The 216,514-nt window shown below is 40.3% G+C and overlaps 6 protein-coding genes, 2 long non-coding RNA genes and 1 other non-coding gene across 25 annotated transcripts; 2 read left to right on the forward strand and 7 right to left on the reverse strand.

Moving 5' to 3' along the window:
* Positions 1-15,271: 15,271 nt before the first annotated feature.
* MYBL1 (MYB proto-oncogene like 1) lies at positions 15,272-39,872 on the reverse strand. 3 transcript variants are annotated; one of them, XM_052788359.1, is made up of 16 exons: positions 39,615-39,872; positions 35,638-35,740; positions 35,442-35,513; positions 32,329-32,421; positions 31,059-31,279; positions 29,097-29,280; positions 28,797-28,871; positions 27,164-27,268; positions 25,683-25,916; positions 25,005-25,373; positions 24,397-24,539; positions 23,874-23,988; positions 22,078-22,194; positions 21,887-21,991; positions 19,725-19,904; positions 15,272-17,919 (listed from the first exon to the last, which is right to left on the reverse strand). In XM_052788359.1, exons 1-16 carry the CDS (start codon positions 39,632-39,634, stop codon positions 17,791-17,793), a joined length of 2,265 nt encoding a protein of 754 aa, XP_052644319.1. In that variant the 5' UTR covers positions 39,635-39,872; the 3' UTR covers positions 15,272-17,790. The 3 variants fall into 3 exon arrangements, with proteins under 3 accessions (XP_052644319.1, XP_052644317.1, XP_052644318.1); XM_052788357.1 differs by having other exon boundaries at positions 27,164-27,265; positions 39,615-39,765; XM_052788358.1 differs by lacking the exon at positions 19,725-19,904 and having other exon boundaries at positions 39,615-39,765.
* Positions 39,873-40,506: 634 nt separating this feature from the next.
* Positions 40,507-40,596, reverse strand: TRNAY-GUA (transfer RNA tyrosine (anticodon GUA)). Its single transcript is given in 2 exon segments — positions 40,507-40,542; positions 40,560-40,596. It is a non-coding gene; the product is annotated as a tRNA-Tyr (tRNA).
* An 8,705-nt stretch (positions 40,597-49,301) lies between these two features.
* On the reverse strand, positions 49,302-66,947 carry VCPIP1 (valosin containing protein interacting protein 1). Its single transcript, XM_052787229.1, has 3 exons — positions 64,018-66,947; positions 58,424-58,510; positions 49,302-55,387 (listed from the first exon to the last, which is right to left on the reverse strand). The coding sequence occupies exons 1-3, from the start codon at positions 66,716-66,718 to the stop codon at positions 54,516-54,518; spliced, it is 3,660 nt and encodes a 1,219-aa protein (XP_052643189.1). The 5' UTR covers positions 66,719-66,947; the 3' UTR covers positions 49,302-54,515.
* Positions 66,948-87,576: 20,629 nt separating this feature from the next.
* Positions 87,577-149,004, forward strand: SGK3 (serum/glucocorticoid regulated kinase family member 3). 8 transcript variants are annotated; one of them, XM_052788142.1, is made up of 17 exons: positions 87,577-87,699; positions 116,540-116,745; positions 123,439-123,522; positions 125,483-125,555; positions 128,416-128,491; positions 134,265-134,352; positions 136,315-136,364; positions 137,713-137,770; positions 138,581-138,664; positions 138,762-138,893; positions 140,964-141,076; positions 141,292-141,328; positions 141,440-141,526; positions 144,265-144,360; positions 145,208-145,363; positions 146,457-146,546; positions 147,600-149,004. In XM_052788142.1, exons 2-17 carry the CDS (start codon positions 116,668-116,670, stop codon positions 147,768-147,770), a joined length of 1,473 nt encoding a protein of 490 aa, XP_052644102.1. In that variant the 5' UTR covers positions 87,577-87,699; positions 116,540-116,667; the 3' UTR covers positions 147,771-149,004. The 8 variants fall into 8 exon arrangements, with proteins under 8 accessions (XP_052644102.1, XP_052644099.1, XP_052644103.1 ...); XM_052788139.1 differs by lacking the exon at positions 87,577-87,699 and adding an exon at positions 96,984-97,008; XM_052788143.1 differs by lacking the exon at positions 87,577-87,699 and adding an exon at positions 108,140-108,256.
* Positions 149,005-151,554: 2,550 nt separating this feature from the next.
* Positions 151,555-167,051, reverse strand: LOC128142220 (uncharacterized). Of its 7 annotated transcripts, none has more exons than XR_008235307.1 (5): positions 166,916-167,051; positions 165,354-165,471; positions 164,409-164,515; positions 154,554-159,408; positions 153,939-154,456 (listed from the first exon to the last, which is right to left on the reverse strand). It is a non-coding gene; the product is annotated as an uncharacterized LOC128142220 (long non-coding RNA). The 7 variants fall into 7 exon arrangements; XR_008235309.1 differs by lacking the exon at positions 166,916-167,051 and adding an exon at positions 166,436-166,779; XR_008235312.1 differs by lacking the exon at positions 166,916-167,051 and adding an exon at positions 165,625-166,405.
* On the forward strand, positions 152,031-162,466 carry MCMDC2 (minichromosome maintenance domain containing 2). Its single transcript, XM_052788147.1, has 14 exons — positions 152,031-153,007; positions 153,101-153,231; positions 153,328-153,387; positions 153,717-153,912; positions 154,905-155,027; positions 155,202-155,309; positions 156,551-156,679; positions 157,191-157,422; positions 159,191-159,396; positions 159,716-159,882; positions 160,293-160,469; positions 161,023-161,165; positions 161,705-161,814; positions 162,300-162,466. The coding sequence occupies exons 1-14, from the start codon at positions 152,794-152,796 to the stop codon at positions 162,464-162,466; spliced, it is 2,163 nt and encodes a 720-aa protein (XP_052644107.1). The 5' UTR covers positions 152,031-152,793.
* LOC128142221 (uncharacterized) lies at positions 160,069-163,798 on the reverse strand. The gene is made up of 3 exons (XR_008235313.1): positions 163,733-163,798; positions 162,983-163,056; positions 160,069-162,364 (listed from the first exon to the last, which is right to left on the reverse strand). It is a non-coding gene; the product is annotated as an uncharacterized LOC128142221 (long non-coding RNA).
* A 2,528-nt stretch (positions 167,052-169,579) lies between the features above and the next one.
* TCF24 (transcription factor 24) lies at positions 169,580-177,362 on the reverse strand. Its single transcript, XM_052788470.1, has 5 exons — positions 176,857-177,362; positions 175,714-175,799; positions 174,652-174,712; positions 173,298-173,709; positions 169,580-170,724 (listed from the first exon to the last, which is right to left on the reverse strand). The coding sequence occupies exons 1-5, from the start codon at positions 177,069-177,071 to the stop codon at positions 170,611-170,613; spliced, it is 888 nt and encodes a 295-aa protein (XP_052644430.1). The 5' UTR covers positions 177,072-177,362; the 3' UTR covers positions 169,580-170,610.
* A 4,997-nt stretch (positions 177,363-182,359) lies between these two features.
* Positions 182,360-205,873, reverse strand: PPP1R42 (protein phosphatase 1 regulatory subunit 42). Of its 2 annotated transcripts, XM_052788561.1 has the most exons (9): positions 205,548-205,873; positions 204,239-204,449; positions 201,821-201,987; positions 201,228-201,366; positions 198,945-199,061; positions 192,925-193,042; positions 191,492-191,620; positions 190,077-190,229; positions 182,360-182,649 (listed from the first exon to the last, which is right to left on the reverse strand). In XM_052788561.1, exons 2-9 carry the CDS (start codon positions 204,365-204,367, stop codon positions 182,645-182,647), a joined length of 957 nt encoding a protein of 318 aa, XP_052644521.1. In that variant the 5' UTR covers positions 204,368-204,449; positions 205,548-205,873; the 3' UTR covers positions 182,360-182,644. The 2 variants fall into 2 exon arrangements, with proteins under 2 accessions (XP_052644521.1, XP_052644522.1); XM_052788562.1 differs by lacking the exon at positions 205,548-205,873 and having other exon boundaries at positions 204,239-204,576.
* Positions 205,874-216,514: the final 10,641 nt, after the last annotated feature.

The following is a 216,514-nucleotide window of genomic DNA, read 5'->3' on the forward strand; positions in this document are numbered from 1 at the left end:
ACCTGGACTTAGAAAAAAAGCATATTCAGAATTTCTCTTACAGCGCAGGAGTGAGGGAGCCTTGGATAACAGCCTGCAGAGCTGCAGGCTCAGGCAGTTATCCCCGGTCAAGGGTCACCAGCTCAGAAGTACCACCTAGTCGGGAGGGAAAGGCTGCTAGAGCAGCCAGGTCCTCTGGCTTTGGGGTGAGCGGGTTGGAGCAGCACACAGGAAAGCTTCGTTGCTTGACAACCTGAGCAACCAAAGTCTGTGGGATGGGAAAGCAGCTGGAAAAAAACAGTAGCTTTACAGAGCAAATGTCCCTGGTAGCTCCGAGGAGGACAGCAGGGGACACCTACGTGGGGCTGGATGTGCTGGGGAAGGCGGTAGGATAGGGATGGAAGTTCTCGTTTAAAAAAGTACTATGGCTTTTCATACGGCCAGAGCCAACTCAGAGCCAAGTCCAGAGTCTGCCAAGGAGGGGAGAGGCACTAGACCTTCATAAAATACCTCTGTCAGCCCTCACATTCAGCTGTCGATCACTGCTTCAGTCACAGGCTTCTCCTTCAGAGGTGCTCAACAACTCACAGAGGACAGCCTTGCAGCTAGAAGTCACACAGACTCTCCCTTCCTCCTTACCAATGGCAAAATTCCTTCTCTGGCCCAGCAGCCTGACAGAGGGATGATTTGCTCTCCTGCTTTTCTTTCTTCCTCCTGGGAACGAAGGAGAACATAGCTGGACTGAAAGGCCCCGGCTGCTGGCAAGGCAAGGAGAAGAGGTGATGGTGGCCCAGTATTGACCGATGCCTGCTGAAGGCTGCACACCTGAACAGCACCAGAGTGCGTTTCTCACAGGGGTCCACCCCACCTTTAAATTAGAGCCTGACACATTGCCCCCGTGTGATAGCCTGGATGGACACTGTGACCCTGCCAACATCAGGTCCTCCATGACTGAACCAAGCTGGAGCCTTGGCCAAGATTTTCCTGAAATGTCTTTTATAAATATCACCAACCACACTACACCCCCTTCCCCAGCCCATAGAAATCCTGCCAGAAGCCTTAGCCTCGTAGGCACATGCTATTTTTATGCATATAGGTAAACTTAGTAACTGCAGTGGGACTACTCTCTTGCACAACAATGCATACACTCAAGGAGTAAGGAGAATAGTAATCACCTGTTCCCTTTTTTGGTCTCATTCCCTAAAAACAGCAAAAATAAAGAAGATGGACAGACACTGGGAAAAGTCCACTTGCTGCATTTGGGGTAATTAAGACAGTGAGCATTTGTGGTACCTGTCCTTGTAGCTAATGTGACCCGTAGAGCACCCAACACACAGTCCAGGGCAGCAAGAGTTTTGTCTGTTGAGAGCGCTGTATTGTAGTATTTCATTTGTTAATTAATAGCTTTAAGCAGTATGAGGATGGAGGAGAAGAGATGATTAATGTTTCTACCTAATAATTGCTGTATCTTGAAATGTGTATTTATGGTTTTCTTATTTATCTAATTTATAATTTGGACCTACAAGAGAAGGAGACATTTACAAGAAGTGTATTTAATTTCTCTTTATTCCAGGAACTGCTGTGGAGATTTCTTGTATTGTAGTAGATACTTATTTTATCTGTTCAAATAAAATATGTCCTATTCATATAAAACAGTAAAAGAAACAAGTAGCATGTGGTAACATATGGGTCTCAGTGACTTCAAAGCTGTTGGGAAACATTTAGTGGAAAGTAAAGGCAGGCTTTATGATACTGAAGAACATGAACACCTGATGGCAAAGAACCCAAATTTTGCTCCCCACAGGGAGAGCCTGGAAGTGTATGTTTGTGAGCAGCTGCAGTATTTTATGGGTGGTAGAATGATCATTTATTGTCAGATATTCAGAGAAAAGCCCTGGTACTGCCAGCAGTTAGACATTAGATACAGTTTTACACACCTGACCTCAAGCGCGTTATGGACACGATGTTTAGTCTCACTGTGTCCCCGGGAGGTGAGCAGCGTCACCTCCCTCCCATCAAATAAAAGCACCAAGACAGAGACTCCTCAATGGTAGTTAAGGCTCTGGTAGAGAATAAAACTAAGTGCTCCCCATCTTCAGTCCTACCAGTTGACAACAAAGTCACTTAACTTACCTCAAACACAACACCGTCTTTGGAGACCCTGTGCTCGACCATGGCCCGACCTGAGGTGGGTCACACAGGGACGCAGGAGCCCAGGCTAGGGCAGCTGACTTATGACTGCAAGGGGAAAGACTTTAAGACACAAAGAAAGAAAACATATGGTGTTGGCATCCTTCACCAACCTGGGCTTTGGAAAGCCCGTCCATTGGAGGATGGCTTGTCCTCATGCCTGCCACACAGCCTGTACCCCACGCAGCTCCGGTGAAAAGGTGCCACATTTCTGGTCCTTCCATTACAGACAGTGTCTACATTTAAAATGAGCAACCAGGGAGTGTCCTCTCGGTGAGTGTCCACACCGCAGTACTTGGCACAGATTTTTTTCCGGGACGTGGGGTAACATCCTAGCCTCTGCTGGGAACTCCTCTGTGAATACCCAACCCTTAGTCATGTGTTAAAAATATCGGCATTAGTATGGAAGAGGATGTGGATATGCAATACATTTTCCAGTTGAAAATGTACAGAAAGCAATGCTGGGTTGACTCCAGGGCACTGTCAGAAAAACGTGAAATAGTGATTAAAAAAGTAAGTGAACTGTACCATTTTTACATCAAAGACAGAAAAGAAGTTAACTGTGCAGCTGAAAGCATCATCTCTGGCACTGCCTGACACATGCATATTGTCATACTTTATAACACCTGTGAGAAGATGCATTTTTCAGACGTGTTTCATGTCATTTTACAATTTTGGGTTCCCCGGAACTAGAGACTAGAGACTAGGCACCGACCTGACTGAAATAGATGGCACGATGACAGTCCATCACACTTACAGTAATTTACATTTCATTTCCAAAAAAGGTTTCTAATTTCTTCTCACCATTTCAAAACATCTTTGTGATAGAGCTACTCATTAAAATATCCATCATTATTTTGCATACCACTTCATTTAAATAAACTGTAGTGAATTTAAAGCTAGGCTACTACATAAAATAATTCCTACTGATGCATGAAAAAAAAATCTCAGATATGCTTTACCTGCCTTTCTTCCCCTTTTGCACTCACTTTACTGATCTTATAGGAAACAGGCTTGCCAAAAGAGTTAATCACAGACACATCGCTGTTTGGGGGAATACCGCACACTTTTTACAGAAAACATTTTTAACTTGAACATTGGCATCTGCAAAATAATTTCACATCTGAGAGCTACCCAGCAAGAAAAGTTGCAGTATCAAGACTTGCACACACAAAGAAAAAGGAAACAAGTCAGATTTATCAGCTGAAACTCTGTATGTGAACTCTACAAACAATGCAGGTGTCAAATAGCCATCAGCATTTTATGAGAGATTTTTAAAATCTCAGCATTAACTCAATAGATTATTCACGAGTAAGCAGTTCAACCCTACGTGGTATTGAAAACCTTTTTTTTAAGTTGCAGAACTGTTATTTAAATGAATGGGCACACAGGTCACTAAAATAAAGAGTGAAGCATTTGGAAGGAAAAAAGAGAGTTGAATATTTAATAATGTTAGATGAAGGTCGAGAAAAACCAAGCAGCTGAGCTCAAAGGGACAGCTCAGGACGAAATGGAAGCATGTGTGAAAGATGTCCCTCTTCTCAGCCATCAAGTTGGATTCACTACAAAAAAGGGCATCATTTTTAACAGCCTTATTGATAAGCCCCATGGAGCAGCCAAGGGCCCCACAGCTGACCCAAAGGCAGGAGATCAGCGCAGACACTGGCTGGCAGCCCCCAGTCCCAGGGGTTTCACCCCATCAGACCTCCCACCCTGCAGATTCACCTGCCCTAACAGTTCACTCTGCTTTATTTTAGACCAACATTTTCCTACTGCACCGTCATGGTTTGCATAGCAGTGAAATAGCAAGAGGCAGCACAAAATCTATTTGCCTGATGCTCCCTTTTTTTGGGAGGGGGGGTGCACCGGACCATAAAGCAGAAGAGACATGCAAAGGGCCCCGCAGAGTGCACGGTCCTTCCCCCCACCACTGACAAGGCACTTTTCGGTGAAGCGAGCCCCCAGTGCAGCCGTGCTGGGGGCTGACGCTGCGAAACCAGCCGCTCTGCCGAGGCGTTGTCTGCTGCTGCGCTGTGCCAGCAAAAGCAAGGGTGGGGTCCAGGAATCAACAGCATCCCCATCAAAACAGTTGTCCGAGTAACAAGGACCACTAAACACACAGCAGAAGCTTCAGAAGTTACAGGCTACCTTAGCCTGGGAGTGTGGTGACAAGCCAAGCAAGACTGTATTTAACTGCTAGACTGCACAAGAAGTCCTGCAAGTGATTTTCTTCTAATAAAGACATTAACCTTTCCCATGAAAACTGCAACCCTGTAACTTCTTTATAACTCTGTCCCAGAGCCCTCATAATACTGGGTATCTGACATTTGTCCTTGTAAGTTAGGATGCAAGCAGCTTTTTCGATCCAATTTGAAGCAAGTTTGATAAAGATTATCTATAATGAGCCCTCATAAATGGGGTTCATCGACACTCAGAGTCTTGCAATGTCTATTCTTTCAATCGCGATGGTAACATCAAAAATCCAAGCTTGGCTAATCACTTCTTTAATTGTTTACATTATAAATAGAAATATCAAGTTATTTAGCTGACCACTATATGCTCGAGGTGGGTTAACCCATTAGTGGAAGAGATGCAAATATTCTAGGAAAAAAGAAAAGAATACGAAATAAGCCTCTGATCCTTTTCCTCCATGGACAGACCTTTTGACGCAGAAAACACCAGCGGCGGGCACACGGGGCTCCTGTGCCTCAGTGCACTAGCCACACGCAGCAAAGGCAAATGTCCATGAAAAGCTGCCATGGGGTAGGCAAGGATGTGAACACACGATGCTATCGTCCAGCCTGGGGTTTTGCAAGGGAGCCTTTATTTTGTGACAGTTGCACGCACCTCAGCTGACGCCCAACAGACACAGACTAAGGTAGTTTTTCCTTTTGCAGCCAGGCACAACTCCCTGACCAGACATCGGGTCTCCAAGTGGAAAGCAGAGATGCTCAGTAACTATGTGGTGCCTCAGGTGATGCCCTTTCTTCCCTGACCTTTGCCACCTAAAGAAATGAGACAAATTCTACCAGTGTGACAGAGGTGTCACCCCACATGTGCAAAACAGCTACGGTCTGTTGGTATTGCCACCACTCCGGCACCTGTTTTGCCCCACGTCAATCCTCCCTGCAGGCAAGGAGCGGGAACAAGCCATGGAGCAGCTTGCTGGGGACCCCAAGGACCGGGAGGGCTCAGCGCTGGCTGCCTTCCTCCCTGGCCAGCAGCATTCCCGGCCATGCCGCAGCCAGCCCCACGTCCCTCCTCGTACCAGGGAGGACGTGCATGTACAGCGCTCACGCGTCCATCGGTGCGAGCATGCAGAACAGGGTCTGGCCCGATTTGCATAGAGCCACGGCAGCTGGACACAGCAAGGGCCTCTCTGCAGACCATTGCCTCAGCTTCAGCTCCCAGGGTTAAAAATACCTTCTTACTGCATGTGATCACTGCCGGACTGGAGACACATGTGTAATGAAAGCTCAACCAGGGTGATCAGCAGAGATGGAAACCAGAAACCTTCCGAATCCAAAAAGCATGGGCGTCAGCAGCCTCAGCCCCCACAGAGGGTCAATAAAACCCTTCCTCACCTGGTCCAGCCACTAAATCAGGTGCCAGCATCTCCGTGCAGATAGCACAGTAAGGAGGAAGACTGTTTGTTCAGGCTGATAATGACCTTTCTGCAAAACCAAGAGAAATAGCTTATTCACACAACTCTCGCTTTTCAGCGTGACCGGCTGGCTTACACCAGCCTCGCCACTGCACAACAGCCCCCAGCAAGCGTCCAAAGTATTGTGTGAATTACCAGTGCAACCATCGCACGCCAACACCGTACTGACACAGAGCACAGCTTTGAGACCAGGTCAGCTTCACGCAGATTTGCTCAGCTCTACAATATAATGCTACATTTCAGCAGGGAGAAGAGGTCTCCACCTATAGCTGCTGACACCCACAGGAGCCTTCAGGTCACCCCACAGGGCTGCCCACGTCCATACCAACTTTTGGGAGTGCATCACCCCCAGAAACCCCGCAAGGATGTGGGAGGGTGCTGGATTCTCTGCCCAGAGGGTAGGAAATCCCTGCCCTTCCTGGGTGCCCTCTAACAGAGAAAAGAGGCAAGCAACCACCCAGGTGTGCAGAGGTAAATGCTGCTTTACCCAGACAAGGGCTCCATCTTCACATCTCTGCCTATGTCACCAGTTAACCTGGCTGGCTGGCTGGCACCATCACCTTCTGCCTCATAGGTGGCTGCATTTTTATTAGGAGAGTGTTGGTATTAGCAGGCTTGCAAATTGCTGTTCTGCAAGACATTTAAAGGCTCAGCAAAAGCAGACTTCAACAAAATAAAAATATACTCCAGCTAATCCAAGTCCCTAAAAATAGGGTAGAAAAATAGCTGTGCTGCAATAAACCTCCTTGCCTTTATACAGTCACAGGTATGACTTGCACCACAGCCACCAGGCTGAAACCTTCAACAACGATTATTAATAGAAGATGGGGAAAAGTAAGATTCAAAATTCAGACAAAACAGGTATAAATGTTTACACACAACTCCCAATGGCCCATTGACTGCTCAGTTTTCAGTAGTTCACCTGAAATGCAAAGCCGGCACGTGATGCAGTCATCGAAATGCTGAAGGAGGCTGTGGTCAGTCCAGACCTCTGGGACCATGCCTTGCCGCTGTGGAAGCCTCCTCCACAGGCTCCAGGGGAGGGGGTTCACCCTCCTGCCAAAGGAGAAGCCTTGCCTTCACAAAGGGGGTCAACGGTGCAAACCTTGGCATGGTCTGCGTTTAGTTGCGCATGGTTTTGGAACTGGTACTTATGGTACTTTCCATGAAGACCCATATTTTTGGAAGAACCTCAAGGTAGCTGGAATGCTTCCTTCCTCCAGGATCTGACAAATGCAAAACAGACAAACCCTCTGCCCTCTAATCTCCTTTCTGATGCACCAGGATATACTATTTAACAGATGTTTGGGGTGAAGTTGGAGATAAATGACGTTATGGAGTCAGTTTTATGCAAGAGTCAGATCAGCCAATTACAGTGGTCACTTTTGTCCCTAGAAATCATCAGGTCAACAGGAAAACCCCCTTGGTAGTTGTGCTGGTTTTGGCTGGGATAGTTAATTTTTTTCATAGCTAGTATACATAGCTAGTATGGGGCTATGTTTTGGATTTGTGCTGAAAACAGTGTTGATAATTCAGGGATGTTTTCGGTACTGCTGAGCAGTGCTTACACAGCGTCAAGGCCTTTTCTGCTTCTCACCCCACCCCACCAGTGAGGAGGCTGGGGGGGCACAAGGAGTTGGGAGGGGACATAGCTGGGACAGCTGACCCCAGCTGACCAAAGGGATATTCCAGACCATATGATGTCATGCTCAGCATATACAGCTGGGGGAAGAAGGAGGAAGGGGGGACATTTGGAGTGATGGCGTTTGTCTTCCTAAGTCAGCATTAGGCGTGATGGAGCCCTGCTTTCCTGGAGATGGCTGAACACCTGCCTGCCGATGGGAAGTGGTGAATGAATGCCTTGTTTTGCTTTGCTTGCATGCGTGGCTTTTGCTTTACCTATTAAACTGTCTTTATTTCAGCCCACAAGTTTTCTCACTTTCACCCTTCTGATTCTCTCCCCCATCCCACTGTGAGGGAGGTGAGTGAGCAGCTGCGTGGGGCTTAGTTGCTGGCTAGGGTTAAACCACGACAGTAGTTCTCCCATACACACCATGATAGATGACTCCCACGTCATCTCCTTCGCATCCAGTTGTGCTCCCAGCTGGAGGGTTGTTAGTTTAACCAGAATATTTCAGAGAGAAAGTAGCACATGCATGAAAACCCTGTAGTGGCCCTCTGTGACACAGGACAAAACAACTGCCTTAGAGATGGATGCAGGCAGCACCTAAGAGAAACAACTTCACATGATCAAGGAAACCTTCTTGCCTCACTTGCCACACAGAGCAGTGCGTGCTATGCACAACCACCCAGCGACGTGCACATTTCCTGCTGTGGCTTGACACCCGCTCCCAAAAGACGACACAGGCAAGCCTGGGGGGCCAAGCCGGGGGGTGCCTGCCCTCACCCCCTCCCGGCCAGTGCTCAGAGCAACCCTGCCACCAAACCACCATCACCCGCTGCAAAAGAAATTGCTTTATTTCCTTTTATTTACCATGAGAAAACAGCACAAAGTCCATCTTATCAGGGCAAAGGCACACAGCTCTTATGAAGTTTTACTGCTTTGATAACCAGCACAGACATGGGGACCCAGCAGACACCATACATCGGGAAACAAAAGGACTTCCCTCATACTTTGGAAATATTGTTACGCGAAGAGACGCTGTTGATGTTTCATAAATATCCTTACAGGATAGCTGGACGCATGTCACCTTATGGCACACAAGGCTGAGTAAGAAGGTACCCCTCACGACCACGGTCACAGACGGACTGTGCAGTGACCCACGGTCAGCACGATACCTCTGGATACCAGGGTCACTCGTGTACTGCACGCTGCAGGAGGGAAAGCAGACCAAACCCCCCCACCCCGCGTCTGTGCCCACGTGAATAGCCAGTTCTGAGGCTTGGCTATGTTATTTTTAGGTGACACAAACCTCGGCTGATTCTCGGTGCATGGTCCAGACATGGAAACTCCTAACGGGAAATGCCATTTCACACACCGAGGCGTGATGAGGAAAACATTCCCCTTCCCCCCTGATGCTTTAACACCTTCCAGTGCCATAAGGCATCCAGTTGTAGATTTAAAACCCTTTAAAAAGTAAAAACTAAATTTTTTCAAGTTTCCCCTGCACAGGCTCCCGGCCATGTCTGGCAGTGCCCCTGCATGCCCCTGAGCACCACCGCGACAGGCCAGGCAGCACAGAACCGGGGCAGCACCCATGCCCCTCAGCTCCCCAGTTCATTTCAACCCCTCAGCAGCCTTATGAACTGAAACCCTCTTTTCTCACTTGCATCAAACCCAAGCAGAGTTTTTAACACCACCACCTGACTGCTACTGGGTATGAGGTCACAGCAAGGCATCCTGAGCAGGGCACAAGTCTGGCAACTAACCCGCCAAATGCAAGTCAGTGCTATAAAGTAAAGCCTTTGAGGTGGCTGAAGGTCATTTTTTCCAAGATCTATGTTCCACCTGCTTTGCAGCTGTCATATTGCTTAAGTAAATCAATAACTGATAGCTTTATTCATGTTCAGTAAAGAGTCAGAAAGACTTTTTGTTCTGGGGGTTTTCATAGAAGAAAAACTGAGGTCCATAATCCTTATGCTGCAATGTAATCACTTCTATCCTGCCATCACACACTTTGCAAATCAAAACATTGCAGCAAGCACTGCCTGAAAATATTCTGTCTATAGTCATTAGGCAAAAAACCCCTACATCTCCCACATGATCTCTCAGAGTTCCCAAATTTAAAAAAAAAAAAAAAAGTCAAAGGGAATGTCATGGTTTAACCCCAGCCAGCAACTAAGCACCACGCAGCCGCTCACTCATTTCCCCCCCACCCAGTGGGATGGGGGAGAGAATTGGGTAAAAAAAAAGTAAAACTTGTGGGTTGAGATAAAGACAGTTTAATAGAACAGAAAGGAAGAAAATAATAATGATAATAATAACAATGATAAATGACAATATTAATAAAATAATTGGAATATACAAAACAAGTGATGCACAACGCAGTTGCTCACCACTTGCTGATCGATGCCCAGTTAGTTCCCGAGCAGCGATCTGCCCCCCAGGCCAACTCCCCCCATTTAGATACTGGGCATGATGTCACATGGTATGGAATATCCCTTTGGCCAGTTTGAGTCAGCTGTCCTGGCTGTGTCCCCTCCCAGCTTCTTGTACCCCTCCAGCCTTCTTGCTGGCTGGGCATGAGAAGCTGAAAAATCCTTGCCTTAGTATAAACAGTGCTTAGCAATAACTGAAAACATCAGTGTGTTATCAACATTCTTCTCATACTAAATCCAAGACATAACACTATACCAGCTACTAGAAAGAAAATTAACTCTATCCCAGCCAAAACCAGGACTGGGAAAAAAAAAAGTTACCAGGGTACAATGGCAAGTGCTTTGGTCCAGCCACCACCTGAACTTTAGGGGTCTGTGCATGTAGATCCAGCTTCAAACCTCATGACATCTATCCTGAATAGGCATATTCACAGTCCTGCTGATATCAGCACTTGGTAGCCACAGAGATGGTGGCACTTGAGAGTGCCAGTGGTCCTGCTCACTTAGCTCCAGAGATTTTAACTAAATTAGTATTATCTTTTTCTCCCATTCTACCAGACCTTGCACACTCACAATGAATTTTTCCAACATTTTTAATTATTTGCATTTTCAACTGTTTAAGCAGGGCTGGCTCCAAGCACCTTTGCAGAACACATCTTTGCTATGAATGCAAGCAGTCTCTAGCAATAGAGTTTGAAGGAGGTAGAAGGATGGCATAGACCAGGACTGCTGCCGACAGCTGGACCTGCTGCTGGCTTTTCCACCTGCAGAGCTGAGCTCCCGCGGGGCGGGGAGGTGGGCTGCAAGGAGGGTGCTTGCACCGCCCTTGTCGCAGAGCCTGATGTCGAACCGTGGGAAGTGAGAAGCTGAACAGGATCAGAGGCTGCAGGTGCTTCGCCCCTGAAATTGCTCTTGCAACCACTAATACCCTTCAGGGCAACATTTCTTTTCTTTCTTTGCTGTTACCTGCTTATTTAAAGCTGGAAATGAGAGAAACACGTATGCTTACTCCCACCTTCCCCAAGGGTAAGGAGTGCGATGCTAACCCATGCAGGGCCAGGCTGGGTTATAAACACAGACCTCGATGAGTTCTGGGCAAACCTTTACCAGCAGGAAACATTAGATGTAAAATTACTGACAGCATCTGTCATGAGCTGAACTGAGGCTCTGAACCTAAAACCTCTTTTGAACATGATTTCCAGAGGCAGATTCAAACTCTGCAGCTATTTACAGACATGCTGCTGAGGGCCATTCACTATATGCATGAGCTGGGAACACCCCAGGTGCAGAGAAATTCCCCCCACCGTGTATTTATATCCGTGTTTACCACTGAGCCGCTGCTGAGGGAGGGAGTCAGATGCCACCCACTGTCACCAAGCTCCTCAGGAGCTTTGCAGGGGGAGAAGCATCTGCTGCCAGCCAGCCCTGCACCGCAGCCAGCCCCGGCTCTCCTCTCCGGGGTCAGTGCTGACGGAGCCCCTGCGCCTTCTCGGACCTTTGCCATCTCCAGCTGCGCCCCAAAAGCGCAACCTTGGGCGACCCAGGCCACGTTTGCCATTTTTCCCCAGCCAGCCAGACAAAAGCAATGGAAGATGTATTACATTTTACACATTTGCCCCACGCAATTAGCAACAGGCTCTCAGTCAAGGGGCTGTATTGTCACACTCAGCTGGAGCCAGCTAAGCTGATTTGTCCAGGCTTGCAAAACTCCCCTTTCACAGGCCAGTGACTACGGTCAAAGGACAAACTGACAAGGTCCCATCTTGGCCCCAGCTGCCAAAATGTCCACCCCCTCCACCTGGTCCTACAGGGAGGTGGGAAGTCTTGAAGGGTGCTGGGTTTCTTTCTCCCTTGGGCTCCCTGTTGGACAACTAGGTCTGTGCTGGAGGAGTTTCCAGGCTCCCTCGTTCTCCTGTCCTGGGCTGGAGGTCTCCCACCCCAGTCTAGCTTGCCAAGTTGCTAAAACATCCGTGCCAGCACTGCAGGCCAGTATTTGCAAACTACGCGACGTACAAACGCAAGTGTAACCATTGCTTACTGCTGGCCAAGGAAAAAACACTTGCACTCTGGTAAGCACCAGCAAGGGCACAAAAGGAGCATAAACTCAGCAAACACAGGATGCTCCATACCCGGTCACTGCAAGTTTGCTAAAGGAGAGGTTGTATTAACAACAACAACAAAAAAAAAAGGGGGGGGGGGGGTTGGAGAAAAGAAAAAGCTCTCTCCTCTTCCCGCCAAAAATTATGCAGCAGCAGGTCCACAGAGTGTCTGCCAGATGACCCGCTTGTCACACTCATAATTGCTTCCCATCTGGTGTCTGGAGCACACAAAGCCTGGCCGTTTGCCAGCGCAGGACGACGCACAAACTGGCCTACTTCTGGTGACACAGGCCCTCCAGACACCGCTGATCTGAACGTGGCATTCATTTGTAAATTGCCGGCGGCGGATTTATCCGGCTATTCGGGCCCGCCACTCAGCCCAGCTAACGCGCTTCCCCTTTGCTGCGTGGCACAGCCCAAGCCCTGGTGCTGGGGCAAGTCCTCTCTGGCACCGCGTTGCCACAAGCGCACGCTTGCCAGCATGAGAGGTAGGCAAACAAGGACGCAGTCCTCCCGTACACCACTCAGCTTCAAGATGAGCACATCAAGCCAACTCATCCCTACAACTACATGCAAACACATCCTCAACTGCTCTGATTTACAAAGGTGATTGCTTTTCCAAACTTTGTCTTTCCATCTAATGTACATGCATAGTTCATTTCGTTCATATAGTTCCTACAAGGACTTTTGAGGCACTTACTTTATGTCACTGCTTATGAGCACAGTCTTTCAATAAGCAGTTTTCTCTGGGTTTTCTTTGTCTGTTTTATGGGTTTGTTCTATTGATTTTTTTTGTTGTTTAAATTATTTCTTATTTAATGCCTACTGGTATAAGAACTTGATACCCTCAGAAAACTGAGCAAATATTTCTTAACCTATAGGATAGACCATTTTAAAGCAGAGCGCACAACACATGCTACAGCCTGCTCTAAAGTTCTGTTGGTTGTGCAACCACCAAACATCACTTTTACAAGGAGTGACTAAGATCCAGCAACTAACTGGCCAATAGTCAGCGAGGAAGTAAATGCTGAGTAAGCAGAGTTCTCCCTCCCCAAAAGACAGAAGCACTCTTTCCCCTCAGACTATGACACAGGACAGTCACAGACCTACATCACTGCCAGCCAATATGCAGCCCATTCCCATCTTGCATGTGCTAAGGCCATTAACATCCATCTTCTCTGTAGTCAGAGGGTGTGATGACACAGGAAATCAGAACTCAGGTAAATAATCCAAAGGACTCTCTAAAAATAAACCCAGAGAAGAACCCCAAATTTCTGTAAAAGGTGGTAGCAGGTAGACAGAATTCCCTTTGCAACAGCAACTGTATCACTGGGATCACGCAGTCCAACAGCAGGCACCATCAGAGGACTCCTTTCGGTGCTGTACCTCACAAAAAACACACACAGCAATGAAGCAGAAGAGAAAATGGAATTAAAAAAGAAAACCAAACCACCAAGACAACTTGATACTGAAGAATGCCATAGTGCACATCTCTTACTCCAGATGGAAGCAGAAGCTGCACTACTGAGGTTTCTTCATAATCATTAAGGTGGAATACAGTTGGTATGAGCATTCGGATTTTTACTTTATACAAAAATGTAAGATTACGTATAAATGTCCGAAGCTTACCTGTTCTTCCAACACATCATGCTAGCAGAACTACAAGGATCCTATTGTTCCCTTCAGCTGCAGGGCAAGAATCCAACCCACTCAAGGGATAAGCTAGCTGTCTCCAGGGGAAGCCACACAGACCAGTATGCTGCAGCTTCAAGAGGGACCAATCTTTTGGCTCAGCTGGCACAGAAACAGTAATCCACAGCTTCCTCATGAAAGTAAGCATTTAAGCCTGTAAAGCTTCAGCTTATCCAAGGTCAAGGAAACTTATGAAAAAAAAAATTAAATGAGTGTAGCATTAGAAGACATTGGTGTATTTTCTGCCTAGGTACTGAACCTTTCTTTATCTGAATGTTTGTCACAAAACCAAATGCAAGACTCAGCTCCAGTTTCAGAATTTTTATTGTTTGCATCGTGTTGGACCTCAATCACAAGTATGGTGTGTCTGTGGTCAGTTAATATCCAGTGTTAAAACCCTTATTTCATGAAGCTCGATTCTCTCACAACATTGCATCCGTTTTAGTTTGGTGCAACTCTAGTAGAGTTATTCTCATGTAAAACCACAATAATAGCGGTAGGAACTGGGCTTACTCTCACCAATTGGTTCCTTAAAAGACCATTTCTTCCAAGTAAAAGGCAAGCCCATGAATAAAGCTTCCAGAGTCTTCGTATAATTAAGCTTAGGGGTTGTAGTTCCTTCCAAGTTTGGCTTACTGACTTTCCATCTGCTCTACTTTCTTTCACTGAGCAAAGTTGACAGAAAAATGAACTAGTTACATTATTAGACTTCACTTTCATCTACCTACACTTCGCTCCGATTTCAGACATCAGCAGCCAGCCACGACAAGAACAAATGCTCTACAGTCAGCCCACCTTGCTTGTCCCAAGCGATGGAGAACTTCACACATGCAATAAACAAGCAGGTCTGCATGATTTTTGTACAGTGATCTGGCTATGACAGCCAGAACCCCAGCAAAGCCCCAGTAATGGACACAGTTTGCCTATACAGCTTAAAGCCAGGTGATACAAATTACCAGGATGTATTTCCAAAGAATTGGCTTGTGTTAGTCCCTCTTGTCCTTTTCCTTCAACAGATTATCTTATTTTAATTGCTTGCCATTTATATTTTGTCACAAAATGGGGGAAAAGCAATAGATATTATCTATTGGATGCCCATGTTTCTAGCAAAATAAGAGTCAAAGTCTAACACTAATTCAGATTAATACATGTTTGTGAGTACTAGTTAGAGGAAAAAAAAATAACACTGCACAGCTTACACTCGCATTTACCTCCCAAGACCCAGGCACACATACTAAAATATCACTTCTACCCTATAAATGACAGGAAAGGAACGTAAAAAAACCTTTACACTAGCAACACTCTTCACCCTCAAATTGTCTCCTATACATAAATATTTGTGTTAAAGTTTTGAGAGACAAATACAAACTGTTAACCAAATACATATAGGCTTACAAGTAGGTTGGGTTGAAGCATGTATTGTCAATGGACTCCATCCTGCAGTGTAACCCACCGATTCCCATGATTGCTGTTTGTCTCTGCCCAGTCCAGAAAAGGTAGGTTTCTTGCCGTTTCACATGCACACATACATACATGTTGCTTTAACAAGCACCGAGTTTTTAAGTTCTCAAATAAAAGGCACTTACGGTAACCTGGTACATAGATGCTTTATTTCTGACATTAATATGGTCTGTATTGTATGTGAGATTCTCTTACATAAAAGAAAAGTTTGTAGTACAACAAAAACTAAGATAAACAAGGCATTTGTTGCACATTATGTCAAACCTTAAAACAAAAATATGGAGTAATATGTATTTAGGTTTCATGCAAGTTTGGCTGCTGCATGTACAATCTACTTATAAACTGAAAGAAATGCAAATGCACACAACATTCAAAAAGTAATAAAAGATGCCTGACATATGAAAGATTAAAACCTTCCTGCTAAAGCAACAAAGTGGGAGTTAACTAAACGATCCAACCAATACCAACACAAATTAATACTACTTACCATAAATCTATGCTTAAACTTGGTATAGGCAGTTTTGTTGATACCACTTCTACTGAAATATATCATCCAGATCCTAGATATTCATTCTCTCTTAATGTCTTATTTTATTTTTTGTGAATTAAATGCTGTCTCCAGCGTTAAAAGTTGCTGTTAAATCCATTCTGGTAATGCACACCTAAATCTAGTACTGCCAAGAATTCCAATTCCCTCCTCTCAATTTTCATAGGTGAGGAGTAATCCTGGCATGATGGGTATTTTCTGATCCCTTGCTTATACAGGGTTCCCCCCCCTTAAAATTTTGATGTGAATTAAAAACTGCTAAAAATGTTTATGCCTACTACTATCATAGCCAGGCAAATATTTAATATCAAAATGCTCCTAAAAATAAGGATTGTATAAGCTTTGAGATGTTTAAAAAAGTTTAATAACCCATTACCTTCCTTGTGCCACTCAACATGTTAAAATTCTCCATTAATAAATTATTCTCTACCATCTTTGATATTAAAGTGATAGGAATACTTTCCACACCCTGCATAGTACTGGTTGATCTCATAAAGTTAACTAGAGAACCTGACATCATTTTTGTAATTTTACATACAGTGCATATGATGCTCGCTCTTTCCATCTCTCATAGCAGCAAGCCGATTCTGCCACTATCTGTAGCAGCACACCCGGGAGTGGAGAGGAAGAGTGTTTGAATTATAAATAACTAAAACTACAGTGTACAATTCTATTTACCTGTCAGTATTTGTTGGTAGCACACCATTATAACTTGCTCGAAATTAACTACATAAAAATCTCTACAACGAAAGCAAACCAAACATTCCTTCAAAAACAAACAAAAAAAGAGACGTAAAATAAGTGCAAATACCTAAAATAGGCAACTAAAGCAACTGTTGTGACCTGTATACCTTTAAATAAGGACAAAGATTTTTCATAAATAAAAGAATGATCTCTTTGCTCTTCAAACATTTAGTAAGTATATAATGGTCAAACTTAAGTGCAGATACAATTGTTTTGAGAACCAAGGTGCCAAGTTTCTTTTCTTTTTTTTTTTTAAATATATTTAAAATGCATTAGTTTTTAGTTCCTATGCAGGACAAAGTACTCCTGGGTCACATACAGGACTCCACCATTCCTTTCTAAATATATTTAAACAAGGTACAGGAACAGTTGCTGTATAGTACAGGTATACCTTGTAATTATTTTGTAGACCAACATGATTTAAGGGTTATAGTGCAATCTTTATGTAGATGTAACATACAGTATAAATTCGTACACTTCACTGCTGTTAATTCTTCTGCTATTCCATACTTTATACTTGTCCTTTTTTCATTTTAGCTGTTTTAACAGGAAACAACGTTGGCTTCTAGACAACCTGCATACATATAAATATCTACATTTAAGCTTTAAAATGAAAATAAATTATAAAAACAGACTCCTTTCCGATTTACAAAATTTTCCCTGTTCCTACATACTGTACAATACATTCAACAATCATCTCATTTTGAGATTTATGAAGAAAATACTGATGCTTTACACTAAACCTAATTCACCCCCCTCTGCCTACTTCTAGTACCATTTGCAAATAAATATATTTAACACTGTAGTTAATTTCATTGTTTTGCAGCATACCAAAAAAATTAGTAGTGCAACTTTCTATCCTTCCTTTATACTCCTTTCCATTGTGTTTCGTTATATACTAGAAAAATGCTACATAAGCAAAAGCACATTCAGTCATGTATGTTGCTCATTTGGAAACCAGTAACAACCTATAAACCTACTCTATATTGAAAATGCACTAACAGAAAAAAAGCAATGCAAGTCAAAGGAATAAATATGAAAAATAGACCTAAAAACTGTATGTTGTCAGTACTGCAATGTATTTTACCATTCTTTATCATATTTTAGGATGTTACTTTTTTAAATATTTAAGAAATTCATTGCAGAACTGTCTGTACTATCCCTTCGTAGAGAATACGAGAGCTTTGTCTGTTCTTTGTCAGTCAAAAGAAGAAAGGAAGCTTTAAGGTAGCTTTAAGGTTTCCCTTGGCAGACTGTCTCAAAGTAAAGACTTAATTCACAAGTATTGTGCTGGAATAGCCTTCAACATTGTGTCAGTTTCAATGGAAAGAGATGGTTGTCAGTTGCAGTGACCATCACAGTATCAGAGCCCTTGAAGTGCTGTTGGTAGCTGTGTATGAGCTCAGATACCTTCTTGCTTGTTCAGTCATGATAAGCTGGTCTTCTGTTTTTCCGTAAACAACTGCTTCCCATTCACAATTTGACTGCATAAAATAAAATTCAGTTAAAAGGATTCTTTTAACTAACTAAAATACTTGAGCAATTCTTGTACAACCTTTCAGAGTAATAATAAATTACCAAAGTCTAGCAATACTGTATTTTACTGAGAAGGATTCAGTTCTACAATACAATACCTAAAACCTGTGACAAAGCTCCCTCTCCACCCCTTAACCCAACTCCCCAGCAGTGCATCTGCGTTACGCTTTTAAGTTCTAACACACAAAATGAAAAAGGCTCTTAAAAAGAGACCAGTTCAACAATTGATACATAAAAGGGAAGTTAATTAAGTCATCTTCTCTTTGGATATCTACCCCTTTAAATGTCCTAAGTTCAACAGGCAGAAAAATACATTATTGACAGTCGTCTGGAGACACCAAGGAAGGCAAAATGGTTTGGCAGCTGAAAAAGAATACCGTGAAGGACTTCACTGAACCAAAGCAGCAGCTGTGGAAGAATGGTCAGATGTTTTGGGAATATATTAGAAACGGCAAAGGAATTAGGAATAAAATAATGAATGGAAGAATAATTGGGCCACTAGTCCTGCTTCTTCCATGGAGCAAACCCCGCACGTTTACATGATTTATTGAATCTCAGGCTGATTTGTAGCAGCTCTAAATTAGACCTGACACTAGCAGACTGTAGCATAATGAAGAATGCAAGATTCTCTCCCTCCCACACTGAGCTAGAAACTGATCCAAAGGATCAGTTCCACATATAGATGCATAGAGAAAATCAGCCATTTGAGTTTCTCTATAAATTTAGCAGGACTTGATTCATGGAAGGGACACAGAGTTAGAGAGGCCACTAAACTGAGAGGGAATTTCTCAGGGGAAAGAGCAAAAAGAGAAAGATGGTCCAATGAGAATATTTGTGAGTATAGTATGACTAAGCTCCCGTTTTAAGTATTCTTAAGAGCATAGTTCTGGGCCAGATAGATGTATTTGCCTTTGCTGCAATTCACAGCAGTTAATTCTTTTTTTTGGAATATCCCAATTAAGTGAGGCTTGTTCTTTCTTCTCATAAGAAAGGATCAGAAGGTAATACTGTTACCTGTGTACTTAAAAACACATCATTGTTAAAGCAATTAAGTGGGGCATAGAAGATCAGGCTCCAGGTGCCCTGCTCTTTTTTTTTTTTTTTTTTTTTTTTAATTAATACAGAGCTGTAGATATTCTGAGAAGACACAAAAACTTTATACTTTAACTCCCTATAGGGTAAACTGGAACAGGTACCAAGTCAGATCAAAGAGAATCTCTCCCTAAACCTGGTGGTCAAGACAGAGGAAAAACTAGGTTACAGTTTTAACAGTATGGAAAATATACAGATGTACAAGAACAGGCACATTAGAAGAACAATTACCAAACAGAACCTGTGGATGAACTCTGCTTAATGAATCCCACTGGGCTTGTTATGAAGTAAGCACCTGCCATATTTGAGACACTTAGGTGCTATAGAGGTTTAGTTTGCAACAAGTCAAGTCTTCTTACTGTTAGACTTGGATACCCAAACCTGTTTTGTAGGTCTACTCTATCCTGATTGTTTTTCCCCACGTTTAAATCTTAGAGGCCACTCAGTGAAACATCAGGGTTGCATTTAAAGAACTCTGCTATGAATAAACACTTTATGGACAAATGACCGACTGGCAACAAATAAGGATCATGGAAACACTGACTGAAACTAGATGACTGAATTGAACAATTCTAGACATTAGCACAAGACAGAAACAAACAAACAAAAACCTTCTTTGTTAACCTGCTAACAAAACTAACAGAATTCTTTGCATCCAGACCTGAAGAGCTTTCTCCATTTTGACATTTTTTGAAGCACATGCATTCATTTTCTTCTTAATTACTGCATTTGCTTTGTTTGCTGGATTTGTATCCTGTTTTTCTGATGTCGGGTTACATCTGTTGTCATGTATTTCCAACAATGGTATCATTAATAAAGATGTGGTATATGCATTTTCTGACTATTGACAAAACAGAGGGTAGGGAACAGGAATAACAATTAGTATTTAATAAAAGAAAAAGTTTTCAACTGCTGTGATAGAGAAGCCAAAAATGTAAAAAAAGCATATACTATCAGAAAGATCCTAGGAAAGAATATGAAAAGAAAAAGTAATGAACAGTATATGAAGAACTAGCCTGGTCTATACTGGGATTTGTAGTCAATACTGAGCACAGTAAAACATGTAGCTGCTAGCATGACTTAGGCATTACTGAGTAGACAGTTTCTTTCATATAAAGCCACGCTACAGCTGATTACATTTTGTTAAGAACAAGACTTGATAAAGTGGTAACTACAGAACAGTTTTAAAGAAAAAAGCTTGTAATTCATTTCTAGTACAACCCTTGTGAAAGTAAGCGCAAGGAGACTGCAGTAAAAAAAATAAAGATCACATCAGTATCAGGGTGAGGAACTGCTTTAAGAACTGAAATAAGCACTGGATTGATCATTCCAGAAGAGTTTTATATGCTGATAATGTTTATGGAAATAAAAAGAAATTAATCCAGCTTCACTATAGCAAAGCAGAAGAAAGGTATATGGCAACTTTAGAGAGTGAAATTAGATGAGAGTAACAGTGGCGTATGTACTTGTTTACTTACAAAAACACCCCATTAAACTGCGTTAAACTACCTTTACATAGTTATTCTACCACAGACCTTACTCCTAACTTACCATCACATGGACACACAATTTCTACTTAAGGATTGGTACATTTTTTATTAAATCAGATACTACCACTGTGTCTCTTGCTAAGAGCAAATGTTCCTGTTGCACCAGCATCCCTCATTAAAACAGAGGAAAAGCAATTTTTTTCCCAGCCTGCTGCCTTTAATATACCACAATATCACAGTGTATCTTGGTTTTAGCTAATAACCTGAACATCAGTGATGCACAATATACCATGTCATAACAAGACATTACTAAGAGAACACCGGGCATTTTGTTTCTGCTTTGAGCTGCTGCAGCAATGCTGCTCCTCACAAGACGAGATGTTCTTGGGGAAGCTGTGAATTTCCACTAGGTGGCAGAGCACCTAACAGCCAGCAGACAGACACCGAGTCTTGGCACAGAGCCTACCAGGCATATGAGAAGGGAATTTAGAAAACCAGCTACAATAATCAGAAAGGGATATGACTTAAGCACCTGTTCTTTTTAAGGACTTTGGCTCCTACCTCTTGAATATAGCTTTATACCTGATCAAGAGTCACAGACATTTACTCTTTCAGAATTAAACACATAAATACGTTAATTTAAGAACTAGATTAGAATAAAGTTTTCCTACAAACTACAAGACTAAAGATTAATCTATTCAATCACTCAACTGGAAAAATATTGGGCTACTTTTTAAAGGAATGAGGGAACAAAACAGCCCCATCTCTGAACTCTTGATGTCTTGGTTGTTGAGGCAGAAGTATTCAAATTCCTTCAGGCAGAGGAAGCCCACAAACCTCATCTTCTACGTGCTTGACATTTCTTAAAGTATTTTCCTACTATGTGAAGTGGGAAAAGGAAAAACATGCTGGCTAATATGCAATTAGGCATCTTCAGAACACGTCTGCCAGACTGTTAAGCATGCAAAACACAGGGGCAAATGCCATCTTCCTGGTGTCTTAGAGAACTTGAGCATGCCATATATGCTAAAGTTTATAGGTAACCAGCATGGAAGCAGCTTTGCTGTAACAGCAAATCTGCAAAGCATCCACATTACTCTACCAATCCTGCTCTGAAGGCCTGCAAGGAAGAATTAATGCATTAATTAGAGCCCAATGTTCAAGTATTGCTTAAGTACTTAAAGTAGCATTTCAAACTGAAGGTGATTTTCACTTTCCAGATTTATGAATCTAGCCTCAATCCAAACACTTTATTTTAGTTGACAGAATGAAAGATACTCAGTTCTATACTCATATTGATGCCAGTGATGCTTTTCAGTAGTTTAATACTTACCTGTACATCTAAACTATTATCTTCTGTGAAGAGCTGGGCACCAACCTCTTCTTTTTCCCATGGATCTAGGACCAGTGATTTTCTGACTTTCTTAGAAGAGTTGTGCTGCAATAAACATTTTGCAGATAAAAACTGTAAAATATTATTTAAAAGCAGTTATTTCCTATTTGAAATTATTATTGTAATGTTACCTCCTGCTTGCAGCTTTTATACACAGTGTCATCTTCCTCCTTGAGAAATATATCTGTTCCAGTTTCCTCTTTCAAAACTTCCCTAATGTCTTCCTCCAAAAAGGCAAGTGGTTGTGACTAAGTTAATTAAAATTGGAGGAGAAAATACAGGAAGTCTATTAGTTTCTAGTTTTTACCATATTCTACTTTCAGCTAATGTAGGCCAGAAAAGAGATCTTGCAAAATATAGCAACAGATAAAAAGATTTAAGGTATCGTAGTTAACAACTACAGATCAACATTTCAAGGCTATGCAGATTTTTTAATTCATTTTACTCCACATTATTTCTAGCCAGATAAAACATATACATGCACACAGTGCCTCAAAAAATGCAAGGTAGCATTGAAGAAGACATACAAACTACTTGTTTGCATTTATTAGCAATGGTTATCCACTGACAAAAGGGATAAAAATACTTTATATATACACTAAACACATACACATATCTATACATGCATACAAACATACTAAAAAACTGTACTATAAAAGTATGACTGTTGTTGGGAAAGGAATTTATATCAATCTTAACACAAATCTTTGAATAGGACATTGATAGTCTTAAGTACAGTACAGAATTTCACAGAAGCCATACAGATGGCTCCTTTGTGTACCAAGAGAAGAAGAATTCCCTTAAGCCCTCAAAATTTGATTTTGAACAGGAGGTTAATAGTGGACAGAAACAGGAATGCCAAACCACTCCATTTGCATAGTGAGAGACTGTGAATCTATAGGGTAACACAGATGGTGCCAAGCCCTGTGGCAAAGTCTGAGCTACCTTCTGTGTTTGCAGAAAAGAAGTAGTCAATATATATTGGCTGGAATTTTTTCAAAACTTGAAAAGCATATGTCTACTGAATTCCAAAAGTTATTATGCATTAACATACCTTAGCTAGGCTAGGAGGAGAGCAAAAATTGAATTCATTTGGAACAAAAAGTAACATTATCCATTGTCAACCAAAAAAAAGTCTTCTGTGACAGCCAGAAGAATCAGAGGAATCATCAATTGCTATATTAAGAATTTGGTTTTTAGGATGAAGAAAATTGTAGACTTCACTAAAGTAAGCCCCTAGGAAGGATAAAACACTTCCAAACATCTTCCCATCAAAAAAATTCTCAGAATACTACCATGCTATGGTAAACATCTACCTTCAGTCCTAGCACTGTAGAAGAACCAAAACCAGAAAACAACTCAGCTCTTACGTAGTCCAGATGATTCAAAGATAATGCAGTTTTTCAAGTCAAATGCGAAAGTCATTTAAAGTAACAAAGTCACTCACATTCACCTGCACCAGTTTGCTCTTACTAGATTATCCATCTGGAGGACCCATACCCACTCACTCTCTTCACTTACAATTTTTCTTTTGAAAAACAGAATGTTTCAGTATTAAGATTAAAATCTCAGACAATGATGTTACCACCTCGTAAGAGGTACAGTGTTAGCACTTGTGTAGCAAGGCTACACAAATTTAAAACAACTCACAAAAGCAGAACCAATGCGTTTAAGATTACTATGGATCAAATACCATCCAAAAAGACAATGCCTCCATACTACGCTGAAGGATACTAGTCTAACAGGCAAAATCTGAAACATTTTGGATTCACATTCTAGCTGTTCTTTAGGATAATATGGAATGTCACTGAAGCAACAGCATTGTTAGAAAATGCTTTCTAAGCTCATGCTGAGACTTACAATATCTCAAAAACAAGAGGGCATTTAGCCTTTAACAAAGAAGAAAATAAACAATGTCATCACATACCGTAAGTTTGAGGGGACCATACTTTTTTTCCTGAGCAGCCAAAGCATTTTTAAAAGGAGTTGGCGTCCTTGGTGTTGAACCCAAAAGAGATCTTCTAATTGTGGGAGTTCTAAAACTATTCAAGCATAGAAAAGTGTTCATACATGCATTTTAATGTTTTACTTTTTCAACAGTAATGTAATAAAATGAATCTAAGAAACATTTTAAAATACCTTAATTTACACAACAGATATCACCACCATGAATCTGAAAGTATTAAGATCACCACAGCATTACCCCAGGTATATTAAACTTTAATTGGATTTTGTTCAGTATTTTTAAAAAGGAAAAATTTTAACTGAGTACAAGACAATTTATGTTAAGTTAAAAACAGGAAGCCAGTTTGTTTGTACACAAGTATTTAAGTGTTAGGGGTTTTAAAACTCATTGACAGTATGCATACAGGTAGACTAATTTCTCAATGTTTAGGAAAACTTGTTTTTATTTGAGCAACACCACCTGATGTTTAATGTAATAATCCTACCCCACATTTTCCTTTTGATCTTTTGGTGTCATTTCCTTGTGTAGAGGAGTCGTAATAAGAACTTTCTGCCCACAGATTGGAGTGGATGTAAATGCAGGATTTTCAAGGTTAAATTGTTCATTTCCAGAGCAAGTGTTGAAAAACTAAGCGTAAGAGAGAAAAAAGCCTAAGCAACTTTAAAGGACAAAACTTCACCACTGTACTGAGCGGTAAAAAAAAATTATATGTCTATATCCAAAGGGCTTTTACTGACAAACCCCAATAAACTATCCTTGACTTATACTCCAAGATATTTGCGATATTTATTGCTGAAACCTTGATTTTCTCCTTAAAATCCCTGCTGCTTAATTAGGTCTCTATCAACAATTACTTGCATGAGAAAGTGTGAGCTGAGATATAAGTTGCTGCCCACGCCCCAGTTAGACTTCAAAACAGAGGAAATAGGTTATTCAACAATTTCTTTTTAATATATCTACACTTATGCAGATGTTTTAAGAAGTTTTTGGACATATTTGTTTAGGCTACAATGTATGACCAGGGAAAAAAGTACTTGTAATTTATAATCCGCCCACTGCAATCTGTTTAGCCATATTTAAAAAGAAACTCACCTGTGATGGAGAAAATGGTAGTGTTTTCACTGGTGTATGCTTTAGTGCAACATTGACGGCATCATTACACAAGCCATCATTCAGTTCATTAACTGGTGGTTGCCCAACACGCAATCTCTTCTTCTTTCTTAGGATAGTAGGTGGAGTGCTGAATTTTGTTATGTTTGGGGTTGTTGGAAAAACTGCTTCTTCCTCGCCACTGATGCTACCGTGTTTTTTGCCATCAAGCACAACGCTGACATTATACTGGCACTCAGTAGCCCCTTCATTGTGTTGAATCCGCATTAGTTTTACTGGAGCTGGCTTGACAGGAGATGCAACAGCCTCTGAAAGCTCAAAACTGGTGACATCACTCCATGCTACAGGATCCTATGAGGCAAGATGCAAAACACTCAAACACTAGCAGGCTAATCCAAGATTATTTCACAACATCCAAGCCAATCTAGCAGCTCTCTACTTCCAGAAGCCATATACTGAATTATTCTCCCTGTATCTTTCACACAATCCTGAAACACTGAATATTTTAAAACACAATTCTTTTAAAACAGGCAATAAAACAAATCACTCAACATGGGTGAAACTACAGACAACTGCAGAATAAGGTAATTTTAAGAGTACACATATTGTGTAAGTTGATGTTCTTAAATAAACATTTTTTTAGAATAAATACAGACTTACAGATTCGATAAGCTCTAGCGTCTCTGCAAATTCTGGAATGGTTTGTAGAGATGATAACATTGTATTTGCTTCCACAGCCAAATACTTAGGTGGTGAATTCTGCTGAACAGATGTGCCATGGGTCTCATCCATGCTGTAGAAGTCACTTGTTTGCTCCCCAAAGCTATTTAGTGTATTAGACACACAATCTTCCGTGACAAAACTTCCAGACCAACAAGGTAGGTTTCCAGCTTGCTAAAAAGTATGAAGAAACATGTTAATCTTATTCAGCTTAGAAGTTGAAGAGTCAATTATGTGACCGCAGGGAGGGAAAAAAAAAAAAATAGTATGTGGAAAGACTAAGCATGGCTACTAATTTTTGCTTTTTCAAACACTAATTATCTGTTTGCATTAATGCAGTTAGTCTTCTCCTTACATTAACATACTCAACATTCTCAAATTGTATAAGATTTTTATCTTATCTCTCATTCTTATCTTATACATGCTTGTAACTTAGATAATTATGAGTTGTATTGGAAGCCATCTCTGATGCAAGTTTCCTGTGCTCCTGAACATAAGTATATTACGAAGTCATCTTCACTACAGAACACAGGTACATTTTAAGATTAGAAACCATTTCTAGAATGTGAAACACTTCTTGATTGATCTTTTTTTTTTTTAACACAGATTCTGCATTCATAGTTTACTTAACTTCTAAATGGTTATCCCATTTTAGTACACTGCTTAGTACTCAAGAATCAGATTTTAATTTTCACTGGAAATCTAGAAGCAAAGCAGATTCCACTAGATAAGCAGAACATTGCACTATTTCAAGAGAATGCCATGAATAGCTCCACCACATAAAACTGGAAGTTCACCTGTAATCTAAATTAGTGATCAATATGGTTGGGTTGATTAGGTGTCTGATGTTGTTCACAGCCCTCTGTCCCTGAGGAAATAAGTGATTGTCATCTGCAAGTTTCCTAAATTCCACTGAAGTACATGTAAATTTTGTACAGTACAAATTTATATATTGTTTGTTATGTCCAAATGTGGATATCGAGTACTGCAAGCACTCACACAGAAGTTTGATAAAAATATAATCTACAGGATGTTTTGAAATCAAATAGGGCAAAACCTATGTATTTTTCACCTTTCTCTGTTGAACAGATGATTGACATTGCTGATCTATAAAACTGAATGGTGGTGATATCAACAAACGTGCTACCTCTTGAAGAAGATTAAAAACCTGGGTCTTAGGAACAACTGCCAAATTGCAGGTCATATTTCTGCTGTTTTCACAGTTTGGAAAACTGCACTAAAAATAATTTGCCTCAATTCTAATATATAGACTTTGTTTTACAACCCAGCAGCCATAGGTTTGATTTTCAGAAGGTCGGGTGAAAAAACACCACACAAAAACCAAACATCCATTACTGAATTGCTGAGGATTAATCTCACTAAAGCATATTCAAATATTTACAGAAATTTACAGTCCTTACAGAAGACACTCGTTTTCTTCTGATTTCATTCTCTGCTGACATAAGTAGCAATTCAAGCTCCTTTATTTTCTTTTCTTTATCAGGATCATCATCAATAAATGACTGCTGAAAAATTTAAGAAAGAAGCCATTACTATTTTCCACCTCCATCACCCCTCCACAGTAAAGATTCTACATTATAACACAGCTAGATTTTAAATAGAAATCCACACATAGCGGGAACAGAGCTGTTCAAGCTGTATCATATTTTGTAATACAGTAGTCACTCAAGTAAAACAACTCTCGCAATTACCAGGAGATGGATCTGATGTTAAAGTGGTATACAAGCTAATATTTTAACAGGTTTCTAATATGGCCTGTAAATGCTCAGTGCGCTATAGCACTTTTTAACCAAAAGTCACTCAGTTCTATATTTAATAGAAGCAACAGTGTTGGCAGCTTGGTAGACGTGTTTGTGTTTTCATGTGCTTTCTAGAATTTTGAGTTATTTATCCTCACTAAGGGTGCAAGAAAGTGTTTCAAATCAGCATTTGCTGACAGAGTGTCTACACAAGCAATCCTACCACTGCTATCAGAAAAGAAAATTAACTGATTGGTTTTGGTTGGTTGGTTCATTTTTTAACCTCCTTAAAACTTGCTATTATTGCTATAAATACAGGTAAGTGAGGATATATACCATGAGTTTCAAAACTAGTTATACTCCCCAGTTTAGGGAGGACTTCAAGGAACAGAAAATATCTTATACTTTTCTGTATAGGGCAATCCAGAGTGTCAAAGGCCATACGAGGCTTTGTTATGATTTGCATTCTTATACTGAGATGAGGGAAGAAAATGCAACAGGAAACAGATGACCTGCACAGGAAAATTTAAGGTTAGGTACAGAGTTCTGCAGAATGCCTCTAACACATCTAGGACAAACAAAATACATATTATTCCCTGTGTTAAAATAATTCTTTTTACTAATTTCAAATTCACAAAAATTCTTCCAGGAAGTCACATTACAAACCAAGATCTACATTCAGACTGCAGCACATAAGGAATTTCAGATGTATTCTAAGTGAGCCCAAAGGAACAAAAGGAAATAAATATATGCAAATTTTTTTTGTTGTTTTAAAGCTTCTCAATACTTAGCATTTAGAATGCTGCAAAAGAGCATCTTCAACTGATTGACAAAAGTTTATCAGTCAGAAAAAACTAAAACCTATTGAAAACAAAAAAGCACAGCCATAAGTGTAAGTCACAGTAAGTGATTTGAACTGAGTCTTTCAGATAGGGTTATATTTATTACATATATAAGTAGTAAAATCTTGTCTTTAAATCTCTCAGAAGCTAGGTAATACTAACAGGTCATAATCTTAACCTAAAGATTCAACCAGTAGACTATGTTTTAAGCCATACTTCTGTCAGAAATAAGCACAACTGTTGTGTTTCTGGGATGTGTAAAGACAGCTCATTTTTCCTACCCAGAACTACCAATTGAGTTAGTAAGCTTACTTACAGAGAAACACTTACATAAATTTAGGTGAATGATAAAGACTTAAAGACATTTTGAAGTTACAAGTTTTTAAACTCTTAATTTTACAGCATAATACACAGTACATTCTCTTAATTTACAATGCCTGTTAACAATTTACCTGAACTAAGTTGGAAGAAGCTGAAGCATGTTCTAGATAGCTGCCTTCTGGTGAGGCATACTGGTATGCTGGAATCTAAAAAGACATAAATCATTTTACAAACCCTAAAGAAAAGGAGGCTATAAAATTGTCTCTACTTTATTGTACATAAACAATTTATTATGATTTACAAATCCTAAATTACCATAGTATCACAAAAATACTCAACAGATCTTCATTCTTTCCGACTTGTTTCTCATTCCAAACCCAAAAAATTATTTGAAACTGGGAAATGCTAATTATTCTGGATTTTGAACTTACATGTGTCTGAACAGGTATATAAAATTGATTCTGAGTGTGCAAGTGTTCCATAGTCAGACAAGGTTGGGGCTGAAGTTTAGATGAACTAGCTCTTTCAGACTTTATATCATCTTGTAAATATCCTTCCTGTTCCACCTTTCTTCGCATTGTTGAATTCCAGTGATTTTTAATTGAATTATCAGTCCTAAAATGAAAGTGTACAACAGTGACTGGTTTCCACATCTCAAAGTTTAATATATGGCATAATTATACAGGGTTTGTACAGTAGGTTAATCCGAAGCCACAAATCCAGAAAGCTCCAGCAGCTTGGACTGAAAGTTCTATTATCAGTGGGGTTTTGGCATAATTACTAGAAAGCTACCCTTTTCAAAACTTCCTTCTGCTAAACTTCAAGTCTGCAGGAAATTAAAAGTAGCAAAAGAGAAAGCCTTGGTTCTGGCTATTATCATTGTAGGCAAGAACCTTTTTTCTTGGATACTTGGAACAATGATGTGTTCTCTGTCACTGCATTATTTACCTTCTGCTACAAATTTGCAGAACACAAAGCTAAGGCTACATAGCACCCTGCTGCCCCACAGCATAATAAGGGCACTGTGGCTAGTGTTTGCCACTGGAAGATACATCTTCTAAAAAAAAAAACAACAGCCTGCATTCCCAGCTCTGAGTTTTATGTGCAGCTTTGTGGAAGAACCTTCCACTACCTCTTGGTGTCCTTGATCTTGTATGGGGAAAGCAGGCATGGCAGAAGACCAGTACCCATTGTCACTCCCCTTGGAAAGAAAATGCCTTTGACAAGCAGGCCGAAACCACTTTTAACACTAGACAAGCATTAAGGCAAGAGTAGAGTATGAATGCATTACAGTCTAAAATACTAGCCTTAGAGAGGGGTACACAGAAATAAAAATTGCTTTAAGGCCCATTCTTCATTTAAGCTCAATTCCAAGAAGTATTCCTCTTTTTCATCCCCACTAGTGTTAAACTCTTTACAAATCTTCTAGGATCCAATCTTTAGCTAAGTGTCTCATCTTGAAGTTACTTTCAGCAAATAAGTTAGTGAATTAGGAATGCGTCTGTCCTTGCAAACTCATCTTCCCCCTCTGAAATTCTATTAAGATGCAATCCATTCCCTTCCCATTCCTCCAAAGGGCTTCCTGTGATTCGTGGATTGTGTACTTAATCAAAATGTCAAATTTTTAAACACACATCTCTAAGGACTCATTCTCCCAACATAACAAGTGCTGACATTCCTTAGACACAGCTAGACAGTCACCTCCTGAACACAAAGACTGAATTCAGAGAGGGACAGCTTAACATTGAATTTCAATTATCAGTACAAGGTAAAAAATTTCTTAAACTTTTCATACACTAAGATTTTGTTTTCCACAAGCATATAAGTTGGCAATCACACTTGAAACAAAGATAAGGAGAACAATGCATACAATTCATTCTTAGCTTAGAGAATACATGGTGACCAACTAGCTTTGCAATGCATGACTCCTAAGCCAGGACTTTTGAAGGTTACTAAGATGCTCTTTTTCGAGTGTCCTGTTTAAGAGGCAGTGTTCCACAAAAATAAATTAAAAAAAGAATTTTTGATCTTAAACCAAAAAGAAAGTCACCCCCAAATGCATATTTGATTATCAAGTCATAGGATGTTAAAGCATTCTTCTACTATTACTCACAGTTACTCTTCGGCTCTACTACAGTTTTTTTTCTAAGTGATCAGGAGGATTTTTAAAGGAACCTGCAGAGTGTTAAAGGTCTTTTTATTGGTTTTATGGCTTTTAAAGAATACATAATCAAATGCAAAAGATCTTAAAAAGTTTCATGATCTATCAAGATAAAGACGTTGTGACGTAAGTTTCAACAGATGCTCTCTGATTAACAAATTACATTGGAAAGAGTTGTGCCATGACCGCTTTCCATATTCTAATATTTAACACAAATAGAGTTGAAAAGCACCTTCCAGGAAGAAGTTTTGCTATTTCAGCCCATCGATTTCCCAAACGCTTGTGAGCTTCATAGATTATTCTGTCCTCCTCTTCTGTCCACGAAGACTTTTTTACTTCAGGATTGAGATGGTTATGCCATCTCTCTCTGCACTGCTTGCCTATTCTTCCTTTCAGGTGTTTTGCAATTAGAGACCAGCGCTTTGGACCATACTTCTGAACTAATTCAATAACCTGGAACACAGATGAAAGCACGTTATAATTCCAAAACCTAATTTTCCTAATCAGACTGAGAAGACCGATAAACTGCCATTTTAGAATAGGATTGTAATAGTCAACTTGATAAGATACTAGGCCTAAGGAGGCAGACAGTGACTTGGGGTTTTAATAAGCAATTTTTTGATTTCTTGAAAAATAATTTTTAACTCTAAAGTCACTGTGTTTAGAATGTAAGTATATACTGATGAAAACATTCATTTGGAATTTTCCTTTCTGTCACTCATTGCATAAGCTGACATTAGGAAAGACCAAAAAAAGAAGCTGGTAAAGATACTTGGTTTGACTTTTTTCAACAACATGAGTATAAGGAAAAACCCCACACCTCTACTCCCAACCTCCATCCCATTTCTACGTGTTTTTATACATTAGAAGTTTTTTCTTAAATGACTGATGAGAACCATAAAAAAAATAGATTAGGAAGACCACATTCACAAGTTGACAAATACTAGTTTTAAACATCTTAAACCAGTTTTAAACAGTGGGAATAAGCAGTTGATTTGAAATACTGTATGCGAAAGCTGTATGTGCACCTACAGGGCAGTCCAGGTTTTGCAGGAAAAAGCTGCAGTGTGGATTAACAGAGATGGGGAAAAGGAGTCTAAAACACCATTGCTAGCTTCTTTAACAGTAGAGTATGAAAGAATTTCCCCTATTCCCAACCCCTTTACGTCTGGTGGGTTTGGGGAACAACAGATGTAAATGAGCCCTTTGATCTTTAGTGCTGTAAAGAGATCTCCTCTACTTGGTAAGCTAGAGTAGTTCAGCTAGCAATCTGAGCAAAGGGAAATGAAATGCTTGAGCAGACCAGACATTCCATCTACTTAAGAGCAGTTGCGTATTTTTTTTCTTCTCACACAGCATATTGTAATGTAATTATCTATGTCACAAGATGCATCAGACATCATTTTTTGGGGTATGAAACCTAAGAAAAAGTACACATTCTTAGCAGTCATATGCCGTTTTTATTACAGTAAAAGAGTACAGTATCAATTAGTTTTTATTACCCTCTGATCTTCTTCTTTAGTCCAGGGACCTTTAATCAATTCTGGGTTTAATACCTTCTGCCATCGATGCTGGCACTGAAAATCTGAACGATTCTGAAATAGTTTTAGAAGACCAGTGTAGCTGTTAAACTCTTGAATACATAAAACTGTAAATACTAGCTAGCCAGAATTATTAGTTTATTCAAATTAAAAGACTCATTCAGACCTTTGTTCTAAGTACAATAGTTAAATTCTCCCTTATTATTTCTTCTTCCATTTGCTTATAAAAACTCTTCTCCAAAAAAACCCAGCCTTGCACAAAGCTCTAATTACTTCCATATTCTTGATAATCCAATTCAGAACTTATTCTTCTTTAAAGAAAAACTTAGAATTATTTTTGTCCTCATTACTGCACACCTTCTCTGAACTTTGTAATTGACATGCTTTTGATATTATCTATAACATATATAAGGAAAGAAATTTTTAAAGGAAATACTTTTTCTTTCAAATAAAAGAATAAACCTATTTCTAAGTCTCGAATGAATATATTCTCAGCTCTTTACTAGAGTGTTAAGGAAAACAGATTTATATCAAGTTTAGCTAACACATACTAATTAAACAACATTGCTTTTTCTGCTCAGGACAGATGGTGCTTTTCTGTAGCTTTACTAAAGATCTTTTGAAATATTGTTCCCAGTTATGAAAGAGAGGTAAGCTTTCACTTAGCCTCCTAAAAGCTGTCTTTAAGAAATTCGGGACTCTCAGGGTAGTTGGTCCAATCCTTAGAAATATGCAGTTAAGAGCCTGCCACAGCACAACATACTAGTACGCCTTTTATAACACTGGGACATGACAATTTACTCTCTTCAGTGCAAGCTGCTGGATAGCAAGTACCGATTTCAAGGTTTTGCTGGACTTGTCTACCAAATAAAGGCATAACCATGCTAAAATGAAGTTAAACAAGAAGCAGTCTGCAAGACCAGAAAACACACCCAAAACACTGTTACATCTAAAATTACATTGATCACAGTACCTTCAAGTTAATCACAAACAAACATTGTATGACTAAAAGCACACTAGGGTTTGTTACAAAACATCACCATTTCCTGGTGGAGACAAGCTGTAAAAGACAGACTCAATACAGGATAGCTGTTCCCACTTTCGATGAAAGAAAAATTTTGAAATTGTGGCCTTTTAGTGTTTTTACCTTCCAGACATTTCTGAAATCATGACATATTTGGGGGAGAAGAGCAAAATAAATGATGGAATGAAACAATAAAATTGTTTCAGGTCTGCCTTAGCCGCAGTAAATTGAAAGAGAATACAAGCTGCATTCCCTCTCTTGAGGGTCACCTTTAAGCCATCGTTGCTTTTTTGGGCAGAACAGAGGGAGGTTTACTTGTACACAGTCCAATAGTGAAATGGGGTTCTGAAAACACAGCAGTTTGAGTGCCTTTACATGCTAGTAACTCAAGATATTGGTTTTCCTAGTAAAAGACCATCAGTAACAAGGCAAGTGCTAATTTTGCCAGCCTCTGTTATTTGGCTTTGTAATTTGAACACTGCAACAGGTTGCCCAGAGAGGCTGTGGAGTCTCCACCCATGAAGATATTCAAAACCCAACTGGACACTGTCCTGGGCAGCCTGCTCCAGCTGACCTTGCTTGAGCAGGGGGCTCAGACTAGATGATCTTGAGAGGTTCCTTCCAACATCAGCAATTCTGCAATGGGCAACCTGATCCTCCATGCATGTTTCCCATGATAGCTGGGGAGCCTTTTTTCAGCCTCACTTGGGCCCAGCTGAACAATAGCCTTCTGTCTCCAGAAGCATTTGTTTTCAGCTGGAGAACTTTTTATTAAACTGTTAGATCTGTTAAATGCAACTCCATACTACACCTGCAGATCAGTATCACCAAATATTATATTTTTAAACAGTTTAATATAAAAGCTTTTTGATATTATCTCTTTTTCCTCTGCCATTCACTCATTTCACTGCTTTTTGTAAGGGGATAATGTACATGCAAGGAATAGTGATTTGCTTATGCAATCCTTAAATTTAGAAGCTTTGAGTTTGTTCCCTGATATCTATACCTTGCCACCTAGAAAAAAAAAAAAAAAAAATCAGAAGCACCACAGTTGCACAAATATGATGAGAACAATGAAAAGTTACAGTTGTTGAGCATTTAGAATTCAAGTCTATTTTTACCTAGTCAGACAGGAATTTCATACAACCATATCATCCCACTCAATATCATAAGAACCACAAAGGCAGGGGCGGGGGGGTGTAATTTTTTTATTTCTAACATTTGAATATTCAATACCACTTCCAGGTAGTGATTTCAGCCTTAGATTCTAGCCATGTTTTTATAGTAAGCATTTTATAACATTTAATCAGAAAAGAAACAAACATCATCGATTCTAGTTGTAGGTATTTTCTACCAGTGCAGCTCATACAGCTAAGGTGTCATTTAATGTTTGAACCAAGATCTCTTTTACTCATTCCACCTGACCATTGGAACAGAACAAGAAATTTTAAGGGTCAGTAGGAAACTTCCAAGAAACCCACTAAGGTTCCTTTTGTAGCAACCAAAGATATCATTTGGTGGAAAGATTTACATATGTTAGGGAAGCAGACATCACTGTAAAAAAACCAAAACAAACCAAAAAAACCCAACAAACACCAAATGAAAAAAAAACAACAACAAAAAAAAACCCAAAACACCCCACTCCCCTTTTCCTAAGGCGTTTAAGAAAATGATCCTGCTCCTTTCAAGCAGTCTTTCAGATGCAACCCACTCCCCTAACTGCTTCAGAAGCAACCTGTGAACCGTAGATGTAACCACCACAAGCGATGCAAACAATAGGAAGCCAGAATACATTCCAGAATGAAAACAAATAGCAAGTGTGGACAGACAGAAGACATAAATTATTTTCAATCATTTCAGAACATCACTTGAGACCCAGCCTGAGCTGATAAGGTTCTCCAAGGCTAGATCTCAAGTCCAATTTACAAGCATCCTTTAAAATATTCTTCACTATTATGTGTTTCTGATTTCTATTTCTCATTTCCAAACTAGATATATGACCAAAGTAAATAAATATTAAAAGGGAACTTAACTGAGAGATTCAACTTACTTGTAGATGACTAGCAATGAAAGCCCAATCATCTGTACCATTTTGTTCCACCAGCTTCTTTAGTCTTTCATCCTGTTAAGACATAACCTCAGCCAATAAATGTTACATCCTATCCCAATACGATACTAAATAATAACATATTTCATGTGCTACCAATATCATATAGGAATGAAACTAAAGCCAAAAAAAGTATTACCTCATCACGTGTCCATTTCACCCTGTTACATATCTTCTTCAAACCTTTTTGCTGTGGTACTTCATAGTCATGATCCACATATTGAAGGTCATCATCTTCCTCACTGCAGAGTACAACAGAAGAGTGAAGAATATAGAAATAGAGTTTAAAATAACTCTGAATAACTTTTTTTCTAACTACTTGTAGCTTTTTTCCAATCTGTACATATTGTTCTAAAATGACATACAGAATTTGCATGAATACAAGATCTGCCTCCAGCTGTAGCCTATATTGACCTTGTCAAAGGAACAGAATTCATTTTAATTTCAAGGCCACGTACCAGGATATAGATAGATAATTCATTCCAAGTCAAGACTTAAATTTGAAGCAAAAGCTATTGTTTAAGACCATGTTTTTCTAACACATTTATGAATTTTATTTTACACAAATGAGCTTATAAAATAATATATTATTATAAAATAAAGTGGTTTGCTAGCCTGCAAAATACATTCACGTTCCACCTCCGTAACTCAAACAACACAAGAGTGCCCAATAATTTAGCATCAACTTGAGATTTTAAGTGGGCTCCTGCCTCGAATAAAAGCATTGCCTCAATGTTACAGGAATGAGATACAAATCTTTGAAGACAGAAATATCCCTCTAAGTTAAGCGTCAGAGGGGAGGAAGCCAGGTAACCTCTGTGACTCCACGTAGATCACACTCCATCTACTGGAGAAATGCATACTTCACAGCCTTGATAAACAAAGCTTAACAACTAGCACAGGGAAATGTTTCATGGAAAGATCACTTAAACTTTTATGTCAGTGACTCATGTCAGCATAAATTCAAACACATGTGGAAACCTAGGCCTAACAACAAGATGAACAGTTTCTCTGCATTAGTTATAGCAAAGCCACATCCAAATACACAGCTTTAAAAGCAGTTTCCACTGCAATCTTAATTTTTCTCCATTTTATTATCAGTATAAAGCACAATGTAAATATCAAATTCATGTTCAAAACTAAATTTGTTAGTTCTGCTCAGCCTTGAAAATTACTTCCATTTTTCAACCAAAAGTAAAAAAAAAGAAAAATCCTTTCCCAGTAATGGAATTAACCTGTGCTGGTGTCCTAAGAACTTATCAGACAGAAGATCTCTACATTATTTTCTGGAACATGCAATTCACCCACACAGCATGCTGATCAACCATTTTAAGTATATTTGTTATTTCCCATGAAGTGAGTATGTTCTCTGTGGCTAACATGAATATATGGTCATTCAAGAAGTGCACTACTTACTTGAAAGCATTACTACAGGATAGTATGTACCCAACTCTTGCAGACCCAGTGTATTTAACATTGCTTCTACACCCTACACCACATCTGGATTTGCCCTGCTTCACTTCATGATGCAGTAGAATTAGTAACTCATAAGCATGCTAAAACTTTGTGGAGCCAGTGAAATAAAAAGCAGTAAGCTTGTCTAAAGGCCAGCAGCAAGTTCTTCACAGTATTTACAAAAAAAAAAAGCTGCAAACACAATGATTGTAAGAGTTTTGCATTAAGTGGCTTAGGACTTAAGAAAATAGGATTTAAACTCACTGGTAACTAAGAGTTTTCTCTTCCCCCTCCCACAGGTTCTCAACAAACTTCAGCAGCATATCTTAGTATTATAAGGAGCATATCTTGGTATTATAATCCTGTTTCATACCAAGCAAGCCATACAGTTTACTTATAACTAAAATTTGGCCTTGTGATTAAGCCCTTTGTCAAAATGATCTCCTCACCCACTGCACAGCAAACCAGTTCAAGAACAGTCACCAGTTATGTGAAGAGTAGTGGGGTTTTTAAAAAAGAGGAAGGGCTCCATATACATGGCAGTGATGCTGACAAGAGCACGGGTACTGGATAACACAGGGTCTCCGCTGGCAGCGACAGTTAAGAACCCTGCACCTGGAGTTCTCCAGCGGCACACGTGTCCCACAGCCAAACCGGCACAGCTGCCTGGCCACCTCCATGCGCTTCATGGGCGTGAAGGCCAGCTGAGCGGGCACTAACCTCTCTTGCACCTTGATTCCACATGAATAGCTGTTTACTTTTCAGTCTTGTTTAGACTAGTACACCAGTAGATTATAAATTAAATATACATGAGTGGCTGGGACTACTAACTTAAGTAAGTTAAGTTTGATTAAAAAGAAAAGATTTTCAAACACATTGGGGTGTTATAGCTCATCTGACAATTCTTTTGCAGTTATGAAACTGTGCCAAAATACTGCATGAAAGTGGAATGCAGCCACCAAATTTCATCAAATAACAAATCTGGAACAATGAAGTATTTCATGAGTTCTGTGCTGTCTTTGCAGCTCTGAGTTGAGAACCATTAAAGGAAAAAATTAAGCTTCCGAATGCAAAAACCGAGAGCAGTTCAACAAAATTAAACTTAATTCCATTTGGTGCAAAATAATTATACTTTCTCCTTACTCCACACCTAGGTTAACAACCTTGAAATCACCTTTATGTAAACTCCTAACTACAGTGATTTAATTTTGGAGATATCATCATCACATACTGACGCAGTATTCCTCTAGGGCTACCGATCTCTAACCAAACATTCCTCTGCTATCCACGACCAGTTGTATTTTCAGTTATGACATCAAAGCACTCCATAGCCATGGGAGATAATACAAGCTAAAGCTTTGCAAAGATGCAACCATTGTTTGCAATACCACAGATGAAAGTCTCTTAAACTACTAAATGCAGATTAGCAGTAACAAGAAACATTCTCTGAGCTGATTCTTGCAGACAGCTAAGTATAGACAGCTCCAGCAGTTAGCCTCTGCCGGCAAAGCCCCTTAATGAATCTTTGTTCCTTACACAACTAGAAACCCAAAGCACTGCTTTCTTGTTTTAGTTGCAGTTTTGCAGAAAAAGAATATTAATTTATGAACGCTTTTCATGTCAGAGGAAAACGCAGAAGCAGTTTTAATATCTGTAACTTTGAAACCACCCCCAATTCCATGAGAAGCATGCAGTCACAGTAAACCCCAGATGCCATAGGTAACTCACGCATTAGTATTACTCACTGAGCATTCTTTCCTCATTCCTTTTACGTTTCTTTATCACTTTTCAGAAACCGATTTTCTATTTAGGACAAGAATAACTATAGCAATAAAACAGTTCTCCAGGACCCACCTTCTGAATACAAAGTAAAGACACACCCATTTTCATATCAATAAAACAAAAGATGTATCAAAACCATCTGGGGCTGCTGCTGAAGCTCTTGAGGAAAACATTCTCTTTCAGGAATATTTCAGGCTAGACTGCGACATGCTCAATCAAAGAACATGCCAAATCAGAGAAAGCAGGTGCACTTAAGACATGGGAAAAGTCAGCAGGCCTGAACATTAACTTTAACCGAACAACCCCAAACCTCACATCGAGGCTGTGGCAAAGCCACTCGGGAGGAGAAAAGCAAGAAGTATCGCTGCAGCATAAGGAAAGTAACCAGCAGGAAAAGCTACTGCGGAGACAACCTAGTCGTTGCTGACAGGCTCAGTGACCACAGAGAAGAAAAGCTAGGTAAGCTACAACAAAGACGGTCTGAGCGAAAGCACAGAAGCGAGAGCAGCCTCGAAGCGAGAGGCGAGATTTATACCCGAGAGCTGCTGCTCGTAAGCCGGAGGGAAGGCAGGTACCTGTGCGGGTGCCGGGCGAGGGGGGAATCGGAGCGCGGCGGGAGGGAGGGAGGGAGGTGGGCCGTGACACCCGAGGCCCGGGAGGTGGAAGGAGCCCGAAAGCAGCGCCAGCACAGCTCTGCAGGGGGGGTGAGGGGCGGGGCGGGCCGGGCCGGCGGCGGCACCTGGCAAGGATCCCGGGGCGCGGGGGGGGGAGTACCTGGGCGCGGGGCGGCGGCGTGGAAGGCAGCGGCCGCCCGGGAGGGGGCGGAGGGGGGGGCTGAAGGCGCAGCGATCCCCGGGCCGGGCCTGGAGCCACACTCACCTGCGCGGTCTCTTCGCCATCCTCGGGGCGCACCATAGGGGGGGCCGCCACGGCAGCGGGGCGCAGCGCGGAGCCCCCGAGCCCCCGCCCGGGCTCCTTCTCTCACAGCCGGGCAGCGCGGCAGGGCGGGCGGGGTACGGAGAGGGGCACTGGCGGCTCAGGAAGGCTGGAGACGGGCAGGGCTCCTCGGACAGCCCCCTCCTCCCCGCGGAGCTTCGCGGTATCCGCAGCGCCCCGGCGGCCGCCCTCAGCCCTGGCCCGGCCCGGCCCCCGGCGCGTCAGACATGGCTCGGCCTGGCCCCTGCCCGCAAGGACGGAGCGCGCAGCGCCCCTTTCTCGCCCGGCTGTGCCTCCCCCACTCCTGTCAGAGCCGCCGCGGACTCCGGCGGCGCCTTTCCGTCCCGGGCTGCTGCGCTGCGCTGCGCTGCGCTGCCCTGCCGTGCCGTGCCCTGTCCCGCACGGCACCCCCCGTCCCCCGCTGCCGGCCGGCCCCCGCCGCCCGGGCTGCGCCGCCACCTCCGCGCTCGCGGCGGGCTTGGTCCGTGCCGCCGAATCTCGCGCCCAGCCTCCTTCCAGAGCCACCGTTTGAATCTGCGCAGGCGGACTGCCGCCCCATTGGCCGCCGCCGCCGCACGCGACCCGGGTGGGGGGCGGGGCCTCGCGCCAGCCGCGGGCGGGGAGGGGGGCGGGCGGCGGGGCATGACGGGGGAGCGAGTTTTTCCGGCTGGCGGGGGGGGGGGGGAGGGGACCCCGGCTCCCCGCCACCCCCCCCCCGCCCCGTAACGCCCCGGCGCCAGCACCCGCGCGGCACCAGCTGTAACGGGGAGCGGGGGCGGATGATGACGGAAAAAAAACGGCGGCCGCCTCGCGCGGCGGCGCAAAATCTAGCGTCTCCTTCGAGCCGGAATCGAACCAGCGACCTAAGGATTCCCGTGGGCCACGCCTCTACAGTCCTCCGCTCTACCAGCTGAGCTATCGAAGGGAGCTGCTCACCACCGCCACTCCGCGGCACACAGCCCATGCGCCCCTCGCGGCGAGCGGTGCGTGCCGCAGCCTGGGTCGGAGCCCCCTCTCCCGGGAACAGCCGGAGCGTAAAGAGCCGCTTTAGGCCGAGATCTGAAACCGCAGGCGGCCCGAGTGTGGCACGGCGAGCGGCCCGCGAAGGGTTCCCGCACCCAGGGCCTTCCCCCTGCTGCCGGCGGGTCGGTTAGCGCTGCGGACGGGGACGGTGCCCTCAGCCCCTCACGCTGCCGCGCAGTGCGCGGTCTGTCTCGCGGTGCGAAGACAGCCTTTCCTTCCGCCCTCGCTCCCTTTGCTCGTCTGAAACACTGGTGCCCGGTGGTTACAGGCGTGCTTGAGAAGTGTGGGTCTCCTCACACCCCACCATCCTGCTTACGGAGTAGCTGGTCTGCCCGCTACCCTGTTAGATTAAAAAAAGTCGCCCCAAACATCGCACCACATCCTCTCCTGGCTGCACTTACAGACACGTGAACTCTGCGGAGCGCTTAGGGAACGGGGTGCGAGCACCTGCCGTCAAGATGTGGGCTGGCACGTCGGAGAGCCGAAACGAGAAGGGCAGGGGCATCCTCCTGCAGCTCTCGGGAAGGCGCTCGAGGGTTGACGCTTAAAGGTATTCACCCACAGCGTTCTCTCAGTTCTTGGGTGCTGATGTCTATTACAGGGCCCATCCATCAGCTTTTTCCTTTATCAATTTTAATGTGATTTTTACTTTAATGGTCAAAACAAATCATCAAAACAGCATATGGCTTCTTATTCCAAATGCATTTTTTACATGGTTTACTTACGGAACACTGTTTACCACCACCACAGAGGAAATAACCTCCTGAAGTGATAGAATCACCACCCTAAAGTACAAGCTACGCTCAGGCATAAACTACGTACCTCCTAGGTACACCCCCCCCACACACACACACACAAGCCCTCAGCTGGAAGCTACTGCTATAAATGAAGCCCCGCGTGCCTGCAGTCCGTACGTAGGCACAGGCCCGTACGTGTTTCCACAGGATCGTACCTGCTCAGGCCGCCCCCCCCCCGAGCCCGCCGGGCGGCGCGGCGGGCGGGAAAGCTTGGCTAGCAGCGCCCCCTGCGCCGGCCGGCGGGGCTCAGGCCCCGGCGGGCGGGGGGGGGACAAAATAACACCCCCAAAACCACAGAAAAACCCCAACCCACCTGCATTACAGACATACTGTTACAAGGGCGAACTCGTATCGTTGCATCTTTCACAGAAAAAAAAAAAAAAGAAGAACCCCATTCGTTGGGGTTTTGGTTCGTTTACTTAAAAGTAGTCTTCGCCTGCTGCTTGCTGGTAGGCGTTCGGCACCAACCCGCATTTGCTGCGACTCACTTTTAGTACCCGGAGATTACAACACAGCAGGTTTGCCCCGCATCAGAGCTCTGACAGGAGTCTTTGAACTACAAAAGCTGTAATCAAAAAGCATGCAGAATAAAAACCACCCTGAGACAGGATTTGTGTCGTCAGCCGCGTATGGTATGAAATGTCATCTTTTAGCATTCATTTATATTTAATTCAAAGTGAAAGGAACCTGAAATAAAATATTGTTGATTAAATAAGTATCACCTTGTATATTCCCGTAGTAATACATGTGTTCTTATAATTTGTAGGAAATAGATTCTGAAAGCATTAGCTGCGTCAAACTACTAAATTAATAAGTACTGATGGGCCTGTTGTTAAAAAAAAAAAAAAAGTAAAGATGCAGTTTGTTATGACATCCAGTAAACATTCTCCCTGGAGTACACAGGAAGCACATACCTCACTTTTTTCTTTTTTAATCCTGTATGTATTGCTGTCCTCTGTGACAAGGTCTAATGTTCCAAGTTTCTTGTGCTCCTACGTGACAAAAAAAGGATGGAGAGCCATCCCGCTCTCCATCTCTTCTCAGCTTCTAATAGCTTCACAAAACCAAGCCAGAGATCTAGCTGCTTCACTCTTCAGAGACCCTACAAGAAGTTACTTTTTCCAACTGTTCAATTAAGAGCATCCCTAAGAAAGAAGGCACAAACTGGCATTCTGTCTCTGTAGGAGGATATGGAACGTCTCCCCCAAGTGCCACCATTTTCAGGGACTGTCCCATCCCATCTGGGCTGTCATGGCCTACAAGCCATCAGGCTCAGCCTCAGTAGACTTCCATTAGAACACTCACCAGCCTGCAACATCCGAGTCCCATTACGCAAGAACTGCTTTCTGCCTTTGCTCGTCCTTCCCGAGACTCCATTGTGACAAAGGAGAGCTCGATTCCAGCCTAGACCTGAAGAACACGACCGGGTGCAAAGACACTGCTGGAGGTTCAGGGTGGCAGGATGAGGCAAATGTGACCATCACTCCAAGCTCATGGACCTTGAGTCACAGTGGGCATACTTCCCATGGCATTTTGCCACTTCCCCATTGCCTTAGGAGTGCTTAGTTGGGTCTCCCAAGAAATCAAAACCAAACATCACTAGAACTACCTGTTAGCATTTGGATCCTGCTTGGTTTTTCTAGTGTTCCCCAAGTGCTAACACCAGTGGGCATCCCACTGCCAAAGACAGGACACCCACTCACACTCTTACCCAGATGATTTGATAGGTGAAGTACCCTGGAAGAGACAGTGATGATCCCATAATTTGCCCCGTTATTTATTCCTTCTTGCTAAGCTTCCTGCTGATCTGCAGGGAAAAAAAATTCTATTAGGCATTCATCATGACTCTAACCAACAGCAGAACAGCAACGCTCTTCCTGCTGGAAAACAGGTCCCTTTCTGTGCAACGCTGGCGCTTCAGAAAATTCACCCAGCTGCAGTGGTATGAAGGTACCACACTATTAGGCCATATGCTAAGTCCGTATGTGTTATTACCGGGCTTATTTGTTACTGCTCCAATTCTGTGAGAGTTCCATCTATTCCCTCGCAAAGCCTTTAATGAATAAAAAAATAGCAGTCATGATCCCATTTCATATTGTCACAGAGCTGAAATGATGGAAAAACTCTGAAGTCACGTGCAGAAGTTTGTAATTCTTTGCTGCTATGCTCATCAGAATCTCATTCAGACAGCCAATTTGAAATCTATCAGGACAACTAAACAATACAAGGGTATTCCCCAGAAGGCACAGAGCTTAACACCACTGACATGAAGTTAAGAATAATCAGTCTATCCTAAATGATCTCCCTGCAGGTTGTTCAGAAACCTTACAACTGAGGAATCCAGAGTCCCTGTGAAGATGATTCTCAGCACTGACAATCAACAAGGCACACAACTGACTTCTTGCTACAAGAGCTTCAACCTTTGAATCTATCAAAATTCCTGCAAGGTAAACTCAGGAATTAGTTTTTTGAATTGTGGAAAACAAGTGGTTTATTTCCTCAGCAAACAATTTCCCAACTCAAAAGCAATTGCTGCCAGTCTCATAGGACTAAGGTCTATAAAGTAAAAGAAACATATGATTGCTAAAATAAAGACCAAGGTCAGTGTAGGTGAGCTTATAGTTTTTTTACCAAATACTTTCCTTTTAGTAGTCTTCAATGCCTTATCACCAGTTCCTCTAGTGACTATAATCTTGAGAGCTCTACACTGACAGAAACACCAAATATGTCAATCAAAACCACATGCATCCATCAAGTCTTCAGCACAGCTACTTGACTTGGTCTAGGATTCAATGTCACGGAACCACTCATTCAGCACCCAAGGTGATCTTGCTTGCATCAGCCCTGTGGGGGTTGAGCTTCCTCCCCATGTTTGGGGAAATTGCTGATGAAGAGCACAAGGATACTCACCAGATACTCTTTTAAATTAAAATAGTTCTCCAATCAACAGCACGTTATTAACTGCATCTGCTCCATGTCTCAGTACTGAAGATCACAGCTTGTCATTCGTACTTGAGTCATGTCACAGTCAGTTCAGTGAAGTTGCAGTTCAGAGCAATTTCAACTTGCTGTGTGCCTTCAGTCATACGTAGTCTTTTTTTTCTTCTTCTTTTTTTTTTTAAACTTCTCAGTATCAAAGTTTCTGAAGGGCAATATTCTATTCATGGTTGTTGAAAATGATCTGCTTTTGCTGGAATTCTCTAAATGCTCCTTACAACGTTTTCCTGAGATGCTAAGTCTTACAGGATCAACCACTTCACCCAGCAGAGTTAGCAAGCTCTGTGTACTTTGACTCAATCTACTTAAAAAGCCTTTCAGAGAAAGGGAAAAGTGCTAATACCTCTGCCTAACTCAGCCTGTGTTCTGTTAACCATGACACAAAAGAATTGTACTTTGTGATTTCATTAATTTTGCTTTACTATATTGACAGGTCTACATTATTCATCGTAGCGTAGGGAGGGTGGAAATGTAAGGCTTAAAGGCTACCGTATCACAAAAATATCAAAATAATTTAGTGTATCTGGATGCCTTAGAATTTATATTAGTGTATTAACCTCCGTGACAGTTGTGCACAAAAACCATTCTCTTGCACATTCCCAAAGCAGCCTATATCAGCTTCTCAAGGAGGCTGTATGACTACTCAAAGAATTCTGAGGTGGCCTTTGGATCAAGCCTTGGACTAAAAAAAAACAACCACAGCTCCGAAGTTCAGGAGACCAATAAAGCAGCTCCAGGGATGTAGCCCTGCCAGGGACCTACACTAGGATCTGCTCAGGCACGTATACAAAGAACAAGTTACTTGCTGTAGAATAATTGTAGTTCTCAGGGATGAGATTATATTTCATATCTCATGAGCTGCTCTGTATCCCTGCTTCTGGCAATCCTCAGCTGTCATTGGCTTGACAAGAAACTGAGGTCATCCTGAGCTCACACTGTCTCTTGCACAGAGTGTGAGGAAATGGTGTCAGTGCACAGCTCTGATGGACACTGTCACTTAGAAACCAAGTCCTAAGCCTCACCTCATCTGCTTATGCAAGTACAGTGGCAGCTACACTGATTGTACTCCTTTGAAGAGACAAATTTCTGGTTGGCAACCACTTCAGCTACGGTTCCAATGGCATGGGTATTAATTTATATGAGGCATATATAGGGAAACAGATTACTTTTTAGGGGTTAAGAGTAGAACAGGCTTGAATCAATCAAAGGGGGCAAAAACATTCCCAAATCTACACCTGGACATTACCTATGATCTCACTATCAACTCTCCCAGTAAATAATAATGATACTGCTGCAAGATTAGATTATAATGTTAATCTCAGTTAACAAGCTTTACTACTTTCTCAAATGCCACTTGTTTATTTTGGAAATCATGGAGGAATACTTTTACTAGTTCTTGTCAGGCATGCAAATGTTTTATAAAAATTATTTACTCCTTTCAGAAACATACGTACAACTTTGGAGACCGAAGAGATCATTTAGAAGTCACCTGTTAATCAGGTACTAACAATACGTATTTTCCCATGTTGTTTTGTAATTATGCCCTAGAAAGTCATCACTATGAATGTAAGAGAAGTCAGCTTAATCCTTAGATTTTGCCAACCCCAGGAGTAAATAATTAGTGCTAATGCAAGGGCTTTGTAAAGCAGTCAGAGCCAGGCTCAGCCAACTAAAAGGTCAGGTGGGTAAGCAGTAGTCAGGCAGCAGTAACAGTGTCCCAGCAGCAGCCTGTGGTAGATTCAGGCAAACAGCCTGTTCAATAGTATCCTCATGATAAATGGAAAGCACTGGCTTGACTTTCTACCCCCAAAATAAAAACCACTTAGTGTTCTGATCCCCTACTTTCCAAACTAGCAACAAGACTCTCTCCTTCCCACTCCTAACACTGATTACAGTAACAGGAGTTGTGGAGACAAATCTTCCAGCATCACAACCAGCAATCCCAGAGACGTGGGCCTCTGCTGCTTGCGCGACTGCAGTTTACCTCCTTTTCCAAGGCAGTGTTCCTCCCATGCCCTGCAGAATTCCAGAAGGAGGAGAAGAATGAGAGCGGAGAGTGCTTACAGATGCGAAAGACTGCCTACCCCCATCCTGGTTCCAGTTCTGCAGTCAGCAATGAGTGTCCGTGAAAGGTCCTTAGTTATTGCAAATGTATTTTCTGAGTTTGTGCAAGGATAAGAGTTTCAAATGTAGAACCTCAGGGTTAGGGTTGGAAAGATCCAAAATGTTAAATAAAAAAAAGACAGCTTTCAGACTAGGCAATAGATAACTGGGCATTTTGGGGCTGCTGGCTTACTAGAGACCTGAGATAGTTCAAAGTTTCCGAACCAAGATGGGAATGGGCTAGCTCAGCTGACTTGAAATGCAGGGAAGAAAACAAAAAAATAAGTTAGTGAATATGGCAGGGTAAATAAGAAGTTAAGGTTAGGAGAAGCAGAAGGAGTAAGGAAATAAAGACTGGTATTTAGTTTCTTCCATTGTACCATGCCTTGAATTTTCTTATGTTGAAAGCAAAAGGAAGCAGGTACTCTTGACCCTTATTTCCTGCATCCCTCCTGCTGTCTGCAAAAATAATTGCTATTTTCAGCATCTGTCTTCGGAAGCCAAGAAGGACCTTATTTTAAGAAAGACATAGTAGGGGGAAAAGTAGTATTCTTGTATGTGCAATGTTCAGATGTAGGACTTGGGTATGTACTGAGCAACACTTGAGCAGATTTGAACATACAAATAGTTAGAAATAGGAGTTACTTCATTCCCCACAATTTTAAGTTCAGCCCTTGCCTTTTCTGTGTGTTTTGGCTTTTTTTCTTGCTGCCACAAACCCTACACCATCATGTAGCAAAAGTCTCACCCCTTCTTTCCCACTGGGTGGAAAAGTATATGTATTTGGCAGCTTCTGCTCCTAGAAGAAATGAAAGGTGGATCTCAGAGAAATCCCCAGATTTAGTGAGCCACTGCAGCTTCTAAAGCTCATCACCCTGGAGGTGGAACAACATGAAACATGGTTGCCCTACAGAACTACTAGGTGATTTTTAGAATCATTGATAAATCCTTATGTATTATCTTCTCTCTCCTGAATATGCCCACAAGTCCTCTGCTCTCTTAGGAATATCCCTTCATTCCTTTCTGTCCCACACATGCAGATCTCAGAAGAAGTCACACAAGGCTTTAATTTCTATCAGACTAATTTGTGTGAAGTTGGATCATTTATCTATTGCCTCTTACTGTCTAAGAGCAGCAGTATAAAAAGAGGACAGTAAGCTTACAAAAACGTCCATGGTAAAAATTATTCCATATATAAGTCCAAATGGCAGATGAAAAGCAAACAGGAAAGCTAGCCCAACATCAGAAGAGACCTCTTTAGTATTTGCAGAGTCTGCACAAATGCATGTGAGAGAGAAGAGAGAGGTTAGGATTAGGAGGTAGCATCCAGCAAGTATCTCTCTACAACAATGTGACAATCTGAAAAAGCTTCATTTTAAAGAAAATCTTATATACTGAGTTGACAAAATAGCCTATGAAATCAAGTTTTCTTATTCCGAAAGAAGTTGCTTGAACCATGCCTTAAAGGTGTATAAGAAATGACTGTGCATTTCATGCAGCCAGGCTCCACAGACTATTGGCTAATAAGAACCACAGCATCTTCTAAACCTTCTTCTAATTTCTGGTAACTTCCTTCCACCTGCCATCTTTCTTTTAATTTTTTACTTATTGAATACAAGTTTCCAAACAGCACAGACTCAGCCCAGATCTACAGGATCACTTTAGAAGTGAAATTAGATTTGCTGCCAGCAAGACAAGCCACTAGAAGTATTATTTCCATCAGAAAACAAAATTAGGTAGTCATTTAAAAAAACAGAGGTGGATAAAGTCCAAATACAAGTCTGTGCAGCTATCTCGTAATCATCAAATCAATGCCTTTCATTAACAGAACAGAGAATAATAGTCTCTTCTGAAGCCTCTTAAAATGTCTGCAAGTTATTGCAACAGAGGTCATACTTACACTGAAGCCTAATGGCTTGGACAATATTAACAAACGTTCTGAATCACCCAGTGTACATCAATTTAAGTAACTCAAATCAGAATAACCCATTTCAAATCAGTTGTGGCAACTTGGTTTCTGTAATGTCAGCTTAGCCATCAAGTCTACTATGGATCCAAACACTACTACTTTTCTTTACCTATCATTAAGCAGTAAATACTCAAAACATCACAGATCAGTGGAAGCCAACACATATTCAAGCCTCAATAAAATAAACTCCACATCAAGCAAAGCGACAGTTTCTATTAACTTTTGCAGTCAATATGTGTTTGAATTGATCTTCGTAATACCAAAAGCACCTTCCACAACTCACTTACACATGCTGATGAACATCCAAGGTTCACTCTCACCCTGATCCCAGGGAGAAAATTATGTTATGAGGGGTCTTGTTCTGGCAGGAAGCTGGGGTTTTGCAGGCATGTTAGAACAGATTTGCTATGGACATACCTAAGAAAAAAAAACCAAAAAACAAAAAAACAAACCCAACAACTCCAATCTAAAATTAAAAAAAAAATTTAGACAGATACTAAGGCTGTACAATTAATAGCAGAAGAAAAATGAAAACACTTTGAAAGAACTCTTAACTTGCTGCTTCATACATTCAGTACTGGTTTTGGCTCAGATTATAAACACTGCATCAATAAAGATGAGTAAATTTCTAGCTTACCATTAACCATTTTAAGCCTTTGAAATACAAATCTTCCAAAGGATAATTTTCAATTCTTCATGATATGACATGCAATCAAAATTAACTCCGTATATTTACACCCATCAATTTAAAGAATGCTTTAATGCTAGCACACTTTGAATTAAAGCCTTTCAATAAATAGAGGAAGAAGTGACACAGAGTTTTGCAGATGGGTTTTATGACTTCTTTTTAGGCTCAAAAGTTATGAATACAGCCAGTTTTTGAAACAAAGTACCACATGTAGCTGGTGGAAAAAGCACAGAGATAATTTAAGTAGTTGTCAACATGTTCATCTTTGAGTATTGCGAAATTTTCAAAAGCCTAGCTCTTCCAAATTACACTATTCATACTTGCATATTACATGCATGCATTAAAATTTTGCCTTGAAATACATTTTGACCAATGTTTCAAACCACAGATTGCAAGATATCTTAAATGTCATGTATGACTTGGTCAGTGCTTTTCTACACCTTCTTGGTGACAACTTTGAAAAAAAGATTCAGATCTCAGGTTTTGGTCTCAAATATATAAAAACCTGTTTTAAAAATCTCTCAAATTCAAAGGTCCTATGTGCTTAATGAAATACTCAGAACAGGTATGAGGTCAAAAAAACCTTTTCCATAAAGAGTTTTTCTTTCAAAAAAGTTTCTTTTAAACAGAAACATAACTAAAGCAAGATGGATGACATCAGAGTTTACTTTTCTAAGATTCGTACCAGTTCTTCAACTTCTGTACTAGTATTCATGTATGCAAGTATATTGCAATTTATATGTAGAATGCAGAAGTTAATATAATTACAACTCATTCATTTTGCAGCCAAATCAGTGTTAATTAAACAGGCTAATGTGTGAAAGGCTAGACAAAAGTTGCACCTTATAAAACCAAAGCAGATGTTTTAACTTACAGTTTTAATATAGCAATCAAAGAAAATTCCAAATACTGTACAGTGAAGTGTAGTATAGTACACTATATACTGTTATAATACACTATTGTTACATTACAGATAAAAAAAATCAAATATAATTAGTACAGCAATCACAAATAAAACAAACCAAACTGTGCTGGATAACAGCCAGTACTGTGAAGATGATATAGTTTCTATGCTAATTTATTTTTAATTCAACATGTAAAGCACTTACTGTTTAAAAAGATTTGTTTTCTAAATATATACACTATTTTAATTCTTATTTATACATTTTAAATAGCATTCCCTCCTAAAAGTGCACTCTTTCATTTCTTGGCAATAATCCTCATTAAACGTAAAATAATTCTGAAAATACCACTCATGTTTCAACCTCTTATTGCTCAACCGCAGGCGTAAGGGCTCAGAGGGAATCCTGCATTCTAAAGATCTTAAGCAACTTCTTCAATTTTAAGAAGCTAATCTGATATCCACAAGCAAAACAAAGAAACCACTTACTGTTGTGGTTTTTTTAACGGAAGGATCAACTTCATATTATTATTATTTTACAAAAGCATGTAGATTCTGATATTTGAAAATGGGAGCCAAACAAATGTAGAAATAACAGTGGCATCTTCTTAAATCATTCATTTTTCATATATTTCAGATTGAACATCGCTCTCCCAGTTGTAAGCATACTATGAATTTTATTACCTGGCATTTTCAGCGCATTGAAAAAGTAGCAAGCGACTCTGCTAACCTTGTGACAGTGACAATAGATTCTACTTTTCGAAAGATTGTAGATTAAGCATTTTGGTCTTGAAAGTATGCCTATTGTACTGGGTTGTTAGCATACAGCCTTGTGGCACTGTGCCTCTGTGACGCTGCTAGAGCATTCTGCCAGAGGCAACCCCTGGCTCACATTTTGTATCTATCAGACAATTAGTAAACTATATGGGATTCACAAAACCAACAATATACATTGCTGTTCTGTGACTATAATAGTGAAGGCATCCCAAATATATTTATATGATTTCCTCTGAAAAGCTGCTATTTATTTTCCCTCACTGAAATGCAAGCAAGTCACAGAGAAACAGCAGTATCAAAAAGTCAACCTTACTAAGCAGCCAGCCATTTGAAGTAGTAAAAATCTTGCATTTGCCTGGAAAACTGATCTGTTCTCCTGAGGTTTCCCATATGCTCACCAGCAATCTAGTTAATTGTCCCCCCCTTTTTTTTTGTACTGGGCCTATATTTTCAGTAATCATCTTTCATTTAGGTTATACGTACTAAGCCATAGTAAAGTTTAGGATTTTCAAATAATTTAAGACTTCTTTGCCATGAGACACTGTGTAGAAGGTGGTTGGCCCCTAGACAAGCAAGTAATCAAGGCAGGTACTCAAAAATAATTTAGAACCACAGCCTCCATCCACAGGCAATTCAGTAGCAAGAAGTTGGGGAGGGGGGGTGAGAAAAGGGACACTCTTCACACTATTTCAGATGTCCTACTGACATGGCTTCACATCCACGAGTCAATGTCTTCCCTGCCCTTGTACCCCACCACCATTTTCCTGACTCTAACAGGTAAATCTAATAAGCACACAAGTGCTCCCAAGACAGGCACACAGATTTGCTTCAGCTTACATTTGCACCCACTGCTAGCAATCAAATGAAACATCTCTTCAAACTTACACTTCAGTGTTCTTTATTTCACTTCTCCTGTACAGTTACACATCTCACCAGCGTGTAGATGAAGTTTAGCTTCACTTGAGAGTATCAAAAGCCATCTTTCTCAAAAACACTGGTATTTAAATGCGTGAGAAGGCTATGTGAAATAAGAACACTGCAAAGAAATATGCACAATCCTGCTTTACACCAGAGGAATTCACATCAGCGGATCTTGTGATTTTGACACCATTTTACCATTCCTTCTTGAGACCATTTTGTTTTAGGAACTGGAAGGTTCTGGTCTACGTGACTTGAGTGGACCCGAGATGACACTAAGGGCGAGTCAAACAGAGCTATTACCTGTGTCTATTTAGATAAGAAGGAAAATGTCAAATTACTGCTAAAATGGGAAGTGTGTCAAAATTAAACCAAGCCTTTCCTCTTTCAGTAAAAGGCACACAAACTTCTGTAGTCTTACCAGAAAGGCATGAAAGAAGTAAGCATCTTCCCTTGAAATAAGGACGATGTGCAATAAATATTTCAATTTATTTCAAACTTAAAATTCTCTCATATACACTGCCCATATCTTTTCAGCCGAGGAAGACTTCTTTTTCCAAAGAAAAGGTTAAAAATGTCTAAGTGATGGTTACCTTGTCTAAATGCAAGAGATCCAGGAGATTCCTCCCCCTCAGCCTCCCCTGACTCAAACTCCTTCCCAGGAACTTGCCACTGCTATACTTTTCTAAACCTCACACTGTGACAAAGCACAAGCCTCTACTCAACATTTTCTATATAGAAGTAGCCTTCAGACAGCTAGACTGATTCATGGGAGACTAAATGTTTTCAGAAGTCATGGCAGGCTTCCAGCTGCTGCATGTGCATCCTGTTTCTCATTGAATAAGCCCTGCCAGTTAATCAGTGCATCAGCAAGGTCAGTTCTGGTGAGCCAAATTACTTCATACATTCCAAGCTTCCAAATTGCTAACTTACAGATTAGCAATTTGAGATCTTAAAATTTTTCATTTATTTGTGAAAAGGTGATTCTTATTTTTAACCTGTAAGTTGTGTACTAAATCATAAAATATTTATTCCCTCTACATAGAAAGTTAATCAACAGAGGCATTTTAATTCACTTTGACAAAATGGGGGCTCTTCTTTAAGTGACTTGCTTCAGTTAATTTTTACATACAAAAATAAATCCTCCCTCATGGGACATTCTATCATACTAATGCTTAGAACTGTTTAACTGGTTAGAAATGTAGAAAGTGAGGAGACTTTTCTGAATACAAACATATACAATACAAACAACATTTGTGAACTGGTAAAAACCCACATCTGCACAAACACAGACTTCAATATTTAAATGCTCTTAATTCCTTTGAAGCTGTATTAACATCTTTTATCCATTCAATGTTATTTTACCATTAGAGGAAGCAACAATAGTGCATTTAAATATGACTATGAAGACAGGAAGCAAAGTGCAGTATCAGATACACATTCCATTCTTAGGGAGGAAGCACAATAGCTGCTTCTTAAAAACTAGCACTGCAGGTCTGATGAACACGCTACTTAAGTGGATACCAGCTATATTATCACTGATGCAGGGAAACCTGCATCACAAACTGAAGTGAGGCTAATAGAGGTGGGTAGTCTTTATAGACACTGAAACAGCATGTATTCCTTGTTTCCATGGAGTAAACAGTGAGCTTCCAAAAGCTCAATTATCACTGAACACTTTAGGATAATATATGTTAAGAGAACCATTTCCTTCCAATAAATTGTTAATTTGCTCTGAATAGGACAGCTGCTACTTAATTTTTGCCATTACTAACCAATGCTAGCAATCAAAGTCTTTTAAAAGAAATGGATTTCCCATTGAACATTTGTTGTTTCTTGCAATCGCCAACTTCTCTCCTGTAGTTGTATTAAAAGTTGCACGACATCTGACCAGCTTGGTATTTGGGAGGAAATAAAACATGCTATCCCTTACTAACAGAGCACCAAAATGGTTGTGTTGGCTCAGACAGCCATGCATAACCACACCACACTCACTTTATCTTCATCATACGCTAAGTAGCCTTTTTTTTAACTTGCTTAAACTGACATACGCAGAAATTAGAGAGTTTACTAAGTAACACTTATTCTAAGGTTTCTGAGAAGTGTATACAGCTGTATGAATGAAAAAGTTTTTAAATTGGAGGAAGTGCCAGCACAATGTAATTAAAGTACTGTATATGCTGCATTATCAAATTTAGCAGAAGTTTAGTTTCAGTTGCTTTTTGAAATTTATGTATAATTCATGTTTACAGTGTATTTTTGAGTGGAATTAAATACCTGGGACAGGATTAACTTTGTCACATTTCTAGTTTTGCCTGTTCTAGCCTTTCCAGTGACCTTAAACTAGCATGGTAAGAACCTTGCATGGGCTTAAATTTTAAGACTTTTAAGGAATTAAAAATTACAAAGAACTTTCAAGAACCCACATTTACAGCAGATATTCATCTCAGTGCATTTCCTAACAACTAATTTACAGGTAACAGAGCCAGCCTGGGCAGCAGTATGGTAATATTGAAAGCTATTGCCAATCACACGCTTATCATGCACTGAATAAGATGATATAATCTTTGACATACATACAAGATTTAATAACTAATCACTTTGTGTGGCCCAGCCAATAAACATTAGATTTGAACAGTAATTTCTTCTACCCTTATTAGATTTTAACCTATCAAGAGTGATCCATTGGCTCAGTTGCACTAGTGATTCCTGCATCTTGACTATCCATCTCCTCAAGCTCCTCAACAGAATTTCCCTTTTGTGCTTTAGACCTTGCAGGGAATGTTGTTCCCACAGAATTCACCACGTTACCATCAGTTGATTCGGTATTCAAGTGTTCAGTACCACCTGGTGCAGAAAACGATTCGGGTAAGCCAGCCTGAAAGCTCCCAGTTTTAGCAGTTGAACTCACTGCCTCTACTTTTCTTTGAGATAGATCAACTGATGCTGACTGCTCTGTATTCTGATCCCGCAAATGTCTATCCATTGAAGCCTGAATAGAAGAGACCATTTCCTGCAACTTTTTTCTCTGTGCCTCAATCAAAGTGGGGTCAAGCTGCCTGCTGTCTCTCATTGTCACAACTCCCGGCGCAATTCGGATAAGCTCACTGTTACCAGAAGCAGCTGTGAATACAGAAGGCTCAATTTTAGCAGAAGGACTGAAGTCCGTTTCTGTGCTATGCTTTCTTAAAAGTGGTGTTTCCCTGGCTCTTTGATCATGTTGTTGACTACTAGATGCAGTTCCTAGGGAGTGGCCCTTTCCTTGAAATGCAGTTATGTTATGTAGTTGTTCAGATTTCTTTTTCACTACTCCACCACTACCCAGCTTCAGCATTCCGTGTGAAGGACTTGCTTCCCTGCTTCTTGAAGTAGCTTCTGCTCGCACTTGACTTAAGGCCTCTTTAACCAACTCTTCAACATCAGGACCAATAGGAAAGTGCCCAGCAGCATCCACGCACAGCTCTAATCTGTCTTCTGCTGCATTGTACACAAAGTTTTTACCAGGCAGATGTGGAAAAGTACAGTGCTTGCCATCAGCCAACCCTATAAAGATAGAAAAAGTTATTCAACACGCTAACATATTTTAAGGCATGCTCTGAATACACTGTAATTATTGTATTCAAACTTACTGCATCAAGTATGTAAAAACACACTGAAACTTACTACTGTGGGAGAAAAACAATTTAGGCTTGTATGCCATATGATAGCAATCACAGTATACCCCTAAGATGCTACTGCTTTCAATCGTGATTCTAATGAAGAGGCAGGACTGTAGTATTACTAGTTAAAATAACCAACCACCTTGCTGGGACTTGGAGTTCTAATACAACAGAAGTTAAAGAAATAGTATATGCTTTCAGTAACACAAAGCAAGCCCAACCCCATCACTACCACCACCACCACCCACCCCAAAACCACACAAAAAACAGACAGACAAAAAAACCCCCAGAAAACTGCCAAAAAGCACATTTCAAATCACTGTCTATCTGGAGAAGTACTCTTTAAGACCTTTTCCACGCTAGTTAGAACTGTAAGAGGATTTCAGGGGGTACATCTGCTGCTAAGGCTGAGGAACTTCAAATTTGCTGTTTGTCTTCTTCTCAGAGAGGAAATGTTGCTAGATAAACAAAAGAGTTTCAAGCTTACTATGTTTAGTAGTCCTGGAGATTATAACTACTAACCTTTACAAAACAAATGAGGCATAATATTTTTTGATCTGCTATTTGTTTCACTGTCCCACTTAAAATTTGACCTATCTGCTAAAATTGAGAGTTCACTAGTCAAATTTAAGTTCTGAAGCTGCTCTGTGTCAAAAATGGGCAACATTCGGTTTTCCAGCTTATCATTATAAAATACAAAATAACTCTTTCAACTCTGTCCCATACAGGCTGTAGTAAAAGCTGTAAGGTATCACTTCAGTCATGACAGCTTTCTGTGAGGTAAAAGCTATCTGCAGATGAAAACTTGGCTGCAACAACTCTCTTCAGTTCTATAAGCTATGCAAGGAGAGCTACAATAAAAAAACCACTTTTTAAAAAGTGCCAGGAATAGGTAAATTAACAGGATTTTTCCTTGCATTCTCTTACAATTCTTGAAGAAAAACACCAGAAGTTATGCAGAATGGAAGAAACACAAGAAAATCCTACTTCTGTGTTATCAAATACAACGCAGTCAGAACAAGTATTCCGGGCATCAATGAAAAAGGTCACTCAAATAATTTGAAACGTTATTAAACTGGTTTTATACTGATGAACCAACTGACCAATCTCAGTCATCCTCCACAGCTTCTGATTCACACACTTTTACAGTTGCAGAGAATCTACAGATGAGATTTTATTTTGAGAACTTCAAACACTTAGCTCCTTTCTTTATATATCCATGGGAACCAATAACCAAACAGCCAAAACACACACAGAACAAAATTTAACCCCAAACACCTATCTGTCTAACTTAGCCTGAAGAACATATTTTGGCTACATCATTTACCAGCAAAACCTTCACTTGCAAAAGAGAGCTGTAACAGCTTCTATGGTAGACCAAAACTGCCTCTGAAATTGCAATCCTGAAATCTCAAAATAAGATCTTAAACAAGATCTACTAAATCAAATTTCAATTGATTAACAGTACCTACACTTGATATAAAGCTTTGTTCCAAATGTCCAGTAAAATAGTTGCATTATTACATTAACTCAAATATTACAAATACTTAAGGAGCTTCTTTAAATGAAAAAAATAGCTTGCTGCACACTGTAATTGTTTAATGTGGAAATTTCGTAGTTCATAAAATGTTGAGATCATACAAGTATGTTAATGCTGAAACGGTAATTCTACCTACCAGGGTAGTGTGAAATACCTGCACACACAGAAATCCAATAATGTTCAAATACAGAATACCATCTCCCACAGCCTTAGTTCTTACATTGTCAGCTGGCAAAAATTACTTTTAAGTCAGGCATTTTTCATCCCTTAGATTCATTTCAGGTTCTCAACTCTGGCTAGTCATTAATCGGTCCAAAATGTCCTTTTCATCAGGCACCGTTTAAGCTAATTCACTTGCCACAAACAATACACCAGTCTTTACTGTACAAGCGTACTAAAAGAAAGAAAACTAAAAGGAAACAGATCTGCTATAAGACACTTGCATGCTAATTCTATTAGCCAGGCTAATAATTCAATGAGAGGTAGCGGGTATTGAGTATGCCACACATTTTAATTACTGCAAACAGAACAGAAATTACATGGTAAAATACCCATTTCCAGAAATAACCAAGATTAAGTTAAGGTTGATAAAACTGCCTAAGAAGAAATCAAACAGTAAGAAAGCAACAAAGGAATCATTATTACAGATGAAGTCACAAGAGCTGAACTATGAATGCAAAGACTTCAATAAGGAAATAAACTTTAACTAAGAGAAAATAACTGAGTAATACTTTCTTCTCTAAAGAAACAGATGTCATTCTTTGTAGGCAGTATTTGTAAAGTCGTCTAAAAATCAAATACACTCTAACTCCTTGCTTGGTTATTCTGCACATAGTCCAAGATGCAACATTTATCAACGCAAGAAGGGGTATAGATAGGTTTGCTTTTGAACAACAATCTTAGCAAGACAAATTTAACCAACCATTTAGATTTAAAACATGCAGTACCACTGTATAAAATATCTACTAAGAAGCACACTAGAAAGATGAACTGCTTATCCAGTAAGTGTTTTAAAGTATAACAGGAATACGTCCTATGATCGTCTCTTTGTTTGATCTTTCCGGGGGGAAGGGGGGCAGGAATCAGTTGACTTACTGAAGTTTTTTTGTACAATTCAGGAAGTTTAAATGGAGATGTATGGTTCTAGAGAAAATTTCAGAAAAGGAGAGATTGAAGTTGAATGAACTAGTCTTATTCAGATTCCCTAGTCTTAGGCTCTCTGAGGGAGCATAAGGAGTTCTACAATATTATGAAAATGAAAATGTACCACGGTACTAAAATAAAAATATATTTATGCTTACAGGTGACTCAATACCAATTTACAACTTTAAAGATTTGAAGACAGAGGAAGGAAGGAATAAAAACAAAACCAAAAAATACCTGTGGTTTTCTTCATTATGCTGTAGAATACTCCACCCTGCTGAAACAATTGAGGAAGCCCCTTTGCGTAAGACCAAACATCTTCTCCTGTAAAAATCAAACACAATCATTAAACAGTCTTATTTTAACATTATGGACAATGGCTGAAAATTTAACTCCTTGAATTAAAAGCTGAATCCTCTCTCTCTTCCATGCAATTAAGGATTTGAATTTTTATTGCAAATTTATAGAACAGGATCCCAGGAGATTGAGAAACTTTCAGGAAAACATACCACCGTCTGCAGTCAAATATCCTACATGTTCTAGTACAAAGGTTCCCAAATTTGATTTGATCCAAGCTGCAGATCCTGGTTCTTTGCCAGGCCCTACACACAAGTCTCCATTCCCCTCCTACCCATGCTTTCAACATAAAACTAAGGAAATTACTAACACACTTCCAAAATTCAAGCACATACACTTGCACATTAAAACCTCAATTCTATATCCCTACACCTGCTCAAAAATCAGATCTCAATTTCACAGCTGCCATACAGCAGACTTTATACTGTAGCTGAGATACAAATGTCCACACAGGCAGCTGCGTAGAAGCTGTGTCTGTACCTTGCTTTTCTTGAGAGTTAGAAACAAAATACCAACTGTGAGGCCCCAGCAGTCCTGTGTAACTGGCATTTTGCAAAGATGCCAAAAATGGCATTTAAATGTGACAACTTTAAATGCCACTGAGAGGAAAAAAAAACCCTAGACTATGTAAGGAAAGGAATATAAAGAACAGAAAAATTGGGTTACAGTGACAGAACATCAGTGACTTAATAGCACCTGCTAAATCAGATCAGATCTGCATTTTTACCTATAACCTTTTCCTCATTTTGCTAACCACTTACCTGCTTCAGAGAAGTGACATGTGATGTAGCTGTGAAAATAGTGCAAACAAAACATACCAATAAATTCCATCCTCCTGACGCAGAAACAACTACTGCGTGTATACCTTTTCAAAGAAAATGGCTTTTTCTGCTTTGTACCAAACATTCAGAAAACATACTGAGATACTTTAAATAGAAATTGCACCCTTCTTTAGGCATCAAAATCTCAATAACCATGTCTCTCAATCTTCTAGTAAAATTGGAGAACGTAAATAATCACCTAAAGTTAACTGGATGCCCTTACTACTTAGACTAGACGTAGCTGGAATGTGTGAGGCTGTGAAGTATTACCCACCAATGTTTCTTTGCTTGCCGTTAAGAGCAAAATAGAAGTAAAAAGTTATTTTTAATAGCTTCCACATACTGAATACAGAGCACATACGAATCCCTCCTTGCATTTCTTTACTGCACATCCCACAAGGTAACTGTGGCTACTCTCCTATCCCACCTGCCTCAGGTGAGAAAATGTTTCACACTCGCGACAGTGGCATTTGAAACCCTTCAAGCCACTCTCTGACTTTTCCGTTTCCCTTCCCTGACAGGCATGGGACTCCGCACACTCCCCTGCTCATCCGTCCCCCCACCAGAAGGATTCTGTTGCTCACCTCTCCACTTCAGGTGTTATTCAAGTCCCCATTCACTCTAAAAAGGTACAGTGCATCTTCATCATGTTTTGTCTTTACACATTTGAAAGCCAGGATACCTACATAATCTGATTAATTTTAAATGTATTCCCTTGAACCATATATGCTCTGGTTCATTACATTCATTTGCACATCAAGCTCACAGATTTGGCCTCCACTTCCTGGCAAGAACATCCAGGTAACAAACCAACTACTATTCTTTCTTATTTTCCATGATCTACTGAAGAAGGAGGTCTAGTCTTTTGGCTTTAGCCTGATAACTCCTGTCTACTGACTTGCTAATAAATTTGAAGCTCCTCTCCAGCTCTCAGTGACTCCACTAAAAACAAAAACAAACAAACAAACAAAATTTTAAAGGAGCATTCTCTTTTCCTCCCCACTATTGCCACAGCTTTTCCTCTTCTTCAAACAGCTGTATGGAGGGACGACAATCGCTACTGATAACGCTCTAATGTTTTTGCTATTTCAAAAGGGGTTCACTGCTACCCTGCATCTTTATTCTCATTTACATTTTGAAATGCACATCCCTATACACAGTGGCTCCAGAGCATCACTGCTGTGGCTCTTCATTTTCCCCCAAGTCTTCCTGATGGTTTAAATACTGCCCATGGGAATCACAATAACCACTACACTGATAAGTAGCAGAATAGTCATCAGTTTACCAGAGCCTGGGAAGGCCACAGCCAGCAGCCACACAGTGGCTGACTCCATACTAAGGACTCCTATACTGCTGCATCTAGCAATCCGTTCTTATTTGAAGGGCTCCCTTCCCTGCCACAAGACAACCACCAGAGTTTTAGAAGCAGCCCAGTTTTACACATTAGTGGCATTCTCCAAGGAAAGATTCCCTGTTTGCTCTGGGCATGATTTTTCAAGCCTTGTACAAGAGAAGCATCACCGTTTAGATAGCCTTTTATGCAACATTAACAAGGACTACATGCAGAAAAGTATGGAGAGCAGGGCTCACAAAACAAAAGCATCAGCCACTGAAAGAAACACAAACTAATGATACTGTTTTGATAAAGAGATCTCTGATTGGAACACCAAAAAACCCCACAATTACAGCTGGACTTTCCCAGATCAGAGGAACTAGTGTGTGTGATTCAACTGAACTATGTTTGAGGTTTGCACATTTTTGTTGCTAGTTGGGTTTTACTGTTTGTTTTGGTTTTGTTTAACATGGCAGTAAGATGCTTACAGGTCACAAGTTAATTTGGGTGATCATTTAGATTAAAAACTCCCTCAAGACACTACATTTATGAAAGAGGTTATGTTCTCTGCACTGTTCCCACTCCAGTACACACTCCCTCAGACCAGACCTCAGGCCCACGACATTAAGGTATGGCAACAAATGAAGACTATCCTACCCATAAGCATGCCTCATACACTGCAGAAAAAGAGCAGGTGCAGACTAACCTATGCCAGTGGAAGCCCAAGACCATCACTTCATACAGCAGAGGGGACACACAAAAGTGCAAAACAAACCAAAAGCTCAGTTGATAAACATAGGTTACAGGGAACTACAGCTGGCTTAAAAACAAGCTGTTTAAATCCAAGCAAATCATGGTATCAATTAATACATTTAATGTAAACCTGGCTATTTTGATTTCTTGTGCACTGATGAATTCACCAATGCAAAACAAAATGATCAATATAGATTCATACTTGGCTTGCACGTATCCAGAGTGCTTCTGCATGGGTGTAATTAAATTGTTTAAAAATATAATGTTTTAACTATGTTAATGTAAAATTACAATTCCTTTAGTCATTTCCCTATAGAACTCTGTATTTTGAGCTAAACAAAAAAAAGAGGAGAAAGCTTTATAAAAAAATAATGCCTAATATGTTAAGTGGTCCAGAAATTACAGTATCTAATTTCCCAGGGCTTATTTTTAAATTATATACAGAAAAATTAAAGAACGTGGTCTAAAATTTTAATAAGTTAACTAGCTGAGACCAGAAAAGAAAAATTCTAGTAACTGAAATACAAAAGAAGCATCAAGTCAGCCTTCAGGAGACCCTGTATGAAAGAAAAGCTTTTAAGCATCCAGAATGAATAGTTATAGATGTCTGAAGACACGCTTTCACTATGGGCATTGGGGGGGAAAAAAACTGTGCCTGGCCCAGCAAGCTATTTCAACAGCATCTCCCCTCTACACATTCTAATCTGACTGTATTAGATGAATGTTTTTAGCAGAACAAAGTTACAGCAAGAGCATGCAGAATAAGCTGACTCTCAGAACTTTGCAGCACTGTTTTTTAGCTGTACAGAAATGTCATTGAGAAACACTGAGGCTTCTCATCCCAGAAAGGCTGAATATACCACCTTGAGGAACTGCCACCCCAACACTCTTAAGAAAGTGCAAGGACTTAGGAATTTTCTTACGAGTTTGTTTCCCCATTGAAAAATCACAGTTGTAAATCATCAACTGTCTAGATTTTTTTCCACAAGTATCTTCAAAGGAAAATGAAGCCCTGATGAGAAAAGTGATTATATAAAAATAGCACCTTATTCAGTAGCTGCATATGTTGTTATAACTGGCTGGTTTATCATTTGCTGCCACTTCTATTAGTCATGCAAAATGGATGCAGTCAGAGAAGGGCGACGTAAATTCTATTCTAACCTGTGCTTTGAAAGCAGAATCTAACTAACAGCAGTGAGAATCAAAGACAAAAATTGATTCTTGAATACAAGATCAGCTCACAGTTTATGGATAAGTACCTGTAAAAAAATGACACACCTTAGTGCTGAAGTAACTGAGATACTTTTAAAGCACATCAGAGTATTTTGTAAGCCAGTTAACTACACTTTCAGCAGTATTTCCTGAAAACAGGAAAGCACTCTTTTAAGCTTCATCTCAAAATTAAGACAGCTTTTAAACCTAACCTTTTCCTGCACTTTGGAACTGCGGTGTAAATGTCAGTGTGACGAGGTGGCTAGTGATTCAGCACACTATCTCGCAAGAGACACAGGAGTAAACAATCAGGCTTGGAAAAGAATCAAAGTTCTGCTTGATGAACTTCTGACATACCACTCTGTGATTACGTAATTGTTTCGTTTCTAAAACATCACATGCTTTAGCCATACCAAATCCCTCCAGCAAAAAGAGAAGGCTCCCACAAAAAAACTGTAAACATTATTATTCAACTGGTTCGTAGAGCTAAATGTATAATTACTGTTCTACTTCCTGCCAGTAAGCAGCAAGAACGGTGAAACCTGATGAAGAAAGTACACAGACGAAGGTCCAAGTCTCCTGAGTCTAACTATGAAAATAAAAACCACAGGCAGCTGAGAAAAGTCCTGTGAATTATTCACAGTTAGTCAGATTTACATGACTGACAATTTATAAGCATAGCTTTGCAACCCTATGTCCACCTTTGGGATTCAAATCTGTGTTTAGATTCTTGCAGTTTCTCCTCTACTGACATTCCGAAATAATACTTTTCACAGCTCTTTAAAAAGACCAGATCATCACTTAAAATTAGCAGATTTAACTAAGGAGACAATGTTGTGTTGATTTGCTTAAACCAACACAACTCCCTGTGAGGAGAAATGCCAGGACTTCATCCTACTACAAAGGTGAGAATTTGGTCCTCAAACTCCCAATGAGCAGACACTCACCGTCCCCTTCTCACCTCTGCTCTGAATTTATTTCCTGAAGCCTGAGGGAGACGTAGGAAAAAAGAGAGCATGTAGCTCACACACATACGCATCAGATGTGTGCCAAATGAGAGACAGGAAAAAGAGACAGACAGCAGAGGAAATGCAACAACTTCTAAACAGCAGTTTTTAAAAGAGGACTTTATAGCAAAGAAAGAAGAAGTATCTCGTATACACATTTTAAAAACTCACAACACTCAACAAATCACTGACAGCATGTTAATGTTCTTCTAATAGAGGAATAAAAGAACTAACCTTCTCCATGGTTACAGAAAAGAAAAAAAAAGATATGTATGTAACTACAGTTTGTAAAACATTATCTTCTACTTAAAAATACAATTTTAAAGTATAACTTGAAGTCAGCCTTACCCATTAGTGTTGCTAGAAGACAGAGAGAATACATCTCCTTATCGACTTGCTCTTGCAGTTCCTTCGATGAGATTTTACTAGTCACAGCAACATCTTCATGCTTCACAGCATGGGCTGAGTGTGCTGAAGCAGACTGCCTGCCTTCCTCCTTACCTTTCAGGATTTCTATTGCAATTCTGTCACCATGCTGCAAAGGAACAGGCTCATTTTCCATGCCTTCTTTGGGAGGCAGAAGCTCTTTAGGAGGAAAGCCATAGCGAATACATTGCAAATATGGAGGAATATTAAATTCTCTTGCTATGCTTTCCTGTAGTTCCAAGAAGGTGGTAGTGCACTTTAGGGTAAGCATTGACTGCCTCCCATCATTTGTGGTTATTCGAATTTTCTTTTCTTTTGTAGATGTTGGAGAATAGGGGGTCTTTGTTGGTGTAGCAGGTGCAGATGATGGCCCCTCACGAACAGCCCCAGGAGAAGCAGTCCTAGGTTGCCCTTTATGCTCTTGTTTCAATTTTTCACTTTTCCGTTTTTGCATTACGGAAGCCTGGTCTGCAATGTTCTGCTGAATAGTTCTTTCAGCTTTGCTCATATTCAACTCCTCCTTGTGCAAAGTTTTTGTCTTCTGTCCAGTCAAAATAATTTTGGTTGGAAGTTGCGACTCTAACTCTTGTCCTTGCTGTACATCATCAGCTCTTTGGGCGTGAGCACCATCAATATTTACAGGGGTATAATCATCAGGGTTCTTTTTGGCAGTTTGATGCAATATTGTGTTGACAACTTTCTGAACAAGAATCTCACTACCGAATTCACCAGGAAAGTGCTTGGTAACAAGTTTCATGGCGACGTCATACACGTTGCTGTTCAGAGATGTGTCACTTTCATACTGGAACCAGTAGACTGTCTCTCGCACCACTCTTCCACCCCACTCTAGAGTAATGGGAAAAGCTTCGGGGAGATTATCATATTCTTTACCTTCCCAGTAGTGCTTGAATCCACAGCCACATTTGCCACCTGTAGACCTAGTATTAGTTCTGTCTCCATCCAAATACGAAACAGATCCATCTTCTCTGACACGACGCACTAAGTTACCATGACACCAGTTACAAGCAGTCAAACTACTCAGGCTATAGTCTGGTACCAGCACATCCTTTGCGGGGTTGTAAGAACACACCAAACTGTTCAGGGGAAAACTGTAATTTTTGTCAGGTCTTAGCTGGCCGTGGGTACTTTTTGCCAGGTTATATAGTTTCCCCCCAGGAGCCAGCCACTCCGGAGGAACATGATGCTCTGAAAGGGCCCCGCAGATGAGGCACCTGTGAAGGCGGTTGTCCATCACTGCTTTTTTGGCAGCTGCAGTGACTTCTTCGGGCTGGACTCCTATTACACCAGTCCTTCTGTAGAAATACTGATGGACATCAGCTACAAGACTGGGATGGATACCGTGTTTACTCATGAAAACCTCCTCCATTGCAGCAACGAGCCTCATCAAGTACTTATCTTGCAAACTTCTGTCTCCTCCAATAACACAACCACCGTCCTCCTCTAACTTGATGTATTTTTTTATGAGGTCTTGAGGAACTCCCCAGGCTTTAGGAAGTAGCTTTCTAGGCAGTTTAGGTAAAGCAGCACCTTTTATTCCAACTAGAGGAATATAATGGTTACGTCCTGAGCTACTCCATGCAATGCAGATCGGCTTGTTCAACATACCATCTTTTCCCATGCATTTTTCTAGGGGTATCAGGCCGGGGAGGAATGTTGCTGAATAATCTCCAGAGCTTCGCATTCCACTCAAGGAGTCTAACAGGATGATCGGCCGGTGAAGCACGTTGGCCAGACCAAAGATGTGAATATTCCTGAGGCCCATTGGCACACCTTCTGGAGGAACAAACAAAGGGTCACATTCGTTGATGATGTCCTCCCACTCTGCTGCATCAATAAAGTCATGGAAAAGCGCCTTGTAGTGACTCAGATTCTCCTCAAAATGCTTCTTTAGATTCTCTCGCAGAGCATGCCAGAACAGTTCTCTGCCAACGAGGGCCCGCGAGACTGCGTGGACGAGGCAGTGGCCATCTCCGTCCACATGGACAGGAATGAGGCACTCCTGACTGTTGTTGGCCTTCTTGATGTCTTCCAGGGTGTCATGCAGGTAGATGAGGCTGCCAGAGCGGTCCTTTCCGTACCCGATGGTTTCAACGTGCTCCGGCTCAATGAGGAAGGCGCGGTCACCCAAGAGGGAGCAGTCGAAGATGTCTCCCTGGTTCATCTCCGTGAGGAGCTTGGCTTTGCCGGTCTGCTTATCCATACCGTAGCGGGCCAGGATGGGGGCCAGGAGCTTGCAGTGGTAGTTGGAGAGGCCCATGACTTTGACGAGCTCGGTGTTCCTGCGGGGCGGGCCGGCACCGCTGACGCCCAGCAGCGCGTTTCGCAGCAGGTTGTGCAGCACCAGGTCGGGGTCCGTCACCTCCTCCACGGCCAGCAGCTGCCGCTGCTCGTGGCGCTGCCCGCAGTCCGTGCACTCGATGCTGCCGCCGCTCTGCGGCCCGTGGGCCGGGAAGAAGAGCCGCGCCTGGCATTTGGGGTCGGGGCAGGTGCCCGAGAAGATGCGCCGGTCCCGCTTCTTGGAGGCGGCCGGAGGCGGCGGCTGCTGCTGAGGAGACGGCGGCGGCGGCGGCGGCGGCTGTTGCTGCTGCTGAGGCTGGGACATCGCTCCGCTCTGGCCGGGCTTCACCCCCACCCGCGCTCCTCCGCCCTCACAGGCTCATCCCCTGCGCCCCGGTTAACGTCCGCCGCCTGACAGATGCCGCCGCCGGTGCCGCCCGCCAACCGCCCATCCACCGAGCGCCCTCCGGCTGCTGCCGCCGCCGCCGCTGCCGCCGTTCCTCGCCCCCACCCCGGCAAACGCGGAAGCCGCCGCCGCCGCTCACAGCCTCTTCGCTGCCTTAGCCGTTGCCCGCAACGCAACGGCCTCCGGCACTTCCACGCTAACGGCGCAGGCGCGGCGCCGCAGGGCCTCTCGGGAGCGGTAGTCTTCTCGGCGGCCGACGCCCGGCGCGGGGAAGGCAGCGGGAGCGCGCGAGGACTACAGGGACCGCGACACCAGGCGGCGGAGGGAGGGCGGGGGCGGGGCGAGCCGGGCCGGCCGCGCCGCCCCGCGGGGTTTCTGGGGAGCGTAGTCTTCTGCCGGCCGGGCTGCGGAGGAGGGGGAGCCGGGAGGGACACGCTTAGGGCGCTTCGCGAGCGCTTGCGGCGCCGCCCGCGGTGGGCCCTGGGGGAAGGGCAGGGTGCTGTGTTTCAGGTGAGACTCCCGCATCCGTATTCCTCCTCTGTGTGTGAGTGTGTGTGTCCCGCACCCGCTGCCTGCTCACCCCCCCCGCCAGCGCGAACGCGGAGGCAAGGCTCCCTCCCCCGTCACCTGTCCCTCTGGGCAGGCGCCCGGGGAAGGAGGCCGCTCACGCTGCCTGAAGCCGAGGGGCTCGGTGCCGCCGCCGGGCCTCGCCCCCGGCTTTGGCGCCCGTCTCCTCCCAGCGCTGCCGCGCCGAGCTCCAACAGGTTGCCGCCGACTAAAGGGCTGACGGAAAGGGGCCCGGCGGGCGGCCAGGGCCCGGCACGGCAGGCGGGCCGCGGGCCGCAGCTCGCCGCCGCTGCCCAGGGAGGGTCTGCGTGCCCGGGGGCGAGCCCCGAGGGGCTTCCCGGGCGCGCCGCGGGTCTCCAGCCCGCGCCGCAAGCAGCGCGTCCTCCCGGGCGGCAGTGCCCTGCCGGCGCGGGCAGCAGGGCTCTGGCCCCGAATGTCAGCCGGCGCGAGGCCTGGCTGACGCGGGGCTGGCGCCGGCGGCAGCGCCCTGCCTGCTGGCTGAGCTCGCTCGGGACGGGCTCGGCGGGGTTTCGCTTCCCCAGCAGCGACGCCGGGCCGGCTCCCTGGGAGGTGAGCCATCTAAAAGGAGGTGTTCCCCGGCTGCCAGCTGCTGATAGCGCCGAAAGAAGAGGCGGGGGGACGCGGGAGCGAGCTGTTAACGCGAGCGATCCCTCCTGCTGGTGCTACCTACGGAGATAGTGAGGGAATGGAGCTGGCGCGTACGTTATCTCCGGTGGCCGTCTGAAATGATACTTCACGAAAACGAAAGGGAATAATGTTCGCAACTTCTAACTAGAGTGGGCTGGCAGCGTGTTCGTGCGGAGGGCTCAAGGAGGGTTACTGTCAGCGCGCGGGTCTTCTTAAGTTCTCTGGAAGCCGTTCCAGATAGAGATTTATCCTTTAATGCGGGAAGACAAAAGCTGAACTTCTGGAGGACAAGGCAGCACCTCACTGGGTACTGCCCAGAGTGACCCAGCCCTACAAATGCAAGGGCAAAAAAGACCGCTTCCTCCCTCCGCCGTCATCCCTGTTCCACCAAACAAACGCCTGGCGTCTACGTCCCAAGGCCTTGCCTATTCTATAGTCACCCAAACGACTTAAAATTAGAATAAAAATCATAGAATGTATTGTGCTTGTACTTGACAATACAAAGAGCATGATTCATTTTCATTAATCCATGAAAAGTAATTTATGCAGCTGACATTTAAATTATAAAGATTCAGATGATTAATGCATACGGAAGAATTCTGTTCATGTGCTTTATCACAGGCTTAAGGGAAAAAAATGGCTCCAGGCCTGGCCCTGTGACAGACTGAGCACTGCCACCTTCCAGTGACGGCAGCGGAGCTGTGCATGCTCATTCCCTCTCAGTTACAGTTATTTGTCAAGCATAGAAAATACGTATGTGTGTGTAAATGTATGTATTCCACAGCAGAATCTTTTATCTGATCTTTTAAAATCTGGGACAGGTTTGAAGAGGAAAAGGTGAAAATTATGAGACAGATTTTCATTCTTGCCTGCTACTAATTCTTTTTTATGTATATGACAGTAAGGTAGCAGCATCACCAGCTCCATAATCCTGCCAATGTGCCTTGTACTTGGGGATAAATCAGCAGTCTATGCCCATTCATTCCTTAGTCTTCCCTTCATAAGTAGCAGGAATGCAGTAAAAATGCAAATAGGGAAGCCTCTGTCCTCTGTGAAACTGTGTGGCAGCAATTGAGAATGGGCACCATTCAGGGCATCGGACGGTGACAATCCTGTGCTAACCCAGCCTGTGTTTTGAAGGAATGTCAAAGAATTTTTCTGTAACGTTGCCAGCCTCTGGAGCAATCCCTTTCTTTGCATATGGGAAATAAACACTTCTGTCATGGTTTAACAGTACTTTGTAGTAAATAATAAGTAGCACCCTGGTTAAATAATTAGCTTTTACTGTCAAAGCCAACGGAAATATCGATGTTTTGTTTACTTCTCTAGCCAGATGTTTTTATGAAAGCACTTGATAAACTATGACTGTAAAGTCAAAAGCATTTCTCCTTCCTATTCCCTACATTCATTTCACTGATAAATGATATTCAATAGAGGAATCTATCTTTTATGGTGGCTTGACCCTAATTAACATGAATATTTTTGACGAATGATTTGTAAGTATTCCAGCTATATGCAGACTTATCATCGTGATTGATTGCCCAAGCAATTTCTGCAACAATAAACTTTCATTACAGAATCTTTGATAAAAATAACAATTCTCTGGCAAGCTAATAATTTATGCAAATTAAATGCATATTTATTTACAAGCTTTATACACTGTATCTGGCAAACAGGATAAGGAAGTTCTGTGTTACATCACTGAATACAGGTCACGCAAGTAACTAAACCTTTAAGCAGCCTTAAAGGGAAGTTCAGGAAATACAGCGTCTGCCTTGTTAGTAGATACCCTGCAGAAGTGTAGCAATGAGTCCTACCAGAGATCATGGCAATAACCACACTATTTTCACAGGCAGTGTGAACGGCAACGTCACAGTCAGGAAAGTAGGATTACTTTCAAATCTACCACATACTTGGAGACCACATTGATTACAAAATCGGATCTATGTAGAATGGGTCGGTAGAGTGATTAATTGTTAGCAACAGGATACATCTGAACTCATGCTACATTGTTGATGAGAACCGAGCACTGCCAGGCAAAATACCAGGCATTCATTTCAGACCCAGGATGCAAGGTCTAAAATTTTAAGTTTGATCTTCACCCAGTGCTATTCCCTCTCTTCTTTGCCATTCACCCTCAGGAAATGGGTCATTCCCAGGTGAAAGCAATTATTTCTCAGAGGGACTTGTTTCTTTGGAAGAGCAATGATGGAATTTTCCAGCTAAACAGAAACAAAAGGCTTGTGCGGCGTGCCAAAGACCAGATCATGATGAACTAGAAGATGCTCTATTTTGTCAAGAAGTGAAAGTTATTATCAGCCCTCAGCTACAGCTCAGCATGCTCACCATGCCATGCATTCTGGAGAAAAAATAGCTAAAAGTCTGGTGTTCTCTTCATTGAATCCCTGGCAGAGCTGATCGTGCCTAGCCCACAAGACTGGCATTTTTGCCTGACCTGGTCTTAAAAGCACTCTACGTTTCAGCCTTAACACTCGAGAAAGAGGAGAGAGAAAACACAAGTGTGAGCTAGAGGGAAGACAGCAGTATCATCACAACCCACAACAAATGCAACTTTTTTATATTTAGATATGACACTCTAGTGTCTAAAAATCATGGGTAGGCCCTCAGCTGGATAGTACTTCTGATATCATAAGTACTATTAGTAGTACCAACTATCTACAAGGAGTCAACAACAGTATGTGCTTCACTGCACAGAGCCGCTTCAAGTTCCATGCAGTGTGGACTCTTGTATTTATCGCTCTTGTTAAACCAATCCTGCACTCGCTTCCAAATTGCTGCTGAACTGCATATATTTTGTTGCCCTTTGCTTGAGCAGGCATTATTAAAAGCCTGAGCTCTAACCAACACGCTTACCGCGGTATGCCAAAGGGGTGTTGGTCACAGGCCTCCTCGCGTCCTTGTCCTCAGAGGCAGTGCACAGACGAGCACAGTGTTCTGGAAGGACAGGAATCGCCACTGAGCAACTTCAGTTCAGCTTTCATAAACCTTTGGGTTAATTAATAGTTAGTCGATGGTGGTTAGAAAACAGCATCTGGCTTATTTTGAGGACCTGGACTGGAAAATCATCCTGGATACGTCCAGCTGAATAACTTCCATATCCCTCTTCTACTGCCTTCCAACAATCTGCAAAATGCAAAACTGTTTTCCTTTGGTGCTTTCAGAGAGTCAGAGCTTGAACTGCTGCCATTGCAACAGGTTCTGCATTTCACACCACTAATAGATGCACTTTGTTAACATTGATGTCGTTCCTCCACACGACCAAATTTGGGCTGCTCAAAACGTGGTTATGTGTGTTAGCAAAACATAAGCACATTAGGAAAACAACATGGAAAGGGAAATACTGGGCAGAGGTTCTAATACTAATTATAACTATCCAAATAACCTGCTCAAAGGCTTTGCTGCTGCAAAGTCAATGTTCCCATTGTTTGCTCAGGTACAGCCTTGTCTGGTACGAGCAGCTCTACAGCTGACTCCCCATGCATGGACAATCTCGGCATCCAAGACAAGCTGCTCAACAGGTACAGGGGGGGGTTTAACCTATCCTTTCCTTTCATTTCTTGGCTCAAAATCTGGTTCTGAGGCCCTATCTTGCAAGCAAATTAAATTGATTTCACATGCAAAGTCCTCTGCAAAATTAAGGCCCCAGATTTTTTATTCTGAGTATCTCTTTGAGAGTTGATGCCAGCACAACTGGCAAATGAAACGGATTCATCAGGACTGTCAGTGTCCAGCAACTGTCAATAGAAAATCAATCTTTAGGGCAGAAGACCATTAACAAAGAGGAGAATGTAAGTGTTATTAGCTTAGATGTGTAACATGATTATATGGAAGTCTCAATGGCAATTACTGTGAATATTTATCTGCTTTCCATAGTACTCTGTCAAATACAAATTGAAGGAATGGTGCAATCCCATTGCACTAGAAGATAAATGCCTCAAAATAAAATAGGTTGAGCAGCTAACACGCTCACTGCCGTATTGATTTGTATGTTTGCAGCATATGCACAGTCACTGATCTTGGCAGCTGTTAAAGGTTTACTTAAATCTATATGACATTCACATGTATTTAAGTAAGTGCCCCGATTTACTGTCTGGTCCTTACTGAAATTTTCTCTGCAAATACCCAGTTTAGTAGAGAAGAATGAACAGCCATTTCCAGTACAGAAGAATTCCCAAGTCAAGGATGTAAATGGGAGACCAAAACAATGAATGCTTCTTACAGAGAACACATGATGCCTCGCTTGTGATTAGGCTTAAATTTGGAAGTATTTGACAGGTTGAGAGCCTGTATTTTTCAGAGCTGAAGACATGGGAGAGAACCTGGTACACAAATATGAAATGGTGAGAGTGGATCGACAGGCTAAAAAAAAGAAAAACAAAGCCAGTGTATCCTCAGATTTTCTCCTGGGGGTTTTAACCTAGATGTTATTACAGTTCAAATATAAACTAGATAAACCCTTCAAACTGGTTTGTTGCCCTGTCCTTCGGCAACTGAGCATATCTCTTCTTCCAAAATGCACAAACACCCTTACCACCAGTAGTCAGATGTTATAATAGTTTCTAGTTTTCTGATAGCTCAGAAGGTTCTTCTTCTGTTTAGACCACAAAGGTCTGAACTACAGCTCTTGTGTGCATGAATTCATTGCAGTTCACTAAACCTAACAACCTTCCCTTAAGTGGGATCTTCTACCACACTTCCTTGTCCTGGATGTGATTTCTAGGTATTGAAATGAGTGAAAAGGAGGTTTGCAGAAACAAAGAAACAGGTCCCTACTACTGGGCAGGAATTGCTTTGAGGAGAAGCTTTTTTCTTGAATCTGATTTAAAACCATTCGCAGTAACAATGAAGATGTATCATATATTTAAAAAAAAAAAAGTTACATCTTTTTTGCCTTCTAGCCATAAACTCATTAGCTTCTATCATGGGAAATGCATAAAGTCACTTTCAATTAACTCTTGTCCTTCACTAATTTTACAAGAAAAACAGCAAAAAAAAACCCCAAATTGCTCCTGGAGACTTTGCCATTTCTGATCTGTATTACTCTTATTTCCATAAAACTGTGGGTGGTATTTATCTCTTTAAGTTCGGTAGTCCGAAGCCAAAGGTACATGCCATGAACCATGTGGGACAGTGTCAAAGCCCTCTCCTCTCTTTGCTGCATTCAGCTCTGGCAGTAGGTGTCAGCAGAAGCTAACCAAGTGAACCTTCCCACTGATGCCAGGAACTGCCACGCTACGCAGATGATAGATTAGTGCTATAAGGCACAACTACTTTGTCACTCTATTGCCTTTTATCTGACTAATCACATAAATAAAAACAGAGGGTCCAACTGCTGAACACCCTAGATGATTGTATACTACTGAGCAAATAAGCAGGACAAGCTTTGCTTGTGCACCAAGATTTCATTAGCATAGCAAGCCTGGTAGGGTAGTTCACAAAACACATACTGATACAAAAGAACATTGCGTGCTGAAGTATGATGGGAAACCATGATTTGCACACTGAGAATATGACTGCCTGTTCTGAGGTCCAGAACTCATCAGGAGATCTGCTCAAATAACTGCAACAAAATAGGGGTGAAGAGAATGCAGAGGAAAGATCCCACTGTGGTATGACCTTACTATAGAGCACTGCATGAGGAAGATTCAGGGGATATAATTTTAAGGGGAGGATTTCAAATAAAATCATACTAAGGTCCTTCATTACCACCAAGTTCACTACTCAAATTAACAGATATCTGCTGGCAAATGCGTACAGTGGGAGAAAGTTGGCTAACAGGTAGAAAGTTTGAGAGAGATTCTGTTGATATAGAAGATGTAAGACATCCTATAGGGAAGGCTTTCTAGATTTGAATCTAAGCAAATCTAGCTGAGTGAACAAAATTAGCAAACAAGTTGCACAACTGTTCATGAAATGACAAGAGAGAGAAAGACAGACAATGGACTTCAAAAAAAACATCTTTGAAACTCTCCACATTGCTAGATAAGATTTCATGGGAAGAAAGTAAAAATCAAAAATAAGTCTGAAAAAATCAGAGGTTACATGTGCCCAAACCACCCTGATCCAAGGAATAGTAAAGTACAGAAAAATCAATTTGGTTAAACAATGACACTGACCCCCAAACTCGAAAAGAACCGTACCAAAAAAAAACCCAACTAAATCAAATTGCCAAAGAGAAAGCAATATGGTAAAAAAAAATCCAACTATGCCAAAGCAGAAAGCAAGACACAATTAAGGGGATATAAGGAGGACATTCTGCAAACACATTATTACTATGAGGAATGGTTGACAATGCCAGCCCAATATGGTGACCTATTTTCTCTCAGTGAGAGCAGGCCACATATATGAGAAGAAGTGACAGCTGTCTTGTCTTGGCATTTGTGACTTTTGGTATCCTCTCACATTACACCTTACAATCAAGCTAGCAGAAAATGCGCTGATCGGATACTGCTGTGCTAGATAGAAAAGTCATGATTACAGCATACTTACATAACCATGGCATATGCAGAGCAGCTGGTCACTACCAAACTGGAAAAGCATATCAAAACGAGGTTATGCAGGCATCTGTCCTCAGTCTGTTCATTAATTACATGCAAGATTATACTTACTAAACTTGTGGGAAACACTAAGCTGGAAAGAGTTGCAAGCACTTTGAGGGAAAAATTTATAGTTCAAAATTATGAAACTGGTGAAATAAATAGGATTAGAAATCAGCATATATAATACTTTATTCCTACTTATAATCACAAGATAAGGGAGTAAATTTATTGGAAACATTCTTCAGAAAGGATCAGTGCACACAGTGAATCATAAACTGATTGTGAGTCAGCCATGTCATATTGTTATGAAAAAGCAAAGCCTTTTAAAGGATTCAGAGCATGAGTGTCACAGGTAAGACAAAATGATCAACGTGGCAACTTGCAGCAAGCGCAGTGTCTGTTGGTACCTCATTTCAAGAAGCATGTGAACCAACAGGGTAAAGTCCAAACTAGATGAACAAAAAATAATCATAGTCTAGAAAAAAAAAAAAAAGACGTGAGAGAAAGAATGGATGTCCTCATCTAAGCATGCAAGAGCTAGGTAACTGAGGCTGGTATCACGCACAGACTGGAAGTAAGAGTCAAGATACCAGTAAAGAAAGATGATACAAAATTAGAGGATATGAGAAAAAAATATGTCAAGAGATGATATTGCTTCATGATAAATAATTTGCTCTACTCCCAACCATTTCTTATCTTTCTATTTGTGTCTATGACTGCTAAGCCCACCCCTCTGATAGTTAAGTTTTGTTCACCTCCTGTTTACACCATGAGCAGCCCAGCACTCAAGGTGAACTGTGAAACTTGGGGAATGTTCCTGACAAAGACAAACAAAAACATGCTACTATGTTGAAAACTAGAAAAAAGCAAAATGAGAATTTGAGAAAAAGAGACTGAGAGCTTACCTTCTTGTACGTGGGTTAGCAGAGCTGAGAGTTTCAGCTAGTTTTATAACAATGTACAGATCAAAGCATATTTGCCTGAAGCCATTACCCCTCCTAAGAGCGTTATTCCCAACTCAGCTCTTCCAAAGCACTTCACTGGCTCTCTGACATGTTTCCTTCCATGAAGGAAAAATGAATTAAAGTATTGGGGGACTGAAGAGATTCAGTGAATCGATGGGGTAGCGGAGGGGGAAAGAAATGCACAGAGGACCTCTGGTATGGGGAGACAACATAAGCAACCTCTGGCACGGTGGGAAACCCCAGCTCTGCAGAAAGGGAGTCCCAGCAATCCCTCTTCCTTGTTGCACAATACCAGAGCCCTGGAAGAAGGCCTCAGGCAGGTATTTTTACTACAGTTGTCTGAATAAGATGGAGAAGAAACTAGAGGATATGTAACTGCACCCAAAACTTTGCCTTTCAAGTCTAGGTGTAGGAGAGACAGTGGATAGTTTCCCCAAATAACTCTTTAGGAACAGATAGGATCTGAAAATATTCTGGAGTACATGGCACTGGTTTAACATTGGTTTAGGTTTATCTAATCCCTACTTTAAATATTGTGCCTCAGTCACTTCCTAGGACTGCAGACAGTTCCCAAATAGACCTTTTGTGAGTAGCTATCTCCTATCATGTCTGCAAAAGGATTTCTCATAAACTTCCACCACTTCCCACCAGCAAAGAAGCTACCTCAGATGCAGATAGCTACCGGTGTTTGAAACATGCTCTACTGAGAGCAGATCCAGGTACCAGTTGGTTAGCACATCTGGGACACTTGCTCTATTCTTCCTGCTGGACCTCTGCAACAGTTGATTACAAAACAGATGCTTTTAGAATGGAGTTACAGCACGTTACAGAGCCCAGGGCTTAGTAACATGCGTATCTCTCCTTCACTTGCCCAGTTCAGTTATCCTTTTGTTGTATGCTCATTGTATTTCACTATGCTTATTTCTGTGTGCAAGTTTATAAAAACAAGATGAGTAGCTTCAGGTCTTTCCCAGTTTACCCTACAGCAGAGATTTCATAGGTTTCCTTAATCTGGTTTCATTTGTATTGCATTACAGTGCAGAAAAGGTCATAGAACAGAAGACAGTAAAGATGAGAAAGCAGAACAACAGAACTGAAGGAAAACAAAAACTTTATTTTAATTTTTAAGTTGTACTCTCACTATCAGCAGGACTGAAAAGAGTGCCTGTGTTAATGAAGAGTGAGCATTAAGCAACAACACTTCTGATTTACACCTATATTAAAAAGACTTCACGTATATAAACTCTATTAACCCCTCCACTTCACTTAGAAATGGGTAACTTAGCTTCCTTACAACCTTCTACTCTTGCCCACTGAAAAGGCTTATTCTCTTCTTTTAAAGACTTTACATCCCAACTCCTATATTAAGACAAATAAGAACAGCTCCATGAATTTGTGGTAGGTTTTGAGATTTTATTTCTGGGAAAGCTGTTGCCTCATCTTTGGTACTTCCTGACAACTCATGGGAAACATCTGAGGCTGGGACTTTCTTGTTCCCCAAAACGCAACCACAGCTGGAATGAAAATGAGAAGAGAGAAGAAACAAAAAACCCACTTCATTAAATAAATCTATTTTCTAAGTGGGATGTTTTCTTACACTGAAACTTTGGTAAGTTAATTCAATTTCAACTTCTTGAAGACTTTCCTTGTTATATCACGATGTATTTGTTTCCTATACCACTAAGATTTAATCCCAATTCCCTCGTATAAAACTATCTTAAGAAGCAAAAGTAGAGTTAGGGTTTCAGTTAGGGCCTCTAACTTATCATCTGCTTAATTATTACATGTTGCCGTGAGTAAGATTTACTATATGTCCTCTCATGTTTTCTTTGTTGTATCCTTTGGTTTTCCATTTAGAGGTATCTAAATATAATAATTATGTAGCACCTTTGTAATACATGCTGCACCCTTGTAATACATGCCATACTGCCTTTTTTTCTTGGGTCTTTTTGTAGAGAAATAGCTTCTAATTCTTGGCTGGATGTTTGAGAACTGTTATTGTTTTATTATTTTTAAAGAAGTTCATTACAGATTTAAAGAATATACTATCTTCCTTTATTTTAATTAATTCTGCTTGCAGACGTTGACTGTTAGATGCTGTAGCCAACGTGACTGGTATTTCATATGACAAATAGTTCATAGCAGCAGGGATCCTGAATGCAAACAATGGGCTCGGCTTTGTATGCAAAAATTAAACAGGCTCATGGTGTGAATGGATGAACCTTACAATGTATCCAGTAACAAAAGCTGAAGGGCAGTGAACCTTCTGGTCTAATTAACCTTGAACTTTACAGAGAACATACTTAAAGGTAGCATAACATGCCATAGCAGTTGAGTAAGAGGATATGATAAAAGAATAACAAACTTACTTTTTGGAAGGAGGGAGAGAAAATGAAGTGTGTTTACTAGCTACCTAGATGCAGAATCCCATGCTCAATTGCTTACCTCTCACTGTTTCAAAAGAACTGTACTTACTGCGTTGAAAGCTGCTCATAGTTAGGGGCTAAGTAACAGTGCTTACATGTCCTGAAGTATCACCCACAAACTTGGCAATATCTTCTTCCTACTCAACTCATTGGTATTCACCTTGTCTCAGGATTAGACTGCTAATGACCATTATTTAATAACAGCTAAGACTTGGAAACACGTCTCTCTTTACACTCTGGAGGTGGGCACCTCACCTGAATATCCTTCTGTGGTGGACTCCATCCAATTCTGCAAAATTTGATCTAGATTTACTCATTACACTGATGAGTACAAACTAAAGTACAAAACTCAAAGCATCCAAAGGTGTAGGAAATATAACCAGGTGAAACCAACTTAAAATGCTGGCTACGAGAAGGGTGACCTCCACTCTTCTCTACCTGTTCTGATTTGGGTATTGATATGAAAGCCTAATGGCAATGCTTTGGAGAAGGTGATTTTTTTCCTTGGAGGCACAATGGGAGTTAGATAGAGATCCCCAGATGTGATTTGGCAACCAAGTTCCAGGAGCTTAATAAAGCACTTAAGTTTCTTTTTATTTAACATTTGTGTTGAACTTTCATCTTAATTGCTGTAGTCCATGTTTCAAGTGTTCAATAAAACATGTAAGTGTTATACTACCTTACTGGAGGAAAGTAAATTCAATACATATACCTTGTAAAGCTCTAAGCTTATTAGAAATATGAATAGTTAGCTAGCCCCCTGAAGGCAAACTTTATCATTCCTTCAGGAACTTGCTCTGAAAAAATGAGAATTTGTGTGCCTGAAGATAGGAACCTCTTCATGAACATGATTCAGTGGCAGATGAATGCCATGTCACAACAAGCCTTTCCCACGATACGTAATCATTGATTTATTTCCTTGCTAGTATGTGGTTGTGGGGGAATCTAACTAGTCTGAGCGTGTACTGTCAGGTCTGCTGAACAGACAGTCCTAGGTGAAAGATCACCTTGTATAACTTTCTGCTTTCTACTTTAAAACTTTCTTAACTGCTTTTATTCCACTTGTTTTTAGTCTATTTCTTTTCTCCCTACTTTGGTTTATAGCCTATAGTGCTAGAAAGCTCACTACCAGGCCACATCAGCTAACGACCCTTCGTCTTTGCAATTTTCCCTTCTAAAGTTCAGCCTGCACTATTAGGCAGCTTCTTGATGTGGGAGGAGGCAAAAGTAGGATGTATGGAGGCAGAGTTGCTATGGGGAAGAAGTGCAAAGGGAAGAAAGGCAGAGACATGCAAATTGGTGAAGCAACAAAGAGAATGAAAGAAGGAATAGCAAGAAGGCAGAAGTAATGGTGACCTTGCAAAAGATGTTTCCCCCTTTCTTGGTGGTTTGATGTCTCACAATAAGGTGGAGAATACAGCATCTCCACAACTACTCAGTGACTGCACAAAGGGTTTACACTGACCTCAGTCTTTGCACCAGACTGCTGATGCTGATAGGAGTTTTGTTATGCTTTAAAATCAGGATGTCATCATCATCTTTTTTTTCCCGTTTTCTCTTTCTGTGTTGCTGGTCCTTCTAGGTGAGCTATTCAGACATTGACCTCTGTGTAATTAAACAGATCAACCTGTCTGCAAGGATAGGTGTAAGAAAAGAAAACAAACAATGGAACAAACAGATGATGGAACAAATGAGGCACATCTACTAGCTTTGTTTGTTCAGCAGCAGGACTGCGACTGACCTTTTAAAGATCTTGTAGGTTTAGTGCTTCCTATTGTGTATGACGTATTATTAGGGACCTTGAGTGTGTACTTATGTCCTCACAGCGGAATGCCAGAGCAAAAGGAAAACATGCTGTTCTTACAGGGCAATTACAATGGAAGAAAAGAAAAGATTGACTGTAGTGGCAAGTAATTTTTGTCTTTGTTCCTTTTTTTTTTTAGGAGGATTTCACCTTAGGTGAAATTTGCTTATACTGAGGGGCGGGCGGTTAAGATTCTCACTGATATCTCGGTCTTGTGCTCTGGCTGTACAGGAGTGTGGTAGCCTGAGTAGCCACAGAAGAGTCTCTGGTGCAGAGAACTGAACTTGAAAAGAGTGCGAATTTACAGTCGCCCAGGGGCTCCACCACCACAGCAATGTCATGGAGGGGCCAGGGCTGCCTCTGCAGGTTGTGGTTCAGACTGGAATCTTTTTCCCAGGCTGTCAGCAAGCCAACCCATCACTTGCAGGAGGACCATGTCTTTCTCAAGCCACCTAGTTTGTGTCAAACTGCATGTAAAGCAGGGAAAATGGATTCTCTCAGGTCAAAGAAAGATTTGTAGTGGTTTTCACACATGCAAAAAAAAAGGACTAGAAGAGACTTCCAGTAGTTCAGCCTCCTCAACTGATAAAAGCTGCTGTTTATGACTGTCCTTTTGTTTTTCTTCCTGCTAGCTCTGTGTTCTTTTTAAGTGTCAGGAAAACTCTTGAAAGAGTTGCATATTATTGTTAGATAACTGAGGTGGGTTTCACTTAAAATGGATGCTTTTTACAATTTTTAATTTCAGACAAGGAATAAACAATACAAGAGTACCTTGTTAGAGCTTTGGAAGTAGAAATCCCGGTGCCGGTATGGGATGAGCACCAACAAAACTAGGTACTTTATCCAGTGTTTTAGAAGTACAAGAATGTTGTGATGATACATCAGGTTATAGGCTACTCTGGGGTCGAACAGCTCTTTCCTTTTCGGAGAGGGGAAAAGAACATTTTTTGTTCTGTTTCTGGTTTTGTCCTGATACAGGAGAAAACCTTCCAAGACTTTTTGCTCATTGAGGTTCTTTGGGAGGGAAGGGAAAGGAGAGTGGATACATCTATTATTCAGTCTTGCCTCTACCAATTTAATCCATTGCAGAAACAGTGTTCTAATACTGAAAGATTAATTCCTGAAAATCTAGGCCTTACAGGAAAGCTTTAGTTGTGTTAATCAAACACTTTCTCCCAAGTATATAATATGGCAAGAATCCCTCTTGTCACTTTTTGGCGTTACTTCTGCATAACAGGGGTGAATTTCTGGAATGGGTCAAGCTGCATAACCTTTTTGTCTGGAGATTTGCCTTTTGGAAGTTGTACTGAAAATAGTTTTCTGTGTGACTGTATTCTAAACAATTACACATGGAAGATGGATCAAGGACACCCGCATGGACGTAGTGTTAAATGTATGCAAGACTTACAAGAAACAGAAGGTTACAAAGATCATAGAATAGTCTGGGTTGGAAGGGACCTTTAAATAGGTCCTGTAGTCCAACCCCCCCTGCAATAAGCAGGGACATCTTCAACTAGATCAGGTTGCTCAGAGCCCCATCCAACCTGCCCTTGAATGTTTTCAGGGATTGGGCATCTACACCCTCTCTGGGCAACCTGTTCCAGTGTTTCACCACCCTCATCGTAAAAAATCTCTTCCTTATACGTAGTCTGAATCTACACTCTTTTAGTTTAAAACCATTGCCCCTTGTCCTATTGCAACAGGCCCTGCTAAAAAGTTTGTCCCCATCTTTCTTATAAGCCCCCTTTAAGTACTGAAAGGCCACAATGACGTCTCCCCAGAGCCTTCTCTTCTCCAAGCTGAACAACCCCTGTCCTCGTAGGAGAGGTGCTCCAGCCCTCTGATCATTTTTGTGGCCCTGTTCTGGACCCACTCCAACAGGTCCATGTCTTTCCTGTGCTGGGGACCCTCGACCTGCTGGCCACGCTTCTTTTGATGCAGCTTGGGATACGGCTGGCTTTCTGGGCTGTGAGCGCACATTGCCAGCTCATGTCCAGTTTTTCATCCACCAGTACCCCCAAGTCCTTCTCCGCAGGGCTGCTCTCAATCCCTTCATCCCTCAGCCTGTACTGATACCAGGGGTTGCCCCGACCCGGGTGCAGGACCTTGCGCTTGGCCTTGTTGAACCTCATGATGTTCACACGGGCCCACTTGTCAAGCTTGTCCAGGTCCCTCTGGATGGCATCCGGTCCCTCAGGTGTGCCAACTGTACCACCTGCAAACCTGCTGAGGGTGCACTCGATCCCACTATGTCATTGTTGAAGATATTAAACAGTACTCGTCCCAATACAGACCCCTGAGGGACACCACTTGTCACTGATCTCCATCTGGACATTGAGCCATTGACCACTACCCTCTGGATGCGACCATCCAAGCAATTCCTCATCCACCGAACAATCCACCCATCAAATCCATCTCTCTCCAATTTAGAGAGAAGGATATTGTGGGAGACCGTGTCAAAGGCCTTACAGAAGTCCAGAAAGATGACATCCATAGCTCTTCCCTTGACCAATGATGTAGTCACTCCATCATAGGAGGCCACTAGGTTCGTCAGGTGGGATTGCCCTTGGTGAAGCCATGCTGGCTGTCTCGAATCACCTCCCTGTCCTCCACATGCCTTAGCATAGCTTCTAGGAGGATCTATTCCATGATCTTCCCAGGCACACAGGTGAAGCTGACAGGTCGGTAGTTCCCATGATGTTTAAATGTACTTCAGCTTTCTATGATAAATGATCTAAAAAAATCTGGCAATTTTCCAAGTTCGTATTGTGGACCATCAGCACAGTTTTAAAGAAGCTGTCAGTCAGAAAGAGAAATGTTCGACACAACAGCAATTGTTGCAGCAGCTCCAGTGTACAATTCCAGCAAGTGGTGGAAGGCTAAAGGAAAGACAGTGACCAGAAGTGAATTACAGGTGCAGTCAAATGACTGGGCATAATGATGGGCTGAAACAGCATTCCCACTAAAAATGTGCTAGCAAAATCCTTAAATGAAGAGAGTAAAAGAGGAAGCTTGCATGAAATCATACCATCTTGGCAAGAACTGCTTATTCCTACCTTTCCTCAAAGATGTGGCTTTTAGCTGTATGTTTTTGTCTCACTCCTTTGCTTAATTAGAAGCGGGGAAGGAAGGAACTACCCAAACTGTACTGAAGGGCCACTAATGTAGTGATCATTCTTTTAAGATATACTAGGACATCAGATTAACTATGCCAGACCATCAGATCGACCTCTTTGTCTAGGATTCACTTTTGCCCACTCTGTAGTCTCTGTTTTCTTTCTTGCATCTCAGGATACAAGAGCTGTTTCCTTTCTCAGTATTCTCTTGCTTTCCTCTTTTTGCCACTCAAAAATTTCACCGGTTCCCCGTCTGTGCTTGGAACAACCTCCCTCATCTCACGTCCCGTCTCTAAGGCCTTCCTGAAATTCTCCTTTTTTTTGTGAAGCCTCCAAGCTGGTACCATCTTCTTAAGCGTGCCACGGGTGAACCTCAGCCGGCTGTACTCGGAACCACGAATCTGATACACAGAAGTGTTTTGAGGCAGGATTGTGCAAATTAAAGGTGGGGTGGGTTTTTCTGTGCTGCGTCTTGTGGAGAAGAAAGCGTGGCAGGAAGCACGGAAGAAGCCGCCAGAAGACAACAAATGTTCCTTGAGACAAACTGATAACTCTGTTTTTACCACATCCTGCTGTGAGAAATGAGCACTGAAAGTGACGACTGAAGAAAAAAGGCAAAATAATACCTAGAAGAGAGAAGGGGGAAGACGCTTCTGCACCCCGGCTCACGTCTCCAACGTCTCTTTCCTCCTTCCAGCCCGATTAATTCATTTTTGCTGGCCAGATGAATGAAACGCTGGCATCGAAAATCCATCTTCGCTGCCTGTGCCAGGGCCTGACGGCTTTGCCGTTGACGGAGCGCCCCACCATTACACAGGCGATGCGTACCAGTCCCTGCGAGGGGCTCAGCACCGCAGGCGCTGCTGCAGGGCACCGTCACCCGCACCCCGAAACCTGCTCCCGCGGCGGAGCGCGCGCTGCCCGCTTGGTGCTGGGCGTGGGGAAGACCCCGTCGCCCTGGATTATCCGGGCGGTTTAACCGGAGGCCGGAGGAGCCCGGTAATCCGGCCTTGAATCCCACATCCCAGTGTTGGCCGGCAGCCGCAGGCTCTGCAAGCAGCAGGCGCAGCTCTGCCCGCGCCTGTCCCTCGGGCGGCTGCAGCCTGCGGGCCCTCCGCGGCAGCGGGCCGGGGCCGGGGCAGGCCGCTGGCGGCCGGGGCGGAGCGGGCCGGGGCCGCCGCCGGGGCCGCCGCCGGCCGCGAGTCCCCGCCTGACCCCGCGGCGGGCGCCGCTCGCCGCCTCCCGGGGAGGGGGGGGGGGGGGGGGCGGGAGCCCGTCCGCCGGCGGCTGCGGCAGGAGGAGGGCGGCTGACGCGGCGGGGAAGGCAGCGCGCGCCCCGCCGGGAAGGAGGAAGAGGCCAGCGCGGGCGGGCGGACGGACGGACGGACAGACACCCCGACACCCCCCGGCCCGCCCCGGCCGGCCGGCGGGAGGGAGGGAGGGAGGGAGGCAGGCAGGCAGGCAGGTACGCGGGGTGCAGCGGTGCAGATGCCGGTGGCCGCTGGCGGGCGGCAGGCGGCCGGGCGTTTTAAAGAGGGGCCGTCCGGGGCCACGAAGGTCCAGCGGCGGGGGGGGGGGTGGGGGGCGCGGGGCCGCTTTGCCTCCCTTTTGTTGCAGCCCGAAAATGTATGCGTGCTTGTGTTACGTCCCCAGTCGTTTCATACGACCCCCCGAGTATGTTCACTGTGGCCCTCTCTGGCCTTCTGCGGGGGGCGGTGTGGGGGTGTGGGGTGGGAGGGAGGGTGTGGAACTGGAACTGTTTGCGCAGGAAAACGCCGATCCGCGTGGGCGTGCGGCTCCCGTTGCAGGGATCCAGTTACGGACTGGGGGCGAAGTGCGCGCAGGTAAACAAACAAACACGGAGAAACTTACGCTTTTTTTTTTCCAGCTGGTGTATCTTAGATACTGTATTTGCAAAGAAGTTGCAAAGTCATTCTGCATTTCACGTTCTCCTCTCGTCTTTTTTTTTTATTCCCACCCTTCTCCAGCAGTGCCACTTGCTCCTGCTAGTACCCTTGCCCTAATGTTTTTATGCGTTACTGTCTGTATGTATAGTTTTACATATTATGCTTTATTTTGTGTGGCTAGCTGGGCGCGGGAGGGTTTGATTTCTGGGTCGCAACTATGGACACCACCAAACTCCATTTCAGCTCCACTACTTAATTCCACATAGACTGTAATGCTAAGCTGGAAGCGGACATTTAAGACGTAAGGGATGGCTTGGCATTTACGTTTAGAGAAGCTGAAAGAGCCCTTTTCCAGAGAGCCCTTTCCCCGTGCCCCAGGAGGATGGGAGACCCTGGTTGGCTTTGCTTTGTGCCTCGCAGAGGAAGAGCAGTTAATGCAGTTCAGGTCCACGGTCTGTCTTTCTCGTGGTCTCTGTGCCAGAGAGGCAAGGGCTGGAATTGCCTCTTTAACCCTTTAAACACCTTCAATATGAGAGAAAGTTGGAGGCAGGGAGAAAATTAAAATAATGTTTTCTCCTCCTGCACGGAAGGAGTTGCAAAGTATCGGTACTTTCTGCACACATCTTTTACAGGGAAGGCAAAATTCTGATGCAGACTTGGAGGATTTGCATTAGGGGGAGAACAAGTGGAGCTCGAAAGAGTATCCCACCACATTCACCTGCATGCCTTTGTATTTGCAGGACATCTTTGGCTCAGTTCTTCTGTGAGCATTGGTCAGCGCTCCTTGGCTTCCTCTTGCCAGGACTTACATGCTCCTGCAGAGCTGTTTTTGTGTCTGAATTCTGCCATGCTCTTTCCCTTAATTTTTGGGAGTGTATGAAGAGCAGGAATATGCACTAGTTGGCAGCAAAAAAGTTAGCTATCTCTATATTTTGCTCTAGTAAGTGCTACAGCCTCTTTGTTATGTGCTCTGAGCATTGAAATAGCGTTGACATTTACATTGGACACTCAAAATAGATGCTGACAGCCCTTGCATTTAATTTCTTTCATGTTAATCTAATAAATTCAGTATCTATTGTTATCTTAAAAGAGGATTAAACATTTCCTGAGGGGAAGGAGAGTTATGCGGGCTCGTGTATACACGGGCTGCATCCAGAGTACTGCAAGACTTGTAATTCATTGGTTATGTTGTTCTGAGGGGATCTTCATTCTGATAATCAGCAACTGATAGGAGCTGTTGCTTTTTACTATTGCTCTCTGCATTTGCATTCTCTAAGGACAGGTGTCTTTCTAAGAAGCCTGACAAAGCTGGATGTTCAAGTCTCATTGAACAGAAGTCTTCAAAGGACCTACGGGGGACATTAGTTGGGCAGTTCCTAGCCCACTCTGCTTATAAAATAATGTATTGCAGGGAGCTAGCTAGTAGTTCAAGTTTTAAGATGTGGGCACTTTAAAATTGCTACTCTGTTCATTTTTTGACTTGTTTAAAGTCAATCCACAAGTAGGTGGATAATTTGACTGTAATGGCGTGTGTTTAAAATAGTGATTGCTGGTTTTTAATATGCAGAATTGTTTCAGCCTAGCTAGCTGGAGTAGCTGCAAGCCTCCAAAGCTGATTTGACCCAGCAACAAGATACTTCAATAGGGTATGCTGAGAGCCAAAAATAAAGTATATTAAATAAAACGTCACAGGTATTAGCAAATAAAAGTAGATGCAAAGCAACTCTTGTCTCCTCTGGGATCTAGGGTTTATGATGGAAATCGTCATTTTATCATGCCATGCGTGCTAATTGCAGGTTCATGTTAATCATCACTGTATAAGAGGGTATGTCAAATCTTATTTTCCATCCCATCCATACAGGATAAGCTTCTAATAAGCTGTGATCCTTCAGCCACATCCACACATCAGCTCTCTCCTGGGTTATCCTGCGTATATCCCAGATCATTTTCCAGATGCAAGTACTGGGGCATTTTTGTCCCACGGCTACAAGCCATTTCATACACAAATGCCCTGCATTTCTGCATGTAAATTGAGATCAGATTACACATATTTGTAGCTGTAAATGAATATTTATTTTTGGCTGTCTAATTTGTCATTTAGAAAAATGTTATTTTTAAGGAGCGGGCACTTCCCAAAAGGCAAGTCACTATTTGTTGTTTTTGTGACTTCATTTTTGGACATTCCTAAGTCATTGAAGACTTATACTGCTATGAATTATTTTTTTCTGTAGAGTGAGGAACTAGAAACTAGCATAAGTAACCTATGTATTTATATAGACCAAGCTGTAGTAAATCGATATGTTGCTTTTATTTGAAGTTAACACTTTGAGTGTTTATATTGAAGGATTAGTTTTGTTCTAGTTTAAGTAGTATCCATATGCTAAAACAACCTGCAAAGCAAACAGTTACGCTTTCCAAAGTAGAACTGAAGGGCTTCAGCATGCTGTGAGAACATTTTAAAATGTATTAATCAGGTTCCTGCTTGCATTCCTAATTCTCAAGTAGAATTTATCCCCCGCAAGTCTTGCAAACCACCTAACACAGTATCTTAAATGTATTGGATCTCCCTCTTTAAGCAGAAAGTTCTTAAGCGCCTTATGTAGAGCTGCCGTAGTTGAGCATCAAAGCCCTTAGGAGATGAAGAAACTAGGACACCTGGCAAGCACACTGTAAACACACACGCTGATAGGATTGGTTGTGTCTCAAAATACAGTTGTATAGGCTTGCTTTTTAAAACATTGCCAGAGGAGGAGCCAGTCCTCACCTTTCCCTGAGAGCTGGTGGTGGATGGACTTGTCTAAAGAGTAGGCTGTGTTCTAGTAGTTGAAACCTGGGCTGCTGGTCCCTGTGCCCAAGGCGTTCAAGCCCACATCTTCCCCCACCTCTGCAGCTGTTGCATAGGCTGAAGTAAGTGAGTGGGAGGGCATGCTTCTCCCCTTGTGTTTAACCTGGGCCATCTCATGGAAGATGCAGCAGGTTGCCCGAGGCTGACATGAGGGAGCACCAGAACCTGACTGTTGCAGCAGTTTGTGTGTTCCCCTGGGAGGAGGGCTGGGACCTAGTGCTTGGTTGCTGATGATGAGACTGTTATCAGAGGTGAGAATTTCCATGACATCCTCCATGTTTGAAGAGAGGAGCAACACTTGGACTAGTTGCTGTAGGAGAAAACTGGGCCCAGGAGAAGAATGGGCTCTCAGATCTGGAGTGGGAGGTGACAGATGTTTGTAGTCCTGGCTTAGGGGTTTAAGCTCTGGAGCTGAAGTGGGGAGAGCGTCCAGCGTTTCCTACCAGAAAGCCCCATTTCCAGTGCAGGAATCTCCCTCCTGGGCCACCTCTGTCTTGTGCTGTATCTGTGTGGCGACAGGCATCAGCCTGGCAGTTTTGTATTTATTATGCAGGTTTTTAGGTGTTGTCATAACCGATCTGTACCACAGATTTGGGTGTCTGTGACCTGACCTGTAACTCCATTCCCTCACCCAGTTCCGTGTTGAGAGTCTTCCTCCCTAGCCTTTAGCAAAGGAAGAAGTAAGGTTGTATCTTCACGTGATCTTTTCACTTGGGTCTCTCAGGTACCCTGTGAGCATCATCTGATGAGGAGAGGGAAATTCCTCATTCCCTCATATTTGACATGCTTAGCTTTGCAACTACAGTGTTTCTTTGTTTTAGGGCAGGAAAGCACCTGGTTGGGGGGGAGTGTGGATAAGCAAGATTGGTGTCTAAATTTATTTCAAAGCTCCTTTATTCAAAGAGATATCACATCTTATTTCTTGGCAGTCTTACTTGAAACTCTGAGGGCGACTGGCAAGCTGCTAGTGCTAAGTGCCTTGCCAAATACTATTGCAAAAGTATGCACTGCAGAAGTTGCGTAACTTTACAGACTGTTACATTTCTCTTGGAGTAAACCAAAGGGGTACCAACTTCGGATCCTTTGCCTCCGCTGAGAAGCAAGACTGACACATTTCCACCTGCTTATGAGGCACCAGCATGCTGCTTTGCTGCTGCTGTCTCTTCCAGTTCTTGCAATCAGTTTTCCTTCAATGGTACTTCTCCATCTCTTGTTCACTGTTGTGAAATAACTGAGGAAACCGAACTATTTAAAATGTTTCCATGGTATTGTTAATTGCAAAATATTTTGGAACAGACATCAGACCAAGGAAGGCTTTGCCTCTGCTTCTGGACTTAATGTTGCTAATGTAGCAGGTGTATCAGAATAGATTTGCAGTGCCCCACGGAGTTATACCTCATATTTGAGTGTTTATTGAACAACTGTGGGATTGAAGTCACTCCCAAGTATTTATCAATATAAATCTGATATCTAAATATATGCAAATCCTGTGCCAATTTTTGAGATCTCGTAACTTTTCTGTTTGCTGTTAAAACAAGGCACTCATTTTTCAGAAACTATCTTGATAGCTATTTCAGGGCTTTGCATCATTAATCTTTGCTCAAATGGATATTTTAATGAGAAATTGCAAGCGTTGGGGAATTGTGAGGATTATTGTCCTGTGATGTTGCATATAAGATTGCATTACAGGGACATTTCTGGATTCAGCGAGGGAGATATGCTAAAGGGGTAAGTGCTGCTTAGTGCTAAACATCTTAAATTATGCAGTTATTCCGGTTAGAAGGAACCTTGGGAGGTGTCGAGTGCAACCTCCTGCTTGAAACAGGGTTAACCCTGAGTTCAGACAGGGTTGCTCAGGGCTTTGTCTAGCTGGGTGTTGAAAACCTCCGAAGACAGAGGCTCCACAGCCCCTCTGGGCAACCTGTCCCAGTGGTCAGTTACCCACATAGTGATTTCCCTTCACATGCAATGCAATGCAACACAGCAAAGAGTCTGTCTCTGTCTTGTTAACCTTCTCAAGGACATTGGGAGGCTGCTGTTAGGTCCCCCTGAAGCCTCCTCTTCTCAAGGCTAAGTGAGTCCAGTTGCTCCCACGCACCTCCCAGAGCACGTGCTGCAGCCCTTGACCGTCTCTTTTCTGGCCTCTTCTGTGCCCTGTGTAGTTCCTGCTTAAGTGCAGGAATGTCGGACATATGTATTTAAATGCAAATGTACCCAGTCTGCAGGACTCTGGCAGAACTACTGTGTATTTAGATTATGATAATTTAGGTTTGGACTTTTTTTTTTTTGGCTTCTTAGTGTTAGGTATTTATAAACTGGGATCACTATCAAGGCCCCAAATATGTTTTGTACTAAGTTTAGTAAATAAGTAAGGACTAAGCATTCAGAAAATGAATGCTTTTACTTAAGTGCTATGGAATTTCGAGTTTATGGTATGTGTTTTGCTTTAATGTTGGGAAGAGCATGGAAGAGGGATAGGAGGTAATTAAAGAAAAAAATAACTTTTATACTCCCTTTGGATGGGATTTAACCATACCTTGCAAAAGCAAGAAGCATTAAGTCTATGAGTTTGGAATGCTACCAAAAACTACAAAATGGAGAAAATTTAGAACAGTTCAGAAACAAAGCTACCTGGCAAAAGTACCCAGACTGTCAAACGCCTGAAGACAAGTGCATCGAAGAAGTAGGAGACTTCTGCTTCCTTGGTGCAGTAGTAATGATGCATCTTGATAATATAGAAAAAAAAAAGAAAAGAAAAAAGCTATGTTTTTAAGTAAAAAAATCATGTAGCATTAAAAAGCATATAGCAATGTTTTATGAGAGGTAAGAAATGAAACAGAAGGGGGTTATCTAGAGTCATAGTAGATGCTGACAGCCTAGAATCCAATTTGCCTCCTGATTTTTTTTTCAAATACTAGGCCCTCCTGTTTCATTTAAGCATTTCATTTAAGTAATGAATATAATGGTGTTAATGTAATCTCCTGGTACTCAAGGTGAATTTTTTGTAAATAACTAATTTAGCTTGATCAATTGCTCTTACAAGGGGTTCTGGATTTTCAGGCTAACATGGAAATAGTTAGGCAGCATTTTTGTATTAAAACATCTAAATTTCACCCTCCCAAATAAGCTCTTGGTAAAAGAATATCTGTTGTCTTTGGAATTGTTGGGTCTAACAACTCTTTCCTGCCATCCGTCTGTTTTCAGAGCCCTGATTGAAAACATATGGGGTTTCTCTGTCAGGGGACCCCAAAGCTGTCCCTTGGTGGTGTCCCTTGAAAATCATGTGATACTTGCAGCAGTGACAGAAAACCGGAGCAATTACATTGCTCTGGCGAGAGAATGTGGCCAGGGTGCACATTTTCAACTGTGTTAGTGTGAAGTGTTTGAATCAAGAACAAACTGTGCTGTTTCCAATGAGGTTTTACATCTTGTGTATGTGTCCACACATATTATATGTAACTCTGAAGGCATATGCCGGATAGATCGGTTTAACTTCACTTTTCTTCAGAATTTTTTGGAGGTTGGCTGCCTCTTTGGTGCTCTTTTCATGTTAACTAATACGTTATGTGGTGGATGAATAGGATTCTTTATAGAATTATCTAAAACCAGGCACTGGTTTATTTGAAAACAAAGGGTTTCTTTAGAGCTAAGTTTAAGCTGGCATTGCCATGAATCCTAGAATTATTCTACATTTAAATGAGAGAACAGTGATGCGCTTGTACTTGGGCTTTGAACAGCAGAGAGCTGCTGACCAGAGACTCGGAGACCGCTGAGCAAATCTTTCTAGGTTCATTTACCAAAGTTTCCAAGCCTACTTTTCTCTCCTTACACAGATAATGAAAAGCAAAGCTAAAAAGATGCTCTAAGTTGCACGGATCAATTTGTTTGGAGGTATGCAAGTTGTTCTGTGGTGTGTGATCAAAAAATGTATAAAAACCTGAGTGCTCTGTAGCAATCTGAATGCATACTTTTTCTCTGTTTTGGGCTGGGGGGTGTGGGGAATAGTGTATAGCAGCTAAACAATACCTCACTTGTTTATAAAAAAACTTGGGAAGAAGGGGCGAGAAAGAAGAAAATATTTACCATAGTTTTCTACCCAATTAAAATCAGAAGGCAGACTGAAAAGGAAAGAGTTCAACTACCATCCAAGCCAATTAAAAGTAAGTTTTGCTGCTTGGATGTTAATTTACACATCCAAGGCAATGTAAATTTAAACTAGAGGCTTGACTTAACCTCACCAATTCAGATGAACTTCAAATTTATGATTCATTTCGGTCATAGCATCTGGGTGTTCAAGCACATTTTATGTGAATTGACAGAGGCTATTAGAAATTCATAAACCGCCTTAAAATGTTAAACTTGTGGAGTACTTCACCAGAATGTGTAAATAATATCTGTCTTGCAAACATAGCTCTGCAACATGAGCTGGCTAGGATCCTCAGTTAAGATATTCTTATGTTTGATGCCCTCAGCCATTTTTCCCGTTGTTTAATTATCTGGGAATAAAACCAGAATTCTGTAGCTTCTCTTATGTATTAAAAGGTATCTAGAATTTCTGTGCAAACATTTCAATTGTATTTGTTGATATTAGTTGAGGTTGTTTGTGTTTTTTTCCCCCATGTTTCATGTGTGTTTGTTTATAAAGAATTAAAAAAGAGATGGAAGGAGGAATCTCATAACACTTACAGGGTTTTACTCAGAAATGAAACTGTAAACTTGTCAATATGTGCAAAAATCAGTTTGCTATTTTACATAGGAGCATCACTTGAAGTGACCTGAAAGAAATTTTATCATCAACCACCCGGTCAAAGCCCAGATTATTATTCAGGGAACCATGCTGGATGCGTGATGTGCACAGAGTAAGAAACAAAACAGTCCTTGACAAGGAATCCAGAGGTGCCGAATATTTCAGAAGCTACAGAGCAACGGCCTCATAAGGAACAGAGGATGGCCTTGCAGCTCAGAATCTAAACAGGCACGCACACACAGATGTGCACAATTTGGCCCTTCTTTAGGAAAAGAAAGTTGCATCATGAAATGAAAATATGTTGATAAGAAATTAGGAACTGGCAATGAGAAACTGGAACATTCTTTGTCTTGGTTACTGCTTTATGACTCTGCAGCTGGAAAAGATTGATGGCTTGGGTGCTTGGCCGTTTGTTTTGGTTCTGCTATTTTAATTTATGAGAGTCAGAAAGTCCCTAGACATAGGTCCTCATTTAAAGAAAAGAAAGAAAAAAGACAGATTATTAGCAATGTTATTTTAAAGCACATGCAGTTGATATATGAAAACATTGTGATGGTTTGTTACAGTTTATTTGCAGACCTATCAAAGACATCCATATGTCACATCAGATGTCAGTTAAAATGGGCAATATGCTGTCTCGAAACAGTCAGTGCCTGGTGCCTAGACACTTAATGCTGTCACTTCAGTCATGCTTGTTGCTGCGAAGTATTCAGATCTATCTAACAGTTGAGGCAAGCAGTGTTGTTCTGGTCTGCTACGGTTGACCTGTCCTGCTTTGCTCTCTGCCACGTGGATGCCACTGTTGGTCCCTGGATTCCTCTGGTCTGGCTTAGGGCGAGTCTGTGTTACCATGTTAGTTCAGTTCAGGAGCCTGCTTTTGAAGTATGTCCCTCACCACATTTTGGTTCACTTGGCCGCTGGCTTATCTTGGGGAGCATGAGCTGGTGTTCTTTCAGATGAAGTCAGATTGGAAGATGTTCTGCAGGAGTGCTTTTAACATCTCCCGACCACGAACGGGTGTCCTGCCCGCAGAACCAGGCTAGAGCTGGCTTGAAGCAAAACATACAAATCCTGCCACGCCAACATAGGTGGTGTGGATGCTGCGTCCTCAACATCAACTGTTTTCCTCCCTGTGGATGTGCTTTTCTTGCACTGCGTTACTTGCTAAGGTAGACACTGGAACAAAAACTACAGCAAGGGCAGATGCCAATACCTGGAACCTGCCTTTACTCTTGACCAGGTGCAACCTCGTAAGTAGTTGCTCTTGAAAGTGTAACACACCTTTGAAACAACTCTCCCTGCAAATGGAAGTCTCAATTTTCATCTCTATTTTTCTGTTTCCTGTGTGTCACTTGACTTCCCTCAGTGCTTCTCCCCTCTGTGCTTTCAAACCACTTTTCCTTCCCCTCACTTCTTGTTTGCCACCATCTCTTTCCTGGAACATTGCTCCCAGCCATAAGGTCTCAGTCTCAAGAGGTCATTTAACTGTCTCTGCCCCAAAGGTGCGATCTGTCTTTGATGAACAAGCGTTTGCCTCAGCTGTTTTTAAAGCTCTTTCCTAGTGGAACCTCTTCCAGTGCTTCACTATCCTTCCATTATTTTTTGTAATGCTCTTGTCTCCCCTCCTCCAGTGTTCAGCCTGAACCTTTCCTGTGCTCATTTTAAGCTCATTAGGACTTGTCCTATCCATAGCTGACTGAAGAGACAATTCCTTTCTCTTTGTAGTAGTGTTCCAATGTGACAGCTATCCCTTAAGTGTTTTTTTCCCCCCCTGTACTAACAACTAGCTTGTCCATCCCACTTCTCCATAAGTCACATTTTCTAGACTACTTTGTATTCTCATTACTGTTCCCTAGACCCTCTCTGGTGGGTCCACATCTTTCCTAGGTATTCAGACACGAACAGAGTAAAGTAGAAGGATTTTTTTTTAGTTCAGCAGATTATGCTCAGGCTTTGCACTCCAACACTTTTTTAAATTTTATATCTCACAGCAATGTTTGTCTTTCTTACAACAGCATGATATTTTTCTCATGACCCACTGTAGTCTGCTGCCTTGTTGTTTCCCATCCTGTATTTCTATATTTGATGTTTCCTGCCTGTGGGCAGCATCTTGTACATAACCTGCTACATTTCGCTCCGTCTTTCCAGATCACTATCCTGACGATGATATATTTAACCTTTGTTTCTCACATCCTAAACTAATACTTATTCTTCCTGCAGCTGTAGCCTGATTGTTAAAATATCTTGAGACAGTTTCAAAGCCTTACTAAAGGAAAGATGTGACATCTGTGGTTTCTCTCCTACCTATCTGGAAGGCCTGTCAAAGGAAGTTAGCAACGTGATTTAACAAATCTCTTTTGGCTACTAGTTAAGATTATCTTCCAGGTGCTGCTAATCAATTTGTTCTGGATTGTTTTTCCAGGAATTTGGAATTAAACTGACTCATTGGGTCTCTAATTTCCGTACCTGTTGTTTTTTGTTGCTTTGTTTTGTTTACTTGTTTGTTGTTTTCCATCGTGCACACGGGCACACACTTTCATTCACATTCTCTCTCTTTCTCTCCTTCCCCCTGAAATCTTACCTGTCATTGCTATTATTTATGCTAATCACTGCTTGGATTTGACCCTCTTGGTGAAGACTGATGTCCTAAACAGGATAGCCTTCTGGATGTCATTTCTAATCAGTTTTTCTCTGTGTTGACTAGGGCAGCAAGGTTTTTCTTGCTCTTAAGCTATAAGCATATGATAATAAGGGTTTTTTTTGTTGCTAGCCAGGTTTTTTTATTTGCATTATAATTCTGTCTTAACCATGCTGATTCTCATACCTATGTACTTATGCAGATTTTATACTTAACTGCTAGCAATTTGACTGTGTTTTCACATTCTATGTCTGTCTTGACAAATAAATCTTGCGCTACAACTGCTGTTTATTTTTATAGGGCACAAACACAGATTATCGTGTTGTATTGTTTCTTGGAGGAACTGCTGCTTTCTAGTGTCTCCTCTTAGTAGTCTCTCTTGTGAGGTCTCCTCTCTATCTGAGTGTGTTCATATTTGTCTTTGTTACATTTATGAGCTCACTCTCCTCTCATTTTATGAGGGTTACTCAACTTGTCTTCTGAACTGGTTGCTCTCTATTTGTCTAGAAACAAAGCTAAAGGATCTGCTGCCTTCTGTATTTTCTCCATTTTTTTAATTAAAAAATTGCTAATTTTGAAATACAAGAGTGTGAGTCTCAACAACAATAAAGCTTCATGTCAATTCCTGGGCCTTTGCTCCTTATACCAGGTGGCTATCAAGATACCATGTGTTGTTAGATTCCCATTTCAGGCTTTTCTGTTTTATTTCCAAGTTGCTAGCTGTTTGATACGTAGATTTGAGATATCAAACAAATAACCTGGGTGCTGCTAGATATTTTTTAATGGCTTCATCATTGTTTAAACTGATTAGCCCTGTTGGTGCAAATGGCTTGCTCTTGCAATGCTTCAGACTCTGCTGACTACCTACCGCATGTTGTTGTGGACAGTGCCAGTGGATCTACTATAGTGGGAAACATTAATTTAAAAAATAGAGGGTGTGCTTTCCGATTTACAGAATCACAGAATGGTTTGGGTTGGAAGGGACCTTAAAGATCATCTAGTCTAACCCCGTCTCCATTTCTGGTCTGTAATCTGAGCCCATCTGTGGTGGGTCCAGATTTCATTCCACAAGGTGTTGATACTGTACAAAGGTCAGATGCTGGATCCAAACTCTTCCAACCATGGATTTATTTCCACTGGTTGTTCCAGCAATGAAAGTGAAAAATTTTAACAGAACCGCTTCATCAGAATGAACGGTTGTGTGACTTGAGTGACCTTGGCAATTTGCTGTAAATGCCTCCCCTTGCTGTTTTGAAAGGGGAATGCCATACTGCGTTCCACTCCTCAGAGAGAACTGAGCCTTTGCACATTCACCCTTGGTGACACCAATGATACTAAAAGCTTACCATTGACTTTCTTCAAATCCAGGGTGAGTGAAAAAGGCAGAAAGAGTGTTCCCACCCTGCTACAGGAAGCCAGTCCATGCGGTGTTTCCTTTGAATTAAAGCTGTGACGACATGTGCTGCTGCTCTTTCAAAAGAAAGGGATTTGGTTGTCCTGGCCAGGGTCTTAAGAGCTAGGAATAGAAAGGTTTTGAAACTTTAAAGGATTACTGTGTAGTCCATTGAGCATGATAAGAGGGGTGCGTGCAATAATACATATCTGTATGTATAAATTTACATAGTTATCTTGGTCATTGGCAGCCACTAGGCACTTGAAGCTGCATCAAGTCCACATTATGCTAGACGTCTTGCACAAAATTAATAAAGATGACCTCTTTTCCAAAGAACTGTCCTCTGGGTTTTATTCCTAGCTGGTGAGAGAAGACAAGTCACAGCTGCAGCGTGAAAAGGATCCTGAACAAGAGTGGGTGACAGTGGCATTCAAGTGTGGAGAGTGCAGGAAGAGAGGGGTTGTGAGTGAAGAGCTGCACCTCTTGCAGGTTGAAACCCTGTGAGTTTCCTCCGGTGAGGCCGAGCTACGGAGAACGGGGAGGTGGAGAGGCAGGATGTAACATGGTAGACAGACATTATCTTCCCAGTGAAGGTAAACAGGAAGGATGATACAATAAAAAAATGGGAAGATATTTTCTTCATTGCCTACTATTTGTTATTACTGTTTGCAGAGTGTGTTTAATTGCCCGCAAACTTTCATCTGTGCTGATGAAGGAGGTGCCCAAGATACAATGTTATTTAGGGTTTAGTATAATAATTAAGCAGGCAAGGCCTTGCCAGTTTGTCCTGATCACAAAATGCTTTTTTAGGCTTCTGTCTCCTTTTCTCCCATTTGCACTAACATATCCAGCCCAATAAGACTTACTGTGATTTTTATGATAATTTATTTGCAGCCCTTCCTATCCTGTACCTAATTAGAGATTAGCTTTAGCGAACTAATTCACTGAGCATATTGACACATGCACCCAGATACTCCTAGGGAGCTCCGATCTCGCTGGGGTTGGCAAGTGGTCTTCCAAACATTTGCATGTAACCTGGGGGTTCTGCTGTTGCTCTGTACAGATGAGCAATCAATGTTACATGGCGCTACAGAATTAGGGCTGGGGTACTTTTAGAAGAAAGTCAGAAATAGACTGTTTTCTCCTAGCTGAGTAAAAAGGCTGTCCTTTGCAAGTAATCTGCCTCCACTGTGGGATAACGAGTAAGATGCGCTGGGAGTTTGGAAGACTCAAGATCTCTTCTTTGTTCTACTGAAAAAACTTTCCATGTGCCTTGTTTGAATCTTTGAGTCTGTGTTGCAGGCACTTTTTTATTACTGTTTCCATGTTTTACGATGTAGCAGGTCTTAATTTTATTGTTCATTGGAAGCTGAATAGTCTTGGCCAAGAAAATGCTGCTACTGGCAAAGAAAATATCACTTAATCTATTTATTGGGATTCAGACCTTGGTTTATTTATTTATTCTCCTTAGCCAATACCTGGGATTTTGTTTGTTTCTTTAATCTGACTTCCTTCCAAATTTGTGATACCTTCTGTGCCAACATATGACAGAATTAACCACAGACCAGTGTCAGACCTATTTTCCTTTTAAGGCTCTTCAGTAAATTCATTGCTTAACTTTTCAGGTCTGGGCAGATTATCTAGCAGTATTTGAAAATTTTTGAAATGTAAGACAAATTCCACAATTTATGTGTTCAGAAGATACTGACAAGTATTCTCTGAAATAATTTTTTGTTAGTATCCAGTTTACTTTCCTTCGTAGTAAATTTGCCCCCATATGCTTGTATATATATATATATATATATGGGTTTTTTGCCTTAAAAAAGAAAATTTTTTTGGTTTTGTTTTTGTTAAAGGAGTGGGAGTTCTGCATGTTTTCCTGTCCCCTCCCCCAGACGCTACAGGAAGTCATGGGCTCTGCTCTCAAATTTCCTGGACATGCAATAAAACAAAACTTCATATAAGCCCATGTAAATTAAATAACTAATCCCACCATCTTCCTGTTTTCATACTCCTGCATTTCTGGCATCTGCACAGGTATAGTTTGGCTCTATACCTGCCCACCATGGTAGGCATATTAATGCTTTCAGGTTCGCATTTATATGAAATGTCCAAAATGTCTTTCTCTTTGGTGTTAGCTTAATGTTTTATTTGTTCTCTTTTTGTCTCCCTCAACCGCTGGTCCTTTTGTTAGTTGATAGAAACTCTACTGTCCCTCCATTATCCCATAAAAGTGCTAAGCTGCTCTGGCTTGTATGTCTTGAGACATCCTTCCCATAAACCAGATTTTAAAATGTGGTACTAGTTTAACTGTGCAGGTTCACAATGAATGCAATAAAATGTATATGAAAAGCTTTATTGAGCAATTATGCATGTAGGAATGCTGGGGCCAGGAGTCAGCAGTATAAACAGCCATCTTGCTTGCTCTGACTTTAAAAGAATTATGTAAAAAAATGTTTTTGTCCTCAGTACTTCTGCATTTCTGTTCTCAAAATTAGGCATTCTTCTCGTAAGAGTGAGAAATAAACAGTACTTATGTTTTCTGATTTTGATGATGCTTCTGAATCAATCAGTGGAGGCAGATGGGTGAAGGATGAAAATATCTGTAATTACCTTGACTTTAGTTTAACGGAGGTATGTGGTGAGGACCCCTTGGCTGGACATCTGCCTGCCACCCCAGGCTCCCTAGGGGAGGTGACCATGCCAGCAGCGCAGGCGTTGCCTGCGGTTTTGGTGTGCTAACAACTGTGTGCGGGTAGGCGTAAATTGGTGGCAAACAAAGGAAAAATATGAGCAGCGTAGGCCTGGGAGAACCGCAGTTATATAAAGGTGAACGATGAAACATTATTTCTGAAGTGGGTATTTTGAAGGGCTGTTACCGCAACACTTTTTATATAAATGAAAGGTACATTTGAATTGGAAGCAATTTGGTGTAGAAACCTGCTGGTGACTCATTCCAAACCTGAGGGGAAACAGAGCTAGTGCGGCCCAGAGAGATTTTTGAGTGCTTGCATGGTATCTGCTCCAGATTGAAGTTAAATTTTCATCAGTTAATACAAGAGTGGAAGATACCAGCTCCTGCCTCCAACACTGCTTCTATTAGCGTCCGTTAGTGTGGTGCATATTCCAGTTTGGGAATCCTCATCACCATTGCAATTGCATCCAAACAGAGGTTGATTATTGGTAGTTTCCTGAACATTGTACAGATTCTGCACAGCTCCCATATTTTACTACCAGTGCAGTAACAACATATTTATCAAGTGCTTCAGTTCATGAGATGTACAACATCTTGAGTTCTCATGGTTTTACAAAATTCTTTATCTTCTTTCTACAACAAAATTTTTTCTTTGCTTAATTTGAAGATTTATAAAAACATTTAATGAATCAGGTTGACACAAAGATTGCCATGTAATTACAAAACTTTGGCATTTTGCTCTTTTGTGTTCTTATGCAAGCTTAAAATTGCACTGTCATCTACAGAAATTACTTTAATTTGTACAGCATTGTTGGAGAAAACTGTAGTTGGAGTAAGACTTGATCTTGTGCCTTATAGAAGGAGAACAGTAGCTTGGATTTGTGTGCAGGAACATTTTTGTATGAAACATTTGACTAATTTGAACAATGACTGCAAGAAAATAGCATGTCTTTTAAACAATCTGGTTCTTACTATCCCTTTAAAATGGCTGTATGTACATCAAAGCTGAATGTCAATAAATAGAATTTTGTGATAACTTCTATGTAGTATTCATGTTCCATGCTGTAACCTACAATATCTTTCCTTTTTCCCTGTTGTCCCTACCACCCAACACCCAATCAAAAAATTGCTAACCTGAAAGATTAAATACTGCCATGTTCCTTTTTAAAATTGCATAATGCAGCAATGGTCTTGAGTTAATACTGAGATTACAGGGATTTATTTAATTGTTGCTTATGCTTCATACTCAGATTTACAATATTCCATTAACTGGCTTGTGCTAGATTGCCATAGTATACAAAGAAGGATATGTTAAAGAAAAATTTAGTTTAGTAGAGTCCAAAAGTTGATCATCTGTCCTCTGTCCCTGCTTGTTCTTGGACATCCTATGTTGTATTGGTTTTACCTGGTATAAGAGGACAGGATGTATCATTATATAAATTTATTGCTGATGTATCTTTATATAAATCTATTGCTGAAACTCAATAGTTCAGATCCACTGACACTGAAAACACTGACCTACAGCTCCCAGGACTGAAAATGAGAGTATTTGTGCTTGGAGAACAAAAACCAGACTCGGTAAATGGACATACATCTTCTCTGTGGGTCAGGAATAGGTTGGGCATCTGGCAAACATGAGGAAACAGCTAGATAAACAAGTAAACAAAGTAAGGACAGCAAATAATAAACTCTTACAACATTTTGCTTAAATCTCTGTCCATTTTGGATTATGAGATACAGCTTCTTCCTTTGGTAGTGGGTTTTTTTAATTGTTGCTACCTTTTTTCTACTCCAAGTTGGTGCGTAATAGTGCTGTAGTGGAATGCATGTGTCTTTTGACATAAATTGTTAGAAGTATTAATAGAACAGCAAACACACATCTGATCTATTCTGTAGATCTTAGGCTGCCTTTAAAATGCTGATATTTTGGAAAAAGGCTGTGAGCCTTTTGTGAGGGGGACCCCCCCCCCCCAAACCAACACCCTTGTTTAGTTTCATTGGAATAGAATACCAGTAAATAGCTTAAAAATGCAAACATGTTGCTGTGTTCTTGCTCATCTCTGCAATTTGAGGAAGAACTCTTGACATTCTGGGTAGACCCCACCTACATAACATTGTGTGCCAGAGCACTTGTTTACCAAAGCATGTTTGTTCACCCCAGCCTGTATTTGCAATTCTAGTAGAACGTGCTGTAGCTGGGATTCAGGAGGCTGAATTAAGAAACATCCATACAAAATTACTACTTAGAGAGCTTTTTTTCTTTTATACTTAGCTTAGCTTTGGTATACCTTCCTGCACAAACTGCTCAGATCTCCTGCAAACTCAGATACTTGACCTGTTTTATAGAACTGTATTTATAAACTGAAAACTTTTGTCTTTGTTAAGAGCAAAATGCAGTTGGGAGGTTTTTTTAGCAACTTACACCTTATGAGCTGTATTGGATAACTTCAGCTTCACAGTGTTTAACAGTGCAGTAATTTATTACTGTGTTGTATGCATGTCTGCTGAAACTAGTCCCAGCACGTTAGCATATACCCGTAAGTGGTACATTTGACATGTCAAGCACATATGTTGCTATATATCTATAAAGCAGCCAGTTACTTTGTCCTTTTGTTATTTATGTGTTCACCTTTGTAGGACTTGGTGATAAGTCAAGTCCAATGAACTTCTTTTTCCTCATATTCTTGGAACCCATGTAAATCTTCTGTGCTTCCGTGTAAGCAAAGGGAGGTGGCTTGAGGCTGCATGTACACTGTGCATCTCTAAGATAAGGGAAAACTCAAGTAAACTAGGCTATAGGGACTTAAGCCTTCATACTATTATTCTGCTTCTGGTAGCTGAACTAGTTTGTGGAGATTTCACCTGGGTACCTGCTCCAGACTGCACACTTGCAGTGAGTGAGGGTGGGTGGAAGGCAAAAAGATCTGGGCCCAGTGGGCAGTGAATACTGGTGTATGTCCGTGTTCCCTCAGTTAGTGGTGCTTCTCCTACTGACATGGCTATAGCTGGACCACATGTCCTGGTGGAACCCTGCCAGCTATTGCACCGGTAAGTGAACAGGATGTAAACAGCAGGGTTTGGGTCAGAAGTGAGCTTTGTCAAACAGTTCATGTGCACTTCACCATTCACTTTAAATGCCTTGCATGATAAGTAATTTTTAGAAACTAATCTTACGTTGTTTGCTTTGTAACAAAATACATTGTTCAACTTGCCCTAACTGAAAAAGTACTCCAAAATGACTGATATGGCAGTAACAATACATTTTGGTGGATGCATGAGGGAAATAATGAACTTGAGGAGGATGAAGTGAGGAAAATAGAGATGCATGTATTGAAAATGCAGATACTGGTACTGCTTTTTTATCTTTTAATTTCATCATGCATTTATTCATTTTCTACCAAAAATTGCTTGTCTCTATCAAATTACCCAGGGGGTTGTTAGTTACAACATAGTCTTGCACAAAAGGAATGAATTTTCCTAAATACATTTATGAAAATACACAGAGGCTTCAAGTAATCACGAAATGTAAACAAGCAGAACTTTTGCATTAAAGGTAAAAAGGGTAACTCATGGCCTTGTCTTCATGTTTTCAATTTGTTTTCCATCTTTTAAAAGTCTGTCTAATGCTTGTGACAGTAAATTGGTTTGCATGTTTATGTGTTCTCTAATACGCATGTATTTGTTTAAAATGTGAAACTGGATGGATTATACGTCGATATCAAGCTGATGGGGGATGTCTGTGCTATGTCTGAGGTACATACAGCTTTTCTACTGGAACGAATCACTCATGTTTCCTCCCCACTACCGCTCGGCCCATTATGCTCCATTTGCTACCTCCAGATCTTTATGCATATCAAGTACTTTCCCACAATGAGGTGATCGCCAGGTCCATAGTTTGTCCATAGTCGTTGCTTGAAACAGATTTCTTCTCATTGTAAAAGACCATATGCGATGTAACCAAACATAAAGTATATGAAGTACAGCCAGAAACCCCTGGCTTGTAAGAAAGCAGCTCAGAATATAGCGATCCCTGCACCTCAGGGAATGAAAATTCTTTGAAGTGGAGTAAAATCTGGAATATGAAAGTGACCTTTGTGAGGGGAAAGGGAGGCATCCGTAGGCAAAGTCTCTGGTACTGTGTGAGGAATGAGGGCTATGCTTGGACTGAGATGGGATCTGTAATATCTGCCATACATCTAATTTTCTCCAGAGATGCCTCCTGTCTTCTGCCTGGAGGTGGTACCAAGACAGAACCTGAATTGTTTGCATTTGTTTTGGAGCTCTGGATACCCAGCAGACGAGCAAGAGTTACCGTTCAGCCCAGACCGTAGTATGTTAAGAAGTCCCATATAGGTCTGCTGAATGTTCAGAGTGCAGATACTGCTTCTAGGAAGGACCAGATATACGTGCTGTAGCATTAACCAGTGTAAATGTGAATGCACTTAAGACAGAGGTGCCACTGAACTCCTTCTTAGTGGGACTTTTCCATGTGACTGAGAGTATTTGCTGTTTACTACAGTTATTCTTGCCCAGAGAAACTCTCAGCTGTTGGCTTCATCATCCCAGTGTGTAAATGCATTGGTGAATAGACTGAAAGCTTAATGTATTTTTAACAAAAAACATAATTGCTCTGAAGAGCACTGGCAGGGAATCTTCATTTCCAAGGTATGCAACAATGTACTTGGCATACATGTTCCCCTAGGTAGGGATAAACTCGCCTTTTTAATCTTTCAGTTTATCTATTTTTCCTTAATTCCTTGTGACACTGCTGGTTTTGGCACAATGCTTGCTTGTGTACTAGTGTTCATCTTTAGTATATGCTTCAGTTGATTTAAACCAGTTTTCTTCTTAGCTTCTGTGAAGAATTTCTTTGATGTTGTGCTGTTGTCATTGTTCTGGTTCATGTTATGCATACTCTGATGTTTGTGAAATGATGCAATTTATTACAGTTTTTCTATAGTTTTCCATTATTTTGGTTTGTGGTGTTTGCTATGCTAAGTGTGAGCCCGTGTAGTGTTGTTGCAGATACTGGTTTTGATCTTCACCAGCCTCTGTGCGCCAGGACATTCTTCTTGTAATACGTGGATAGTAGTCTTTGTGTCTGGAGTGCTGGAAAACTGTCAGTTGACTGTGAATGTCTTTCAGGGTTGGGAAGCCTCCTTTTACTTACCAGGTTCTTCTGCTTTGTCAAGAAATAATACTGAATCTTTCAGTCGTACTTGTTTAGGTGGCTTGTGGTAGTTTCAGGTGGGTTGGTTGGTTTGTTTGGGAGAATGGGTTGAAGTATATGTTCACAACAAATCAGTCTTTTAAGTATTCATTTCATTCCTTCAAATTGAAAGACTGTCTCTGTAATCCAAAGACATTTTGTAGTTGATCTAGTGTACAAAAAGATAGTAGGGAAGAAAACATTTCCCCTGCGCAGCTCATGTAAAACTGAACCATTATTCAGACTTCTTTAATAAGCACAGGCAAGCAACTATGAAAATGACTTAAATGAAAGCTATTAATACGCATACATGCATTAAGTGTTACAAAACCAGCTTTGGTAAAGAACAGTTACCTGGTGACACTGTTGCTTGCATGTGCGCTGTGATGTTTAAATCTTGTCCAGCTGACATTTCTTCCACAGATTTATCTCTCAGGCTTTCAGCTAAATTACTTTCCCACTGAGGGCCTTCTCTTATTTGATTTTGTCCTCAATAGCCCACATTTTCTGGTAATCTTATGTGTCCAAGGAGTCTATCAGAAGACTGTCTTCTCCAGTACATGACTCTTGGGTGTCATGCTTTGCAGTGCTGAATGCCTGGTCCCAACTGGCCCATTCCCAAGCCTTTTCAATGTCCTGTTCCTAAGCAGGCAGTGGAGTATGAACATGGATTAATTAGCCTCCAAACAAGAGGCTGGGAAGCAGTGTGAGAGTAATTGATAGAAAAGGGCATATCTGTCTTCATACATTTTATGGTGTCTTTGCGGCTGCCAGAATCCCAGGTGTTAAGACAATATTTGCTCTGAATTACTGTGCCTGCATCATTGTGAGGCCCATCCATTGCAGCCTGAGGCTTTCCAAAGGGTGATGTCCTCACACTGCTCAATGCTGTGTAGGTGGATACAACCTGCTTGGAGTTGGGTTCTTTGATTAAAACAATTGGCATATGCAAAGTTAACTACAATAGCCATCAGTTGTTTCCTGAGTGAAGTCTAAGTTTCGGGCTTCAGAGGCTAAAGGCTAACAATAATTACTTAAAAGATCACTTCATATCTATTGCAGTGTCACATCGATGCCTTTTGGAGGGTTTTAAACAGACATGCATTTGGTTTAACCAGAGTTGCTGGTATGTGAGATACTGTCATAGAGGAGTTTTTGATTCCAAACACCATCTCATCTTAGTGTCCAAACCTGATGACTCTATTAATGGTCTGTTCTGGAGCAAGGACGTTGTGTTGTCCCTGAGCGTGAGGAGTAGGATAGAAAGCTTGGTGTTAAAAGTGATAGGCTGAGATACTCCTTTGAAATGCAGGAACTGAAACAGAAAGCTGTGGTGTTGGTGTTTGAAGCTGACAGTGAGGTAATGATTTTGAGGTGCTACTCAGTTGACCCACTGTGTTTTAGCAGTAACTAAAAATACTGGACTACACTCGTCACATGGTTTGAGCTGTGCTTGTTGTGTGAATATCTGAATATATACTAATGTATCACAGAATATACATACGGAACAGTGTTCACTAGCAAAGCTCCTGGCTATGTTTAAACAAGTCGTCTGCATTCCTGCTTGTCTTTGTCTTTTACAATGTTTTTATACTGTATTTTTGTCTGTATGGTTCTCTTGATGTTGTAGACCTTTGATCTTTGGTCAGGGACAAGGTTTTCATACTAATTTAAGGACATTTTCAGTAAAAGCAGAACATAATAGTTCAGATTATTGCTACCTGCTCATACTGTGCTTGGAGAAACATGTTGAAGGTACCTTGCATTTCTGTGGCCTCTTGCATTTGCAATGGGTTGAGATGGGCCCTTCATTTCTCTTCCCTTTTTCTTCTTTTCCACCCCCACCACCCAGTCACTGGTATTCTTCAGCAAAGACTTTAAATAGTTGGGATGACAGCACAGTACGTGGATTTGTAACATTCTTTAGAAGTGAAGTACTGCAAAGCAGTGGAAGCGAGATTCTTAGTGTGTATTACTTGCCCAGGAAACATAAATAGGGAATGCAAGGGAGTTCCCAGGGTCAAAAATGTCAGAGCGAATGCTGACCTTTAGCTTCACTTAGAAGGCAAGTTGAATTCCATGTGTTTCTGTGTGTGCTACGCAGTTAACCACCGGGTATCCACACTGACTTGAGAATATTAGCCTTTAAAAACTCATCAAGCAAATCTGTAAATTAGGATTTATTTAAATTCTAGGACCTTAACAGTGTTTTGCATAGTATGATGCACTAGACGGATGAACATGCTGTGGAATTCATTCAGGCAAATTACAGTTTAAGGATATGTACCATGTTGCTGCTCTCTAATTACTTAAGATAGAGCACAGGTGCAGAATAGTGAGAACTACATAAAATTAACCAGTTGACAGCCCAGTCTTCAGGAAGTTTCTAACTGTGAGAAAGGACAAATAGCCATTCTTTAGTCAAAGGTTTAGGGCTTAGACTGTGTGGCCAGGTAGACAGAGTTAAATTATCTCTAGGCCAGGGTCGTCATCTCTGCTTTCCTGGCTTGAGGCTCTTCTACTTACTGTAAATCAGTCCAGTGGCTCCGTTCAACTGATCTGCTGACAAGTGAATGATTAACTCAAAACTATCAACCAGACAGAAGATGAACACTGCTAAACAACTGTAGAGTAAAATAACTCTTAAATACAGATTACCTGATTAAATTATTTGCCAATAAGTTATTCTGACTGAAGTTCAAAAGTGTTCTCCTCTGGGGTTCACAACGAGAAGTGCTAACGAAGTTTCTTTAAAAGCTCTCTATGAATGTAAGGCAAATACCTTGCCCGATCTGAACAAGCAAGAGAAGGCTGTTGCTACGATGCAGAGTATCTGGATCTAGCAGTCCCCACCCAAAAATACGAAACTCCAAAATCAGGAAAGGGCAGATTAGGATGGGAAAATTCCTCATTTCTTCCTGTGTGGACTCTACTGAAAGGGAAGCTTGTAATCCAGTTGACTTGTAGCTTGTATGTACACAGTTACAACACACTAATCCAAACACTGATGTATTTTAAATAATGCCAGGCTGCTTCTCTGGTTTGTTTTTGGAGAGTGCTTGGATGACTGTCAGTGTCTGACACATGAGTGTAGTATTATGCAGGAATACTTCTGCAGCAGGAATGTTCAGAAACAGGATCTCCCGAATCACTACTTGCCAGATGCTTGCCAATACCTGTGACTGTTGAAATGAGCATCATCATGTCTCGTCAGGCCCAAATGCAAGTCTTGTGAAGACATGCTTGTAGAACATGGGGCTTCTCCATAATCAATAGAACAACTTCCTGATGAAAACCTGTGGGGGTTTTGCGGCACCTAGGTATTCATATGGAGGAAGCTAAAATGGCATAGGCTTTTACCTCATCCCGAGTGTTACCATCTGCATTAGGTATTCTTTGCCTCTTAAGCCTTGTCTGAATGATGAACATATATGTTTAGAGACACAGCAGATCCTCAATAAACAGGAGCTTTTAACTTAATGGGTGCAGTGGTCTGTTCTGTTAAACAGAATCCATGCTGACTCCTGGCAGCCCTGCACTTTTACATCTAGTTAACAAAAAAAAAAAAGCAGAAGTGATACCGCCATTGAAAGAGCTTTTTTCTGGAATTTATATTTTTGTAACTGTTCTATGGCCTCAGTCTGCTCAGGAAAAACTTACCAAGTTAGTTATACTTTGTTTTAAGAGGTCTAGTTGAATTTTAACTGGGGTATTGAAACTTACCCTCTAATTTCAGAGGGTGCAGAAACAGTTCTCTAATAGTGCTAGATATTATACAAACCTACCTCATTTTTCTGCGTTATTCCTTCCGCACATACAGAAGAAGGGGGAGAGCTTTCATTACAGCAGCTGGTTGGTTTAATGATGGCCTTGCCAGGGGATTGTGGGCACCCCTAAACGCACTGAGGAGTTAAACTGAAACCCCTCTCGCGAGCAGGTTTGGGTTTTTTTTTTTTAGATTATTTTTACCAGAGTGGCGGCTTTGCCACGACGCTGCTGATTTTCCAGAGTTTCTGTGGGGAGCCGCCCAGCAAAAGCGGGAACATCCCCCAGGAGCTGCGGGGCGGAGGACGGAACTTTTTTTTTTTAAGTTTTTTCTAAAAAGGGGGTGGGGAATGAAACCTCCCCTCTCGGCCCGGGACGGGGTCCCGGCCCCACCGAGGGCCCGGGGGTGGCGGCGAGGCAGCGGCCGGCGGAGGGCCGGGCCGGGCCGCGCCACGCCACGCCCGGGCCGCAGCCTGGCGCCGCGGGGGCGGAGGGGCGCGGGAGGGCGGCCGCGGCCGGGCGCCGGCCCCGCGGGCGCGTCCGTGGGTGGGCCGGGGCGGCTCGCTCGCCTCCGCACGCCACAGGCGGGGTCGGCGCCGCGCTCGCTATCCCGCGGAGGAAGTTAATGGGGGGTTAATGTTCCGCCCGCCCCCCTCCGGAGCGGCGGCCGCACGTGCGGGGTGGGTGGGTGCGTGCGTGCGCGGGCGGGCGGAGGGAGGGAGGCAGGCAGCGAGCCGCGTGCGCCGCCGTTGCCGCTCGCTGGGGCGGCGAGGCGAGGCGACCGACCCACCCGCCCGCTGGGCGCCCATCCGCCGGGCGCCCATCCCGCGGCGGCGCTGGCCTCTTCTCCTCGGCGGAGCCGCCTTTCGCCTTTTCTCGCCGTTGGGGCCGCGTGTGCGTCAGCCTGCGGGGTTCCGGGGGCGGGCGCGGGGCGGCGGGACGCCGCCGGGCAGGGGGTGGCCGCGCGGGGGAGCGGCGGCGGCAGCCGCGGGGCGCCGCTGCAGCGGGCGTGTGAGACGTTTGTAACTTCCTAGAAATAAGGGAGCGGAGAAATGGTTGTTGGGGTGAAGGTGAGCGGCGTGGTTTCGTTCCCGAGCTACGGGAAGTGCAGCGGAGCCGGTGGCCTCGGTTGGGAGGGAGGGAGGGAGGGAGGCGGGCTGGCTGGCAGGCAGGCTGGCAGGCAGGCAGGCAGGCAGGCAGGCGCAGGTCCGTTGTACGTGCTGCGCTTCTCTGCCCGTCGTTCGGCGAGGGGTATATGCCCGAGGGCGTTACCTGTGCGGTGTTCGCTCTCTGTTCTCCCAGGGGTTTACAGCCAGCGCGTAGCTGGTGTTTTGGAAGAGCGCAGCGAACCTGAGGGAGAATACCACTGAGGTCCTGTCTGGAAAAACTAAAGCTTTTTAGGCAATGCTGTCTTGCAGGGATTCAGGTACCCTTGAGGAATTTAATTTTGTGGAGGTTAGTTAAAAGGCAAGTAGTAAAGTATCAAGGCTAAAGCTGTTTCGACAGCTCGTCTTTTTTTAATATTGATATGACTTTTCCTTCTCTAGCAGCTCTTAAAGGTGTAACTGTTCTGCTTCTACATGTGCAGTGCTTTTGCAGTATGGAATGTTCATTTCTTATTCCCCTTTAAACTTCAGATACGTTTTCGTGCTGGTACTGCGTTTCGTTTCAACACGGTAATGTCACTTGAATGCCGTTATGGTTCTTCCAGTTACTTGGCACTGAAGATTTCTATGAATATCACTTGCTACAGTACTCTTGTAGCTAAGTTTTGGGTTGTTTTTTTTTTAATTCCTTTCAAGCATATATGAAGTTTGTTTATAGACTTATGCAGAATGAATCTGTATTTTTAAAGGCTGCTGTTATTCCATTTTGGGTTCTTTTGATGTTAGTGCTGTTTCACTCTGAATACAATTCTGATTTTTTTTTTTTGTCTTCACCTGCACACCAGTCTCTTCAATGACTGTAATATGAACTAATGATAAAAAAGGAAAGTGTGTATGGAGGAGTGTTTTCCTGAAGGCTTTAAGATACTTTAGATTTCAGGAAAAAATGTTATTAGCTTTTGGAAGGCATTTTGGAAAATTCACTGTTAATGTTGCCAAGGTAGTCTCCATGCATGGTATTTCTAATAAAGCTAGAAAACTGACCTATTTTTTAAAAGGTATTTTGAGATACTCATTTAGGTCAGAAATACAGCATGTTTAGCTTGCACACGTCACTAAGAAGTACTGGTTGTTTTAACAACCTTAGCAATTTTAAAGCTGAAGAAGTAGTCACTAGTGTTTACGTGATGATGATGAATTGTGTTAAAACTGCTTTCCAACCTTAATTCCCACCTTTGATTGTAAATTACAGCCTCACCACATCTGACGTTACTGCGCCAAATTCTGTTATACGTGCATAAACAACTGTTCTCTGAATCCTTGTAGAATTGAAACACCACCTTATTCTCTGTGGAGCACTGAAATATGTGAGAGGTCAATGTATGCTCTTACCTGCAAGAGTTTGTAAACTTGACGAATGGACATAAAATACTAGCTGTAGTTGTACTGATGTAACATGAGGAATCGAGTGCTGGTGAACTGGGCATGCAATTTGGATATTGCTAAAGGCCATTTCTCTTACTTGCCTTTTATACTCCAATATTTAAGTTGTAGCCTTTTCATTATCCAACAGCTTTATGGTTCTACGCAGCTGTGAATTCAGTAGAGCACAGACTTCAAAAGTGTGTTTTCTGGATTGTGAACTGTAGCTTGGATTTACATATTTCATTATTTTAAAATCCAGATATATTCTGTTGTATGTATTTTACCCTTTTGCCAATTATAGTACGTAAAATCCAGTAACTTTCTCCATGTTTGATGCATTAGCAATAACATCAATCTTAAGTAGATGAGAATTCTTTTTACGTAGTGAAACAGAGGGAAAACAGTTGGTGACTTTTGTTGAAGGTCATGTAAAAAAATGGGCAGTATATCTGGAATTGAAATTTGGGGTTCCCTCGCTTAATTTTTGTCAAGAAGGACAAAATGAGGCTGGGATTATTTGCTTTGTGTTCACTGAAGTCTGACTGCCCTCTTATGTAGAACTGACTATGCTGCAAGTGACTGGTATCAGCTGTCTGTAAGACCTCTTGAAAGTAGCTCACAGTCCTGTTGCTACAACTTTTGATCTGTGCTATCCTGAGGCATCTACATTTAACTTTAATTGGACCTGGTGTGTAGGAAAGCTGAGGAAGCACGCCAAGAAATGTGCACATAGCAAGTGTAATGCAAACTAGATATTTTTTTATGTGCTCTGCTTGTTTGTGTAAGTCATACCGTCTGAGGCACATAGTGACCTTTCCAGATACTGTGGACACAGGCTAAAGATGAAATTGTTATGGGCCTGTGTTCAGGATTAAAAGACATCTGCCTCTTGTTGGCAGTATCTGTTCTTCAGACCCATTTTATTACTCAGGGTTTGCTTACCACAGCAAAGAAGCTGTATTCAGTCATGTAATAAACATGAATGCAAATAGATCCAGTCCGAGCCACGAATTTTCTTATATGCCAGTTAGAGTAATTTACTGGAGCTTACTTTGGGCGGTGGGGCAGAAGGGATGTTCTTGGGTGCAGTAGAATCGTGGGAGGGAAATGTTTGCCTCTATCAAATTTACTTTGGAGAAGTCAGGCAAAACACCAGTTACTTATTTCTTTCCCTTGGTTGAGTTTTCACTTTATCTGCAATCCTTTTCTACAAGTAGAAAGAATCAGTTGAATTGGACTTTGCCCATATTGCTGCAGAGTAGTGGTTTGCTTTCCATAGTGATGCTTGTAGAGATTTTTTTTTTTTTTTTTTAAAAAAAAGCAAGGTAGTGGGTGGGTGTGTGAACAGGGAGCAGGTTTTTTCATTTATACCAATGGGTGAATTCTCAATTCTCAAATTGTAGTTAGAAGGGAGTGCGGAGATAAGCCAAGGATTGGCCAGAGTATTTTGGTTAGCCGTCTCCTTTTTCTTCAGCAGGAGTATTTCTGGAGGTCTACACTGGTATTTAGTGTTCCTGTATTAAAAATCATATGTATGTGGTATTTAAAAGGATGGCCTATGTGAAACCTGTTTTCTTCAGAACCTAGTTGTTCAACAGCTTCTGGCCATCCATCTCTCTTTACAGATTTAGTGATCTGTGTTTTGCTTTTGACTCTGAAGCACGTGACTTCTACAGTCCCTGGCTCTCCTTATCCTTTGTTTCTGTCGCATCAGATTCTGAATATCTTGTCTCCCATTTCCTGTGTGTCAGCAGCCTGTCTGGTAACAAGAGAGTGGGACGCTTTATTTCATAATACAGCATTTGAGAAAAAGCTGACTTTCTGGGCTTTCTCAAAGATTGTGTAATGTCCAGTGATCTGTTGAGTCATTATCAGGATATTTGTGGAGAAGACTGAGGAAGTGATGAAAAGCATGCCAAAGATGATATTTTCTCTCAAGTAAGAGGAAATAGAGTAATCTTTATAGTGAATAACAGATTGTCTCCTGTGTGTTGCTTTCTGTTTCTGCATATGCAGGTTTCTTCCGTAATTGGAATCACACTCAGGTGGGATTTTCAGCAGCTGGTTTTGCTGGTGACTCAGTCCTAGAGTAAGTCTTTCTAGGTGGATGATTAGTGCATAGGGAAATGCCTGTTCTGTTCCAATGGGTGAGTATGGATCCTGGTGATTCTTCCAAGCGTGCTTGAAGGGAGACTGTCTTTGGGGTTTTTTGACTGTTCTTGTCTCTGCTTCCCTTGTATTACTCAAAGAGTTGGAGTGAGTGTGATACCTGATTTGCACTGGCCTTAGAGGCATTTGAGGCAGTTTGGCCACAGCTGGAGAATACTCACCCAGCAGGTGAGTACATAGGTTCCTAGTCTAATTTTGAACATTCTTGGCAGAGAGAGACTCGTAAGCACCCAGAACAAGGGTCTGTGGTTATACAGTGGTATCATCTTCAGGCCATTATCATTTAAAAAAGAAAAGAAAGTGTTTCAGTACAAAATAAAACAATCTGATTAAACTTCAGAAACCTTTTCCAGTACAGTTTGAGCCTAGCTTATGTAGAAAGGAGTAAAAGGAGGTTGCCGTGTATCACTAAACTGCATAATGTTTGCCTGTTGTGTGTAGCTATTGCTACATGTTGCACAAAATACTTTATTGTAACGCATTCAGAAAATTCTTCATTTGTGGGTATAGTAGATCTATATATTTTCTCATAGTGTCAGGGTTCTGTTATTGTCATGCTCTTACTTCACCAGAGGCAAGTGTCAGCCTGAAATTTGACATTGTTATGGCTTCCTGCAGGAAACAGTGAAAATACTGCTTGCTTTTTGACAGCCACCATGGAGAGAATGGACAGTGTAGCTGCTGATAGGCTTGAAACTTTGCCAGAAGGGTGCGTGACTTCTGTTCTCTTCTAACACATTTGTCTGTGCCTTCCCCTGTTCCAGGCCTAGATACTGTAGCAACTTAAAAAGTTTTAGCTGTTTGTGGACAACACTGGTCTCAGTGTTACCCTGTCTTCCATTATCTACATATTCTTTCACTAGTGCCCAAGTACGATTTAAGGGGATTTATTTTGCTACCTGGTTTTCTAAAGTTCCTTTTCCTTTCTGCCTGTTATCAAAGTTGAGGCCAGGGGCTACTTTTTCTTAGTTACAGGAAAAGCTATAACCAGAGGCAGAGACTTCTCAACTGACAGTGTCTGTTAAATTCACTTGTATGTGGCAACCCTCAAGACCCTGCAGTTTGCACTTTTGAAGCTGTGGATGAAAATATCTCTACTGTTTGCTCTCTGTTATTATTACTTCACGTAGTTACCACAGCATTAGTGGTTTTACCTGCTACTAAAACTACAGCTGTGTTCTTAAACTACAGCATGGCAAACATTAAGGCAAATGTATCCCTATTTCTACAGTCAGACCTACAGTTCAGCTATGAGAAGCTCTCAAGAGCTGATATGCTCATGGCAAATAGAAATTGAAAGAAAGCTCTGATCCTCTGGAGCTTAGTGGCAAACTGAAAATGGATTTCTCCCAAGTTTGTCGGTTCAGTTTACTGTTGGTGACCCAGGCACAGCTCAGAGGAGATGCCTCAGGGAAAGAAAATAATCACAGCCAGTGATCTTCCAGGCAGCTTGAAGAAAGATACACGAACACTGTAGTTTCAGCTTCTCAGATGATTTCTTCTTCTTCTCCCCAGTAAGATGAATAAACTCTTCCTGAATTAATCTGGGTGACACTTCCTCCTTTTGTTTTCCTTAGATCTTTCAATTTCAGATCTGGAATAAAGCTCAGTCTTCCAAGTGATATTCTTTGGACTACAGCTTTTAATCCATACTGCTCCTGTACTGGTATTTAAAAGTATGACAGAAAGAATAAAAAAATGAAAGGGATGAGAGCAGTACAGCCTATATTGTCAGACTCAGTGCAAGCACGTTAGGAACCTTTGTAATGAATGTCAGTTTACAAGAGGAGAAAGATGGTGAGTGATATTAGTCAGGGAACACCTAATCCGTTTTAAAGCTTTACTTGTTTTTCTGTGACGAGCAGGAAGACAGATAAACGCAGGGACTTGTGCTCAGTTTCTGGCACTGGACCTGAAGTGGCTAAAGATTGACATAAGTGCTTAGTAAAGTCTAAGCTTAGTGAAACACTTACTGAAAGTGGTGCCTATTGACTGTTTTAGTGGACCTCTTACGATGGAGAAGAGCACAGTTAACCTTTAGATCTTAATTTTAGTGTGTGGCAATGGGTGAAGAACAGTCTTAATCCCATGCCAATATAAAATTGTGGAAAATGGAAACTGTGCCTTGTAATAAAGCTTTTAATAGTGGCTTGCTAAAGGAAAAGAGAAACCAATTTGAAACTCAAAGTCTGTGTAACTGGCTTAGATGAGCTGTGTTATAGTCAAATAAGGGGGGGGGGGAAGCTTAACCCTGCTCAACCCTGTAATTACCTAATCAGTGAAGTAGAGAACAATCAAATTAAGGTAAATGCAGATGTAACTAAAAATAATTCTCTAAATATGTTGCAGTATGGATGATCTATCACTTAGCTGTGCTTACAGTGGTTTCAAACACTCCTTTTTGTTTGAAGTCACCAGATAGATCTTTGAAAATTACTTGATTTTAAATGGCTACAGGAGGAATAATAACATGAAGTTTGAACCAGAGAGATGATTTGGCTTTTGAGAACAAGAAAAATAGTCAACTGACTGACTGAGACTAGTTGGGTATCAAGCACAAATCTTTTCACTGGATTCCAGGGGCTTTGGCCTTCATGCCAACATAAATATGGGTGTCTCTCTAATAGCAGAATTGCACTGGATTAGTTTGTGCTTTTTGGAAATTTATGATATGAAATATACAGCTCACTTTTATACTTCCCTGTTTTAAGAAAACAAGGAGTTAAATGTTGGACTGGGCGCTCCTTTTTCCTCCATGTGTTTTGAAGAGAACTGAGGTCTCCTCTTTCTAAAATTATTTCTCATGTTTGTAAGTTGGTCAGACACATAGTGTTCTAAAAGCTGAGCTGCATTCACTAAAACACTTCAGATGGCCGTGCAGGCCTGAACAGAGGGTTGTAGCTACGTAGCCTTAATTTCGGCTGCTCTTAGGCAGTGCTGAAGTTCCTGTTGTTTGCAGTGGGGTCCAGTAAACAATTTGCTTGTGCTCAAGACAGGTGTGGAGGATACTGTCCCTTAGTGAGTGAAGAGGCATCTAGTTAATACTAAGCTTTCTGCCTTTTTGATGGCTTTATCCTCTCTCTTGTCTTGTGCCCTTCTCAAGTTCTGCAAGGAAGCTAACTGTTCTACTGAAGGGTATGGACAACCTTACTGTTCTGCTAAACACAAAGTATGTCAAGTATGGGGGAAGAGGGGGCAGAGAAGGTAAATATTCAGGCAGACACATGATGCTACCCATGTCCCTCTCTAAAATTCACATGAAAAATTATTTTTTCTCATGTTGTCTTTCATCTCTGATGTGATAATTAAATGCACTCAGCGTGTTCTGACAAATCTGAAATGCCCTCTGGTACAGATTCATGCAGTTGAAAACCCTTGTTTTTGAAATAAACTGTTCCAAATGTACATGTTAGTGGCTTTTCTCAGGTGTCCGGTACCAGGTTGTCATCTTTATTATTTCTCCGTGCTCTATCTTTGTTCCTTCAAAGTATTGTCTGTAGTGGGCCCAAATCTGTTTCCAGTATGTCCACACAACTCAGTGAATTTTTGGGTGCACTTGTGTCCTTAGAGAATGTGAGTGATTTCAGTGAAACAATGAAGGACCACAAGTATGAAACTGCAAAATTGTAATGATTATGGCTGTATGTGTGCATATTAAAGTGCATTTCCTGCCAGGAAAAGTTCTTGTCATACAGGTTTTAGCACTGTGAGTTAAGTGTTCCTGTACTTAATTTTCCTTTTATGTTCACTTTAAGATTACATGATGGAATTCATATTTTCTCAAGAAAAGCTTCGTATCTTGGATCAATACTGTTGAAGAGATCTTCTGATTGCAAGACCCAAAGCAGGGTCCTGTAACAAATTTGTCAAAAGGACACATACAATGGATCTCAAAGAAAGCTGCCCAAGTGTTAGCATTCCCAGCTCTGATGAACACAGAGAGAAGAAAAAAAGATTTACTGTAAGTATGTAAGAGTGTGAGCAAAGTAGGCAAATGCATAGGCTGTTAGTGCCTAGAACTGCTACTTTCTTTTTCCTACTAGTAAGCTTGGTATTATTTTCAACAGGTTTATGGAAATCTGTTCACTTGCTCTTGTGAGTACTGGCCATAGTCCAGTGTGAGAAGTTGTGAATGTTCTGCAGTGTTTAACTGTGTTGCTTTCTGCAAAAACAATTTGGCTTTACAAATTTCTGGTATTTTTACCCCAAATAGCAGCATTTTTTCATATAAAATACATAAGTGTCCAAATGTAGGGATAATGTTTTGATACTGAATCAGATGAAGATTTGTCATCCTACATGACTTTTCGTAAAAACATTTATTTTGTAAAGGAGTAAAGTGTGGGTTTGGTTTTGGTTGGGTTGTTTTGTTTTGTTTTTTCTAATGGCCATTTTTTTCATAGATATCCTATTATACTTTTATAATTTTTTGTGTAAAAGAAAAAATAATACAAACCATCAAATTTCTGAAAGACCTTTTTTCTGCCTGCCTTCCTATTTTCTGATTCTAATGCCTATGAGTTTTTTCCTATCCTGTTCCCATTACCACTCCTTGTCATTCCTCTCTCCCTTCCTTTTTTGGCCTCCCAATTTGACTTGCTTTCTAGAAGTAAAGTCTTACCATTCTGTGGGGAAACTCTTTGCATTGCATACTGAGAAATAAAGTAGTGTGGCATGGATTTTTGTTTTGCTTATATGTACGCTAGGGTATAAAGACAGCATCATAATACTTCCTTTAAAAAGCTCAAACTATTTCATTGGTCTTGTGCAACTTCCTCTAAGCTGCTGGTTTTTTTTTTTTATTTTGGTTTTTGGGGGAGTTTTTTTGTTTGGTTGGTTGGTTTGGGGCGTTTTTTTGAGTGAATTAGTCACTCTTCAGATGTGGAATGCAAACACCCTTAGACTGAGTTGCTGTCTGAAGAATACAACAAAACACAGATTTGAATTACCTATCTGCCTTTCCTCTTTACCTCTCTTCCTCGGAGAACAACAATGCTGTTTGATTCTACAAGTGTATCATGATGTAATTTGGGGAAGGAATGTGCTGGGAAAGGGAACAAGCAAAAGAGAACTTTACTAATACTTTGAACTGCTGCATGCATGTGAAACTCAAATGAGCAGGAAAAACTTCCTGAAAGTCTAAACTTCAGCAAAACAGGTTTGTTTTATTGCCTCAGTGCTGGCAGTTCTGCTGTTAAAATGTGCCAGTGTGGTACGTTTGTGTTACATACTAGTGTTGTGATTTCCAGGTCATTTTACCTAAAGATCTGTGTGACAACCTTAGCAACTTAAAGGCACTTTCTTTGGGTGTGCCCTTTAGAAAACTGTACAAGCAAGAGTGTAGGAAACTTCAGAAACTGGGGGTTGAGCAGGGGGAAGAAGGAATGTAACCCAGCTTGCGCTGTGTGGAGGTACACTTTTGTCTTGGTAGCTTCTGCTTTCTGCATCAGGGAATAATTAGCAGCTTGACAAGAACTGCTTCTCACAACCAAGCTTTTGAGCATTATTGCATTTATTTTAGGATTTGATAACAGAAGTGAGGGTCACACTAAACTTCATGGTAGGAACTGGAATTCCAGCATGTGTCTGTCAGTGCTTCTATTCTGTCTCCTCTTCTGTAGCTGTGTTGTAATGACTGGAGCCTGTCAGTACTGCTTTTGGAGGGGAGCGAGAGAGGGGTGTAGGGAGAAACAGTTCTTAACAAACCTGTGGTAGTTACAGCTGTCTGTTTCTGATGGCAGTATTAGTGCCATTTCCATAAACAGCAGTAAGAACCTTGGGGTGAAAGGAAAGGTTAAAGTGATAAAGGCTAGGAAAGACTTCAGGTGACTGTTTTGTATAATCTGCACCTTACTGTCACTTACAGCATATATCACTACTGCTTCTGAGACTATTCTAGAATCTTACTGGTCTGAGTAGAAACTGAATTCCAGCTCGAACCTTAGAGTGGCTCACTTAATGCTGGCATGGAAACAAGATGAGTATGTGCAACTTAGCTTTTACTAGCTTTTCTTTTTCCCCTCACACTTGCCCTGATGAAGCATTTTTAAAAATAATCATGTATCTGTGCAGTCCTCATTCTGATAAGTCAAATTTTTCAGTTTTGTCTTTGGAAATTAAATCTTTATGCCTCCCGAGCATTTTCATAACCTTTTATTGAGTATTTGATTTGTTTTTGTTAATATATCGAATGTATGCAGTATTTTATTACCAATATTTTTTTTCTTGACAAATAATTTTGTGTTTGAATTTTTCAGGCATTCTGGTAGGAAAGTTTTTTTGCTTCCACTTAATTCATGGTAACCAGCCTGTATGTATATCCACTCTAGTTCTCTGTCCTCCCTTTTTCTGAAGATTGAGCATTCACTTTCTTCATAAAAATAGCAAAATACTTGCTTGTTTTGGACCATATCTAGGCTATATTAATTTCTATTCTGTCCTTATGTATAGTGAGCCATTCTTTTGCCTGTTTTGCCAAATAGCTTTGTTTTGGATTTCTTACTTTTATCCCTATGCTGTTTAATGTCTGAGGCTTAATTTTCTCTTCTGACTTGTTCTTTTCTCCCTTCACACCCCTATCATATACAGGCTTATTAAGAAATCTCTTTCAAGGGTGCTGTTTCTCTGATTAAATTTGGAAACCTTGTCTCAGACCTGTGACGTATAATACTAATCCCCAGCCCTGTGGAAATTGTGGAGTTGTTTTTTTATTTTGTTGACACTTAATAAATATAGTTTCCTTACTTTCTCAATGGTTGCTCTCTTGAAATTGGAAAACAGCCTACCTTTTTACTTATCTTTGTTTAATACAAATTGAATGTTTAATCCAGGAGCATGAGCTACCAAAACAGAGTTGAAGCCTTTTAATTTCAGTGACTTTTGTGAAGAAATTTATCACGTACAGAAATAGCTGGGCCCTATCCTGTCTGTATCTGGGAAGATAGTTTATGGTGATGATTGTGATGGTGATGTTTTCAGGAATTCTGTTTCTTTTTCTTCCTTTTTCCTTTCTCAAAGCTTTGCGTTATTTATCCACATGTTACAAGGTGTGGATGCATCTTACCTATGTTGTAGGAGTTTTCATCATAGAATCATAGAATGGTTTGGGTTGGAAGGGACCTTAAAGATCATCTAGTTCCAACCCCCCTGTCATGGGCAGGGACACCTTCCACTAGACCAGGTTGCTCAAAGCCCCATCCAACCTGGCCTTGGAACACTTCCAGGAATGGGACATCCACAACCTCTCTGGGCAACCTGTTCCAGTGCCTCACCACCCTCACAGTGAAGAACTTCTTCCTTACATCCAATCTAAATCTCCCCACTTTCAGTTTAAAGCCATTACCCCTTGTCCTGTCAAAGTCCCTCTCTGACTTTCTTGTAGGCCACCTTTAGGTACTGGAAGCCTGCTATAAGGTCTTCCTGGAGCCTTCTCTTCTCCAGGCTGAACAACCCCAACTCTTTCAGCCTGTCTTCGTATGAGAGGTGTTCCATCCCTCTGATCATTTTTGTGGCCCTCCTCTGGACCTGCTCCAACAGGTCCATGTCCTCCTTCTGTTGGGGGCCCCACAGCTGAATGCAGTACTCCAGGTAGGGTGTCATGAGAGCAAAGGGGCAGAATCACTTCCCTCAACCTGCTGGTTAGGTTTCTTTCCTTGCAGCCCAGGATACGGTTGGCTTTCTAGGCTGCAAGTGTGCATTGCCAAGTCATGTTGAGCTTCTGGTCAACCAATGCCCCCAAGTCCTCCACAGGACTGCTCTCAATCCATTCTCTGCCCAGCCTGTGTCTGTGCTTGGGATTGCTGCAACCCATGTGCAGGACCTTGCACTTGGCCTTGTTGAACTTGATGCAGTTTGCACAGGCCCACCTCTCAAGCCTGTCAAGGTCCCTCTGGATGGCACCCCTTCCCTCCAGCGTGTTGACTGTGCCACACAGCTTGGTGTCATTGGCAAACTTGCTGAGGGTGCGTTCAATCCCACTGTCCGTGTCGCCAGCAAAGATGTTAAACAGCGCTGGTCCCAATACTGACCCCTGAGGAAAACCACTCGTCACTGGTCTCCACTTGGACATCGAGCCGTTGACCCCAGCTCTTTGAGTGCAACCGTCCAGCCAATTCCTTAGCCACTGAGTGGTCCATCTGTCAAATCCATGTCTCTCCAGTTTAGAGACAAGGGTGTTTTGCAGGACAGTGTCAAATGCTTTGCACAAGTACAGGCAGATGAGGTGTGTTGCTCTTCCCTTATCCACCAACACTGTAACCCTGTTGTAGAAGCCCACCATGTTTGTCAGGCACAGTTTGCCCTTAGTGAGGCCATGTTGGCTGTCACCAATCACCTACTTATTTTCTGTGTGCCTTAGCATAGTTTCCAGGAGGATCTGCTCCATGATCTTGCTGAGCACAGAGGAGAGACTGACTGGCCTGTAGTTCCCCAGGTCTTCCTTTTTTCCCTTTTTCAAAATGGGGGTTATGTTTCCCCTTTTCCAGTCAGTGGGAACTTCCCTGGTCTGCCACGACTTCTCAAACATGATGGATAGTGGCTTAAGCACTTCATCTGCTAGTTCCCTCAGGATCCGTGGATGCATCTCATCAGGTCCCGTGGACTTGTGCACCTTCAGGTTCCTTAGATGGTCTTGAACGTGATCTTATCCTACGATGGGCAGTTCTTCGTTCTCCCAGTCCCTGCCTTTGCCTTCTGTGACTTGAGCAGTGTGGCTGGAGCACTTGGAAGTGAAGACTGAGGCAAAAAGGTCATGGAGTACCTCAGCCTTCTCCACGTCCTGGGTAACCAGGTCTCCCATTTCCTTCCAGAGAGAGCCCACGTTTTTCCTAGTCTTCCTTTTATCAGTGACTAGTTTTGGTTTAGATTTAGAGTAATTCGATTTAAAAAGGTTATTATCTAAGTAAGGCTAGATTCCTTCCCCCACCTTTCTAGAGACAGGCATTGCACATCTGTCTAAATTATTACATAGGTGTAGCTGAGACTAGCAATACAGCACAGAGACATGTTATGTTTTTGGGTTTTACAGATTTCTTTATAGATATCATATGTGTTCTTACCTGTCAGTGCTTCCATAACTGTTGAACTTGCAGTTTCTCCTTTGTTGGGTATGCAAGAGCTTTGGTGATGGTGTGAACAGGATGACCTCATATGGGTTTTTATGCTGTCTCATGTAAAAAATGTTGACTGTGTCATTGTTCTGCAGCTAGTTACTGCGAGAGCAAAACTGTTTTAACTTCGAGGTTGTCAAGGAGGTAAATTGTCATCTTGAATCCTAAGTTATGCTTGCCTCTACACTTTGCAGTCTATGCATTTTGTCCTGCTAATTCAAGTTGTCGTCCATGGCCTGCTTCTTAAGCTTGTTGGCATTGATCTGCCATGCATTCATGGGGAGTGAATTCATTGCTTTATAAGATACCTAGTTCAGGAGAACAGTACTTAAGTCTTTGCAGCTGAAGCTTTTGCTGTTTACAGTCTGGGGGGGGCTCTAGAAGGCCTGTAGCTAGGTTTTATTCTAACGCTTGTTTAGCGGTATAAGGGAAAGCTCATTTTCTAAGAAGAGTCTCATGAGCATCCTACTGGATGCTTCTCTACAGCCTCCTGTGTTCACCAAAGAAGACTGAGAGCTTATTCGAGCAGTTAACGTAGCATGAATGCAGATCTCATGCTAAGGAACTGATGGTGGTGGCTGCCGCTTCCACTGAGGGAGTTAAAAAGAGGGAAGTTGCTGTTGCAGGTCAGAGGGACACTGGGGCATTGGTCCAGTTTTCTGCATCAGGAGTTAGCAGCCTCCTGCACTTATTTCCTTGCTGTGCCCATCTTCTCCCCTGAAGGAATAGCCAGCCTCCTTCTGGAAGTACAAGAAGGTGGAGAAGTGGGGTCAACTAGTTGCAGGAGAGACAGGAGAAGCCTGCTGGACACTCAGCTGTCAACCAGATTTATGAAGCCAGGGACTGACAATCTGTCTAGTTACTGGAGTCTTCTGCTGCCATGGGATTTGAATGGCCAGAACTGGGCAGCAGGCTCCAGCTACACCTCCCTTGATCCCAATGCTGTGTGTTATGTAACCAGTGATGTATTTCAGCCACAGCAGCTTTTTTTTCTGCCCTGAACAATTGTGTCATCTGCCAGGATCCTGACTATGATATGTATTCAAGATGTTGCAAGGAACAGTTATCTTTATAACTGCCTTCCATATGTGCTTTCTCTTCAGGTTTTCATGAAGTCAATCTTCAGTGTTTAAATGCTTTACTTCCTTAATATTAGTCTTCATTATGGATTATCAAGTTGTTAAATTTCATAGCAAATTTTTATAGACTACTGTCTGATGGCCAGGTGTTCTTGTTGGCTATGAACTAATATATGAAACTTCATTAAATCAGCTTTGGTGTTAGTTTTTGCTCGCCTGGTGTTTAAAAAAAAATTTCTGTAAAATACCAGACTCTTCTAATTGTTTTTTTAATCATTTGTGTTGCTGTCTATGTGACTTAGCTGTAAGAAATACATAGCTCAACAAGTACATTTACACAATACATTTAACAGCCTGCCCTTATTTCCACTACAAGATTTTAGTAGTAGTTTTTAGTAGTTTTTAATAAAACCTGGGAGGTTTTATTAAACTTTGCTGTTGGCAATAACTTTGTCTTTGTTGCTACAGGTTTACAAAGTGTTGGTCTCAGTTGGCAGAAATGAATGGTTTGTCTTCAGACGGTATGCAGAGTTTGATAAACTTTACAATACGGTAAGCAAAAGGCAAGCTACAAAATCATGCCAGAATAGCACAGAGTAACACTTGTTTGCAGTGTTATGATTTGAGTTAATTCCCTCTTGAGAAGTTTGAGTCAATAGCTGTAGGAGCCTGTTTAAAGAAAATGACAGGATGGGTTTTTTAAGCTTTGGTTTGCTTGAATTTCAAACTCAAAATCCACTTATTTGTCACTTTTTTTTAATTGTTGCTTGGGATCCTAGTGTAATGAGAGAAACTTCAAATTTACTGGTCGTCAAAACATCTGAAATGTGCGTTTGTTCGTGATGGTAAAAATCACTGCAAAACTTAAAACATCTAGATAGATAAGTGTTAAAATAAGTTAAAATAAGTGTTTTACTTTGAAGTACTGAAAGCAATGAACAAATCCTTGTTTCTTAACACAAACTTTCTGGTGAGTCAGCCATGGCAATTCCTACCTGCAGTTTCCTAGCCAGATTTTGTGGCAGTGGTCGAAATAAAATAGGCCTATTCAGCAACTTAAGTATGGATTTCTTGAGTTTGTTGCTAGAAGAGGATTTTGCCCTTTTCACATAGTGGGCAAGCGGGGCAAATACTTGCTCAGATGTGCAGTCTATTATGTGTCCTGTATCCATGTTTTTCTCCAGTAATTCATGTTCAGAGCCCACAGTTTTTGCTTTAACAAAAGAAGAAATAATTCCTCTGTGATCCCCATAAGAAAAGATTACCAGCTGCATATCTGTGCCTCCATTTCCCTTCCATTGCCCCTATGGGAAGTAGTCAGGCTTTTCTCCCTTCTGCCTCACTGTACATGGATTTATATGTGGCAGTGGTATACAAATGCAGAGAATGAGCTTGGAGCTGTCTTAGATGGTCTGAGCTGAAGTAAGCCTGGATACACCATGCTATGCTTTGCCTGCATCTTGGGATAGACTTGCAAGCGATGTGAAAAAGTATCCCCTTTTTGATACTTGCAGAGTGAGTATTGGTGATCCTGTTCCTTTGCCACATTTCCTTGCCATTCAGATTAGCATTGCTCTGCTGAAGTTTGTTCAACGCTGGTCTTTCTGATGCGTGTAAAGGTGGAGGTCCTGGGGAAACATAACCAGGAGCACGTTTAGTCCAGTTTCTATTCAGTGTAATTCATGTAGTGTTGTACACCAAGAAGAACTTATGCTGCTAACTGGAAGAGATACTGATGTTTCTAAGGAAAGAAAAATTACCAGCTACTGTATTAGGAAACTACTCTCTTAAAGAGGATGAGAGTAAGATTGCTGTTCTGGAGCACTTGAAGATGAAGCAAATGTAATCAAGGCTTGGCTTGTGTCAGTTGGTTTTTTTTTTTTTATAAATTCAGTGCTGTTGTTTATGAGCTGGTCAGTTTATTGAGTGTAGAATATAATCAAATTATCAAATGCAGCATCATAAAACAGGCTATTAATCTGTTTATAATTTTGACCTTGGGGTAGACCACCTGTGGTTTCTAAAGTTTTAAGAATGTTGTTTGGGCAAAACCCAGAGGCTTGTATCCCCAGCCTGTCTTAAACCTCATGCATACACCCCTATGCAAGCAAGCAAGAAAAAAACAAACCCAAGAGAGAGAGAATTGATGGAGGAAGGAAGTAAAGAGGAGAATAAAACCAGCATTGAAATTGTAGCCTATGTTTTTTAATCAGGGGCAAGTGGAAAATCATTTTGGCAATATTGCAGAAGATAGCTACAATAGTCCATAGCTTTCTGAAGTGAGATGGTCTTTGAATTTAAGAGGGTATGACTGGTACAAACAAGCTGAGTACAGATTCTTTTGGGTTTGTTTTTTTTTCCCCAAGTGTATGAGTAGAGAAGATCGCAGAGAGGAGCAGAATTACTAATAATCAGATGTTCAAACTGTTCACCAGAAAACAAAAAAAAATGCAATTATTTCTGGGTACTTTGATGTCTAAGCACAATCCCATTGTATGTGTTTTGTTTTCAGCTAAAGAAGCAATTTCCCACCATGAACCTCAAGATTCCAGCTAAAAGAATATTTGGAGATAATTTTGATCCTGGTAAGTTATTATCTTGTTACTCATTTTGTCAGTTTCTTTATATGAAAATTGATCTATTCCAGCCTACAAGAAGCTATCTTGGATGAGTTTTACACCAGTCCTCAAAACAGTGACTAAATGAAAGTTTAGTCATGCTTCAGTCAAGAACAGGAACTAGCGTAGGTAGGTATTCTACCTTGTGATGATGAGCAAAGTATTGCTTAGTGGCCCAGTGTCTCTCTTGCACTGAAGCCTATACTTCTTCCCAACCCTCCCATGTTCAGGATTGTGAGAGACTCTGAACTGTCGGGTGTAATCTCTCTTCTATAAAAGCAAAAGCCAAAACTCAGACTCTTCTAAATGTACACCTAGTAAATTTTAAACTTCCTTTGTGTGACTCCCCCCCCCCCCCCCCAATGAAATAACTAAAGGATTTATCTTTTGAAGGCTTTTGAACTCTGTATCTAAATGTGCTTCCTTGAACAGTTTAGATAAAAATGAACCTCTTCCTGTTGTTGTTCCACTTGCAGAAGCCTGTCAGATGTGAACATAATGTGATCCAGTTAGCAGTAATAGGTCCCAATTAAGCTTGCTCTGTCCACATCAAAATACTAATGAAAAATCACTTGTAAAGTGCACTGAATTAACCTAGGTGGCACCACTGATGAATAAATAACGGCAAATGGGAAGGCCAGGCCTTTGCTCTGTGTCTTTATACCCTTCATTCAGGCCGTTTTTACTTGAGGGTTTTCCTCATGGTCATTGGGAACTTCCCACCCTCCCCTGGCTTGCTGATGTGATCAGGCTGTGTTTGTAGTTTCACCTCCTCCTGCACCTGTTTCAAACATTTAATTTTCTCCTTTGCTGAAGAACAAATGGATCTAAAGGTGTTGAACTCTTGGGATGTGTTGTTTTGGGTTTTTTAGAGTTCTTTCAAACAAGTTAATTTTTGGCAGTTACAGTTAATCATCACATTCCTGACGTGAAACTCCCTTTTATTTTTTATTAAAATAATCAAATGCAAGTATCCAAGTTCTGATGTTCTCTTCTGATGAAGATGTAAATGATTGCCTTCTGCATGTATTGTGTCTACAGGGTCGTCTTGGTTTGGTTTGGTTTCTTTCCTTTTCTCTGACCTGGGGGTTTTCAGAGCTGGCTGAAGACCTAGTAATGTTATGCAGTCTGGTCTGCTGTACAGCGAAATGTACAGGTGGATTTCTTGGGAGTCAAATTTAGGAAACTGGAGTTTAAATGGGTGGAAAAAACCCCAACTAAAACTTTTATTAGAACTATATATGTAAAACAAAGTCCTCAGACTTGTTTTAAATTTCTGTGAACTGTGCTGAAATCCTTGAAGCATGAGAAACTACATAGCTCTCAAGATGTTTCTTGCTGGGGGGCAGGGTGGAGATGGAGCCATAATGCTCATTTAAATAATTCTTTATCTTAACACTGATATATTGAAGCTTTGATGTAATGGTTCTGCTGGCTTCTGAAATAAGTTGCATGTTTTACAAATGTTGAAAAGGTATTTTACTTCCGTCAATCCATGCTTAGGTATGTGGCATTGTACTATTGCATTCGAGTACAGTAGAGTGAAACTTACATATATCCTTTTTCCCAAAATCTACCAAAAATACTGTCATAACATACATTGTCAACTAAATGATCATTTTTATTGTCACTTAGGTTATCTCAAAATTAATCGTGTTTTAACTTCAAAAATGGGGCAGAGGGAAATCGTAGAACCAGTCAGAATACAGAACTAGAAAATTACAGAATACATTTGAGCTGACATGATGCAGGTGTTTTATCTTCAAGAGCATGGATAGCTCTGTGGGCTTAGAGTGGTTGATGGCATTGTGCCTCCACAATACTGATACTGCTGATGTTGTTGACTACTGTAACATCTTTATGCAAATTTACCTTCCTGTTTGATGTCAGTAATTTGGGATTATTAAGTACACTAACAAGGGTTTAGGGATTATATCCCTGAAAGAATGTGAACTTTTTTCTTAATATTTAAAATACAGCTTTTAATTGAAATTTAATTTGAATTTAAAATTTTAATAGTTGTCAGTAATCTATATGTGACAGAAAGAGTCCTTGGAATGGCTTAAAAGTTAATACACAAATTAAATATTCTTGTTCCTTAAAATTATTGTTGATATAAGTAATGAAAACAAGATTATTCTGTTTTACACTTTATGTCGCGTTACAGCTCTCTTTCTGTTTGAAATCCCTTGTGTATCTTTCCATATTGCTAAAGAAAAGTTACATGTCTTAAGCTTTGGATGAGGGTGAAGATTCTGCGGATTTTTTTGTGTGTTAGAGATGATGTCCAAAACAAAAAGGAAAGCATTTTATTTAGTTATCTTTAATGGTTATATCCGAGTGCCTGCTGGCAGGATGAATTGTGCAACTTTCGCACTGCCATACATATATTATGGAAATATGCTGCTCGGTGGGACTGTTCATGCGAAAACTTGACTTGTGCAACTGATGTCAAGTTTTGCCTGTGGTTTGGTTTTTTTTGAGTGGAATCAGGTCCTGAAGGGCTCACTTGTGCAATGAAGGTTGCACAGGTTAGTCCACTGTGGTTACGCACTGTTCTTGAAACACTTCAGTGCACTTTTAATCCACCTGGCTTTCTACATTTTCAAGTAGTGTTGCAGAGAAGCTGAAATTTGTTCTCTCACCTCACTTGAATATTTTAAGCTTGTGATTTTCATAGGTAGAACCAATCCTGTTCTGAACCAGTCGTGAACCAGTCTGGTTAACTGCTGTTTAAGTCCTAAAAAACCCCTAAATTTGAAAATAAGTCTTTTTCACAAGCTGACTGATCATTCTAATAAATCTCTTTCTTTTTTTTTTCTTTCAGATTTTATTAAACAGAGAAGAGCAGGACTAAATGAATTCATTCAAAATCTAGTTAGACAGCCAGAGCTATGCAACCAGTAAGTAGTTTCATTTCTATTTTATAAGGACTATTTAAAAGACATGAGATGTCAAATACAAAATTGCAAATTGAGTGCTTTTAACCAAAAAATGTATTTTACCTGTTCAATGCTCTTAAGTATAATAAATAAACTTTAATATGGCTGTTCATTTCTACAGGAAAAATTTACAGACTGATGAACAGTATAAAAAAGTTTTTGTTTTCTGAAAACTGATCTACAAATGAACTTGCAGGCAATTAACTGATCTTAATTCAAGGGGTGCAGATTCCAGTGTAAACTGTTGCTGTAGGGCAGGTGGGCAGGTGTTTGTTTTGCCGGTGGCTGTACTGTTTGAGAACTCTGCTGTCACTTGCTATTACGTTGCAGGGAGTAAGTAACTGTCTGCATCCTTTTGTTAGAGCAGTTCATGTGTGTACTCCAGAACTTATTTTAAGCATGTTAACCAAGTAGCTTAATCAGCTTGCTTAGGTGGTTTGGGATAACCAAGCTGACCTGCATAAAGGAAATTAATAAGCTTGCACATAAACTGTTCTGTCAGAACTGAAGGTTTGTTAACCTCTGTCAGTGGGACAGTGATGAATGAGAGATGGTGATATACTAGAGTCGGCTCCAGTGAAATCTGGAGGATAGCACTTCTGTGTGTGAACTGATTTGGGGGGTAAACTGCATTCTTTCAGTTTAAAACTATACCTAATCAGTTTAAAATAAATCCGTGCAGCTTTCTATGTTGCTTGAACTGGTAAAATGGTAAAGCTCTATGTTTGGCTTTAATGTTGAGTAAATGTCTTTAATACATATGCTTTGTTTAATTAGATTACCTGTACAACCTGTGAAACTGCCAGTTTCCCACAGGAAAAAAAAGAGTCTTAACAGAATGTTGCTGTAGTCTGCAGTGTGCAGTCAGATTATAATTTTTTTTCCAACAAATGAATATTTAATGTCCTATGAACCTGAAATATGTACTTCCTTTCCTTTTTGGAAAAAAGGAGCATTTTGTATATACTTCCTCATGACAAGTGGAAAAAATTTCAAAACAAAGTCTTTAAGGTAGAATAGTTTTCCAAAAGAACAAATACTATGAGGTTTGTGGTCATAGTGGTGTTCTTTTCTGGGAAAGAATAGAAAGCACTTTAAAATAACTAATTATTGAAAGCTGATCTCTTCTGTTACATTAGGAAAGGACACTGGTTTTATTTAGCACAATCCCCTCCTCTATTTGGTTCTCAGTATGTCCAAGTACCAAATATTTTGTCTCAAAACATACTATATTTGTTCTCTGAAGGTAAAATGGTACTTTTTTTTTTTATGCATATCACAAAATTGTGTGCTTAAAAAGAAAAAAGCCAAACCTCAAATCCACTTGCCTTCTTAAATTTTTGTGAACTTTTAAAATTTTCACACTAAAATGCATCTGTAGCTGAATCTATGTTCTTTAACATGGTACTTAGCCTGTCTGATCCATTAAAACTAACTTAAACCAGTTTTAATAAATAAGTCTTATAAAGTGTTTTGGTGTTCTTCAAAGTGTGTTAAATAAAAAGCTTATTAGGCATAGTTCTACAATAAAAACAAAATACAAGACTGAAGTTTGTCTTGTGCTGTTCTCTTCCTCCCCACCCTTAAAGTAACAGTGATTTATGTGGGAGAAGAAGCAAGCCTTTAATTCACAATTCAGTGCAAAAGCATTTAATTTTATTGTAATTTCTGTGTTGTTTTTCTTTTAATAACTGCAAGGTGCTTTGTTTTTCTGGATTGAGCTTTTGCTTTCTGCAGTGCTCCATTGCAACAAATCATATTAATAATTACATAATCTGTCACCTTTTCTATGTGCCAATGAATGTTATTAGTTAAGAAATGCCAAAACTTTATGACCTTGGTTGGTTGGGGTTTTTTTTGTAAAATCTGCTAGAAACTACTCAAGGAGTATGTGGTAACTGAGTCTTCACACAAAGTCCATGTCCTTGCTTTCTTAGACTGTTTTGCTTTAATGTGCTAATTAAATTTGATATGAGGTAAAATAACTTATGTAAAGTTAGTGAAGTACGTGGAAGACTTAGGGGGTTATGCATTCTCACAGAACTTTAAGGAATTCCACCTTCCACTATATCTTTTAAGCATTAAAACCAGTATCAAGATGTCATATTTTTAAGTCCTACCCAGGAAAACTGTTTTACTAAAAGCTTAAGGATAGTTCATTATGAATGTCCTCATTTCTGGATGGGAAGGCACCTAAACATCTGAATTGAAAAGCACAAATGTCAGATTCAGTGTGTCCAAGATGCTAATATTTACATTATTCTCTGAAAACATGCACCACTGTGTTTGTTTTTCTTCTTTTCCTTTTCTTTTAATTTTTTCCTTTTCCAGGGGACTTTGTTATTGGGACTGACGTATTTGTTTAATATTCTGCTCAATAATAAGCTCAACAAAAACCTAAAGTGTGTTAGAGTGATTAGAGAGACCCTGTAATGGTTGGTAAGGGTTTTCCTGCAATCACTGTCAGGTGGAATACAGGGCAAGATGGATCATTGGCTTAGACCAAATTAAGTGGACTAGCTTCAAGCTGCATTTACTCAGCTAACTGTATTTGATAGAGAACTTCCTCTCGTGGATAGAATACAGATGTTGCAAAAAAAATGTCAGAAGGGATAGAGATCTGATAATGAGTCCCCCTTGCTGACTGAAGTCCTGAATAGGAGCTGGGAGTTTGTTACTTGTGAGTACTGTGAGGCCCCCTAAATCACTGAACAACTATTCAAATTGGGCTGCTCGCCCCCTCAAATGTAGGTCTTCACTGAAAAATTAATGCATTTAATTGTCTATCAGAACATGTCCAAAGAAAATCTGTTTGAATCCAAATGTGTAATAGAGGATGCATTAAAGATGTAATGTAGTTATTTTTAAATAGTCTAAAGTAGCTCCTTAATGAAAATGAGAACATTTGCATAACACTTGAAGAACTCAAGGATGACAATACTCTGCAACCTCTGTGGGGAAATGAGTTATCAGTTCTTTAAGTGAAAAGCGGGGGTCTGCATTTGTTCCCTAGAAGAAAATCAGAGTGACTAGATGATTTAGGTTTCAAAATCTGATGAATATAAAAATGAATGTGAAACCCCTGGATTGTAAGATTTGCAGTCCATGTTGGGGAAGGCAAACCTTGCATTACATTAGTTGTGGTCTTTTAAAATGTTACTGTACATTATGGGTTTTTGAGCCTTTGCTTTCTGTAAGAAAGACAGCAGTGGGGTTGTTTTTTTTTTTTTGGTGGGTGTTTTTTTAAGTGTGTGGAGAAGAGGGAGGAGCTGGGCACCATTATTTAAATAAAGTGTGTCTTAAATGGTAAGGTTCTGTCACTGGCAATTAATTTTACCGTTTTGTTTCAAAATTTGTGTGGCTTTTTGGGCTTGTTCATATTTCTCTGTGTGTCCAAAATTTTTGTGTGGCTTTGTTTCTGCAGGGAGGCTAATGCAGAACGAGTACCACAGAAGGAACCGTGTTTAGGCAGAGCTTGACACCCCTTTGTGGATTTCAGAGATAATCCATTAACTAAATTTATCCAGTCAATCCTAAAAATCCAGACAAAACCAACTTTTGCTCTTAGTATATGTACAGTGTAAATCGAGCATGCCTTTTTAAACTGTTTTCTTGATCCTTTTAATTTCATATGTGAGGTTATTTTAGGAATAGTTTCAGTATATTTTAAAATACATTTGAGTTAATACATGTGAGCTAATACAGCATAGAAGTACTACCAATCTATGTAGAATTTTGCAAAACGTGCTGCAGTCTTGGCTAAGAAACTGGTGTATTAAACATTTTATTCTTAATCACTACTTCTTTGCAGTGCTTTTAAAATTACAAATCTGAACAACGTAACATCGATCAGTTATGCTTCTGGCTGCTGTGTATTGTGGAGATTGTTGAATACCCTGCAACTGTACAGCAGCCTTTAACTGAACGGATTTTTTTAATTATTATTTTTTTCCTGCTGTGAATTCAGTCATGGACAAAGTTACTATAGTAACTATTTGAGATGTATTACAACATGCTCTATTTAATCAGCCAGTTGTCCAGAATAATTAATGCTGAAAGGTAATTAAGGTCTGGTTCTGTTGTTCTGTCTAGTGAAAAGCATTAGTCATAGCTTTTCATTCTTGATTTTATGATATTCAAAGATTCTGAAACTTAAATTGTTGCATCATGAGCCAATACTACTACACTATTCAAACCACAGTGATTTTTGTCTTCCTGGGACTCAGGATACAAGATAGACCCTGAAATAGATCAGAATTTGGAGTTCATGTAAGATGGGAAGACTTAAACTGAAATGATGGTGGGGAAGTTGTGTAAACAGTCTTGTTGCTGTACTTCAAACCTGAAAGGCTGAAGGTAACTGAAACAGATTTCAAACAGGGTTTAGGAATACAGGATGTAAGCGATGGAGACTGGGAGCCCTGGATAGCATAGGACATGAGTTAGGTTCAGTAATGCTAATATGAAATACAGGAGCTGGACAATGTCAGAAAGAGCTCATCTCTTACTTCTGATCCTCACTTTACAGAAGTGTGGAGGGTGAAATGGATTGAAAACAGCAAAGCAAGTTTATCTGCTTCTTATATAAAACTACCCTATTTTATATATACTAGGGATAAAATAAAAGAGCAGCTCCGTAGTAAGTTAGTGCTTTTCTTGTACTGAATGGCTCATGCAGAGTTTCCTGTCAGTGGTTGCCCTGAGACCTTCTCAGTGAACTTTATCTCTGAAATTTAGGTAAGATTTCTTCCTTGATAAGCAGGCTGCCTTTTAGTGAACTGAAGGAATCGAAAGATTCAAGTAATCTCTTCAAGTGTTACATAGGCTATATGTGGTACCCATTTGTTTAGGAATTAATTTTGCCTCACTTGTATTACATTATTTTTTACTTGCTCACTGTGCTGTGGTTAAGAAAGGTGTTACCCAACAGTAAGTTCAAAAGAATGTAAGCCTTGCTTCCTGGGAGTGGGTTCTTGGAATTCTCTTACTTTCCCTCCTTTCTCCCAGTCCTCTTCCCCCAGCCTCCAGCAAGACAAAAGCTAGGAACCAGTGCCGAAGTTAAAATGCATCTCCTTAGGTACTGTGGGAAGCCTGTGGTCTCTCTTGACGGTTCCTGAAGGATAGCATTTGTGTCCTGGAGCTGACTGAAAGGATTTCGTAATGTTGTGTTGTCAGCGCCCAGCCAGAATGCATTCTGAATGCAAAATCACCATCTTCTGCTTTAAAGCGAATGGGGTCAGGAACGTTACTACCATGGACCTCTTGGGACATGCATCTCTCTTTGGGATACAGACCATGTATTTCATTCTGTGTTGTGTTGGACTATTGAATTGATTTTGCAAAACTAAAAATGGTTTTAAAGTCTTCAGTTTTTTGAAAGAAAGTTGGTTTCCTGGTGGTTGCTAGCCAGTGAGAACTCATGCTTTCATCTAATAATTACCTTTTAATGCAGTCCTGCAAAGCATTTCCTTGTGAAATCTTCACATACATATACTTTAACATGTCAGATTTTTGCAAGCGGAAAATCTTACGTACTGTAACACATTCAGCAGTTGAATTATGTTGCTATAAAAGCATTTCTTGTACACAGTCCTTAATTACCAGACCTTAAATATAAAACTTTGTGATGAGTAACTCCTCTGTACACTGCTGTTTAATCCTATGCTTCCTATGGTTGTGGCTGAAAACATGCAAATTATCAGTGTGCTAATGAAGTCAACCGTGTTGTTTCTAGCCCAGATGTCAGAGCATTTCTTCAAATGGATAACCCAAAACACCAGTCAGATCCATCTGAAGATGAAGATGAAAGGAGCAGTCGGAAGGTAATAAAACAGGAGTAGAACAGTCTTCTAAATTTTAGTTACTTGAGGGCAATCTTAGGTGTATTATTTACTGAAAATTACTGGTTGGTTTTGCAATAAATCCCCTCCCTGCTCTTTTAATCAAATCTGTTCCACTGTGGGCTGTAAGGTATTTTCGTCAGATGTGAACTGCAGAGAGGGGTAAAAGTGATTGCTAGCTTTGTCTTTCTTCTTTCCCACTTGCTATATGGCTTAAGGAAACACAGCTTTAGTTATAGTTTAGCTGTCACAGTTTTTGCGATCTTTTCAAAGATTCTTGCTAAGAACATCTGGCAAGGAGCAGGGGAGATTGAATGTTTAATTGTCTTTTTGTTTGCTTGTGTGTTGTTTTTTTTTAAAGAGAGGAAGAAATATGATTCTCTCGGGACAAAAATGCAGTCTTTCTAAAAGTCACTCAGGAGCAAGGATGGATTTGATTTCATTTCACATATAACACTGTGTGAGGTCTCAAGCCTCTTTCGTCACAAAAGCTGCTACATGGCTAGATGGATTCTCTGAAAATTAGTTTACAGCCTCCAGAAAAAGTGCTGTTTGAAAAAAGGAGTATTTCTACGAAGGCAGAAGTGCCGTATTTAAGCTGTGGCTTACTTTCTGGCATACAGATGTGATCCTAGTATTTCTCCTCTTAGTCAACCCCTGTTAAAGATGTAAGAGTCGTTGTTTTGGTTTGTGTGTGATCCACAGCAGATTTGTGTTTCCTGAAAATTTCTCTTACAGAGATGCCAGGTTTTGCTGCTTTTTTTTCTTCTTTTATTTTTTTTTTAAGTGCTTGACAGCACTGTGAGCATACAGCAAAATTCTAATTTAAAATACCAGTTTCCTCCTCCTTTGAAAGGTATTTTAAGTAATGTGGAATGATCTAAACCTTCTGTGGAAAATTAATGATGTGTCATGCCACAACAAATTCCAAAATAGGAAGAGAGCTAAAGCATAGTGGCCTGGACCATACTTTTTAATAGAAAATTCGCCTTCTCATAGTTACTGTAAACTATGAAGCTGAACAATAAGGAACAAAACCAAGCCTTAAAAAAAATAATATTTTGTATAGTAGCTTTTTAAAAACTGTCCAGTACTATTGTGTGATTGGCTTTTATTAGTGAATAGTAGCATCCAGTGCTGCTGTCAGGGTGTTCTCTGCTTCTGTAGGAGTACTGGTTTTGTGATGCCTGCTAGCCTGTCCCCAGGTAACTTGTATTTGAATACAGTTTATTCTTCTCTGATAAAGTCCAAAACCACAATAAGGGTACATATACTGCTTTTTAAATCAAAAACAAAATGGAGAAAATTACCTAGATGACAGTGGCTTCCTCCTCTCCCTGTAATTGACAAGTTCTGTCTGGGTGTATACTGCAAGATTCATGCCATCCCTGGAATTGGGTTAGTTAACCTTTAATGTCAGGATAGAAAAGGTTGGTAATGTTTTTCTTGGAGTGGGGAGAATTTTCACTTTTTTTTTTTTTTTAAAGCACCATGTCTTTCATTAATTACTCTTGCATGAACAGTGTGGGTTAAAAATTATTTTATTGGTAAGATCTTGGAAAATTTAGAATAAAAGGTAGAAAATATATTCCGAGAGCAAATACAGAAAGGATTAAGTTCTGGATAAGGAACTAGTTGTTTGTTGAAATGCTTTTAAATTTTTATTCCTAATGTTGTCCTCTGTGTCTGGACACAATTATTTTATTACCTTCATCCTTGAATGTGATACACGTAGACATAATTAGTGACAGGGTGATGATGGCCATGTATTTCAACATCAAAAGTTCCCAATCTGGATGTTAGATCTCTTTAAAAATCTAATGTAACAAGTGTAAAGGTATGGATTGAGCAAATTAGTAGAGTATTTTGAAATTAATATTGGTTGAAATATAAAAGAGAATTTTAAAAAGTACTAAAAATAAACCTCTTTGTCTCTCCCAACAGTTGAACTCTACCTCACAGAATATCAACTTGGGACCATCTGGAAATCCTCAGTAGGTTTCAATTAAATTGAATTAGAAAGTAATTCAATTTAATGTAAATTTTTTATTTTAATGGGATTTTATTAAAATTAATTTTAAAACCTGAAAAGTTAGACTGAGTGTAATTGTTAATAATATGAAAAGTTCTTTGGATATATGCCTTTATTTGTTGATTTGCACTGCTTGGGAGGAAGCAAAACACTGAATTCTGTGCTAAATAAACAAGCACTTTTAAAGCTTTTTTCCTTTTCACCTTCAGATTTTGTTAGTCTGCTATCTTTTTACTTAAGGATGCTATAGCAAAGATGACCTCTCTGTCTTGGGAGTGGTGCCATGACTCTGAAGAATGTGAACAGTGAACAGTTTCTGAAAACAAGTTTGGTTTTAATGCATGGCAAAGGAGCAGCTTGCCTTGTTGATACTACAAACCTAGTTATTGCAGTCATAACTTGCTTCTGTTTGGTGTCTTCTGTAGAGTTTCTGTTCTCAGTTCTGTGTGAATCTGTGCTTTTCTCATCTAGGAGATGACAGCTATTTTGGTTTTGCTTTCCTCACAGATTTGTTCTGGGCTAACAGGAGAAAATGCTTAATAGATTACAGTAAGAAATGAAATTTAAGAGTACTTCCCTTCATGGGCAATAAATGGAGAGGTGTATGGCGATGTAACTGTTGTTTTGGAATTTGAAAACATGGATAATTGTTTTGCTGACAAAAATACCTCTGAATTGTATTTAGGAAAAAGTAAGGGAATCCTGGGACAAACTGAAAGGAGTGGTGATGTCGGAAGTGGAAAAACTGAGAGTGAATTCATACATACACACACAGAAGAGGAAAGTGTTAGGGCCTCCTTCCTCTCACTGTAATTTAAAATGAGGGAGGAATGGATGGAGGGAAGGATGGGATAAGGAAAGAGAGAATAGATAACAAACTTGTCCCTTCCTTCCTTCTGTCATGTAAGCTTGAGAATCCATTTGGCCCTCTGGAAGTGGGAAATAAGCTCCAGGAAAAGTCATGGAAATAGAGACTTAAAAATTACAAGAAACTAGACTATGGAGAATAAAAGAACAGTCTTGCTCCTCCTTTACATCTTAACCTTAAACTTATAAAATAAAAGAAACTCAAAGGATGCAACTTGAACACTTTCCCTGGAGGAAAATGGAATTGCAAAATGAAGGGGAGTCGTTGTCTCCGAGGGAAGGTCTGCAGAAGTCTAGGTGTTGGGTGGAATGAAGAATAAAGGAGGGTGCTAACAAACCGTTCTTCTCGCATTACAACTCAAGTGCTACACTAGACTGCTGTACCGCTATAAAGCTTGTAATTTCTACCCAGATGACCTGTCTCCTTCCTAAATATCTTTCAGTGCTAAACCAACAGACTTTGATTTCCTGAAAGTTATTGGGAAAGGCAGCTTTGGCAAGGTGAGCTTTCTTAATGCTGTGTCTTATCCTGGTGCAAGGATGCTAGCGGGTGTCTTGTGCATAGTGACTGTTGTCTAGAGACTTGGCCAGAGGTTTTGAAAGTGGTATCAGCCTAGAGTGGCATATAAAGTGTCATGTTGGATCTGTGTTGCTGCTTCTTTATAGCCCTGCCTTTTTTTCCCTGGTGTGGCAGTTGTTGGTTGCCTCGGCCTGTTACTTGTTGGGAGTAACAAAAGGGAGTGTTTCCCTTTCTTGTTAAGAGCAATAGGGATCCTCTGTTTCCCCCCGAGAGGGAGGGAGGTACCCCTGTGCTTATGCAGCAGCTGATGTACAAATCGTGCATTTCCCTTTGTTGGCATGGACTGTTTTGCCAAACCTGTAATGCTATGGAGCAGTGTGAGGAACAGCCCATTGAAAAGTGACTTAAATTTTGATATTCTATGAAGATGCAACAGACAATCCGTTTTGAAATCTTTGGTTTTGGGTTATTTTTCAAGTTGTTGTTTTTCATTAAATTATCTTTAAAACTTACAAAAACAGCTGAAATTGATCTTGATAGAGATTCAGCAGGTCCTGGGAAATAAATGTTATACTCCATCTTTCATGATAACACTATCATGGCAGATTTTTACTGAACTGTATGGTCACTCTGTTGGTGATTATGTTGCTGATTTGACTATATTAGAAGCAAAGAATCTATTGTAAAAAAATAGCATGAATACTTTCCAGTTATGCTGAAATTATGAAATTATTACTAATAGAATGTGAACTGCAACAATCATATTTCTTCATTTGTTTTGAATTTCACAGGTTCTTCTTGCAAAACGAAAACTGGATGGGAAATACTATGCTGTCAAAGTGCTGCAGAAAAAAATTGTTCTTAATAGGAAAGAGGTGAAGAGAAATAGTCTTTCTCCACCCACCTCACTTCCTTTTTCCCTTAATTACAAAATCATTCCTGTTTACTTATTGATCTTTTACTTTCTTATAGCAAAAACATATTATGGCTGAACGTAATGTGCTTTTGAAAAATGTGAAACATCCATTTTTGGTTGGATTACATTATTCATTCCAAACAACGGAAAAGCTTTACTTTGTCCTGGATTTTGTTAATGGAGGAGAGGTATGTGGTGGTTGTGTTTGGATTTGAGTCTCTCTATTCTGCTAATTCTAGGTGGGAGAAATGAAATGATCCTTTACACTGGGCTCTGATCAGCATTCTCCCAATTTTGAAAATCCTGTTATTATCTGCTGTTGGTACAGACTTCTATAGCTATATGGACCCTGTTCCTCTTCTTACTGATAACTTTAATCCCAAATTTATTCGTGGTTGTCAGATAAAAATACTGTATTTTACAGGTACATAAATTTAGCTTTATTATGAATTAATCTTATGTTGACATTTTTCACCATGTAAAACTGTCTTTTCCTCTTGCATCTGCATTGCCTGAGATGCTAGTATTTGGAAAGTGGAAGGAAGGAAACTGGCAACTGAATTTACTACATTGATATTATTGGGAACCTTGGGATTATTCTGTAGCTTTGCATGGTCTAATTACTTATTGCCAAATAGCCTTATCCTCAGGATTCTTTTCCTTGAAGCAATGCTATTAAATCTGAAGAGCCATTAAGTAACTTGGGGGAAAACTTGTGAAAGAAATGGATAAAGTCTGTATATGTTTAAATAAGATGTTCTGGAGCAGTTTTTATTCAGCTAGGGACCTGTTGCTTTTCAAAGTACCCATTACTTCCAGGAGTCCTCAAGAAACTCATGTGTAAGCTGGTTGAATAGCCAATACACATGGAAAGGGTATAAAATGTTGCTTCCGTTCCTTCAAAAGGTTTTGTGGAAAACCAGGCGTCTTCTAGACTAATAATACCTGGACCTTTCTAGGAAATTAGTTGTGATTGAAGAAAACAGTGTAGTGAAAAATTGTGTGAACGGAGCTATCCAACATACATCTTTTAAAAAAGAGCTGTATGTTTTGTCACTTGCTGTGTTTTCAATTTGGTAATCTATTGGTGTAAAACGTACACATTTCAGAAGGTCCAAGAGGTGCCTAAAGCAGAGCAGGAAAGAAGGATGAGACGGGATACTGTTGCAGATGATAAAACTCTGGTAGCTGAAAGAGTACAGGAGAAGGGGTAGAATTTAAGTAGTTTGTTTCAAGGTATCTCAAGGTTTCCTATTATTATGTCGCTGCAGCTGGATATACACAGACAAGTGTAAAGTACGCTGAATAAACCAGGATGAAATACGAACTGGGGCATACATTAGTTCACATTCATGTGGCCTACTATCAGTATTTATGATGCTCCTAGAGGTGGTGTTCTGACCCCTTTGTGTCAGAGTTGGGACAAGATGGGCCTTTGTCTTGTCTAATGTACCGTCATCTTATTTAGACTGTATTAGCAAACTCCTGATTTGCTCTACTCTGAATTCCTGGCCACAGCTTAGTTTGGCATTCTTCCAGGCAAACTAAAATACAGTTCAAAACAGCTTTCAAACTTGAATGACATGCTTGGAAAGCTCTGATGGCTTTTTATTTTTTCCCAAACTTTGTAGGCAGAAAACAGAAAAATTCTGTTTTCTTAAAATCTTTAGAAGTTGAATGGGTAGTATAATTTAATCTGTATGTTTATGATTTAATCTTTGGCTAGACTTCCATATCTGCTCAAACTATTTGAAGCCAGACAGCTCTCTGTAGTTGAGAGAATTTGTGGATCAGCTTGGAATATACATCTCCCAAAGTGATCTACATCTGGGTGATTTCAGAATACAATTCTATAAATACTTATATGCTTGTGTTCAAAGTTTTGTATATACAGAAATGCAAAATTACTTATTTGACACCAGGTTATATTTTGTTAGGAGGCTATCTTGCATGATTTAATCTTGCCAACTTCTATTCACAGCTTAGTGGTTTGCTCTACTTCCTTTTTGCTAGTCTTGGTTTTAGGGGAATATCCTTATGTGTTTGAGTTACCTATCCATTTCTGAGCTACAAAAGAGAAGAAAGGAAGATAGTAAAGGAATGAGAAAGTCGTGCAGCAAAACCAATTTTATTTAATTTTGTTTTTAAAAAAAAAAGTGGACAGCTAAAAAAAAATTACTTTTTACCATTAAAATTGCACATTATTAACCTGTTTTTTTTGTGTATAATGTTCTTATTTACTATTTGCATATTTACAGCTGTTCTTTCACTTACAAAGAGAACGTTCCTTTCCTGAGCACAGAGCCAGATTTTATGCTGCTGAAATAGCCAGTGCACTGGGCTACTTACACTCCATAAATATAGTGTACAGGTAGGTTTCTGAAATGTATCCTTGTCCCACAGAAGTTCGAAATAGGACAAAATACTGAATAAAAACTACTACATGAAATCATCTTATGGGAAACTTGAACATAACAATTTCACCAAAACTTGGTGCTTTCAGGTGAAGAATAAAAGTCCTTGCCTCTGAAGGTCTTGTGTTAGTGACTGCTGTTTTGAATTAATACAATTTTTTTTTTTTAATAGGGATTTAAAACCAGAAAACATTCTCCTAGATTCACTAGTAAGTATGCAACACTATTTTAGGTTTTCTGTGTTGTCTCACAAAATTGACACTCGTGTATCCACATGTTGAGCGTGTTCTGTTTTTAAAATACCACTCTTTCTCAAACAGGGTCATGTTGTGTTGACAGACTTTGGACTTTGTAAAGAAGGGATTGCAAGTTCTGATACCACTGCAACTTTTTGTGGGACACCAGAAGTATGTTGACAATTTTCATGGGGTTTTTTGGCTAGTAATTAATGACTCTTGACTATTACTAATATTTGTGTAACTGGATGATCAAATACTCTGCTTTGTATTTTAGGAGATTTTCATTCTTTTAACAAGCTCTTCAATGAAACCAAACCAAAGACAAGCTTCCTGCAGATCTGTTTTGTCCTTTTTACTATACGCAGTGTCTCCTACTTACTACCCACATCCCCATAACTCATCTCTTCCTTCCTTCCGTTTTCCAGCCCTTTTCAAACATTGTTTCCTCCCATGTCTCCTAGACACAGGACAGTTAGCTTGTCTAACAGCTGCAACAGATTTGCCAATATGAATCTACTTACTGTATCCTCCCACTGATTTTTAGTAAGTTATAGGGACTTAATATCTGTGAGTCTTGAGCAAATTTTGCATATGCATGAAACTTTGAACTTGCTGACCAAGTTTATTGAATTCTGTTGGGTTTTTTCCAGTGTAGTTTTTTCAGTAAACTTAGAATCTGGAAGTCTTGGAACACTTATGAGGGATTCACTGAAATGCCAGGATTAGTGGCTTTGATAATTTGATAAACATACTTTAAATTACAGAAAAGGCCTCTGAAGGCAGTGAAGGATGAGTGAGGAGTAGTATTTAGCCGAAACATTTGACCTATAAAAAAAAAAAAAAAGGCAGGTGGCAACATGTGACAACTTATCCTAGTTATGATCAGAGTAGGAATCCATAAAGCTGAGTAGTAAATGTGAGCTGAAACAATATTTGTTGAATATTTTGGAAAGTTCTAAGGACACTATATAGAACACTGATAATTCTAAATCTGTTTGAGAAAATCTGTGGGGGTTTTTCCTCATGTTCAGAGGCTTAGTCTTCACACTTAACCTTGCACTTGCATGAATTGCAACATAAGAGGCTGCTAATGCTGTTGCTTCATATGAGTTCTTAAAAATATCAAGACTAAACATTGCACTTGTGTATTAGCCCTTCTAATCCAAGATTTAGATTCCAGTCTCATAATCCTGCTAAAATTGTAATGATCTTCCCAGTGTTTCTAAACACTGAGTTGAATGATTTGGTGAGTTCCAACACCTAAAAACCTCAAAGCAGGTTGTGAAAGATTAGAAAAAGCGTGAAGTAGTTGAGTTCAAATAATTCAGCTGCTTTTCATGTTTTTGCAGGGTCATCTATAGACAAATGAGTTACAGGGCACTCGCACATAGAGAAAGTTTGAGAAATACTGATTTAATTAAACTGTGAGTTTCAGTCTGTGCCTTGTCTGACAATGCTATCATCTATTTGTAAATTAAATTTTAGAATTTGGATGCTAGAATGATAGAAGTGAGCATCTTCTTGTTCTGAGCGGTTAGAAGCTGTGTGTGCTGTAGATGAGGACTGAGATTATGATGATCCAGCAATAGTAATTTTATATTACATATTCACAAAGAATAGTCTCATATTACGAAGTGGCTGTCCTTGTGCTGTAGTGTTAGTAAGCTCTGTGATGCTGGGTAGATTTCTTGCAAGGCAGATGGAAGCCAGTTAACATTGTCATTCAGTGTTTGATGGTATCAGATGTTTATCACAAATCAGTCAGGTGATACTTATTTGCCCAGAATCTCTAATTTAGCAACTTGCAACTCATGGCCTCATCGAGATTTACAGTGAAATTTAATATAGGTCATACAGTTTCTCAATAATGATAGATGAGGCAGAACTAGTATCTTCTTTCATTTTTATGTACTGGATGGGGAGCATACAGGCTTAGGATGGCAGAACAGGCATGGCTAGTAGCCAGCTTGCTGAGAGATGTAGCCTCTGCAACAGTGCAGCAGCCTATCTGAAATGTAAAACAAGTTTCACAATAGAGGTGGCAAAGTAGTTTGGCAAAACAATAGTGTGTGGAAAGTATTGTTTCAGTTAGTGTCATGGTTTAACCCCAGCCAGTAACTAAGCACCATGCAGCTGCTCAGTCACTCCCCCCTACCCAGTGGGATGGGGGAGAGAATCGGAAGGAAAAAAAGTAAAACTCATGGGTTCAGATAAGAACAGTTTAATAGAACAGAAAGGAAGAAACTAACAATTATGATAATAACAATAATAAAATTAAAACAATAATAAAAGGATTGGAATATACAAAACAAGTGATGCACAATGCAGTTGCTCACCACTCACTGACTGATGCCCAGTTAGTTCCTGAGCAGCAATCTGCCCCCCACTCCCCAGGCCAACTCCTCCCAGTTTATATACTGGGCATGACATCACATGGTATGGAATACCTATTTGGCCAGTTTGGGTCAGCTGCCCTGGCTGTGCCCCCTCCCAACTTCTTGTGCCCCTCCAGCCTTCTTGCTGTCTGGGCATGAGAAGCTGAAAAATCCTTGACCTAGTATAAACACTACTTAGCAACAACTGAAAAATTTAGTGTGTTATCAACATTCTTCTCACACTAAATCCAAAAACATAACACTATACCAGTTACTAGAAAGAAGATTAACTCTATCCCAGCCAAAACCAGGACAGTTGGTAAAACAACTGTCCTGCTTGGTAAATGACCAGATAGTGACAAAGTATTTGCCAGGTTTGTTGAAGGACAAGATAAATACTTAGCAGTCTTAAAATTGCTATGAAGCAACTTTTCCTGAAGGTGTTTACTGTGATGTAACTAAAACCTAGGTTTTATTCTTGCTAGCCTAATGCTCTAAAATACCTTTTTTTTTTTTATTTTTTTATTTTAGTATCTTGCACCAGAAGTCATTAAAAAGCAGCCCTATGACAACACAGTAGACTGGTGGTGCCTTGGTGCAGTTCTTTACGAAATGCTTTATGGGCTGGTATGTACTTAATATGTGGGGGGCAAGGGTTGCTTCTCTCCCCTCTCCCCCTTTATGTGAAGTAACCCTGGAGTGTTGTTAAAGATGCTAACTTTTGCAAAATATTTAAATACTCCACTTAAATGTATGAACAGTTTGTCTTACATATAACATAGCACCTGTTTCTCTCTTTTGGATTTTGCATTGCTTCTTGATGTCTAAAATTTTGCTTTCCAGTGAACTGCTGGACATCAACTCCAGTGAAGACAAATGCTCATCACTTTGAGGGAATGTGAGAATAAACTGAATCAGCAGTGATAATACCCAATAAAAAAAAACCAACCACAACTTATGAGTAAAATTTTGCCAAATACTAGAATAAATAAAATTAACAGACTTCTTACTTAGGTCTCCCAGGTTTTCTCCTAGCTTTTTCACTTCTTGATGCAGCATTATAACAAAAAAAAACTTACTATGCTTCTAGTCATATGTAATTAGTAACGATCTGTTCTGTTAGTTTTCTTGAGTTTTATCTCTTCCTATAGGACCTTAAATAGGAAGATAGATTTGTTTTTCCACTCTCATGTTCTTTTCAGGCAAGTTCAATGGGAGCTTTGAAGCTGGATGGCATCTGTGGCTACTTACAAGTGTGAGAACATGTTAGGAGAAGAGGAGGCGGGTGGGGAAGCTATCAAGTGTAAAGAGCTGGCAGTGGTGATGACTGAATTAGAAGTTAGCAGTGCATAAGAAGAGGTAGACTTCTTCACTGCTGGCAGTTTGTATTTCTTATAGAATCATTTACTGATAGTACACATGAAACAAAATGTTGCATGTGGCTTCAAATTCATGTACAATTTTTATTTTTTAGCCTCCTTTTTACTGCCGTGATGTTGCTGAGATGTATGAGAATATTCTTCATAAACCCCTAGTTTTGCGCCCAGGAATCAGTCTTACAGCCTGGTCTATTCTGGAAGAACTTTTGGAGAAGGATCGGCAAAGCAGACTTGGAGCAAGGGAAGATTTTGTATGTAATGTCTTAACTCATCAAGCCTTACTTCACTTAAAAGGACATCACCAAGTCTATGTGCACAGCACAGGTTTAACAGTTGGAGACAGAGGTTGCTGTGTTATGTCTGTTTCTGTTTTCTTCCTTTTTATTTCTTCATTAAAGACACCAATGTGGTTCAATCCCTGAAAGTTGTTGGGAGTTGTCATGGGATATAAACATTTTGAGCTTGGTTGCTGCTGTACCTGCCAGCAAAGGAAACAATTCCTGGTGTAGTAGTCACTAAGGTAGGTTTCACTGTTCATAGTGAAACTGGGAAATAATCAGAAGAAAAGGTTATTTTTCTGGTAAGGTCAGTTTAACTAACTACATGAAAAACAGTCTTCAGATAAAGAGGAACACTAGTACTGTGCAAACAGCAGCTCTTTTTTTTTTTTTTTTTAGCCTTAAAATCATGGGAGATGTTTTCCCAGTGTAGCAACAAAAACTTTGTTTGCAAGAAGGTGATGTGAGAAAGTATAGATGTCTTCAGAACTGTGTGATGAGGAATGATCTAGAAGGACTTCTTCCATCCATTAATTGAGATCTTCATAGTCTTCTTTTTGCAGCCCTAATGTTAGGTAGTCTGTTGACCTTGTAACACAGCATTTAGCCTATGATGTTGTACTTTCTCATAGTGTGGAGCAAGATGAAAGGGTGGAAGCATTTAGCGTAGCTGTTTACTGCTTTCATAACTAGTAAGCATATTGCAGAGTTGTTGAAGTACCTGCTTCTCAGACAATGATCTGCTTTACAAAAACTAACAAAACTTTAAGGCAGGAGCAGAGATACTAACAGAAAACATTCTTGCTCTGTGGTAGACTTCAAGATGGTTGATTTTAAGGCTTAAAAGCAGAAAATATGATCTTAAGAGGAAACCAGCTTGTAGAGGCAGGCTAACAAATTTTAATTGCTGTTTTTACCAACTACAGCTGTTATTGCAAAGTAACCTGTGAATAAATAAACCAGTGAAGGACTTGACTTCCTTATGTGCATGCAGTCTGAAGTAGTATTTACTACAATGCACAGGATAGATCTCTGGAATATCTAAAATACTTATTCCTTACTGCAGCTTGAAATTCAAAAGCACCCATTCTTTGAATCTCTCAGCTGGACTGACCTTCTTCAGAAGAAGATTCCGCCACCATTTAATCCTAATGTGGTAGGTGCCTCGTGCTGTTTTAGTTCATACCTGCCAAATTTCTGCCTTTGAGGGCTCATCTGTTTGCAAAGAATGTTTGTTTCAGAATGGTGAAGAATGGGAACCTCCCAGTGCTGACTGGCCTTTTGAGCAGTCACACTTCGGAGCAGTGGTACTGTCTTTTTTTACTTAAAACTCAGTTTGACATATCACTGTTCCCTCTGCTCATTTGTGTCAAAGTACTGTCAATCTTTGTGGGGTCTGAAGATCACAGAAGAAAATACAGATAGTCTCTTTATTTGAAGACTTTCAAAAAACTGATTTCCTGCTTTTTTTGTAGTTATTAAGCCTTAGTTGCAGCTTTTCGTTATCCTCCCATCAGTTTAAACTGTGTCAACCTGTGACTGCTTGTCCAAAAACTCAGGAGGGAGGAGGCGGGACAGTGGGGAGGAAGTACTTCCTAAAGTCACATCAGAGCATCCCATTTTATTGAGTCTGTGTCTGGTGAAGAAGCCTTAGCTGTCTTGTCTCTTCTCTCTGTGGCTAAATATTACTATGCTTTAGTTCTTAGGTGTGTTACTGGGAAGCTGATCTATCATAACACTAGTACTGTTGCTAGAAGTTAACACTTAAAGTATTATTGATGGAAAAGGGAGAAAGAGTTTGGTGTGGTTTGGGGGTTTTTTAGTTTGGTTTGGGGGTTTTTTGTGGGTGGTGGTTTTTTTGTTTGGTTGGTTTGGGGTTTTGTTGTTTGGGTTTTTGGGGGGTGCATGTTAGTTTTTGCATCTCCCTGACAGTCATTTAAGAAAGAGACATTTCTTCATATTTCTTAGCTTTATCAGATCATCAAGGTATGTAGGCTTTGGCCTGAAACCCAGCCTAAAAGAAACAAGCAGGCTTTTAATAGCTGTTTTCAGGGATGCTGTGGTGCGCTTCATTAAATTTCCTGTACTTAAATAGGAAAGAACAACATAAAGTAGAAAGCCTCAAGAGTTAAATTTGAAATCTAAAGGACAAGCACAAGTTTAAAACACAGTATTAATATGACAACTGATAGATCTTTCTGTTTTCTAGGTTGGACCAGATGATATTGGGAATTTTGATGCAGTGTTTACAGAAGAAATGGTCCCATACTCAGTTTGCGTTTCTTCTGATTACAGCATTGTTAACGCCAGTGTCCTAGAGGCGGATGATGCATTTGTTGGATTTTCTTATGCACCACCTTCTGAAGATATGTTTTGCTAGGAAGTTAGAAGCCAACAGTGTTTTGGAACTCTTGGGGGGAACTGAAACATTAGGGTTATGGACACATTCCAAAATAGCGTAACTAGTGCCTCGTTTTGTATGTAGGTTTGAAACCTATGAACAAACTTTCTCTGCTGTATAGGAGGAGCATTTTGGGCATTTTGGATGGCTTTCTTTGGGGTTTGAACTGTTTGTTCCTGCTGCAGAAAATATTTTTTAAAACCATTAAAAAGTGTTCTCTACCTATTTTTTAAGCAAAACCACTGACTGTTCTCCTCAGTCCCTTCAAGTTTACATTCATACCTATCTAAGATTTGGCTGGCACAAACAGCAGCAAATTCAGTAAATTTATAAATGCTTTTGTACCTATTTACAGTGACCTTGTGCTTGAATTGTAACTATGCAAATTGTCTTTTGTATATCCTGGTTTAAAAAAGGTAAATGTTTTCCCTGTTATATCAGTTTGAAATATATGTTAATTTACCTGTCAGCACTTAAATAAGGGGTTAATATAAGTTAAGACCAAGATTCTTGAAGGACTTCTGCAGATGGAAAGTTGGTCATGTAAAACTGGATTGTTGCTCTTGCGCTTGCTGAAGTACCCATTCACTCAACTGGATTATCTGAGGTATGGGGTATTGCTCAAAGCAAGGATGGGACAAATTAACTGGATTGATTTGATAACATTACTGATCATGTGTTCTACTTTTTTTTTCCTCCCTGAGATAAATATGTCTATATTTCAACTACATGAAAAATATTTTTGGTTAAAACTCTGGTTTTCCAAAGATATAATACGCAATAATCACTGTTACTTTAAAAGGTTATCTTGCTTTGACCTTTTGGGGGTGGGCGGTGAGGGGATCATGCCAAATATTAGGGATTTTTCTCATGGAATTTTAGTTTGAAACACTAATACGTTCCAAATTGATTGCATTTCAATGTTCATAGCTACTTGTCTTTGTGTTCCAGTTTGCACCAATCTTCACTTGATATTGGGGGGAAAAAAATATAAATTACACTGATAATTTTAAAAATGTGAAAAGCTGTTGTATTTCTCATAACATACACGTGTATGGACAAACTGATAATTCTGAACAATTTCTGTTTAAGGAAATTTTTTTAAACAATGCAAAAATTGACAGCAGTTACAGTGTATAAAGGCCTATCATGGTAGTAGTTTTATTATATATATATATATAACTTGTAAATAACAACTTATTTTTGTCTGTTACTTCAAAAATGTTCTGTGTTTTTTGTTCATAAATACATTCAGTTAAATGCCTTGATTTGAGAGAATTCTGATAAGACACTGATGAGTAGCCAGAGTTAAATGTTACATAAATTTCAGTATCTAAATCATCTCATTTTTGACAAAATAAGAACTAGCTAAGAGAAATGCTATCTATATTGCATCAAGATCAGTTAAAAATTGAGAACATTGGGGAAAAGAGCATATCAAATTATAATTCTTTTGAAATTAATGTTGTGTCAACAGTGAAACATTAGACCAGTGGAAACTAAAACAAGATTGCCTGCTTATCTCAACAAGTATCTCCTATAGCACCATCTCCTGCAGAATGCTGAAGTGATGCTGAGCAGTTGCTATGTGAGGTGTTGGAAGGAGTGGTTGGGTAAAAGAAGTAAGAATTGACATTGGGATGGAAGGGATGAAGGAACTGTATCATTTGTGGGAGCAGAGTGGTGGCTTGATGCTCATTTTCCATAGTGCTGCTCTGTGAAATTTTGAGAGGTTGGGAAATAGCTATGCAGCTGTTCAGGACCACCACCAACTACATGAATCCTGTTCTTGCACTTGCAAGCAACAGCCTTACCCTTTTTTTTTTTTTTTTTTTTTTAACATTGTAAGAAAGGAAGTATCCATTCTCATACTGAATTTTTACTCTGTATACTCCTGAAATTATTGTGGGCTACTGTAACTACCTTCTCTTTATGGCACTGAAGTACGGTACTGTAGAGAGATGGGAAGGAGAGGGGATGCTTCAGAAGTTGTTGCTGTGGGAGCTAGCACCCCTTTTAGTTTCGTTGTCTTGTATTTCGAAGATGTATCTAGCTGCCTGACTGGGTGAGGAGTTTTGTTTTTTCTTGTCACAAATTTGGGGTTTCCCCCCCCCCCCTTTTTTTTTAATTTAAAAAAAAATGGCGGTGGTAGTTGACGTCATTTGTGGGAGAGCAGCTTAATAATTGCTTATTAAGCTTTTTCCTTCAGCAGGCTATGCCTTTTTGGCGATGTGTGAGTGTGTTAAACATACCACTTGCAATACTTAAGTTTGCTTTGTTTCTTCGAGTGTAACTTCATGTTGTAAAATGCCTCGGTCAGATCAGGATTTCTAAAGATAACAGACTGTGTACAACATCAGGCAATAAAGCCTCACAATACTTGTGTATCTAGTGCTCTTGTTCTGTGTATCTCTGCATTTCCTGATGGCAGTTTTTGAAGTAAGATGGCATGGTTCAGAGTGTAGTAGTCCCTTCACCCAGCGCTGAGCTGGAAAGTGAAATCTGAAGCACTAGTTGTGGTAAAGCCTAGATAGGAGATAGTGGAAGAACCTACACAGGAACCACCTGTGGTACTCCCTTCCTGTTTTGGCAGATACATAATAAAGGGAGGTAAAATCTGTCATTTTGTGACTAATGCAGGGGGTTTTGCCTGTCTGTAGTGAAAGGAGATTGTTCCTCCCCTTCCGGAGACGTGCATCTGAACCCTGTGAGGAGTAGGCCACCTCTCCTGGTGCTGTGGAAGCAAAGGAACAGTGCTGCCTTTGTGCTCTTTGGTCTTTTGGCCTGGGAGGAGAGTGAGAGACACAACAAGAGGGACTGACTGAAATGCATGGCAGTTGTATTTCAGTCCATGTTTTTACAACATAAAAAGAGAGTTTAGAGGTGCTGTCCTGGGAGGTAAGCTTGCAGACAGCTGGCATGCTAAAGGCATCAGTTAAATCTGCAATATTTATTAATGAAAGAGCAAAAATGGTTTTACAAATATGTCCTCTTTTAGTACTTGTTACGCTGCCTGTACATGACCCTTTTCTAGTGACCTGCCTAGGACTGTGGCCACAGTAAAGGCAGTGCACCCCACAGTAGCTCTGTGCTTAGCGGGGCAGTCATGAAGAGGTGGCGGCTGATGCGCTTGTGCGGCTGTCGGTAATGGGTGGGGCTGGGGTTTGTCTTTACTCCCGGGGAAAAAGGAGCGAGTTTAGCGCTGGTGCTGCCCTTCAGGGGCCTGGTAGTGGCGTCCCTGAGAGGCTGAGCCCGGTGGGGCAGGCGGCTGCCGGGCGGAGGGGAGCTGTGGCGCCTTTCCCGCCCGCGCCGCGGGCTAATGGCTGTCCCCGAGCCCGCCAGCGGGCGGCGGCGGGTGCCGGCTGAGGGGGTGAGGGAGCGGCACCGGTAGCCCCGTCCTGCGGCTGGCGAGCCCCTCGCTGCCGCCTCGTAACTGGTCCCGTTCGTCTCTCCTGCGGGCACACCAGGGTCCTCGTGGGGTAGAAGGCGTCACGGCCCCTCTCCCTGCTGTGGCGTGGGCAGCCTGGTCGCCCTCGCCGCCCATGGCTGCCGACACAGCAGTGTTGAAGAGGGGGGCATAGGAAGCCTGGAGAATATTTTGGGGAGAGCGCCGGTGGGGTTTGTGAGGAAGGGGTGCTGATGGCAGGAGCTTGAAGCCGGGGGGTGGCTTTGGGCATCGTGCAGTGTCAGATGCTGGAGTGCAGCTGAGTGGGGTTAGCTGTCTCGGGGGGGGGGGCACTGATGAACGCAGTCACCCTTATAGTGGGACTGGTCAGACTTTTATTTTTTCGAAGCTTAGGCGATGATAGTGTTTCGTGCACAGTGACCTGGGCCATAGCTTAGTCCTTCCTAGTCATGTTTGGTGTCCTTTCCTTCTAGCCAGGGGAACGCAGGGACCAGGGACATGGGGTGGGGGGGGGGGGGTGTGTGTTTCTCTCACCCCTTCTTGCTGAAGATTTCAAGGGATGGAGCAGTAATTGTGTAGGAGTAATCTGAAAGAAACTGGAAAAAAAATCCATACTATAAATTCACTTTCAACTTGCACTTAAAATTTGATACTTCAGGCCACTAAACACCACTACCAGCCCATGGCGTACAGTTCTCACATGACAGGGTTTACACTGCTGCCACACTAGTGTTGCGCTGGTATCCAGTTACTCCTCTTTCAGATGCTGATCTGTTTGTCCTCCCGAACCCAGTTCTGTGAACTCCTACAGGGGGTCTTTCATATGCTATGAGCTTTGCTTCCTTGTCAGCCCAATAATTCTATGTCTTGTCCTTTACTAGGTAGCTAAGTCTTTGAAGATTTAAGTGGTGTTTCATATTGGTCACCTACAAAGAGGACAAAGGACACTTTATAGAAGAAAATCTGTAAGACAGTAAAACAGATATGTATATACAAAATACCATATTTTGGCCTTAGTAACTCATCCTCTAAATTCAGCGAAGTAGTGCTTCATGGTATGAGATTTTACTTAAAAAAAAAAAAGCAGAGATGTGGATAAATACACAATGAAAACAGCACTGAAGAGCACCATCAGCCTCCAAACCAAAACTGTAGTTGTGAAAGTTTTGTCTTCTGTGTACATGGATGGAAATAAGTGTTTGCAAGATCAACACCTTAAGTGGGTACTACAGGAGGTAACAGCAGAGCAGGAAAGTCAGATTGAAAAAAAGGGAAAAAGATGTTGCCCAGTTTTACACTTTTAACAGCTATGACTTCTCAGATGAGAGAGATATTCAAGTTTTGCTTTTGCTAGGCTGATGATACCTATAAAATACATAGGGGAGGTTAAATTAAATGCAAGCTTTAATTTCATGGGTTAGGGAATTGGTCAGTGAAATAATTCACTGAGAAAACACTAGAGCATTCTTCAGGAATTTACTTTGGGAATGTAGTATGCTTCAGTCATTGGAAAGAACTTCCCATTGAATGGTGGTATTTTAAAAATCCTTAAAGAATTGCATAGCTTGAAAAAGAGACTATTTATTTTAATTTTGTATGGCTTTGTTAATATATACCTTTATTATTATCGTAGCGTGGCCAGTTCTAATGTCATTTCTTTACAGCTTATTCCAACATTTTGATAAAGAGTGCAAAGATCTTTTTTGGAAGATGCATCGTGAAATACAAAAAATGAGGGAAATTGCCCTTGTTTACCTTGACAGAAGTGGTGGCCTTCAGAAATTCGTGCACGATTGCAAAAAATATAATGGTATTACTCACTCAGTAGCTATTCTGTTAAATGAATATGTAATGTTACACAAATCTCTGTGATTTTTATTTAAGGTGCTTTTTGCTCCTACAGACTCAAAACAAAGTTACGCTGTTTATCGTTTCATTATTTCAATAAATCCTTCTGATATTGCTGAATTAGATGCAACTCTTGGAAACTACATTCTTCATAATCCCATACAAGCTGCACAGATTTTTCAAACAGTAAGTATATATTTATAGACAAGAGTAGACAAAAGTACATCTTCTATATTTTAACTAGATTTTCCTTTTTAAAGTGAAGCTATTTTTCCATCACAGGTGTGTTTCATAGCTATTAAGACATTATCATTAATTGAACAATTGCAGACAGAGGCCCAGGTGAGTCTGAATTGTTTTCCTCCATTTAGGACTTAAATCTTTTAAGTATGGTGAAGTATTAACAAATATTAATTTTGTATTAACTTTCCAGTGTTCATTTTCCCTTTGGTTGTAGTATTATTTGTAATTAAAAATAGCTGGAAGTCCCAACCATATTGCAAGAATTTTGAGATAATTAATATGAAACCTAATTATTCTTACACTTCATGGGTTTCTGAACTTTTTTTCTAACAGCTATATATCACATTGTGTGTTTTTCCATCTAAGTAAAGCAGTTTTAAATAAAAAAAATATTTTTACGGTATTAATGTAATTGTGTCTCTTCTTAGATTAGTATACTGCTGAAACCAACACATTTGCCACCTTTACCAAGTTATGTTCTGAGTCTTTCTGCGTTTCCCTTTAATTATACATCTCAAAGATTTTATATGTCTGAAGGAATAGCGATTGCAATGGGAACTGTAACAAAATATACACAAGGAGCAAGATTTCTTTGTACTGAGGAAACCTGTCCATTTTCTGAAGGTAGTTGAAAAAAAAAATGAGCGCAGTACTATTTCGAAAGCTTTTTAATAAATCTGGTAACAGAGATTAAAAACCTAGCACGAAGAAGGCATTTTCCTATGCAGTCTTATTATGCAGACATTTTTGTAATGAGCACAGCATGATTTTTATTAATTGAAAGTAGTGGACCTTGCCAGAGGTTGCTCAGCATTATTAAATGTTTTGGGAGCACAGCTATGCCAGCAATCCATTTTCCTAATGCTGAAGATAGTTTATATGAGAAAAGATATGTCACCAATATGTTTTAATAAATTATCTGAAAGAAAAAACTAAACTAGAATACTTTTTTTTTTTTCCCCTCTTGGAAACTGTGTTTCTGTTTATATAAAAATACCACAGAACAGTATGCTTAAGCGACTGGCAAAAGCTTCTAGCATAGAAAAAGTTTGCTTTGATGAGTAGCTGACTTCTGTGGAACTACTCCTTTGAGTGATCTTACTGAAGTGCTTTTATTGTTGCAGGATTAGGTCTTAAGTACTTTTAAGCCTGTTTTGTTTGCTTCTTCCTGTAACAGAGACCATAAAATTATAAGAGAGAAGGGAAATCCCAAAGCTAGGAGACTGCAGAATAAATCATAATGATGTCTTTATGAGGGCACGTACCTCTAAAAATGAATATCCATGTCCCATGTCATTTCCACGCGAGGCAGAAGCGGCAGTCGCTGGCTCCTGCTGCTCAGAAAGCCCAGAAAGCCAGGCCAAGCTATCCTGCCTGGGAATGTGCAATAGGGAATTCTGCCATCTTGTGGTCGACGTATAATAAATTATACAGATCATTTTAGTGGAAACACAGTACATGAATGCATACTCATCTGAAGAAACACATGATAAATGTGGAATTTCACTGTCCAGTATTTTAATCACTTCTGTTCTTAATGGGAAATTTAAAATGAGAGCCATGTCTTAATTTTAAATGTCTGGTAATTATTTTTTGTTTGTTTGTTTTTTGTTAAGGATTTAGGTACATAAGAGTACATCTGCCTGGAGCTACAGAATCTGCCACAGTGAGGAATGATTTTGTGTGTAGTTTGTGTTCTTCACCACTGCAGGAAGACATTAAATTTAGAGTAATTGGTGGTAGGACCTATGTAGTTTTATTTTTAGATGTTACTTTTCCTACTTCTGTTAAAAAATAAGTAAACAAAATGGTTAAAAGGAAAAAGCCCCAAAATACACCAGTCATTTAAAAAAAAAAAAAAAAGCTGTACTGTTTTCAAGAGAACTAACTTTTATTTGCCTTTATTTTGAAAGATAAACAAATAGTTGAAATGATTGATGCAAAAGTTCTTAATGCTTTGAAAGGATATTCCAATGATAAATCACATTTTAGGATTCAGACATTTACAGTTTTCTTGAGAGGTAAGCTGAGTTTTGGAGTTTTGTCAAAAATATTTTAGACTTGTACTGTAATAATCCCTTGCATTTTCCTTGTAAGTCCATTTCTCTGGATAAAATAGTAAAAGTCATAATTTATATTGCAGTTCTTTAACAAAACGGGGGGGGGGGGAATACATAAAATTAGCTAGGTGACTAAACAATATACACAGATGATTGAAGACTGCACATGGCAAAACTGTGGTGTTCACTTTTATACCTTCATTTAAATAAAATCCCCTGGCCAGCTCTGCAGTATCGCACTCGAACTGTAGCTTGTTTTTTCGTCCTTGCTACTTCCTTTTGTTATACTGTTTTGTACAACTTCACGGGTCTTTAACATCCTTCCTCAATCTAGCTGTTTTCCGCATTCCATCAGGATTTTTGGCTTCTACTACCACTACCTTCCACTGCAAACATGGAATGATTTCTAATGTGAATATCCAACTAGAATCACAACTCACCAATACAATTCCATTAATTCTCTTAAGAAAAAACCCAAACCCTGCCATTCCAAGTCTATGGAATTATATGGTTAATTTCTTGAAAACTAAATAGAAAAAACTAATAATAATGTTATAAAAATAATATTATAAAACAATGTATGGGTGAGATAGTGCATTGTGCATGCATTAAATTTCCACTGGCTTCAGTGATCAGTGAGGTTAGATAGGGTATTGCAGCTGAGATGCGTATTTGGTTGGACCTAACTCTCATTTTGAAAAAATAAATGTGATTTTTTTCTTTTTTTTTTTTTAAAGATGCACAGAAATACAAAGGTTCTCAAAGCTATTTTTGTCTTTTTGAAATCTGTTTAATATGGATTTCCTTTTTATTGTGTTTTTTTTTCCTCTGACATTTTATAGGACAGTAACTGACAATGGTGTCACCACAAGTTTCAGAGTAGAAATGTATAATTGCAAACAACTGTCAATTTTCTTTTCAATGCTGAAGGAAATGCATGATCTGTTTTCATTATCAGGAATCTACTTTTCCTCACCCTGTGTGCCTTCCTTACCTTTTGCATTAATTAATTAAATTGTATGCTTCATTTTATTCTAGTCCATTATGGTGAACCTGGCATCCAACTGTTGTTTTCTGCAATTAAATTGTAAAATCGAATTGTTCAAAATGTGAAGGAAGTTTTCTGACCATGTCTTTAAAACTGTTTTTTATGCTCTAACACATCTGCAGGTTCCCCCCCCCCCTTTTTTTTTTATTTCTAGATGAACTAGCCAATAAAATGAAAATAGGAAACCACTACAAGATTATAGGAGTTCCAGCTTGTGTACAAAATGGCTTACAAGCTACAGCGTGTATAGAAGTCAATAGTGTACAGCTCTGTAAACCAAATGGTAAGAAAGTTCCATTAAAAATTGACTTTAAAAGCTGGAAAGCCTTCTAGAACAAAATCTTGAGAATTGGTAGACTTTTCTATTATCTAGAGGCCCAGATTACAAAACTACTCTGGACCTTTCCTCTTACAGTCTGAAATGTGTACTTATGGTTATTTGAGAATATCTTCTTCTGCCTACTTTCCATGCACTGGGAAACTACATAATTATTTACTGCAGTTCTTCAACTTCTCTTTCCAACTTCTCCTATCCACTGGAAAGTATTTTCATACCATACATTAAATGAACCTGATATTTCAGTTTGTTATTCCATTCTTATTCCATCAGTTTTAGCAGATCATGTCTGCTACCTTTTTAGCAGTAAAATTGTCAGATGTTTACATTCTCAATTTGTTCTTAATACATAAGCACATTTGTTCTAAGTTTTGTATCAAGACTAGAATGGTGATTTGTTCTAATATATCTGCATAGCTCTCTTATCGTTTGTTAACCTGTACTTTGTTTTCATTAGGTCCTTCTTTTGTCAGTGACAATTTTAAGTATCTGCTCTTACTGACTTCAAGTTCATGCTGGAGGTTTACGGCCATCCTTGCCAATATCTTTGCTTCTCAAGTTGTTCCACCAGGCACTTACAATACTCTTAAACTCGCAATATTGCTGAGTCTAGTACAGACATGTGAAAAAGAAAATGCAGATTATCTGGATCTGTTGATTGTGACAAGCGACAAGCTAGTAATTGATAGGTAAAGAGATTCCATATTTTTCACGTAAGTTAGAATTAAAAACATGAATATTTTTAAAGATAATAGGATAGGTCTTACATGAAAGATAGAGACTATATTTTAAAAGAATATACAAGGCTCCAACTTAGTAACAGTACCCAATTTCTATCCCTCAGACATTTTTATTTATTTCAAGTGATAAATCTGGATCAGAACTTCACTAATAATAAAACCCCTGAACACTCTCGTAATGATCTCAGTAAGATTTTAACACTAGCACTGTTTAGCAGACCTCAAACAAAATATTCTTCTAAAATCAAAACTAAAGACTGTCCCAGAAGCTGGTAATGATAAAAGCAAGGGGTTCTACTTTTCAAATCTTGTGTCACTTTAAGCCTTTTCATCACCACTTCCCAGCTGTCAGCATTTTCAGTTAATAAGCAGTGTGTAAATACTTAGATTTTTATCACTCTTTTTCATAAAAACTATACTGATAAGGTATCAAGTCATGTACATCTTTACGCATAGGTCATAAATCCAGCTGTTGTTGCCTTTAACAAAATGTTTTTCTGTATTTATGCATTTTATGTATTTACCCCTTCACACAACTACAAACTATGAACACAATTTCACATACACTACAGAAAAGTACAATATGGTTAGCTTTAAATTTACATTAATTTATACAAAATTACCTTCTCCTTCCCCAACTCAAAACAGGGCTTCATTTTTATTTTTGAAAAAGATCTTTTGAAAGTGGCATGAATTTTATTTTCATTTGAGAGTTCTTCAACAAATTCATTACTATTTTTTATTGTGGAAAAAAATAATAATTTCAAAATTTAGTGGTATAAATTAGTTCAAATTTGAAAAAAATGTGAGCTGCAGGACTTTTTTCCCCAGGTGAAGAGTAAGATTTCATAAGAGAAATCATAGGAGCTTAGAGTGTTTTAAGAATCAAAACACCTGGTTAATACTGAAACAGTTACACACTGTAAATCTTGGTCAGTACTGTCATTTGTACTGTCTTGCATGTGCACATAGTATTTTATTGTCAGTAGCCTGTCAAAGTAAGCATTTCCTACATCATATTTCTATTGGTATGATAGCCTATTTACTAATACTTATTAATTTTAATTAATAATTTTCTCCCAGTTATTAATAGTAGGATAAATCATGCTCTGACATCTTAAAATCCTTAGGAGCCTTTGATTGTGGAACCAGACAGGCAATTTGCAACCTCTTTGTGCCAAGGAACATAGCACAGGGGATGAAAAAGAAATTCTACACCTGCTTTCACAAAAAGAATTACGGGGGGAGGAAGGGAGTGGGTAGACCCCAGGCAGGCAGAGCTTGCAAGTTCCCAGTCTTTCCATTTTTTCCCAGATGGCCAGGATTACTAATCCTCTACACTTTTAAATCACTGGAAAAGTTTCTCTAGAACAGGAATAGGAGTTAACAATATGGGGTTAAATTGTAAGACTTCTTTGACTTCTTAGGAATTACTTCTATTGCAAACCATGATTTGCCTCATGTTAAATCCCTAAGAAAAACAGTCCTGTTGGCAGCTGTTGGAGAGAAGGCTTGGACTTCTACCTTTGTATTCAGAGTTACTTTAAACATTTAGTTTTGACACTGGTTTTAAGTGGGTTTTTTTGTTGTTGCTATGTGAGTCTTAATGTATAAATACTGTTATAAATTATTAAGTATAGTATTAAGTTGTTTAAGTTTTGAAAAACTGAACAATAATTTAACAATTTATGACTGACAGAATTATTTAATCCTTTAGGCTTCTGAATTACAGCGTATGTCTTCTGCCTCGTGGCATACGACACCCACCTTCTAGTGAAATTTTTCCTTCTGTGTCCAAAGATAAACACGGAACTGGAACTGCTAGTATTCAAGCGTGCAGCGCTGTGCTGGCTAAGGGTGGTATCTGTTACATAGGAGACTTATCTTCATATAAAAAGGATAAACTTGAACTTCTACAGTCTGGTAATCTCACACCTACTAACAAATGAGGGGACAGAACAAAACAAACATGCAAATTCATGGCTAGGTTTGTTCCCCAGCTTATGGCCCTCAACTGCTGTGAAAATCTAGAAGCTATTTTTAATGAGTCTGGGTAAAAAATAAGGACAAAAAAAGTCCTATAAGCTTATATTTGCTACACAGGATACACTACAGAGATCCATTGATTGTGACAATTCAGTGAAATACATAATCGTGACTGGTTTCAGATAGTGTGTGTGGGACTAGAATTTATAGTTAAACTAGATCAATTACATAACTGATGTATTTTGTCCTATCGTAGCGTTAGAGAGCAGAACAACAACAGTATTCATTCCTGGGAAGAAGTATGGAGAAGAAGCTGACCAACAAGTTACTATTTCAGTTCAGACCAATTTTTGGTCTTTTGTAGATGTGGATTCTTCCCCAAAGAAACATATACAAAAGGATAACTTTTTAATTGGCCAGATGGTAAAGCACATGCCTTGTTATGACAGTAACTGTACTATAGCACTATTATGTTTATGGTTATTATAACACTATTGTGTTTATGGTTATTTCAACTTATATTGAAAACAACCAAATCTGTTAGTATTATTTCCCCAAAAGTCACAACTTAAGTAAGTCACTTTAGAAGATACTTGATTTAAAATGAGCTAGCTTTCCCAAAAGCAGGTATCCTTTATTTTATTCAGAACAGCTTGACGACTACTGTTGAAACAAAATTTTATGGCATACATTATAGGTAATTCATTAGATAATGTTGCAGGACTGAGTATATATGGATATTGAACACTTCAGACTGAAAAAACTGTGATGTTTCTACAAGTCAAAAGGCTGAAATAAAGTAATTGTTTTCTTTCTCTGTGTCTTCTCTTTAGGATGTGAGTTTGATTCCACCTAACCTTCTAGATAGTTTTGGGCTTTTGATATACAGTGAGTTTCCTTCATGCCAACTATCTTCTTCTCTTGTACATCATATCTTGGAAAAAGCCATTAATCCTGAAGTCATGCTGTACAAAGTCTCACAGCAGTTCAGAATGCAGGATTATGAAGAGGTAACGGATACTACCCAATAATTTAGAAATGCATTATATTTAGGAATATCATACTATTTCTGGAATCAGAAGGTTCTCTCCGCACATTCTGATTACTTATTTTTAAACCTGTTAATGCTAACTTTCTACCCTTTCCCCCCACCATATTCCCACTAGCACTAACAGGATCATTATAAAATTAGCTTCAGTTCTTCAAAAGGGCCAGAATAAATTGTTTGATCTTGTTTCTGAAAAACATATTAGGTTAACATTCATATGAGAACAGATCTCCAATACCTACTTTTGACCAGAACAGTTTACCATCAGTAGTAAAAGTTAACATTCCATTCTAAATAAACTGTCAATATCTCTAGTATAACTAACAGATGATTCTGTTTAGTATCTGAGATCTATCCTTATGCATAGCTGAATGGTGACAGCTGTCTTTATAAAAACTATTGGTGGAATATATTGTCCAAACTGTATTACTATGCCACTGGTATGTTAAAAGGTGTGAAAAATGTAAATTATTTATTTTCCAGTTAAATATTTAAAATTTATACCCTCTCTCTAGTTTATTTTCTTTGCTAGGAATCTTCATGTTGAACTGAGTTCAGAAGCAGAAAACCTCATTCAGGGCTACTATCTTGCAAGTCGCAGAGTGAGAAGAGATTCTTTTCATGGGTCAACATTATCACCATCTGCACTAAAAATTCTGTATGTCCTACCTTTCATAGTAAAGGAAACACATCTACATTCCAAATAGAAATTGTGCCAACCTGTTCAAGAGCTTGTTAAATAAAAATCTAGACAAGACACTCAAGTTTTGAAAAGTTCAAGTGTAAAGAATCTTATTTACCATTTATGAATACCATTTATTTTATATATTGATGCCAGGCAAAACCCCAGTGATTTAAGAAGCAATTATCACTATTAAAGCTGTCTAGAAAAACAAAAATGGGATTTAAATTACTACAGCTTTGTATTATGCAAGCAAAAAAAAGTATTAACAGTAGATAATATGCCAAGTTCCAATGCTTTCATAGCCCAAGGAAGTCATGCATAATAGTATGTACTTTGTGAGTGACAAATGTAACTGCACAGAATTTGTGGGAAGCTTACACAGCTGAAGTATGGAAAAAAAACCAGTCCAGTGTTAACTTTTGATTTACAGAAGTGCTTGAAACAGGGCAATACATACTGCATTCATGTCTGCAATATTTTTCATTTCTGACATGCTTATATTAATCTCTTAGGATTTCACTGTCTAAGGCTCATACTAAACTAAGTTTAAGAAAGAAAGTACTTGAGGAAGATGCATTGATTGCCATCTTGTTACTTGAATCATCTCTTACTCTAAAACACGGTAAATAATGCAACTGTCTTTAGTCTTGGGTACATCATTTTCACATTTTGAGAGTCTGAAAAAAGTTTGTATCAATTGATTGCAGTAATAGTTAATTTCAAATAAAAGTCCAGAATTTCCACTGTTGAAGACATATCAGAAAAGTCTTTCAGTTGACTTTTCCGTAAAGACTCTTAATGCTGTATGTAAATAATGAGGCCCCAGGCCAGCACCAAGGCTCCATCCTTTTTGCTGGCTTATTTGAGGCACTGCTCCTCTAACATTCGCCCAGGTTAAACTAAAGACAGGTTTACCTCCTTGGGGAAACAGAAGACATGGGTTGCGTTTTTTATCTAGCATCACAGTCACATTTGTTCACACAAAGATTTGTAACACACAAGATTGCATTACTAAGTAGTCTGTCACAGCTTTTTTTTTTTTCCCTTCAAAGTCCTGGCAAGTTTATCAAGTCTTTTAGCATAAATCTTGATTTCTTCTTTGCTTAGGCAAGTCTGCATTATGCGTAGCACCAAATCCTGTATTTCCATTTGACCTCAGTGATGAAAACTCCCTGCAACAGAGAGATAGTTACCTCATGCAATGTCATGATCAACTGCTGAAGTTTATTGGTGCATATGGCCCAGGAATTCACGTTAACACTAATGAAGAGTGAAAACTCCACTCTGTAAGTAAAGCCTGAAGCTTTATCTTTGAGAGGCTGCAGTTAGAAATATACAACTAATAAAGACTTTAGTATTTTTTTTAAGACGGTTCAGTGCTATTTTGCTAAGGAATAAAGCATAACTGACAAGATTTAATTACAACTTTTTTGACAGCATTGTTTGAAGGCAGGAGTGATATCTTTATCCTGGGAGGCCATGGCTTCAGAATAAAGCCACAACCTGAACTTTTCTTCCTGGCTCCCACTGTTCATCCACAGTTAAGTGAGGAGTAAAGCAGGGTTTTTAATAAGATTACAACTAACAATTAAACCAGGAGTTTAGAATTTCATGTTTCATTTCAACTATGTGAACTCTGCAGTTTTTCTTGTTGCTTCTTTTCAAATGTATCACCCAATGAAGGGTAAGTAGTTTTAAGTACATTAAAACTCTATTTTCCTAGTGTAAGCCAGCTTGCTTAAATTACTCATGCTCTATAAATTTTAAAATTTAGAGAAGTATCGCCATACTGTTTGATGTTCTGTGTCTTAGTTTTACATTACAGCAACAACATTAGACCAGGATGCCAGTGTGCTCCTGCAATCTGAAAAAACCCAATTTCCACATTACTTTATATAGACTGCAGGGCATAGTAGAACCCTACAGGAAAGTGGAAAAAAAAAATTAGACAACCTGGTAGGTAGGCAGCTCTATGAGTTCAACTCTACCTCACTGCAAAAACAAGTATAAAGAACGGTGTGGTAGAAGATGAGGTGTCTGAGATACAGTATGCTTCTCTAACTACAAACTTCCCTGTATTTTTGTCTTCCTAGTAAGGATATAGCAGTAGACATAATACTGACCAAGTTTTATATCCAAGAGGTCCATGTTAAAAAAAAAAAAGCAGCAGAAAAATTGTACAGACTTCCTGTCAACACTGGACAAGCTGAATACCAAAAGCTTGGTGTGACTCCTACCCAGGATGTCATCCAGCAGGATCATGGTGCTACTGCTCACATAGCCTCAACAAAAAACTACAGTCACTGAAAACAGAAATCCAACATTTTATTCATATACACACTGCCTTGGAGATAAGCAGAAAAGCTGCCACCACTAACACTTTAAACACTCCCATTTAGACAAGATAACACAAGTTTCCCTACATGTTTTAACCCTTGATTTATTCAATTTTGGTCAATTTATTTGGTACATTTAAATAGTCATACTAAGTTCTAAGAGTGTCCACAATGCCACTTCCCCTTCTAGAGGGACACTCTCACCTGAACCTCACTCGAGGATTATTCACACATTTTCACTAAACAGCTACTACCGTGCCTTACTGTTGAGGAGCAGGAAGGGCCATGAAAGCATTTCCAAGTGCATTAGAACTCCACATTTCAGGCTGCTGTTTTCAAGCTAACAACAAAACAAAACAAAACAGGCTATCAAAATAAGTCAGTTTTCTGTATCCTTAATCAATCTTACACAAAGTTGTTAACTTTACTGGCATTTCAGATTCAAAGATACACATCAAAAACCAGTCAGATGGGTAAACAGCAAAGATTTCATCATTATGCCAGAAAAACAACTTCTAGAGTAGACCTAAATAGAATTCCTTTATAAATCACTATTTTTGACAAGCCATATTAAAGAATGTATATCCTTAGAAAAAAAATTTCTGCAAAAAGAGCACAACTTTTTATCCTTACCTCTCCCCAGTTTCTCCTGTGATGTTATAAGCAAAAATTAGAAGACTAGTAGCAGTACCACAAGTAAAGGACAGCAAAGCCAGTCAGTAGTCCAAAAGTGTCCGTGACTAACAGGCCACACTTCAGCTGATATAAGCCAGCACAGGTCCAGACAGCAGCAAGCATGGCCAGTACAGGTCTTCACCAGCTAGCCATACAGCTTACTGGAGCCCAAGTACTGTAGTATCACAGTAAAAAAGCAACTTACCTTCTTAAACACCCACACTTCCAGAAGTGGATGGAGTCTACTGTTGGCTGTGTGTGCATACACAAGCCTCGAAGACAGTGGACAAGGTAATTTGATCTCAATTGCACCTTTAAAATAATAAATAAAATCAGAAACGATGGTAGCAAATCAAACTGGAAAAATTCTACTAATTAGCTGGCACATCAGATACAACATTGCTCATCACAAAATTCAGTTGGGTAAACGGCAAAGTCATCATCATTATGCCAGCAAACAGTTTCTTGCCTGGGGCAAGACTGGTGTAATTTTTTCCAGGTATCAAACACAGGGGATTTGTTAAGTTTGTCTCAAGAGATGCACTCCCATAAATTGAAGCAGAACCTTGTTTTTAACTGTTAAGCACAGAGTGGATGCACCATAGCCAGGAACAAGAGAAAAAAGCTCTCTCTGGGCACAAAAACGCAGGTCCCTCCCTGTCATTACCTTCAAGCCCCAGATGCCAAGTATCTTTCTAGAGGCAAAAAGTTCACTGCCAGTTGCCCTTCCCTTTGGAATATACTCCAACAGACTGATAGTTAAGTGCCAGCAGCGATGGAGATTTGAACACACTGTTCTTCACTTTAGTCTGTCACTTGCAACTAGCATCTGTTAATTCTTCAAAGCAGAAGTCTTGTTTCTCTCGCCAGTTAAAAACTAGATTCGCTGACGCTATTACAAACCTTTCCCCTCTGATCCCTTCAGGATTCCTGGATTGCACCTGCTTTGTTCTGGGGAGCAGGTCCTAGAGGTTTTATAGCTGTCGTAATGCCTTTTGTTGGCATTTCAACCTCTTAACCCTACATGCAGCCATATTCCTCCTTGTTCCATCGGTAAGAGAATTTACAAGCCATAAAACAGCTTCAGAACTCTAGATCTACATTTCAGGAGGCTTTCTCAACATTTTTAAGTACAGTAAGAAATAATTACTTCTGTAGCTCCAGAATTCATGTGGCATCTTTCTGCTTGCATGGTAACAGTGTGGCAGAGTCCAGATTGAAGATTCCCAAAGCCAGTAACAAACTCATCTCTTAACTTTACTTGCTGCCTAAAACAACAAAAGGAGATAAAAGCTGTTTGATTCAGAGAACTCCACTGCTGAGCCAGCAGCAGAAAGCATCAGCACTTCCCTGGGGAAAGCCGGCCAGTCAAAGAAGCACCAGCATTCTGGGCAACCTCGCTGCTGGTTTTATCACATTACCTGGGGAGAAAGCTAGAGACAGCATCAGCCAGGATCAAGGTTAAACAGAGGCGTGACCATTTTACCTAAAGCAAGTTCCCGTACGAAGAATGACTGATTGCAGGGCTATTATGCTGCTCCTAACAAACAGCCGTCACTGGGGAGAGGAGTACCCCAGCAGGGTACAGCCTTTAACCCCAGCTCGTGTGCCGCGCTCTGGGGAACCTACTGACATGCTTTCCTATCGGTGGAATCGAGGTCAGCACTGGCGCTATGTCCTGGCAGGAGAGCATGACCGCCGAGACCCCAGGGTCCTGCCCCTGCCAGAACCCAGCATTTTGGATCCCTGTTTACAACCCAAAAAGGGCATGGCCAGGGTCACTGTACAACACTTGCCTGATTCCCCAAAGGAAAAAAAGGTAATTTATCTTTAGAATTAGGACACGCGTTTGCTGATTAAAATGATTTATCAGCAAAACCAAGTCTCTTTGGATATCCCATCTGTCATCCCTTTGAAGACTCGATGAACTGAGAGATAACTCCGAGTAACCACCATGGCCTGCCAGTGGAGCAGCACATACTAACGAGGTCCCTCCGAGCCTCGGCAGGCGTACGCAGCTCCCTGGGAAGCCGGCGTGGCGAGCGGGCCTCAGCTTGAGCACACGGCTGCAGCGCCTGTCCACAGCGCGACGCTGGGCAGCCGGCACAACGGTGCACCGACATCAGCGCGACGGTCCCAGTGACGGCTTGCGCGGTTTAGAAAACGGCGCCAGCAAGCCATCCCTTCAATCCTCGAGACTCCACTCACTGTTTTCAGAACTGGATTTCTTACGTCAAACAGCAGGGGCTATTTCTAATTCCTCCGGGAAGAAAAAATTAAGACACCACTCCTGCCGAGCGGAGGAGCTGCCCCAAGGCGGCAGCAAGCCAGACGCCGGCCGGGTGGTTCGGCCGCTCCTGACGCCCCCGGGGAAGCGAAGCCAGACGCTGCCGCTGCCGCCGGAGGGTCCGCATGGCCGCCCCGCCCCGGCGGGATTAGACCGGGCGTCCCAAACTACCGCTCCGATACCGGAGTACCCGCTGCACGGACGGAACAGCTCGCAAGCCACGGGCCTACCGTGCGCCGGCAGCCCCCGCCACCGGGCCGGCGCAGTACCCGCGGCACCGCGCACACGGCCAGCCGGCCCCGGTGGCGGGGGCTGCCGGGGCCGCACGGGCGGGTCCCGCGGCACGTCGGCCTGAGCCGCCGCCGCGCCGCCCCACCCCACACACCCACCCCCCGAAACCCGGGCGGGGCGCGGCCGCTCGGTACCCTGGGGCGGCCGCTGCGGTGCGGTGCCGCGCCGCTCCGCCCCCCCCTTCTCAGGGCCGCAGGGCGCGCGGAAGGAACGAGCCTGGGGCGGGATCCCGTTAAATAGGCCGCGCGCCAGGGGCGGGGCAGGCGCGCGGCACGGCGGCGCTTTCCGGAAAGGCGGTGCCTGCCGAGACGGTGGGTGCAGCTGCGTGCGCATGCGCGGGTTGGGACGCCGGTGCCGGTGCCGGTGCCGAGGAGGGGCTGCGGCGGCCGCCCTGGCTGTGTCTTCGCAGCCCCCCCGGGCGGCACGGGACGCCCTGCGGCCGGGCTTCCCGCCCTCAGGCTGCGGCAGCCGCGCTCGTCCCCGGCCCTGGGAGCCTTGAGGGGCGGCCCGGGCCGGTTGGGCCGGCAGCCGCCGAAATCCTTTAAGAGCCGCTGTAACGGTGCTTTCGCGGGCATCTGGGCAGCGTCTTCAACCTGAAAACGCTTCCGTTCTTACTGAACAGTCGGCGTTCTGGAAGTCAAAGCCATGGAAAATTCGTGTCGTGGGTGTTGTTCCTGAGTTTACAGAAGCACAGTGGGTGCGCCGTCCTAAAGGTCTCCGAGGGAAAAGGGAGTGATTGGCAGGGTACGTGTTAAGAGGAAGCAGTATACGGCCGCAGGGCACAGTGTTGCAGTCGGAGCTGTGCGTATGAGGAGAAAAAGATGAGCGTGCACCAGGCTTTGCATAGGCAGGTTACCTGGTGTGGCCGTGTGTTTGCCGGTCCCATCCCTCTGAAGGAAAAGCTCTGATGATAATAACAGGTTTTCTAAGATCTTTTAAGTTACTCCGTGAAAAACGGTTCCTTTTGATAGCGTGTGAACACTAGAATTTTATTCCTAAACGCATGCGTATTTCCAGTGCCAAATGCCAAACTGTTACATTTCAGTATACAAGGATACAAACTGTTCCTACGAAATGCAACGTTCGATCCGAATATCGGGTTTGAAGCGAACAGGTTCAGAGGATCTTTTTGATCCCGGTGTGAATTTCTGGATGACAAGAGCTCTTGCACTTGTCGAAGTGGGTTGCCTAACCTGGTGTCTTGGTTCTGGAAGAAAAGGCATAAAAATTTGCAGCTGATGCAGAATAATCTGTCTCGGGGGGGGGGGGGGGGGGGGAAATGCCAACTCATAAATATGGGGAGTTCTTCTCAAGTAAAAAACTGCTGTTGTAATTCTGCATATTCTTATTGTCCTTTAATACATCTACAAAATGCTGCTGAGGTCTTCGCATTGTCATGTATGTGGCCACAGCTTCTGCAAATGTTGTGGGTATGAAGTAGCTCTGGTGTTTGCTACTCCAATTCTCTGGCTGTCTCCTGAGCGTTGTAAATACTCCACCTTTATTGTAGTAAAAGTCTGAGTAGAAATCTCTTCTCCATGCCATCCATTCATAACTTTCCCTGTTTTTTAACGCTTACTCCTATCCATTTTTCATGCTTACTTCATGGATAAGCAGTCAGAATGTTTCAGTTACATTTAAGGGAAGAAGCCTTTAAAAATGGGGGGGGGGTGTCTTTTTTCTTTTTTTTTTTTTTCCTTGAATTCTGTCCCTTCCAGATGTAGGTAAAAGCATGCAATTGATGCAAAACATCATCACATTTTATGTTTTCCCCACGCCATTTCATATGCATGATTCACATGTGATTTGTTTTTATTGTCAGACTGCTGCTACACAGCGGCAGCTCGAGGTTTGACGTTGACTTCTGGCTGAGATACCACTTGTTCTTTTTTCCCTGACATGATGCCATTCATTTAGATCTCAGTTACATACAAAACTAGACTGAATTCTCTGTGCTTTGACACATTGCTACTTGGCATTTTATCAGTCTGAAGTGTAATCTGTGTCTTACACCTTCATCTTGTACAGCAAAGTACTCCTGGAAACCCTCACTGTTCTGTCATTCTTTTATCTTACTTAACTATCATCACCTTTACAACTCCTTCACATCTCCTCATTAGTAACTCCAAATACAAATAGCTGTCCCAATAAGAAGAGGTTGGGCTAACCCACTTTTTACTACTATGGAAAGTAAGTACAGTTCTTTAAAAACTCAGACTCTTATTTACGAGTAGATACTTCTCTATGCAGAACTGCCCTTTTTTACATATTTTTTCACAAAATGCTGTAGCTTGTGTGTTGAATGGTGCTCTGGCTATGTAATTACCATCTTTTAATAAACCACTTACAATTGTAAATAAGGAATATATGCCTAAAATAAATACATATATATATATATAATGTATTTAAAATAAACTAACTTTACTATTTAAAAGAATAATCTTGTTAAAAGCTCAGAATGCTGCAGGGGTGGTGGAGAGCTTTTTACTTTTATGGTAAAAAAAGTATTTTACCATACTTTACATCTCTCGCATATCCTAGATGGTTTGTCCAACTCTTTCTAAATGACTCTTTCTTTTCTGTGATACTGGACACCCAGCTTGCAATGACATGCTCAGCTCCTCTGAAAGGCGTCACAAGTTTGACTCAAGACTGAAAGCAATAAAGTGATTTTTTTTTAATAAAGGTTGTTCTTCTCAGTATTTTTGTGTTCCTTTTTCCTAAATGTTATGTTAAAACTTAAACTGTGAAGTCTTCAGGAAGAAGTTACTATACATGCAGAATATTACTATAGAAACTATCATCGGTCCTGTACAATGAGAAACTGATACAGATTTTGCAACTCACTAAATACATAATGTCCACTGAATAATGTTTAATAAAATGTTTACCTCAGCAATAACAAACTATATGAGAAGTACAGTGTTTTACAGAACAGATACATTAGGTGGCATTTGTGCATTTAGTTGCAACTTTTCTTGCCTAAATATAGATGTTTAAGTGAAAAATGTGCTATGAACAAGCCAACTCTTCGGACTCATTTGCTTCCATGCATGAATGCGTGAAAAGACAAGATAAACAAACCTCAATATCTTGAGCAGACAAGTAGTTGTACTGGGGTAACACTTAAATACATTTCAAACCCCCTCACATGCAACACAACCGTATGGATCAATGCAAGCAACACTTAACGCACAGAGCAGTTTGTGTCTGTTGTATGTAGCGCTGTCTGTACACATGGTAGATTTCAGCACATCTTTACTTGAGGTGAACATGCATCCACATTTTCAGGAATAGCTACACACATTTAAGATTACCGGGAGGACAAAGCCCTGACCTGACGACTGCGGTCAGTGGGATTTCTGCCATCGGCTTCACACAGTGAGGAGAGCGCACGTGGGATGTCCATTGCTATTTTTAGACCTGCCCTTCACTTTTCACCCCAGCCTGGCCTGCGCTGTACTTAGCCAGTTCTGCACTGCTCCTTCTCCCCCCTTTTCCACAGCATACCTATTCACCGCTTGTCCCGGAGGGGATGAGGTTACCTGTTCTGCCAGCAGCTCTGCCTTGGCGGCCGCCTCCCATGTCAGTGCTGACCACAGTCGCCTTCTCCTAATCCCCCAGTTCAGATCCCAGCAGTGTCCTCTATGATAGAAACCAATCACGCATCACATTAACTTAATGAGGTATTAATTACATTTGAGAATCAATTCCTTCTCCTCTACAAACAATATTTCAGGAATTAAAGTTTGTCTGTAGATGCTATTTTTTTAACTTAAATATATATATAAGGTGTAATAAATAATTTTTTTAAAAGCGAGAAGAGAGATCAGATTTGTGAAGTTGTTGATGTTTCTCCTTGGTTTGCACTGTCTCCTTGTGCCGAGTGAGTCAAAAACTGTCCTGTAGCTCCAATGTATAACCTGGAACGCATCGGCCACTTCTGGAAGAGAAGAGACAAGCACAGCGCTGAGATACCTGGGCTCTTTGCAGTCTGAATGCAGTTCTCAGCAAAGCTTTAAATGTTGATGGAATCACAATATGAGAAAATAGGAAACTCTTGCTATCACCAGAAAGTTCCCATTCTGCCATGTGTTGGACAATGTCGTTAGAAGCTGGGTAAGAGAACCTCAGCCTGGATATTTTCTTTGGTAATTAATTGTGAGGCACAGCTCCCAAACCCCGCCATGACCCAACAGACAGGAGTAGGCCGTGCTAATCTGTCATTGTACCACAATCTGTATAGCAGATGCTCTGTTGGCAGAATAAACCAAAGCATTCCTCTTTACAGTGCCAGGGATGCTATGGGGATACACCAACACCTGCAGAGACTGCAGCCCTGTGTGTGCACCTACTCGTGCTGGCCGCCCCCCCCCCCAACACTGACCGCAGCACAGGGGCTGCTAAAAACTGTGTTAAAGGGAATTGAATGTAATTGCTCCTTGGCAGTCTTCCACACTGACCGCTTCTTGTTCTTTGTCAGCTCTGACGATTTCAGATGAGACAATTCATCTTTCCATTCATTGATTATTGGAATCATCAGTTACATTGGCGTTAAGTATTCTTATAGCTTGAGTTTCTTAACCCGAGTAAGTTACTTGCTGCAAATGGCCCTCCAGTAAGGATGACTGCAGCTGGGTGCCCTTCTCTTAGGAGGAAGAGTTTGATGTGCTGAGTTCATTATTATAGAGAGGTGGATGTTTGAAAAGACAGCTTCTCATACACATTGGATGCAAAAATACCTTAAACACAGCCAGCGTGTTGTTCCAAAAGAATACAATTTTTTTAAGACACTTTTGGGAACAGGCTGGCACCTTTCCTGTGAGTAACGCAAGAGCTCTAAAAACTAGAGGGGCTTAATACTGCAGTTAAATCTCAGCTCTTCTATTTAATGATGCAAAGCAGCAGCATATTTTCACTTGGAAAGACTGTACTATCTCATTCAGTATTTTTATTTCAAGAGTGACGTTATGAATTTGTCACCAATAAGACACCTGAGTTTGAAGTCACTAACCATATTTTTTTGTTCGGTGTACACACAACTGTACTTGGATATTTTACTTTCCTCGCTATTTGTATTTACTGTGCTTGATATATGAGTGTAGTTAAAAATCCTTATCTGCAGTGGTTGTCTCATATCCTGCACTTTGGGCATTTTTTTTTGAAGCATGTACTACAATTTTTCTGTGGCACTTTTGTTCTAGTGCCAACTAAAAAAATTACTACCAGGAATATTAGAAAGACTGGTTAGACTAATAGAATCTTTACAAATGTAAATACAGGTAAATGGCACATAAATAAGATTATAAAAAATAATTGCCAGATGAATCCAGTATTGCTGTATTCCAGTAGCCTGGGAAGTGTGCATCTGGATCATTTAACTGCTGTAATAGCTATTTAAAAGTGTTTTTCTGTCAGTAATAGTTGGCAGCTGATAAAAAGTACCATAAGAGACCTGCCTGCTTTCGCTCTGACCAAGGGAACTAACAGAAGCTACTTAGAACTTATTTTGAAATACATCACAATATTTTTTTTCTTAAATTATAGCCATCTTCTAATTGATGTAAAGGTTTTGCTTTCTTAATGAGCCTGCTAATCATTTAAATGGCCTCAGAAGCCTACGTTCACATCGTGCTTTTTACAGCGACCAACACTGTGAACAAGAAACTCTCTGTGAATTCGTCACTTTATAGGAATTAGATATTACTTCACAAATTAATCTTAATTAAATCATTCTGAATTCATCAGACTCTTAAAAAAAAAAAAAAGAAAAACACCCCAGTGCTCTAACTAACTCACTCCCTGAGACCAGAGCCAAAGAAAACACCCCATGGTATTTGAGTCCCGTCAGTCACTGAGCAATGCATTTGAAACCAGTTTCCAGCCCCAGGTCCTCTCCAAGAGCAGCTCCCCTTTCACGTCCCCTCTGCATTGCTGCGATTTTTTTTTTTTGGACAAAGGGAAGAGCGTATACCAACCAGAGGAAATAAATGCATCAGAAAAGCACTTTCATAGGAGGAATTAACACATGGCCGGTAAATAACGTCACCTTTCATACCTTGGCCACCTTGGTGGGAGAGCCAAAGCCAGCCCTGCTGCGGCTGGGGTTGCCGCTGCGGGACAGCGCATCACCTCCACCACAGACATCCCCGACAGCCGGATCCCATGGGCTTGGTGGGGGATCACCGAGGTTTCCAGGCAGGGACCAAGGAGGTGCCGGTACTCCTTTGCTGCTGCCCTCTGCCTGTGCTTCCAAGGGACCAAGGGCCGCTAGGTTTGGACCTACGCTATATTTGATGTTTTTGTGCAAAGGCCCTGAAGCTGGAGGGACGAAGCCAGTGAGCTCCAGGGCATTTCCATCATGCACCTAGATGCGTGGTTAGCCTAGGCAGACTTTTCATGTATTAACTCTAGCAAGGTAAATAAGCTTGAAATCTTTAGTTTCATCTAAGCATCTTTGATGCCAATTTACTTCTTCACTGAGAGAAGGCGGTAGCTTCTCCCCAGCTCTCCTACCTTGACAGGGTGGAGGTATCCATCCCCTCGGAGGGTACCCAAGGCCTCTCCCGGTGACTCTTCCTCATCCTGAAGGCTGCGAGTGAGGTGTGCGATATAGGTGGTGGCCAGGAGGAGCACGTCCAGCTTGGAGAGCTTGGTGTCGGGCGGCACAGAGGGGAGAGTCTTCTGCAGCTCGAGGAAGGCATGGCGCAGGGTTTGAACCCGACTGCGCTCTCGAGCGGCATTAGCAGCGGCGGGTCTGCCAGGAGGTGCCCCGGCCCGCTGTCCTGCCGCCGAGGGCGGGCAGGAATTGCTGCCGGCCGCAGAAGGCAGCAGGGGATCGGGCTCCACGCCCGGGCTGGAGATCTCCTCGCTGCCCTCAGCTAAGTGTCCACAGTCCATTGGTGACTTCCCCGGCGGGGAGGGCCCTGCAACCAAGAAGAGCATCTCTAAAGCCAGCCGCCACGCTGCGCCGAAGCGAACGCTTTCTAAAAACAAAGATTCTCAGAAATGCGAGTGCTGCCCATGCCAGGAAAAGCCGGCATGCAGCTGTGCGAGCCGCCTTTCCGCTTGCTGCTTATAAATTTGGTATCACACACAGGTACCGAAACGCAAGTTAAACTCTCCACAAAGACTGGTATTGAATTTTTTTTTTTTTTGGACAGTATTGCACAGAGCAAATTTTTTGAGTCACTCATAGCCCAGAGATCAGTTCTGAGAAAACCGAACACGCCACGCTGAGCAGCTCTGCCACAGTGGTTTCCATTTACAATCAACTAAAAATTAGGCTAAATGCAATTTTTTAAACATATTATTTGCATAATTTGGGATGTGGGACTGTATGTATATTTTCTGTTTAGCTGCAATCGTTTTATGAAGAGTCTTGCAGGTAATCAGTGCTCCATGGATTACAGAAAGAAAAATACCATTTTCAGATGCAGTGGTAAGTGGAGCCACAGAGCATGGCGCTGAGTTTTTGAGGGCAAAACTTGGTCCACGAATTTAAAGGATCAGGAACCATCTTCTCCTGTCTGCCCACCCCTAATGTCACTCAAAAATTTCTGTGCTTATCCTTTATCTTCTACATTAAACTGTAAAAGAATATTGTAAGCTGTATTTTGGCCATTGGAGGGCAAGAGAACCTTCTGAAAACAATGGCAAAAAACTTTTGAGCAAAGCAGAAAATAATGACCCCAAGGTCTTTTCCCAGCTTTCAGAAAAGACAGTCAATCAGCTCTGCCTGTAATAAAACTCACAGTCGTTCAATTCATTCAGTTCCACAGTAAAATGCAAATCAGTCAATATTCCCCAAACTGCAGCACTTCTTAGCTAGAATAATACCTGATCCTGTTGTCCTCAGTCAAGGAGCCCTTCTAGGTGTCTCAGATCCTGGCTTTCACGTGTTGGGAGCGGCTTTTTCTGTGACTGCCCAGCTAGACAACAAGGGCAAGAACAAGTTATTAAAACTTAAATTCATTCAAATACGATGTAATTTTAAAAACTTAAATAAAATTGATGCACGTAAATGACTGAAAGTCTAAATTTACAGAAGTTAGGCCTTGATTTTGCAAAGCATTTCAACCACATGTTGAAGTCCCACTGACGTCCCTCTGTAATTGCGGCTGATAATGGCAAAAAAGCCGAGACGATGAACCAAGTCAAAGATTTCTAGCAGAGAAGAGGAAAGGTTTCTAAATAATCCTTTTTTGCAATGCTTTAATTTGGTGGTATTTAGAAGACATCATTACTTCGGGTATTTTATTGTGATTAATTTGCTGTTAATCTGGCTCACAGGGTTTTTATCAGGTAATGTTCTCTTAAGTAGTAGTACAGTTTAGACTGAAATTATTTGTGAAATACTCTGTGCGCATTATAACTGTAAACCAAAGGAAAAAAATCTCATTATTCTTTTTTATTGTGATATTTATGACCAATATAAAACAAAACTCACATTAACTCTACCTGAGGTTGTCCTGAGTGAGGGCTGAAAAATGGTCCTTAAATTGGCTATTTCCTTTCACTTAAAATAAAAAAGGTCCCATGTGTGGTTTTTTTTCTTGGTATTTTCTTGTTGTGTTAAAGTACAGTCAGATCTGGATGCATTTTAGTGCCAAAAAAAGTAATCACTACTGCTACTGCAGAGTCAAGACAATCATGAAAACCGGCAGAAGAGTTGATCGTTTTATCAGCAGGATTTCTCGTATGTCATCCCATCAAAATCCCACTGAAACGAGGAAGGCTTCCCTGATTCCTGGAAAAGTCCGAATTACCCAAGGATACAGACAGACTGGGTTAGTATAAATACCTGCTCATCTACCAAAACACAAGACTAGGGCTGGTTTACACCCAGTTCTGATTTTGCTGTGTTGGTATATAACCAGATTTATCACTAGAATGACTCTGTGTGACATACAGTACGTAGAAACGCACGTACCTAAAAACCTCATTTCCTCGGGCGCACCTTGAAGTAGGATTTTCTGTTTTAGGAGCTTCACGCCTACATCGGATGAAATCCTGGGCCTGCGGAAAAAAACAGCAAAATTTCAGCTGTGGAAATGAGAGATTTCACTCTGAGTTAATTTCTTCACTGTCAGATTTCCCATCAAATACATACAGCAACTGGCCTGGGAAAATCAGCTACGCAGAAACACAGGATCTGCGGTAGGTATGTACATGTGTGCAGCCAAAACGTGGTGGTGCGGGCGCCAAGACTGCGTTTGTTACGCACTGCGGCTGGGCAGCGTTGCTCTTCACACTGGTGCGGTCAGGATGCCCGCGCTGGGTGCTGCGCCCTTGGTAAACCACGGAGTCACCCCAAGTTTGTGGTCCAAAAAACTGTTGCTGAAAACTAAAGTGAATAAAGCGCCTCTGGGCAACAGGCAGTTTCCACGTAATCGCCTTCAAAATTTTACAGGAAAGAGGTTTGGTTTTGAAGATAATTGCAATAATTTTTGCAAACACCCACTTGCTGCCCGGCGTGCAGAGAGACCTGGAAATGGGGGTGTGAAAGTAAGTAAAGGTATTTCTATTGCAGTATTTCTTAACGTGGGCAGATGCACTCGTGTTTTTACATGACATTACAAAGACACAATCGGTTTTAGTTTAAATCTACTTGGTTTATCAGAGGAAACAGCACACCGCTTATTTTAGTCCTATATTCCGTGTGACTGAAACGGCGATGAAGGCAACCTGCCCACACGGACAAGGAGAAGATCGGGAACGCCAGAGCCGAGTACGCAAACTGAGAAGACACAGGTGGAAACCTTAGCTAAAACTTGTTCGCAGCCTTTTCACTTGGTCCTTGGGGGAAAAAAACCCAAACCCAGCGAGTCTATATGATTCTGCATCGTTTTTTAAAAAGACCTTGCCCTTTGCCTAACTCCGGTAAGAGTTAACGAACATACTTTCTCTGGAGCAGCGGAATAGGAACTTGCCTGTCGGCGGGCGAAGGCAGCCCGGGCGCTAACCCGCACCGCCGGCCCGGTGGGGGGCGAACCCGGCTCCCCGCGGCCTCGGGGCGACCCGACGCCGCGACCGGGAGGCACCCGGCGGTCCCCAGCCCGGGGAATGAACTTACCGTTCCCGTCCGGAGCGGGTCTGCCCGGCGCAGCCCCCTCCGTCCCGTCCCGTCCCGTCCCGTCCCGTCGCGCCGCGTCCGGCCCCGCGGCGCCGCTTATAAGACGGCGCGGCCGATGGGTGCGGCGGGGTCGGGTCGTACCTGGCCGCCGGGCTCCCCCCCCCGCCAGCCCGGGCGGCAGCGACCGCCCCTTCCCGGGCGGGCGGCTGGGTCATTAATCACGGAGCTGTCGGGGCGGGGGGAGGCATCGCCTGGGGCTCTCCCCGCCCGGCCCCGGGGGGCGGCCCCAGGTCCGGGCGGGCCCCGCGGCTGGCCGGAGGGAGCTGGCGCTGCCGCTCGCCCGGCACGGGCTGTTTTTCTTGGGATAAAGTAACGGCTTTGCTGGAGGAGAGTAATTCAATCGCTGGGCTGGGAGCTCCGGCGATGGTTTCTTACGAGCAAGTCCGTTCTCTCCGCTCCATCGCCGCTTCTCTGGCTCGCGGAGGTTCCCCGGGGCGCGGGGGTTGGGGTGGGAGTTGGGGGGTGGCTGCCCGGGCACCCCCCGCGGGGGACCGACGCACACGCGTGGGCCCGAACCCGAACGGGATGGGGCGCGACGGGGCGGGCAGGGGGGGTGATCTGAAAGTGAAGGGGGAGCGGTTAAAAAGTAGTAACGTTAATGAGAAGGGGCAGTCAAAATAAATACCGGGGGTATAGAATTAGCCCAGAAAAACATTTTGGACGAAGCCTGATTGTGCGATAACGGAGACACAATAAATCAAGCCTCGGGCGCAGTAGAAAAACAAAGTCTGAGCGATTCGTTACCGGTTTTGCAGCCAAGAAAATCAAGGACTTAATCTTCAGCGATAATTGGAAGTCGCGGGAAGGGAGGATTTCGGGGCGGGGGGGGGGCGAGCCTGGTGAGGACCCGGCGGGGGGCGGCCGCGCAGGGGGAGCCGGGCACCTGCCCTCCGCCCCAGCCGGGGGGGCCGCTGCAGCCCCCGCCGCTGCCCGGCCCCCGCCGTGGCCCCGCCGGCCTTCCTGCCCTCCGGCTGGTACCCACAGCCCCGCGGAGCCGCCTCCGCCAAGGTGGAGAGGGCGGGATGGCAAGGGACGCTCTCGGGCTGTTGGAGAGGAGGCGAATTCAAATGCTGAATCCGAAACTGCGCCTCAGCATTCACCTTTGCCTGGCGCTGGCTGCCTCGGTTAGGGCTGTCCCTTCTTCCGTCAGGACTTACTCTGACAAAAGCTGCTCTGTCGGCATTTACAAGGCCACGACTACGGGCTTCCCCTGCACCACGGGCCGTCCTTCAGCCTCCCGGTGCCCCGGGAGGCCGCGGCTCCCCGGAGCCGGTGGAGATTGCCCGGTCTGTCTCCAGCGCAAGCGAGCGTTGCCGAAACCTTTCCGCAGCTAAAACCTGTTAGGAATTCACTCGACGGACACATCTCTGCTCAGCCAGCCTCCGGGGCTCAGACAAGCAGTTCTTGAACACGTCCCTCAACTTGCACTGAAAACTCCCTCGCTGGCACCGCGGGCTGGTACGGGAGAACCGGTCCCGGACTGCCCGGGGAGCAGGGAGACTTGCCTTCCAGCCCCGGCTCCCTGGGGGCTCCTCTTTCGTTCCTCAATTGCCAAACGTGCGCTGATTGGGTCCAGCACACGAGTCTGGGGATCAGCTCTCCCGCAGCCCAAGGAGGTCTCCTAGGTCTGCCTGCCCAACCAATGTCTACTCAGCTAGGACTTCTGACTGGACCACGGGGCCCTCAGCCATGTTACTGTGGGTCAATGACAGAGAGAGGACTTAACGGTAGGTAGGTCTCCTAACTGCCTGAGACGTCCCAGACATCCTAAATTAGCAGATCACGAGTGCTGTGCTCTTCTTCTCTGCTCTAATGTAATTAACGACACACAATTACGTGGGTTTTTTTACTTTCTCGGTGACGCACACCGAGTTCAAGCCTCGGTGCAGGGAAGCCAGTGGAAGGAGTTGGAAGAGAAGCGCTGGAACTCCCGTTACCGTCTTTTGACAACTCCCAATCCAGCTTGCTGCAGAGTGCAGTTAGAGAGATTGCGTAGTGAGTTTGGAGAGACCACCCTGGCTGCTAACACTGTTACCAAAGAAGAGGTGCATTAGATGTATTTTAAAAACAAACAAACAATCAAATAAACAGATACAAAGGCAGAGAGTTTGCTCTTTGCCCTGTCAAGACTTTCTCCCACCACAAGACGACTCCTCTGTTGTAACCACGAAGAGATCCAGTGATTATTTTCTTGTATCAACCCACTGTTTAAGTCTAAAGCCATAACAAGCTGCTGCAGCTGTTTCTTCTTCTTCTTTCCCAGATAAATGTCTGAGAATTACTTTCCTGCCTTACCTGCCACAGTATATTTCAAATCTGAGAAACACCAGAGTCACAGAAGAGCCAGATTTCCAGTGTGATTTAGGTAAGAAAAAGTTCTACCAGAGACAGTGTGATGTTCTTCCAGGTACACTTTGCTCCCTTCATGTCAAATTATTTTCTGGTTTTACAGCTACAATTCAGCATGAACATTCATGGTGTTTCTTTCCAGTTTGTTCATTTTCTCCCTTTCCCACTTCTGTATAAGGACTTCACAAGCATGTTTGTCTGCTGGTACGGCGAAGCGTGGTTATTGGTACTACTGACAGACTAGCAGAAATGTTGCTCATCTGAGTAAAACAGTTATGGCGCAAAGCCATGCACAGGCCTTAACTGGTCAGGTCCCGCTGATTCCAGCTGTAGCCTGGGAGCAAATCAAAGGCGAGACACAGCCACGGGAGAGTAAAAATAGGTTGAAATTCAGAATTTCTGCTTCACAGGAAAAGCATTCCAAACCCAAACAAATATTTTGCAAATTTCCAATTAAATACTTTTTTTCCTTGCTTCAAATGCATGGTGTTAGTGTATTGTAGGACTACAGCACATTCAGCAGTTATGTCAAATATGTTATATTACAGTGTAGCAAAAGAATTTTTATTGTATTTTCTAAATTACTAAAGGTAGAGCTGCTTCTTAATACTGGAATAGTAGAACACATCAGTGCCTCTCCAGTATGCTGTAAGAAAGATTTTAACACTGAAAAAGAAAATAGGACAAACATTTTTAATTTCATCTCTCCTTCCCAAGTTGCTGATCAAAGTAGTTTAGCTTCCAAAAATGTTGTCTTAATCAAAGTCCCATTTTAAATGACAAAGTTTTTTGATGAACATTTTCATTAACAACCCTAAAACAATAAAAAAGTTTAAAATTTGCTCTTCTACGCCCTTTAAAATTGTCTTCTCTTTAGATTTTTTCATCCAGAGCCATAAATCCAAATATTTAAAAAATAAATGTTGGGTTTTTTTAATCACAAAATTCTCAGAGGCAAGTTGAAAAAAAGAGGCTTAAGTGAGTTTAATATTCCATTCTCCCAGCTACTACCAAGAAGCAGACATCCACTTTTCTTGGTAATAATTACTTTAAAAATATATCTACGGGCTCCATTCTAGCATGTGTGTACACGTAAGTGTTAGAGCATAATAGTAAGACTTAGCCTTATATTATTTAGACTTAAGTCTTTTTAAAGACTTAGATACTGAGATCCCGCCATAATTCCATTTCACACCTACAGATATGTAAGGAAATACTTCAAAACTATTCCATTCTAGATCACAAGATAGGTGTCCAATTTGGAGGGGTCTCTGTTAGCTCAGCCACTCGCACTCTAGGAAAAGAGAAAGGAAAACCAGGGTGTAGGATGAGAACCCCAGGAGATCTGGCTCACAGTTTTCCCTTGCTAGCAGCTCCGTGAGAAGCGCAGCATTGCAGCCAGCACGAGTGAGTGGAGTGGGAGCCGAGCAGGGTAAGGGCTGGCTTTGTTGGAGCTGAAGTGTCAATATTTATGCATCAAATGACAGCGTGAATGATTGCACTCAGGGGGAATCGCAGACTTAAAACGCAGGGGTTTAGAGCAGGCCAAAGAGTGGAACTGAACATACATGTATGCAGCTGGGATGTAGCCAAACTATTACAGAATATAGAAAGTAAGAGGGAGATTAGATCCAGAGAGAGCGAGACCCACTTTGCTGTTTCACCAGTGGAAGACTTTGATAGGGGTTTGGTTTAGCTAGATGCAAGTTGCTTGGCTGCAGGATTCTTTGTGTGAAACCCCATGGCCTGTGCTGTACAGGGAATAATTCATTCAGGTCTTAAATATTTTATTTAATGTACAATAAATTAAAATCTTAAAGCCAGAAATACTCAGAATGTATGATAGTAAGTCACGCTCTAGATGGCTTACACAGCATAACCCCCATTGAGAAATACTAAAAATCCATTAAACATTTTTAAATGGGTGTGTGTAAGGCAGAGGGAAGTGTACAGGTGGAAAGGCTTCCTCAGATAACGCCGTGCTATAAAAATCAGGAGGTGACTTCCTAATGCACTGCAGTGAGTCAGTAATCCAGCAGCTGCCACTTTAAACATGTTTACCAGAAGTATTGACATTCTTCTCTGGGAATTGCCTAAACAAGAAGCAACATTTTAAATGTATGCTTTTCTGTCTTCCTCGACGTGAATATCATTGATGACGACAGCTAAAACATGCTTGGTTAATGCAAATTTCAGTAATGGATTAATAATGACAGCTACATGTCAGAGCTTTATTTGTTGTTTTTCTTATTCTGATGGCAAATCAATCACTAGCTTTAACAGAAGCAAGTGGCACCTTAGGGTTATAATACCACTCATTTACTACCTTAGTTTTGGAAATCCATTTCTTTTATAATGAAGATAAACATCTTGTTGTTCAAAGGGAGAATGCTTGCAGGAGTTAAATTCATTTGAATTATCTTTATCAAAGGGCAATAAAATACAAGCAATAACAAAATACACAAAACACTGAATGCAAAAAGATAGATCCTGATTTCCTTACTCAGGAAAAATTCCTTTCTTATTTCAGAGAGTGTCTGAAGCATAAGATGCTGAGGTGACATTCATACAGAGAAACTCCATTAGGAAAGGTTTTATTCCAGGGGCAATTTACAATCTGGGCTTTCCTTATCTGTACGTTTGGAATTTTCCTATATCAGAAGCCTGAGCATTCATTTAATTACTCAAACTAGCGCAAAGCAGCCAAACTCAAATCCCACTTGAAGCAGAATTGGAAGTAAAATTAATCTGTAATGCTCCCAATCCAAAAATTAATCAGCACAGATATCATTAATCTTCTTGTGTGCCTTCTTTCCTAACTGTTCCACATTATTCACCAGAACTGGGAAAAGTCCAAATGATGGAAATTATTTTTTAGGACTACAGATCTTCCAAAAATCATGTGCTAATAGCTCCTTTCTCCTTGAAGTAAGAGACTATAAGCATGCCTCTGCATAATTGCTAAGAGTATCTTATATGGAAAGAAGCAGGTACTTGGGTACTCAGGTCACAAACTAGGTAAGATACTGGTTCAAAACAACTCCTTTCTTGAGGAAGTTTAAGAACTAGGCAAGCAATTTAGCCTACCATGTGCTGATGTTTTTACATGCCTTTAATACAAAGCATTGCTTCTAAATAAATAGGCAGTCCCCTTATTTTTCTGAACGCTCTTTAAAGGCAGTGTTAAATTCAACATACTTCATTTTGTCTTGTTTGGAGATTACAAAACCACAGATAACATATCCAAAGAGACACCAGTACCTTTCTTTGTAAGCTTTGAGGAAAAAAAAAAAAAATCCAATAATGGCCAAATCTTCACATCCTGTAACTTCTGGCTTTTAGAATTCAACTTACTTCTGCTGTTACTTCAGATTCCTCTTCAACCTACATCAGAGAGATCAGAGAGGACAGATGAGATCTTTATGTCAGAACCACACCAAAGCCCCTGTTGTTCCTGTCTTCATTAACGCTTCCCAGGACCACACAACATTTTTACAAAATTTATAAGCAGTGTTATCAAAAGCTGCAGATGAAAAAAAAAGGTCTTTACCTATTGTGAGGATCTCGACTGATGCAGTGAAAGCCCTTTTTTTTCCCCAGTGCCAAACCTGGGGCCAGACTAATCTGAATAGACATAATCTGACCATTTGGGGTATTACACATTCCTTTTTATTACAAAATTGACCGACTTTTTCCACACACAAAGATGGTGACAGTTAACAATTTTTTCCACATAAATTTGTATCAAATACCGATAATTTTCAAGTTCCATAAGAAACAAAATCTTAGTAATAATCAAAGCAATATCTCATACAAATGAAATCAGATAAGACTCAGTCTTTTATTCCAAAACATTTTTCTACAAACTATGTGTAACTGATTATAGCCAACTTTACTGGACATGTAATTAGTGATTACTATGACAGTCTAATATATTAACTCTCCAAGAGAGGAAGATTTTACTGCTCCAAATTTCATTTTGAATTAAAAGTATTAGTCTATTACACGGATCATTTCACAGCTGGCTCTGATTTATGTTGGTTTTGATGCAGCAATTAATTCTGCTCAGAATTAAGAGAACAGAAAGATGTAGTCAGTCTTTTCTGTAGTCTCTGGTTACAGTGTTACTTGATTGAAGCAGTAAGGTTTAAATACATCTTTTTTTAGCAGTGAACTCCTAGAATCCTTCAAGGCCACGTGACTTAAAATAAAACCTCACTGTTTTTTTTTTTCCTAGCAAAGTAAAATGTATTGTTTACAGTCACAATATACATTTATGATTTAGTGACTGCAAATAAGCAGGTTCACATACTAATTGATTCCCCTCAGAGCTCTGTTAGTCAGGATAGCTACTTTGCACAGTACACCGAGATAAAAAAATCATAAGAAAAACAAGGAAGAGCATTTCAGATCCCCTTATTTTTATCAGTTACACTTGGAATTACAATCACATACTTTCCCATATTAACAGATCACGTATCTGAATCATTATCCTCAAAAATCAATGGGCACATCTTGAACACTGACTCAACTTTTTGGTTATGTTTTTCCCTTTCTGCCCCAATCTCAGAACTTTTGGATTGTGTGGCTTTTATAGCTGTATCACAGGCAGTTCTATGCACTGCTTTATACCTGCATATATAAAGAAATAATGTGACATTAAATTAACTTACACCTTGCACTGTTTTTAATGTGACATTTAAGAAAAATAGGAATTTTTCATTGGTTACTGATTTCACATTTGAACTTTAGATCAGTAACTCAAATACTGCGTGTGTACACAGTTATTAAAAAGCTTATGTATCTATACATATATTCTAATTATGGTCAGAGCAGTACCAAGGGGAGGTGTTCAAGCACTGATGCCTTATTTTTTCCCTTTTGGTGCTTCTAACACACCAAAAAGCTACAACAGTACTGCAGATTCCTCTGAGAGCATCAGAATCTTTACTCACACCTGGTCTCACACCTTCTAGGTCCTAGGAGCAGTTTTTGTTGGGGAGAAATACTACCAACAGTAGATGATAATCAATTTAGGAACCACTAAAGCAAATCTGACATGCCCATGTCTTTGCAACTGGATGGGATGCATCCCAGGGTGCTGGAAGTGAATTTGAGGAGGTACAGCTGTTATTAAGTAACTAGTGGTTGTAATGCTGTCCTCCAAAACGTAGCATCTCATATTGCTAGATGAGAGCACAATGATTGCATTTTCACCTCAAGTTTGTTAAAGCAGCTGCTTTTAACTTTTCAGATATGGGAGTATGCCTACACAATGTGTGATACGATACAGGAAGGCAAATATTGAAACAGTGTTTATGTCATTGCAGTAAATTAGTTTATTGGAACTGACTTCAACTGACTATCTTCCAGGGTTATATTGAAGTTATTACAGAATTGATTTAGATAATCCTGTTCAAGTAGCAGTCTTTATTTTAACCTCAAATTACTTTTTAAATCTCCCATGCAGGTATCTGTTTTAAAAACCTGAAAACACAGCATTATTTCTTCACTTTGTTAATTTGATTCATACTTTGTGTACATAAAAGTGATTTTTATAATTTTGTAAATCAGTTACACAATAAAAATGTGCAATGCTAACACAGCAGGCTAAATATGCTATGAAATTTTGAGTTTTTATCTCAACAGTAGTCTGGAAAGGTACTTGACAACAAAGATCTAAGGATAGAAGAAAAGTAAACACTGCATACTGGATGTCTGTTTCATTTATCTAATAGCTGTTATAGTGAACATGTAATACCTGAAAAATAGATATGCAAAGTTTTGAGATTGCTTTTTGCATTTTACCATCCTAAAGTAGTACTTCATTCCTGATACAATTTTGATGGAGACGTTTACAAGATGCAACTCACTCTAAAGTCACTGAATACCTCGCGCTCTGTGCATTCTGTTTAAAATGTTATTGACCTATGGTTGGACTTGATGATCTTAAGGGTCTTTTCCAACCTAAATTTTTATTCTAAGTATTCATGTATTTTATGTAGAAGGTTTCAAAAAGTCTGGGTTTCAACATTCTTGAAAGTGTGTTACAGCCTGCAGACCCAGATGTGTCCCGGTAATTTTTTGACCTACTACTGGCTGACAAGTTGCACGTGCCATTTGGTCTTCTAAAGGTCTAGGAAATAGCATGTACCTCCTGGAAGAGGTAGCAGACCAGTGCAAGCAAATGTGCTCCTGACAGCTTGCCAGTCAGAGGCATATACCTCCCAACAAGAATGTGTCTATATGATATCTGGTCATCCAGACATGTAGGAGTATGTGTGGTCTAGCGGGCTATCTGCTCATCAGGAGATGCGCACTCTCTCTCGGCGATTTGAAAAAGCATTTTATTCTTTTCAAGGGCACAGTGGGTCTATCAGTGCACATGTTCTCTTACTGTATTTTAGATCTTTTCTCTTTCCCAGTTTTGGGCACAGCCAGCAGCGCAGAGAACTGGAGTGGGGAGGCAGGGGCATGGCTAAAAAGGGATGCCTTTTATCACTGTCTTTAGGATGCTGAATGATGCGGCAGTGTTAAGTACTACAGATTTGGCATATATTAAAATTACTTTTTTTTTTAATTACCACTACTGAAATTTAAGTTTAGACAGAAGATAATGCCATTTGTATATCATCTTGCATGTTTGTAATGACAAAGTTATATTTTTCCTTCTAAACAAATCATGAATTATCATGGGCAGATCATTCAGCACCACATTCATCAAGGCTATAATCATGGATACAGAAAATACCATGAAGGTACACGTTACTGTAATGTTAATTATGATCCTACAAAAGCACTGAACACTCACCTTTGCAGGTAGTGCATATCCTCCAGAAAAAAGGGAGCCAACCACTAAACGGGCTGAATTCCCTGCTGAAACCTCACATGGGCCACAGTAACCAGAAACTGCTAATACCTGACCTCCATTCAAATGGCTTTGCTTCAGCAACACTATTTAATTTCAGAACTTCACTTCATCTCTTTATCCCTATGCTTTATCTAGCATTACAGTGACTCTTTTCATATCCTATATCATGGCTCAGTAATTTAATGGCAAGTAAATTCCTTACATTTCTCTTCCACAGCCTTCATCACTAATTGCTGACTGATACTTTCTAGACCTCACTGAGGAGATGTTTACATTTTTCCTTCAACACCATCACCAAGGAAAGGCAGTGAGATAGGCTATAGCTGCTGGAAAAGGCACTCCAGGTCTGTTTAAAACATGCTCTCAGGTCTGCCAAAGTGCTCCAGCTGGTATCTCCAAAAAGTTAATGCACCTAATTCTGAATACAGTTGGAGTGCCTGTAGGCTATTCAGTGGCTAAAACCAGCTCTAAGGTGCACAGCTAAAACTGCACTGGTTTGCCTCTTAACTCTGTATTTCTCCTTTTCCTGAAGCCAAGGCTGAAAATATATTTTATTTTTGAATTTTCAGAAGTTTGCTGAAATTTATATTCAGTAAGAGAAAAAGATTTATGTTACCTGGAGGTAACATATTCCCCCACCACCCTCTCAAATATGAGAACTATATTCTGTAATATGAAACAAACATGTGATTGTAAAAGTTATGCTTTGGGTAAACAATCAGTATAATCTCAGTATCAGCACTCCCCAAAAAACTGTCATATAATAGGCCTTAATAATTCTATTTATTATGATGCCAGTTAGAGTCATATAAACAAAAGCCCAGTATAAATGCAGAACATGTACATTCTTACCTGTTATCAAATATACATTACTCTATAGATTCCAGACCACACAAATCACCTCAACTCAAGGCATTTATAAATATTTAATAAAATAAATAAATACAATGTTGATAAGAGCACCTACCGAAGAGCTAAGAGGAGGGAGAACTAACATTCCTCACTGCAACTTCCTTCCACTTGAACTAGAACTTAAACTATGCAGAATGTGCATGGTGGCTAGGAGAGTGGCTTATGATTAGTTTGCACAATCCAGTGTACTTAATTATACATTGACTGTATCATTTACAAATATTACCATATTGCTAATCACATAACATACACTGGAGAGACAAAAGGTGACTTTCCCACCAAATTCTGTGCTACGAATACCTACTACAATATTTAATTCCACAAGTAAGGAAATGTGGGCAGAAACTGCTGGTTACAGGCTAAGTTCACAACATCAAAATTTCAGCAACTTCTCTACTCAGGGAAAATTAATAATAGTGTATCCCATTGGAAGGTATTGGGTATCTTTAAAATAGTTAAGTGATTTGTTTTCTTTTAATTACTTCCTGCCAATATCCATAATTCTCTGTAAGTGTTCAAAACTAACTTAAAATCCAATATAAAATTGCTATTGTTTTTATAGCATTAACAAAGAAAGATTAATGACATATTTCAGTAATCTAGTAATAACTGGCTTTTTTCATTGTTTGAGCTGTAATGTAATCCTCAGTGGATCTTAGATGTAGGTTAAAAAGGTATTTAATGCCTGTTTTTCAGTTGCCAAGGTCAAACATCACCTAGCATGTATAGAGAAAGAGGAAACATCTGTTGGGATAATTTATTTGACTAACACAGAGAGTAGGATTAAAATTCACTAATTTCTTTGGTCTGATACTGAATTTCAATTAAACAATACAGGTATTTGTTCAGTTTGACAAAATTTCCTCGCTTTACTTGTGGGCACATTTATGCATATCCCTAATTACTGGATCTGGCAAGGGAATACTGTGATTTGTCATTATTTCATATCTGCATATACTCTGAGAATGAATATTTCTGTATTTTGAGATATATTTTTCCCCCAAAAAACATTTTAAAGAATTCACAAACCTTTAAGTAATTCCCAAGACTCTTTGGTTTCCATGGAATTCCACTAGTAACAAGATTAGAATACATCTCAAGATCAGTGATTACACATGAAATTGTCATGTGCAGCAACGTTCAGGTTCCAAGATAAGAGCTCTGCTTACAAGTTTTTTGAAAATATTAAATGCATGTCATCTGATTCTAACCTTAATGTGAATCAGAGTAAAATCTTCTAGACTAATAGTAAAAAAAAAAAAAAAAAAAAATCACTCAAATTGTTTAATTTGCAAATGTAAATTAATACAAATATAGATATTTTATTCAAATCAGGTATGAAAGAAGCAATCTTTGCCTTTCTAGGGTCAAAAGGGATTTTAACAGGGACAGGATTGTACTCCAGCTTCTTAACACTGGGAAAATTCTTGTCAAGCAAAGAAGCTCAACAATGCGACAGTTTTTAACATAGTAGAGTAGAATCAGAATGCTTTATTTCAAAGGTGGTAGCGGAATTTCTTACACTGAAGAAAATAAATTTCTGGGAGGTGCTGTACACATATGTTTCATCATCCTTTATTAGAACTAAGGAGAACGGTAAATGAAGAGTGTAGTTTTATTCAGCCTGGCCCAAAAGACAGAATGCTAATAAAGATGAAATGCAAGCTGACAGAACACTGAGCATGTGGACGAACTCATTTTACAATGGAATTAAAAGAAAAAAATGCATGTTCGTATGGCATAAGTATTAGCCTGTACCCCTCTAAATTTCACAAGCCTGGATTATGCACTGGAAGATAACCATGTAGTAGTAATATTTTGTGATAACTACTGCATTGATCCTGCAGTTCTTGTTTTTAAACTTCTCCACTGCTATGTGCCTTCTGCAGCAGGAAAAAAATTCAAGAATGGGCACATATATGACAAGTTCAGATTCTTTTTAGGCTGGAATATATCCATTGTCATATGAAAAACAAAGATGATACTTTGGAAGAGAGCAGCTCTGTGATTTGTAATTCTTCTTCCCTTCTCAAAGGAAAGGCAGCGATTTTTAATCAGAACAAATAATCAGTAGGGACAAAACTAATGGAATGGAAAGTGGTAAGTTGTCAAGAATAAAATAGTATTAAATGTTGCTCTGTTAAATTTTCAAACACACTAATAAATTCTGATTTGAATGTAGAATAAAATGTTACATATAGTAATTTAGTTACAAAAGAATACCTATGTCAGTTGAATTTATTTATTCATTTTATCTACAGCATTGCATAAATTATGGGTTTTTTTGTTGGCCAGTACAGCTGATAAATAATAAAACAGTTAGGTTAAAAGTAGCGTTAAAAATCTGGAAGGAGTGGTATTAGGTCCCAAATACTGAACTAAATTATTACTACAGGTAAAAGTGGAAAAACTATAGGTCCCAAACTGCAAATCCCTATGACCAGATTTTATTTCCACAAACAGTTGCATTAGAGTTCACAAGGCTGCTTATGCGAGTAAGGAATACATATGCTAAACTCTGAATTGTTTAAATTCATCTAATGTCTAAGTGTCTGTAAGGCACACACATCAGATTGTCCTTCTTGATTATCTTTATGGTCTTGAGCTGATGCTACAGGAAAATGCTAATCAAGTATATAACACACTGGAACACGTCTATCAGAAGTAAGCTGTAATGATGAAAAGTAATTGTTTCTCCTTCTGCATATTACTGTGTGCACGGGATCAACCTTCACCAATGTTGTTGACAGTAACTATACTTCCAAGAATTAACTTTGATATTATTTTACCTTTGTGGAAGATTACAATCAAATGCATATGACAGAAACTAGTAACACTGGAGTAAAGTTATTACTATTAGCTAGTCTACTGATTTATAACCAGAAACTGAAATCTAACATGGTTAAAAAAACCTGAAACTGATTTCAGATTAAATTCTACCTTCATGTACTCATTTTCTAACTGATTCAGTAAGAGCTGTACAAGCAATAACCAACAGAACTAAGAGGAAGATGTCTGAGGAACATACCTGAGTTTTCATCTGACTTATTTTTTTCCAGGATTCTTGGCAGAGGTTTTCTTTTAACTGTGTGCATCTCAGACAAAACTAAAAAATTTGTTTTTTCTTTCACAGAGTGACTGTAGTGAAAGGGAAGAATAGGATGAGGTGTTTCAAAGTCAGCTGCAGAAAACAAAGAAAAAAGGATTAATTCAATACAAGTCAAACCATATCTATTTTAATATTCAGTATGATTGATCACAGGTTCCAACATAACTTGTTAAAGAAAACAGTGTAATAAGCCTTAGGGTAAAATGCCTCAAATTTGATAATTGAGAATGGAGTACTTTGTATGAAATTATGGAAAGTGCTGCAAACACTGATGAAGGTGAATATTAAAGCAGGTATTCCCATATAGGTAGAGTTATTTGAAAGGGAGTAAATTCAATTACATAGCACCTCCTTATATCAGTAGTTATTCAGAAGACAGAATATTACTTTCAGAACCATTGCCATTCACATATGGCTTCCAAACACTGAGCAGACTGCAACTTTTCTTGGGGCTGGGGTTGAGGCTGACGGGCTGAGTGCTTTTCACTTTATGTCTTCAAAAATAACTGATCTTCATGAGATTTCATGAATTAATAATTTGAGATAGTATGGCTATAAAGAACATGCTTTCTCCCCCAAGTTAGGTATCACAGTTTATCTTCTGAAAGCAACAGTGTAACTGCCACCCATTTTATTTTATAAATACGGTCATTCAAACCATTTTGAGTAATTTGAAGTCAAATGTCTGTTTCCAAATCCTGCTGTTAAGTCATTCAAGTTTTAATCTGCAGTCAACTCTACAACTCTACAACAACCCCACCCCACCATTTTTTAAAAAACTCAAAGTTTATTTCAGGTTTTGCTTGAGTTTTGAAACTAATTTGTTTTCCTATTTCAAGAACATGTTGCCTTTTCTTTTAGGTTTAAGGCTTTTTTTCTCCAAGACATTTTTTTTCCCTTTTCAAGTTTAAAACTTTTACTTCTGCTAGACATGTATCTTGCGTAGGCCTTTAAAAAGACTGGCAATTTACACAGATCAAATAAGTATCAACAAATAGATTTTAAAAGTCTGTTGTATTTCATGCATATTTATTCTAGAATGCCCAACACTTTTTATTTTTTTAATATAGAAAGTAATGATGAGTATTTAAAAACATTCAAAATGTACTAGCTACTCCTTTCCATAATTCTGGGAGATTGGGATGGGAGATAAAAAACACCACGCAAACTAGTGCTAAAATTAAATTTTATATTGGAAAAGTTCAATTTCTACTCCTGTGTTTTGGTCTCACCACCAGTACAAGTCTCATTCTTACTATATTTACTGTTAGCTGCTATTTTATTGTTTCTATAACATTGCAAATAAGCATGAAGTAATTGATTAGTTTGCTTACAAAAATGTAGATAGGCTGCATGTTCATTTGTCATTCTTTCTTTGGTTTTTTTCCTGGCAACTTTGGAGGCTTTCCAATTCATTAGGAACTGTCTTTCCATGTCTTTAATTTCTTTCCCATCAAGGGATTCTGTCAAAGAGAAGAGAACATTTTTTGCAACACCCGAAGTTAACTAGAAGGCTGTACAAAGCTGTATGTAATGTGTTCTATATTTGCTCTCTTCAAACCTTTTTTGCTCTTCTTTGTCTTGTGGTAAGAAGATACCCTGAACAGCTTGATACTCATATTCAAGCTGCAAGAGTGAGTTGACACATCTTAATTACAAAAGAAAGTATCTATTATTCTTATAACTTTCAAGGGAAATATATATATTTCACATTCAGTTAACATGCAACACCTTATAGAAATTTCTGAAGAAAAGCTATGATCTCACACAAGATATATATAGATGCAGAAATTCAGGTTAAGAGAGAGAAACTGCATGTCTTAGCAGTCAAGGAAACCCACTGATCATGAAGACAGACAGACAGATTTGGCTCTTTAAGGTTAACTTAACTCACTTAGGTGCCATAAAGCTTATGCTCCATATTTCCTTGGTTGCATCTGCATTTTTGAGTAAGACCAAATGAAATACCTCATTTGGCCACAAACTTAGGTTGCATTAGAACTGTCCTAAGGCACTGTTATTTTCATTGTGCAGATAGGCTTTTTCTTTTTCTTAATGGCCAGTATTTTGTACACTCAGAAAAAAGAAAAGCAATTTCTGCAATTACAACTTTTAAGATAATTGCCACCTTCATCCAAAAAAGTAAAAAATTAGCAGGTATTTTTTACTTGTTTCTACAGTATGAATACTTACATATAGAAGACTAAGTTGCTTTCTTTTATGCTGAAATTATCTCAAAATAATAATGTAAACTGCATCATAGTAAGATTAACATTAACAAATACATTCATAACAGAAGTGTAAACTGCTTTTAAGGACAGATGTTATGTAATAAATTCAAACACAGTAAAGTATAAACTGTACAACTGTAACTGTACAACTAAAACACCTAAGCAACTACTACTGGCTGATAGGGGAGTAGAATAAACTTATCTTTGAAAATCAGTTTCACAACATTTGGAATATGAACACAAAAAAAGTCTTATTGTCTTACAACAATCTCACCAATCATCTATTATAAAATGAATGATGGCTACTACTAATAGCAAAAGCTAAGCAACACAGTTTGTGCAGTTGATTACATAAGCAGTTTTAGCTACATTACCTGTACATAAATTAAAAATTAATCATTTGACGTAAATATCTATGGCAGTAATTGTGTTTACATACACAGTGCAATTTAAGAATGATTAATGTATTGATTATCTTCTAAAACAGTGAGGGTTATGGGTGGGTTTTGGGGCTGGCTATTGGTTTTATTTTTTACCTAAAGTTTGTGTCTGTACTACAATCCTGTCCCTGTACTTTGGTTTGTGGCAGATGGGGTTTCCTGTAAGATCCATTCTGCGTAGCTTTGTCCATTTGTTTAATACAACTTCCAAATCCTGCAATTGATACAAGAACAGAACATTGTCATTATTTTTCCCACTCCAGAGTAAAATTCAATAATAATGCAATTTGTTCAGTGAGGCCCAAATCCTGTACACAGAAATAACTTTAATGAGACTATTCATGTATTAATATGCACATTAAGAATGTGCATTTTCAAATAGAGTGGTGTGTCGCATTCCCTGAATATATCATAATTGCACAGAATAAATGGTGATGCAGTTGGAAAACTGCATTTTTAAGGATACAGTAATGCCAGCTATGGAAAATTACCAGTACAATCCCACTTATAAGCACCTAAAGCTGAGGAGTTCCCAGCCAAAAAATTTGTATATGTAATGTCTGTTAATGCATCCCCATGGTCTCACAGAACCCTTAGAGTATTGGTGTCCAATTAGATTTTGAAAAATTTGTGGAACTATAAATACTTCACAGAGAAAGAACAGACTAAAAAAAGCTAAAACTCGTGCAAACCACAGTAGACTTCCTCTCTCTTTATATATATGTAAAACTGTATTTTACTGGAGAAACAGTAATCACCCCCTACATAACTGTGGGTGGTCAGTTATAGTATTGGCCCAAATAGTGAAATTTTTGAAATATACCTTTCTCCATCTGAGTTTCTGTCTGGTTACCCAAGGGCAGTATGACCTAGATAAAACTTCTTCTGTCTTTTAAATACAATAAATTAAAGTTAAAAGGATGCAAACCTTAGCAGATTGGTCCTTTCTACTCAGATACCCTACTTTCTGAAATACTTTATTTTCAAAATTTCACTTAACTGTCATTCTTGATAGGTTTCCTTATATGTGTGAAAAGCTTAAGAAGGGATTAAAAACAATCTGTATGAATACAAGAGGAGAGAGAACTTATGTTCTACAGTTGTAATAATTTGGAAAAAATCTACTAATCATGATGAGACAGATTCTAAACTGTAAAGTCTGTAGAATTTTGTAGCTTGATGCCAATAATGAAGTATCTAGCAATGCAGATATCTTTTAGCTCCTTCAAATTTAGAAAATCACCTGGGTAACACAAGCAGGGAGAATTCTGGTTTTGCAGGCTCTACTCCCTTGGTAGAAAATCCTCCTGGGAATACTCTATGGGTTATATAATACAAGCTTAGAAAAATCACATGGAAGAGGAAGTGGCAGCAGAGCCTCACACCTCCAAACCATACAATTTTTCATCTATCATCTATTGTTATCCAGTGATGATAACATCTTTTTAGAAAAATAGAGAGCAAAAGCCTGGTTCTGTGAGGAGCAAGACTGATAAAAAAAAGCAAGAAACTCTGAGGACCAGTCCACATGAAGAAATGTTGATAAATCTCATAATGTTTCACAGTAAAGCTTTATCAGCATGTATCAGAATAGCAATATGATAACCCCCACAGTTCAGGTGCTAACACTTAATCACAAACACAACAATTTAGGGGAAAAATATTTTGGGCTAGGCTTATTAAAAAAGAAATAGCATGTAGCAAGTGTATTTATTTATCTATTCTTACCTGAGCATTCAGGCATTGTGACTGAAATCTGTAATGTGTTCTAGATTTCACTAGAAAGAATTTTTTCAAGTATAGTTTTGCAACACAAAACTGTCTATTACTGAAATAAAATGTATACAGTTTAACTTTGATGAATGTATACAAAGAGTCCTGTAGATTTTTGTTAGCTGTTACTTACTTGATAAATGACCCAGAACATGCTTACTCCAGTGTATGTTTATCTAAGAGCACACTAATCTCGTGCTGAAATATGATTACCCTTTCGATACGCTCTAGTTGTTCATTGCCTTCCTGTCTCTAATAAAGTGCTTTCACTTCCCAGCCTTTCAATAAGCTGTACTAAAGGGACCAGACACTCTTCTGGGCAGTCTCCGTTTGATAAATGATCATGTCATGCTATCACTTTGAGGTCTGCTACAAAATACTGATGAGCAAATTATATTCCATCGGGGTGGGGGAAAGGGGGAAGGGCAAGTGCCTTAGTAGGCAGCTGTAGTCCTGGCAATAACATTCTTACCAATTAACGATGGCCATTTAAGAATTGGTATTTGACCAGTATGCTCCAGTTTTTATCGGAAACATCTAGTCCAACTGTCCTAACTACATCTACAGACAGCAATTTGTCACCATTTTGATTACCTGTCATAATCTATTTGAGAAAATCTATAATTTTTCTCTTGTTTCTGACTCAATTCTGAAGCGAATGAATTAATCTTTTGTGATATCCTCTTGTCATAATCAATACTGGGCAGAGGTTGAATAAATTAAAGACTTAGGAAATACAGATTTTTATAGGTATTTCTAGCTATATTTTCTCTATATATCCAAATACTCACACAAGTCATAATCTTCCCAAACCTAATGTAATTAATTAATAAATAATATTCTGGCTTTTTGTAAACAGGAATAGTTGTGGTTTTTTTTTTAAATAGGAATAGTGCTTTTAAAAAATTCCCTTAGTATTCCAACCTAAATACACTGCAGCCTAGAAGTCCTTGTGAACCTGACTAAAGTAAACCAGAAGCTCGATAGGATAAATAAATGAAGAAGCAAGCAACAGAAAACAAAGAAAAGCCAATTCTATTAAAATCAATTATATTCTTGATAACTGACCTAAGACATGCTTTTTACATATGGTAGCTAGTCATAGTAAGCTATTTTGCATGAACTGAGAACAATGACTTAAATTTTGTTCTGTCTACTGTTCAGACTGCATTATATAAACTTCAGTCATGTGAAACAAGGTCATATGCCTTGATGTCTGTTAATTGTTAGCAATGCCCTGAATTAGCCAGAACCTTAAGTGCTTGAATTTACTAGCTGTAATTTTCAATTCTACTGAAATCAACGTGGCATTGTTGAAAAGCAAGGGAGTATGGGTTTTCATAGTAATGTGAAAAAACGGAGATAAATGTTTAGATATAAAATAATTATACAAAAGTGAGAAAAGTCTACATGAGAAGATTGTATTTCATGCATTTCTTATGCCTTTCACATTTCCCTCTTTTGCAAAATTCCATATTATACTTGCAACCATCTACCTCTGCTACACAGATCACTGCTGTTGACCAGCCCTGCTCAGACATGGATGGCTCCTCTACAGCTTCTCTTCCCACTGGGTGAAGCAGAGCTGGGTACAGAGCTCTCTGACACTTCTCTGTCACCACCACTGTCTGTGATCAATGCCAGACGTTGCTGGGGATGTTCTTGATGGCAGTGATGGGGAAGCAGGAATGGCAAAACAGGGGACAGACCTTCTGGCATGAAAAAGAGGTATGCATCTGAGTTTTGAAAACAGAGAGGCAAGAGGGAGGAGAATGGAGGCAGCTTGTATGGGAATGAAAGAGCCTTTGCTGAAGTTCAGTGGTTCAGCCAGCAGAACCAGTTAAGTATATGTAGTACAATTGTATACCCCCTAAAATCCTTTCAGCTATCACAGTTGTAGAATAATGTAAGTCATGGAATCATGAAATTCAGGGCTGCAAAAAAATTGAAACATACTCAAAACTTCCCTCAGCTATTTTTTTTTTTTACAGTTACTGGATATGTAAGATTGTTCTCCTGCTAGATGTTCACTGTAAGATAAACCCTCTTAAATAGAGCTAAAACTGACTTTTTTTTTTTATACTTTGCATGGCCTACTGCTTTTTCAACAGTTTGGGTTTTTTTATTATTTAAATAAGAATTTATATTAGTGATAAGTAAAGCCTACTAAAATGTAATCTCTAAAACACAGTAATTGTAGCTGGAAAGTTGGATATCCAGCTGCATTACACTATATGTTAGACACATTTGATACGGTCATTAATTTTACAGGTCTGCAAAGATATGAATAGAAATACCCTATCTGCTCCATATTTTCAAAACTTGGAGATTGTTTAGAAAACACACAGGACAGTCACTTTCAAAACTTACTAGAGCTTGATCCAAGTGTAACTGACAGCAGCAGCAGCTAACTCAAATGCTAACCACATGATTTTTCAAAAGCTGTGACCATGTAACATGGAAATCTAATTGTCTAATTGATTTGGGTAAATATTAACTCTGGTCTTCCTGATGATGAAATAATGAAATTTAATAATGATTAAATAATATATACACAGTTACTGAATAATGCACTCTTTTTGTCCTCTCCTTATTCTCTTTCAGAAGATACTATGTTTTCCTCTGAGACAGTAAAAAATGATGTCTCTGAACTGGCATCCTCATTCTTAAAAATAATTGGTTCTTTGGCTAAGACAATCTTCTTTTAAGATCATCACAACTGAAGTTTTTTGTATTTATAAGAAAGAAAAAAGACAATTAAAAAAATCACTGTAATATGTTTTATTTAGAAAATGAGTCCTTTTCAAAAGGGAATCTTTGGAGAGACTACCTATTTAAAAAAGCTTACTGTTATTTTGATGTAGCCAACACATTCAATATGGTTTTAATTACCCAGCAAAGGCCTACATGAGTTGTATTTTGATATGAATTCAATCAAAACTGCTGGCCAGAAACACAGCTTGAAATACAATACATTAATAATCCTCTAGTAAAAAAGAAATGCATCATTCAACATTTTTTAATATTAAAATGTAAAAAATTAAGAGTTCAAATAAAGTATACAAATAAAGTATATTGACCACCTAGATAATTGACACAAAATACAGGAATCTCCTCATTAGTAAACAGAACTGCCTAATTTAATGTAAAAGATATGAAGTGTTCTAAAAAGTAATAAGAATAGTTATTTTAATAATTACTAACGAATGAAAGTTAACTTTTCTAAGGAAATAGAATGTACATGCAAACCAGTAATGAAACAGTTTATTTTAATCAAGGCTTTGTCTTGGTGATTTGGGCTATGATTTAAGCCAATTCATTTTAGTATTTATTAATAAAAATATAAATTTAAAAAAACCCAGAACACTAATGCCTATGGTTTATATTAAATGAAAACAGTGTTTATTAAGTCATTTATAAAGTTTGTTTCATGCCTCCACCATGCAATTATGGTGTCAGCATACTGTTCAACATAAATTTGATATTCAGTTACTAGCATGACAGTAAAATTATATTTTTAACTACTCTTTATGTCAAGAAGTAGAAGACATTGTAACTTATAAAATAATGAGAAGTGTCAAGGCCAATACTCCTGTTCCTTTTTGAGAAGATAAGCTGGGAATTTTTAGTCTAGAACATTCTGTTTGAACTACATTCACTACTGCAAATGGAGGAGCAAAAATACTTTCATTTCATTTGTTTTAGTGGCTACTGTGCAAGTTAGAGCTCTTGCTTATGAAAACGTATCTTTCCTTAGCAGAAATTTATGAAAGAAATTAAATGTATTCTTTCATGACAAATACTTCTTACGCTACTCCAGAAACAATAGTCAAAAAGTCATTTTGATATTAGAAGGGCTGCAAAATCAGCTAGATGATCTGATATCCAAGAAGTGGCTTTTATGTATGTTAAAATAGAGAATTAAAAACTGTAATATGGTAAAATTTTGCACGTTAGGTAACAAACAATGGCCACATCATCTTTGCAAATTAAGCCACTGATAGTCATTCAGATGGCCAAAACATACACACTAACTCTACATTTTGGCTATAATATAATTATAGTTATAACTTCCATGCATTTACTGCTCAGTTGATAGATAGATGCATGCACAATTGCCACTTCATGTAGGATTAAAGGACATTTGGACATCCTAGATAAACAGTTCTCCATTTTTAATCTCAACAAGATTTTTGGATGAGAAAAGACAGCATGCTTGAAAAGTCAGAGGTTCAGTAAATGTAGAAGTAAAGTCTATTTTTACTCATCTATTTAGTGATAAAGATGAATTTGACTAATTTCTTATCACCCATACTAAATGGAACAAATATTTATTTTAATACCTTCATATGTTGAAGTTGATTGTCAGCTGCTCTAAGATATGAAAGATTTTCCAAAACTGCCAGTTCTTCTAATTCATCAATGTTGTTATTGCTGATATTCAACACAGACAAAGATTTCTGGAGGAAGAAAAGCAGAAAAAAGAAAATTATTTTCTTCATGCCATGCCATGAGTCAAGTTGTAAATTCTTACAGAAAATTCTCTTAAAGGAAGAACAAGCATATGAAGCAGAAACATGCAAATACAACTACCACATACCACATTGTTTTATGTTGGCTTTCCATCTTGTCCTAAAATGCTGCTTATTCTGGTTTTGAAGTCAAACCAAAGTAAGATTATTTCTCAATTATTTCAGGAACTCTTAGTAAATGCAGAATTTTTGTTTTTCCCTAAGCATGTTCAAACGCTTTACAGAGTTCTGCAAATGCTACTAACTCTACATTTGAAGTATGAAACAGACGCAGAAATTGACTGCCTTTTCCAAGGTTACATCTGAACTGCATAGAGCTGAAATCCATATCTGATACACACGTAGTCCCATTTAACAGCTAGGCTATGGTTTTTTCTTTCAGGCTTGATCCTACAAACCTCTCTGTATACATATCTCTATTCCTTGCCCCTTCTTTGGAACACTAGTGAGTCACTTAATGCACTTTACCTTTTGTAACAGACAATAGTTAGAGAGATCTTTACATTCTGGATAAAAAGTAAATGGTTTTCAGGTGTTTATCTCAGGAAATACTTAATGTAGTTTCATATAAAAGGAACAAGAAGCTTATATCTCTAGAAGATGAAAAAGGACACCTAATCCAGTGAGTTTAGAATTATACCAGATATGGGACTTCCATTAGTTAGAAAATGTCTATTTCAGCAGTGTATACAGGAAATGTAACCCCCTTCTAAAATCTGACCAAGATCTACATTGTAGGCAGAAATTACCAGTATCATCCTGATACACACAGTGCATAAACTTAATCTCCTCAGTCAAAAGATTCATGATATTGTCATCATCAAAACATTTGCTTGTGGTACACAGAGAGCTATATAGTCCCATGTTTTTGGCTCTTTCATCTCTCATGGCATTAAGACCCAGAAACAGATAAAAGAAGGTTAAGTAAGAAGTGATGTCTTAAAGAGGGACCAAACGCTTTGCACTCGAAGGATAAAAATAGGATGTTTTTACATGTAGCTTCCACAAAGATGTTACATGGTCAAGAATGCAAAGTGTTTCTTACAAAACCAAACCAAACCCACACCAAAAGACCTTAAATAAAAGCCACGAAGAACAAAATGCTAGTGACTCTAGGCCAGGATGCTGAAAAATACTGAAGTTTATGAGTTATCATCCTGGGAAGATTATAGCTATATAAACTCCCTCTACTTTCGTCATTTCCCCAATATAGAAGGAACAAAGTAAAAGTGCTTTCACAAGAATGGCTCATTTCTATTAATGGAAAATGGCCATACATGTCTTAGATTATTTAATCTCAAACCAGAAAGAATTAGAGCTAGGTCAAATGTTTATGATATACACGTGAACAAAAGAACTCACTTTGCAGCAAGTTCTTCATCTTCACAAAAAAAGCTCATCAAGCCCTGATTACACTTTGGGAGATAGAGCAAGATGAGGTTTTTGTATAGAACTACATCCATTAGTAAATAAAGTATTTTTTTTTTAACCGCTTCAACAATACATTTGGTGTTTACTGAGCAATTAACATGTTGAAAGAAAACTTCAAAAGCTGACTTTCCTGAAATCTTGACATACCACAACATAGAAAAATTGCAGACCTAAAACTGAATGCTTTTGATTGTGTTGCTTTTAATATCCAGGAAAAAAAAGCTGTTCGTACCTTTTTTTCGGCCATTGCATTCTCTAGAGAAATACAAAAGGCATTAAATAAACTAATTTAACAATCAAGTCAGAGAAATACCAACAAACTAATTCACTACAAACTAAGCAGACTAAGATAACTAACAGTGATAAATTCCTACCCCTTTTTTACTTTATTCACATTTTGTTGGTATAGGGCATCCACATATTTCCTTACTTCCTCTCTCTTTTTATTCTCATTTCCATCTTTCATAGAAAAATAAATGAAGAAGTAGAATCTGCTGGACTCCTTGCTTATGTGAGAACTGGAATGGGAGTCCCTTGGTAGAATTTGAAAAAATGCCACCAATTGACAGAAAAGGAAAACAGAGTGATCAAGTCCTAATCACTTATTTTAAAAATACTGATCTAGTGATTAATGGCTCATTGAAATTCTCAGAATGTACTTACTGCCAGGGACCTAAGAGATCTTGGATCAAAGAGAAGCTTTTCACCAAGAGGGAGATGTTGATTTTCAATATGTAGCTCCCTTATTTGTTCTATTTTATCCAAACCCTCTACTACAGTGATGCAGTTGCCCCCCAGATACCTGCAGAATAGAACACAAAATAGATTTAATATACTTTGAAAGTAAAAGCAAACACTAGGCCTCAATATATTAAAAAAAATATTTTTTTTAAGCATTGTTGAATAATACCTGGAAATTATAATAGAAAAAGTAAATAACCTAGCACATGAGTAGAGCATACAGCTAACAGATCCAAGATTTTTTTAGCGGTTTTATATATTGCTATTATTCTTATCATTATTAATTATTATTATTAAATGGCTGAAAAATAATTAAAATACAAATAAATATGTTAAGATGGTATGTCATTACTTATATCATAGAACACTTAATCAAAAAAATAATATGCAATTACTTTTATTTGAAAAACATAATTTAAGAGCTGAAAGGACCTTAATGGCTACATAATTTTTAAATTTCTTAGTGTAATAATTATTCTTTCACTAGTAAAATAAATACATTCTTTTCAACTTACAGTTTTTCAAGGTTTTTCAGTGATGAGAGATTTTCTATACATGAAATACAATTGTTCTGAAGGTAAAGGTGCGTTATATTTGAAGCAAAGTCCAAGTTCTGGATTTGACTGATTTGGTTATCATATAAATATAGCACTCTAAGATTTTTACACAAAGAGAGGTCACCCTGAAATGAAAAATAACAAATTAATGCTGCATAGAGTTCACTCACTGCCTGCTTCTGGAAGGTGTTGATTGTTTTTATATTTAAGCTCTGCTGCATGATTTATACATTTTCACCTTTAATAAACACTTTTAACAACTATTTTTCTTAGAAAAACTGAGTTAGTGTCAGTAATCATCAGATTTAAGACTGAAATCTGTCATTAATATTCTGCTGTACAGAAGCTGAGGACTACACCCATCATCAGCAGGTACTTCACATCCTGTGTGACTTCATTGCCTTACCCACCTTCATCAGGTGGATTTCAGAAAAGCACAATTGTTGCTTGTGTAGTTGTCTCCATCAAACCTCAGTGGTGTAATGGAAACCAGTTCTTGGCAAAGGAATACTTATTTATATAAAAACTAGCACTTTAGTGTATTTTAATACACTTCCGAGTCTTGAGATTCCACTCAAATGTCAAGTTTCTTTGAATGTATTCTTCTTAAATAACTAAAAGGGCACATGTTCTTATGAGGGTTTTTGTAAAACTTCTCTATGGCGTCTGATGAACCAGTCCCAATCAAATGGACTGATCAAATTAGTACCTTGCTATGGCTGTGCACATTCCTAGGAGTGGGCTGAATAAACCCATTTGCTTGCATGAATCTGTTCACATAAAACAAACTATTTAATCTTCTTGACTGAAATCACACTTTTAAAGCAGAAATCCACCATACACAACAATTCAGTTGTTCAGGGTTCAGGAATTTCAAAATGTGCTCAGTATCTTGAGGGGATATGAATTAACTCAGGACTACTGAAACCTGCATAAATTTCCTATTATTAAACTCAAAGAAAGGAGGACTGGGTTAAGTTTGCAGGTTTAGTCTTTGAAAATGAAAAGGTCATGGATTATTTTTTAAATGAACAAGCCCCTGGGAGCAATTTCAAAAAAACCCGTAGATTTTAACCTGACTAATTTGAAAAAGCCACTACACCAGTCCAAATTTGTTAACCTCACTTGGCTTATATCCTGTTCCTGAACTCCCCTTTCCTTTCTCAGACTTCCTCTGAAATCTAAGGAATAAATCACAGATAGATTGAAAAGATTGTGCTGCGAGTTAACAACTCTTTGTAAAATTCCCAAGACTAGAAAAAATATGGCATTAACGAGAATAAAATAAGTGTTACACTTAATAGTATGTAATATCATTACTACTTCCCTTAAAAAAAAATAAAATCTGATCTGCAAAATTACTAGTTCCTTACATCTTCTTCTATTCCATGGTTCGCATTTTTAGAAAGGTAAACATCAATAAATACAAGTCCTTAAATAAAAAACCAAACTGTTGCTGAAAATATGAACTTTGGTTTTTAACCTCAGACGTAAAGTCTCCAAGAACACTATAGCTAGATTTCAATAGGGCTAGAGCGCTGTTGTCAAAAGTCCTACACCTACTGATTCAATGGCAACGGCCTGGCTATATTCTATAGGAAAAGCGTCAGGTCTAAACGATTAATTTGAAATATTCTCTTTCTCAAGTGGCTGAAGTGGTAAGCAGGTGGAGTTATCACTTCCATTCTGGTGACTTCCTGAAAGCTCCTTTACAATGTAGCAACTGTATGAAATAATAAAAATAGCAAATTGTTTTGATTTTTTTTTAGAGCTGCAGATTTCTATAATAGTTCTGTGAAATACAGCAAAAAGTACTTCACTTTAACACTTCAGTTCATCTCTCATGTAATTGCTTACATGGATTTTCTATTTTAATTAATTAATGGCAAAGATATTTAGTGTACTGATAACATCCTTCTTGTCTGCTACACATGATATATATTTACAGTTTCAGGTAAGTAAAATACTTCAACAAGATTTTTACCACATAAAGAAAAAAGTGTCAGCTCAGTAATAAGAAACCCTGCAGACTGTTGGAGTTACAGTCACCTGCTTTGATGTTTTATATGAAAAGTTACAGCTGAAAGATTATTTTCACATTTCAAATGCCATGCATTTAAAATCCATTTAAACACTTCTACGTACAAGCAGTGTTCCACACAATAACAGCAGTGAATGCTGAAGTATGTTTTCAAACATGTATTATTAAGGCTTAACTGCAAGTCAATATAAATGTTAAAACATAATATAGCTGTTATAAAATAGAAAATTGGCTTTGCTCGTTTGTCTTCCCAACTATAAAACAACACATCATAACAGTAACTACAAAACATTTGAATAGCCAGGTTAAATGAAATAAAGAAAAATAAATCTTACTATTGCATCTATATTTTTATCTGATAAATTCAGATGAGTTATTTTTCGCAGATAATGTCCAAAGTCCTCTTCATTGCGATTCTTGTGACTGACACTTTTAGCAATTAGGTCCATTGTTAGTTGAACCATAATTCTGTAATAGGCCAAACCGCTCTATTGCTTCTTTTAATAGCGTATTGCACGTGCTCTTGTAAGTAGTTTTATAAAATGCCTTAAAAACAAAAAGAAAAATGTTATATTACTTGTACCCCAGGTCTTCAACAAAGCTTACATGTGTACTTCAAATGTGATGTTTCCCCACCAGTTCCACTTTTGCTTACAGTGACACATTTATGTATGGTCTTTGCTGCTTATAAAAACCTACCCCTTTCTTGCTGTCATTTTTTCAAACTTTTAGTGTATTAAATAACATTTAAAATAGACTGTTATATTTGATTTGTTGTTTCAGTGTGCTTAAGAAGGTTGTACACTAGTCTTCATCTTTTTCATACAGAAATATGAGCACAATGGTCCACAGCAGAAGTAATTCTCACACCTAAATAACTAATTAATGGCAGCTTATAACCTAATTATTAGATAGAAAATACATCACACTCTATAGCAGGCTTTACAGGCTGTGAGAAGTGGTATAAAGCTACAGTACTCTTTATACATCTGCACAGCCCTTTTGTCATGCACACAACTGCATGTGCATTTGTTATGCACAGTGAAAAACTGAGTTTTTCACACTGAGGCATACTGTAAAGTCTCTCACAACAATACCAACTTCCTTTTTTTAAACTATGGCCATTGTTCCAAGTGTACTTATAAATCAGGGAATGGGGGGAAGGGAAGAAGGCAAGACACATATTTCAGACTGGATGTGTAAATGGTCTGGGGCTAAAAATACCCTAATGAATATAACTTAACAACTCAGAATAAAAAAGTTGCTTTTTTAGCCAGTACATAATACATTATGTATTTTAGCCAATACATAATACCGCCACATCAGTGTATCAAAACAACTGAGGAGACAGCAAAAAGCATCCCAATCCTAAAACTCATGCAGCCACATAAACCAAGGCACGGAGAATCCTCCTTTCCAGTATCACATTTATGAGAAACTGAGGAAAAGCAAAGACTGAAACTGTGAAGACAAAAGAAACTTCCTTATGTATAAGCAAGGCTGAAGCTCAGTAGTTCCCCCTTATCCATGTAGGTTTTGGTTTTTGTCTTTTTTTTAAAGGTGGGGGAAGAAAGAGAGCTGAAAGGACATTGGGTTTTTTTTACTGAGAAGTGTGCTTCTTTCTTGCTTTTTAGATACAAACACCTTTCGGAGCCCGCCCTTAGACCTTCTTCCAAACCAAGCAGTAACAGCAGAGGAAAAGCCGGGCTGCCGGCGCGGGTGCTTCGCGTGAGGCAGGTCTCCCTCGATCCCCCACCTCCTAGGGCCGCGTGATTTCACACCGTCGTCCCCGTCCCCGTCCCCGTCCCCGTCCCCCACAGCAGAAAGCTTGGACGACGACAGGGACCAACCGCCACCCAGCACAACCCGTGGGAAGGCTGCTTTGATGTCCCTGCCCGCAAGCCAAGACGGACAGGTAGGGGGCAGGATCCGCTCCCAACGTCCATCCCAGAAGGGAACCACCCCACGGCCTACCCCTGCCCCTACCCCGACCCCGACCCCGACCCCGACCCCGACCCCAACCCCAACCCCAACCCCAACCCCGCTCTCCCTCTCACCTCCCGGCGGCGGCAGAGGGACGGCGGGCAGGGAGGAGGCGCGAGCGCCCCCCGCCGCCCCTGGTTGCCACGGCAACCACACGCCAACAGCCCAGGAGGCAGAGCGCTCCCGCCGCCGGCTGCGGCGCGCGCCCTTCCCACCCAATCGGCCTCGAGGACAGAGCGCGGGCGGGGAAGGCGGGGGCTGCGCCTGCGCACCCGCGGGCCGCGAGCGGCCTGGCGTGGGGCGAGCACAGGCGGGCAGGGTTCTTCCGCGCCGTCCGGTCACTAGCTCTGGGCGGCAGCCTGAGGCGACTTGTGGGCCTCGCTGGTGGCCACTCCTCCCCTGGCTAGACCCCTTATGTGCCCACGAGGGTGAGCTGGGGTGGGGGGCTGGGTGTTGCTTTTTAGCCTGCAGTATGGGCCTAGCTACACCTCTGAGGAAAGAGTGTTGCTAAGCCACAGGTCAGGGCCACCAGAGGCAACCGGCACAAACTGAAACACAAGAGGTTCCCTCTGAAGGTCAGGAGATGCTTTTTCACTGTGAGGGTGACCGAGCACTGGCACAGGTTGCCTGGGGAGGCTGCGGAGTCTCCATCCCTGGAGATACTCAAAAGCCATCTGGACATGGTCCTGGGCAACCAGCTCTAGGTGGCCCTTTGTGAGTGGGTACGTTGGACCGGATGACCTCCAGAGGTCCCTTCCCACCTCAACCATTCTGTGTTTCTATCAATTAAGCATATGAATAACTCACTGAAGTCAATATAACTACGTGTTGTGTGCTTGCTGTGTTGGAACATAAAAAGTGCATCAGCTGGTCAGTGACAAAATATATTGCTTCTAATGAAAAGAAGATTAGGACTTTATTTCTCTTATAGGAAAAATGACACAAAATGTTGTTATGAGCAAGCGTGTTCCACTTTCACCTTTGTTAGAAATGCAGATGAGGTATAAAGAGGCCGATCCTTCCAACTTCAAATTTCCTATATCCTCTCTGAGGATACAAAAGATCATAAGATGGCCTTATTTCTGTGGTGGAATCTAAACTATGCATGCCCTGGAGCTGCTTGTTCTGGGAAATGTTTCTGTAAAAAAAGTGTGTTAATATTCTGAAAGTTAATTTTGGACTTAGTTTGTTCTCCCTCATGGCTGTAGATTTTGCAGGTGTCTAGGGCTGTCTGTTAGTAGTTTGATTTAAAGGCAGAAAAAGCTATGAGAAGTTTCAGAGAGAGTATTCATTAAGATTTGAAATAGGATTCTCATCTGGTGGCCCAGGGTATTAAACAATCATCTGTGTACTCTCCAGGATGGCAGTAATTTGGCCGAGTACAAAAAGTTCTTGTCTTCAAAAAAGCTTTTGGAAATACCTGTGTAAAATCATTGATGGCTATATTTCTTACAGTTCCAGATTGGAACACTGAACTGAAATTTACTTCTAAGGACATAAAACACCTTAAGAGCCTCCCTTGCATAAGCACTACCATGCATTTTACATAGTGCAATTTGTGTGTATAGGGGTTCTCTATATGGAGTGTGTCATATAATGAGCAAGACATATATCCTTGAAGATACTCACACTTCTATTTGTAAAACATTAAATTCAGCCTAACAATTTCTGACAGACTTTTTCAGGGTCAGGTTTCAAATTTCTTATTCGGTCAAACTTTTCCTGAGCATGTCTTGCCTTCCTCTTTTGTGGCTAGACAGGTATATAAAATGGAATCAACACAGTGGCTTCAGTGTAGTGTTTTAATATGTAAAGTATGTATGAAGCAACTTTTTCCACTGAATTTAAATTTGTTTTGTTTTTTATGTTTTCAAAGGTAGCAAATATAAGGTTCTCAAAAACACAGAGCAGAGCAAATAGTGCTCTAATTTCAGTAAACTTGCAGAGAGCTGTACCGAAATGTGTGCGTTTGAAAAATAAAGCTATAATCCATTATGTCTGACGTTGTCCGTCTGGTTTCTTAAGGACATGGTGCTTACCTGTTCTTGTTGTCTCTGCCTGTATGTACTGCCTAGTAACTTTTAAATGCATCAAGCCAACTCTGTCTGAAACTGGCAAAGAGCAGAGGTATAGGAAGATAAATTCTACCGTTTACAAAAATCATCAACTGGTTAGAAAAAGATTCCTAGCCTAGCGTCTTCATTTGAGGGAGGGGCTGAAGTGTAACCTGAATAGTTACCTGCTCATCTGGCAGGTGGGCACTAGCCTAACTCCGTCGGAAATCCGACAGCCTTCCTTCAGCCGTGGCCTGGAAAGCAGAAGGGAGAGCGGGAGCAGTGTGGAGGGCCTGTTACAGACATGGGGATGGGAACGCCAGCTAGGACCCACTAACCTTTTAGTTACAGTCAACAGAGAATAAGATGTCTCCTGCAGGAGACAGGGCATCGTTATTTTTGCTGCTCATGAATAATAATTCTGGTAAATATGTGAGTTTCCTCAATTTTGTCCACATGTCAAACTTACTCTGAAATAGGTGTGTGGCAGCATAACTCTACATGTATATATTTCTATCCTGGAAGTGGTTTAGGTGAGACAGGTACCTGGAATAATTATTTCTGTAAAGCCCTAACCTTGCATGCAGTGCTTCAAGTTCTTGGACTTGTTCTGTTGCATGACAACTACTTGACAACACCTCTTGATTCCTGATATTATTTTAGCAGGATCTCATGCATGCATGAGTAACAGATTACGCATTCAAAGCTAAGCTACTTTTTCTTCCCTGTGCTGGAGAAGCACTGGACTGGAGTTCCGTGCCTGCAGTGCCGCCTCCTCCTCACCAACCATGCACAGTTCATGTCTCACACTACTGCTGTTTCACTGGTTATACCTTATCACTTCTTCTGTGGTTGGATTAACACTTTTGCTCATACTGACTGCTGATACCAACAGAACTGTGCAAGCCTAAGCAAAACTGGAGCTAAGACACAAAACCACTAATATGATTAAAATGAGATAGATAACAGGCTGGCCTTTACAAAAGTTCCAAAAATTATTTCTGCAAATACAAATAAAATCAAGTCGAAATATGTCCAATACCAGACAAAGCCTAAAGCCCAATATGGATAGTTATTATTATAAAAATTTAAGGTCTCTTATTAGTACAAAACTGTTACCGTCATTAATATTATTGGCAGATGCCAAAAAGTGAAATAGCCTTTCTGCATCTCCCAGCATTAAAATCTTTTAGAACCTGGAAGTAAAAGTGAAGTTATTAGAAAACTATCTGTTTGTTACAAAAAACATTTTATCTTTATAGTGTTTATAATGTTTTTTTATGAACATTGTATCTTACCTCCAGCAGAGACTACAATGTTGAAGGGCAAATGCAAGATTCTGTCTCCAAAGATAAGTGATAAGAAAGAATTCAAAATGCACTTTTACAATTTCCACCATAGAGAAAATATCAGCTTTCCAAATATTGGAATGAAGTTTGACAGATGAACCAAGAAGAGAAAGTAAAAATTATTATATGCTGCAATTATTCAAAAACAGCCAGAAGATGTACTGGTATCTCAGCGTTATTCTGTCAAACACTGTATAGAGAGTAAATAGGAGTATTCACACAGTCATTCTTCTTTGCTCTTAAATAGATGTAAGATGTTATTTACATGTTATTTGTCCCTCACTGGTGTTTTACATAAATATTTGTGTTAAATCATTTTTGCCACTTTGAGAATTTTACCTAGTTGTCCTAAGAAGAATTTTTAAAGTGGAAAAGGAGTATGTTCCACAAAAACTTGGTATAATAAGGAGCTAGTCTGGAGTTTGTATCACCATATAGAATACATACATCTTGTTTAAGTTGGAAGAATATCTGCTGTTTTAGTGCCTCTAGGTTTCTCCAGTTATATGTCCAGCTTTGTGGAAGTCAGACTGAAAACGCCTCCCTTAGAAACAGATCAAAAATATAAGCTTAATTCTAACCTCAAATGATACAGTAAGTGAATGCAACTTGTCTTCAGCTGGCGAATACAGTTCAGATGGCTGTAATTACTAAAGATTGCATGCCATTAGATGCAGGCACATAAATTAATTTCCTTTTATAATAAAGTAATGCCACTGCAGTTATACACAAGCCCTAAGGTAATCGGGTCTAAAGCAAACAGAGAAATTCACACAGGAAATGATGGACAAATTACATAGGAGTTGAATGCACATTTCAATTGAAAATGAAGAGTTCCTAAACCAATATATTTTTAATCCCCTCAAAGGGCTTAGGCATTTCCTATCCGTGATGATCTAAACAGACAAACTATGCAAAACAGAGTAAACATTCTTTGCTAACAGCATTATTAAGAATTTCTGTTTAAGGTGGTAATGTCTGACAAACTGGAAATGTAGCGATGACCTTTAGCGCATAAAAATGGTAATACTTACATATCCTTTTTCATCTGTATTTTTAAAAGGCTAATGATCAATCTCATGATTTCATAGAGAGGAAAACAGACACTACCTCTGGCAAAAATGCCTTGCTAAAGTTTATGCACTCCTAGTTTGTGAAAAGTCAGGAAGAAAACCCAGTTCTCCAGAGATGCACTCCTATGACCTATCCACTGGACCATGCTACTTCCCAGAATACTGTAGTTTTCAGAAAGCCCTGTATGAAGCAATTTTTCATAATTAAAAACAAACCAAACGTCACAGCAAATATTTCATATGTTAGAAGTTTCATCTGAGGGTCAAAATTAACTTTCCTAAATTACAAATTTCCTCGTGGATATTATTGCTAGGTTCTGAAAAGTGAAACTATAGCTCATAAAAAATGCACCCCAAGGAACGAGATACTTCATTAATTCCTTAAAGGTTTAGCATAATTGGTTTTAACTCCAGAAAAATCCTTCAACTAACTGGACACTCTCTGACATCAGCTCTTCAAGACTTGACACAAGAAAAAAATTCTATGTGCATGCAATTAATCTTATGTATTATCACCCCATATTTTAATCATTTTCACCTCTTAGGGACTTGCACCCTTAAAATGATGCTAGCTCCACTCTGTAGTATTGAAATTTTGTCTGGTTTTGTAATTTTGAAAATATTTGTTTTTATCATTTTATCTTAACCTAGTTTGTGGAATGATATAAAAAATCTTTTATATTGGGATTTCAATAAATACTTTAAATATTGTATATAAATATATTGTGTTAAGTATATGTTAGTAGCATAATAAGAGTCCAATTCTGATTTGGATTTTTTGGGGCACAGCAATAAAAATAGATAAAATAAATAGTATGTTTATCAAAGAGAAAGTAACATATAAAACTTATTTTAAAACACTGACCTAAAATAAAAAAAATCTCCAAAATTTAGCAAAGGGGAGAAAATACATAAGATAATTAATGTTTAATTATATTTAGTATATTTTTAACCTTGTAAACAAAACAGGAACATGTCAGCAATTACCTTTACATCTTGGATTCTTGCATTTTTAATAACATTAAATAATCAACTGGCATTACAGTTCATAATAAATGGAGGAGTACTATAGAAACACTGTATGCCTTGGGGCACTGTACTACACTGTGCAGGAGTGATCCAGTACCCAAGTTCATGGCAACCTTATACCTTCTAAAGCTACTGTATCTGCAGGAATAGCCTGCTGCACTGAAGTTTCATGAAACACTAGACAGGTTAAGGTAAAAACAAAATACCCCAAACCAGATGCAGCTGAAGCTTTATAAAGGCAAAAGTGATAGAAATGCAAGAAAATTACGCTTCATTTACTAAATAGCAAGTTTAAAAGAGCTCATTCTATTTAATCTGAGCGCGTGTGCGCAAACTGCCACCAAAGGCAAGAAGAACAAGAGTCCCTTGTAAAATAGGGATCTGAACAGAGACATTGTGGGGTAGGGAGAGTTTTCCAGGGAATATCAAAGACAGACAGTGAACAGAGCTGTTGTAGCCAGCTCACAGCTGCCAGTTATTCCAGTACTGGAATTAAAGATAATTTATGAAAAGCTCAAGGAATATTTCTTCTGGCCTGGTGTGAATGTGAGGTAGAGGACTACTGAAGAAATTGTGAGACTGCTGAAAAGCGAAAGATTAAAGTTAGCCTTTTTATTAGCTTTTTCTAAAGCAAAAATATTTCTTGACTTCAGTGAGGTGGTTCACACAAAGATTGCTTGTAAGAGTAAAGATTCACAGAGCTTGTAACACAATCCAGATACTGGTGACTAACGGTGGCAGAGAGTTTTTGGAAGCGAAACATTTTCTAAAATTTGGATTTCTTCAGTGTATTGAGATTATTGCTTAGAACTCCCAATTAGGGCTAATCCTTCAGAAAGGCTCAGTCGCCAATAGACATCTAATGTAAGGGACCTAGGGAAACGCTTAACGTTTAGTAACTCCCATTTTCCCTCTGAGTAAGTGCTGAGTTTTTGAAGATCTGCGTGCTTGGTGGTACAAATGGGGGCTGCTGGATGCAGAATTATTTAGAAAAAATTGGCCCTAATAGCCTGATCACCTAATTTAGCTTTTTACAGTTCTGTTGAACAATATCCACACACATTGCTAAAGCAAATGCAACCAGAGTGAAGATGATACATTTTACGGATTAGTTAAGAACACATCTACTGAGTAGGTAATGTAATTGTTTATGTGGGACTTCAAAGCAAAATTTCAGTACCTTAAGTGTCTTGGCTACATATAAAATCTGAGAAACAGAAGTATTCCTGCTTTATATGACTGGATACCTCAGATATACCCTATACGTATAAATTTGAAATGTCTCTATTGCTGTTAAGTTACTTTTAAAATAATCAAGGAATACAACTTTGCCAGTTTCTGAAGTGCTTATTTTCAGTTCCATATATATATGGCAGTCAGATACAGTGCAGGCATATGCAATATAAATGAATAATTGTGTGTGCATGAGTCCTACACCTACACCTCATCATGTATGCACTAGTCCTGAAACCATCTACTTCTCCAATGTACAGCCTTTAGAGAGCAAAACATTCTTCCCCAGAGTCACTGTAATACAATGTTTGTCCTCCAATGTGTTTATTTTCAAAAGTTTGTCCTATAGTTCTGTAACTATTCTCTGTGCAGTATTCTGGATATTCAGAATACTAAACAATGGCTAGACATTGTACTGAATTATGAAGACAACCCAGGCTTGAATTTTGTTGTAGACAGCACAATATTTTGCATTTTGGATTTTACTGTCCAAAAGTATGGCAATACATTATAAAATATAGTCAGTATCACTGGGGTAAACTCCTCTCTGAAATGAGCATGTCAATCAGATGAAACCCTGAAGAGTTAAAGATAACTAAATATCTTTAAGTTTTCAGCTGGTAACTTGGCTTTTCTGGGTAGTCAAATACCACGCTGATGGTGAGGTACTCCACAAGGATCTCACAAAACTGAGTGAGCAAAAATGTGCCAGAGGAGCTTTGATGCAGATAAATGCATCTTGGGGAAAATCTGAACCATACTGTCACAATGTTTTCCAGAGTTGTACCTACCAATTCAAATTTAAGCAGTTTTTCAGATTTTGAAATTATCAGCTTGATGAGCAGCAGCAACCAAATAAACCAACGAAACACTGGGTGTCACCAGGAATGGTACTGAGAACAAGGGAGAACTATTTTGCCTCTCTGTAAAACTCTGGTGCACCCAAATCTTGAGTACAGTGCAGTTCTGGGCTCTGCGTGTCAAGGTCAAAGCAGGATGAGACATGGTATGGAGGGCAACTAAAATGGTAAGTGGGTAAAGTGGCAGCTTTATAACAACAGCATGAAAAAGCTGAAACTTCTCCATTTGGAGAGAAGGCTGAGGTTGACAATATGATAAAAGCTAATAAATCATAAAGGCAGAGGGTAAGGCAAACAAAACTGTTAACCTGCACATGCCATGCTATTAGAACTAGAAATACTCTATAAAGCTACTAGATCAATTCAAAACAGGTAAAAAAGTGGCCAGGTTCATGTGCTCTTCCCCAGCAGCGCTCCTATGGCTGCTGTTAGAGATGGCCAACCTGCAGGGTGTTTCCCATAACGCCTTACCTTCTCTTGCATATTTGCATTTTAGGTAGACTGGAAGGTAGGACAACAGGTGAACAGAAATAGAAGCCAGTCTCTCACAGCTGCATTACTCCATTCAGTAAATTTAAAAAAGGCAAGAAAAATTATATCTTTTTTCTGGTTCCGTGTGGCAACAGAAGCACAACCATTCAACCTTCAGGCAAGAAAGTTAATTTATAGGAGCTGCCATTCCAGTTCTTACCAACTATCTGAAGGGAACTTCAAAGGAGAAGGAGGTCTGATAGGACAATGAAGCATCTTTGACTGTCCCAGTAATCACAGAATAATTCTCAAAGGTGCCTCTTAAAGCCTGTGCACAGCAAAGGCAAACTGGTACTCTATCAGGAATTACAGCTTAGTCCTCGGTATTTGATTGTTACAAATATGCATGTATTTCTTTGGATTTTGCTGAGATTAGAATGTGTAATTTGTTTAAAAATGCAATTTGCATACATGAGAAAGGTGAGCATACAGGACAACTTGAAAAAAGAAAAACAGAAGAACAGGAGAGGGAAGAAGTTCAAACACAATTCAGCACTTTCAGTGTTCCATAATTTTAATATCTGTTGGCAAATACTGTTAGATGAATAAATTAATTTTGGTCATTGAATTAGATTTTTATTTATTAAAATGTCAAAGGCACTCAGAATTTTTGTATGCATGCTTTTTTCAAAAATCTAAATAGAACCTATTTGCATGTTCTTTAGTATGTACTGAATTATTTTAGCTGTCAAAATAATTACCTCATACATGGCACTCATTTGCATAAACTAATTTCTAAATAAAAAGCGGGTGCAAATGTGGAAGAACAAATTCACGTATTTGTTGATTTACAACATATATTGTTCTCAAGAATACCTTTATTCCTACTATGTTTAAAGTCTCAAAACTATCTGGTAGAATTAAGGCGTACTTTCTATCCCTTAATGATCCTCCATTGTTTAGGATACACTTGTGTGCCTGTGCATATATACTGGATGACTCCTTTGTGGTAATCATCTTCAGTGCATGGAATTCTGATCTCAGTTAAGGCAGAATTTGAAATAATGCTAGCATTAAAAATGGTCAAAGACAAGGGCATTGTTACTTTGGTTCCTGAACACTGCAGAAAGGATCCTACACAGGCCACAGGTATAGCCTCACTACATGTATGATTTTAAATTGAGTTGTAACACTAGATGCTCAGCAAGTAACACCACACATAACATAATGGACAACTATTTACACCAGCATGCAAGCATCAGCATTCATACTGCTATAGTTTATAAAACAACTTGGTATTTTAAAGCCAACCATGACTAAAAAACATTTAGTCTGAGCCTAAGTGCATGAAATTTCAGCTCACTGCTATCACAAATGAGGACAGTTTAAATATGCTAAATAGACTAATAAGAGATTAAACTATTAATTTATATTTCAGGTAGATACAAGATGTCCAAAACTTTTGGATCATGTTATGCAAAGAGAATTCTATAAAGTGGCAACACAGGTTACATTTCCTAATAGGTATTTAACTCACAAAAGCAGCATACTTCTCTGTGTAAACACATATTGAGCGGGACAATGGCTGTGTGCTAAAAATTTAAGGTCTCACAAACACCTGTGGAAGAAAATAAGTAGGAAAAGTCACTGGCCAGGTACACTTGCTGTGTCTTCCTTGAACTTAAAGGGTACTGCTGTGAGCTTATGTACTGTGCTTGCTTGTACAGAAGTCTATCGCTGCCATTTCTGTGAAAATTAATAGCTTCGAACATTAAAATACCACAGCTTGCTTCTCCTGCCTCCCCACCATCACTGTCATGCTGGAAGAAGAAGATTGTTCTCCTATCAAACTGCATATCTGATAATTATCTCAACTTTACTAGCTCCAATTAAATATATTTTTCCTATAGTGTTGGATGCTGCTGCTTTAAAACTCTTTATGAATTTCTGCTTCAGGGTACCTGCATTTCCCTGCTGAATGATAACTTTCCATTGTGCAACTTGCATCTTAGCTTCAAATACACTGGAAGCCATTTGGATGAAAAGCCCCACATGAGTAATAGCTATTAAAATTTCCAGACCAAAACAAAAACAAAACCCACATCAAGGCAGAGTTAAGGCTGAAAAGCAGTATCAGTTACTTAAGGTATAAAGTGTAACGGCATATTGTATAAATCATAAATTATCCCGAAAGTAAACATTCCAAAAACCCCAGGAAACTCAGGATTAAGGATAAAAACTTAAAAGAAATCCAAACATCTTGTATTATTGAAATGCAGTATGAAAGCCTCCAAAACAAACTTAGATCAGCCCTGCAGCAGCACCATGTTGTAAGCCAGCAATTATGACTAATGCATTTTAGTATCTGTGGCCCTAAATTAGCCTAATGTATATTTCAGAGATAATAATTTTTCATTTTGTTCCTTTGCACGCAACAAGTGACTATGACAAGCAATAGAGGGTAAGTAGGAGAAAAAAAATGGTATATAACCACATCATTAGTTTCACTGTGGAACTGGTCATTCCTTGACTACTTAGAAATACAAAATGTCCCTCATA

This window comes from Harpia harpyja, chromosome 5, assembly GCF_026419915.1.
Source record: "Harpia harpyja isolate bHarHar1 chromosome 5, bHarHar1 primary haplotype, whole genome shotgun sequence".
Taxonomy (NCBI): Eukaryota; Metazoa; Chordata; class Aves; order Accipitriformes; family Accipitridae; genus Harpia; species Harpia harpyja.

Coding starts and splice junctions, on each gene's coding strand:
- MCMDC2 (XM_052788147.1), top strand. CDS start 152,794: ATGGCTTTGTTAATATATACCTTTATTATTATCGTAGCGTGGCCAGTT. Junction 156,680..157,190: donor ACAGCTCTGTAAACCAAATG/GTAAGAAAGTTC, acceptor TGTTTTCATTAG/GTCCTTCTTTTGTCAGTGAC. Junction 161,815..162,299: donor ATCTCTTACTCTAAAACACG/GTAAATAATGCA, acceptor TTCTTTGCTTAG/GCAAGTCTGCATTATGCGTA.
- MYBL1 (XM_052788359.1), bottom strand. CDS start 39,634: ATGGCGAAGAGACCGCGCAG. Junction 24,540..25,004: donor TACCATTTTCTCCATCACAG/GTGAGTTTCTTT, acceptor TCTTACGCTTAG/TTTTTCAACACTTGCTCTGG. Junction 22,195..23,873: donor ATGGTCCCCTCAAACTTACG/GTATGTGATGAC, acceptor TAATTAACTTAG/TCACAACCACTTGCCTTTTT.
- SGK3 (XM_052788142.1), top strand. CDS start 116,668: ATGGATCTCAAAGAAAGCTGCCCAAGTGTTAGCATTCCCAGCTCTGAT. Junction 141,527..144,264: donor CTTTTTGTGGGACACCAGAA/GTATGTTGACAA, acceptor TTTTTATTTTAG/TATCTTGCACCAGAAGTCAT. Junction 145,364..146,456: donor TTGGAGCAAGGGAAGATTTT/GTATGTAATGTC, acceptor TCCTTACTGCAG/CTTGAAATTCAAAAGCACCC.
- VCPIP1 (XM_052787229.1), bottom strand. CDS start 66,718: ATGTCCCAGCCTCAGCAGCAGCAACAGCCGCCGCCGCCGCCGCCGCCG. Junction 58,511..64,017: donor TCTTCTAGCAACACTAATGG/GTAAGGCTGACT, acceptor TGATTTTTACAG/GAGAAGATGTTTGGTCTTAC. Junction 55,388..58,423: donor CATAATGAAGAAAACCACAG/GTATTTTTTGGT, acceptor CTATCTTTATAG/GGTTGGCTGATGGCAAGCAC.
- TCF24 (XM_052788470.1), bottom strand. CDS start 177,071: ATGACCCAGCCGCCCGCCCGGGAAGGGGCGGTCGCTGCCGCCCGGGCT. Junction 174,713..175,713: donor CGAGGAAATGAGGTTTTTAG/GTACGTGCGTTT, acceptor CTTGTTGTCTAG/CTGGGCAGTCACAGAAAAAG. Junction 173,710..174,651: donor CAGGATCTGAGACACCTAGA/AGGGCTCCTTGA, acceptor CTTCTTGGTTGC/AGGGCCCTCCCCGCCGGGGA.
- PPP1R42 (XM_052788561.1), bottom strand. CDS start 204,367: ATGGTTCAACTAACAATGGACCTAATTGCTAAAAGTGTCAGTCACAAG. Junction 193,043..198,944: donor ATCAACTTCAACATATGAAG/GTATTAAAATAA, acceptor TATCAATTGCAG/GATTTGGAAGTTGTATTAAA. Junction 190,230..191,491: donor TGCAGCCTATCTACATTTTT/GTAAGCAAACTA, acceptor TGTTTTCTGCAG/CTGACTTTGAAACACCTCAT.